This window comes from Eublepharis macularius, chromosome 15, assembly GCF_028583425.1.
Source record: "Eublepharis macularius isolate TG4126 chromosome 15, MPM_Emac_v1.0, whole genome shotgun sequence".
NCBI classification, from domain to species: Eukaryota; Metazoa; Chordata; class Lepidosauria; order Squamata; family Eublepharidae; genus Eublepharis; species Eublepharis macularius.
This window is the reverse complement of record NC_072804.1, coordinates 29324798-29611166: the sequence shown is the minus strand read 5'-3', so window position 1 is coordinate 29611166 and position 286369 is coordinate 29324798. Positions and strand designations below refer to the sequence as shown.

Below are 286369 nucleotides of genomic sequence, written 5' to 3'. Positions count from 1 at the left end.
ATCAGGTTTCCGTCTGAAGTGCTGAGTAATGATAGACCCGTTGCTTTGTGCGGTTAGCTAGATAAACTCAGTCTGTGGGGAAGCTGACTGCTGTGCCTTTTGAAATTTTGCCCTAGCAAAAACCTGGCCCTGTTTCCTTAGCATGATTTCAATTCAAGGACTACAGGAGAACAGAGACTTGCCACCAATAGAGCGGTTCGTGTGGCTGTTTGTGCTTTGGGCAGTTTAAAAACTTGTTTATTTTTGCTGTTCTACTGGTAGTGAGGAAGGAAAATGGGCAGTGACTCAGGGCCAAGCTACAAGTGACGAATTACACTTGAATCCAGCGGAGTGCAAGTGGAGCGCAAGTGAACAGGGAGGAATACACGTGAATCTGTTCACTTGCCATTCAAGTGTAATTCGTCACTTGTAGCTTGGCCCTTAGATTTTGAGACCACATTGCAAACGAGACAATGGGGCAGCCGTGTGTCTGTTTGTTCCTGTATCTCTGAAGCTGCAGAAGGGGTTTGTGTTTTTACACCACTGAAGGTATTGAGTCAGAGGAGCTCCACCTCTCTCCCCTTCACGTGACCTGTTGCTTTTGTCTTGCTTCCCCCTTCCCTATCAGATACAGAATCATTCTGGAATGGGAGAAAAAAAATGCCTGCAACAACAGAGCCCTTTTGATGTAATAAACACACACACACACACACACACACACACCAGTCCCCAGTTTAAATCTGAGCAGGTCAAATCTGTGAAGAACAAACATGGCAGTCGTATCATGTCTAGTTTGACCTTATCTTGGGCAGGAATTTTTTCATAAGTAAGAGATGGACATAACACTGGGCCTTAACAACAAGTACACAGATTGGGTCTGACTGTTAAACCTTGCCCTGTTTAACAGTCAGATGTGAGTTGCAGGTTGTCCAAAATTCCCATGCGTGCAGTGGCCAAATCAGATCAGGACCGTAGCATGTGTGAAGATGTGGCTTCAGCTTCCCCCTCCCCCCTGGGGGGGACTTGACTTACTGGGGAAACTCATATATATCCCAGGGGGCACACATGTGGAACCCACAACTCATGTCTATTATGCATGATGGGAACCCCAGACCCAGCCTGTGAACTGTGTAATGAGTGAAAAGAATACATCCTTAGTCTCATCAAGAGGTGGTTCTTTGTACTCCCAGCTGTTAAAAGATATCTTTGTTCCTGGACAGATTTATATTTAAAAATTGATCCGTCCAGGCATGAAGGTCATCTTTGGAGTCCTTTCTCCTGTTCCTTTACCTTCTGGTGTATGATAGCTTGGATGGGGGTTCTTCTTGGTGACGGCACAACAACCCTGAAATGTCATGACTCAAGGGCCCACCTCTTCTGTTGCTGGTTAATTTGTCCTCTTTGAGAAAGGCTTCGGTATTTGGGGTTGTATTTGTTGGCTGTATATACACACACTAAAAAAAAACCCTCCCAAATGTTCCAAGAAAATCTGAATTCTGCAACCTGTGCAAATCATCTAAATGCAGCATATATGTAAGTTTTATTTAAATATTTGTACCTTGCTTCTCTTCCCAAAGGGACTTAAAGGGACTCAACATGTGCAAGCACACACACACATTCTCTTATTCTGCAGTTGTATTCTGCTGTTTTAGCATGACTTTTCCTCTAAACAGGCAAAGGTATTCTGTCAAAGGTTAATGACAATGTAAGGAATGACAATGCAAAACTGAGTTAAAGTGACCACATACAATATACCATTACTAACAGAACCCTTTGTTTGTATCCTAAAATAGCAGATGGACCAAAATCTTCATAAAAATGCAGAGAAATCAGTTTCATGGTTTAAACCCAAAGGAGCCCGGCTACCCATTCTAAAAATCCACTCGGCTTCCATTCTGAGTAAAAGTCTCTGAGTGTTCATCTGTGGGTTATTAGGCAGAGCATATAATACCGAATACTTAAAAGTCCCTTTCCTGGTTTCCAAGATTATGGAAATGTGAAGCCAAAGGGGCTTCCATCACCTTATTTTAGAAATACGCTCTTGTATCCTCACCTTTATGGGGCGTTGTGTGCACTTTTAACTCAGTTTTGCATTGTCATCCCTTGTAATCCACCAATTAAGTAGAAGTATATATTTTGTGTATGGTCAGTTGGTCCTCACATTGGGAAATTAACCTTTGAAGGAATACCTTTGCCTGTTTAGAGGATCTTGCCATTGATGATGTGAATATGAGACTGTATTTTAACTTTGGTAAAATAGCATTTATTTATATATGTAATTGTCTGTCTGGTGAAAATATATAAGAGCATTAGCATGTATTTTATATTGTAGGCAGTCATGATGAGGCTTGAAAAAGCAATGCGAACCGGGCTGTGATAAGGCTGCTGCACCCGTTGCCAACAGCCCGGGAGAGTGTTTTTCAACCTTAGCTCTCCTGGAGCGTGTCCTCCCGCCGTCAAGTGCCGACGGGAGTTTGCCTGCAGAGAAAAGGAAAAGAAAAAAACGGATCATCATATGGTTATGTTGAAAGAACTGTGAAACTCACCAGCGTTGTTTCTTCAGCGACAATTTATTGACAATTATTGGGACATTGGCTGATTGTGAACACTGGTATTAGGCATTGGTTAAATTTTTGTCAGAGAGCTTTGAAATATTATTAAGAGCTTTGATATTGATTGGGATTTTCTTGCACTTTGCACTTTCACTGATATATTAAATGTTTACTTTATATACAGTGGTCTCTTAGGACTGTGTCTTTGTACAGGGTCTTCCGTGTAAATTTGGTGGGGATAATGACATACTTTGTAAACCACTCTGAGTGGGTGTTAAGTTGTCCTGAAGGGCGGTATATAAATCAAATGCTGTTGCTGCTGCTGTTATATCTATAGCTTTTTAGGCACTGGTTTAGGACGCTTGTATTAACTCATGCTTTTTATTGGTGAGGTTTTTAAACCCAACTATCTTTCAATGTATTTTAATATCTGTGTTTGGCTGGATTCAATTCTAGATTGTGTTATTTTTACAGTTTTGCTGCTTTGATTGTGCTAGGACTTTCTTGCTGTGACATAGTTTATTTTTTATTTTATTTGTCTGGAGGTGTGATTCCACCCACCCACAAACTTTATGCTGGTCTGGCTTGTTTTAACTCACTGCTGCTGAGTTTGGGTGGCTTATGAATTTAGGGTGGGTTTGTTAGTCTTTACAGATATATGTTGTGATCATTGCTTGAGCTGGCTCAAGCAGCTTGGAGATGAGGCAAAAGAATATGCATGAATATGTTGGCGGTGGAACACCTTCTTTGTATTGAAAAAGGTGGACATTTCAGTGCGTGGTATTTCCAGTTAAAAAGAACTTGAGCTGCAGGACTGGATGAGCAAATAGTGTAAGGCAGGTCTGCATGATCTTTTTACATTTTATTGCAGGAGTGGAAAAAGTTGGCCTATCTCACTTTGTTGTGAGGGCTTGAAGCAGAAGTCAGACTATATTTTCAGTTGTTTCTATAAACTATGAACTGCTAATATAATAGAAGTCCACCTTTTCAGGATAAATCATCAAAATATCTTGAAATGTATTTTAAGAGATATGACGCACTTGAGGAATTGCCAGCGGGAAGTTGCTTCTGAAAAGTTAAGCCTCAGAAAGAGAGAGAGAAGCCGGCACCCTCCAGAGTATGCATACAGGAAAGACTAAAAGAGTCCAGTAGCACCTTTAAGACTAACCAACTGACGAAGAGAACTGTGATTCTCGAAAGCTTATGCTACAGTAAAGTTGGTTAGTCTTAAAGGTGCTACTGGACTCTTTTCAATTTTGCTACTACAGACTAACACGGCTAAGTCCTCTGGATCTGTGCACATAGGAAAGAGGCTTCCTTCTCAGCAGTCTTCTATGGAGCAGCATTCATGTCCCCCTGAATCCCTAATTTGGGGGGGGGGGGTCAGGCCTGGAGCGGGAATAATAGAGCATTTTATATTAAAGCAATTAAAGCATTCAAAGTGCTTCACATACCTTACTTTGACAGCTCTCTAATGCATCAGTGTTTCCCCCATGTTGTAGTTGGAGAAACAGATGCAGAGCAAGACAGCACTTGCATTAAGGCCTCATAGTAAATTTGTGGTCGAGCTAAGGTTTTGCATTGGGGACCTCCTGACCTAATCTCTAATGTTATCAGTTCTAAAGAGAGTTGTAAAACTTATAAGCCCCATTGACTAGTGAAATCCATGTAAGCCCTGTTCACTCGTGAAATCCACATAGTGATAGATGTGCGTCATTAAAGGGTAAACTGTCAAATTTCAATATCTATTCTTTGGGGAGGGGTAAATGCTCTATCTTCCTGGAGTACCCTTGCTTTAGAAACCCTAAAGCGTTCTTTGAAGCCTCTGCTTCCCAAGAGTCTCTAGGGAGGAAGGTATGTCTTGGTAGCCTATCTGTTTCCCCTCTCTCTGAAAGCATAACAAGACACTAGCTTGTTTACAAACCTGAGGATTGAAAGGGAGCAAGAGCACTGGAAGATGTTGCTCAATACCAGTAATTCACAACATACCCACTAGATGGCATGCTCCCCTTTAAAGCTTCAATTTGTTTTTATACCCTAAAAAGGCATTTAATTTGCAGAGTTGGCAAGCTTCAAACCTGTATTTGTTTGCTAATAGAATATTGAGGTATTTCTGGAAAGGAAAATTTAAAAAGAGACGCAGTCCTGAACTGTACTTCTTGCCAGACTCATATCGTGGTTGAGTTTTGTTATTGTAATACAAGCAATTTATATTCCTTATCTTTCATCACTGGAACTAAGGGTGTACATTTGGAACACAACCAGGGCTTTTTTTCTGGGAAAAGAGATGGTGGAACTCAGTGGGTTGCCCTCGGAGATCTCCAGACAGAGGTGAGTTTAGATTGCCCTCCGCGCCGCTGGAGCAGAAGGCGATCTAAACTCCCCTCTGTCTGATCAGGGGGCGGGGCCACCAGCCATGTGACCATTTTCAAGAGGTTCCGGGACTCTGTTTCACTGCGTTCCTGCTGAAAAAAAGCCCTGAACACAACTAATTAAAATCCACTGAAAGGGTAACTTAATGTGAATGAAATGACCTCCAATATTCAATAAGGAACTGTCTTGTTTCATTTCCGGGGGCAATAGGGCAGAGGGAGGCTCTGCAAGAGGGGTAGAGGGACTCAGCAGGTATGTGTGCCTCTCGGGCTGCCAACCTTCAGGTGGGTCCAGATCTCCTTGAATTGCAACTGATGTCCAGACTACAGAGATACATTACCCTGGAGAAAAATGGCTGCTTTGGAGAACATACTCTGTGGCATTATAGCCCACAGAGGTCTCTCCCCTTCCAAAACCCCTCTCTACACCCAAATCTCCAGGAATTTCCCTAAGTGGAATTGGCATCCCTATGTGCCTCACAGGGACCTTATCCAACCAGAATACTTAACCCATGTTGTCACTAAATGAGATAATTCTCAGTGAGGGGAAATGGTGTGCTTAAATCTCAGTCTATTACACCACCTCAGGATCATGGAGATATGGTGATAGGCCCAAAGTCAGTAGGTGTTAGAGCCCAAATCTCCTCGGGCGTAGTTGAACACACCATTATGCCACATCTACCCTCTCGACTAGTAAACCTCAAGCTGCTCTTGTTCATTTCAATGACGTTTAAGCAGAACTCCCCAATAACTTGTACCCGTGATGGATCCGAGCTGGCCCTTAATGGCATCCCAAATCTGCTACTCCACAACTGGCATCAAGACAAGAGTGTGTTATGTTCTGGGATGTCTACACCAGGCTACAAAATATCAAGTGAGAATCTTCCCTAACACAAGTGTAACCCCCCCCTCCCCGAACTTGTTGGGTTAGTCCAGTAGGGGGTGTAGTCAATGTATGGAGAGTAGCAGCGGAGGAAGAGGCTGGTTGTTGGGGAGCTTCTAGTAGCATTTGTCACTTTGTATTAGGATTACCAAACTCCAGGTGGAGCCTGGAGTTCTTTCAAATTACAACTGATCCCCAGACTACAGAAATCAATTCCCCTGGAGTAAATGGCAGCTTTGTAGAGGAGATTGCATTGCCTTACACCTCTGCTGAGCACCCTCTTTCCTCCAAACCCTGTCCTCCCTAGGATCCACCCCCAAATATCCAGGAGTTTCCCATCCTGGAGTTGGCAACCCTACCTTGTATGAGGGCTATATCTTTCAATATGTAGTTTGCAGTCTGGTTACTATTTTGTCTAGTTTGTTAACTGAATCCATTTGAAAGAGAAGTGGATGAAAAGAATCATGCAACTTGGTGGTCTTGAGAAGGGGGACTTACCACACATTGTTGCAAGTAAGAATTTGTTTTTAAAATTGAACTCGTTATCTGTTGCTCTTTGCTGTTTCCTGTTCCCTGTTATAGGGAATTAACAAAACTGTTAATTCAGTTTTGTTGCATTGTTCTGTATGGTGGAAAGGTTGAGTTAAAGAAATTTTTATTTTAAATCAAATTTGCCTTGCAAGTTCTCCTAGATTAACCCCATCGAACCCACAAAGAAAGAGGTTATATAAGCATGGACGGACCATCAGCCTAGGTTTACCTTCTGCTGTGGGCAAAAACAGATCAAAGAAAAAGAAGGAAACGGACCTACGTTGGTTCCCAGCATGTTAAAGTGGACAGTGTGTGGAAAAGACTCTTATGGGAAAAAATTTAGATAGTTATTGCTATTCAACTCCTAAACTGACACAAAGGCCGGAATCCAAATGTTCTGCTTCCAACAATTTTGCACTTATTTGGGTGGGAGCAGTTTGGCATTTTGCCTTTTGGCACAAGCAAGATCCAATTGGACTGTATAGGCAGGGTGTGTGTATATGCTCTGACTGAGCAAATGGCAGAATTCAGCAGCACCCCTAGACATTTTGCTTTCAGTATTTTTAAAAGCAAATTCCTAGCCCAAAGACATTGTGTTGGCAGCATCTGTTGAAATCTCAGGTCAGAAGCAGAAATGTTGAGTAAATTCCTAGCCCAAAGTCATTATATTGGCAACATCTGTTGAAATCTCAGGTCAGAAGCAGAAATGTTGGTCCATCTTAACGAAACTTGATTCTGGATTTGATTTTGATATCCTAAGTTTCAGATTAAATGCTCTTCCCCAGGCCTTTACTTCGAAGAACATCTCCTCAAGTTCGGCTCTCAGAGCTGTTCCAAGTACACACTGAGGAACTCCTAAAATATTGTGCAGGAATCTTAGTAGAGATTTATCAATGTTGTCTGTTACTGCTCTGATCCAAACCCCGGCAGCATATAGCATCTGCCCGACAACTCTACTGGTGAATACTTTAACTGCTGCAGGAACATAATCAGCCCCCAGGGAAATAGTAGAATCCTGAGATGGTTTTCCCAGTATTCAAAGTATTCTTACAACAGAGTTCAATTGCACCTTCCAAGAAAGGCTTGCTTAAAAAAAAAATCCCTAGATATTCAAAATGGTCCGCCTGCATTTGTATTTCTTTACCCTTCAATTTTTGCTGAAGAGAAGGATCTTTGACTTGGTAATGTTAATATCTAAATCCTCATTGGGTTCATGACCTTGGTTTGTTTTAGTTTCGTATTGATAATTTATTGTTTTTTAATGGTTTTTTTAAAACTTGTAAGCTGCCTCAAGCAGGACTCTGGAAAGGTGTCATATAAATTTCCTAACTAAATAAAGGAGGCAGGAGCCTTCAGTTTAATCTTAAGTATATTTTATTAACTATTTAAAATATTTCTATGTCCACCTTTCTCCTGTCCTGAGCATCTTAGGCTCCATGCAGGTCCAATGCAGCAAAAAGCAGGCCTTTTGACCTTGCTGAATCTTTACTCACCCTGGTGCCTTTCCATACTAAAATTCCACTGATATCTGAAATCAGGGTTTATCATCTCTATTTTAATTTCTGGTATCAGCCCTCTTCATTAGCTCTTGATGGGAAACCTTCCTTTTGGTGTTACTCACTTCTGCTTTTGTGTGTTTTGTTTGTGTTGAAAGTAAAGGGCTATTGGAAACCGGAATGATTCATGCTGGAGAAAGACCGGAGTCATATTATTTAAAATCCTTGTTTATTCTTCTCTGAATCGTTGTTTCGAGCACACCATCCTTGCTTCCCAAAAACTGAGTTTCCAAAAGTGTTTGCTCAACTCTCTGCCAGCTTGCATCACTTCCCTTCCTTTCCATCAGTAGCCTCTCTTGCAAAGGAGAGCAGTCACTCAGAAGAAAACTACTTACTGGGATTTTCACACCAAGGCTACAGCTGTGCCCACACCTTTCACCAAGCTGCCCAGTTTTCCATGCCAAGATGCATATGAATGCGCATCTAGACCTGTTTCTAAATACCCACTGAAAAGGGGAGGGATGGCAAACCCCGTAACAATCTGGTATGAAAGAAAGGGCAAGCCCACGGGGAATACAATGAAACAATGCTTCACAAAGTGTTCAATTTTTAAAGTGCCAGTGCTGTATAATTTTAACATTCATACATATTTGTGCAGTTCTTTCAGTAACAAGAATGAATCCAATATACAGAAAGTGCATTCAAGATTATTGCAACATGTCCGGGTGTAATAAAGTTTGTATAAATTTAAATCCTTGCATTAGTCTCTCTCCTTCTTTCTGGAAGGGCCTGAGGAGGCCTGAGGAGGATTTCTACATCTCTCCCACCTCTGCATTTGCTCTGTGCATGGAAAGGACACCAGAAAGAAGGAAAGAGACTAATGAAAGGATTTAAATTTATACAAACTTTATTACACCCGGACATGTTGCAATAATCTTGAATGCACTTTCTGTATATTGGATTCATTCTTGTTCCTGAAAGAACTGTACAAATATGTATGAATGTTTAAATTATACAGCACTGGCACTTTAAAAATTGAACACTTTGTGAAGCATTCTAAATATCCACTGAGCAGGAAACGCTTATGTGGGCCTGTCCTTTTCTCAGCTAGTCATATTTTATGTTCTAAAGTGTTTCTATCCCACTCTTCCAAAGGTCGGCAGCAGAACAAAACTTTCAAAAATGAAAACTGTTTCATAACTTGTGCAATCACGCCTTCCAAGTTGATGGACAGGGCTAGCTTCTTTGGGCTAAACACAGCTCTACAAACCAGTCCTTTGTTCAGCAAATATTGATTTCAAAAAGCTACCCAAAAGCCCAGGGGTCTTAGATTTCTTCAAGGATCCTGAACTGTAGTTGTGTTGCATCTCAAGACAGTCTGCCTCTCATTGATGCCAACCTCACCTCCTGTTGCAAGGGAAAAGAACTTCTGGGCAGAATGTAGTGTATAAGATCCGCCTAGATAAAAATAGGGTAATGCCCAGGGCTTTTTTTCAGCGGGAACACGGTGGAACGGAGTTCCGGCACCTCTTAAAAATGGTCACATGGTTGGTGGTCCCGCCCCCTGATCTCCAGAAAGAGGGGAGTCTGGAGACTTCCCATGCCGAGCGACACGGAGGGCAATCTAAACTCCCCTCTGTCTGGAGATCAGGGGGCGGGGCCACCGGCCATGTGACCATTTTTGTCGAGGGTGATTTAAACTTTAAAAAACTCCCCCCTTGTTCCAGCTGACCCAAAGTGACGTCATTGTGCGGTCTTGAGTTCCACCACCTCTTTTCCCAGAAAAAAGCCCTGCCTACGTGCCTCGTCTTGACGTTTTTGAAAGAGGGGTTGGCGTAGAAGTGTGGATTTCAAATAGCTACATTTTGTCAGTACGTTTTCAGAGGTATGAAGGAGGGTGTTGGTGACCAAGGATTGTTGGGTAGCCGTAGAGAGAGGGGGGGGGCACCTGTCTTCGAGCTTCACTTCCGAGCACACGTGACTGGCCATTCTTGAAAACAGGAAGAAGAACCCTCAGGATCCTCGGTTTGATCCAGCAGAAGTCCTTCTCATGCTCTTAAGGTTTTGTGTACACAAGTAACACTTAATAGTTATTATTTCTTGACTGGCCACCTGACAAAGTCCAGGGGAAGAAGAAATCCCCAGCCTTAACAGGCAGGCTGGCCATTTGGGGTCACCCAGAGGCCGCTGTGTTGCTTTATGGAATTGTGACCTTCACCCACTGGCAATAAAGGGCTTACGCTGCCTCGAGGGGCTTTCCTCTGGCAGAAGGATGCAAGACACCATCTTGCTAGTGGAATGGAGCCGCAGAATCCAAACCAAAATATCCTGTTCTTAAAAAAGATTAAAGAACCATTTGGACTTTAAAAATCCTTTATCTTCCTTTGGGTGAGAATCTTATCTTGCTATCAGTAATCTCTGGCCTTTTCTGCACGAGCAATTTACTCCTCGCTTTTTGAGTGTTCACTCCTCAAGGATCAGATTCATTTTGGCCACCTCCCTTTGAGCATGCTGCTTTTAATCCCAGTGTGGGCGCCATCTTTTTTGGTCCACACCACCATGCAATAAAGAGGGTTATATGGTGAGGTGTGGATGATTTTGCTGGCGTCACTGTTGGCGTCATATCACCATCACCCTTTAAAAAAAAATTCGTATGCCCAATCGCATCATGACGTTATGACGACCAAAGAGCTGGCATCCGCTCTGCCTTGGGCCAGGCAGTGCCTTGGACTTACGGCAAGAGGTTTATGATGTTCCATATCCATAAACTGTCCTTTCAGTATGGGGAGGGGGTCCCCCACTCACACTTTAACTACAGCACAAATTAAACCTGTCATTATATTGTTATGACTCACCTTTTTAAAAAAGAAAACTTAATGAAGCTATAACACCCACCCACACCCACCCCGGTGTTAGCCTCTGCCTCCCAGCTCTGAGTAAGCCCGGGCAGAACTATCTGGTCTGGACCATGGAGGGGAGGAGGGGGTCATAAATTCTAAACAAAAATGTCTACTTGGGGTATGGCTGTTGTGTATCGGGGCATTTTTTAAAAACAAAGCATAATGATGTTATAGTATTTACACCCTGAAAAAGCTAGTATGGTATAAGGGTCAGAGTGTCAAATGAGGATCTGGGAGAACCAGGTTTGAATCTGCACTCTGCCTGCCATAGAAGTTCTCTGGATGGCCTTGGGCCAGTCTCATACTCTCAGTCTAACCTACTTCACAGGGCTGTTGTCAGGATAATTATATATGCCACCTTGGGTTCCAATTGGGGAGAAAGATGAGGGTATAAATGAAGTTAACAACAACAACTGTCATCTTTCTTAGAATGTTTCCCACATTGTGCTGAATTAAACGTGTTTGTGTGCGTCTGTTTGTGTTTATGTAGAATATTGTGTGGATGGGGTTCTGTAATCTAGATGCCACAACAAAGAAGGCCCTGTCTTTGTCTGCTGCTTACTTGGCATACTTCAGAGCAGGGCTTTTTTTCAGCTGGAACATGGTGGAACAAAGTTCCGGCACCTCTTGAAAATGGTCACATGGCTGGTGGCCCCGCTCCCTGATCTCCAGACAGAGGGGAGTTTAGATTGCCCTCTGCACCGCCAAGTGGCACGGAGGGCAATCTAAACTCCCCTCTGTCTGGAGATCAGGGGGCGGGGCCACCAGCCATGTGACCATTTTCACTGAGGGCAATTTAAACTTTAAAAAACTCCTCCCTTGTTCCAGCTGACCCAAAGTGACATCATTGTGCGGTCCTGAGTTCCACCACCTCTTTGCCCAGAAAAAAAGCCCTGCTTCAGAGGGTGGGAGAACATACAGCAGGGTCTCCATGGCCTTAGGTATTGGACAGGTCTATGTGGAAGCACAAAATCCTCTAAATAGACCTGGTGTGCTGCCATTGAGTTTGCAATAGGCTTGCCAATCTCCAGGTGAAGTCTGGAGATCTCTCCAGACTACTGAGATTACTTCTCGTGGAGAAAATGGCTGTTTTGTAGGGTGAATACTGTGGCCTTATACCCTGCTAAGGTTGCTCCCTTCCCCAAACCCTGCCACCCACAGTATCTGCCTCCAAATCTCCAGGAATTTCCAAACCCAGAGTTGGCAGATTCCCTTGGCTGTAGTGAGTGTTTGCTTGCACAAGATGGGACCAGAGCACGGGTGTAAGACAAAAGCTTCCCTTGTAAAAGGATCTTAACACACTTAAGAAAGACTTTTTTTGGTTTGCTGCACTGTGGAAGCTGCAGCTGAAGTTCAGAATCCGAAACTACCTGACTCTGTATAATGGTGTTCTTGCACACTTTTTAAAAGCCTGAAAAAGTCCTCCAGTGGTGGTGGGAGGACTGGCAGCTGTGGGCAGGAAAATAGGCCTGAGGCTGCTTCTGGTAGGCAGGACAGAGGGACGTTTGTGCTGTCTTATACTGCATGCCTTCCTCAACAAATTATTTTTACGAGGGTGACAAGTCCCAGAATCTTCTTGCAATAAATGGAGACGTTACGTTCTCAGTGAGGCTACTGTGATGGGGGGAGGGGGAGGCCTTGTGGCAGATCTGCCCTTGCTTGCCTGAAACTAGACATCGGGCTGCCTTTCTGCATGGCTGTTAGTTATTTTCCCTTCCCTCTGGCCTCATTACCCTGTGCAGCTGAAGCCCAGGCGCATCTGTCCCTGTCACTCACATGGTTTGTTTGCACCTCGACCTCCTACCCTGCTCCGGAATGATTCTTTCAGATGGGCTCCTTGGAATCTTCCACTTTGGTGATGAGATGGCAGAGGAGGATTCTTGCAAAGGAAAGGCATGACTTAAGGGTCTAGTTTGGCTGACATCCATTAAGGATCTTGGGATGCAAAGAACTAAAGCACCAATGGGCACTTAATTGTATGAGGAAGAGCTTGTGAGAGTATAAATAGTATAGTGAGTATAAATACTTCAGGGGCACCATAGGCCAAAGCCATTTTAGGGGCTTGGGGACCAACATCTCTAAGAAGTATCCTTCATGTCTTCTTCATGCGATCCTGATAATGCCTTCTTCAGCAGACTGTTCACCAGGTTTGGACAGCAAGGGCACAGTCTCTTGATGGCCCTGCAGCTGTGGAACTCTCTTCCACTGGAAACCTGCCAACATCTAAGCTCTTTGCAGTAACCTTACAAGTAGTGGTTCATGCAGCTAGCAAGCCAAAGAAAGCTGTAGTATGGTGGGTGAAAGGTACATTTTATTTACTTTATTTAAAATATTTCTTTGCTAACTTTCCACCCAAATAGGGCCCCCAAAACAGTGAACACTTCAACATTAAAACATTTCATAATTAAAACAGAGGAGTTAGCCATGTTAGTCTGTAGTAGCAAAATCAAAAAGAGTCCAGTAGCACCTTTAAGACTAACCAACTTTATTGTAGCATAAGCTTTCGAGAATCACAGTTCTCTTCGTCAGATGCATCTGACGAAGAGAACTGTGATTCTCGAAAGCTTATGCTACAATAAAGTTGGTTAGTCTTAAAGGTGCTACTGGACTCTTTTTGATAATTAGATAATCAGATGCATCTGACGAAGAGAACTCTGATTCTCGAAAGCTTATGCTACAATAAAGTTGGTTAGTCTTAAAGGTGCTACTGGACTCTTTTTGATAATTAGATAATCAGATGCATCTGACGAAGAGAACTGTGATTCTCGAAAGCTTATGCTACAATAAAGTTGGTTAGTCTTAAAGGTGCTACTGGACTCTTTTTGATAATTAAAACAGCGTTTAAACTATCTTTTTACATAAAAGACAACCCATATTGCTGACGACGCACTTCTTATCCTGGTGTGCCTGCACAGGAGCACCAGGATAAAAAGTGTGTCATGGCCAATATGGCCTCCAGAGGGCGCCACTGCTGCGGAATGGCCAGGCGAGCCGTCCCATCCCTCTGGAGGGCACCGCAGCAGGAGGGCCAGTGTTCCTGGGTTGTCTAGGGACCATTTTTTTAAAACGGGCTCTGTTGCTAGTATATAGAATAATTTGATAAAAACATATAAACACACAGCACCAACATCGGGGAGGAGGGCTAATAACAGTTATTGGGGATATGTCAAGTATTGCATATTGAGATTAACAGCTCTTTATTATAATAAACATCTGTATTTGAGACTGGAAACAGACAGACTGAAGACTCAGGCTTAACAGTAACCAATTTATACTTGTAGAAACCACTCCCACTTTTACAACAACCAATACAATGTAAGCAGCTAGAATCCTTCGTTTGCATGAACTATATACAAGTATCTACTTTCAAGCACAGCGATTGGACTACAAAGTAACAGTTCTGATTGGCCGTGCCGGCAACCAAACACCAATAGCTTTGTAGGCGTCAGGAGCCTTCATTCTACTCAAGCAATACATAACACCAAGTAAGTGTGCTCCATACAATAGCTGCTCTGCAGTGCAGTGCATCCAATTCCTGTGACCATTCCATTTTTTATAATGAAAGATGGGTTGCAGAGACATCCAGCTCTCCAAAAGACATTAGGTTGTGGCTGAGAAATTTGCATGAAAGTCAGCAGGAGGAAGAAGCGCTTGTGTGAGCAGAAGTAAACCCACTTGGAGCTGAAGGTGGGTGATGGATTTCTGCCACCCCATCTGTCGTCTAGAGGAGGTGGCCAAAATAATGAATGTACCTAAAAGGGCTAGTCCCTCCCCTGGGTGTGTCACCAAGAAAAAAGTGTGTGTTTGTTGTCTTTCATGTACATTCAAATTATAAGTATGTGTAGTAGAGATGGGCACAAACCAGAAAAAAAACGAACCATGAAGTTTGTGGTTCATCACGTTTCACGAACCACGAACTTTCAGGAACCTGCCCTGGTTCACGAATTGGTTCGTGAAAATGTCACTTCCGGGCCAGCAAATCACCGCTTCCTTGTCAGCAGAAGGTCTGCAGGCAGTCCATACCCTGTTGCCTAGGAAACTGATTGATCGGTGCCAGGCTGTCTGCAGTGATGAACTGAAAAACGAACCGAATAAACCAGCCTAAAGTTTATGGCGGTTTGTCAGAAATGGGATCTGGCGAACCGCTGGTTCACAAACCATGAACCGGCCTGGTTCGTCACGAATTTTGGTTCGTATTTTGGTTTGTGCCCATCTCTAATGTATAGTAATAAACATAAAAAGTTTAACATGGGGAGGTCATCTTACGTTCAGGATCATCATCTTTTTGGGTAAACGAGGTACAAAGAGACTTCTGCAGAGAAGGAGCAGGGGCACCTGTCCCAAGATACCAAGAAGGAAAAGCCAGCTTGAAGCTATAAATAGAGCTCTGGCAACCAGACCCAGGCAGAAATGCTGGTTCAAAGGCAAGCATGGTTGAGCTTGGGAGCCAGTAAGCAATCTTGGGGGGGCTTAGGATACAGAGGGGTATATTCCCACATTACACATTGTGTTGTATGGCGTTAGATAAGTGCATTGCCACACAGTGGGCACAAAGTGGTAAGTGCAATGCCACACAGAGAAAGCTGTGGGCTCACCAGTTAGGTGCCCTTTTTATTTGGGCTGGCATTGGTTGAAAAGGGCTTTAAAAAAAACCAAAAAACAATGTTAACGGTTCTGTTTTGCCCCTGCCAATTCTTTAAAAATTCAAGAGAGAACGATACAGTGTTATCCTAAACAGAGTTATACAATTCTAAAACCATTGATCTCAAGGGGCTAAGAAGGGTTTAACTCTATTCAGGATGGCACTATTGGGCTCCCCCAGTCCACCCCACTGTTGAACTTCCCAGTTTCTACTTCTGCAACTTTAACTACAATTAAAGTTAACCCAGGAAAAATCAAAGCTGCCGTTTTCCACAAATGGATTTAAGCAGATCATATTTGAGAGCATATTAGAAACTAAGTTTTAAAAGCAAAAAGCAGGAGGGTGTTTCTTGTTGCCTTAGTTTATTGTTGACTGAATGCTCTTCATTCCACTCCACAACTCCTGCAAGGTCTGCTCCCAATTCCTTAACTCTCAGCTATCTTGATTAAGACACAGAGGCAGTCCAGATATAAAGAGCCTTCCTTTGATCTACCAGCTCCAAGACTGCAAATCAGATTAAGGTAAGAAGACCTGCAGCTGGCTTTTCAAGATCAAAGCAAAGCACTTTGCAGTACAGTCCAGTTTTTGTTGTAAGCACCTTGCAAAAGAGCTCAGCTGCACCGCGGTGTGCAAAAGCAGATCAGTTTGCCAAATAATGGTAAGGAGCTGCTTTGATTTTTGAACTAGTGAGTTCAGAACTGTGGAGGGCTTGCCTTGATTACCAACAATACTGCTTTAGAAGATGCCAGAGAAAATAAATCCCAGGGGAAGAAAAGGCAAAGTTGGACGTCAGGTAAGGTTTCAAACTCAGCGGCCAGTTGATGAGCACTCAAACTGTGTTTTGCTTTGGAAAAACATAGCCATTAGGCAACAGGACGACCTGTTTAGACAATAGGGAACAGCAATATATATGCCTTGAAATCCTATGATTCCTCTTTGAATTTGGTCTTGTTATTTACCTCTGAAGAAGAGCTACGTGCATAAGAACATAAGAAGAGCCCTTCTTGATCAGACCAGTGGTTCCTCTAGTCTAGCATCCTCTCTCACACAGTGGCTGAACAGTTATAGTGGAGGTTTCCTTCAATCACCATGGCTAGGAGCCACTGATACACTTTGATACACTGATACACTGATACATTGCTAGGAGCCACCTATACACTTTGAAAAATGTTGGCTTTCCAGTGAATAATTCTTTCATTAGATCTGTCTCAATGACTGACCAATTCTTGCAGCCAGAAATTTTATATCCTGATTAGGAAGTGACCCCCAGAATCCAGCCAGGGTTAATATTCCAGACTAAGTTTATTGGACTATAGTGTGTGAGTTGGGGTGGGAGGGAGGAACCCAGGTTCAAATTCTGACAGAGCCATAAAAGCTGTCTGAGAAACCTTGCCCTAGTTGTCTCCCAATTTAACCTGCCTTCCAGGAGATTCATATGAACTGCCTTGAGCTCTTTGGAGGAAGGATTAGATAAAAGTGTCTTAAATAGATTATCACTATGTAAATAAATAACAGGTATTTATTTCTTATGTTTGAATCCCACATTTTCTCCATCCCATGAAGGACTTTTTTCTTTCCTTGCAACAACCTTGGGAGGTAGGCTAGGCTGAGAGGGATGTCTTTTGTCCCAAGGCCTTAGAAGGAACTCAATGGTTGAGCAAGGATTTGAACCCCAGAGGGGTCGGGAATGGTAGTGTGTCATGCCAGCATCTCAATTTCAGTGGGTGTTGGAGCTTTGGCAAAATTCTGGTTAAGATCCGGAAATTCTAGTGTCCAGACCCAAATTGTAGAAAAAACCAGAAGCCTAAAATCGCTGGGAGAAATCAGAACCAGTAAGGACCATTCTACCCAGGTGACATTCTAGCTTGTCAGCTGAGGAAGGCTAGACAGAGTCTCTCCAGAGTCTAAAAGAGTCCAGTAGCACCTTTAAGACTCACCAACTTTATTGTAGCATAAAGTTGGTTAGTCTTAAAGGTGCTACTGGACTCTTTTTGATTTTGCTACTACAGACTAACATGGCTAACTCCTCTGCATCTATCTCCAGAGTCTGTGGCTCAATGGTAGAGCACCTGCTTGGCATGCAGATCCCAGGTTCAATTCCCAGCCTCTCTAGTTAAGGACGGGTTCATAGGTGATGTAAAAGACCTCTGGCTGAGATCCTGGAGAGCCACTGCCAGTCTGAGTAGACAATACTGAGTTGGATGGACCAATGGTCTAAGTCAGTAAAAGGCAGCGGGAAAGGCAGCCCTTTTCCATGGGCTCTGAGCCCATGGAATGCTCAGAGCTCACCATATGGGGAAGTCATGCCTATATCTTTAGGGTTTTAGTTGCCAGCACGTCCTGACACTTGGAGGGTGAGCGCTGTGGGACCAGAATTCCAGATGCTAAGCCTTCAGAATGTAGGAATGAGAGACCACAGTGAGAGCTGTGAGTCCTGAGAGAAATGAGACCACAGTCCTGAGAGCAGGATGCCGAGAGCCAGTGTTTTGTTTGTTAAATTCACAAGCATGTATGATTTTCAACACCCATTTTGTTCCACACGAATCTCACTCAAAATAGTTTTTTTTTTAACAGAGCGTTCCATCTGAATTCTGTGAAACATCTGAAGAAGAATTACAGGTTGTGTTCCCCTCCAAAACTTCTCTTCCTGTTTCATATAACTCTTCCTTGACCACCCTAGAAGTTTTCAGCAAGCCCCCTCCCCAGAGTTCAGTGTGTGTGCCTGCTTCTCTATATACTCAGTATGGCATGTTGGGGAGGGTGGGGGGGAGCAAGCACCATTCCCATTCTCTTTTTTAAAAACACAACATTTCCTGCAGTTCAAAGCTCAGACACCAAAATAACCCCTGGCACTGCTCTAGGTTCTATTGTGGCTTCCTGCAATTTAAATCTCCCCAGGAAAGAGCATGACCAAAACTTCCTCTTGACAGGGGATGGGGGGGGGCAGACTCCAGCTCTTAACTCCCTCTGTGCCACACCAAGAAGAGCCCGATGTAATGAGATGCAGTGTCCACCTTGTCCAACATCTCCAGCCAGGATGCTTCTGAGAAGACTGCAAGCAGGTGGGATGGTGGCAGTGCCCCTCCTGGTATTCAGGGGGCACTACCACCATCCTCTTCCTCTGAACTGAAGGTTCTGGTTAACCATCATGCCTAATAGCTGTTGATAGACTTACTCTCCTTGAATGTCTAATTCCCTTCCAAAGCTAGGCAGGAGAGTGGCTCTCAACTGCACCTCATGGCAATGAATTCGAAGAGGATGCAACATAGCAGAGAGCAGCCGTCTGGTTGGTCTTTGATCTGTGGGAAGTATTGTTGCCCCTTCGCAGATTATAACAATCCAGAGTGGGTCAGATTTCTTGGCTGAATTTTAATTTTTTTACTTCATTTATACCCCAGCTCTCTCTCCAATGGGGACCCAAAGCAGCTCATATCATTCTGCTCTCCTCCATTTTCTCTCCACAACAACCCTTTGAGGGTAGGTTAGGCTGCGAGTATATGTCTAGCCCAAGCAAGCTTCCATGGCAGAGTGGGGATTCGAATCTGGATCTCTGAAACCCTAGCCTAAAACTCTAACCACTACACCGCGCTGGCGTACCAAGATCAGCCAGGGCTTGAACAGGGCTTGATCTACATGATCTGACATTTGATGCCTCAGCTATCTGGTTCAGAAATGGGGTGCAAGGATGCAGGGAAAGGGGGCGACTGTGAGAGATTTATTGCCCCTTGTACTGTTGCCCAGCTGTGGTCTTGCAGGGAACGCCAATGTCCTTTCTAAAACAGAGAACTTAACCAAAGGGGAAGATACCCGTTTTAAAGCCACGTATCTGCTCTGAGGATATATGCTACTTTATAGCATCAAAATGATTTTGCTTAATCACAGAGTTTCTTAACAAGAGCCCTGTAAGGCAGGCCACTATCCCCATATTGCAGATGGCTGAGCAGTGAACAAACATGATGATGATGAGAGAGAGCTGTGACTAGATCCCTTGGCTTTAAAAACTGGCATTTGATGGCCAGTTCAAAATACATGTGGCTTTTGAGACCTATAACTAGACTCCGCCCCCCCCGCTCCCCATGTAATTTATTTACAAAATGAAACAGCGGGGGGGGGGTCCAGTATAGTTGTTAGTTGAGAGAGGGGAATTTAAATCTTCCCCTTGTGCTGTGTCTTGAATCAAAGTGCTAAGGGGAAAAAGACAGGCAGAATTCTGGAAACCGCATCTCCTCCTGGCTACTTTAAGCCCCAGCAAAGAAAAGGATGGATGGAATTCTGAAATTCTGCATCTCCCTCCCTGGCTGCTTTAAACCCCAGTAATTGTGGAGTAGTGGCTAGAGAGCTAACTAGGATCTGGGAGACCCAGGTTGGAATCCCCCCTCTGCCATGGAAGCTCACTGGGTGACCTTGGGCCAGTCACACCTTCCCAGGCGAACCCACCTCATAGGGTTGTTCTGAGGATAAAGTGGAGGAGATGATGTGGCCACTTTGGGCCCTCCACTGGAGAAAAAGGCAGGGTATAAATAAAGTAAATAAATTAAATAAATAAGGAAAAAAGACAGGCAGAATTCTAGTACTTGCACCCCGCACACACTTTAAACCTTAGGAAGGAAAAAAGGCAAGGCAGAATTCTGGTACCAACATTTGTTTCTCTTGTAGGGCCAAATCTGCAGGAAGAAGAGTGAATTCATCCCCCTTTCCCCACGACATGTCCCCAGTTCTTATTGCCCTTCCCAACTGCTTTCTGTAGCTAAATTACACTCGGGGGATCCAATCTCACAATTCCAACGTCATCTGTCGTTTGGCCACTTTCTCTCTGTATTGTCTACACTCCAGCTCTGCAAAGGAGGCCAGTTATGATCTTGCAGGCAGGAGGCCGAGGCCAAGAGAGCGTGAGGTGCCCAAGTCCAATCACAGAATTTGTGGCGGAGAGTTGACCTCCCTGGAGACTTTCCTACTGGCAGTCGGGCACTATGCCTGGTAGGTTTTCAACCTGAGCAGGAAAGAGACCTTGTGGCACCTTAAAGACGAGCAAGATTTGATTTCAAAAGCTGCGCTTTTCTGGGCTGGAGCCCACGGGCGTTTGTCCACAGGAAGCTTATGCTGGAAGAAAACGGTCGTCGTCCAGGCGGGGACAGGCGCCTGTTGCATTTGGCCGCAGAGGGCGCCGGCAGCAAAGGGTTAACGGCGAGGCCGGGCGTTTGGGACGCCTCGGAGGGGTTACCGGCCTCCTGCGGGGCAGCTCCGCTCCGAAGGGGTTAAGGCGGAGCGGGGAGGGCCTTGAGCTTCCTCCCGGGCAGCCGGTATATCAGCCGGAGCGCGGCCGGCGCCGGACCCGCTTTGCTGGCCCTCTTGCCTCGTCGCCGCGGGACAGCCAGGTGAGTGTCTCTGCCGGGATGCCTTCCAGACAGGGAGCCCCGCCGCAGCCAAAGCAAGCGGCTCCCGTGACATCTGCGCGGTGGCAGAAGTTCCCGTGCCAGTTTCGTGCCCGGGCGAAGGAGGCTCTCGTCTGCGAAAAGACGCCCCCCCCCCCAACCAGGAAAGCTGCTGGGTTTTCAGGGGTCGCGGGGGGGTGGGCGGGTTGGAGATAGCCCAAACGCTGCCTGGACCTTCAGGCCCCTCTCCTGCAGCATCCAGAGCCTAGGAGGTGAAGGCGATGGAGGTGTGTGTGTGTGTGTGTGTGTCTCCTGATCCGGAGGAGTTAGCCCTGCTAGGCTATAGTTGTGAAATAGTAGAGTCCAGTCGCACCTTACGCTACAATAAAGTTGGTTAGTCTAAAAGGTGCCACTGGACTCTTTACTGTTGTGTGTTTCCTGACTTTGTGCGTGCGTATACACACTTCTTGCATTTAGATGGACTGTTCAATTCTCCGGTCTCTTGAGCTTTGGAGGACCGGGGTGAGACCCTTTCCCCTTGAAAAACAACGAATATATCTGTATGCTAAGAATAGGTTAGTCCTCATGTTAGCAACCTACCTACCCACTGGAGCACTGCTGTGGCTAGCCCTAGTTGGATTTCCTGTTCTCTCCCTGCCGCACGTAGGCATCCCATTTGGTCCCGGCTGCCCTGTAGTTAAGGTCTGTCTTTGGAGGGTGTATCCCGAGGAGGAGGCCTGCCTCGCCCTGGGCAGGCTTATTTATAGCTGTGGATTGAGGAGGCAAAAGTTCAGGACTTGTTTTGTTGCCTGGAGCATTGCTCCCCCCCCCCAACGAGAATCCTAAAAAAAGCTGGCTGCTCCTTTGCAGAGGCAAGGACAGGCATCCTTTCTTAGGGTCCGTTGGTTCCACAGTTTGCCATATCAGGGAAGTGCAGCCAGGACGTGGCCCTCTGATGGAGACACCTGCAAGGGTACACATTTCCTCCCCTGTCTCTCTCTCCTTGGCATGTGGCACTTTCCCATGCCCATTTATTTAAACTCTTAGCCTGTATGTCTAAACAAAACGTGTGATGTGGCCCTATGATTTTGTTACATGAGGTGTAAGCAGGTTTTTTTTTCAGCGGGAACGCGGTGGAACGGCGTTCCAGAACCTCTTGGAAATGGTCACATGGCTGGTGGCCCTGTCCCCTGATCTCCAGACAGAGGGGAGATTAGATTGCCCTCTGTGCCGCTCAGCAGTGTAGAGGGCAATCTAAACTCCCCTCTGTCTGGAGATCGGGGGGGGGGGGCAGGGCCACCAGCCATGTGACCATTTTCTCCGAGGGCAACCCACTGAGTTCCACCACCTCATTTCCCAGAAAAAAAGCCCTGGGTGTAAATCTTTAATTGTGCCATCCTAAAACCACTTTCTTGGGAGTGTGCCCCATTGGCAGCGCCGGATCTAGGGTTGCCCATGCCCGGGGCAACCCTTGGCTGGCCACCTCGCACGCGCAGCGCGCACTCCCCGCACTGCGTGATGACGTCACTTCGGTGATGTCATCACACAGGGTGGAACAGAGGCAGCGTGTGGGGCTGGGAAGCTGCCCGTGCCATTCGCCTCCCCGCAGGCGAATGGCACGGGCGGCCTCGCAGCCCCCTGCGCTACTTTCGCCTGCCCCGCAGGACAGGGGGCGGCTGGCTTGCCGGGCACCCCCTGCCCTGCAGGGCAGGCAAAAGTCAGCGCGGCCACCTGCACCATTCGTCTGCCCCGCAGGACAGGGCGGGCGGCCGCCCCCTGTCCTGCGGGGCAGGCGAATAGTGCGGGGCGGCCCCGTAGCCCCTCGCGCTGCCTTTTGCCTGCCCTGTGCAAGCCAGCTGCCCCCTGTCCTGCGGGGCAGGCAAAAGGCAGCACGGGGGGCTGCAAGGCTGCCCACACTGCTGCCTGCGCCCTTTGGCAGCTGGCAGCTGCTCCCGGCGCCCCCTCCCCGGGGGCGCCGGGGGCAGACTACCCCCCCTGCCCCCCTTGATCCGGCCCTGCCCATTGGATAGACTTGAGTAGGATTCTGAGTAGACCACCTTAGGATTGCCCTGTCACAATGCCATCCTACACTGAATTACTTGGTGGGTTTACCCTGGGGTAACTCGTGGGTCTTTTAACCTACTCTGTGCCCTTCCTTGGTGGGTCTGTAACCAGCCGCATGTTCAATGGTTGACATTGCAAAAGCCAAAAAAAAAATATTTCCTTGGATCTTCTGTTTAAATCAAGGGAAGGGAAAATTGCTCTGGATGTTCTATTGATTCCATTCCATTTTTACGATCCTTTTTACATTGCTTATCTGTTGCATTCTGCTTGCTTTCACTGACTGTCCAATATGTACATGGCGTATAATTATGAAATTCACAGCAATGGCCACTGGCTTTAAAAACTTAGAAGAAAAATTCGTAGAAGAGGAAACATCTGTCAATGGGTATCAGCCACGATGGGTCAATGGAACATGCTCAGAGGCACTTCCAAAGGATGGTTGTGAGGGAGGTAAACCAGCAAGGGAGGGCTATTACATTCATGCCCTGCTTGTGGGTTCCCAGAGGCATCTCTCTGACCACTGCTGGGCTAGATGAACCTTTGGTCTGATCCATCAAAGCTCTTGTGTTTTTATTTCACTCTTTGAGACTTGCTATTTCAATATGCTGAGGCTTAGGAGAGAATCTTTTTATCCAAGTGTGTAGTCCCATTGATTGTGTATTGAAGTATTGTGAATCAAAGAGGCCTGCCTTCAGACTTCAAATCCCAGCATTACTGTGGAGTTAGCCAACAGTCTGGGCTAGTGGTCTTCGCATAGCTTCTACTTTGCCTCTTGATGCAGGTAAGAAAAGATCTGGAGGTCCCTGTTTCGTAGTAATGAGCGTATCGGGTTGCCCTTAACTTAGCCCCTGTCTTTCAAATTCTGTGTTCTCCATTTGGGGTAGGGTTGCCAACCTCCAGGTGGGGCCTGAAGATCTCCTGGAATTACAACTAATCTCCAGACTACAGAGATCAGATGGCTGCTTTGGAGAGGACCTGTGTGGCATTATACTCTGCTGAGGTTTCTCCCCCCCCCCCCCAAACTCCCCCCACCCCATCTACCGACAAATCTTCAGGAACTTCTCAATACAGAAATGGCGATCCTAATTTGGGGATAATAATATTGGTCAACTTTACAGAGTTGTTATAAAGATTATGAAAATAGATCTGTCCCCTGCTTTGTGCTCTTAGGAATGATGCTCTCAAGCACAAACCAGTCAAATATAAGAGCTTTTTAGTTCCCAGTTCTGTCAGTGGGAGAGTTGACTAAGTGCTTTAACTGTCTGCCTTTGAAAGGAATGGGGCTAAAAGTTAGCTGGGCTGCATCTGTAGTAATCTGTTTTTGCATTATCTGTACAAAATAACTTGAAGGACTTAAAAAAAAAACGATCCCCCCTTTAAAGGCTGTTGAAGTTATAATTTTCTGCTCCTCTGGCTGGTTTTTAGGGAGAAGTCCAGTTTGGTCAGAATAATATTAGGCAATTAACAGTGCAGTCCTAAACAGAATGTCACCCTTCCTAAGCCCATGGACTGCAGTGGACTGAGAAGTGTATAACTCTATTTAGGATTGCAGTGCCTGTCTTAAAATTTGTGCAACATGAATGAGCTAAGCAAATGATCAATCTTGAGTCACCCGTCTATTTACGGGGATCGAATAGAGAAGTTGTTGAGAGCCCAAGAAGGGGAGGGGGACTAAGTTGAGGGGTGTCCTCTGGGGCTTCCCTGGGGCTCAGAATTTCTCTCTTGGTATCAGTTGCACGCCCACTTTGCAGACTGAAGACTGTTTGCAAGCTTCAGTTGATAGAGAATGCAGCAGTCAGAGTCTTGAGTGCATCAAAGGGATCTTGTTCCATCTATACTGGCTCCCAGCTGGCTTCCAGGCCCAATTCAAGATGCTGGTATTGACCTTTAAAGTCATATGGCTTGGGGCCAGCATACCTTAAAGACCGCATTCTCCCATATGAACCTGCTCAGGCGCACTGGCCATCTTCAGAGGTCCCCCTCTATTGCTGTCTTCTGCCAGCAAGTGAAAATGTGCCCCCAATAACTGTTATTGGCCCTGTTTGTGAGCCTGTGTGTTTATATGTTTTATTTAATTGTTTTGGATATTTTTCTATATTTGTATTTTAAATGCTGTTTGAGTGTTTGAAATATTCACCCCCTTGGGAACACTGGGCTGGGTGGGAGGGCAGTATACAAAAGTTTAAAGTAAACCATTTTAGCACCTACAGGGCGTAGTGGGCAAAGCTCAGGCGTCGTCTGGTTCCTGCTCAGAGGCATTGCAATCTTTGCAATTCAGGATGGAGGGGCAGAGGGTAGGAGACATCTCAGGAAATGACTGGACTGTATCCCAGAAGAGATGGTGAAACAAGGGCTGCTCACGGCTTCCTCTGATTTTGCAACAGGGCTGGCAATCAATGGAAAGGCCACGTGCCAGGACCTTCGTACACCAAAGATTTTCAGAGCCGCACAGAAACCGATTCCCTAGCATTCTAGCCCTCATTGAGGGGGAATTTGGTGGCCTGTCTAGCATCTCCTTGCTTTATTAATGTCTAGTCATCTGCTACAGTTTATGTCTGACTTTTATTTATTTATTAATGAGAGCCAGTTTGGTATAGTGGTTAAGAGCGTTTCCCCACTCCTCCACTTGAAGCCAGCTGGGTGACCTTGGGCTAGTCACGGCTCTCTGGAGCTCTCTCAGCCCCACTCCTCTCACAGGGTGTTTTGTTGTGGGGATAATAATGACATACTTTGTAAACCACTCTGAGTGGGCATTAAGTTGTCCTGAAGGGCGGTATATGAATCGAATGTTGTTGTTGTTATTTAAAGTATTTATTTATTTGAATTATCTTAAAATCCACCCCCAAGTACTCTCAGCATACAGGTTTCTGTGACAGCAGCCAGTTTTAATAACTGGAAACAATAAAACACACATCACTAGTAATATCAACAAAAACTGAAATCCAGAAGTATTTGAGAGAGCCAGTGTGGTGCAGTGGTTAGAGGACTCTAACTGAGGACTCTTAAATCCTTTAGATAAAAACGGGGAAGGCACTGGGGGTGAGCGTGGCAGAGGGCCCACCCCCAATGGGAAACACTAGGCCCGTCTCCCAGTTCCCAATAGAAGAAGAACCTGACAACAGCAGAGCATGAGAGACTTGCCCTCTGCTGCCCTCCTAGACACCCCCTCTAATTGGCTCTTCATCACCCACCATGCTGAAAAGAGTGTGAGAAAGTTGCAGCCCGTTCACTGGAAGGTAGAATTGCAGTTGGTGAGAGAAGAGAGTTTTGATGGAGGGGCTCTTGGGCACTGGGTCCTCAAGAGTCTGGAAAACCTGACACTTGACCCTGGGTGATACATCACAGAAGTAAGGGACTTTCCCAGGGCAAATGGAGCTATTCGGCATGTGCCAAATCTCTGGTGTGAATCCAATTTAGTGCTCCGCTGGCTTCTCACCGGTCTCCCTATGTGACTAGGTGGCCCCTTGTTCACAACATTTTGGCTCCCTGACTTGTGATATAAAAGAAACCATCTGGGGTGTTTTTATTTGGGGAAAGAAGACTTGACTGCTTCCGGTTGGACTCCAGCCTTTCACGCACAGCTTTCTCTGATTTACTGCCTTGCCTATTTGCCCTTCTTCATTGGGGTCTCTCCCTTCCTGGGGGCCTCTTAACTGAAAAGATCAGTTGCCTGGCAGTGGGGGAAACAGGCGAAGCCATGACATGATGAGCCATGGCCTATTGTGATCTGCCCCACTGAATGTCTTCCCCTGAGCTGGGAATTATTAACCTGAGGGAGTCGTGGCCTTTAGAGCTCGTCTTGGTTCCAGGCTTGTCCTATATAAAAAGAGGGATTGTTTGGGAGATGACAGCCCCTACTCTAAAATTAGCTAGGGAGAAGATAGGGAACACAAAAGTGACCTCTAGGGAAAAGGTCTCTAGCAAATCCTGACCTCAGGCCATACCCAGGGCCTCTGAGAGATACGTGTCCCTAGACAAAGACTTTCTCTGTTGTTTTCTGCCCCCTCCACACATACACCACTCAGGGTCAACCCAGTGGCGTGACTTGCTAACAGCATTAAAAGGTTATTTTCCTATACACTACATTTCCCTCCACTCTGTTCTTAGAATCGCCAACCTCCAGGTAGAGCCTGGACTTCTAGGATTACAATGGATTTGCAGACTACAGAGACCAGTTCATGGCAGCTTTAGTGGGTGGACTCAGTGGCATCATATCACAGCTGTGCTCTTTCCCCTCCCCAAATTCCACCCTCCCCAGGCTCCACCCCCAAATCTCCAGGAATTTCCCAACCCAGAGATGGCAACTCTACATCTATATCCAACATTTTCCTTCCAATGAGGTAGAGAGCCCCCTGCATTTATCCTCACAACAACCCTGTGAGGGAGATTAGACTGAGAATGTGTGGACCAGGTTTGCATTTCAGTCTTCCCTTTGTCTCAACAGAGAGGCTGCCCAGAACTTTACCACCACCTGGTAGTTGCCCCTTGTCTGGCTCCCTCAGCACCCTGAATTTTGTCTCTCCCCCTTGGTGGCTCTTGACATTTCCATCATAACGTATTGGAGAGGACCAATGTGTGTTAGATGTGACTTCAGCTTTTTATTCTGCATATCTGAAGCTGGCTACACCATTTGCTGATTACTTAGCTTAATACTGCCTGGCCTGATGAGTAACAACTCTCTGGAATTTTGTGCAGAAAATGGTGTCCCAAACCTGGTACCCCAAATCCTTTAGGTGGAGATGCCGGGGACTGAATCTGGTACCTCCTGCACGCAAAACTGATGCTCTACCACACTGAGCCACAGGCCTAACCCACAAATGAATACAGGTAATGTAAGATTTAGAGGTAATCTAAGAGAGAAAAGCATCTCTAGGTCCTTGGTGTTCCTCACTCCTTCCTTCCTCCTTTCAGCTATCATCATTGAAGAAGCATGGAAGAAGTTCTTACAAGCTTAGTGTTTTAATTTACTTATTATTTATTGCTGTGGAAAATGTATGTGCTACCTCTCCAAAAACCTGCTTGAAGTGGCTAACAAAGTAAAAAACATTGCACAATACAATAATAAAAAGAAAAAATAAAGTCCACCAATAATGAAACGTGCAGTAATATACTGATACTATGGAATCTGGTCTCAACAAATCCTAAGAATGTACCAAAATCCTGGTTCTGGGAATGACAGTGGAGGGAAGAACGGTGTGTCCTAGAATTTGCTAGCCAAACTGCTGGCTGCAGGGCTATAGTCTCAGCGAATGTCAGAGAGATGTTTCAAAAATCAGAGTCAGAGGGTGTTGGAGTATAGTCTAGGAGGCCCATCTTCAAAGCCTCATTCTGCCATAGAAGCTTGCTGGACGCCTTTGGGCTAGAACGTCCCTCTCAGCCCAGCCTAACTCACAGAGTGGTTGTTGTGAGGATAAAATGGAGGAGAGGCAAACGATATTGTAAGCCTTTGGGGAGAACAGTGGGGTATAAATAGCTAAATAAGTGACTTTTCTGACATTACAGTCATGAGTGCTGGGAGCCAATCCTCCATGAGTAGATCTCCCCCATACTCACAGACTCTGTGCTGTGTGACTAGGGGCAACACATGCACAAACAACTGTGGTATGCATGCACACAAACCCTGAAAATCCATTGGTCAGTTTGCATGTACTACAGCTGTCCGTGCATGGTAAATGCATGCATTGTTCTTGTCCACGCAACATGACAACTGAACGCATGTACACTGAGTAGGCTCTCAGTAGATATGATGAGTACATCGGAAGCGGACTGGGATCAGTTCCAAATCCAGTCTGGCCCAGCCAGTCAATCTGTGTCCAGCGGTGTAATCATTGTTGGAACCTGAAAAGCTGCTAAACATCCTCAAGGTTCTACTCCTGACCCGTCGTGTTCTTCTCTGCCCCTCTCTTTGACCCACCAGAATCTACCAGGCCCTGAATTCCAAAGCCAACAACTCGCATCAGGAAGCATCAAGCTTCTTGGCTTTCCTCTCTAAAGAGGAAGTCAGCATCGTGGTCCAGGCCCAGCCTGGCCAAGTCCTTTTAGGACCTGTGACTATTCCCAGCTAGATGGAAGGAAAGGAGAGTCTGCAACACTCCTGGCAGCTTTTCCAACCTCCTGCCGTCTCCTTCCTCCTGCACCAGGCCCAGCTTCCTTAGCAACAGCTCTGCAGTTTCCTTCTTACAGCTGACAACCTGGAGGGGAGGGCAGGGGAGTGCTTTGAGAGTGGTGCTTTGCTTTGATCTAGGGATGGCTGGACCCATAAAGATAAGATTGCTGGGTCCTGTATTTTTTCCTGTTTCGCTTCCTTTTCAGACTTTGGCACAAAAATCATCGATAAGATGCCCAATGGGGTTTTCTTACCCTTGCATGATAATCAGATGTCAGGTCCTTGGGCAGCTGCCCCCAAAGGGCACAGAACTGACAAGAGCCCCCTGATGCTTCTCATCCTTGGAAGCAGGTAAAGAGGAAGTAAGGGGGCGGACAGGCACCAGCTGCCTACTCACCTCGTTATTTGGGCTCAATTCTGACCAGTGCTCTGAAGGAGAGGGCAATGCTAGTAGCCACTGCCTTATATCAACATGAACTGGAACTCTGGGCAAGTGGGTGGGGGCAACTGTGGCAAGGAAGAGGTGCCACCAGAGGTGAAGAGACCCCCCCAAAACCAAGTGTGTATTTCCGCTTAAATCCCTTCTACATCTGGAGACTCTTCCATCTTGTCACTGCACATGGGAACAGGCATATTAGCCCATTATTCAAATGTCCAGTTTTTCAGTAGTGGAGCATAACCTATAAATTACCCTACCCTCTCTTTTCTATGGAACAACTTGGAGGAGTCCGTTGTTTGTGTCATCTTGCCCATAGCAAGGAAATTTTCTCCTCCCAATCTGTTTTACACATTAAATGTTAAACTAAAGTTACAGTGCAGTTGGCCTGGGGAGCTATTTATATACCTCCCACGGAGGGGAGATGATTGAAAGAACCTGAGCTTATGCCTCCAGTACCTCTGGTGGACTGTGGCTGCACACACTAGGTGATTATAAGCTAGGGATACAAATCATAATTGAAAAATTCTCCATATGGTGATATACCAAGTTCTCTCATCCTTCATTTTACCCTTGCAGCCACCCTGTAAAGTAGTGTAAGCAAACAAAGAGAGTATTGCAGAACCCAGCAAGTCAACCCTGTGAAGTAGACCAAGCTCAGAGACTGGCCTCAATTTTTTTATTTATTGTATTTATACCCCACCTTTCTCTCCACTAAGGTGGCTTATATCACTCTCCTCTCCTCCATTGCATCTTGACAACAATCTTTCAAGGTAGGTTAGTTAAGAGTTTGTGACTGGCCTAAGGTCACCCAACAAGCTTTGTGGCAGAGGAGGCCAGAGAGCTTTGTGGTGGTAGGTTTCTTGAACCTTAACGTCACAGGGTCACAACGTGATAAAATGGCTCCTACAGATATCTGAAGCGACCTTCAAATGAGTCTGATCACTGGTCCCTCTAGCTCAGTACCATCGATAATAACTGGAAGTTGAGTCGAAATGTGCAGTTTCCTGATCCTGTTATGAAACTGTGATTATGTCAAACAACAAGTCATGACCATTTTCAAACGTCTTAAACATCACGGAAAATCAAGCAAAACTCACGTAACAAGGCATCTTCATGGCACGATTTCGGACATCATTGCGCCATGAAAACAGGATCATGGTGCGATGATGTCAGAAATCGCGCTATGAAGACACCTCGTTCTGTGAGTTTTGCTTGATTTTCCGTGATGTTTAAGACATGTGAAAACAGCTGATCTCATGTTTAAAAATCGCCCCATCATTGATAAAATGACTGTATGTTATCTGTGCACCCCAAGAGTGATTTCCTGCCAGAGATATAATTCCAAGTTTGTATTATTTCATTAACCAACTGTCTTCTCTGCTTCCAGAACGACAGCTGAGGTGTGGACACCCAGACCCCTCTCTGCTCTCGGGAAGGAATTCCCTTGATTGCATTGCTGTGGATCAGTTTTAAGGATGGGATGTAGAGAATGGTTTTTGAGAGCAGCCGAAGGAGTCCTGCCACAGATTCCAAAGCACTAGCTGCAACCTTAGTTGCGATAAAACCACAGCATCTTTATCCAGTCTTTGATCTAGCAAAAGTTCTGACAATCGTCTCCATGTACTTGTGAGAACACAGTGAACTTTGACCTCACGGAGTCGTCTTCCTTTGATGTGACCAACCTTTTAAGTCTTGAACATTCCTACACCTTGCTACTGCAACCCAAAGTGTGGATATAAAATGAGGCCTCTGGTTCCAGAAGATGGATCTTCCCCTCTTGGGCTACTAAACCGAGGGCCAGACTACCTCCGCAGGCAGCTGGAGGTCACCAGCGGGGGCCGTACCCCAAGCGCAGTGGAGAGGCTGGAGGCTGACAAAGCCAAATACGTCAAATCCCAGCAAGTGATCAACAGCCGTCAAGAGCCAGTGCTCCTCTGCTATACGCCTCAACCTTCCCCGTGTTGCAGGAGGCCCCTGACCCCCCACCAACGCAATGAATTCTCCCAGGGCTTAGTGGTAAAACCAGAAGGCCCTGGGCCCAAAAAGCCACCTCCTTCTCCTCAGTCACCGACAACGCGGAGAGGCAGTGGCAGACGTGTGCTGAGGCCCGACTCCCTTGTCATCTACCGTCAGAAACGGGAGTGCTCAGCTGTGAATAAAGAGAACGCCAAGAGCTATGGACTTGTGAGGTGGCTGTTTCAGGGCTCCCTGAAAAACGGACATGGCAGTTCCCCTTTTTTGAAGGGCCTGTTGGGAGAGGGACAGCTACAAGCAACACAAGAGGATCCCCCTGTAGCCTGGCTGGCAACAGAAAAGAAGGAAATGAGAACTCTAAGCTCCATCGGCATCCTAGCCAAGTCCAGCACTGGAGCAGCAGAACAGACCACTGAAAATAGTCAAAGATGCCAGTCCAGCTCCTGGGTAGATAAGAACCAAAACTCCTCTCCCACAAGTCCTGGTCCAGTAAGCTCCAAGAGAGAGCTGGCTCCGAGCTGTTCTCTTCCTCTTTCAGAGAAAGAGCGTTTTTTCAACTATTGTGGCTTGGACCGGAATCTGGTGGAAGTGCTGGGAGCAGAGAGGTTCAAGCCAGGGGGCAGCTGGGAAGCGGGGTCCTCCAGCCCACTTTTTGGAAGCATGGGCTCAGCCGGTTCTGAGCAAAGCAGCCCCTCCCGCAATGCAGGGGAGCTGTCTACCGAAGAGCCGAGTGAGAAGCTGCCCGTGTCCGTCTCTGTGATCGAACGAAACGCCCGTGTCATAAAATGGCTCTACAGCTGCCAGCAGGCCCGAACTGCAGCCAAGGAGTCTACAGTATAGACATAGGCTTGGCCTAGAACAACGGTTCTCATTCTGAGGAGTGCTGGATGAATGGACCTCCCTGGTCTTGTAAGGGCTTGGTGTGCATATGAGGCCTCTGGGGCAGATCGGCCCTTTAGTATATCTGGGAAGTTTCCCTCTGTCCGTTGCCCTGGAAGACCTTTAACGGCCAGAACAAGCTGAGCCAAATAGCCTCCACAGTGCTGGCACTGGGTGAGCCTACAACCACAGCCACGATCACTGCAGCCAGGGTCTAGGCCAAACAGCCCCTGGTGGGTTGCTAGCATCTTAGGGCCCCTTGACTCGGTGTTGTCCAGGGCTTGCTAAATGGCCCAGCCTACCCTGGGAGGTGGCCCCGTTCTTGTTCGAAGATGATAGCAATGTGCCCCTTGTGGGAAGCGAAGCACAGCAGGCTTCATTTTATTTCCAAGCCCGTTCTGCTTCTCACCAAGGTAGTCAGGTCAGCTGGGACCTCCGGATGAAAATCGCTGGTTATCTAATTGGGTTCAGCATTGACAACGTACAGATTTGTAGTGTGAACTGTCCTATAGGAACTAGAGCCAACCTCATTTTGAGTGAAAGCTTAAATTTTGATGGTGGGAGCGGCCCGTGGCAATTTCCATTTATAGCTTTCTTCCATGGCTATCAGCAGAACCTAGAGCTGGCAGTCCCCCGGTTGGGGGTGGGGGGTCCTCTGTTCTCAGCCCCCCCCCACTCACCTGGCTGGCAGGGGGAAGAGGCACAGGAGGTCTGGCGCTCGCTCCTGCATGCTCTGGAGCCTCCCTTGTTGCACCAAGAATGACGTCATTCTCAGCACAACAAAGGAAGTGAAGGCCCCCTCACAGGGCTATTTTGCTTAAAATTGGCCGATTCCAGGAGCATGCCCCCACCGTACCCCACTTTTAAGGTCAGGGGACCAGGCAACCCTAGCAGAACCACTGGTAGGGAAAGGGGCCAAATTCTATCTATGGCATAGCAAAATTGTAGGATAATCTTTCCATTCACCCTTTCCTTCACTCTTTATTGAGGGACAGCATGGTGTAGTGTTGCACATGGACTGGGTATCCCTGGGTTCAAATCCCACTCAGCTGTGATACTCATGAGGTGATATGGTCTCAGAGCCTGGGTCACACAGAGTTGCCAACACTATCTTGGTAAATGTTGGGAGCTTTGGGGGGGGGGTGCCAGGAGAGCGTGGAGTTTGGGGAGGCTGTGATGAAACTTCTGGATGACGCTCTAGGCTGTTTTTTCTAGTCTCTATGGTCTTTACTAGGGGAAACTCCTGGAGCGTCACTGTGTGGAGGCCATTTTTTCTCCAGCTCCTCAGTTCCTCAGGAGTGGGAAACTGGGGCTAGGGCTGAGTAATTCTTCACCCAGGATGAGTAAATGGGAGGCATAGACTTTCCTCACAGGGTGGTGCTTATAAGAATACCAAGAGCAGGGATAACCCCGAGCCCCTTCCTTGGAAGGACAATAAAAGAATAATTCATATTGCTAGTCACTTCTCTGGCTTGGCCTATACATATTTGCATCAGACATCAACCTTGGCCCTGGAGTGGCACACACAACTGTTATTTTTGTGTCATCTGAAAAAAGGACTTTGCCGTTGGAAAGCAACTAAAGGACATAATTCCCCAGTAGCCTGCGAGTCATTCCTTTCCTATCTGGTGTATGGTTTCCAAGTCCCCTTACCCTCCCAGTGGGAGGTAGGGTTGCCAGCCTCCAGGTAGTGGCTGGAGATCTCCCGGAATTACAACTGGTCTCCAGGCCACAGAGATCAATTCACCTGGAGAAAATGGCTACTTTTGGGGTGAAGTCTATGGAATTATGTCATGCCCAGGTCCTTTACCTCCCCAAACCCCACTTTCTCCAGGTTTCTCCAAGTTTCGCCCCCAAGATCTCCAGGAATTTCCCAACTTGGAGCTGGCAACCCTAGCGGAAGGGGGGTGGACCCAGCACTCCCCTCTTTTTTTTCCTTTGTGTGCGTGCAAAGCACACGTGCGCTCCCTGGCCTGTGCAATGATGTCACTTCCTGAAAATGACATCATCGTGCAGGCCCAGGAGCACGTGCATGCATCACAGATCTCCCACCCCCATCGAGGGATCTGCAACCCTGATCTGGTGCAATGTCTAGGGCAGGCCCCGGCATTTGGTTTCCTGACATCCCTTCTTGAAACATTTTCCAAGCATTGCATAATAAAGAGAGAAAATTCAGTGACCGAATGTCTACTTTGTTTCTCAGTACACAAGGTAGCAACACTTGGCTCACGATGGACCCATATTTGTTTGTTTATGGATGTTAATGAATGTGAGTTAAATATTTTGCCCAAACCCAGTGGTGTGGCTAACCACCTCATGGTTTCCTGGTGATTCACTGAAAAGGCTTCTTCATAAAAGTAAAACTTTTTAAAACAATCCTTCTGGTTGGATTATTTTTTATACACGCTTGAGAGCTTGGAGGCCCCTCCAGTCATGACATCTGACACTCCCCACCATCTCCCTAACCGAGTACAATAGTCCTACTTGTGGGTCAGTGGTGGCGTTCTACCTGGGTGGTCTGCACATATCTATGATTAAGAGCAACCAGCTTATCATTTCAAAGCACTGACTGCTTTGCAGATTATGGGGTGGAAACTGGTGGGTTTGGGGTGGAGTCAGGGTGGGATCGGGTGGCTGTCCGCCTGAGATCTGGCATGATCAAGGGGGTGGAGTCTGGCAGGATCAAGCATGGCTAAAGCTGGCTTTATCAAGGGCTTTAGAGGAAACTGTCACACTTCAAAATATTGTCTGTGGCAGATTGATTCTCAACAAGATGGTCTTAATCAACAGAACCTGGGAGCTCAATTTTTGTAAATTATCAGGCAATGTAAAATTTGGATATTAGAAAACTTTAAAACTGTTTGATTCAAACTGATTCAAACAAAAAACCTCTAACTTGGTCAAATCTCAGATTTCTGCAACATTCCATTTTGGCTTTGATGAACACACGCAGGGCTTTGGCTGATCAATTGTGGGAGCCACTGAGATGTGTCTGCCCCATGGCTGAAGAGGGAATCCTGGAAAAAGCTGAGTCCATTTAACTATACAAATAATGACTTATTGGCTATTCTATGGAATGGATCCATGGAACCCAACCATAATATCTTAGGGCCAAGCTACAAGTGATGAATTACACTTGTGCACCACTTGCACTCCATTCGATCACCGTGCAAGTGGAGTGCAAGTGAATGGAGGAATACACGTGAGTCTGTTCATTTACTATACGTGATTGAGTGGAGTGCAAGTGGAGTGCAAGAGAACAGGGAGGAACGCACATGAGTCTGTTCACTTGCCATTCAAGTGACATTCATCACTTATAGCTTGGCCCTTAGAAGACAGAAACAAGGACTCCACAAAAAAGTTAAATTTTTAAGGGGGAAGGATCACTTACCTCAAAATGCATTGGGAACATGACCAGTGTGCATGAACTAGGGATGACATTGGGAAATTCTTAGAGGTTAAGGGGCACTTAATCTGCAGACAGCAGAGTTTAGGGAGCTCAGCAGAGATGAGATGCCATAGAGTTTGCTCTCTGTAGTTGCTGTTTCTTCCGGGGTACCTGATCTCTGTAGTCTGAAGAGAAACTGTACTTCTGGGGAGATTCTAGGCCCCATCTGGGAGTTAGCAACCTTAGTTGTGTGCAGAATGAGAGCTCAAGAGACACTTGTTAGGGGGCAAGTTCATAAAGTCATGTCATCAGTCCACAGAGTGATGTCATAAGAACTGGCCAATCAGATTATTCTTTTTCATAAGTTTGGTGTTAGGTCCGGTTGGTGTTTAAGGGGCACAGAAGGAATATTTGTCCAGGGCCTATGTTGGCAATTTTGAATCCAGGGAAGGGTGTGTACATGAGAGAAAATGCACAATCTGGGGAAATCATGTGAAAAGCATTTCTGTAAATCTGACCTGAGTCGCAGTGTTGCAGAATGCTCTCGGGACTGGTTTAGATGACGCTTTCTGTCATTTTTGTGATCTGCAGGATCTCTGTAATGTGCAAGCCAGAAGATCTCAGGCACAGCCCATTCTGAGATGCCCTTCCAACCATTTCAAAACCTCTGCATAGAAAACACTTCCATACGAGAAGCTACTGAAAACTTGTGCGTACCTCGCACATTCTGTGCACCTTCTAGGAACACATGGGCTGTGTAGGCTTCTCAGCTGCATGCTCCTGAAGTAAAGGACATCTCAGGACTGGCTGCAGCTCCTTGGCAAAATCAAGTGCGCTTCAAAACAGCTTGTAAAAAGTAAATTGTGGGAATGTACAACCCGACCTTTTACAGAGAGCCAGGATGACCTCTTCCTGAAAGTGGGTGTCTACTGCCACCGTGTGGTAGTTTTAGGAGTGCAGCAAACCCCTCTTGTGCCAAGCTGCTTCTACTTTCTGCAGGGTGGCGGCCCAACCTGTGGCTTGTGGTCCTCAGGTGGGTCTCCATGGCTGTATGTGGGCAGGACTGCATACAGTCTGCTGCATCTCCCGTTGAAAGCATCTGGTGTCTCTGGGTAAGAAAGACCTCACTCGGAGACCCCGGGTTGCTGCTGCAATGAAGGGTGGTCAGTTCCAGGCTAACTAGAACAACAGCCTACTGCAGAATAAGCCTGCTTCTTAAATTTATGGTTCCAGGAGGCTTGAGCCATATCAGTCTGTCACAGGCCAGCACAGAGGATAAAGAGCCAGGATAAGCTTTTGCGGACTTGAGGTTCCTTCTTCAGATGCAAAGAGAGCCAACATAGGGTAGTGGTTAGAGATCTGGACTGGGGAGACCCAGGTTCAAATCCCCCCTCTGTCATGGAAGCTTGCTGGGTGACCTTGGGCAAGTCACACCCTCTCAGCCTAACCTACCTTACAGGGTTGTTGTGAGAATAACATGGAGAAGAGGGGAATGATGTAAGCCACTTTGGGTCCCCATTTAGAAGAAAAGTGGGGCACAAATGGAGTAAATAAAGAAATAAATCATGAATACCCTCCATGCAACAAAACTAGCAATGCCTAAGCCATCTCTTACGGGTGTTAACTAGTGAACACCAGCTTTCCTTGGTTAGGATTTGACATGATTCCATTTCACTCTTCATTTCCTAGATCCTTGATCCTGCTGGTTTTTTTCCTGTGCCTCCTATATAACATGCCTTCCTGATGAAGATCTACTCTTTGCATCTAAAGAAGTGGCCTCTAGGTCCACCAAAGCTTTATGATGGAATAAAATGTTGTCAGTTTTTAAGAATCAAAAGGATCCTGTTTATGCATTCTTAGGAGAAGAATACCTGTTTTGCATGCAAAACATCTCAGGTTCAATCAATGCCTGACATCACTAGTTAAAAGTCTCAGGTGTCAGGAGAGAGCCAGTTTTGTCTAGTGGTTAAGAGCATGGGACTCTAATCTGGAGAACTGGGTTTGATTCCCCACTCTTCCACTTGAAGCCAGCTGGGTGACCTTGAGTCAGTCACAGCTCTCTCAGAGCTCTTTCAGCCTCTCCCACCTCACAGGGTGTTTTGTTGTGGGGATAATAATGACATAGTTTGTAAACCACTCTGAGTGGGCGTTAAGTTGTCCTGAAGGGCAGTATATAAATCGAATGTTATTATTATTATTATTCTCTGCTTGAGCTCTACCATCAACTGAGTTGGATGTCCCAAGGGCTTGATTTGAAAGTAGCATTATAGATGTATATAATCTAGTCTGTGTTTTATAGATTACAGCAAAGCTTTTGGCTATGTGGATCATGAAAAACTATGGATGGTATTAAACGAAATGGGAGTGCTACAACATCTGATTGTTTTGATGCACAACCTGTACTCTGGACAAGAGGATACTCCTAGGACAGAATACGGGAAAACAGGCTCAAATTGGCAAAGGTGTCAGACAAGGATGCATATTATCTTCTATGCAGAATATGTCGTAAAATAAGATGGATTAGGTTTAGAAAAAGGTGGAGTGAAAACTGGTGGAAGAAACAGTAACAGTTTCAGACATGCACATGACACCACGACGACGACGGCAGAAAACAGTGAAGACTTGAAATGACTACTGATACAGGTTAAAGGAGAAAGCACCAAAGCAGGATTACAGCTGAACATCAAGAAGACAAAAGTAATAACTACTGAGGAATTATGCAATTTTAAAGTTGTCAATGAGGAAATTGAAATTGTTCAAGATTTTCTGTTCTTTGACTCAATCATCAACCAAAAGGGGGACTGCAACCAAGAAATCAGAAGATTAAGACTTGGTGGAGTAGCCTTGAGGGATCGAGGAAAGATCCTTAAAGATAAGGATGTCTTTCTGGGGACCAAGATCAATATTAGCCTAACTATGATATTCCTCATTACTACAGTGAAGGATGCTGACTGGAGGAAAATGGATTCATTTGAAATGTGGTGCTGGAGGAGAATTTTGCAGTTTCCATGGATGGCCCAAAAGACAAATAAGTGGGTGCTAGATCAAATCAAGCCTGAATTTTCCCTAGAAGCTAAAATGACAAAACTGAGGCTATAATACTTCAGTCACATCATGAGAAGACAAGACTCTCTGGAAAAGTCAATAATGCTAGGAAAAGTGGAAGGCAACAGGAAAAAAAGACCCAAAATGAGATGGCTTGACTCCATAAAAGAAGCCACGTCCTCCAGTTTGCAAGATCTGAGCAAGTCTGTTAATGAGAGGACATTTTGGAGGTCTTCCATTCATAGGGTCACCATAGGTTGGAGGCAACTTGATGGCCCATAACACACACACATAATCTAGTCAATTATCACTGCAAATAGTGCTCATTGAAATCAGTGGCCTTAGAAGGGTATAGATCCAGAGGAGTTAGCTGTGTTAGTCTGTAGTAGCAAAATAGAAGGGTCCAGTAGCACCTTTAAGACTAACCAACTTTACTGTAGCATAAGCGTACGAGAATCACAGTTCTCTTTGTCAGATGCATGTGACGAAGATGCATCTGATGAAGAGAACTGTGATTCTTGAAAGCTTATGCTACAGTAAAGTTGTTTAGTCTTAAAGGTGCTACTGGACTCTTCTATTTAGAAGGGTATAACGCTGTTGAGGATTACACTGTAAATGATGCAGCCCTAATGATTCTGACCGAGCCTATTTACAAGATGCATAATTTCATAACATGAAAAAAAAGATGACTCCAAGTTGATTTCTGTCTGTAAAAATAAGTATTTAATTTTCAGCACACCTCTTAGCTACAGCTTCAGCTGCAGCTAAAGATTGGAGGGAGGAAACCAACCAGAGGGCAGAAATTTCATTTCAAGCAGCAGAAGGAAAAGGGTCCAGGAACGGCAGTGGGCTGGGCTTATTGTGGAGACAGCGGTACAGAAGACATTGCACCAAAGAAAAGCACTTTGAAGAAGCTTGTCAGGTGTTCTCTCCCTCGCTGCTCTAAGCTGAGTGGTCCCCGGGGAGGGCTGATTAATCACTCATGTGTCATTTTAACCAAGCGCAGAGCAGCGAGCGAGAACCCTGAACTCACAGGCCACTTCTTTGCTGGGGGGGAACATGCCAGCAGAATCAGGTGGAAATGTTGGAGACATCCCCAACTGCACAAAGGCCTCTCGAAGCCCTTTTGGTTGGTGATGTTCTGCTCCTTTCGAAGGAAAGGCCTTGTCGTGGGCTGGGCCTGCCCAAGCAGAGTTGTCAAAGTCCAGTCCAAAGTCAGCACATGAGTCCCGAGCCAGAGGTGAGTCCAAAATCCAAAAGCCAAGACAGTGGGAACGTAGGTCAGTTACCAGTAAGACCAGGTCTAGGTGCAGGCAGAGACAGAGCATGGTCCAAAGCTACAGGAGCAAGGCAACGTTCAAGGGAGCAGTCCCACCAGCGGCAAGAATGCATCACATTGCTCCCACACCTGGCAGTTCCTCTAGACTGGCTTTTATAGCCAGGTGTGGTTTGCAGCCAGCTGCTTGGGCTCTATCCTGATGCTACTCATTGTCGCTATCCACAAGCAGCTGGCGTTGGCCCAGGAAGAGAGCACTGTGCCATCTCTCCTGCAGCTCCACTCTCTGCCTTTGTCTGTGGCGTTCTGTGGCTGAGGGCAAACCCGGGGGTGGAAGCCCCTGGCTGGGCTTCACCTGTGGTGTTGGAAGTCCCTGGCTGAGCTTCCTCTGTGGTGTTGGGGCTGGAGGGTGCTGGTGGCTCTGCCTCAGCTGCTGGCTGTGAACTCTGATTAGCCGGCAGCTGTTCTTCCTGATCCCTGGCTTCTGCTGAGTCAGGGCTGGCTACACGGAGCTCCTCTTCTCCTGAGGAGCCAGGGCTGGCCACATGAGGCTCCTCTCCTCCTGAGGAGTCCTCACTTTCACTGAGCCCAGGCTGGCCCATGACAGGCCTTAAGCTTCAGGTAAAATGTGGCTCAGGAGCAAATGGAGACAGCTGCCATGGTGCAGAAGGTGGATCTTGGTTCTGCCCTGCTAGAGCATCTACAAGGCTGTGGAGCTGCCTGGGGGGTGATCAGCTCTGCCTCCCCGTAATTCCAGTAGGCAGACCATCCATGGGAGGGGTCTCTGTGCAAAGATCATTCAGTTTTGTTAGCATTTGTAACCTGCCCTTTGTCAAGCAATTTTGTGAAGTTGACTGAGTTGAAGGAAGATGGTCCCTTGCCCAAAACTGTCCAATGAGCTTCACAGCTTAGCAGTGATCTGGACTTGGGTCTCCTCTGCCCAAGTCTAGCACTTATCTGGTTTAGGATCACGCCGGAGGCTTCTCTTCCTCTCTCTGATTGGTTGATTGGATTGATGATCAGTGAGCAGGGGGCTCTTGCTAGAAGCAGAGAACATAATGAAAGCATGCAGGCCTGGAAGGGGACAAGTGACCGAGTCTCTCTCCTTGTCAGGATACCAATTCCTAGTCAAGAAGATATTCCAAACTGCCAATGTGTATCTTTCGAGATAGAAGGGAGAGCTGGAACGGACACTGTTGGAAACATGACACACACGTTGGAAGGATGGCCCTAATGTTGTGATGATTAACAACACCCATATCCAAGTTAACACCACCATGGATCTCACACATGACACCCGCTGTGCCGTTGAGATTGCCTGAAAAAGTAGACACATGCCAGATCACTCGGCCCTGTGCCAGGAAGAGAGCAAACGCTCATGTCCCGTTTCGTGTCTGTTCTAGTTGCTTTTGGGGGCATTTTTGTTTTTCATTTCAGCCAGTTTGCTGGTCAGAAAGCTCCACTTGAAGGCCACACCTTCAGCCTCTCGCAGGTCATTGGCATGGCTGGCGTTGGCCTCCTCGGCCTCAGTTTCCCCCGACACCTCGCTTCCTTCTGCCACCTGCTCTTGAGTGTCGGGTTTCATAGCCATCTTTTCCAGAGCAGCGGTCTGTTGCCACTTGGTAGCAAAGACATCCCAAAGGCTAGTGGCTTTCTTCTCAGTGGAGGGTTCCTCAGCTGGCTTTACTGCTAGAGGGCTGAAAGCAAGGGAGAGCAAAGTTAGGAAGGGAGAAATAGGGACTGTGTTCCTCGACCACCCCTCTCCAGTCTCCTTGCCTGAGAGTCCCTGAGAGGTAGGGGGGGGTCTGCGTATGAGTGAGAGAGCTAGCTCACATGCCCCTTTCCTGCCTATTATATGGGGTAGGACCCTGCCACCACTCAAACTTATCTGCCCTTTCTTTGCGATCAGCGGTTCGAGACACTGGCAGAGGCACCCTGCCTGTGCATGTGCTCATTCACTGTTGCACACTGCCCTTCCCCCTGCCCTGCTAGCCCTCTAGCCTGGTCAGGTGCTTGATCTATGTGTGGTTGGACGTCCAGACACTTGGGTAAGGTCTGTTATTTATTAACAGATATCTCTGTTTTCTAGGAGCACAGGAAGATAGTCTCAGAACTTTAGCAGGAATGTTACGGAAGCTAATTTAAAAGAAACGAAATCAAGGGCTAACTAAGTGGTACACATCTCTGGGTTTACTTTGACATTCCCTTCTGAGGAATGGACACAAGCTAAATAGTAATTTTGAAATAGAGGCGGGTTGATGCAGACTTTACTCTGTTTCTTCCTCGGTCTTTGGCTTGTGTGCCTTTCAGAGTGTATTAAACCTTTCAAATTTTTCTATCTTGCCTGGGAAGATTTCTCTGAGACCTATCCTGAAATGGATTTGAGCTTCTGGGTGTGCTACCCTGCACCTTTACCAAACCATGGGAAGGGGCATGGACTCAACTTTTATGGTCCTAACTCAGGTTATTTAAACAGTGATCGGTCTTGCCCCTTCTTGGTAGGTGGGCAAATGGTTCTTTGCAACCTTTTTGTCTTCATAAAGGGAGACCAATTCCTCTCAGCCTGAAATCTGGGGAGTTTATTTCTTCATTCCCAGGAAAGAGTGTAACTTATCTGGACCAGTTTCAGGTGGGTAACTGTGTTGGTCTGTTGTAGGAGATCAAGATTTGGGTCCAGTAGTACCTTAAAGACAAACTAAATTTCCAGGAGCTTTCAAGAGTCAGAGCTCTTTTCATCAGCTCTCTGGGTCAGCGTCTTTTGTGTGTTAATCAAGGTATCTTGCATTTCATTATCACAACAGGTGATGCCAAAATTTGTGACACAACTGGTTCTGTTTGAAACCTCTATTTAATTTAGTAATTTCTCCACATTTGGGACAAAACTATACCTGTCCTTTCTCCCCTCAGCCATAGTAAGGAAAAGGGCTTTTTTTCAGCTGGAACACGGTGGAACGGAGTTCTGGCACCTCTTGAAAATGGTCACATGGCCGGTGGCCCCGCCCCCTGATCTCCAGACAGAGGGGAGTTTAGATTGCCCTCTGCACCGCTCGGAGGCACAGAGGACAATCTAAACTCCCCTCTGTCTGGAGATCAGGGGGCGGGGTCACCACCAGCCATGTGACCATTTTCGCCAAGGGCAATTTAAACTTTAAAAAACTCCCCCCTTGTTCCAGCTGACCCAAAGTGACGTCATTGTGCAGTCCTGGGAGCGTGCCCGCACTTTGCGCACATGCATGTGGTATCAGGGGCACTACCTCCTGCCAAGAGTTTCCCCCTATGCTGGCAACCCACTGAGTTCCACCACCTCTTTTCCCAGAAAAAAAGCCCTGGTAATGAAGTTTGATAGAAAAAAATTCTGTTCCAGTTGATGCCTGCATGATAGATAAGGGCAGTTGGGGCAGGACAATTATGAAGAATGATCAGCTTTGAGATGATGCCATGCCACTCTACCAGGGTGCCTAGAGTTGGCTGTCATGGATGGACTCTTTGCTAAGCCTTTGGTAAGAACAACCAGCCTTGGTACTAAGACAGTCAGCTTGCAGTAATTTTAGTTAATTAGATAATATTTAGAATAGCAAGAGTTATTTGTTTTTGTGCCTTGCTTAAATGTCTTTGAAGAGCGATTCCTGCTTTGCATATGCTCCTATGTTCTTTCTTTAATAAACAATAATATATTTTACCTGCCTGTGTTCAGTGTTACTTGCTTAAGGTGTACACACACTCAAAAGAACCTAGGAAGCCGGGGAGCTTCACAAATCTTTGACCAGAGTTCTTGGATACTCCTAGGGGCCCTGAGTGGCTGGGTTTCAGCATTCAGGGACAGGAGTGAGGATCTCTAGGACATGACAAACCTACTTCACAGGGTTGTTGTAAGGATAAAATGGAGACAAGGCAAAGTATATAGCCTACTTTGGGTCACCATTGAGGAGAAAGGTAGGGTATAAATGAAGTGAATAAATATCTTGGCCTCTTCAGCACTTGAAGCACCTCCATGAGGAGGTGTTGGCAAAGGCCTTTCTCCGCTCAAGACCCTGGACAGCTACTGCCAGCCAGTAAAAGAATTGCTGAGCGAAGTGAACCAACAGTCTGTCTTGATATAAGGCAGCACTGGCAGCTCACTGCCTTCCTGCTGCTGGAAATTGAGGCTGCAGTTATTTTTTTATTATATAAAGCAAGCCTTCAATTTGTTACAGTACTATACTAAAAAGAGAATTCTGAGCCTGTTCAGAGCATTGTGAAGCCTTTTTTGATACCTGCTCCACTCTGCCATATATTCTCCTTACAAGCCAAAGTGTGTGTGTAATTTCTTTGTCTTATAGACACTGGCTTTCAGGTGAGTTAGCAACAGCTCTCTTTCCTAGTCAGAACAGTAAAGAACATTAGGGTCTGCAAGAAGGCTCTCCACCTCTGAGTGCTGGTAGTGACTGTCACAAGCAGTGTCCGCCACAGTTGCACAGAGGCTTCTGTGCACATGCTGCCACTTTAAGAGTGATAATGGCCATGCAGGCGGCTTTCCCCTTTGACTTCAGACGTCTCCGTTTTTAAAATGGTTGCAGGCTGTTTGGCATCTGTTTTTTTGGCACCTTTTCTGGGTATGAACTTTCCACGGTCCCTGAAAAGGCGCCAAAAAACCGGAAACCGAACAGCCTGCACCTGTTTTGCAAACAGAGATGTCGCCAGTGTTCCGTGAGTGGGCCATTCCTATAAGGACATGCAGAAACGGCCAATATGCAGACCAGCCTATTATTATCTAACCTCCCCCTTCATATACAAAATATCAGTCAGCTGATAAACCCAGCTCTGTGAACTTGCTGTTTCTTGCAAAGTGGAGGATTTCTCTTACTGGTCAGCACAAGGCTCGGGGGCCAGCAACTGATGTTCATCCTCCCTGGTGAACAAAGATGACATGGTCCTCCAACCTCTGGCCCCAGCTCCCTGGACCTGCGGAGCAAGATGGGAGAAGAAGAGAAAGGGAGGGTCAGTGGAACTCATGGCCTCTCTACTTAAGGTGTAGCTTCCTTGGGGTTATTCTCCTGGCTTGAGCGCGGTTTTAAAAGGATTCTTTTAGGCTTCTCAATATTTTATACTGCTGTTCTGCTCTGACCAGGTTTTTCCTAGCTTGGTTTTCAATAGGTTGTTCATCAGATGAATAAGAGCCAAGCTACAAGTGACGCGTTATGCAGGTTGGACACTTGTCAGCTTCCCTCAAGTTTTGATGGGAAATGTAGGCGTCCTGGGCCGATTCCAGATGGCCCTCCCCATGCTGAAACGTCGCATGTCGTCACGCGGAAAATGCAAACTATCGCGTTTTCTCGTGCGACAACGCGCAACGTCACACAAAACTCGCGCGAGAAAACGCGATATTTTGCGTTTTCCGCGCGACAATGCGCGACGTTTTGGCATGGGGAGGGCCATCTGGAATCGGCCCTGATTTTACAGCTTGGCTCTCCATTACAGCTGCAAGACCAGGATGCCTACATTTCCCATCAAAACTTGAGGGAAGCTGACAAGAGTCCAACCTGTGTCAGGCGTCACTTGCAGCTTGGCTCTAAGATGCCCTTCTCTTTCCACTTCCAGCATTCCTTTGTAGATGGAGGCCTGGGCAACTTTTGGTTAAAAAAAGGTGTATGTACAGGGAGGAAACCACATGCTATCAATGGTATGTGTCACTTGGACCTCAGTGAAGCTCTGCCTGTGACACTGGGTTTTTTTTCTGAGATGGTGAAGAGGTTTATTTGATTTCCCATTCTCACTCCTCTGGCAAATACAGTATCAGAATCAATCCATCTGTTCTGGTACTGACCACTTGTGGGACTACACCATCTGCAGGGACTCCCTTGTTTGCAGGGACGGGCTTAGCCAATTGGCAACGGTGGCAGCTATCCTGGGTCCCATGCTGGGGGGCGCCCTGACTGTCCACAGCCCTGCCCCCTGATGTAGCTTTGTAGTTCACTCAGCCTTCTTCTGAAGTCTAATAGCTAACATAGACACCAAAATAGGCCTAGCTGCTTGACTGTATCAATGGAGTTACAGAAGATTCTGTTGCTGGTGAGCTAACCATTAATTCTTCCATTCATTTCTTTGAACCCTTCCCAGAAATGTGGCCACCCCACTGAATGAGGACGATTAGCTTTGGCCCTGCTCCATTTCTGGAAACCTCACCTCCTTAGCTCAGGAAGCAGCTATGGTGGCACCTCAGCAATATGGAATAGATGTTCTGGGTATTCTTTTCTCACAAAGCTTCCACAGATAAATACACTTTTCAAACGGGAGATGCCAGGTATTGAACCCATGCCCTTCTGCACGCAAAGCAGATGCCCTGTCACTGAGCCATGGCCTCTTTGTAGCTACCTTATACTGACCTTATCAAGGTCAGTCTAGTCTGCTCGGACTGGAAGCAGTTCCCCAGGATCTCAGCTAGAAGTCTTTCCTATCACTTGCTACTTTGGCCTTTTAACCGGAGATGCTGAGGATCAACCCTGGGACATGCAAAATAGATGTTCTACCACTGATCCACAGTCCCTCCTTAATGATGGGTGGGTGCAGCATCAGTAAATCTCCAGGAGGCAGGGGACTTGCTATGTGACAGCCCACATACTATATATTTAATGAACGGTATACAGCTTTAAACTCTGGTCTGGATAGCCCAGGTGAGCCTGATCTCGTCATATCTCAGAAACTGAGCAGGGTCAGCCTTGGTTAGTAATTGGATGGGAGACCCCCAAAGAAGACCAGGGTTGCAGAGGCAGGCAATGGCAAAACACCTCTATTAGTCTTTTGCCAGGAAACTCCCACAAGGGGTCGCCATAAGTTAGCTATGACTTGATAGAACTCTCCACCAAATACAGCTTTATATGTCACTAAAGTCTCTTCTGAAGTCTAAGAGCAGCTTCCATAATGGCATCTAAAGATACAAAGCCACATTGGTTGTGTTTTGGGAAAACCACGGACCCTTACCCGTCGTGCCAGCTGAGAAACAGGACTCGTTCCCTCCTCTGTCAGCAGCGTGGAGTCTGTGGTTTCCATCAGTTCAGGGTTATCTCTCTGAAACACGAGTTCATTGTCAGGACAGGGGTAACGAAAGATGGAACTGAGAGATAGCGGGCAGTAATTAGCTGCTTCTGCTTTTCCTTACTTCTGATTCTTGTCAACAGCTTCATAATTTTATAAACCTACATCCTATCCCCCCAATTTAGTCATCTTCTTACAATGTGTGGCCATTGAGAGAAAACTGAGAGAAAACAACTAGCCCAAGGTCACCCAGCAAGCTGCACCACGGAGCAAGTTGCCAGAGTTAATCCCACGTTCAAACCACTACACCACACTGGCTGAATGACTAAGAGAAGCAAAGGGGCAGGGCTGAGAGAACTACTACCTCATCTTGGAGATCCTCCTCTTGTGGTTCTCCACCGAGGGTCTGCAGGACTTTAGCCTTGTAGACCTTCCACAATGCCTGAGACATCCTGGCAACAAGCTGGTCCGCTCCTTCTGCCCCAGCTGTTTCTTCCAGAAAAAAGAGAGTTTCAACAAGCCAATGGCTGGGATCCACCTGCTCGGAAGTCTTACACCCACTGCTTTAGCTCCTCTGTCCAGTTTGCATGGGTCAGGTCCCCGTTGCCATTGTCTCTCTCCAGCCAGCTGCTTTGAAAGCTCTGCAAAGAACCAGGGGCTCAGACAGATGCTCCGACGTCCTGCAAATTCACACCTGTCACTGGCTGCTGCCTTCTGGGATCTGGTGTCTTCATTAAAATTTCAGAAGCTTCCAACATACATCTCAGAGAACAAAGAGGAATCGGATCCATGACTGACCCAGAATACCAATGGACTTCTTCTGTGAAGGAACTGATGGAAGCTTGGTGGGCTTGGATTCCAAGGATCGGCCTCCTTTCCCGCTTTACCCACCCCAGCTCTGGATTAATTCTCCGAAGGCGTGTTTAGTTGCCTTCTCCATCACCTGTTTGGGAGCCAATCCAAGCCTCTGAGCACCATTTCTGGCTGACTGCAGTCTCTTTATTTGTAGAAAGCCCATCATCTCGACAAGAATGACTTCCATCACTGCTTCAGAATCTCCCCTCCCCCTCCCCAGGCAAACATTCCCCCTGCTTTGGAGACCCAAGGAAAGCCTTTCTTCTGCGCAGCTCTGGTCTTGCATTACATTTCATTGTTTGCACCCTGTAACTGATCCCTCACAAGCACGGGCCTTGGAACGTGGTATCTCAGCAACAGGCTCAAAATAGTGCCTGGCAGCTAAATTATTTCTTAGGGATGGATCGGCTTTACAGACCCGCATCTTCTCCTTCAGGGATTTAGTTTCTGTCTGAGAATGAAAGCTTTTTAGGTTTGTTTTTTTTTGACAAAATTTGCTTTGTGCAAATAGCCAGCAAGAAGGGTAAATTCTTTCTTTTGTGCACCAAGAAAAAGTTCTGTCTGATGCACCCCCAAATCATGCTGTAGTTGTAGGACAGGAGGAAAAGTTGCAGGATCTTTTCAGGGGGCCTCTTTGCTCCTCTCCTCTCATCTAATGCTAGAGGCAAATGTGCTGCCTTCACATGTCTGTAACCAGGGCTTTTTTTCTGGGAAAAGAGGTGGTGGAACTCAGTGGTGGAACTCAGGACCACACAATGAGGTCACTTTGGGTCAGCTGGAACAAGGGGGGAGTTTTTAAAAGTTTAAATTACCCTCAGTGAAAATGGTCACATAGTCATTGGCCCCGCCCCCTGATCTCCAGACAGAGGGGAGTTTAGATTGCCCTCCCTGCAGCTGAGGGCAATCTAAACTCCCCTCTGTCTGGAGATCAGGGGGTGGGGCCACTGACCATGTGACCATTTTCAAGAGGTGCTGGAACTCCGTTCCACCACATTCCAGCTGAAAAAAAGCCCTGTCTGTATATATTAGTAATTGCCAATCCCCCACTCAGTAATGTGATTGTAAGAAGTGAACTGGCAGGGAGCAGTTGCTTTCTCCTGCTTTTGCAGTCACATCCTAAATCAAAACAATTAAAAGAAACTGTATAAAATACACACTATAAAAACAATTAAAAACAACAACCAAGCAAACTATGAACAATTAAAACATGTAACAGGAAGGAGGGTCAACAAGGAAAAGCCTAATGAAACAGATAATTCTTCACCCGCTGGCAGAAAACAATGATCAAGCAGGAGGGAGGGAAATCCATATTTTTGATGCCAAGACTGGCGGTTTCTCAGGTCCCCCTCCATCTAGCCTCAGATACTGAGAGTCTCTCTACACAAGACATCTTAAGAGTGTCTCTACACAAGACTTCTTACACAGGGATGTATAGGGAGACGCAATGTTAGCCGGGAAGCATAGTTTAAAAAAAGACAGAGCTGGGACCCCCAAACATTCTGTCAATTTCACCTCTCTACGCAAGAGTAGTTTAAAAAGACAGAGCCAGTGGAAACCCTCTTCAGAGGGTTTGTTAATTTCATCTTTGTTCCGCCATGGCTCTGTAATTTCACCTCCCCTTGGGGGAGGCAAAGATGAAATTAACAAACTCTCTGAGGAGCGATCTCTGCCAGCTCTGTCTTTTAAAACTATGCTTCCTTACTTCTGTATAGTTTTTAAAAAAACCCTATGCTTCCCAGATAATGTTGTGTCTCCCTACACTTGAGGGTCCCTGTGCAAGATGTCTTGTGTAGAGAGATTCTTACGTGGGGATGCTCAAGTGAAAGATCTTACACTTGTTCTCCCATTGTGGATTCACATGCACTGCTAGGGAGACAGAGTACACTTGAACACAAGACCACACAGAAAGTAAGTCACTTGAGCATCCCCGTGTAAGGTGTCTTGTGTAGAGAGACTCTGAGTGTGTAGGGTTTGGTTGTGGTTACTTATTAGGGTCTAACAAGGAGCCAACTTAAAATGTGTTTAATATTTCCAAAAGTGCTCAAAGGTTCAATGCGGATGAGGACTCCTGCCATAGAAAAGAGATCACCTAACAAGGCCCTACTTTGTGACCTGCCCTTTTGATGCATGGGAAGAGGTGGGCGGGCCTTTTCAGTGGGGCACAGAGGCCATGGAAAGACTTCTTCCAAGAACTTCTCCTGGTGCCCTCTTTGGCAGCTTTCTGAAGGCTGCAGATTTCCATGGTCCACTGTTCTGCTTGCCCTGTTGGTTGCGTCGGGTTTTCAGGTTTTTTAATATTCTTCAGCAAGGCTGTTACTATATTACCAATTACCAAGTAAAGCCTCCTAAACGTGCTACCTGAAAAGAAAATCAATTGCTGCTCGTACCTGTGCATGCACTGTGGTGGGTCTTACCTGTGGAATGACCTGCCTGACGAGGTCAGGAAGGCTTTCCAGACTCCTAGGGTTGAATCCCCTCTAAATTCTGTGCATGGAAGAACAACTGCACCGCCTACCTCTTCCCAAAGCAGCCCAAAATGCTGTTGCAGGGGAGGAGGACACCCAGGAGTAGGATTGCCATTCTCCAGGTAGGGCACCAGGGCTTTTTTTCAGCTGGAACGCAAGTTCCGGAACCTCTTGAAAATGGTCACATGGCTGGTGACCCCGCCCCCTGATCTCCAGACAGAGGGGAGTTTAGATCGCCCTCTGTCTGGCGATCAGGGGGCGGGGCCACCAGCCATGTGACCATTTTCGCTTCGTGCAACCCACTGAGTTCCACCACCTCTTTTCCCAGATAAAAAGCCCTGTAGGGCACTATATCCTGCTGAGGTGCCTTCCCTCCCAAAACCCTGCCTCCCCCAGGCTTCACCCCAGGAGCGACATTAGGGGGCAGGTGGATGACTCACAGGAAGGAGAAGTCCCCCACCCACACAAGCAGATCTTTTTGACAGGATTCAGTTGTTATTGTTCCACGGAATGTGTAAAATGGAACCATTCAGAAGGGCATTTGTATAAAATGAATAAAGCTATAGTTAGTGTTGTTACTGTGCAATCCTAAAGAAAATTACTCCAGTCTAAGAGCCAAGCTACAAGTGACGCCTTACACAGGTTGGACACTTGTCAGCTTCCCTCAAGTTTTGATGGGAAATGTAGGCGTCCTGGTTTTACAGCTTGGCTCTCCATTACAGCTGCAAGACCAGGATGCCTACTTTTCCCATCAAAACTTGAGGGAAGCTGACAAGTGTCCAACCTGTGTCAGGCGTCACTTGTAGCTTGGCTCTAAGTAACTCTCCTTAGGATTGCACTGTTCATGTGACATTCTCTTTGTTGGTTGTACCTCTCTGTTCTTAAGGCATTGTCTTTGATTTTACTCAGCCTTGAGTTTCAGCAAGAAAAGCTGACTATAAATAAAGCAAATAAAGAAATCTAGTGAGCACTCTTTTGGCTTGAACTTGAGTGTTCTCAGTGATGGCTCCGTTTTCATACAATTGCCTGCCCAAAGGAATGCTTTTGGAGATCCCTAATTTAAGATAGAGCTTTGTTATAGGGTAAAACTTATTTTTATTTTTTAAATTTCATTTATATCTCATCTTTCTTCCACTGTGGGAACACAATGGGGATTCGGAAATGCGAAAGCAAAGCTTCCCAAATTGATTTGTATCACTTGGGAAATTTCGGGCAAAGAACAACACTTTTCTTGCTGCTTGCAAGTGGCAAGAAAAGTGTTGCTTTCAAAACGCGGGCAGCTTTACAGCTGATGGAAGGGGATTCCCATCAGCTGAAAAAAACCTTTTAAATGCCAGCTGCTTTTTTCAGCTGACAGGAGGGGGCTCCCCCTCCCATCAGCTGTAAAGTGGTTGGCATTTGAAAGCAACACTTTTCTTGCCTTTGCAAATGGCAAGAAAAGTGCTGCTTTGAGCTTTGGTGTGCTTTGTAAAGATTCCTGAATCTTTACAGAGCATACCGAAGCATTTAAATACCCAAATCCCGAAGCAGGTTATCCCAAATTGTTTTCCCACTTTGGGGAAACCCAAATATTTTTGGGGTGCACATCCCACCAAGCAAACTTCCATGGCAGCGCTGGGAATTGAACTTGGATCTCCCAGATTGTAGTCCATTACACTGGCCACTACCCCATGCTGGCTCTCATACAGAAGCTATTTTAAAAGTTCTGTGTCTCTTTATGTATTAAACTTGTGGCTTTTGCTGAAGCTGTTTCAAGTTCCGCAATGCAAGAGAATGGGAGAGTATGAAGTTTTTAAAGATATTATCTAATTATTTTATTTTTTATAATAATTTTATAAATTATTTTATAATTATATTATAATTAATTTATATAATTATATGTGACAGTATGTTATAATGATGTATTGGAAGCTGCCTGGGGGGCATTTTCTTTACTCATCCCTCTTCCTCCTCCTCCTGGCAAAGATAGCATTCTCCAACCATAATTGTCCTGCCTATGCAACCAGCTGCATGGCATTTTTTTCCCAAGCAGGAGCTGACAAGGGAGATGAACGGATCACCCAGCCACAGGGAAGCTATTGGATTGCCGCATTCAGTTGGTTGATATGAGACAGCCACAGATGCATTGAGAAGAGCCTAAACTGCGCTGGAAGCCCTTTGTTATGTGCCAGCTGAGGTTGTAGTCCCCATTCCATTATTTTATTTCCCCACAGAAATAGTGGTATTTTGGTAAGTGTTAGCAAAGGTGCAACATCAGTGCTCTTCATAAATGGCTACACATTATTTTCAAGCTGTTCTTACAGAAGTTCCCCCCCCCCCACCAATCAGTGCTTTGTGTGATAGACAAGCTAAACAAAAGGCAAAGTCACACATTGTCATTGATGCTTTTTGTGGAAGGTGAGGTACCTACGGTCCTTGGATTGGCTCTAACCAGTTGTTCTGCTGGTGAGAAAGGGAGGCGGGAATCCACACAGACCACCCAAAAAGGCTGTGCTGGAGATATAGACAAAAAAATTGTGGGGAGAAGTCTGTAGTAAGGAGGAGGATTCAGAGAGATTAAGTGAAGAAAGTGGCTGGACCCTATCCCTCTGTCTGTCTCATAGTAATTAATTCCAAAGGGCTAGTCATGTTAGTCTATTGTAGCAAAATAGAAGTAGGGTGGCACCTGAAAGAGCTCCCACTCACCTGGCCTTCTGAAATAATGCAAAACTGAAGTGTTCAAGAGGGCCTTTTACTCAGACAGGAGGGCTGTATTGTAAGGAAGCAGGAGGGACCACAGACTTTACTACTATTGCTGTAAATATTGAGGGACCATAAACTTTACTGCTATTGCTATATGATCATACTGGCTAGTTCCTATGTTGTTTACTATGTCAGTCACGGAATTGCCTGTCTTTCAACATTTCTTCAGCTCTATGTTGGATTTCTGCTGGTTTTTAAAATCTTTGCAAATTTGCATGTTTATTGAAATGTCTTTAATATTGACTGGACTGACTCACACTGTGTAATCCGCCTTGAGTCTCAGTGAGAAAGGTGGACTATAAATGACATTAAATAAATAAAAAAACATTAAGTAAATGGGCTTTTGTGAGACAGAGCTCACTTCTTCAGATTCAATAGTTGGTTGCCCCTAGGCAGATGATGTGAACAGCAAAGGTCACAGCTTACCTAAGGGATTACCCATATATGGAGCAAAATCTTACTTTGTAGATTAATCAAAAGGAAAAGGGGGAGACCCTCAAAATGACCCACTGAGGACTAAGCATGCTCCAAGAAGCATGGTGTGTTGAAAGCTAACAAAACTCTTTAAAAGGATCATAGATCCAGAGGAGTTCGCTGTGTTAGTCGGTAGTAGCAAAATAGAACAGAGTCCAGTAGCAACTCTTCTATTTTGTAAAAGGATTGGTACAGTTTAGAAACTCCTGGAGGGTAGAATTTGTGGGGGGGAATGGAATTTCCAAACTGTCCCCCTCTCCTGAGAGTCTGTGCCCCACCCCACAGGTTATAGTCAAGCAAATGCAAATGAATTGTCCTTTGCCAAAGGAAGTAGAGTTGTTTTATCCCTGCTTCAATTTCTTGTTGTCCCAACAGAAAGAAGGAAAGAGACCCAAAGAGTCATCTGAGAATTCCTGCTGTTAAACAACCACACTTATGTAAATGAGCTAAAGGCACCTTGGTTTTAACTTTGCCGGAGGAGAAATCTAAAGGAAGGAGAGACTCTTACTCCACAGCAGACTCAGCAGGGCCAGTGCTGTGGCACATATTCTTCTTCTGCCCTAGTCTCAAAGGGCTTTTAAAACTCACTTCATTCAAGTGTAAAACCCTGCTCATAATTTTGCATGCTGAGATCATCTTCCATGCCCAGTCATTCTGAAACCCCTTCTAGAGAAACTGTAAAACTACTCTTCTGGTCAGGCAGTAATACTAACGCACAGCTGTAGGACAGCGAGAAAAAATAACATATCTAATTCAAACTACAGGGGAAATGTAGGTCAGCAGAATCTAATGATACAAAGTGAAACCTGGCCAGGACGCTGGGGTTATCGCCCTTTGCTCACAAAGAGTGCTACAAGATCTTTTGATGACCAGGCCTCAGGGTATAGATTTCCTTGGAGGAGGATTAGCTGAACACCAGAAACAACAGTTACACAGGTCAAAAAGTCATCCTTTGGGCAACTGGACATTAATCAATAGTAGCCTGCAATTCAATCTCCCTATGGAATTATTGTTCCACTCCTCCTTCATTGCAAAGGCTTCCAGCCGAATTCTAAAGGATAAAGATCAGGAACTAAGCAGGAGGTTCTGTTTCTGGACGAACCAGAGACCTGGTCAGCTTGGGAAATTGACAAGCCAGGATCATCTTTCCATGTTTTGAAATCAAGTGAAGTGCTACCTTGGTTCTTACATGGTTCTTACATGTGACTTTTCACAACAGCCGGAATTTTTTCCAAACCAAGCTTCGCTTAGTTTTTCTGCAGCTCAGCTTGCTGGCAAAACCTAGGAGCATGGCCAATTAGAAACAACGGTGTCAATTTTCTTGTAAACAGGCATTAACTTGGTCACCTAAGGTGACTAAAAATTGCTTCCAGGTAACCAAATATTTTTATTAGAAAGGATACTCCCTCCCCCCTCGCTTGCATGGCTTGCTTTAAACAGGCCACTGTTTAAAGACCTGCAACCTGTGCAAAACAGGCTCGTGCTTAGGTTGTATGCTAGAGATCTGTAGCTCCTGTTGGTATTGTGTAGGCAGGCTAACAAAGCACGTTTTGCTCCTTTGCTCAGGTCAGAACACAACTGACATGAGATGCTCATTTATAGTTACTCGGCTTTGGTAGCATATTTCTAGATTGGCTCCTGAAGAGCTCCAAAATAAGGAAACTGAGTTTAGTTTTTTTTAAAATGTTGTTTTAAGTGTTGCTTTTATTATTTGTGTGTGTGTGGGGGGGGGTTACATTGTTCTCACCTTGAGTCTCAGGATGCCTGGAGAAAAGGCAGGTATATAAATAAAGGGGGCTCTAAAATGGCTCAAAATATCATTCTCCCCTCCTCTGTTTTATCTTCACAACCATCCTCTGAGGCACGTTGAGGGTGTGGGATTGGTCCAAGGTGAACCCAGCAAGCTTCCATGGCAGAGTGGGGCATCTGAACCTGGGTTTCCCATATCCTAGTCTGATACACTAACTGCTGCACTATGCTGGATCCATATCTTCATTTGTACATGTATGCACATTGTGTTGTTGACTCATATTACTTGCAACACCAATAAAAAATTATTTTTTCTTGGCTATAAAAAATAGCCGAAGATATTTTGGGGCAGGGGGTAGAAAATGTAAAAAGTGCTTCCCTAACCCCATGGTAAAATTATAATAATTAAATTACTGATAATTTTCCTTCTCTAATACTATCAATGGCTGAATCATTCAATAAACAGTACAATAGGGTATGGATTGCAGAAATTTGAAAACAACAGAAACCCAATACAGAGTTTTTGGTGACTCCATGTAAAAATATGGAGGATCTATGACTTAGATCCATGTTTTTGTGCCATGGTGATGCCACAAAGTGGGTGGATCTGTGATTTTTATGGTGTTTCCTATTGACCATGATATGAGTTACAGTATCATGTTGGTTTAGTTTCAGTGAAAAAAAATCATATGAATTCATGAGGATTCATGCCTTGTATCTATATTTTTGCACCATTGTGTTGGATCCGTGTTGTTTGTGGTTCAGTCTGTGGTGGACTTGGTTGTGATATGCCATGCAGGATTTGGGAGCGTTCCGTTTTTAAAAAAGGATAGATGAGGATGTCTTTTGCTTTTTTCTTACCTAAACACTTGTCTATCCCCATATCGAAATATGTATCTATGACGATAAACAGATACATATCATCCCATTTGAGACATTATACGAATACCTAATATATAATAGTTATATTAGAGTAACACATTAAAACTCAATGGAAACATTGAATGGGGAATAATAAATATATACAATAATAATAATCACACATTAATAAAAGAACACCCTCATATCAAACGATTATTACATAATTATAACAAGAGCAACACAAAATCAAATAACGAATTAAAAGCTGGGTGAAGACGCTTTATTGTGACGTCACACGACCGGCGGAAGCGGAAGTGATTCCCTTGTCCTCCATTCGCGTGAGGGACCGGTCATGGCTCCGAGCCGCTCGCGTCAAACGGGCTCGCACAAGGCTCACTCTTTAGCCCGGCAGTGGAAGGCGAAGCGGCGGCGCCGCGACCTGGACCAGATCCACCAGGACCTGCTGCCGGAGAACGCGGCAAAGCTGCTGCGCCAAGAGCCGGACGCCGAATTGCCCGGAAGCGCCCAGCATTACTGCCTGCACTGCGCGTGCGTAAAGGGAAGGCGGGGGAGGGAGGGGGCAATGTCTCCCCCTGAGTGCGTGCTCAGCTGCGCATGCGTGTCTGTGATCGTCCCAGATGCCTCCGCCCCCTTGCAGTTTTGCGTGCTCCGTTTTACGTTGTTAAAGGGAATGCCCGAGTGCATGGAAGTGAATCTGTGTCTGCATGCAATTAAGTGCTGGCTTTGAGAGGCCGTCTAGCTCGATTCGGCTTTGCTGCAAGCTGTGCTTATCTGCCAGACTGCGTACGTGCACTTGAAGCTGCTTTATCCCGAGTCGGACATTGATCAGTTAAGGTCAGCCTTGTCTACGCTGGCTGGCGGCCCTTATGCAGGATCGCAGGCAGCGATCTTTAATATTGCCTGCTGCCTGATCTTTTTATTTGGAGCTGCCCTGGGATGTTCTGCATGCAAAGCTGATGTTTTCTTACAGGCATTCGCAATTGAACCTGCCCCGTACTGAATCAGTATTGCCTACTGTGACTGGCAGTTGCTGTCTAGAATCTCAGGTAGCGAGCTTTCATATCACTTGCCGTTGGATCCTTTTAACTGGAGATGTTGAGACCTGAGATTTTTGCGTGCAAAGTGGATGGTCTATCATGAGCTATTATCTCACACCATGTATGTGTCGAATCTTTGTTGCTGTACTGCCTGATATCATTGGGACCGTGTTAGCTGCCCAGATCCCTTTGCAGTAGCCATTTACTTTGTGTGTCTGCATCTGGATAAGAACATAGGTGTATTGTTGCAGCAGAGACCTGGCTCGGACGTATTTCACTAGTTAGAAGTGAAGAGACTATTCTTTTGTTTGCAGTCTGAATTGTCTGTGGCTTTTAAAATCGTTCAGTGCAGTTTTGGGAAGGGGCTGTAGTGAAGATTTTAATCTCTTGTTAGAAAGAAAGTATGCAGCCAACCAGGAGCTGTTAAGAATTTTAGTTCATTGGCATACTGGAGTGGGATATCATAATGCCAGTCTTAAGGGTACTTTCCTGGGAGTTAGCCCTGCTGAATAACATGGGAGTTACTTCTGAGTAAACTTGTTTAAGATTGCCCCCATTGTGTCTCCATTGCTACAGGGTCACCCTCACATTGTGTAATGGACGGAAACTGTTGCCTTTGTGATGATTTGACCTGAGCTCCATCATATACTTTAGCGCAGCACAGCCCCCACCCCTCATTTATAAATTATCTTCAGGCTTAGCTTAATCAGTCCCAAGTATCAGAGGCCTCCTGTTCAAAGGCTGGTCCATGGCATGTATGTTCTTGTTTATCTCAGTAGAAATGTGTGCCCTGTTTTTCTCCCCAAAGGGGGGCCTGAAGTATCTTATAACATCCAACCCCTGCCCCCTTTCATCCTCACAGCAATCATCTATGTGATCAGAGAGGCAAAGAGACAGAGACTGTCCCCAGCCTTCCATGGCAGAGTGTGGATTTGAAATGTGAACCTGGGTATCCCGGATTCTAGTCCAAATGTCTTAACCACTATACCATGCTGGCTCCTGTCTCTGCACCTGACAGTGCCATCCTAAACAGAGGTACACCCTTCTAAGAGCATTGACTGCCATGGATTTACAAAGGTGTAACTCTGCTTAGGATGGCACCATCTGCCAGTGAAAGCTACTGTGTTGGGCCTTGAAGTTCAGCTGTGCTTAAGAGATTAGGAGCAGGCTGCCGGATCCTGAAGGATGCCTCCTTCCTGCAGTAAATTCTCCCTTCCTGTTTTAACTGAGGTGGTGAGAGTTACTGATGTCAGCCTTAACCATCGTTAACACTGTGCTGCCTCATGAGCATCTTCAGGCCTTTGTTTCAGATCTTGGCAGACAAATTCTGGTTTAACGGGAAACCTGATTAGCATTAGCACCTGTCCTTAAAAGTTGGTACTAGTGTATTCCTGATTGACTCCCAATGTCATAGTCATAACGATGAAATAGGAGTTCTTAAGTCTGTGGTTAAGTGGTTGGGTTGCGAATCAGCACTCTGCTAGCACTCTACTAGTTCAAATTCCACTACTGCCATGAGCTAGTAGGTGGCCTTTGGTAAGCCAGTCCTTTCAGCCCCAGCTCCCCGGTTGTATTGTGGGGATAACAACAACTCTGACTTTGTTCATTCCTCTGAGTGGGGCATTAATCTGTCTAGAAGAGCGGTATTATTACTGCTCAGTTATTATTACTGTAGACACATATTGTGTTTGAATTGAGGTGAAGTGAATTGATCACTCAGTCTATAGTGTTTGATCTGCGCGGCATTTCACACATGCGTATCTTTGCGTTAATCACAGATGAGCATTGAACATACAAATGGAGCATGTCCTGACTTTAAGGGCGAACTTGGCATTTTCAGGTCGGGAACCTCAAATTCAAAATGCTCTGTTTTTTCTCTCTTTATCCTCTAACAGGCGATACTTTGTCGATTTGAAAAGCTTGAAGGATCACTTCAAATCTAAGGTTCACAAAAGAAGGTACTATTAATTCCTTACGTTATTAAGCCCATCCCCTGAGATCAGCTCTCCAGGAAATTGTGATGGTGTGTGCATTTGAAATGAGAAGGAGGACATGGTCATCTTTTATAGTGGACCAGTGGAAGATATGGGGGAGAGGGGTCCTGTGATTTACTAAGCAAACCCACCTCTTTAAGGTGGTTTTAGCACTCACCTGCCTCAGATCCATCCAATAGGCTCCTGCAATCTCCTGGGAGGTCTCAGTCCACCATTTGTGAATTATGGACAACATCTTTTATAATGGGAGCAAAGCACTATACAAATATAAAAGCAGTAGTACCTTAGAAATTAAATCATATTTTTTAATTAGTGAGCAACATGTGAATGACAGAAGTTGGGAAGTTGTTACAAAGAGAGGCCAGAATTCCCCCCCCCCCATGTTCCATTGTTTTCAACGTTTAATATAAATGCATCAGCCTAATGCATGTACACTTCATGTATCTGATGGAGTGAGCTTTAACTCGCCAAAGCTTATGCTGCAATAAAATATAGTTTAGTCCCTAAGGTGCCATTGGACTCCTGCGTTATTTGGCTGCTACAGCCTACCCATCTGGAATTAGACAAATATTAGATACACAAAATGCTTTGCATACATCATCTCAGCAATTGGTACGAAAGCCCTATTGGGTAGGCCAGGATTGTCCTGTTATAGAGGGAACCTAAACCCACCCCCAAAATTTTATGGGCTGTTGATCTGACTTTGGTAGCTCAAATGTATGACTCTTTTAGCTTAGACAGAATCCAATTTAGCCTCCCCTAGCCCATTTCTTTGTTATTCAACCCAGTCCTTCTTACCTTATTGTAAATAATGATTCTTCTTAAGAACTGTTACTTGTCTGCAGCTCCTGCCATGTGCTTGATGGCATGGCTCAGTTCAAGTGATCCTACAGCCTTGGAGTGATCATGGTGCCCGACAGTGTTTTTCCTGGCACCTACAGTCTTCTTACTTATTTATTTGGAAAATGGAAACATTAAAAAATGTTTATGCTGCTTCTTCAGGTAACATGCCCTGGGCAGCCTACAAAACATAATAACATAAAACATTCAAAGTTACTAGTTAAAACCTGGTATTAAAAACCCAGCACAAAACCAGAGACCATTGAGCAGCTTAAAATACCAGTTTCCGCTGGAAAGGTCACCCTTGGATGAACAGAAATCTTTTAGCTTTGTACCGAAAAGAGAGCAGCATAGCGTCTTCAGTCTTGTGGATAAAGTCGAAAAGATCTTGAATGCAGCAGTTAGAAAGGGAGCTTCAGGTTGCTCCTTACCAGCTGACTGACTAGCAGAACACTGTGCTTGTCCCAGATAGGCCATTGCAACCATGACATCCATATACTCTCAGCTCAGCCATTAGCACAGGTTTTCTCATGTCTGGGGTGGCGGGGGGGGGGCATCTTCTGCCTGTGGCCATGCAGGAAGCAAATCCTCCTCTGTCATTGGAGATGGACTCCAAACAGCATCTCACAGAGAGTCAGTTCGAGTTTTCATTTTACTCCTTCAAAAAAGTCTCGAAGGCGTAGCCTTGATGCCTGCAGAGAGCATCCAGTCACAAAAGGCTGCTTCTATTGTAGGAGGCCCCTTGGTCCCTCTCAGTGTTTTGTGGAACCTCCACCACTTTGTTATTAGCCTTGCATCCCATGGCAGGCACATTATTATTATTATTATTATTATTTATTTAATTTCTAGCCCACCCTCCCCACAAGTGGGCTCAGGGTGGGTTACAGAAATATAAATAGTACAAAGGATAAAAGCATTTAAGTACATTAAAAAGTAAGAATTATCAATACACGTACATTCGAGATCCCAAGAGGGCAGCCCCCTCCACTCATCCCTAACCGTAAGCATAAATGGGGGAGAGGGAGTACAAATTGATGTCATCACTGTGACTTCATATGTGAGGGGGCAGATGGTTATATAGGTCCCCCCCACCGACGGGAGACCAGTAGGGAGGCATTTCTAGACGATCCAAGACTGGCCTCAACTATATTCCTGGTGGATCTCTGTCTTACAGGCCTGCTGAAAAGATGTAAGGTCTTGGCAGGCCCAGGTATCTTCTGACAGAGAGTTCCACCAGGTCGGGGCCAGGACTGAAAAGGCCCGGGCCCTGGTCAAAGCCAGCTGGGCCTCCCTGGGGCCATGGACCACCAGAAGATGTTTATCTGTCGATCTAAGTGCACATATGGGGAGAGGCAGTCCCTCAGGTATGCTGTTCCCAGTCCATTTAAAACCTAAACCTTGAACCTGATCTGGAACTCCATGGGGAGCCAGCGCACCTGCTGCATGATCAAAGTAATAGGTGCCCTGTATGGTGTACCCCATCAGGACACACGCAGCAGCATTCTGGACCTGCTGTAATTCCTGGGTCAGACTCAGGGGAAGCCCTGCGTAGATCAAGTTACAGTAATCTAATCTGGAGGTGACCGTTGCATGGATCACTGTAGTTACGTAGAGCCAGCTGCCCTTTCTCAAAATTCCAGAACCGACACTTGGCTTCATTGCTTGGTTTGGGAAGCTCATAAACCAGCCACAAAATTGCAAACTCTCATGCACAGCTTCAGTCTTCATTTTCCTGTTGAGTGCCAAGGCCTCATTTGGGTGCCATGAAGAGTGATAGTTAATATGAACTGTTGTTTTATGAATTGTTTAATATTTTATTGTATTTTTATAACTGTTGTACCTTGCCCTGAGCCCGCTTGCAGAAAGGGCGGGTTAGAAATGTTAATGTTGTTGTTGATGATGATGATGCTGCTGCTAGCAGGACATGGAAAGGGAGGTTGTCTGGAGTAACAAATTGAGCTGAGCAGTAATAACATAGAAGTCACAGCACACGTGTGCTCTTTTGACCCTTTTAAGTAGCTCAGCTTAAAGGGAGATCACTCACTCCTTTAACAGAACTGACTGGGCTCTCTTTTTTGTTTAGGCTGAAGCAGCTGAGTGAAGAGCCATATACCCAGGAGGAGGCTGAGAGAGCCGCCGGGATGGGATCCTATATTCCTCCCAAAACAGTTGAAATCCACACACAGCCCCTCGACGAGATGGAGGAATCCAACTGAGGACGGTAGCAGCATCGACAGAACCAAATGAGGCTTGGCCACTCGAAAATCCTTTGGATAACTTAAGACAATGGGAGCGTTGGTGGTAACGGACATGAGGGGGGAGAGGATAGTGGAACTGAGACATTAAACCCCAGCAGAAAGGAGAGCAGCATCTCCTGGGATTTCTTGCTGTGGGAAGACTGCTGTGGCTGATTCTCTTTGGCGGTGCTCAGAGTTCAGCAGGAGGTCTGAGAGGGCGAGCAAGTGCCCTGTTGTCCTAAGAACCTCATTATGTAGCTAATTGCTTCTTTAAAAAAACAGCTATTATGAACAGATTGCTGTGGATTTTCATTGTTTTGCTGGGTGTGTGACCTTTTCCATCTCTTTAGTGAGTCCTTTTTAATAAAAGAGGCATCTGTTTGCTGAATGAATTTGGGCTTTGCTGATTTCTTTGAATGCACTAATGGACGCTTTTTTCAAGGGCGAGAAAGTGAGTGGCTAACGTCAGGCACACAAGGTCTTGTTTGGAATGGGTTGCTTAGCAATAGGTGTCCTAGTTCTATGCTTAGAATAGCTAGTATGTGTTAGAATCCCCCACTTGATGCATTAAGCTTGCATGATAAAAAAATGAGAGAGGGGGACTTCTAATCATCTTTAACTATCCTGATCGTGTGCCTAGAAAGTGTGATAAATCATCTGCATTAAACAAACTTCCGTTTCTGCCCCAACCCAGTCAGCTGGGTTGGAGGCTGTGGAAAATAAAACTCTTAAGGCAAATCTGTTTGGGGGGTATTCTTCCTGATTTCCATTTTGAGGCTGAAATGTACGTGAACTAATTTTCAACTCTCGCTGTCGCATGGAAGCTTCCTAACAATTACCATACTCATGGAGAGCCAACGTGCTGTTGTGGTTAGAGTGTAGGACTAGGATCTGGGGAAACCACGTTCAGTTCCCCACTCTGCCATGGGAGCCTCCTGGTTGACCTTGGGCCAGTCATACACTCTCGGCCTAACCCACATCACAGAATTCTTGGGAAAAAATGGGGCAGAGGAGAATTATGTAGGCCACCTTGGTTCCCCTTTGGGGAGACAAGTGGGGCATAAATGAAGTAAAAAAAATACAAGCGTGGTAGCCAGTTACGAGTATATATTGTGTCTTGCACGCCTGTTGAATGGGGAAACTGTTGTTTCACTTCTTAGATCCCAGGAATGGCATATCGGGAATAGAGCAAATCCTTTGTTAGTGCTGGTCATATGTATCCCTCCACTTGGCTGCGAATGGCTGCTGAACCAAGCACTTTGTTGCAATGATTCAGCAGTGGTTAAGCCTCTTTACAAAGGCCTTTGGAAGGAAGTAGATTAACAGCCCAGTCCTAGTTGTGGTTACTCAGAAATAAATTCCAGTGTAACCAATAGGGTTTATTCTGAGGTAAGAGAAAGAGAGCCCATTTTACACAAGAATGCTTATCAATTTTTGTGCATACAAAATCAGTTGCATGCCTTACCCTCCCCCTCCCCCCTTTTGGCCTTAACTGTCCGGCTGCCATTGTTACGGATAGCATTTTTTTTCCAAAGGGGAAAAGAGCTGCTGCTGAAATGGACTTGGATGGAGTTTCTGGTGCCCAAAGGGTGAGAGTGTCCCCCCCTGAATGCATGCAAGATTTGCCAATATTTTACCATATTCTTCCTTTAAGAAGGATCTATTCCAGGGGAGGGCCACTTTGAGTTAAACTACAGGACCTGAGAGGTCAAACATTAGAGCCCAAGACTTTGCCGTGCAATCATTCCATATTAAACTGGGACCACCCACAGCCCCTATTCCTTCTGCCAGTTTAGAAGTAGAATAGGCTCTCTTTCTCTTTGTTACACTACACACTAAAAATGGTGGGTGCAGTTGGCCAAAATTAAGCATTTCTAAGAAGAAGATATTTAAGCAAGGCTGTTAGTTTCAGGTAGGTAGCCGTGTTGGTCTGCAGTAGTACTGCAAGATTTGAGTCCAGTAGCACCTTAAGAACCTAATTAGATTTCCAAGCTACAAGCTTTCAATAGTCAAAGCTCCCTCAATGAGGTACAAAGCTTTGACTCGAATCTTGCTTTTAAGCAAGGCTTGTGACATTCAGCTGATTTTAAAATCTTTTGATTTAAAAAGTGCCAGGATTGTTCAGGCAACATTTTTTTTCTCCCAATATCAGCAAAGATTTATTTTTAACATAAGCACTGGCAAAAATAGTAGGTGGCAGATTTCATCACAAAAGCGGCAGATTCTCTGTCACTCCGGAGAGAGAGCTGCTTCTGAGATGGCCCCTTCTTGCAATGTTAATAGACATATCAAAAAATGGTGTGCTTTTATCTCTTCAATATCTGCAAGCAAATCTGTGCAGACAAAATGACTGAAACACACAACTGAATTGATTTGAAGACTGCTGTAAACAGCCCTGCTGGGAAATTGCAGTGTATCTGCAGTCTTGCTCCCCCCTCCACAGTATATAGCAGAATCTTTCTATGACAGTGTCTAGAAACCATCCTAAATTCTACAAGCAGTATTTATTTGGATTTGCCCCCAGGAAATTACAGTGTTCAGCATTTTGAATCTTCCTGGTTGACCTGTAGAAAACAGCCCCTAGGTAGCCACAGCGACACAGGCAAAGATTTTAAAATCAGCTTTATTGTATGTAGTGCAACACAATTCACCCAGCGTTACTGGCTTCAGGTGGGGTGGGATGGATGGATGTTTGCTCCTAGGGCCTTCCTTATCTAGCCGCCTTGCTCATCTGTGAAGGTTCAGGTGCAGAATTTGCTTTGAAGGCTTGAGTAAATTGACCTAAAGTCCCCTAGAGAGGGTACAACGAACTTGCTTCCCCCCCCTTATAAGAGGATCATCCCACCCTTGCACTCTTCCCAAACAACCGACCTGTTTTTAAACTGGAAGAACACCAGCTTTCTTTTTTTTTAAATCCCCCTTGCCTTTCTAATCGCAGGCTTAAAAGCCATGATGTAGGTCACAGCTGTCTCGCCACATGTGCTGTTACATAACATGCAGTCGGCAGCTTCCACCCTCCCATAATCCACTGCTTTTGGCTGACTGCGAGGGAATGAGCGGCGAATAGACTCAGCCGTCTGTAATAAAAGCAATTACCATTGATGCAGTGCATTCCAGCAGCCTTCCCTTGCTCCATCTTCCGGTCACTGCCCGTATCTTGTCAAAAATGGACAAAAGAGGCAGTTCTATGAAAGGTGGGCACGGCCCTCCAGAATCCCCCTTCTCTCTGGGAAACCTTTAAGGCAACGACCCCCAAGAGACTCTGCAGATCTGCTGCTGCTTCGAGGCTAAGAGGACCCATGCGCCATGCCCAGGGAGTCTCTGCTTCCACGGATGGAGCAACTAGTTCATTGTCCCTTTACCTGTTGGGCCTCATCCTGATGTCACAAAAGTACTGCTGAAGCTCTCTATTGAAATCCATTCTCTGTTTTCAGTCTTGTCGCACAGAAAAACCTTTAAGAATTTTTATTTGGGGGGCTCTTGGCTGATGGGTTCTGGACACAGTCAGCTCTGTGACTTAAATTTGCAAAAGATAACCAGCCGGCCTTCCTCCTGCCCTTTATATTGTGGATATTTGATCCAAGTTGACAAAAAATGACCCTGTGCCCTTGCAGCGTACAAAAAGTGTCTCTACCCAATCACCCAGAGGGGATGCTTACCTGCCCGGGACAGTCAATTCCCCAGTTCTCTTCCTCTGCAGCCATATACTGGCAGTTAGTCTAGATCAGGAAAAGACCAAGGAGGAGGTGTGAAACCCTGCGGCCGGTGATCCCCATTGTACTAGAGTGAAGCATGTCTGGGAAACGGATAGGGGTATCCTTTAAGTGAAAATCTGGGAGAAGAGACCGAGGCTTACACAGGATGGGGAAACCTGTGACCTGCTACAGAACAAGAAAGGACAACAGGAATCCTAGTGTGAGTAACCCAAACAAGCACATGCTAAGTATACTTGATGGGTATCTCCTGTGCCACACAGCCGAAGTCAAGAGTCCCACCCTTGCCTCTTGTCTGTCTGCCCTGCTGCCACCTTGTTTGCCTTCGATTGCTCCTTCCTGGAAGCCAAGCATCATGGATCTGGTTGTGGTTTAACCTCTTCGGTCATTTGCCGGGCGCTGTAGTAGGACAGGCTCAGTCCCATAATGGCCAACAGCAGCGCCAGATGGTTCACCAGCCGGTCTTGAGGTTCTGATTTAGATTCACTGGCCAATTGCATCTGTGAATTGGAAAGGTAAAGCAAATCCTTAGAACAGGGATCTCCACTCTTGCACCTACCAATGTGCTTCGTGGTACCACCTGCTTCCTTCTTCCTCAAAGCAAACAGCCAGTCCTAGGTTTCCCCCTGAAGTAGAAAGCACTTTAGAAGCCACTACAAAGTATCGCCTTTTCATCTGCAGGGATCTCCCATCCAGAAACAGCTGTCTTCATCACAGGAGGACACTTGGTTTGGGATCTCCCAATATTCTGTGGTTGGCACTAGCTCCTGTGGTTGGCCACACAGCCGTATGGCAACCGTGAGAGCAGAGAAGAAATTTGTGTTAAAGGGGTTGAGTTCAACAGGCTTAGACTGGAGTAACTACATTGGATTGCACAGTTACATCCTTCTAACGCCATTGAAATCAATGGGCTTAGCTCTGTTTAGGATTATACTGTAAATCTACTGCTCTATCCACTACTCAAGATCCTTCTAATTAGGCCATAATCATAGCTGCTATGATTATCTATTGCAATGGAAAAGCAGGATGGTGGAATGGGTGTAACTTGAGAGTGAGAGCAGAGTGAGAGCAGGGCTATACAATTGAGCTATACTCAAATCCCCTACTTGGCCATGAGCAGGTTACTTTCAGCTGAGTCTACTTCAGAGAATTGTTGTAGTAGAATACACGGGCTGCACGGGCAATGCCAAAGTGATCCATATTATCCAAGGCAAAGAATTCCAGTGCGTAATTAACTCAGGATGTATTCTGAGCACGAAAGACCGCCTTTCTGCTTGCAAAAATGCATGGATGATAAAAATGCCGGAGCACAGAGTGAACAGAAGAAATTCCTTGATGACAACCCGATCTCTCTCACTTTCTCTGAACTCTTTATCTTCAGGGCTTTACTGGCCCTGGAACTGAAATAATCCCTTCAGGGAAAGGTGTCTCCCTGTGTTTGTTCTGCATTTCAGCTGGCAAACAAACCAAGCACCACACCTTGTGTTGTGCTGTTTGGTGCATTAAACATTGCCTGCTCAGAGCCTGGGAATACAGCGGCAGAATCTTCTGCGTTCCTCGCCTTTTGCACATCCCCACCTGGCATCCCAGCCAATGTAGGGTGCTTTCAGAATACTCAAAGTGCTATGCATAATGGCAGTATTCTTTGCAACGGCCCTGTATGGTACGTCAGTATCCTTCTGTTCGGGGGGAGGGCTGCCATAGCAGTGGGGTTTGGTGCAGGGGTTTCTTGGGGTTCAGAGGACTTGCCTTGCAGGTGACACCCCCTCCTCCAGACTTCCAGTTTCTTCATTCAGATCTCTTTCTAGATCTAAATGTGAATCTTATTTCTACACAGATCTAAGAGACTAGGGACTTGTTACATGGGGCAGACATATTTCAAAGGCTCTGAGAACAAGTAACCTGGAATTCCATAGTCAGCTAATTCCAAGTTATGCAGTTGAAATTAATTTGGAAAACTTGAACCTGTTTTCTTCTATTTATTCTGGATAGAAGGGAAAATGTTACATTGATGTAGAACTGGGTAGAGGGATGTTTAGGGAACCGGGATGAGGATGTAAGCTAGGGAGGGAATGCACTATTGAATAATTTCACCATGGGCATTGCTATTTGCCATCGAACATCTGTAATTGATAAACGTACACCAATTTTTACTGGTTGAACAAGTAGTTATAGGGGAGATGGAAGGAAAGCGGCACCGTGGCATTTGCTGGCCATGTTCGTGAATGCTCAAACATACACCACAGATAAGATGCATTTGGTCCCTACCCTCTGAGATTTAACTTCTAGAGATGGGGGAGGGAGGCTAAGAGCTGGGTTGCACGTGTGTACATGCTAACAATTTGTGAAAGGCATTCTCCACCATCTCCCCAAAGACAACAGAAGAATAGTACTTCCCCAGGGACCAAAATCCGGGTCCAGTAGCACCTTAAGACCAACTAGATTTCCAAGGTATGAGCTTTCGAGAGTCAAAGCTCCCTTCATTAGATACAAGGTGTGGAAAAAGGTCTTTATAATCCATGCAGAGGGTGGGAGGAATATTGTAAATTAGAGTGTCAGGAAACTAGCTATAAATTGTGTTGTGATAAGCTTGATAGAGCAGGGGTGCAAAGTGCAGAAAATTAGCATCTGTAATGTGAGAAAAGTCCTATATCTAGCTTCAACTCTGGGGGATCCATTGTTCCAAATTTGCAAATAAACTCCGTTTCAGCACTCTCTGGTTATAATTTTCCTTTGAAGTTTCTCTGCTTAAGAACTACTCTTAGATCAGCAATGGAATGTCCTGGAAGATCAACATGTTCTCCCACTGGTTTTTGAATGTTGTGATTTTTTTGTATCAGATTTATGTCCATTCTACATTCTTTTGCAAATACTGGCAGGTGGTTAGTGCCAAGACCTCTGTGTTTGGGTGTCCTGGTTATCAGTGAGTGCATGTGTGGAGTTCAATGGCACAGCGGGAATGAATCAGCATCATCTCACGTGGCTGTATACGCTGTGCCCAGTCCTTGGCAGAAGGCGCCTGGAGCACTAAGTTAGACAGCTCATTGCATGCTCTATCAGGGCACATGAACGTGCTGGTTGGTGCTGTGCGTGACAACCACCACCACCGCCTTCCAGGGTTGTTCACATGTATTTGGAATGAAACAGTCGCACGGGACAGGTGGTGTGTTTGGGTGGGCTTCATAGGTAGACTTCCTGCCCACTGGCATTAGATATCAGGTGATTAAGGCCATTTTCGTAACTGGGGGGTGGGGGGGTAGAAATGCAGTTTTTCTCCCCTATTGTTTGATGTTAGGATCAGTGATCTGACTTCCCTGAAAAATATGCGTAAGGAAGCGGGAGAAATAAATCAGAGCCATGGCTCTAGGGACAGAGGGGATTAAATCTTCCCCTGAATAATTTTTCCATTCAAAAGCAGCCCCCCCCAGCTTCTTTTAGCATTGATAGGGGGGAAAAGACAAGACATGTTCTTCTATTGTGGAACTTGGGCCCTTTCCCTCTCAAATGTCTTCTACCCTACAAGAAGCAGGCAGCCGTACAATGAAACAACTGCCCTGAGTGGCAGGTTTTGGGGGTGCCAGAAGAGATACCAGTTTGATGTAGTGGTTAAGAGCGCGGGACTCTAATCTGGAGAGCCAGGTTTGATTCCCCACTCCTCCACTTGAAGCCAGCTGGGTGACTTTAGGCTAGTCACAGCTCTCTGGAGCTCTCTCAGCCATACCCACCTCACAGGGTTTTTTGTTGTGGGGATAATAATGACATTGTAAACCACTCTGAGTGGGAATTAAGTTGCCCTGAAGGGCGGTATATAAATTGAATGTTATTATTATTATAGAATGGAAACACAGCATTGGAAATTCCTGGAGATTTGGGGGCAGTGCCTGGGGAGAACAGGGTTTGGGGAGGGAAGGAAGTTCATAAGAAATAGCTCAGAGAGATGCTTTGGTAGGGATACGGACTATATGCGATAGAATCTCCCCTCCGAAGCTGCCATTTTCTCCAGGGGAACTGATCTCTGTTGTCTAGATATCAGTTTATTTACGTTATATATAGTCTGCCTTTCTCACCAAGACTCAAGACAGATTACAGAGTGTACAGTCAATTTCGAGGACATGTCAATAACAGGAGCTATAAATGCAAATTTGCAAAGATTTAAAACCAGCCGAAATCCAGTTGTAACTCTGGGAGATCTCAAGAACTCACCTAGAGGTCGGTAAGCCTAGGTTCCATGCATTTCAGTGTGGCCTGGCCAGGACAGTCTCTCACATTGAATTTGATCGGGGGAGGCAGGATTTTAAATTTTCCACAAAAATGTCTTGAGCTGGCCTTCATGTTTAAAAAATGCCGTGCTTCATATTCTGTTAAAATGAAGCTGCCTTTCCTTGAACAGTGAACTTTAAACATTTAGCAGCCTCATCCTATGCATGTTTCCTCAGAAGTAAGTCCCACTTTTTAAAAAGGCAATTAAGGATGTGTAACTTGGGTTTTGTTGAAGCTGAGCTATAGCTCAGTGGGTAGATCTGCTCAGAAACCGAGGGAGTCTGCTTGATTGGCCTTTGACCCTTCTTCCTGATAGCGGCTGATTCCGCACACGTTGGATAATGCACTTTCAATGCACTTTATCAATCGTTTGACGTGGATTTTTTGTTCCGCACACAAAAAAATCCGTTCCAAACGATCTATAAAGAGGATTGGAAGTGCATTATCCAACGAATGCAGAATCACTCAGCTTCAGAAGGGAACCACTGCAAAAAGCTCTGGGAGAATAGCTGCTCTATATGGTGGGCATGTTTGCAGTCTTGGACTTAGGGGGATCCTTGCAATTAGCCAAAAAGACTGCAGGTACATATCAGTCTCTGATAACCTAAGATATACATATTATTTGCACACAAGAAAACTAGGAAATCTGCTATTAAGGGCAGAATTCTGCTGTCTGGTCCAGCCAATCTGGGTTTGATTTTTTGGAAAGGACGGTTTTCCAGTCCCTTTGGGCTGTAAAGGTAGGCTGCGGGGAGACTCAAAGCCAAGATAAGATGTAACTTAAACATAGGTAGTTTTTTCTATAATGCACCTGGATTGTACTATCCTTAGCAGATACTTACTTAGAAAATGTGTATGTACTAGACTAGATCAAATCAAGCCTGAATTCTCCCTAGAAGCTAAAATGATAAAACTAAGCAGGGCTTTTTTTCAGCAGGAACGCGGGGGAACGGAGTTCCGGCACCTCTTGAAAATGGTCACATGGCGGGTGGCCCCGCCCCCTGATCTCCAGACAGAGGGGAGTTGAGATTGCCCTCCACGCCGCCAAGCGGCGTGTTTGGAGATCAGGGGGGCGGGGCCACCAGCCATGTGACCATTTTCTCCGAGGGCAACCCACTGAGTTCCACCACCTCTTTCCCCAGAAAAAAAGCCCTGAAACTAAGGCTATTGGACTTTGATCACATCATGAGAAGACAAGATTCTCTGGAAAAGTCAATAATGCTAGAAAAAGCAGAAGGCAGTAGGAAAAGAGGAAGACCTAAAACGAGATGGCTGGACTCAATAAAAGAAGCCACATCCTCCAGTTTGCAGGATCTGAGCAAGTCTGTTAATGAAGGACTTCTTTCCTTCATAGGGTCGCCATAGGTCGGAGGCGACTTGACAGCACATAACACACACACTTAGAAAAAGCATATTGCTTCCAGTCCAGAGTCCTGCTCAAGGTGATCTTTCCTTTTCTTTCTGACCTGTTTTGAGAACTGTCAAAACATACCTCAATTTGTTTTTCCTTGTCATCAGTATTGTCAGCACATGCAGCATGTTGTGCCAAATTGCACCTGGCCCCAAACTGAGATCTCCAACAGTCTCGGTTCTGACTCAACCGGCAGCGGCAGCTACTGGTGTGAAAGGGGGATACTTTGCCTGAATTGAACCCTGGTGGGACTGAATGCCAAGGAAACCTGCATAGGCTGAGCGACAAACAAAATGCTTATCAGTAGGGAGTGATCTGAAAGCATACAGGGCTGTGCCTGGGAAAGGTTTCTCCATTGTTCTCTAGTTAACCTGCTCCAAAATCAGACAAAGGCATGCATTTGAGCAACAGTAGACAGAGCAGGTTTTTACCGTACACAGTCTTCGCAGGCATATACAATTTTGGATACAGGATTCAAATTTTCTGGGGCAGAGGAGAACTGCACCAGTTTCTTCATACAATGTGCCTTTTAACTATTGAATGAAGCACCTTTCCCTGTGAAAGGCTCAACAATTTATTTCTTCCTTGGTTGGGACCCAATGGCATGGTTGGGTCAAAAGAGCAAATAACATGATGTGACATTATGTGAGGGAGCCTGAGCCAGGGCTGGAGGCAGGGAAGGGAATCTGTGGGCTCAGGCACTTCTTCCACTTGCACACAAGGACCAAAATAAAAGCTTCTGTGACAGACCTTTGGGAGGGATTCTATTAACCCGTTCAACTGATAACAGCATCAAGATGTCTCATTCCAACAGAACACGACTCTTGCCCCAGAGGAAGGAGCAGTTAGCAAAATGGTTTAATAGCATCCAAACCATTTTGTCATTACATGTGACCCACACTCTTTGGGGTTCTATGGTTGGAACAGATGGTTGGGTGCACGGGGCTGGGAGACAGCATGCAGTCCATTCCCAACAATCTCCTGGCTGATTTATGCATGGTTGGTTATGTCTGAACCTTGTCATCGGGATAAATACTCAGTGCAGGCATGTCGATTATAGCAGCAATGAATTACATTGCCCTGTAGCCTGGCGTAACCAAGAGATTTAACAGTGAACGTGATTGTGAACATGGGCCGTTTCCAGACAGCTTACCTGCACCCGGGACATCGCGCCACATTTCGGATCGTGCCGGGGAAAATGTGAAATATCGCGTTTTCTTGCGCGAGTTTTGCGTGACATCGTGCAAAACTCGTGTGAGAAAACGTGATATTTCGCGTTTTCCCCGGCACGATCTGAAACGTGGCGTGACGTCCCGGGTGCAGGTAAGCCATCTGGAAACGGCCCCAGTTGAATACATGATTATTCTTTTTTGACTTTTTTTCCTGTGACATGCGTCCTACAAGGGCTTTTTTTCAGCAGGATCTCCCCAGATCTGAGATCCGGCACCTCTGAAAAAAGCTCATGTGACTGGTGGCCCCACCCCCAGCACCCTAGGTGGAGCTTCTCCCGGGCCGCCTGCTGCGCCCTGCGCCCTGCATGATGACCTTACAGCCGGGAAGTGAGGTCACTTTCGGGAAGCAAGGTCATTTCCGGAATTGATGTCACTTCCTGGAAGTGATATCATCGTGTGTTTCCAGAGGCGCGTGTGCACTTCACACATGCACATGTGATAATAGAGAGATCCACCACCTCTTTTCCCAGAAAAAAAGCCTTGCCTACAACACAACACCCACTACTGAATACACCACTTTGGATACAGCATCCGGCAAGACTGCAGACTCAAGAACATACAGACCAGACAGAACCTCTTGTCCAGTCGGCTACCCAGGGAGGGTAGGAAATATTCTTACCTGCAGCAGGCGGAAGTACCCTGGGGTTAAACGCCTAAGGCGGAAGATCATAGCACAGAAGAGGAGATGTGAAGATGATTTCCCTTGCTTTTATTCCCTCCCTTCGATCACTTTCCTTGGTGCTTTGTCCAGTTATTTAGGATGATTCAGGCTGTGAGAAGAAGGAGATTGTTGGAACACACTCACGGTGGCAGGAGATAGCATTCAGCAGCCCTTAATCTCGGGCAAAGGGAGTGTCTCTGAATCTTGAGAAATTGTTGACCCTTTCTGAGGAATCCACCTCAATGCCAGACAACAACTATATGGGTAATTGTTTTGGAGTCAAACGGATGTGATCGTTTTCAGTTGCCCTAGTAGGCGATTTCCCACATCTCAATTTAGCATTGGCTTGGAGGACGAAGCTCGCTGTAGTGGAATGCCTTGTTAAATCTGCCATTACGCTCAAGAGTCTTCATCGTTCCACCCTCCTCTCCTTACCTTCCATTCAATTCTTCCTCCAGGTGCTAAGAGGGTAGGCAGAAGCATACATAGTACTCACCGGATTCCAGACTTTGAGCTCCTGTGCACATTTCAGCAGGACTACCCAGCAACTGTTATGAAGCTCTTAATATCATCCTCCTCCCAGTACTGTTGGATGACGATCCTCACCACAGCCAGCCCCGGGAGCAGCTGTCACAAGAGATCAGGGCTTGCTGCTCGATCTACTGAGTGCACGCAAAACATGCGCCGAAAGGGAGGTGGGGCTTGGGGGGGCTGGGGAAGAAAAGCTTGGTCCATTTTGTGTGGCATCCTACCAGTTTCCACTGTAAGAAAGCTGAGATTTCAGGCAGGCCTCCATGTACGATTATCCAACAGACGATGGTACCCAAACCAGATGAGTTATAAGCCAGACATGCAAGAATCTTTGAATGTGGATTTGAGAAAGAAACAAAAATGGCATTCATTTCTAGATTTCAGGAGTCATAAAATATGTTGTAAGCAAATGAAAAGCAGTGTGGGCTTCTTGATTCTTTCCTTTGCCATGGTAAAAGAGTAAGAAAAAAATTATGTTGCACAAATCTCTCTATAAGACTGAAAGACTCTCTATAAGACTGAAATTTTTGACACAAAAGGGGGGGGGGAAAGGCATATGAACAAATAACGCCTGGCACTGAGCCTATGAAGTTTTAGGTGCCAATTGAAAATGTTTCATTTACACAATTTCAGGTGGGTAGCCATGTTGGTCTGCAGTAGAACAGCAGGATTCGAGGCCAGTGGCACCTTAGAGACCAACAAGATTTTTGAGGTATAAACTTTCAAGAGTCAAATCTCCCTTTATCAGATACAAAATCTCTCTCAAAAGTTTATACCTCGAAAATCTTGTTGCTCCTTATAGTGCCACTAGACTTGAATCTTGATGTTTATTTACACAGGCATCTTTAATAGTTGGGATGATTTTAATGCCTTAGTTTTCTATCGCTATGTGGCCTGATTACTGCGGTATTTTTTATTGTACTACTGAATTCTCCTTGTTTCATTCTGCCATCTGGATGTAATGGCTTGATTTTGATAATGTGTTTTTAATTTAATGCTGTCTGCTGCTTTGAGTATTGTTACTGTTGTCACATGCATTTGTGAGCTGCATTCTCGGAGCAAATAAACAAAGCAAAGATTTCCTCGACTGCCTAGCATGTCTAGCACAAAGTCTGTTTTGCGTTCCCCTCATAACAGAAAGCCACGTGCCTCCTACTGTCGTGTGAATGGCTCAACAAAGGTTCAGACTCTCACCTGATCTGAGATTTTGATGGGAGGTCTTACTAAGAACAGCCCTGCTGGAGGACTGTAGAGAAACAACAGTGGTATGCTGTGTTAAAGTTTCCCAGAGGTATATAAAAGGTGTAAATAACAGGTCTACAAAGAAAGGGCAATATTGAGGAGTAAGATTTGGTAAAGTCATGAGGTAAAAGTGATCACTGAGGACATCACGCTGTCCTGAGAATACTCCCGCGCTTCACAGCAGGACGATTTGGGCCCCAAACAGGCCTGATTTGGGGGCACACCTGGGAGGCCCACTCCTCGCCTTTCTCCCTGTTGTTCAGGTAAGTGGTGGTGGGGAGCAAAAGTTGGGAGTGGGGCACACCCCCACCCCCACCGGGGGGAATGGGATCCTTAGCCTAGTGCGATGATGTTCCTTCCCGGAAGCCAAGTGCTGCACAAGATCCACCAGCAGATGCACAGAAGCCAAATAAGTCCCCTGTTATTTCTTAATTTTGCAGAATATATACTCTTCCTTTCTGACCTCATAAGGGCCACCAAGGTGGCTAACAAAGTAAAACCATATATCATAAAATCACATCTTAAAACTTTTAAAAATAAACAAAAACACACGATTAAAACAATTAAAACTAGTTTGTAAAATACATACAAAAACTTAAACAACAGTTAAAACATTGGACAGGAAGTGGAACGATCACTGAGGGAAGGCCAAACAAAATAAAAAAGTCTTCACTTGCTGATGGAAGACAGCAACAGAAGGGGACAGACGAGTCTTCCTGGGGAGACAGTGCCAGAGTTTTGGAGTCACAACGGATAACGCCTGCCCTAGGTTGCCACCAGCCTACTCTCAGAAGGCAGGGGGCACACAAAGCAGGGCCGCTGAAGATGACCATAGTGGTCAGGTAGGTTCGTAAGGGAGCAGGCCGCCCTTCAGGTATGTTGGTCCCAAACAATACAGGGCTGTAAAAGTCAGCAACAGCACCTTGAATTGTATCCAGAAACAGATTGCGAGCCAACGTAGACAGGCCAAGACTGGAGTGATATGGTCACCATCACCCACTTGAGTTCAAGGCCAGATTGAGGGGGGCAGGGGGGGTAGTCTGCCCCCGGCGCCACCAGGGAGGGGGCGCCAGGAGCAGCTGCCACCTGCCGGAGCGCACAGGCAGTAGCATGGGCAGCCTCGCAGCCCCTCTCACTGCCTTTTACCTGCCCTGCAGGACAGGGGGCGCGTGGCAAGCCGGCCGCCCCCTGTCCTGCGGGGCAGGCGAAAGGCAGCGCAGGGGGGCTGCGAGGACGCCTGTGCCATTCGCCTGCGGAGAAGCGAATGGCGCGAGCGGCTTCCCAGCCCCACACGCTGCCTCTGGCACCCCGCTTGATGACGTCACCAAAATGACATCATCACGCCGCGCTGGGAGCGTGCGTGTGCTGTGCACGCGCGCGAGGCCGGACTAGGGTTGCCCCGGGCGCCTGCAACCCTAGATCCGGCCCTGCTTGAGTTCACATACAAGCTGTAGCATTCTGCACCAATGGAAGTTTCTGAACACTTCTCAAAGGCCTCTCCATATACAGCCATTGCAGTAATCTAATCTGGATATAACTAGACCACCCACCTGAGGAAAGGCTAGTTGACTAACCAATCAGAGCTGGTAAAGGCAATCCGACAATGAAGGGAACTTCATTAACTCTGAAAAGTGCATACCCTGGTCTTTAAGGTACTACTGGACCTGAATCTTGCTCTTTTTACTGCAGACTAAGAGCCAAGCCACAAGTGACGCCTTACACAGGTTGGACTCTTGTCAGCTTCCCTCAAGTTTTGATGGGAAATGTAGGCATCCTGATTTTACAGCTTGGCTCTCCATTACAGCTGCAAGACCAGGATGCCTACATTTCCCATCAAAACTTGAGGGAAGCTGACAAGTGTCCAACCTGTGTCAGGCGTCACTTGTAGCCTGGCTCTCACACTGCTACCTACCTGAAAACTATACAATACCACTGGCATTGTTTAGCAGCTGTTATGGCTCCCTCTAGTGCTTATTATAGGTAAAGCTCTTCTTCTTAACCTGTAGCATAGAATAATGCATTGATTAATAATTGACAATTTACTTGCTGTGAAAGTTTCAGGGCTTCACTGGACAAGAAGTGAAGTGGAGAGATATATGATTAAAGTTCCCAGCATATTTTGTTTGATTTAAAATCAGATGCAGGAGGGCCTGATTTCAATTTGAATTGTGGTACGGGAGAGGAGGGGGTTAAACCTTCTCCCTTCTGCTATTTCTCAGATAAAATTGTCCCCTTCTGCTCCCCCAGTGACTCTTAGCTCCGGCAAGGAGTGTGTGTCATTTTTATTTCAGATGAAGCAAAGTGAAAAGAGGATTCACATATGCAAGCAAATCCAATGCTATTTTTCTGCTGGGTCTTTAAATTTTTAGCCATAAAATTTTAAGATACTGCTGCATCAATGCTGGTGCTAAATACAGATGAATTTTTCAGATGATGTTATGCTAATTCCACCCTCTCCATATAGCCATACACATAAGCACAGAAGAAAATGTGAACAGCAAATTAAAAAGCAAATAACACTTGAAGTAGTGTTACACTGAGTCAGACCAATGGTCTTTCATGGTCTATCTTGTCTCCTCTGACTAGCAGCAGATCTCTAGTCCAGGGTGTCAGGTAAAGGTGTTCCTCCGCTGGCGCAGAGGGCAATCTATACTCCTCTCTGTCTGGAGATCAGGAGGGGGGCACTGGTCATGTGACCATTTTCAAGAGGTGCTGGAACTCCGTTCTACCACATTCCAGCTGAAAAAAAGCCCTGCTCATAATTGAAGATGCTAGAGATTAAACCAGGAACCTTCTGCATGCAAAGCAGATTCTATGCCACTGAGCCACAGCAATGCAAGAGGTGTTGTATGGCTGTGACATGTTTATGGACGGTTCACATGTCTACCTGATGAGATCAGTGACTGTTCACAGCAGCGCCTGCCAATAACATAATTGTCCTAGCATTGCTATTATAATGTAATGCCTGTAACGAGAAAGAAAGCCCTGATCTTGACAAATGCCTTGATGAATTTGCTGACATATTCTAGTTCAATAATGCCAAGAATCATAGGGTTGGAAGGGACCTCTAGGGTCATCTAGTCCAACCCCCTGCACAATGCCGGAAATTCACAAATACCTCCCCCCCCCGATACACACACACTCAGTGACCCTTACTCCATGCCAAGAAGATGGCAAAACACTGTCAGGATCCCTAGCCAAACTGGCCTGGGGAAAATTGCTACCTGACCCCAAGGTTGCAATTGGCCTCACCCTGGGCATGTAAGAAGGGGCCACAAGAACTAAGCACTGATGTAACCCTTCCTGCCCTCCCTCTCATGATCTGCCTCGGTTCCCAGAATCAGCATTGCTGTCAGATGGCCCTCTAGCCTCTGCTTCAAAACCTCCAAAGAAGGAGAGCCCCCCCCCCGAATCTTCCTTAGGAAGTTTTTGCTCTTAAAAGAGGGTAAAGTTTGAGGTTGGCAGCTGCTTCTCTGAAGTGTTCTCACTTCTGTTTTTCAAAAGTTTTAAATGTCACATGCTTCTCTTTTATTCTCTTGCATAGAGACTGACTTGTTCATCCTCTGCTGAAAGTGGAAAGGCATATCGGCAGGTGATGATATATTATTCCGTGTTGGGAGGAGAAGCAGGTGAATGAGTGTCTGATGGTATGACTGACTTCATTATGTTCTCTGCAGTAGCATTGCTTAAGTCAATACGGGGGCAGAGCAGGTAATGCATGCTGGTAGAACAGCCGCCTCTTTTTATGGGCTCAGTTCTTACCCTTATCTTCATGGACAATATGAAAACAGGCGGAGAGCCTCAACCACCCGGGGTGGAGTAGCCCTGAACTTACCAAGAAAGTTCCTGGAGCCCACTTGCAGCCAGGAAGCGATAGAGCCAAGGTGTTCCCTCAGTGCTGGCCACGCTGTGGGGCCTACTCAGCTTGGATCGGGGCTGAGGCAGCAACGACCATATGTGTAGGTGAGCGGAGAGAACCCCCCCAGCCCTGCCAAAGCCACTTAGCGTGGCATGTTCCAAGGCTCTTTTACTATCCCAGCGGGCACCTGCCCAAAACCGAACTACTCTTCCATTTACAGATCAAGGGAAATCAGTCGTGGGAATGTTTCAATAGACTGCCGTTTACAATCACACTAGCCTCTCACAGAGCTGTTAACAGCATCACTAGTTAAAAGGATCAGGTAGGAGGTGACGCAAAAGACAGATCTGCTGCCAGTCAGAGTCGACGAGACCGACCCATGGTCGGACTCATTAGAAACTTTACGTACAGTCTGTGTGTATATAAAGTGTTTAAACTGACTGTCTTGTACAACAGGGATAAATCCTGAATGCATATCACACCTCAAAGTCATGAAATAGACTACAGATCCTTTGTTTAAGGTACTCAAAAGCTGAAAAATGGAAAAGAGGCACTGAAGTGTCCTATGGCCACATGCTGTATTTGTTTTAGGCCACCTCTGGGCAGGCTGCTTCTCTGTTTTATACTTTCTTCAGGGGGGCAGGCTTGTGTAATTTCCCCATTGCTGCTATGTCTGCTGATACAGGGCAGCCAGCAGGGTTGGTTTCCCTGTAATTTCCTTGCTCCTGTTCCCAGGCAGAGGGCAACTCCCCCACCCAACTCCCCTACCTATCAGAGTTTTTCCAGTTTTTTTTAAAAATGGCAAATTAATATTGTTACATTAATATAATGTTACTACCACCAGTGCATCATTTTCTGTAAATACCCAGCTTTCATTTGTTTTTCAAAAAGTAAGTCACTAGAACATTTTGTTGGAGAGATATAAAGGGAAAGGCATCCCAACAAAACAGGATAGGAACTTACTTCTAAAGTTTCATTATACTTTTAAAAAAGCCACCACCCTGACGGTGGCAGTGATGTGGCTGTGACAGAGGCAGGTGCGATGCCTGTTCTGTTGGTTGGACTGGGAAAATCCAAACTTTTCCACCCACACTGCAGCCCTCCAGGTTTTGCTGTGATTTTTCCAGAACTTCATAGCAAAGCAGGCTGCGGAAAGACTAGAGAAAAGCCAGGGACGTCCTGGGAGGTGCACACACGCACTGCTCCCCAGCTACAGTTTGAAGTGGCAGAGCCCGGCCCATCCTCTCGGGCCTCTGCCACCCCTCTTCCCTCGCACATGTGAAGGCCGGACCCAATTCCTGGGGATGCATGCCTAGAGCCGCCGCCTGCCTTTTGCTCGCCTAGCTTCAGTGCGATCAACCGGCCGGGCCTGGAAGGAAGTTGGACGAGGCGTCGAAACTGGTTTGTGTGGTATCCTGTTGAATCAGGGCCAAGCTAGAAGTGACGAATGACACTTGAATGGCAAGTGAACAGACTCCTGGCCAAGCTAGAAGTGACGAATGACACTTGAACAGCCAGGTGGAGGCGGCGAGAAAAAGAAAAAGCGCCGTCCCCTCGGTCTGCGGGCCAGGAGGCGGCATGTCCCGCCAGGAGAGCTGCTTTAGCGGGGAGCCCGTCACACGCCCCGCCGGGGACCAGCCAGGGGCGTTTTGGGAACACCTGTGATGCGAGAGGGCGGGCTTAGGCGCTGAGCGGCAAGCGGGCGGGCCAACCAGAAGGCTCGCTGGGAGTTACCTGTGGGGAAGCTGCAGGCGCGGTCGGAGTTTCGCCTGCGATCGCCTTGGAGGAGCCAGCGCGGCTCTTCCGAAGGGAGGCAGCGCGGCCATGGAGCCCGTCTCGACGTGGACGCCCAAGATGGTGGCGGCGTGGCTGACAGGTGAGCCGGGGGCAGGAGGGCGGCGAGGGGGCTGGGCTGGGGCCGGAGGGCGGCGAGGGGGCTTCTGCCGCCGGGAAAGGGGGTCGGGCTTCCGATCCGGGGCTAATCCAGCCGGGCACAGTTTGGCAAAGGTGAGCAAGCCAGAAAAAGGAAAGTTTGCCCTGCTTGGCGAGCGGGAAGGCATGCATTCCTGGGCTGGGCTGGGCAGGGCTTCTTCACCCTCGCCAAGACGGGGCTTGCATCCTGGCCAATGGGGTGGGACGTTGTGCCACTCCTACTAACACAGTTGTGTTGTGTTGCCATAACACACCTGAACTTTCTGGGCGTGGGATGTGAGATGAGAGGTCGCCCCAGCCGGGAGCGAGAAAGGGAGCTAGGCGGGAACTTGGGGGCAGAGTGGAGATTTGAACCCAGGGCTTGTAGCCCAACAGTCCAGCCTCGAACCCCAGCAGCCCTGGGGGAAGGGAAGAGAGTAGGATTCCAAACTGTTTGGGCAGGGAAGTTCAAGCAAGTTCCCAGAATGCGTGGCTGCTTATCCAAATAATAATTCATATTGCATTTGAGAGGGGGTGGGGTGGAGACACAATTATAAAAGTATTGAGCTGTAACAAGCTGCCTCTTGAAACTCGCTGTCTTCCAAGTTCATAAATCACGTTTAAGTTCTTTTTTTTTTAGTTGTCAAATCCTCTCAAAGGTGCCCTTCAATGCTGAAATTTCAAGTTCTAAAGTGTTGTCCGATTGGATGCCTGCGCAGAACTCAGTATCTGCCTTAGAAAGGAAGTGGTTTGTGCTTGCAGTTTGTGTTCATCGTTAAGAAAACATACAGCTCCAGGTTTTGAAAGTGTACATGTGGAAACACTTTATTTCACTGGTGAAAACAGGGACAGGAACATCCCAGGTGCCCTGCTAGATTAGACCATTGGTCCATGAGTCCAGCATCAGGTTTCATACAGGCAGGGCTTTTTTCCAGCGGGAAAGGGGTGGAACGGAGTTCTGGCACCTCTTGAAAATGGTCACATGGCTGGTGGCCCTGCCCCCTGAACGCCAGACAGAGGGGAGTTGAGATTGCCCTCTGCACTGCTGGCACAGAGGGCAATCTAAACTCCCCTCTGTCTGGAGATCGGGGCGGGGCCACCAGCCATGCGACCATTTTCTCGGAGGGCAACCCACTGAGTTCCACCACTTCTTTTCCCAGAAAAAAAGCCCTGCTCACAGGAGTCAGCAAATAGGGAACTGCGGTCAAGGACCCCTCTCCCTGTCCTCCTAGAAGTGGAGGCTCACTTTGATTAGTAGCTATTGTTGGATCATGAATCTGTCTGTTCCCCCTTTAAAGCCATCTCTGCCCGCCTGTAGCTCCACTTATAATACCCCTTTTCTCATGCTGGGGTAATTTTACAATTGCCCTTGCCTTTCAGGGAAAGCCCTACTAGCTGTATTCATTTACTCTGCAAAGTCCTACTGATTTAAAAAGCCAAGAATCCAGTTGTTACTTTAGTAAAGACTGGGCACCTATTAATTTCAAGCTGTAAGTAAGATCTGAGACAGCTCGGGAGTTGTTAGAGTTGGCAATGCATGGTGTCTTAGTGCTTTTCTATGTGTACGTATTTGCCCACAGGTTCAGTTGAGGCCAGATGCATCCACCCACACAAATGGGAAATTTAACCTTTAGGGAATTGAACCCCCCAAAGCCATGTTGACAGACATTTAATAAAGTGTCCTTGGCAGAGACAGCAATTTCCTCAGGGGAAACGAGGGACTTTCTGTGTTAAAGATGAGCGACTGTTGTAGACGGACCAACAACTTACGTCAGTCCACTGTTCGCTGCTGTTAATGATGCTGTATGTGCGGACAGTGCATTTCTCATATGATACGTGAACTGGCGTGTAGAGTGATGGTATCAGGCAAATGGAGAACATTCCTTGCCATAGCTAAGCTAAGAGCCCTGCACTTCCTTTATTTTTGTAGCCTTTTAATTTCAACCTTCCTCAATGGAGTTCAGGCCAGTTTCCACTGTCCATTTTATCCTCACAAAAACAGCCCTATTTTGGAAAACAACAGATATCCCAACACAAGAAAATCTGATCGAAAGAATACTCGATACAGCAGAAATGGATAAACTATCCAGTTTATTGAAAGATATAGTATGATATATGATGATATTTGGGACCCTTTTTAACGATTGGATACAAAGAACTTTGAAGGAACTTAATTCCGAGTTAAGTTGAAGATCTTTATGGACAATGCTAAAAATGAATGGAAAAATTGTAATAATAAGCTGACCTATGGATTACAAAAAGATAGTAAGAAAATATATTTGACTGAATGGTGCAATGTATTTGAATTATGTAACTTTGTATTTCCTTCCCCTACTCTTCTTATTCTGTATTCCCCCAACTATCAATAATAAAATTAAAATATCTATTTAAAAAAACAGCCCTGTGGGGTAGGTTAGGCTAAGAGACAGTGACTGGCCCAAAGTCACCCAAAACAAAAGAGAAGTCCAGTGGCTCGGTAAACACTTAACAACGTTTATTCCAGTATGTTATGAGCTCACTTCTGAGGAAGAGCTCACTTCTGAGGAAGTGAATTCTAATTCACGAAAACTCATACTGGAATAAATGCTGCTAGTCTTTACCATGCCACTGGAGTTCTCTTTTGTTTTTCAAGAATGGACGAATATGGCGACTCCTCTGGAATTACAGAAGTCACTCATCGGGTTTCTGTGGAAGAGTGGGGATTCAAATCTGGGTCTCACAGATCCTGCGACACTCTAACCCTTACATCATGTGGCTTACTTTCACCAGGGATAGGGTAGTGTGCACATGGGTTTAGCCAGACACAGCGCTCAAGGCCACCCCTTTTATCCAGACTCTATTGTTTTGGCTCTGTGGTGCAGAGTGGTAAGCAGCAGTACTGCAGCCCAAGCTCTGTTCACGACCTGGCAGAAGCTGGCTCAAGGTTGACTCAGCCTGCCATCCTTCCGAGGTTGGTAAAATGAGTACCCAGTTTCTTGGGGGTAAAGTGTAGATGACTGGGGAAGGCAATGGCAAACCAAGCCGTAACAAAAAGTCTGCCAAGAAAACGTCGTGATGCAACGTCCCCCCATGGGTCAGTAATGACTCAGTGCATGCACAGGGGACTACCTTTACCTTTACTTATTGTTTTGGATATTCTGCTTCTGGCCCAGTTTGCTACGATCCTCTAGTGTCCTATCATTTCTAGCTTGTTTTTCTGTGCAGTTAAGCACAAATTCTGAGGGTCCTGAAGGCTAGTATTACAAAAAGAGAAGCCATCGGATGCCTTTTCCTCCCCCTCCTGCAATTTAGGCTTGGATCCGGCATTGCAAGACTATCCCTTGGAGACGTGGCACTTGAACGGAAAGCAGCTCCTTCACCTGTCCTACCGGGACTTGGAGGACTTGGGCGTGAGTCGTGTCGGTCACCAGGAGCTGGTCCTGGAAGCTGTGGAACAGCTGTGCGTGTTGGTGAGTGCACAGACGTAAAACCCGATGATAACCCGATGCACTGTACCACTGGTGAGCAACGTTCAAGTTCGGTGTGCGCATTATGCATCTGTTGACTGAGCTTCCCTTGACTGGAATGACCAACTTCCTTCATGTTGGTAGCATTGCCTTTGTTTTCGGTGGAAGTCTTGCTGACCCTGGAGCGAACCAACTGTAGGGAGGCTTGTCATTGTTGCTTTTTTGTTTCCTGCCTTTGCTGCCGTATCAACACGTTATTTATTGCACAGCCGTGTAGCAGGGAAAGCTTTTTCCTGGTATGGTATGGAATTTTCACTTGCTTTATTTTGGTGTGTTGCTAAAGGGAACAGAGGCTAACAAGCCCCCAGTAAGTCATCCTTGCTGGTTTGCAGTATCGGAATCGGAATGAGTGAAAAGGGTTAAAGGGAAGTTTAGGCAGAGGAGCCGTAGGTATTTATTTTACTTAAGGCATTTCTTAGCCACTTCTCTAAAAATACTTGAGTGGCTTACAACAAAATATATTACATGTTTAATAAATAAAGAAGCAGGATTTCTTAGCCGCTTCTCTAAAAATACTTGAGTGGCTTACAACAAAATATATTACATGTTTAATAAATAAAGAAGCAGGATTTCTTAGCCGCTTCTCTAAAAATACTTGAGTGGCTAACAACAAAATATATTACATGTTTAATAAATAAAGAAGCAGGATACGAGTCCAGTGGCACCTCTGAAGAAGGGAGCTCTGACTCTCTAAAGCACAGACCCTGAAAATCTTGTCTCTCAGGTGCCACTGGATTCCATTTCTGCTGTTGTGCTGCAGACCAACACGGTCACCCACCTGAAAATAAATGGTTCATTGATTTTATTTACATTGTTTATAAACCGTCTTTCTCACTGAGACTGCAGGTGGAATCAAACGGCACGAGACAATTAAACCAACAGGAATGTGCGATACCCAATAAACAATGCAGGAGAGTTTGGACTGCAGAAATTTGAAAACAAAGCTGAAACTAAGCTAAAAGAAAGCATTAACATGACACATTAAACAGTGTCAAAATGAACAGGATCGTACTTATAGCAACAGATGATATGTGCTATACACAGTAATATAGTCCACAGACTATATATCCTTTTACCAAAGCATCTTTCTGGAACGTTTTGTTACAGCATAGCCCTAATAGCAAAAACGGCAGCATAAAGCCAATATTAAAACAGTTCAGCAAGCAGTAACCAATAAAACTGAGCAACTATCAGAAAACGCACCCATTGGGATAACTGATTGGCAAAGTTATCTGAATGCAGACAAGCAAAGAATAAATCGTCTTTGTAAAATGCCAGGGAAGAGAGAGAGGTTTCCCCCGGCGGATACAACTTAAAAAGTTAGTGCCAGATGAACTGCTGAGGGGAAGACTGATGTATGACCACAGAGAAGGCCCCCCCAACTGGGTCATTACTGAAGGTAATTCAAGGACTACAGGAGAACAGAGACTTGCCACCAGTAGAGCGGTTCGTGTGGCTGTTTGTGCTTTGTGCAGTTTAAAAGCGTCTTTATTTTTGCTGTTCTACTGGTAGTGAGGAAGAAAAATGGGCGACGACTCAGGGCCAAGCTAGAAGTGACGAATTACACTTGAATGGCAAGTGAACAGACTCACATGTATTCCTCCCTGTTCACTTGCACTCCACTTGATCATTCCCTCAGTGGGAGAATATCTGCTATGCGTGCAGAAGGACCCAGATTTAATTCCTGGCATCTCCAGGTCAAATGATCAGGTAGTAAGTTGAAAGACCTTGACCTCAGGCCTTGGGGATCCACTGCCAGTCACAGTAGACACGACTCTCCTTGATAGAACAGCGACTCGGAATAAGGCAACTTCAAGGGCTTTTATTACACCTCAGTGCTCTGATGTGGTAGTCTGCGCTTGCTACAGCTTTGTGGCTTTTGTACGGATTTGCCGTGGTCATTCCGAGCAGGCAACGGCTCTTGTTTTCCTTTAAGTCCAGCCGTTTCAGCTTTCTCTTCTTCCCAGAACTATGAGCTGGAGACGTCGAGCCTGCGAACACTCACTGAGAAGCTGCAAGGGGTCGTTCGGACAGTCAGGGCATTCATCCTGAGCCACAGGAAGGTGAGCACCTACAATGGAGATGCTGTTGAGAAGCCTTCCTCGGAGCTGTTGTCCTGCATTGTGGAGCTGATCGGTGCGGCAAAGGGCCTGTTCTTGTGGCTCAGCAGGTATTGACTGTCTTTCTTACTGTCATTTGCCAGCTCTGTACCTTTGGGAGTAGAAAGGGAAACAGCCTATACGTTTAAATAAAAGAACAGCCTGGAGGGGGAGACTGGGAAGGAGGAGGGCTGGGTGTGGTATCTGAATTGTAAGGAAGGACATCATGGGTTGGTATACTTGCCCTAGAGCCAAATGTGGCTCACTATGGACCCAAATACATCTCTTTGAAAAAAGACAATGAAATCTTTACATGAAAGTCTATTGGAGGGGTAAGTAGAATGCTAGAATAACCAGCATGTGAAGGGAATGGCAGGCAACTATTTTTAGAGGACTAAAGGGTTTCTGAGAGATGTTTTGCAGAAAGGGAAATGATATAGAGGTGAACAGTTGTCAGGATCCAAGTGCAAACCATCCACAGATTTATGCCAGAGCGCTAGAACAACTGGGCAGGGCACTCCTGTGTATATTTATGACTAATTGTGAGGCTTCATGTGTGCCACTTCCCAATAAAGGACTCGCAACAAGCAGGGTTTGGGCTGTGGAGATACCATGTCAGAAATGCTGAGTTGTATAGTTTCAGTGGTGCAAAGGGGCTTTCTTACACAGGTTCATTGTTGTTGATCTCTTGCTCTGAATTGTGACATGGTTTGGGCTCTAGGATTATAAAAGGTTGCTGACTCCTGAGGTAAATTGTGGGATGCTGAAATACTTGGTCCTTTTTGGACAATCTGCTTCAATACTATCACATAATAACCAGGGCTTTGTTTGATGTTTGAACCGAACTATTGAGTAAATATGCAGAAAAGTTGTTAGCTACAGAATCTAGTAGAGTTTCAGCTCAGCCCTATGCAGTAGAGATTAGAGAGTTGGACTAGAATCTGGGAGAGCCAGGTTTGAATCCCCACTCTGCCATGGAAGCTTGCTCAGTGACCTTGGGGAACTTGCACAGCCTCTGCTCAGCCTACCTCATAGGGTTGTTGTAAAGCTACAACAGAGGAGGAAGCATGTTGGAAGCCACCTTGGTCTGTATTGGGTACCAGTCTGCATATTTTAAACTGCTGCCTGTAAACTCTATACATTCTATTTAATAATCCTGATGTGGGAGCAAAGGTACCTTTGACAGCAATGAAAGATGCTGTTCTGGAAAGGAAACTAAATGTTTGCTGACCAAAGCAGGTAACAAGTACATCCTGTGGTTGTTAGACAACCCGCAATATGTTTCCTCTCTCACCCGTTCAAGGGAAAGAGTGTTGAAATGGCGCTGGGGGCGGGGATGGGAGCCCAGGGCAGCTCTTGGCTGGCATACAGCCTGTCCTATTCAGTAACCAGGTGAGGTTTTGGCACTCCAAAAAACTGGTGTTTAAAGGGAAGGAGTTTTCCCTTGAAGTAGGGAAATTCTGATATAAGGAAGAGAAGAGGGAATTTTTCTTTGTGTAAAAAAGAGGAAAATGTCTTAGGAAACAAAGAGCAGCTGAAAGCCTAACTGTGCCAACATGATGTAGTAGCTGGACTAGGATCTGAGAGAGGCAGGTTTGAGTCCCCACGCCGCCATGGAAGCTCTTGAGTGACCTTGGGCCAATCCTAGCCTACCCCACAGGGGAGTTGCTGGGGGAGTAAAAATGGAGGATTATAAGCCTCTTTGGGGCTCCATGGGTGGGGGGAAGCATGGCGTAAATAGTTGAATAACTAAGTTTCAAGATAGCTGGATCCATACTGATTTGAATGATGTTCAGCCACAATGTGCTGGGGTTGGATTCTTAGTCTCGTGCACACACACGCATAGAGTAAACCAATGGGTGTGGCTGTTACAGTGTCAAACTAGGGCACACATGGCTGCCTTCGAATAATTGCTTAGCCATGAAGTTAGCTGGGTGGTTTTGTGCCAGTCATTCTGTCTCATCCTAGACTACCTCTCAGGGTTGTTGTGAGGATAAACGGAGAACCAGAGAGAGGATAAGGTAAAAGCGTATGTATTTGTGTACACACTCACACATGCATATGGGCACAGTGCACAGCCACCATCTGTACTTAGGGCCAAGTTTAATGTGACAGCAGCAGTTCTGGATTCTTGTGGTGATAGAAATACAACTTGTACAGGGGTATCATGGTGTGGTGGTTGGAGTGATGGGCTAGGACCTTGGAAACCCAGGTTCAAATCTTCACAACTGCAAAACTCTCCAGGAGATCTTGAACTAGTTGCACACTTCTCAGATTTTAACCTACCTTACAGGGTTGTTTTGCAAGATACATTGAGGGTGGTGACTTCTATGCCATTGTGAACTCCTTGAAAGAAGGATAAAAAATAATGTACGATTGGGTCTTCTAAAGCATGGTGACTCCATGGAAAGTTGGTTGATTCACCCATTTTGTTTGAAATCTTATTTATGAACATGTGCACCTTCAGTTTTATGAAATAGAAGTTTCTTAATATAACGAGGTTAAAATCTGATGGTGCCTTTGAACAGGGCTCTTCTTGAGAAATCCTGCTGGATTAACTTGAATTCAAGAATTCCTTTTGATTTTCATTTAAATATGGTTGTTATCTGTATGCTTGGCGGCACTCTGCTTTATCGTGGCTTATTTCCCTGTTGTGTGGTATTCTGCTAGCCCAAAATCTCTATGAAAGCATTGCCTGCAACGGAGCCTATTGATCTTTTCTTGCAGGTATCTTTTCTCCCACCTGAATGATTATTCAGCCAGCCGGGACATCATCTGGCTGTGTGGAGATCTGGCAGAGGCCATGCAGAAGGTAGGCTATGGGGAGTTGTGCAGAGATGAAGCCTGTCCTACTAACCTTTCCGCTGTGTTTCAGTGCTTTGGTTGTTCAGATGATTTTGGTTGTCTCCAGGGCTTTTTTTCTGGGAAAAGAGGTGGTGGAACTCAGTGGGTTGCCCTCGGAGAAAATGTCACATGGCTGGTGGCTCCGCCCCCTGATCTCCAGACAGAGGGGAGTTGAGATTGCCCTCCGTGCCAGCGGTGCGGAGGGCAATCTCAACTCCCCTCTGTCTGGAGATCAGGGGGCGGGGCCACCAGCCATGTGACCATTTTCAAGAGGTTCCAGAACTCCGTTCTGCTGCGTTTCCGCTGAAAAAAAGCCCTGGTTGTCTCTATATTTTTAAGAAATGTGAGAATTCTAGTAATATATCAGGGCATGCCAAAGATCCTATCTAAATCAACAGGATCTCATTTAACATAGCTTTTTGTTGCTTACACTAGGGTAGGGTACATCCCTATGGGAATATAAGTAGTGTCTCTCTCCTCCATTGCTTTTACATATAAGGAAATTATCAATTACCACAAGGTTAGATTTTAAGCTTACATGAGTGGGGTGGTGGCGCTCATGGAATGGAACGCTGCCACCTCCCCCTTCCACTTCCAGGGGTCAGAGGGTCCTCGGGAATAGTGAGTGAATCTCACCCTTTATGTTTGACTACAATCCTGGGCCATTTTCACACGCACCTGTAAGATCGCATGAAACTCATGGAACGAAGCGTCTTCCTAGCGTGATTTCCCGGCACGATTCCCTTTAATGGTGCAATGATGTCAGAAATCATGCCATTAAATGGGATAGTGCTGGGAAATTGCGCTAGGAAGACGCTTCATTCCGTGAGTTTCATATAATCTTATGGAGGCTTTGACTATGTGGAAACGGCCCTGGGTGTATCCTATGTTTGCAGAAACATATATCCTGTTTCTGAATATACTCTATCCCCTTGAGGATTTTTTTCCCATCTTCATGAAAGGACTACTATGGGAGTTAAATACAATGATAGGCCCTCCTTGGAGTACCAGCAAAATCTAGCCACACTCAGAGTTGCCGAGTGCCCTGCATACAAACCCTAGTGATGTGATGGGGTTGGTGTAACATAAAAAAGTAGTATTAGTAGTAGGAACTTCCACATATCTCTAGGAATTGCATAATGTGTTATTTGTGAATGTGTACACTACAGTCACAAACATTGGCTTTGAAGTGATGGTTTATTAACTGTTCAAGACATTTTTTTTAAATGGTATCTATCGGCTAAAATTAGACGTGTTTAGGAAGCATTTTGTGTCTCCAGCCTATGTGCGCAATATTAACCATGAGCAGGCAAGCACAGAAATCTTAAGCTGTTTTCAGTCAGTATAATTTTGATTCTCTGATCTCACATATTGGGAAAGCATGGTACACACGATCCTCTTGATATGCATGGACATGCCTTTGTATTTTTCCAGCGTCAGTATTCATGAACACGCGCTCACAATGTCTGGGTTTCTTTTCATCAGGGATTTTTTTGGTGGTGGTATTCTCTGGTGCTGACTCATACTAGGACCAAGGTGGGGGCTCTCCCAAATTCTGAACGGGCAATTGGTGGAAATCAGTGCAACATATACATGAGTACTGGTACATTTTTAAAAAATAAAAAAGCATTGCCTATCAAGTATACCAAAGCAGGAAAACATGTGCGTTGATCAGCTCACAATAGCAACCACTTATGTTTGCATACTGGTTCTCCCACAGTGCGAGAGACAGGAGTGTTAGAGGACTTTAGAAGAGTGTGGGTTTGCTGATGTCCCTGAGATTTCAACCTGCTGCTCTGAGAATGAACTCCAAAGGGTCTCAGGGTACAGAGACCTGGTTTCCCATTTCACTTCTGTGCTGTGGCTCCGTTGATTGACAGCAGATGAGATCCCAGATTCTGAACTTCAGTGAACTGGGGAATGGCAGCTGACCAGGGAGGGAGGGGAGGGAACAAGAGGAGGGAGGTAAACACAACTGGGAAGGGAGAGTGAGCGAGTTTTCTCTTATAGAAAGAATCCTGTGAGTCATACTTCGGGGTCAGGGCTGGGTGGATAGGATTTGGGGGAATCTCCGTTTTCAGTCGGATGCAGCCCGGCACAAGAAAGGACAGAAACTGTGAGTCTCCTCAGATACATTTTTTTTCAGGTAGTGTTCGCAGTTGCCTCTGGGTAAAATGTTTTCTTTTCTTTGTGCTTGTGCGACCTGTTCTCCTGGGGTGGAATATGTGGAGTGAGCTAGGAGGGCTTGATAAGAAATTACACCAAGTCTTTGGCAGAGAGGGGGGGAGAGAGAATGTGGAGGATTGTCGTAGGAAGAAAAAAGTGTTTCATGTTGCCGAAGTGTCAGAGAGAGGCATGTTCGTCTTTGAAAATATGAGCACATTGTTTTATTTTACATTTTTCGCTGGGTAGCATAGTGGCTATGGGCGTGAGCTGTGAATCAAGAGATTCATCTCAGTTCCGTGGCCACTTGGTGGCCTGAGGCAAACCACACTGTTCCTCAGCTGCCTCCCCTCACATTTGAACAACAGGGATGATAATACCGGCCTACCTTACAGAATGGTTGTAAAAGTTTGTTATACGGGTTTCTTGTAAATTGCTTAGAACAGCAAAAGCAAAATTATTGGGATATTACCCATAGGCAGCAGAGTGGGTTGGATCCGGACTAAATTTTCCGGGGGCGGAATGGAACTTTCCTGCCTCTTCCCGATCCCATTGCAGTCCACAAATCTCCATGAAATGCTGCTTCTGGGGGAAAGAGGACTCTGAGGAATGATATGGGGGGGGGGTCTGCAGTGGAAAAGGGGAATTGGTGAAAATTGCAAGTTTAGTCTAGATCCTGTCCAGTGTTTTTTTATCTTAACAAGAGTCTGCCTGGTTTTATGGTATCCACCCCCCCCCACTGCCCCGCATGCACCTTTCTTCTGAAGTAAATCCAGGTTGAAAGGCAGCTTGGGAGAAGAGTAATAATGGGCAGAATCAGAGAAAGGGGGCCTCTTCTCGCTAGACGTTCCAGAGCAAGAAGGGCTTATCTTGCTTCTTGATACATACTTAAAGTGCCATCCTAAGTAGCTCTGTTCAGGATTGTGCTATTACTTACCAAAACATTTATTCCCTGCTTTCCTCCCCACCAAAGAACTTATGATAGAAAAATGTATGTATGTATGTATGTATAAACATAAATAACCAGCCATAGTGGGCCATGAGAGCTATTTTTGTGTTCTTCTGCCAACCACTCTCTCCTAGAATGGGAAATGTGTCTAGGGATGAACTTTGAAGAACAGCTTCTCTTCCTCTTCTGGCTTTTCATTTTAAGGTTTAAGGTCAGCCCCTGGAAACTCAAAGGAGGCTAAATCTTGGGGTAGGGTTGCCAAGTCCAGGTTGGGAAATTCCTGGAGATTTTGGGGGTGGAGCCTGGAGAGAGTGGGGTGGGGGCTCAGAATGGTATAATACCATAGAGTCTACCCTCCAAATCAGCCATTTTCTCCGGGGGAACTGATCTCTGTCATGTGGAGGCAGGGCTTTTTTTCAGCAGGAATGCAGTGGAACAGAGTTCCAGCACCTCTTGAAAATGGTCACATGGCTGGTGGCCCCGCCCCCTGATCTCCAGACAGAGGGGAGTTTAGATTGCCCTCTGTGCTGCTCGGCGGCACGGAGGGCAATCTAAACTCCCCTGTGTCACCGGCCATGTGACCATTTTCACCGAGGGCAATTTAAACTTTAAAAAACTCCCCCCCTTGTTCTAGCTGACCCCAAGTGACGTCATTGTGCGATCTTGAGTTCCACCACTGAGTCCCACTACCGCTTTTCCCAGAAAAAATGCACTGCGTGGAGGTCAGTTGTAATTCCGGGAGATTTCCAGCCACCACCTGGAGGCTGGCAACCCTATCTTAGGGCCAGATCCTGAGATCATTTCATCCCTCCTCAGTCAGTGTTTGAGTGAAGCATGTTGGGGGGAATCAGCATGAAATCCGTAGACGTTTGATGTTTCACAGATTCATGGCTCATGATTTTGCTTATTCATGGTTTGGTCACAGGCTGGGTTGTCCAGCCTGTTTTTACTCCCGCTTTGCTGTCAGTGGAATTGTTACAATTGCTACTGGGAGCCTGCAGACCCTCCGCCTTCTAGTATCCGTGGATTTTTGCCATTTGTGATGTTTCTGGGACTGGGCACTCCACAAATGGCAAGAATCTGCTGTATTCAGCTGTGGGTAATGCTTGGAGTGAGGCCTTTGCTCATATGGCGGGGAGTTGTGGCTCAGTGGTAGAGCATCTGCTTGGCATGCAGAAGATCCCAGGTTCAATCTCTGGCATCTCCAGTTAAAAAGATCAGGCCATAGGTGATGTGAAAGACCTTGGCCAGAGACTGTGGAGGGCTGCTGCCAATCCAAATAGTCAATAGCGGTCTTGATGGACCAGTGGTCTGATGGACCAGTGGCAGCATTGCATTCGCACACGTCAAGAATAGGGTTGCCAGGTCTCCTTATCCTCCCAGTGGGAGCGGAGACCTGGCACTCACCTTTATTGCTGTGTGTCATGCACATGCTATGTGTGCGTGCACTCTTGGGGGCAATGTGATGATGTCACTTCTGGGAAGTGACATCATCATGCAGGATCTGGGAGAGCTCCCCAATTCAGCCCATTTGGGGCCCAAATCAGCCCACTGAGAAGTGTAGGAGCACTCTCAGCTCAGCACGGTGACGTCACTCCCAGGAGTGACGTCATCGTGCCGCCCTAAGAGTGCTCCCAGGAGGCCTGTTCCCCTGCCTTCCCCCCCCCCAGCCAGGTGAGTAGTGGCAGGGGAGGGGGTGGGAGGGGGGATTCCCCACCCCCACAGAGGGACCCAAGATCCCTACTTAAGTATAGTTTAAATAGCTGCAAAGTTTTATAACTCTGAGGCTATCAAAAGTATTGTCCCATTTACAATCAGTTAAGCCTTGTTAACCTTGTTATTACAGGACTGCCCAGTCTCTGAAAGGGAAGAGCGGATATTACTGATTGTAAGTATTGCAGCCTGCGGGCTCCATGCAGGAGAAGGAAGGGCTTAGGGTGGGACACGGGTAGCCTCCCTTTAGCTCCTCTGCTGCCATTTTTGGCAGCAATCCCTTTTGCCTATCTTGGGAGTTCTCAAGCACGCACATGTCAAGAATTTAAACTGTTCTGAATCTTCCCAGCTGTCTCTAAGAGGTTTCTCCAGTGTCTGTTGTTTTAATTTCCAGAGGCTTCAACATGTAAAAGAAACAAGAATATTGCAGTGTCATAAAGACGCAGTTTAATTATGGACTAGAGCAGGGCTTTTTTTCTGGGAAAAGAGGTGGTGGAACTCAGTGGGTTCACCTTGGAGATAATGGTCACATGGCTGGTGGCCCTGCCCCCTGATCTCCAGACAGAGGGGAATTTAGATTGCCCTCCGCGCCACCGAGCGGCATGGAGGGCAATCTAAACTCCCCTCTGTCTGGAGATCAGGGGGCGGGGCCAACGGCCATGTGACCATTTTCAAGAGATGCCGGAACTCCATTCCACCGTGTTTCTGCTGAAAAAAAAGCCCTGGACTAGAATAGTTCATCACATGAAGGAAGTAGATCCTAAATTGGCAGATATATGGATAGGGAGAGAAAACAACTTAAATGGCAAGAATCAAATGGCCATGAAATAGAAGAACTACACAATGTGATGCTAAAGTCAGATGTAGTCAAGATGATGCCAGTGAGTGTTTAGAATAACTGACACCGCTGAAATGCACAGTTTCATCCTAAGCAGAGTTATCCCCTCCTAAACCTATCAACTTTAATGGATCTGGAAGGATAAAACTTTCTTAGGATTGTACTGATAGTCCCTAGGTATTATTGCCACCTAGAAATGCCTGTTCCTTATTTAAGCCTTCAGCCATGCATATTCCTTGATGAATACTAACTCAGCTGTTCCATACTGCAGTCCCCCTAAAGTTATTTTGTTGAAAAATGGTGACTTCTGATTAAAAAATTGGCCAGCACATCAGAGAGCCAGTCTTATACATGTCAAAATCCTGTCCCCACGTGTCTTGTATCTCCCTTAGTCTTTTTGCAATCTTCTTTGTAAGAGTCACCTCTGAATTCATGAAGAACTGTCTTTTCCTCTTTGTATCCTGCAGGGCAAGCACATATCAGGGATCTGTGAGCACATCTTGAGTTACAGTCCAACCAACCTTCTAAATCAAACTGCCGTCTTGGAGACAGTGACGCTTGTACAGGCAGGGCCAGAAGACAGCTTGGTGAGTCTGGCTTGTGTGAGACCGTGTTCAAACACCGAGCCTACCTATCCACTCTGGCATGTTGTGGCTGTCAGTGTGCTAGGGTATTGTTGTGCCTAGAGTGTTGGCCTGGGCCTGGGGACACCAGGGTTCAGGTCCTCACATGGAGCTCATGCGGTGACCTTGGGCCACCTCTCCTATCAGTCTATTTTACCTTGCAGGGAGGTTGTGAAGAAGGTACACAGCTTGGGCTCCTTGGAGGAAGGGCAGGATTATATATATGTGGGGAGAGAAAGAAATGCTAATTCAATACAGTTATAGGAATATGATGACGATCTTCAGCATGCTGCACACCTCTTTACTGGGAACACGGTTGTGTGGTAGGTCTGTACGAAATGAGGAGGGAAGCTGAGAGAATAGTGGCTTCCCTGAAGCCACTTGGTGAGCTTATTTTATTTATTTACTTATTTACAATCTGTCTTTCAAGATGAGACCAAGGCAGACTACACAGTGTAAATCAATGCAATCAAGGGCTGGGACATTCAGTAAACAATAGGGTATGGATTGCAGAAATCTGAGAAAACCAACATAAATTCAATACAAAGCTGAAACGTCACTGAAACAAAACATAAGCAAACTGACACAACATATTCAACAATTTGAAAATTACCCAGTAGGAGCATACTTACAGCAACAGACAGCACACAGCAGTATAGTCTGCAGTCCCTATCCCTTTTCCAAAGCATCTCTCTGAACCATTTCCTTATAGCACACTGCTGTTTTCTGTTAAAAAAAAAGTTGAGATTTGAACCAGGGACATTTCTCACTCTCAGCCAATAGGTGACCTCAAGCAAATCCACTCACATTCAGCCTATCTGCAAAATAATTATTGTAAAACATTCAAATGTGTTTGTGGCAGAAGCAGGATTTGAATTGGGGAGGGGGGGAGTGCTTCTTGGTCCTCTTAGCTACTGCACTATGCCTATTGCTGTGTGTGCTGGCTGAATAACTGCAATTTATTCCGTTTGTGCCGTCTCAAAGCTGCCTTGCTGAATACCAAATCCAAGGTTCTGATCCTTCCAATAGACAGCCTGAAGATTGTGTGTTGATAATGGCATCTCCTAAATCTTCTCTTTTCAGGGCATCGAGATCAAATCTTCTCCCTCCTGTCTCCATTTCATATCAGGGACTGCCCCAGAGGTGAGTCAGGTTGCTGCTGAAGAGGGGCTGTTGAGTCAGGGGCTTATTTCTGGCTTTGGCTTTTCCAGTCAGACATATTCTCATGGTGAGGAAGGTAATATTAACTCGGGCCTTAAAATAGAACCTCTCCTCGCCTCTCTCCATTTCCCTGCTCGCAGGACTTCAGGTCTTTGGAATGATCTCGTGAGGGGGAGAGTTTATGTTTCTCCTTCAGGTTGTTCCTAGCAGAACACGGCCTAGTCCACTCAAGTTCCCCAGTCCTCTCACTTGTGACCGCCCTGCCAAAACATTTTCCAGCTTCTCTGCACAGTTGGTTCCCTTCTCATTCCCTCACATCAGTTATGGAGCTAGAAAGTGCTGAAAAGGTCAGAGCTTAAAGTTAATAGTTAATCCCCCTCTTCAGCACCCCTCCTCCCAAGTCTTGACTTTCGCTCTGCAGAAAGCTGTTTACTCAAATTTTTACTAATTGAAAGCGCCCACCTTTCCTCCCTCCCTCCCTCCCTTCCAGCAAGGAAGACCTTGATTTCCAAATTGTTTTGACATTTTCTTCTCTCCTCACCCTCCTTTTCAGTCCCCCATTGAGCACTACAACAGAGTCCTCCCCGGGGATGAGATAGTCCAAGTCAACGACCAGGTGGTGGTAAGTTTGACCCTTTTCTTACTTGGCTTTGATGGCTCCCACCTGCCTTGGGCAGGATGAATTGATGTGCTGAATCAACTGGAAAAGGGCCTCTTCCAGGCCGGAACTGAGAGTTCCTTTTGCGCAAGACTGCCTCCCCCCCACAGCTTGCATCCTAGTGGCTGGGCATTCTGTGTCCTGTGGAGGAGTTCACAATTTTCAGTGAATGCACATTCAATCCCTGTACAGCAGACACTTGCCTTTTCTTTATTTGTGCATTGAGTAATTCTCATGTAGCATTACATTCTACTTGCGTACAACACCCCATGGGTACTGCTCCCCAGTATCATTTGTAAAGTGAAAGTGCATTGGCTGTTTCTTACAAACAGGTGTGCGAATGTGCGTTCACTGTAATGCCAACAGGACTAGAGTTGGCTTATTTGGGGAGCCAGTTCCTAGGACAGTGGGATTTGAGTCAAGTGGCACCTCAGAGACCAACAAGATTTTCAGGGTGTAAGCTTTCGAGACTCAGAGCTCCCTTCTTGAAAGATGTCTGAAGAAGGAAGCTCTAACTCTCAAAAAATTACACCCTGAAACTCTTGTTGGTCTCTGAGGTGCCCCCGGACTCAAATCCCACCGTTCTACTGCAGACCCACCTACTCCCACCTACAACTTTCTTAGGACAAATATCCCATTTGGTGGTCCAATGATGCTGATGAATAGTTGCTTCAGGGTTGGGACACTGTCTAAATAAGCAAGGACGTCCTTCTGCGTAAAACCTTTAATAGGATCATAGAGGTCATAAATCCTTGATGGGAGGATCTTTTGGAGGTAGGGCAGCTTCTGGTCCCTACCTGATCTGTCTCTTTATCACACTACTATAATTGTAAGAATGGGTGATGCAAGTTCTGCTGGCATCTCTCCCTGTCAGAAGGATTGGAAGCAGTGTGTTTATATTTTAAGGCTTCTCTGTATACCATAGCGTGACATAAGAAGAGCCCTGCATGATCAGCCCTGTGGTCCATCTAGTCCAGTATCTTATTTCACTCAATGGCCAACAAACAGGGCATGGAAGCCGAGCCCCTCCTCTTATGTTGTGAGTAGGTTCTGGTTAGAATCTGGATGTATGTAGACACGGTGAGTGGTCAGGTTGGTTTCTGGAATACAGTACAGTGTTCATGCCTATTGCATAGTTGTAAAGTGTTGTCCTGAAAATAAACTAGCCCTGGCACAGGTAGGGTGGAAGTTTCTGAAGTCCTGTTGAGGATTTCCTTCCTGTGGAATGATTGTCGATTGATTTACCTCAAGGGGAAGAGGGGTGCTTGGGAAGAGAAGCTGAGGACCTGTGAGTTGGCATACTGTAGCCCTGTAGGTAGAGTTGCAGAGTTCAATTGCTAGATGAGCCATGGGCACATCGGAGAATGTTTCTGAAGGCTCGTCTCCATGTGGAATGTTGATGTTTACAGATGCCACACCTGTGGTGGCCAGAGCTGTGATTTTTGGAAGATGGCCAAGGAGAAGTGAGCTACTGTTGCTACATCTTGTTTCTGAATATTGGTGGCACAAGCAAGCACTTTCACATGCTACCCTTTTGCTGTCTTATTGCTGCGACTATCTGTCCTACATGTTAGTGCTAGAGTGCAGTTGGCCACTGCTGAGCTTAGGGTAACCTAGTGGGGAATGCAGTAACTTGGATGCCTAGTCAGGAATATTGCAATGAGACTGTCCCAGGACACGGGGAAAAAGAATCAATGCTGGATAGTCAGAAACTAAATACAGGGAAACCTCCAACGAGACCAGGGCTGCAGAGGCAGGCAATGGCAAACCACCTCTGTCAGTCTCTTGCCGTGAAAACCCCACTAGGGGTCACCATAAGTCAGCTATGACTTGACGGAATTCTCCACCACCAACTCAAGATACAAATTGTCCGTAGATGTTCACATGAACCTGTGTCCTACCACTCTGCTCAGCAAAGTTCAGACCCTTCCTGCTGTGCCTCTTCCTCCAGCAGAAAAGCTGCTGACGGAGGAAAGCTACTAACTTCTCGGCACAGATACTGGCCATTGGATACCCTGATAATGTTATAGTTATTGAGCAGAATATGGGGCAATGGGAGATGGTTTGTTTCTTCAAGAGTAAGTGGACAGAATACTACCTCCATGCTGCTTTTTAATATTCTCAATTAAAGCAGCTTGATTAAAAAGTTTTTTACAAAATGAAAGCTCGGATCTTCTGGGCGCAGGCATAGGCTCCTGTGAAGTCCTGCTATGGCCTTGCAGTAGCAGCCCTGAGAAAATATAAGGCATGCAAGCCCTGAGCCTTGCTGCCTTCAGAAAGCCAATTTATGCTGATTGTGCAGGTGGGCTGGACTCGGAAGAATCTGGTAAAGAAGCTGCTTGAGACACCAAATCGGGTGACTTTGGTGTTGAAGAAAATCCCACTCGGTCTTTCGATTCCCAGCTCCCCTGAGTCTCCTCGGCAGCAGGTAAGCCGGCCCTGTAATGCTTTGAATTTTATCTGTACGCTTTTGTCCCACTTTTCCTGTAGGGAGCTCAGAGCTATGAACATGGCTTCTATCCTCCCATTTTGTGTTCACAAAACCTCTGTTTAGGTTGAGGGAACATAACCGACCCAAATTCACCCAGTAAACTATGTGCCAGAATTGGCATTTGAACCCAGATCTCCTGGGTCTAGTCACAGTGTGAGGGCCTCTTTTACAAACAAAGGCAGATCTCCTTTGAGAAGATGCTTGTGTTGGTTGGACTCTCATTCCATATTACACAGGCCACTCATATGCGGAAGCCAAACTTCGGCCTCATGTTGCAGAAAGCTTTTAAGAATGCCATTCCGATGGCCTGGCCTCCTGGATTTGACGTGGCCTCATATGTGTAGCCTCTTACCAGATGTTGAAAGAAATAGCTTTAAGTATACGTTCATGATTCAAGAATGTCTTCTGTCCTATCCATCTTTGCTAGTCTATCTTATTTAGTTGGGAAATGTATATGTCACCTCTCCAGAGAACCTGCTTGAGGTGGCTTACAAAGTCAAACATGATAGACATCCAACAGCACAAAATTTAATAAACTATTAATAACCCAGGGACAGCATAAAAATAGCTTTCAAAATTTTGCAGCTTAAAGGGAGTTTTGTAAAAAAAGGTGTCAGGCTAGAAGCAGACTGGAAAAACAAATGTAAAAGATCAATGCCTTAATTCAAAGCCAGAGTAAAAAAATAAATATTTTGGCTTGTCACTTAATGGAGAATAGGGTAGGTGCCAGGTGAGCCTCAACAGGAAGAGCCTTCTACAGGCAAGGTGCCAACACTGAAGAAGTCCTGTCTTTGGTTGCCTTATGGCTCACCTCTGAAGACCAAGGTACAAGAGCAGGGCTTGAGGGCAGGAACTTTACTGGCAGGCTGGCACTATGGGAGGAGGTGGTCCTTCTCTGGTTTTAGGACCTATCTAATCTTCTAGTCTCGTTTGTATTTCTTCAATCTCCCCCCACCCAATCACTTCCGAACCTCCAAATTACATACAACGGGATATCCCACTTCATCCTCACAGCTGTCCTGTGAGCTCAATTCAGTGTAGTTATAAGACTCTGCAGGGATTTGAACCCATGCTTCCCAAGCCTTGTCTCCTTTGCCCAAAATAATATTTTGTTTGAGTGCAAGATAAGGTGTTCACTGTGGATACAGGCAGGGGGGCGGTTTTCTGGGGAAAGAGGTGGTGGAACTCTCAAGAGGGAAATGAGGAAGAAACACATGGGATTCTTTGAAATCATATTATTTTCACACACTATTGCAGAGTATTTTCAAGAGGTGCCAGAACTCCATTCCACCGCATTCCCGCTGAAAAAAAGCCCTGCAGGCATATTCCTCTTTACAATACACAAGACAGACTTGAGTCCTTGCTTCCCTGAATTTTAAAGGGGAGAGCTACATCTGGAATTTTTAGGTGTCCTCCACAGCGCACAGCAGTTGCCTTTTATTACTTCCTCTTCCCCTTCTTTTCCCCCCCCCCTTCATTAAACAATACGATTTGTCTCCTGCTTCCCAGCATAGTCATACTACTGGGTACGGTGTGTTGGCCAGCTTAAGCAGCAAACCCTGTAGCTACAGATAAGTTGGGGGTGGCTAAACAGGCAAGAGAGCCAGTGTTGCGTAGCGGTTAGAGTATCACGCTAGCATCTGGCAGACCCAGGTTCGAATCCCCACTCTGCCTTGGAAGCTTGCTGGGACACACCTCAGCCTAACCTACCACAGGGTACTTGTGAGGATAAAGTGGAGGCAAGGAGAAGATGCTTTGGGTCCCCACTGGGGAGAAAGGTGGAGTATAAAGGAAGTAAATAGACAATGTTTTGTGTCCCAGGAACAAATCAACTTGTGACTAATCCCACTCTGCCACACCTTAGCCCGCAGGACTCTTCCCCTGGAGTTCCATTCCTGACTTCATGGAAAGCTGAGGGCATCGTCTCTACATTGCATGTGTGCCGCTTTGCCACATATCTGTGAAGCGATGGACACTCAGTCTTTTGTTTGCTTTGCAGTCAGAAGACCATTTTTCAGATGCCGCTGAATCCCTAAGCTTGAGGAGTGACGAGTCTCCGACCAGTCCCACTTCCCTCTCTTCCAGGTGGGCCGTCCTTGCTCTTGCTGGCTTTTTTGTTTACGGGCTGCTGGAAAGCAGCGTTATGGGGAATTTTATGCTTTCCTCCTCAATAACCAGTTATAATAGGAGGAAGTGTGGGGTGGGGGGTGCAACTTCAGTTTTGTTTTCATCAGGAATGGCATAGAGGTGGAATTAGTTGGGGAACAGCAGCTGGCTTAACCCAAGCTCCAATGAGCTCAGCAAGGTCAGTCATGGTTAGTACTTGGATGGGAGATCACCAAGGGAGACAGGGGTTTCTACATGGAAGAAGGCATGGGAATCCACCTCTACTCCTCTCTTTCCTGGAATGCCCTGGGATTGGGGCTGCCGGGTTGTAACTCAATGGCACCTTCTTCTTGGCTGTGCATACCCTGGGGAAAGAAGGAGGGCGGTTCCAACATAATGTCATAAATAGTGGGGTAGGGGGTGGAACCGAACTTTTACATGTGGTTTGATTACCTGTTTTTTTCTCTCTCTTCTGCGGCTGTGGTTTAAAGATGGAAACTGACATGGGGGCATGTGGTCTTTGAGTGATAATCTGTATGTTTAATCTATTTGTCTTTTGTGAATGCTAGGCATATATAAAATTCTCAATATTCATCCTAATGGTTATCATACAGCGTATAAAATGCCATAACAGTTGCTCTAGCCAGACAATTGGTCATGGCGGTGAGTCTTCTAGTTTGTTGTACTCATTGTGAACTGCCGTATCTTAAAAAAAAATCCCCTAAGGCCTCCATGAAAGAGACATTTTGGAAGACTTCCCAACTTCGATTCAACTCCTTCTGCATTCCACTGCAGTTGTACCAAAATGCATAGCCTGGGAGAGTTTTGTGCAAGTCTATTTCAGGATTGTTGCTTCATGGGGAGCATGCATCGGAATACTTAAATGCACATGGGAAACTGGCGCTGATGTCATGCTCTGCTCATACTTTCAGTGGGGATGAAACTGCAAAGGGTGATGTTGGAACTTGCCCAGAGATGAGACTTCCTCTCTGGTTCAGTAAGAAGACTGGAGTATCTTTTGGAAAAATTAGTGACCTTTCACTCAAATGAGAGAGTAGCCCCCTTGAAACTTCTTTCTAAGGGCCAAGCTAGAAGTGATGAATTACACGTAGTGAACGAGTGGAGTGCAAGTGAACAGGGAGGAATACATATGACTCTGTTCACTTGCCATTCAGGTGTGATTCGTCACTTCTAGCTTGGCCCTCAAAAGCCATTATCTCATCCAAATCACTAGCAAAGTCTTTTGACATTACTTGAGAAGAAGAGCTAAAATTCTTTCTTTCTATTCTTGGCTATTTTTTTTCAGTTGAAAAGAGGTAGGATAGAATCTTTAATAGAATTGCTCTCTTGATCTGCAAGATTCAAGTCCAGTGGCACCTTAAATACCAACCCTTGCTTTCCAGGGTTTAAGCTTTTGTGGGTCAATTCTCCCTTTGTCATACACTAGTAGGAATGGAGATCATGAACCCATATATCACAGTCAGAAAGTGAGAGGGGTCCTGCAAAAAAAAAAAGAGTCACAATACAATGGTATGTGAGCCAGCATGGTATAGTGGTTAGAGTGTTGGACTAGAATCTGGGAGAACCAGGTTTAAATCCCCCCTCCACCATGGAAGCTTGCAGGGTGATCTTGGGCCAGTCACACTCTCAGCCTAACAATACCAAGAAAGGACAACCAGTCCAAAAAGACGTGCAAGTGGAGCAGCATTTACACTATGAGCAGAACCACAAGTGACAAAAGGCACAGATTGGACACTTGTCAGCTTCCCTCAAGTTTTGATGGGAAATGTAGGCCTCCTGGTCTTGCAGCTTGGCTCTCCGACTGCTGTCCAATGGACTTTTCAACTGTCACTTGTCCAACATTCCGCCAAGCTGCCTACATTTCCCATCAAAACGTGAGGGAAGCAGACAAGTGTCCAATCTGTGCCTTTTGTCACTTGTGGTTCTGCTCTATTTTCTTTCTTCTTTTCCACAGGCACAGAACATTCATAATGCTGTCACTTTTGGTAGATCAGATTCTTAAAGTGTACACCAACTGTTTAATGAAATTGGTATGACTGTGAAAAATAAGTACTATATGGTCTTTTGGGACTGGTTGTCCTTTCTTGGTATTGTTAATTCAAGACCATTCCCTCATATAATTGTTCTGACACTCTCAGCCTAACCTACCTCATGGAGCTGTTTTGGGGGGAAAGCTGGGGTATAAATAAAATAAAATAAATCAATAATAAATAAAATGTAACCAGCTTGATTGGAGTAAGGAGGATTGCTTGTGTGTTTGTATAAAGTTCTGTCAAGTTATAGTGGACTTATGGCTGCTCTGCTGAGATTTTTAAGGCAAGATATGAGCAGAGGTGATTTGCCGTTGCCTGCCTCTGCAACGATCTTCCTTGGGGGTCTTCCATACAAATACTAACCAGGACTAACCCCGCTTAACTTCCAAGATCTGACAGAATCAGGCTAGCTGTGTTATCCAGGTCAGGGCTGGTAAAATGCTTAGGGGCAGGAAATGAGCATCTGTTGTGAGATAAGAATCTGATGTCCATATTCAGTCATTGTTTTGAATTTGTGAATGAACTCTTCAGCAATCTCATGTTGTAATCTTCTCTGAAGTTTCTCTATTTGAGAACAACCACTCTTAGGTCAACAGTGGAGTGTCCTGGGAGATTAAAAAGTTCTCCCACTGTTATTTTGAGTGTTGTGACTTTTTAAAAAAAATTATAATTGCATAAAATACAAACATACAATGAACACTAGAAGTCGTAAAATGCTAAATACAAACAACAATGAAACAGTATATATCGCATTGAATTACAAGAGGTTATAGCTGGTTAATTACAGATTACACCAACAATGTTCAAAATTCCCTTCCTTTCTGCAATTTTTCCAGCAATTGGGTGATGATGAAGACGAGATCTGGGATAATTTTTTGTATATTGTATTTTTTTATATTGTTGTGACTTTTAATTTCCTGATCTGATGGCTCAAGAGTGTTCAGGGGGGCAGTCCGATGATCAGCATCTTTAAGGGTGTGGTGCCATATTGGAGAAGGGCAAAGTGGTAGCCTACTCTGTGGATATATTGATCCCAGCATATCCAGAAGGTATCTGCTGTCAGACTTGGCACTTATTTGGGGGGGGAAACCATCAAACCCTTCTTGATGCTCAATGGGCTGGTATGCCAGATACGCAGAATGTGAAGTTCTGGGGAACAACAAACAGCTTTGAAGGTTGTGGGTTTCTTTTTTCTTCTCTCAGAAGCATGACTGCTGAGCTGGAAGTGGAGGATTTGACATTAGACTTCCCAGATGCAGAAGAGGAGCAGGAAGGAATTAGTTTGAGTCATGGAGCTGAAGAGCACCTCCCTTGTGCAGGTAAAGGGCTTGAGAGCTGGGTCTTGCCAGTGGAGAACAGCCCGTGAGTGCAGCATGTTGGGCTTGGCTCTGCTGCTGTCCTAGTTCTGGTAGGGCATGGAAGGCTTTCTGCTGTCTGTTATTATGGGGTGTTTTGTCTCTGTCTGATTTGGCTGTGGTTTCTCATCTGCCAACATTTGCAAACGAAGATGGGTGCTGAAAACTCCATGCACATAGGCTGCATTCAGTCATCGCAGTCAACCGAGGTTTATAAACTGTGGTTTATTCACACCCCATTTTGTGGAAATGTTCAAATAGGAGCAGTGCAATGAACTGAAGTATGTCACTGTACACAGAATCCCATATTGCTTCTGCACCCCGGTAGAAATCTTGTTTCAGATTCTTGTATGCTTTTTCATATACACTGACACTTTGGGCGTCTTGCTAGAGCAAGTATTTTTCAAGCCCAATTGTTTTTGTGTTTTGACTGACTGCATGCTGATTTTGACCCCACACTACCCAGGAATATCTGTTAATCCTGCACTGGAAGACCAGAGTCTTGGGGCAAACTCCAAGGAATATGACAAATGCTCAGATGCTGCTGCACTTATCAAACCCGATACCTTGGATCTTAGATTGTCAGAATCCTCAAGCCCTGAGAATGGATTTGTCAGAGGAAGCACCGGTCTGGGATCTGCTGATTCTTCCAGAGAGGTGAGCATTGAAGAAATACGTTAAGATCTACTGTTTTGCTTTCATCCATGGATCTCTGACACCTTCTCTTGGATTCCATGTTTATGGAGTATGCAAGCTAGGTTTAGAGTCCTCACCCTGTCCAGCAGTAAGCAGTCACACATGAGCTGTGAGTTCTCCTCGATTCCTGTGTGTTTGATGCCCAATTTGGATTGGGACTGGAGCACAAATGGAGATGGGGGCTTCATCCTTCCCCTTGCAGCATTCTCCCTGCTGGAAACAGTTTGATATTGGGGGAAACTCAGAGCCAAGCTACAAGAGATGAATTACACGAGGGGGAACACATGGAGGGAGTCGCAATGTTAGCCGGGAAGCTGAGTTTTAAAAGAGATCAGAAGGCTTTGTCAATTTCCCCTCTCTTCAGAGCCAGGGAGATGCTGCTCAGAGTTTGCTAATTTCCTCTTTGCCTCCCAAAGGCTCTGTCAGTTTCATCTCCCTTTCTAAGAGGAAATAAACAAACCTGAGCAGCAAATCTCCCTGGCTCTGTAGAGAAGGGAAATTGACAGAACCTTCTGATTTCTTTTAAAACTCAGCTTCCCGCTAACATTGAGACTCCCTTCACGTGTTCCTCCTCGTGTAATTCATCTCTTGTAGCTTAGCTCTCAGGTATTCCCTGCGATATTTGTAGGTTTTCACCAAAAGGCACATAACACACTCCTGGGAGTGCTGAAGATTCTGTCAGTGCGGCAAACCAGTTGTCTCACTGCCTCATCTTTTTTGCTTTTTGTCATAGTGGGAGCTTTGACCCTACTACGACCCTGCTTTTCCGGGCCACTGCTTCTACTTCAGTGCTTGAATTACGTTCTTACTATTATTATTAGCTTAGATTATTTAAGGCTGTATTGCTGTCTTGGTGCCTTTCCTGGCACCAAGATTTTTCTGGTTTTTTGTGGTCTTGGCACTGGTTTTATTATTGTGTTTATATCAAGATTTGTTTGTTTTAACTGTTGATAAATGAGTAAGCCATGATTTTTGAGTGCCATGAGGCAAAAGGGGAGGAGCCTATGTGACTCTCTAAATGAGACAAAGTACATGCAAAGGCTCAAGTGAAGAGAGGCGCGCAATGCTAGCCAGGAAGACAAGTTCTAAAAAGACAGATCGGAAGGCTTTGTCAATTTCCCTCTCTACAGAGACTGCAAATTTGATAGCTGCTCAGGGGGTTTGTTTATTTCCTCTCCCTCCCCAAATGCTCTGTCAGTTTCATTTCCCCTTCTGGGAGCAGGAGATGAAATAAACAACCCCCCTGAGCGGTGCTGGCTCTGTAGAGAGGGAAATTGACAAAGCCTGTCTTTTTAGAACTTGTCTTCCCGCCTAGCATTACTCCTCTCTTCACTTAACCCTCCGCATGTACTTTGTCTCATTTAGAGAGACTCTAAAACTGGTATATGTTCCCAGTCTTATTTTCTCTATTTTGCTTTTCCTTCCTTTGGCTTTGACTGCCACTACCACAATCCTGCTTTTTCAGGGTATTGCCATGAAACACTTTGTTCAGCCAACCTGCTTCATGTCCTGTTCCCACAAAATTCTTCTCTTCCACCCCAATAGCCCAAAATTCTTCTCTTCCACCCCAATAGCCCAATAGTTTAAGTGCTATGAAGCCATTTCAGCGCCACCACATCTCTAATTAGCCCTGTCCTCACACAATTCCCAGTCACCTTTGCCCATTTCCTCAAGCCTCCTTTGTCTAATCTTTTCTCAGTTTCTCAAGCAGTTGCCAACTCTGCTCTCTTTCCATTTCAGCTTCTTGGGACTTTTTCCCGGTCCCTTGCTGTCCCCTCTGTGAGTCTTTAATCTCAGTCAAGCAAACAATATTCCCTTCCCTCACAGACATTGGGCTACAGGCTGTTCACTTCCCTGAGCAACTAACTATTTTAGGCTATCATACCCACTCAGCTGTTGATGTGGCTGGGGAAGCCTCAAGCAAGAGATAATAGGCTAACTAGATATTACATTTTTTAACAAGCTAAGACTGGGTTCCCTGTGTGGCTCCAAAATGTGGTAAATAGCTGCTTCCCCCTCCCCCCAACCTGGGGTTGTTCCAGCTCAGAAAAACTGCATGAGGGGGGTCTAGGGAATGTGTAATTTGGCCCGCTGTAGATAGCATTTAAAATTGATCATGTAATAACTAAGCGTAATTATTATGCAGAGGTGATCTTGTTAGTATATCTTAAAAGCAGGGATTCCCAACATGGTGCCCACTGGTGCCTTTCCTGGCACCTATTCAACCTCTTTAGGAAGTGTGGAGGGTCAAGTGGGGATCCCTGATGGCCACTGGAGAGTTGACTGGTTATGCAAATTAAGGTCGTGTTTCTACAGCAGCTGCAACCACACTTTTGATTTTATTCTCTCTCTCACTCCTCTTTCCCAGTGTGTTTCTAAGAATTTCTCCTCTTGTCCTTATATTTGAGATTCCTCTGTGTGTGTGTGTGTGTGTACATGTGTGTGTGTACGTGTGTGTATCCACCTCTCATGGTGGTCATTTGTGGTTCTGCCCACCATCCCATGATAAAATTCCAAAGGTGCCCACAGGCTAAAAAGTGATTTTAGGTAGTGATGCTATATAGCCTATACCAATGGGATTTTTTTGGTGAGTTCTTCCTTTGTGAAGTGAAATTAAACTGCTTGCGCAAGGGGTTATTTTCTACTTGCCTTAGCTTCTAATTCTGTGTTGTTGTTTTTTGTCCCTGGCCGATACCTTCAGGGCAACATTGAATATCGACGGAAACAGAAAGGTAAGTGGAACCTTGTTTGTTCCTTACTCACGTTTTTTTGGGTGTGTGTGTGTGAGATTATTACTCTTTTAAAAAGTGTTCTTGGTTGAAGAATGAAAAATCTGTACAAAGTTTTTATTTACCTGTGGCCCCACATTTTGCCTGTTCTTTTTGGATCAGGAATGGCTACCCGGTTGAGCCGGCGGCGGATCTCCTGTCAGGATCTGGGGCAGGTGGACTGCGATGGTTGGCTCCTGAAGAAGAAAGACCACGTGGGCTTCATGGCCCAGAAATGGAAACGGTTCTGGTTTGTGCTGAAAGGACAATCCCTCTACTGGTACAGCCACCCCAATGTGAGTTGCTGACAGCTACGTGGGAGCCAAAGTTATGGCTCGTGCAGATGTCTGGCTGATTGGGGAACTCTTGTCAACCTGCCTTAGACTGAGTCAGACTTTTGCTCTATCAGGTCTGTCTTCTCTGCTCTGACCAGCAGCAGCTCTCCGGGATCTCAGGCTGAGGATTTTCATGTCACCTGTTGCCAGATCTGTTAACTAGAGGTGCCAGGGACTGTACCTGCCAAGCAGGTGCTCTGCCAATGAACCACAGCCCCTCCCAGCCTGATAGCCTCTTGTCCACTCTGACCCTAGTCCCAGTCGTATACTCTGAATTGCTCCAATGCACAATTTGAAAAATGTTTTTACGGAGATGCTATTTGCCAGCAAGGGAGAACAATTCTGCTAGATAAATGTACCTCTTTTCTACCTCTTCAAACTTGTGTTTTGTTGCTACTGGGATGGTGCAAGGGCTGTACTGCCAAGAGTAGAGAATAGGGCAGAATTTCAGGACAGGTTATAACATCTTGGAGAATTCCTGTTTTCTAAGCTGTAGAGACCCAGGCAGCATTCCAGAGCAACCCAGTACAAGTGGCGGCAGGCTGAGCTGTTTGTTGTGCGTGAAACGCTTCTCTGTTTTGTCCTCCTCCCATTCCTTCCCCCCACCCCCAGGATGAGAAGGCAGCAGGCCTGATCAATGTGTCAGCCTACAAACTGGAAAGCACAAAAGAACAGAAAAAGAAATAGTGAGTATTGTGTGGGATTGCAATTGAGAGTTCAAATTTTCTGGTAAAGGAGTGGCTGTATGCGTGGGCTCCATTCACAGGAGAGGGATAATAGCTAAAGGAGTGTGGCGATGTGGTTGGAGTAGGATCTGGAGAACCCAGGTTCAAATCCCCCTTGTGCCATGGAAGCTTGCTGGGTGACCTTTGGCCAGTCACACACACTCCGCCTAACCTATTTGGTGGAGCTGTTGCGAGGATAAAATAGGGAAGGGACAATGAAGTTACATGCTGATTTGGGTCCCCATTGGTGGAGAAAAGTGTGGTACAAATATCCAAATATAAATATTTCCTTGTTCAGCATTGCGTAGCTTCCAAATGCCATTGATGGGGCACTCACAAAGAGGATGGAAGGACTTCAGATTCCTAGGTTAGCTGCCTCGCCCATTTTTGAGCCCTTGGCACATAATTGTAGGCATATGGATCTCTAGCCAGACTTTGTAATGACTCAGGACAGCAAAGGATCCTAAGAAATGTTTCTCTTTTCCAGTGTCTTCCAGCTCACACATGAGAAGTACAAGCCCTTCATCTTCGCAGCAGAAACACTGGCTGACCTGAGCATGTAAGTAACCACAGAGTACCAGCTTGAGTAGTCTCGGGTTCAGCTTTACAAAACTGCCTTGCCTTGCGTGTTCCCATGTGGCAACTCCATTCTTCCTGGCAAGCTCTGCTTCTAAAGCCCCCTCTGTCTAAGTCATTTTCCATAATGGTCTTGGATTGGGATTTGGGCTGCTCATTTTCATGGAACAGTCTCCCAGAAGGGATCAGGAAGGTTTGTTTTATTTTATTTTTTATTTATGTCATTTATAGTCCGCCTTTCTCACTGAGACTCAAGGCGGATTTCACAGTATGAGATTAGTACAATCAGTATCAAGGACATTTCCATACAGTATCAAGGACATTTCCATACAGTATCAAGGACATTTCCATAAACAATGCCATAGGATGGTTGTTGTGGATTTTCCAGGCTGTATTGCCGTGGTCTTCCCGGAAAATCCACAACAACCATCGTTCTCCGGCCGTGAAAGCCTTCGACAAAATGCCATCCGAGTTTCTATCCTCCAGCTTTCCAGCAAGGTTGTAAAACAGAATTATTCTGCAAAGCTTTCAGTGCAGCCTGGAGAAATGGGGAATATCCTGCTAGTGAGACAGACAAGTGTTGTTAGATTGGTGTTTTTAAAAAAATATTTGAATTGTTTTAATTTAACTATTGTTATATTATTGTTTCCTGCCTGGACTCCTGAGTTCGTTGGGAGCCAGGCACGGACACGAACCTTTTAAAATAAACAAATGAAGGCATTTTGTACAAAGATGGTGTTGTGATCCTTAACGAGTCATCTGATTTCCCAAAGTTGCTGCTTTGCTGGGCAGAGCAACTCATGTAGCCAGTTGCTGTTGTTGGAGGGAGGCACAGCCAGGCACTGTTGTACCTAGTTGCAGTTCCAGTGGAGAACTCCCTGCATTCTGGCTTCCAAGTATCACTGCTGAGATCAGCGAGAGTTAGCCAGGCAGCAGCTAGGCACCATTGAGTTCAGGTCCAGACCTCATGAAAAACTGCTGAGACCCTCCTCCTCTCTCATTTCTGTTTTGTAAACTATATTTGGTGTTGGATTTTAAGTGGATTTTTAAGTGATGAAATTCCCTCCAGGAATTTGCAGAAGAGCTGAAGAAACAGAGGGAGTATCCGTTATCAGAAGTTTGTGTGCACTGCTGTCAAAATTCCTTGATATGGAAAAAAGCAGTTATCATGCAGATTCCAAAGCATCGTGGTTTTGGGTTATGATTATGAAGCAATGCAGGCATGGTTTGGGTAGAGACTTGTCTTCGATGTTCCAGTGTACAACATGAGAATTTTTGTCTGGGAATTGGACTGAATTCCAGGGCAATCTAAAATGTTCTGAGTTTTTTCCCCTCCCAGGTGGGTTAGTCGTTTGATCACATCGATGATGAAGTACCTGCCAGTCTCTAAATCTAGTCCGCATAGTCAAGAAGGTAGGCTTCTGTTGAGGGCATCTGTTTGGAATCCACATACTTCACACTTTATCTTGCTAACTAGCCTGAATATGGAGTTCAACTTGAAGCTGCAGTACAGGATTTCTGTACAAGCTTTTTGACTTGCTTTGTTTTCTGCTTTCATTTACACATCAAACATGTTCAGGACTGAATGACTTTCTGCCTAAAATAAAACAAACCTCAGTTTCCATGACCTCTAACCCACATCTTGTAATAAAATTTAGCTATACATTATCAGTAATGTGAATTGACTCCCATCGATCTTTTTCCATAGCAAGAATGGGCAATATCTGCTTCTCAAACACCCAGTCTACAAAATCTGTTGATACTTCAACTTCATTTCCCAAACAAAAGTTTCTAGCATGTTGTGCTGAAAACAGCATTTAAAACGCAATATTAATAGAATTACAGTTAGAAGGGGGGGCTTACAGACCATCTGTCATGCCTGAGGTAGGGTGAGCCACCTTATGGGATTTAGGGTCCCTTGGGAAGGCCCAGAGTACCCTCCTAACCCTTCTGACTAGGGTTCCCATCCCCCCGCTTGGGGTGGGGGATCTCCCGATCCCACCCTCCCTCCCCCGCGCCCGCTTACCTGGCCAGCGGGGGGGCGCTCCCTGGAGTGCCCCCTCCCCGGGTGGCGCGGCGTCCCCCTGGGTGCAGGGCATGCTCCTGCGCCGCGAGAGCAGGCGGTGGCAGAGAGAAAGCAGGCAGCAGTTGCAAGAGCACGCCACTCTCACTGCCACTGCCGCCGCCCGCTTTCTCGCCACGGCTGCTGCCAGCGCTCTGCAGCTGGCGCCAGCTGGGTCAGGGGGCACGGCGGCGGCAGCGAGAGAGCGAGCTGCGGTGGCCACGGCCTGCTTTCTCTCTCGCCGCCGACGCCACGCCCCTTGTCTCTGCCGGCACGGGCAGCACAGGGGCCGCAGCGGCCGTGGCGCATGCAAGAGCTCTCTTGCCGCCGCCGCCCGTGCGCTGCCCACACCAACAGGGACAAGGGGCATGGCAGCGGTGGCCAGAGAGACAGAGAGCGCTGCCTGCACTCTCTGCCCTTCCTCCCTGCGTGATGATGTCAAAAGTGACGTCATCACACACACCAGGAGCGTGTGCGCGCACGGGCACAACAAGAACAGCCCCCAATGAGGTAGGAGCCAGCATCCGCTGGGAGACTTGAGGGACCTGGCAACCCTACTGCTGACCTCCATAGCTTGGCCAATAAACAGGCATGAGGACCCAGCAGAGTAACAACAAACAAAAGGGTTTATTTACAAGGAGGTCAGTTAATATCAAACAAACAAGCAAGCAAGCAAGGTGCATTAGCAACAATAGATGGATGAAAGTAAAATAAACAAAAGGCCCAAGCGCGACTGAATTCCCTGTCCCTCTGTCTGCCAGACCTGCCTTCTCACCCTACCTGGATGAGGGCCTCTCCCCCTAGCAGAAACCTCCTCTGGCCTGCTCCCTGGGAGAAAGAACACAGGCTTTCCCCCCTCCCAGACTTATATAGCACTAGCCCCCTGTGTTCTGATTTGCCAAAAAGGGCGCCAAAACGGCCCAGGGACTCCTGGGAATTGTAGGCAGGCCTACTCCCACTGCTAACAGGCTTCCTGGCACATCCAGATCATGACACCATCTAGTCCAACTCCCTGCCAAATGCAGGAATAGCCTAAAGCACGTATTTGTCCAGCAAGTATTTGTCCAGCTGCTCCTTGAAGACTGCCAATGATGGGGAAGCTTCTTATTAGGGCAAACTTTAATAAATTTAGAGATATGATGAGAGTTATTCCATGGACAAGAATGCTGGAAGGGAAAGGACCAAGTGAAGGGTGGGCTTTCCTAAAAGAAGAGGTCTTGAGGGCTCAAGCTATCACCATCCCAACAAGATGGGAATGTGGTAGAGGATCTAAGATGTGGATGAATAGAGAACTCTGTGATGAGCTAAGGAGGAAAAAAGAGATGTCCAAGAAATGGAGGGAAAGACAACTCCTGTTGGTCCCCGGCCCAAAGGACATCCGTCTGGCCTCAACCAGGGCCAGAGCTTTTTCTGCCCTGGCCCCGACCTGGTGGAATGCTCTCCCACTGGAGATCCGGGCCCTGCGAGACCTGTTACAGTTCCACAGGGCCTGTAAAATGGAGATGTTCTGCCAGGCCTTTGGCTGAGTGCCAGCAGGTGTCCTCCTTTTTTCGTCTAAGACCACCACTTTTTCTGGGCCTGTCCTCGGCCATCTGCTATGCCCTTATACGGACTCCCAATATTTGTTTAAATGGCCTGCTCCTGGAATATTTTAATGACTTTTAAAAAATGATTATTGGTTTTATGATTTTGTGACTTTTAACGTATTTTTTGAATGTTGTTAGCCGCCCTGAGCCCATCTGTGAGGAGGGTGGGGTATAAATCAAATCAAATAAAAAATAAAAAATACATCCAAAGCAGAGTATCAAAGGGTAGCTAGGCACTGTGGGGCAGCTGTCAGGGAGACCAGTGCTCAGAATGAGCTGAGACTGGCCAGGGAGGCTCATCACAACAAAAAAGACATTCTTCAGATATGTGAGGAGCAAACGGAAGGTTAAGGGGGCTAGACCCCCATTGCTGGGTGAGAATGGAGAAACTCTGACGGAGGCCAGGGAGAAGGCGGTAAGGCTTAATTCCTACTTTGCCTCAGTTTTCTCCCTGAAGGAGAGAACGGGCCTGCCTAGAGATGGTAGTGGGTAAAGCATGGCTTCCGGGCTCCTGGTTGACATGGACAGAGAAGTTGTGGAGAAGCACCTTGCTGCAATGTTGGCTTGCTTCTCTCAGAAGATCTCCACAAGTGGAAAGGGGTATGTGATTTTTCCCCTGTACTCCCTCCCACTGGCTGACCTCTGCTTCCTCCAAAACTGTTCCTGGGGGTCCCTGTCCCCCAGGAGCCGTATTTGTGGCTGCACCAGGTGGGGGATGGGTAGCAAGAAAGAGCTGTGTTCCAAAGATGGAGATTCTCGGGCAGCTGAGCAATTGGTGCTGAGCAATGGGTGTGTTTTTTCTCCAGATTGCTATAGTGAAACGGAAGCAGAAGATCCTGAGGACGACTCGCCAAGACCGAGCTTTGATGGGGTGAGTGTCTTCCTGATGGACACCTTGCCTTCATTCTATTGATGAATTCTGTTGTTGGGTAGGGGAACATGATTAACTTTTCTATTAGACAGTTGACTTCTCTCTGACCTGGTTTCCTAGATTTATAAAATGATGCGTGAGTTTGAGAAAAAAGAGGGTAGAAAGAACTTCCCTGTAATGAATGAAGTTGGGATCACTCAATGAATTTGGCTGGCAGTTGATTCAGTACAGACTAAAGGAAGATCTCATCCATGCAGAATGTTTAACTTGTGGAATTTATTGCCACAATATGTAGTGATAATTTTGGATAGCTTTAAAGGAGGATTTGGGCAAATTTTGTGGAGGACAGATCTATTGTTGGCAATTAGGCATGATGTCTGCATGGAGCCTCCATGATCAGAGGCAGTATACCTGTGAATGCCGATTGCTGGCAGGGAGTGGGGGCGGGGGTCTACAGCAGGAGGCCTCAGCTCTGCTTGTAGACTTCCTAGAGGCATCTGTCCAGTCATTGTGAGAATTTTCAGTCTGATCCAGCAAGGCTCTCCTTATACAATCCTAAAATCTTCTCTTTCCCAGCAGCCCAAACAGAGGGAATTGGAAAGAGACCAGTTGCTCACAGGGAGCAATGAATCCCCACGTGGAAGCCAACTCAGCAGCCGGCTCTCAAGGCAAAAAGAAGACGAGAGTACAGCATCCTCTCCCACAGGCGAGTTCCGCTCATTTCTTCTCCCCAAGTGACAAGGGAAGAAAGCACAAATGTTGAGGATCATGAAGTGTTAAGCACAGTCACCCAGTGCTTAATTAGCACCGAGGAGTCCAAAATGATATAATCAGCAATGAGCCATTTTTGTTGGGAAGGGGTAAAGCGCCGGATACTTTTATGTCGAGGCTAGTATGCCTTGCAGTGGTAGATCTGTGCCTGGGATATAAAGCTTCAAACGATATGGGGGGCTTTTCTGATTGGATGTTTCTCCATAAAAAGAATTCCCTCCACACAGAAAGCTAGCACGCTGGGAAGAAAGGGCCTTGCCTAGCTCTCTAACTGACACAACATTTCTCTCTCTTTGTGGAAGAACTTTGAATGCACTGCAGCCTGAAATGGTGTAATCCAAATATGGCCTTACCATCTGGATGAGAAATGTGTGAAATACTAACAAGGGCAATAGAAAAGAGCAAGAGTCCAGTACAACCTACGAGGCTAACAAAATTTGTGTTAGGGTATGAGCTTTCCTGAGCTCACTTCTTCAAACCAGGTGCTACTGGACTCTTGCTTTTCCCCCTTGCTACATACAGACTAACACAGCTACCCATCTTGTTCTAAAAAGGGCAGTTTTGCTTCATGCTAAGTCCTGGCGGTTGTTGCTCAGCACAGTCCTGGAGCAACATCTGCTGTTCAAAACCAGCAAGGAAGAGAGAGAATAGAGGAAGGAAGGATCAGGCCCAGCATCCCAGTGGCACAAGGAAGAAAGAGGGGGCAGCATTAGCCAAAGCAACTTCTTGAGGGTCCTGAGGACAACACCCCAGCAGGAGGCAGGTGCTAGTGGTGCTGTGAGAATAGTGTGTCAGTGAAGGAAGAATGGTAAAGAGCTTCAGGAGTCAATATGAAAGTAAAAGGTACTTCTGTCATATTCCAGATGAGATGCAATCCTGCCTAAGATGTAACCCTGCTCACTCCCATTCCCACTGCCATCATAATCGGCAGTCTTCTAAATCAGCGCTCTGGATTGCTGCTTGCTCACCTGTCCATATTTTAGTAAGATGCTCCAGAGGTGTCAGTTAAGAGGTATAAGGTCCCCAACATAATATCATCAGATTTAGAAAAGAAGATTCTTTTCCTAGTTCTCTGGAAGGCAATATAAGCTTGCCACAGGAGAGCGTGTATACTAAGCCTCTACCAATTCCTGTCCTTCCGCTTCTGTGGCATCCAGTGCAGGAAGTCACGTCTTTTCTTTTTTTGAGGTGCCTTAGTGAATTACAGGTTTTAGAGCAAATCCTATGTATGGAAAGCAGCTTCAAGAAATGTTGATGCTTTCCCCCAAAACCTAGGAAAAATAAGATATGTAACAAATGCCTTATTCTCACTGAGGTCAGACCAAACATGAATTTTACTGTTCAAGACTGCAGTGATGGTGGTGAGGAAAGTGTTTGTACTCCATTTAAAAAACCCCTCTCCTTCAGAGAAAATGACCATAGTTGTGTGAAGGCTAGGTTAGATCTGAAAGGCCCACTGTTCCTCTCCCTTGCTGTTCTCCAGGATTGCTCTGAGCAAGGAAGGTCAGTCCTGTTTTGAAGTTTGTGTGTTGGTTGTTGCAATTAATAAAGTTGCTTGCTGCCTTTCTGCCCGTTGCTCCTTGTTGCCCAGAGCTGAAATTAGCGCGGATCTAGCCAACTATACCAAGGTCCCTTCTTCGGAAACTCACGTGATAAAGAGGCAGACTACAGATATTCAATCAATAACATGTATTTACTAATGGTGTGGCGTATGCCTAAACTTACACAAACATACAAGGTTACACACAAGAGCTAAGAAATACAGAGTAGGAAAATTAGAGACAGTTGCATGAGCAGGAACCCCACGATGACAAGGGATATACTTACAATCCTGAGGCGGAGCAGAGATCTAGCAGCGAGGTGGTCCAGTGCCAGCACCAGAACCACGGACAGAAAGGCAGCAAGGAGCAACAGTTTTGATAATTAATAAAGTTGCCAGCTGTTTTATGGAGCACAGCTCCATGCTCAAGGAGTTTACAGGCCAAAATTTGACCCAGGGGTGTGGGGATAAACCAAGGGAAGACCAGCTGTGCATTCCTGTGACAGGTGCTTATGCTATACCCTCTGCTGCAAGCCTGCTTCTCTAGACAGCCACCTGCAGTCAGTTCTACAAAGCAGAATTCACCGAACTATAGAATGTGTTTGCTCACCTCATGGTAGGTGACTTCCTCTCTGGCTTGTAAGAGCTAAGCTACAAGAGACAAATTACATGAGGACATGCATGTGAAGGGAGTTGCAGTGTTAGCTGGGAAGCTGAGTTTTAAAAGAGATCGGAAGGCTCTTGTCAATTTCCCCCCTGTACAAAGCCAGCAAAGATCCCTCCTCAGAAGGTTTGTTAATTTCCTCTTTGCCTCCTAAAAGGGGAAGTGAAACTGACAGATCATTTGGGAGGCAAAGAGGAAATTAACAAACCCTCTGAGGTCATATCTTTGCTGGCTCTGTAAAGAGTGGAAATTGACAAGAGCCTTCCGATCTCTTTTAAAACTCAACTTCCCAGCTAACATTGCAACTCCCTTCATGTGCTCCTCCTCGTGTAATTCGTATCTTGTAGCTTGGCTCTAAGCCTCTTCCAAAATTTTTTAAATTTTTCGCTTTCTAAAGACTATTGTCACTTTTTAATATTATTTTTATTGCATACAATATGTTATATAATACCTAGATACAAACAAATAAAAAAGGTGTATTTTAACCCTTGTTTTCTCATTCTATAACAGATTGCTCAAGTAAGGATTTATTTAAGATTTAATTTTTTAAAAAACTCCTTTAAAAAAAATTCTCATGATTTTGCACAGGCTCCAAGATTTGAAATGGGAGGCTAAATGTATGCTGGGTGATGTTCTTGCTCCTATGTATCATTATCCTCCCAGCCCCATTTCGTGAAGACTCAACCCTGTTCCGCAACCCCTTCCTTTCACTTATGGCTTTTATGTTGTCTTACACAGACCCTGCGGGAGAAGAACTCGAGTCCCTGATCAAGTGTCTGAAGCAAGGTGGCGTCTCTCTTATTGGGAAGCAGCAAACGTTCACCCGAGAGCAGTACCGGAAATCTTTCGTTAAACGTAACAAGAACCCAGAGATAAATGAGAAGGTGCATCTCATTCGGACCCTTCAAAGCACACTCAAGGCAGGTGGAACATAATGTATATTAGGAAGCCACCTCTGTTTCTAAAGCAGGTGACGGTCCCTTTTTTCTCAACTTGGTTCTAAAGTACAAGATGCAGCATGGTGAAATGGCTGTATCAGACCAGATTGGAGGGACCCAATCTTAAATCCCTACCAGGTGTGTGTGTGTGTGGGGGGGGGGTTAATAGCCATCTACTAGAAATTTGGATTAGATGCTTCTCTGCGATGGATCTCTCCTGAAAACAACAACAACTTGGCTATAAATCTCAACACAATCCAAGGCCCACTGTCAAAGCAAGTAACAATTGGGACCTTTTTATTATTACAAAGTTTCCAAACCAGCTGGTGACAAATTGGTGGGTAGGTGGGGAACAAGATGTTTTGAGGGAAGCCACTTGGATGTTATAAAATTCTTTGTAATCTCTGCGCTTGACTTTCCTGAGCTTCAATGGCTTTTGAAAAAGCAACCCACACATTCAAGGAACAACCTTCTCTTTCTTCTCTAGGCAAAAACTGCTGAGCTTCAGCTTATTGACATGCTGCTGGATGACTCTGAACTGACTTCTGAGAAATTCAGACACTGGAAAGTACAAAATCAGGAGCTGTATCAGGAAATACAAACAGGGTGGGCCCCAAGGGTCAGGCACGAAAACGGCACAAAAGCAGGCCCTGCCGGCACTGTCAAGCCAGAGGACTCTGCAGCTGCTCCATAAACTCTGTTGCCAGGACAGTTGGACTTTGTGGAATAAATTATCCTCTCCTTCCATACAAAGCTCCAGAAGGTTCCCCCTCAGTCTAGAGAGGAGGCTGAATGTCAAAGAACCCAATTCAGAGCTGAGAGGAAGAAGGTTTCTGTTCACTCTCTCATGGGCATCTTGGGTTTCTTAAAGAGAAGGGACATCTTGATGGCGTGAGGAGAGAAAGAGAAGGCTGCTTTGTATGGATCCGCAGGCCAGATGAAAATGGATCAAGTTCGCACACGAAACTGCCTTTTGCCAAGTTAGGCCGTTTGTCTGTCAAGATCCGTGTCTCCTCTCACTGGCAGTGGCTCTGCAGGTCTCAGGCAGAGGGTCTTGCACATCGTCTCCTACTTGGTTCTTTTAACTGGAGATACCGGGATTTTACCTGGGACTTTTCAGATGCAAACCAGACGCTCAGCCCCTCCACAAATTGATTTGTGGGTTCCTCTCTCTTCAGAGTTTATAATTCCACTCCCGTGTTTCAAGCTGAAACTCTTCTTGGAAGTACATAATTAAGAAAGACCTAAAAGTAAATTGAAGCTTAAAAATGTAAATGATAATCATTGTTTCAGGAGTGTTTTAATCAGGGCAGGAGTAAAAACATAGGCATGAAGTTACTACTCAGGAATGATATTTAAAAATTTAGCACCGTTGAGCTTTATATACAATATATACAATTTATATACAATATACACTATATTGTATTATGCTTACAGTCACCCTGCAACCTATATCTCTCCTGTCCCCCTATTGCAGAAGTCAGGGCAACGGGGATGAAGAATAATAGCTTGGCTAAGCCTACCTAGTAAGTTTGTGATAGAAGTGAAACCTGAATACGTGGCTCATTCTCTTAGCCACTGAGCCAAGCCAGGGCACTGTTTCTACTGGTAAATTGTGAAAGCAAGTTCTAAAAATATATAGGCAGACCTGATAATTCCCTTCTCTCGCATTTGCATATTGCAGTTTTGTATAAATTTGCCATCACAAAACATAAATCAAGTCATAATGAAAGATCTGTTAGAGCAAGCAGATTGCAGTGGCTTAAGTTTCGCATAGGAATCATCCCTTTTAGGTTGACTGTGGCTTCAAACTGAAGATTTGCATTCCCTGAACTATGTATACTACTTCTTAACGAAGGCTATACAGTTCACTTGATGAGTTACTGTCCGGTGGTGGCTTCATTGGACATATTGAAGGAGGACACCCTTGAATGTAATCTTTGGTCTTCCCTGCACCTGAGATTCTTTTAGCAAGAGGGGCCAGAAAGTTAACCTGGAACCTTCTTCATGTAAAGCAAGTCTCCTACAGGGCCTTGGATTCTTGATAATTTCCTGTTTGTCTTAAAAAACATTTCATCTTTTCTAGTCTTTAAATTATTAAACATGCCCATGTAACTGTTATTATGTGGATATCTGATCATCTATGCCACCCCTAGATGAATTGCACAAGATGAAAGCCTTAGAGAATATAGTTTTTTAAATTTGCAGAGTCAAAAAAAAATAAGTACTGGGTACACCTGATTATATGGTATACTTAATATAACACGGCTTAGGGGCTAGTGTGTCAGACTAGGATCTGATATGTCCAGGTTTGAATCCCTGCTCTGCCATGGCAGCACTGGGTGACTCTGGGGCTAACCACTCGCATTTAGCCTAACCTACTGACTGAGTTTGTTGTGAGGGTAAAATGGAGCAGAGGAGACTGTGATATAAGCCGCTTTGGGTCTCCCTTAGGGAGCAAGAGAATAAATGAAGTTAGTAAATAAGGGAAGGCAGAAGAAAACTTATGTAAGTGGTTCCTCAACAAATGTGCTCTCCAGGGTGGCAGACATGTTTCCTGGTGTCCATTTGCTTCTTTCCTAAAGTAAAAGCTTACCTTTTTTCCCCTGTAGGGTTGCCAGGTTCCCTGGGCTTGAAACCAGGAGATGGGGGTTTTGGAGGAGGGGGGCACACCAGGATAGGGTCCCCAGGTCCCTATCCCCTCCCCGTGGGAGGTGGGAGACTCAGGACTTACCTTCTGAGGCTTCCTCATATGCATGGGGCTCCTGGAGAAGTGTGATGATGTCAGTTCTGGGAAGTGACATCATTACGCAGGCCACGAGTGTGCTCCCGCACTTTCTGCGGAGCTAATTCTGGTCCTTTTAGAGCCGAAATTGGCCTTAATGAAGCGTGCAAGCACACCTGTGGTCAGTGCAACAATGTCACTTCAGGAAGTGATTTCGTTGCCCCCCAGGGAGCACACCCGGTACACGATTTCCTGGGCTGCCTGCTGGTGGTGAACGATCACTGTGGGGTTTGCAACCCAGCAAGCCCCTGGGAGATTGCCTGCCACTAGCGGGCAGCTGTTAAGCTTATGCCAGGAGGATTTTCCTAGACTGGGGGCCAATTTTTATCAAATTGGCCCTGTGTGCCACCCAGTGTGACAAGGAAGTGCTCCAGAGTGTGCTGTGGGGCTTCCAGGCCCATTCCTGCACCTTTCCCCCCTGCTGGCTAGGTGAGAGGTGGGGGGGCAGAGGTTGGGAGCAGGGGATCCCCTGCCCCCATTAGGGGAATGGGATTCCTATTCACCTCCCTGGAGCAAGAAGTGCATCATAAGGCCCTGCCTCCAAGGCATCATCTTTGGGTGTGCAGGGAGCACCCCTTTGGGAATATCTGGCCCAGTCATAGGAGGATACTTGACATCTCCCAAAATTTTAAAGTTACCCCTCATGGCTGACATTTTGTGATTGGTCCTGTTTCAAATGGCAGCCATTTTGTTGTGCCACCCACTACTCTTTCACAAAACTCTGTAAGTGCTTATACAGAATCAACAAGGTTGAAGACCCCAGTGAGTCAACAACAAAAACAAGACACCTTTGATGGAATTAAAGTAGTGTGCTGTTGTTTTTTGACACTTCTGCTGGGACCAAAGACAGAAAAGCATGGCCTTGCGTCTATTGTATTGATGACCTTAAAGAAACAGCACAAAGTGCTGGGATAAGAGCTGACGTCAGCTGGGCTCTTACTTTTCAGCAGTTTGATCCAATGGTTGCATCACTTTAATTTTGAAGCGAATTGTATTTTTATATGAGCCACTTGGTGGATCTAGAAAGTGACACACAGGGTGTAAATAAAAAAAAATATTTTGTAGAATTTGCATCTTGCCTTTTCCTTGTCCAAACTTCCTTACAAAATTGAGAATGTTTAAAGCAATAACACTCAGTATGAAATAGCAATACACAATCTTTCCCCAAGTCGTAACAATATGATAACTGAACAAAGATATTCTTCCCTGCTGTTGCCTAAGCCCTGATGAAGTAGACATATAATCTATATAGGCTAGTGTGATGTGTCTGGGAGGTTCAAATCTCTACTATGCAAGGGTTGCCAGATGGGGTCCACTAGACTGCAGAGGGGGAAGAGAGCAGGAGAGGGGGAAGCAGGAAGGAAAGCAGTCCCTGAAAGTAGCAATCTACAAATCAAAAGGGACAGCTCCAAGACTGCAGAAAGGTGGGATGCACACGCTCTGACCTCTCTGCCTCTCTGCCTCTATTGCATGTTCCCCTCTATAACCTGAAACAAGGGACAGCATAAAGTCCTTCATTTCTTACAGGAGTCACATCTTCTGTTCTGAGCTTCCTGGAAGAATTAAAGTTGATCCGAGTTTAGTCTTTACAAACAGACCCACCTCTGACCTGCAGGGAGGCCTCCAGTTTATCAGCCAAATTCAGGCTGGCCACTCGATGAGGGAGAGAACTTTTGGTTCCTTCAAGAATCACTTTCTTCTCCAGGAGGGATGGCACACATTCTCCTTTTCCTCAGTTTTCTTTCATCTAATCACCTCTCAGTTGGGTTTGCCCCTTCTCTGGGGCAGAAAGCATCTTCCCAAGCAAAGCAAACAGGAATTGAACTCGGAACACATGGTTGCCCTCCCACCACCTCCCTTTTCATTTTAAGCATAGGATGTGCTATGGGCCTGGTTGTTCCTATTGAGGCTGTAGCTGTTGGAAATATGTCTTGTGTACAGAGAAGGCAGAAGACATGGAATACCTGCAGGGGGCAGCTGGTCTGACAGTACGATAGATGCCAAGATGGGATCCTTCTTTCTCCCTCTTTTCTGTCGTCCTTGCATGTCTCCAGATTGGTATTCTTAGGCTACTTCCTGCTCTCCCCGTTTAGTGAGGCGGTTCGTATCTATTCTGTTTCTCTCAGCTTTCTGTCAAAGTTGTAGTTCCTGAATAAACTCTCTTCATTCACTCCTTAATCAGACTCAAGATCATTTCTAAAATATACCAGAGCCTACAGTATATTCTCTGCTTAATTTAAAACAACGGAGAGGTCATTAAGTAATTTATTATACTTCATTTATCTGGTGCTTCCTCCCTCCCCACAACTAATGCAGCCTACGTTGTTCTCACCTCCATTTTTCCTCACAATATTGTGAAGTAAATTAGGCTAAATGTATGTGACTGGCCCAAAGTCACCCAAGCAAACTTCCATGGCCAACTGGGGATGTGAACCTTGTCTGATATGATGCTAACCACTACACCACACTAATAACTGCATTCAATTATTTTGTGTATTGTTTTCTGTAACTCTTAAATGTAACATAGAAATTGCTTAAACTTTGAAATGGCCTTGGATGACAGGCTACAACCCTAAGGGCGCTTTGCTGGGAGTCACTGGCAGTTTTCACCTCACTGGCAGTTTTCAAGAAGAGGCTGGATGAATACTTGCAAGAGATGCTTTAGGCTGATCCTGCACTGGGCAGGGGGTTGGACTAGATGGTCTGTATGGCCCCTTCCAACTCTATGATTCTATGATTCTATGAGTCTGTCCCATTGAATAATGTTTGACTGACTTCTGATTAGACTTGGTAAGGAGCGCTTCCTAAAATTCCAATGGCCTACAATTCTGGAGGCAACTGTATGAGTTTGTGCAGAGAACGAGCAAATACACACAACTCCCTTCTTGGGGCAGGAGCTTCAGAGCGACAACACCTTCCTTCCTTCCCCTCTCCCCAATCATCTGGATTTTCACATTAAACAAGAAGTGAGTTTTAACTGCCTTTCTTCATCTGCAGGCGGCACAAGGGATCGGATTGTACTCTTGTTCTCCTTCGCAAGTCACAGGACTTCCGCCCTTGCTAGCAAAATTCTTTCGGAAAGGGGAGAGCAAAGCAGACTCGTGCCAGCTGTCGGCCTTCTGCCTGGGGAGAAGCTGATCCACACCCTTATTGATGAAATGTGGCTCTTTCCTCGCAAGGAACTTAAAAGGGGATTCCTTCATTTAATCCTCACAAAAGATTATTGATAGTGATTAACCCAAGGTCACTCAGAGGTGGACGGAATAGATTTTTGAATCCAGATCTCAGTATTTGCCACTACACCATGCAAATACAGCCGTAGCTGTCTCGCCTAGTTGCCAGCTTAGTTGTTTTCCCCCTTCCAAAAATTTTACCCTTTAGCAGGTTCTCTTTTGATTGTTCCTAGAAAACAGTTGCCTTCATGGTGTTTGCTCAGCTACAAGACTCTTGTCATATTTTGATCATGTCCCTGAAAAGTTGTTGATGTAAGGAAGATCTGTTTTATTGTCTCTCTTTTTTATTCCTGGGAGTAGCTGATTGTGTTTATTTGGTTTTTTTTTTAATGTCTTGCTGGTTAACACCCTCACTCTAGTTAGTGTCTTACCTCCACCCAGGAATGAATCAGTATGAAGGAATGTTTGTGATGGAACCCAGACCTGTGAGGCTGAAATTATCATTCTACAGCAATAATATTTAGCATCCTTGTTCTTCAACCTGCCTGCCTTGCTACTTGATTGTGGATAGAGCTTCGGAGCAATAAGGCTCTGTACATCTTTATTTTTTCTTTCATTGATTTATTGTGGAAGGGTGCATCTACAGTTTATGGAAAAGGTTTGACCTTGCAGAAAAAAATATAAACGAATAGTCAGATTTTGGGCCTATCTAGTCTCTTGAACGGCGGAGTTTCTACAGAATTCTCTGAGAAAGGTCTTCCCCATCACCTTTTACCCCACATCTTTTAAAGACAGAGATGGGAGGGATCATACCCGGGCTCTGCTACGTGCTAGGTAGGAGGTCTGCCATCAGATCATAGACTGACCCTCCGTTCCTTAATAGTCCACTTCATAGGGTGCTGGTAGGTCCCTTAAACGATTGCCGTTTTCTCTTTGAAAACTGGTGGCCAGACAGACCCCAGCAAAAGTCTCACCTGCCCCGCCACTCCAACCTAAGTAGAAACATGTTCCAAGGTGGTATTTGTCTTCATCTGGAATCAGTAGGTTGGAAACGTTAGCTAGGATTCTGTAAGCCATGTAGGAAGTGGCACAGAGATACACGAGCCCAGACAGCAGGAGCAAGAGCCCAGAAATTCCCACGAGGCAGTTGTTTGGATGCTCAGCCCACCATCGGACTGCAGCATTGGCTAGACCGTAGCTCAAGAAACCAACAAGCACAGCAGCGACCGTCAGTGCCCTCACCATCTGAATGGGCCAGGAGAGAGCCATTTCCTGTGAGATAGGTTGGCATACCTTGTCTTGAATGCTGGTCACCTCCACGCAGCTCTCCCAAAGGCCATCGCTGAAGGAGACATCTTGAGGGAAACCAGGTCTCCAGGGGTACTCCCGCCACCGTGGTGTCACAGTAGCTGTCAGCATCAGGACCCATCCCAAGGGAGCTATGGCCAGTCCAAGCAGCATGATGCATGTTGCCATCGTACACCAAGGGGCAAAAAGTGTCTTCTACAGTCTGTGCTTCTGTAAAAGGTTCTCTTCTAAATAACCAGAGCTGCCTGCTGCAAATTTGGAACTAATACTGGCATCCAAGTTGCCGCTTGTTATAATGTTGGTGCCCCCTTTGCGTTCACGCCCAATGAGCTTTCAAAGCAGAATTCCTGCCAGCATATGGAAAAGGTGTTTGCTTCCTAAAGGGTAAATGGAATGGCGCAAATACAGCTAAACTTCCTCCACTGAGTTATACATTAATGTTGATGCTTATTCTATTTCTGGACCTTATTCGTGGCCAGACATAATAAATAGCTGCAGTCATTATTAAACAGGCCCATGTCCTTAGACGATTTCTTTTGAATGGAAGTATTGCACTTTTATAGAACGACCTGCCCCTTTGATTCAAGGCAGAGACCATTCAACAGAATTCTTATTTTATTAGCAGCGCAGAAGGAGGACATTCTTTAAATGCTTAGACCCCATTTTGGCTTAGACCAGAGATTTGCTAGTATGTAGTTGCTGATGCCCACAGAAGAAAGAGAAAAACTGAATAGTCCTCACTGTATGCTGTGGAAGGCACATGTTATAACCTGGCTGAAAGCATACTAATTTTATTTATAGCCTGCTTTTCTCCCTAAGCTAGATACATCATTTCCCTTTTCTTCACCTTATCCTCACACAGGGGTGGTGCCAGGGTTTCTGGTACCCACGGCTGCCCCTACATGCAAGTAGTGCGCGCACGTGCCCTCGGACTGCGTGATGACATCACCGCATGATGACATCATTATGCAGCAAAGCCCCATTGGCTGGCGGGTGGCTGGGATGGTGGTGGAGGCTGCCCATGCTCTGCACACCGCCCCGGATGCCTGCCGTGCCTGGCCCGTGGCTGCTGTGCCCAGCCAGGGATGTGTGGCGGCAGTGGTGGTGGCGGCGCTGGGCTGGCCGGCTGCAGCAGCTGTGGGCCAGGCATGCCAGCTCCGTGGCATGAGCCTTCGCCCCCAGCACCCGCCTCACTGCCTCAATGGTGGTGCCAGCACTGTCCTCACAACCACCACCTTGTGAGGGAAGTTACGTGGAGAAAATGTGATGGGTCCATGGTCACCTGGTGAACTTCTGTGGCACAGGCGGGATTCAACGTCCGTTTTCCAAATCCCAGTCCTACATTGTACCTGTTGCTCCACATGGGCCGATGGGCATGATTGGACAGGAGACCTTCTGGGCGCCCTGTTCATGCTGCCTTGAGTTCATGTTGGAAGAAAGGTGGGGTATAAACAACACTTTTTACAGTCTTCATGGGCAATTCATCCATGTGGCCCCATGTTTGAAGAGCCTGAGACAGCTGGTTGAATCCAGCCCAAGTTTTCCCGTCTGCTGAATGGAACTTCCCTGTCCCTGCTGCTCCCATTGCAGCCTACCAACCTCCACAAAACGCTGGTTCTGGGGGACCCTGAGGAACGATCCTGAGTGGGGGTGGTGTCTGCAGCAGGAGCGGGAATCAGTGGAAATTCCTGGTCTAGCATGAAACAAACTCCAGTGGGCTGGCATCACTCAGCAAAGGCTTCCTCCTGCCTGAGAGGATTCCTTCTAAGGCAAGCATTTTAGGCTAGAGGAAGATTTCAGATGTTGCTAAATGGAGTGGCAGGCTACAGGCCATGGATTCAGGTCCTACCACTGCAAGACTGGCTGATGTGTTCGGTGCTCAGAGCAGAAAGCCAAAGCAGAACTCTAATTACACAGAGGGACAGGGAATTTCTGCCAGGTGTGCCCCATGGAAATGAACACCCCCTACCCAACATATTTGCTAGTGCTGCATGCAGCAGGAAAGGGTGTAAAATCTACATGCAGAGGACAGACAAGAACATTGCCAACCTGGGATTCTCAATGATTTATCAGTGCTGGAGTTAAAAAAAAAGCCTGTGCAGTAGTGATGGGAGGAGTTGAAGACCTGGACTGGCAGTTGCTTGTAGTTGATGTTAAGCAAGTCTGCTCACTTGCTCTTCAGGGTTTTGTCCCCATTTTCTTTACAATAAAGATATATCCTATCTCGCAGTCCCTGCTTATGACCAGATTTCTTCTTAGCCATTTTTAATGCACTCTCTCTAGTAGAACATCTTTAGCTCCGTGGGAATACACCAAGAACAGAGGCTATGCCCCTGTGGAGCTCAGGGGGCAGACTCTATTACACTCCCCCCCCACACACACTAGATGTGCACTGAGTAAACAGCCAGCCTGTTAGTTCTGACTTTCCAGCCTCCTCTGTAGATTTGCCGTCTACTAAATCACTTTTCAGGGACTGACAAGAGGACTACAGAAAGAGTAGGGGCGGTGGAAAGTCACATCACAGCTGACTTATGATAACCCTTGCTGGCAGAAGTCAGTGCTGGGGTTTTCAAGGCAAGAGAACAGCAGAGGTGGTTTGCCAGTGCCTGCCTCTGCATGACAACCTTGATCTTCTTTGGAGGTCTCCCATCCAATTACTAAAGAAGGCCAACCCTGCTTAGCTTCTGAGGTTTGGTGAGATCAGGCTCACCTGGGCTATCCACCTCAAACCAAAAGCAGCAGCAACATTTCATGGGTCCTAAAACATTGTCACCAAGTTTTGATAGACTGGATTCTGAGACTCTGGTTTAAATTTTTGTAGTTGGCACACAGAACATTTTAGTTATTTTTTTAAAAAAATCTAACTGTATCATCTTTTAATCATGGGAATCACCCACAATTTCTGAATTGTGTTTATTTGCATATGGTAGTTTATTGAGTGTTCACATTGGGCAACCAGCTTGAAAAAGACTAAAAAGCCATTGCGCTTTTTGGACTATACTATTGAGAATAAAGTGTGAACAGCTACATTTCACCTTTACCCAGCTTTTGTAAAGTCTTCTTGTATCTTGAGCTCAGATAACAATGTTTCCAGAAAAACCACTGCATCGAGAAACTACAAAACACAGAAACTGCACCCCCCAACAATCCAAGTACTATTGAGCAACGTTAGAAGGTGTGCCCAAGGCTAATTTGCACTGTAGAAATTTCACTGTACTGAACTGGAAGAGAGAACAGGATGCTGGAGTTTTCCCCAGCTTGAATTCTGCAACCCTATCCTGAGACTGCAGAGACAAAACACTCTTCAGTTCCTCTGCTGGTATCCTTCAGAGCTCGAGTCACTTCTGCTTCCTCCAGTTACAGCAATTGGTTCTGTCCCAACAAGCAAAAAGAAAAACGCATTAGAGTGCCATCTGCTGGTCACGACTGTTCAAACTTGAACCCTCCCGAGATTACATAATGGGAAAGAAATGGAATTCTACATGCAGGATGTCGCAATCGAGCAGTCTCTATACAATGTGACATTCTTCCACCTCTCTACCTTCCTTTTAGGCAACAGAAGATTTATTTACAGAAGCCCTGCTAACAATCAATGAGCGCTCTGTTTTAACTGGCATTTCTCTCTCACACGCAGTTGGTTTATAAATAACTAGCAACAAAACCTGTTGTGAGAAAATATACAACAGGTTCTAGAAAACTGATTTGGCAGGCCCCTGCTGCGGGGCCTTGGGATGGTGGTGCCGCTGTGCCTGGCCTCTCCATAGATTCCATGGCCTGCACCAGGCAGCTCCAGAGGCAGGGAATGCTGCCTGGGGCCAGCAAGGTCGCTGGAGTGCTCCTGTGCTCTGCAGCTGCCCAATTCAGCCCCAATTCAGCTGGCTGCAGAGCCAGGGGCACTGCCAGGGGACAGTAAGTGCCCTGGCATGCTCCTACGCCTGGCAGCCGCCCAGTTCGGCCCCATTGGGGCCAAATCAGGAAACTGCAGGGCAGCTAGTGCTGTGGGGAGGGGGGCAAAAGGGCCCTGGAGCACTCCATTGGGGCTGAATCGGGTGGCTGCAGGGGCAAGGAGCGCTGCCAGGAGGGGCAAGCACCCTGCAGCCACCCAGTTCAGTCCCACTGGGCGGCTGCAGGGCAGATAGCACCACAGAGGAGCAGAAACGGCCCTGGCGTGCTCCATTGGGGCCAAATCAGGTGGCTGCAGGGGGGCTGACAGTGGGGCAAGCACTCTGGCCAACTCCCGTGCCCAGTAGCTGCCTGGTTCAGCCCCATTGGAGCCAAATCAGGCAGCTGCAGAGGTGGGGGTGGCAAGCATAGAGAGGAGGGGAGAGGTGCAGCGGCCTCCTCAGCAAGCCGTTTTGCCAAGGACTCACTTTTTATCCCTGCAGAGGTGTGTGCAAGTGTGCCTGCGCAGGGTAAGAGATGCATTGTTGCCAATACGGCTTTCCTTTTATATATATAAATATTCTTGCTGTTGTTAGACATGGTGTACTAGAGAAAGGTATGTAAGGGCATTTTGCCCTACAGAAGGTTATTTTCAAAATGGAGCAGGCACTCTTCTAAAACATTAGAAAAGTTAAGGTATAAATCTTCCAATTTAATAATACTGCTATTTCTAAGGCACTTTTAGTTTGCTTTTTAATGCTCCATCTTCCCTTTTGCCAATATATTGAGGCAATTCTAGCAATACCTGAAGACCCTACTATATTTTTAAAAAGGTGTTCACTTGATTTTATCAGGCATGAAAAACCCACACGTGCCTGCCCTGTGGCAGGATGGTTACATAACTATATACACGCAATGCAAGCTCTGTTATGAGCAGCTTTGAGAAGTTGCTGCCATTACCAGAACAGATCCATGGGTCCCAACTGTGATGGAAGCTGCAAAGCATTTTGGAATTGCTTGGTAATTAATAGGCATAAAATGAGCAGAAGTTTATGAATGCAGCCCCTCCCTTACCACCTTTTGCATGTCTGGAACTTGCCCAATTTTTAATGTATAATGAAGCCACATTGCCACTGCAAGCTTAGCAAAATTCGTAAGATCTAAATCAAATGATGAATGTTATATACACTCACCTCTGTTCCTATCTGAAAAGGACTGCATGACATTACAATAGTTGCAGTTGGCAAATGCTTACTGCTAACATTTAAAAATATTTTTTTAAAAAAAATGGTTTCAGGATTTAGCACTTTTTATTCATGTGTAGAGGTGATATTTGACTGCATTAAAAAAAAGTCCTACTACTAGGTAGGCCACTGTTTTGAAAGCTGTCAGAGTCTGTTATCATAGCAAGTATAGTCACCTGGAATTCCATACACTAAGCATTTTTTGAAGAGAAAAACTGGTAGTGGTGGTCTTTTATAAGGACACGAATATTTCAAAAGATCAGAAGCCACATAGCACATCCATCAACTGTGTATCTCTTGCAAAAGTCACAGAAAACAACTAGAAGGTTATAATGATTTCAACAAGAGGACTCCAAAAACTAAAAGAATTGTTTAATTGCTTGACCCCTTCTCTTCCAGGGAGCAGAGAAACAAATACCCCACTTGTAATAACAAGGAGACACACATACTAAGGCTTGTATGTTACCTCTGTATTGGCGCGGACCCGTTTTGGAAAGACTCATCTAGTTCCAGTCCTGAACAGTTGTACATCTGCCCAGTAGGCAAAAGGGAAGCCTTTTCTACACATTCGAAGTCTCAAACATCAGAAGAGAACCCTGTTCTAAATTACAAAAATAGTATTTGGGGACACTAGAAATGCAGTCGCCCAGCAGAAGAATACAGCTGCTCCTCGCCACCTTCCCCAGGTGAGGGAGAGCGATACAAACCAGTTAGTGATACCTTACACCTGTCAGTCTGTACACACACTCCATTTAAAAGCAGGTCTCCCTGTCCTGAATGAGAAAGTGTTCTAGGAGAGGGGAGCTAGCTTTCAGTCCAGTGTAATTTTCTTTAAAACTTGCGCAGAGTGGTAAGCTGCAGTACTGCAGCCCAAGCTGTGCTCACGACCCGAGTTCGATCCTGGAAGAAGCCGGGTTCAGGTTGCTGGCTCAAGGTTGACTCAGCCTTCCATCCTTCTAAGGTCGGTAAAATGAGTACCCAGTTTCCTGGGGGTAAAGTGTAGATGACAGGGGAAGGCAATGGCAAACCACCCTGTAAAAAGCCTGCCAAAAAAACCTGGAGATGCAACATCTCCCCGTGGGTCAGTAATGACTCGGTGCTTGCACAGGGGACTACCTTTACCTTTCACCTCCCTGTCCTGAATGAGAGAGTGTTCTAGGAGAGGGGAGCTAGCCTTCAGTCCAGTGTAATTATCCTTAAAACCAAGCAGCAATTCACTGAAAAACTTATCTACTTCAGAGGAGGGAAAGTGTTCTAGCTGTCATCCCAGAGGCTCTAACGAGGAGAGCTGCCTTGTTGCCACAGGAAAGACAGCAAAGAGCAACATTTAGGTTGCATTTTTCTTTTTCTTTACGTTCAGTGTGAACACTTGAAAGGGAAGATTGAAAAGCTAGTGTCATTTGGTAAGATAAGGCACCTGGGCAAGAATGCGAAGTGATAGATTGCATCAGGACTGAACCCAGGTGTCCCTACAGGACAAATTCTCTTACAGCACATACATGCCCCAACCCTCCTTTTACAAAAGTAGTTTCATATCAAGATAGGTAAAGAATTAAAACTACATTTTGCGCTATGCCTTCTGTGTACCTATAAAAGTGGACTTGCAAAGGGGATGGGAGAAGTTCTGACCGACAGAATCCTGTGAGCAGGCCCGCTTGTGGGTCTGGGGTTGATCCACAGGGATAGAGTCTCTTCGACTTAGAGGCATGGCACATCGCCAATGGACAGACAGGAGGCATTTTTTATGCTCCAGTCAAAGTGGACAGATAAGAAACAGATTCCCCCCACCCCCACCCTTTGCTATGGGCTTCAGATCTCACATATCTACCAGACCCAACTGAGCCCATACTTTTTAAATCAAAAAGAGTCCAGTAGCACCTTTAAGACTAACCAATTTTATTTTATTGTAGCATAAGCTTTCGAGAATCAAGTTCTCTTCATCAGATGCCTGATCCGGATCAGGCATCTGATGAAGAGAACTTGATTCTCGAAAGCTTATGCTACAATAAAATAAAATTGGTTAGTCTTAAAGGTGCTACTGGACTCTTTTTGATTTTGCTACTACAGACTAACACGGCTAACTCCTCTGGATCTATGATCATACTTTTTAAAACATTGAAAGACAACTGGAAAAGTGACTTTGGGTGACCACACACAGATGCAATACGCATTGGTCCACAGCATAAGCCAAATACAAAAGTCATGCAATACCTTGAAGACCAACTAAAACACCACACCCTGCTTGTTATTTGGGTTGGTGTTAATCCAGGATATTACAATGCTTTTGTGTTTTGGGGATGAGAGGGAATCCAAAAGAGTTTAGTTCAGCAGAAGGAACACAGCTGGATTTTGTGCCATTTGAAGCATCTGGAATACTCCAACCCAAAAGAGATGGACTCACACAGAGAATATCCAAACACATAGTTGCGCCTTTGAAAATGGCTGCCTAGCCTGGGCAAAGTATATGGCTTTACTGAACAGGCAACCACTGCACAGAAGTTGGCTTGGTCCCTGAAAAATAGCTACAGCCCGGATTTCTTCAGGGCGATGCCATCCTTGTCCACCTGAACAGCCTGTGGCTTAACTTTGGCCTATAGAGGAAAAGTGGGGAGGGGGTCAGGAAGGACAACACAAGGGGCTTTTGGAGACTTCTACCTCAGCTCCTACAAGGGAAGCCTTGCACAAGACCACAGCAAAGATGTTTTCGGGAAAGGGGAAAACAAGTGGGTTGACCCAGGGGCTTTCTGTCCATCCCACTGCAGGCTGGGCTTGCTTCCAATGGAGCATTCATGAGTTATCTGCTGAAACAGTTACGAGGTGGTTTAGGGCAATTCCACAATGTCATAACGGTTTGGACAATGTCAAGAGTACAGCCCATGAGGATAGAGGCCAGCACAGGAAGGAAGAGCCAAGGCTGCCCTACTGTGTTGAGCAATCGCAGTATGTACAGTTTTCTTTCTCAAAGGGATATCAGGCCTCCAAGAAAATTCCTAATCCAAGAAGCTTCCCCTAAAATGGCATTTCTGCTGGGCATTGTCACCCCCACCACCCAGCAAACACAAGGGCCAATGCTGTCCAGGTAACAAAACAGTGAAGAAATGTGTTGTTTCTAAGAACTCTTTGGTTTTAGGCAATGCTCCACAATGTGTCTGTTGCCCAGGAGCCATTTGATGGTTAGAATATAGTGAGTACAACCGTATAGGATGAGAGAAAAGCTAGACTCCTCTGCCAACTGAGAAGGCTTTGCCCACCTCAACACTCTGAGAAGCCACAGCTGGAGAGGTACAAAAAGTTCCCAAGGAAATTCCTAAGCCAAAGGGCAAAAAAAGAAACAGTCACCCCATTGGGGACAAGGGCCACATTCAGACATAAAGCCCCTGCTTATGTGTCATGGCCATGGGCACAGCTTGCTGGCTGTGGTTGTGCAGCCCCACATGCTCCCCCCGCCCCCCCCCACCATCACCACAAGGAGGGCAATAGAAAGCTTCCTGGGTTGGAAAGCTCTGAAATATACACAAATTGTTTCCTCTCTGCATACAAGGATTCTACACCACCATCTAATCTGGTTTAGAAACCCAGGTTGTTCAGTGGCATCTGGTGGGGGGAGCGGACAAGAGAAGGGAACAACGTCCAAGCAAAGCCATGTTCGTGTATGTCGCAGACAGATTTGAATGTGGCTGAGGAGAGAAGTGCCCTTGTCCCGAACCAGCGGCAGATCCTGAGCAGCCAAGTCACAGGAGAGATTCTTTCCAAGGCTTCCACCCCCAGCTGTGAGGCAGCACATCAGCAAGATGCCCCAATTCACAGCCAAGGAGACCTGGGAAATAAAAGGTTTCCAATGAGGGAGAAAACAAAAACAGCAGGAGTTTTCCGAACAGCAGCTTCAGATGTTTTTACTAGGTACAGCCACAGAAGTCACCAAGCCCTATGGCTGGGGGTTTCTCCCTGGGACAGTCATTTCTCTGCACAGAGAAGACAGAGAAAGCATTAGATATGAGAGCCAGGAAGTTGGCACCTCTGCTTAGCAGCAGGGGCCACGTACTGTCGCCTTGCATTAGCTAGCCTGCCAGTTTTTCATCTGGTCACTCTGCTGCGACTGCGTGCCAGGTGCAAAGGCCAAGTGAACATTAGGTGGCTGCTGGCTGAGCCAAAGCAACCTTACTTGAGGCTGTTTGGTAACAGTGGAGCAGGCAAGCCAAGCTTTGGAGACAAGAGACCACTGCATTAATGCCATTCCGTAATCCCTGCCCTAGGTTGACATTTTATTGAGTTTTTAAACATCCTCTCTGCCAAATGCATTTGTGTAGGCAATGCCCACCCCCCAACACCTCTCTTCCAGGCAGTGCAGCGGCACTGGAAGATGAGGATGGTTTTACACTGCTCACAGACAATGCAAAAAAAAATAAGAAAAGAGAAATCCCAGCACAGACTAGATTCTGCTAGAGGCGAAGCTCCAACGGGCTGCGATCCCATGCTGCTCCAGAGTGGAATGGTGGGGTGGGCAAAGGGGAAGAAAGGGTAGCAGCAGTTTAAACAAAGCCACTTCGGTCCCTGCTGGCGGGTCCTACTCTGTGCATAGTGTGAAACAGTGCAGTTGTTCGTCAGAGTCCAAAACTGAGCAAACTAAATTTCCCTTCAAACAAACAAAAAATATTTATGGGAAGGAGAGGCAATTCAGCTTTAGCTGGTCCGGCACTGGACTTGCCCCTCTGAGCTGTCTTCATCGTCTGAGCCTCCGGCCCCACTGCTGGTCAGTCCTGTGATCCGGTAGCCCATGTTCATCAGCATCACCTCCAATGGGTCTGCGTTCATTCGCTTCTGGTTAGCCTGGGAAGCACCTTCCATGTCTTTTACCACACGCCCGTTCAGTGCTTCACTCTGGAGAAGAAGGGAGGAGAAAGGAAGGAGTGTTAGGCTTGTGCCTACCAAAATGGCTACTACCAGACTTTAACGTCTTTTCGTATGTTTATTCCCTTTGTGGCCAAAATGGCTTACATCATGCCGTCCTCCATTTTATCCTCACAACAACCCTGTGAAGTAGGCTAGGATATGTGAGACTGGCCCAAGGTCACCCAGTAAGTTTCTGCGACTTTCTTCTGATCCTAGTTCAGCACTCCAACCACTATACCATGTTGGACTACATCTGCTTGAAAGAACAAGAGGGAAGGGGCAAATGGCAACATGTCCCTGTTCAGAGGGGGTTGGCTTAACTCCCCAGCAGGCATGTTGTGTCTGAAAACCAAGTGTCCGAAGACCTGCCAAGAAGTACAGGGTGACTTGTGTACTTCCTTGTTTTGTCCTCACTCTTATGAGAGGTTGTCTAGAAGAGAGCACGCAAGAGCCATCACTTCGAACATCACTTCAGGCCTTCTTTAGGTAGCAAAAGGCCCACCCCTGTCCAACACGAGCATCCCAGCCCCATCGCAAGAATTCTGCAACCAAGGTATTCAGGGTCTGCACTGCAGAACCAACAGAGCCGCAAGGCTCAGATAATGTTATCATCCTATTGCACAGAGATCTGCCAACTCCCACCGCAGAAAGCCAGTATGGTGTAGTGGTTACAGCATCACGCGCGAGGCTCTGGGAGACCCAGGTCAGATTCGCTGCTTCGTCATGGAAGCACTCTGGGTGACCTTGGGCCACTTACACACTTGCAGCATGACCCACTTCACAGGGTTGTTACCATGAAGAAAAAAGGGAGGAGGGGAGAATCGCATCACAATCCACTTTGGGCTCCCATTAGGGAAAAAAGCAGGGCATAAACAGCTAAGCAAAGGTCTTAGCCAGTCACCTGACGCCACTCTTACCTCTGGCCTGGGATTCCACAGCCGTACAACGGGGTCAATGCCACTGGTGGCCAGGAAGCAGTAACTCGGGTGGGGCTGAAGGCAGTTGACGATCGACTCGTCCCCCTGCAGAACCCGCACGAGGTTGGTCGTCTCTTTCTCCCAGATGAAGAAGGAGCCGTCGTCGGAGCCACTGATTATGTATTGTGCGTTGCTAGAAGAGGTAAAAGCAGAGGGATCAAGGCTGAGATCAACCGGATACCATTGAAGGGGTCAGCTGAAGCAACAAGATTGTAATCAAATTACAGAAGCCGTAGTGGGGGAAACAAATGGTTGGCTGGAAAACCAAGCTTCTGTCTTTTTAATAGCTGGGTGACCTTGGGACCATCACAGCTCTTCCAGAGCTCTCTCAGCCCCACCCACCTCACAGGGTGATTATTGTGGGGATAATAACGTGCTTGGTAAACAGCTCGGAGTGGGCGTTAAGTCATCCTGAAGGGCAGTATATAAATCGAATATTGTTGTTGTTATTTTAGGAGAAGGAGAAGTTTTCTGCCCACTCGCTTTAGCTCATGCATAATTTTATAAACCTCTGTCATCTCTTTTATAAACTGAGAAGTCCCAGAATCTCCAACATTTCCTCATAGGAAAGGAACTCCAGCCCCCTAATCATCTTGGTTGCCCTCTTCTGTACTTTTTCCAGCTCTGCAATGCGCTTTCTGAGATACAGTGACCAGAACTGAACACAGTATTCCAAATGAGGCAGCACCATAGATCTCTACAAGGGCATTATAATACTGGCTGTTTTATTTTCAGTCCCTTTCCTAATAATTCCCAGCACAGTGTTTGCCTTTTTCACAGCTGTGGCACCCTGGGTTGACATGCTCATTGAGCTGTCCACTATGACCTCAAGGTCTCTTCCCTTCTCAGTCTCAGCAAGTTCAGACTCCATTAGCATGAATTGCATAGGAGCCTCAAGCCAGAGAAGGTTTATCACTGGCTCAGCAGCACATGGAACAATTACGCTTGCAGAGATGATGAGGGCACCCAGTGTTCTCTTTAGCTTATATCAGAGACTGCAACAACAACAAAAAAACACTGTATCCATGCAAAATACCCACTGGCAATCCTGCACACATTTGTTCAGCTGCTGCACTGGTTTGCTGAAAAACCAGCTCTGGGCTGCTTTCCCCAGAGCTGCCTGTCTGGTGTGGGCCTGATCCTCTGTGACAGTATTCAGACACCAGGTCTCAAGAGAAGCCCGACATACCTTCCAAAGAAGTTAGCCTCTTTGATATCCGTGGTGGTGTTGCAGTGGCCGCAGTACCGGAATTTGTAGTCATAGCTGCGCTCCCTCAGCACCATCTCATCCTCCGAGATGGAATCCTTGCGCCCGGTTGCTCGCAGCCAAATGGGGCCACCCGCTTTCTTGTCTTCTGCTAGAAAAACCCATAAAATACCAAAGTTACTTGCCAAAAGGGTGAAAATGAGCTAACAAACTCATTCTGCTTAGTTCTGAAGATGATAAAAGTAGCTATTTTCTCAGCCTCCATCACCCAAGGCTCCATCCCACCTTTACTGAATTTAAGGCCAAGCTGCAGTCTGAACCCAGGACTTCAGGTTCCAGACCACCTTAGTCCTTAAATTAGGCACAAAGGCCAGCCCTTTACAACAGAGGGATGCTTTAGCCTCTGTTTCCTGCCTTCTGGGGGCACCTGGTTTGGCCGCTGTGTGAAACAGGGAGCTGGACTCAATGGATCATTGGTCTGATCCAATGCAACTCCCCATACAGTCTGGCAAGTGGTCCCCAGATAGCTCTGGCACCTTTGAGAAGTTTGTACATTCTGGACAAAAGTGATTTGGCCTTCACTAAAGCAGAAGGGAAATGCACGGTTATGCTGGTCCCCACCATTATCGCTTTTCGAGAAGAGGGCTGCATTGATGTCCCGGTCTAGGGCATCGCAAGCGCTGCTATGTGCTTGCTCGGGGAATTTTCCCTTGAAGTCATCCAGACACTCCAGCGCTTCTGCCACATACTTCAGCTCAAAGAGGCAGCGGGCCAGGCGGAAGTGAGCCTTCAGATGGCACGGGTTCAGGGAGATGGCTTTTAAGCAGTCTCGCAAAGCATCGTAATGATCCCCGTCCCTGCAAGTGGGGACAGAGACATCAAGACCCTTGCAGTAAAAGTATGACCTAAACCCACTCCCCTGCCCTCATCTCCCTCCTTTCAGACCATGAAGGGAAGTCAACCACTTCCTATTCCCTCTCTCTAACACCACTAGAGAGCATCTCCACTCTAAAGGCTGACTCTGCTTCATGGTGCTGTTTGCAGAATCTCTCCCAGTGGGGAAAGGCAGGCCTCGGCTTGCTGAGGAGGCAGAAATGCCAGATTACAGCACAGCTAGCCCAGAAATCAGAAGCCCAGCTGGTTCCTCTGCCTAGAGATAGCAAGTCGAAGAGTGGATCCCTTGAGCAGTCATAGGTGGAGCCATGTGCCAGCACCCCAGCTGAGAGCCAGCTATGAAGGAGGTTACATACATGTATTCTGGGATCTAGACCAACAACTCCATCCTTCCCAGAACTATGCTCACTGGCACAAGAGGCTCCCTTTTGCAATCACTCTCCTCCATAACCTGGCCCGGTCTGCTTACCATTTGCGCTTCATGTATGCGGCGGCTCTGTTTCCGTACAGCATGGCATTGTTGGGGGCCTTCTGGACCGCTTGGCTGTACAGCTGGATGGCTTGAGTCCACTGCTGGCAAGCAAAAGCCTCGTTGGCTTGCAATTTAATTTTCTCCAGGTAAGGAGGAAGCTCTGCCTGCGGGCTACAGAAACGAGAAATGCTAGAATGTGGTCAGGGAGGCCCAAAGCAACCAGCCCTTTGCTTTAACAATAACAAGAGAACCACATCATAAAAGAGCGGAGCCAAGCCTCATTGCCCAGAGCAGGCCTAACTCGCTGCTGACTCAAAGACATTATGTTTGGCCACTGAGCCTCTGAAGGTTGGGTCTCAAGTACGCATGGCAGTGATAACACTGGCCCACAGAAGCCCTTCTCCTCTTACTCCAGATGCAAAGGGACCTGTTGCGGTGATGTAACTGCAAGGACCAAACACTCTGCCACTATGCTCACAGGCACACACTCCCCTCACCGCCTACGACTAAACCTTTATTTATTTATTTAAATTTATTTAAAACATTAATTAGTCACCTTTCTACCTTGTAGGAACTCAAGGCAGCTTTCAATAAGATGCCTTAAAATGCCATGCTGGTTGCAGGGCTAAGCTCCATCAAGCGTCCAATCCAGGTTAACTCCAGCAAGTTCTCCAGAACCACACTGGACAAGGGCACTCCCCTCAAAGGAGACCAGGGTACTCGCCACAGTCTGGGCCCTTCTCACATGCCATATGCTCACGTACACGGATGCGTCTCTTCCACCCCCAGCCATGCAGGGCAGCAAGGGGGTGAGAACACAGCTGTTCCATCCATGACCAAGCTTCCAGGACCCAGGACAGTTCCCAGACCAGGTGGCCCAGTCTCTGCAAGTCAATTCCCATAACAGCAGGGGTGCTGTTTGAGTTTTAAAAATACAGAACTCACACAAACACAAGGAACAGCAGACACGGAGAACAAACAGGCACGCAAGGCATGTGCCATTGTACCTGACATGCGCTCTGCCCTCGGCCAACCTGAATCCGTTGCTGTGGAGATGGATGCCATTCGACACCCCATTGGTAGATGTTTTCCCATTCTGCAGCTCTACGGGTTGTGAAGAAAAACTGAGTAACTTACAGAGAACATGCAGACATTTGACTGTTCTGCAGTGGCTGAGTGGAACCCCAACAGCAATGCTCACTGCCACCCTCACCTGGCTCCATGCGCTTAACCCCTCATGGCACATTAGAAGTGGGGAAAACACCATGCTTGTATTAGTAATGCTCTCAAGAGTCCTGTAAGGGAAGCCAATGAGTTTGACACCAGGGACCCATTTCATGTAACCCAACCCAGCACTCTTGCACCCATACAGCAGATGGAAAAGGTAGGGAGGATGCTTGCCCACGGCAACCTAGTGATTTCACAGGAGAACCGAGATAGGGGCACTTCCTAATCCACAGCTCAGCCTCCTAACCACCAACATTCACATAAGAATCAGCAGGGTTCTCACTACCAAATGCAACATTCGCTTTGTAATGTGAAAGTTTTACATCTTACATCTTACAATGCAAGTTGTTCCAATATACCTAACTGCAGGAAATGGCAGGATACAGGCTTGGCTGCATTGATTTGCTTTTCTCAACATCTGGCCTTGAGACTGGAAAGGGTCCTGCATGTCAGGATCCCACTACTGCAGCACCCACCCACCAACATTAATATGGGATGTAAATACAGGAAAAAGGTCCAACAGCCAGCACATTCCTGGTGTGCTTGTTCCTAAAATGCTAGAAGAGCTCTGGGGCAAACCTAATATATAGGTTTTTATATCATCTGGAATGCCAGGAGTCATATTCTGCAAGGCTGGAGAGAACAGACCTGTAAACCATTCCCCCCGCCCCTCACTCTTACTATAATTTCAGGGATTGCTTAAAGAGAGGGAAGAACTTTTGTGCCCACCAATTCAAACAAGAAACCAGAATGAAACTATACCTCGCCCCTCCTGAGAACTGCATCACAAACTGAAAGCAACATAGAGCCAGCGATACTGCCTACACGCAGAAACCATGCTTGGAAAGAACAGCATGCTTACAGCATTATTTATTTATCGCTATTGATCGTTCAAAGCCACGTTGCTTGCTGGACGCCTCTCTCGGCTTTCTTTACTCCACAGAAAATTCATTACAGACACCTGGTTGTCCTGCTGTGTAAATAGGCTTTGGACACTAACTCTGTAGAAAAAGCCTTGCTAGCTGCTCAATGCCATCCTCGGCTGCTCTGCCCAATAAACTGTTGTGCAAACTTGTTGGAACTGGATCCCTGGTGTTCCCCAGCCATCTTCCAATTGATTAAAGCAGAAAGTCGTCACACTCATTTTCCAATTTGTGGTAGCCACCAAGAGGACTAGACACTTAGCTTTAAAAAAATCCCTATATTCAACTATGCCAACATGCAACACGAGGTGGGGGGGAGAGCTGGGGCGGGGGAAAATAAGTCCACAGAAATGCCTCAGGAGTTATATCCAACACGCCACTACACTGGAAACCCCCTCTCTGTTCCCAAACCATCATACTTACCTCCTGAAGAGTGGCATTTCTTTGGCAGGAGAAAAGTGTATGGCCGCTGCTTGTAAGTCAGGTCAAATAAGTAAACCTAGAAAAATCAAAATGAGCAGTGAGCTTGCAGACTATCCGGGGAGACACACGGGATGAACAAGGAATGAAGCACCCACATGAAAGTATTGTGCTAAGTCACCTAAGATGACACAGCAACCAGTAGATGTCAACACTGTCCTCACAAGAATAAAGCAGCTCTGTGCACAAGTTACAACGAACACACATACATCCTGCATGTACACCTGTTTGTAAGAAAAAGCCAATGAATGTTCACTTTACAAATGAAACCAGGGGCTTGTACCTGGATAAATATGGGGTTTAAATAACAAGTTCACCTGCATTATTTTGAACATAACATGAGAATTACCAAACATGTGTATAAAGAAAAAAATCACAAATACCCTGTACCTGGATTGTATATTCATTCGCTGTAACTTGTGAGCAATGAAATTAAGACATGGATTTAGGAAAAGGCACTAAATCAAAGGCTATTCTCACAGAAGGTGACCAACTGAGAACCAAATACTTCTAAGGAATCCCCAGCCACCTGCAAAAGGAATGAGCTATGTCAGAAGGGAGAATTAGCACCTTCCATCAACATCGTGCACTGAAGTGTCTTGCAGTTTTTGGAAATCTAAAACAAAGTCATCAGCTTGGGAAGGAAGCAAGTTTGCCTCACTAGGGTAAGAGACAGACAAACTAGCTTGCATTTAGGGAAATTGTTTCCCCTAAAGGATGGAGGGGTCCAGATGAAACCAGAGTAGTACACCACACTCTCTATAAAGCGTGTCATGCTCTGCTGCAGGTACACAAAAAGGTGTTAGAGTTTAACAGTTCAGAGTAGTAAGGCATTGCACAGATAAGCATATGGAATCTTACACACCAGTAGAATTCCTAATTTTAAAGCTCACTGTAACCGGAAATATAACGAAGATGGCCACAATTCTCCACCCAGAGAAGAGATGTTCAGGACCCAGGGTCACAATGAAAATGCAGCGTTAAACTCTTAAGGCCTTCAGGAAAACTATCAGTCAGACAAAGGAAGTGCTACCAATGTAGAACATTACCCAAAAAGGAAGGAGGCCGTATCACTGTTGCGTTCTGTGCAGCTCCTAAGCACTACGGCACCATAAAGTCTAATTAATTTAACTAACTAGTATTCTGAAGGCATTACTAGCTTTTGAATCTACAGCATCTGCTGAAGAAGCCCTCTGGTCAGAAAGTCCACAACATTTTAAAACCACTGGGTTCAATCACAAGAGATCATTTCGTGCCATTTTCGGTTTCCTCAAACTTTGCAATATTTTCTGCAACGCAGAGGGGCTGGAGAGCAGCGGAGTGACAAAAGCCTCAGCACTACTTTTTTTTTTAAAAAAGCAACCTTTCCAGCTGAATTTAAGGAGGGCAGTCACTCCATTTTACTGCAAGGTGCTTCCAAAGAAGATCAAAAGTGATGAAAGCAATTCTGCAAGGATACAATCCGCTACACCCATTACAGACATATTCTAAAAGAAGATTTTTACAGAGCACTGTTTGCAACATACAGGAGAATACAGCTGGGAAATGTAGAGAACAGCCCATCAATCATCTGCTTTTTAAAGCTGACAGTTCAGCCCATCCTACCTGCTCCCCTCCCATGTTCACCAACAGCTCTGTACCATCGGGACTGAAGGTGACATATGTAGCTACCAGCACCCTCAGCCGGTTATTGTAGTCCGGTAGTTTCACTGGAAGATGTCCTGTAGAACAGAGAAGAAACCCAAACAGAGTTCATCTATAAAAGTTGGTGGAAGACGGAAGCTATTTCAGTCTCCCTTTAACAACAACCTACAAGGCACAGCGCAGCTCCCATTTATGCTGGCTTCCAAGCAGCAGCAAGCAGAAGGAGTCATCTGCTCACACTGAAGCCACAACTATGGGAAATACAAACTGCAGGTGTGGGGAGGTATCCTTTTATAGCCTTATGACTGCAGTCCCAGGCTATGCTGAGCCCCACTGAGTTCAGTGAGACTGATTTCTGAGAAAACATAGCTTCAGGCTGTCCCATGTGTCACCTGAGCATACTGGCACCTTCCAGAGCACATAAACAAGCGGCACTGGACTGGGCATCAGCTACAGAAGTCATACCTGCTACATAGTACTGTGCAGCACCATCTGGGAGGGGCTTTTGCCGATCGCAAAATGTATGGACTCCAGCGGTAGGATTCTGTTTCATGCTTTTTCTAGCAGAAAAGAAAAAGAGTTTTTTTTAAAAAAATGACGATACTAGACCGCTAGTTTTCTGCCCCTCCTCAATTAAGAAAGCAAGAAAGCCAAAAACAATTACCATTAGGAGGGAAAACATACCGAAATCACTGGGGAAACATTCCAGCCCTCCGGAAATTTCTTGAGTTGGTGTGTTCCCTCCCCCTTTCTCCACATGCACGTAGCAAACCACAATTTGTTATGAAATTTAAATAATTCAGTTTGGCCGACTGTGGTTTGTTTCTTGACTAACAACAAGGATTCTAAGCGACTATTAAAATATGGTTTAGAATACCAGCTGGCAGACAAGAAACAAGAGATAATTTGTGAAAGTGCCTGACTTGCTTCCATTGGATCATCCAAGTTTGACTTCTACAACGTCCAGAACAGATGTAAAGAATCCTCAAACAACATTTCTTTATCTCAAATATTTATATCTTGCCTTTCTTCTCACCAACTCAGGACTCAAAGTGGGTAAGAGCAATGGTGTAGCAGTTAAGAGTGCTGGACTAGAATCTGGGAGCTGAGGTTCGAATCCTGTTTCACCATGGAAGATCGCCATGTGACCAGGTGACAAATCACAGACTCCCAGCCTAACCTACCTCACAGGGTTGCGGTGATGAAAAAAAATGGAGAATCCTGGAAGCCATGCTGAGTCTCCATTGGGGATAAAGTTGGGGTATAAATGAAGTAATAAGTAATTTCTTCTCTTCCTTAGTACTGTAAAAATTGATCTGCTACCTGGGTTTAGCCAAGTTGGATGCAGGACTACCACTGGTAGCATAGTTAATTATTAACCAAATTCAATGTACTTAATTTCATAGGGATTTTTAGAGGTTGCCATGGGACCCCCTTCCTGTTCCTACCACAACAGACTAGTATGGTTGCTCCTCTTGAAGTTACATGTATTTTGAAATTGCTGTCCAGATGTTTCAATTGACTTTTCATCCTTTTTTAAAGTTTTAATCCTTTCAACGCTTCTGCTTATGAGCTTGACCTCATCACAAATGGGGTCTTGCAGTACCCACACTAGACACAGTTACCTGTGGTTGTGGATCATGCGTATATCATAGATCCGCACAAAAGGCCCGCTGGCTCCCACTGCTAGGTAATTGTTGTCTTGGGGGTTGACAGTGAGGCATTTGGCCTCCACGAGCTGTCCACAGTATTCTGTCAGATCTATCAGGACTTCTGAGTGTTTGCTGTTCTCTCGCAGGTCATACTGTCTGAAAGGGATAGAAATGAACGTATGTCAACAAATACCCAGAGTGTCAGACATGTATGTATTTATTTAAAACATTTATTGGCCACTTTTCCTCCAAAGGTGCTCAAGGAGGCTCATAATGTAAAATCAAAAACAGCAGTTAAAAACAAAGTTTAAAAACATTTAAAAACGCTGTCCTAAATAAAACAAGTCTTCATCTGCCTCCAAATGTCAATGGTAGGCACTGAACTCTGGCCCGCCATGGAAAACAAAGACCATATTTTCAGCAACTTTCTTAGAAAGGCTGGACTGCAATTTTTGATGGGAAGACTGTGGACTGATGTAGGCTCACTGGCAGAGCACATCCCAGATTCAGAACCTAAAGGATAAGGTAGCAGATTTCAAGAAGACTCTTCTCTGCCTGAGTCCGGTTAGATGGCCCTATGACTGCAAAAGGGAACTTTATTGTTCTTTTGTTCTAAAAGGATCTCATACCAAAATTGAAAGTGGTACCACTTATGTCACCTGCTTCACACCACCCAAAATGTGGGACATATCATGCTTAATACAGTATCCTTACCATCCTCAGAGAGTTTCGGTGGGAGTGGGGAGGAGAAGGGAGGAAAGCTATGGTAGCTACGGTACTTCAGAAGAGAAGAGCATAGCACTCTTACCGGATGAGCCCATCCTCCGCTGCGCTCCAGAACGTGTTGGGCCACATGGGAGCCGTGGCAATACGCTTGACTCTGTTCTTGTGATCCCCAAACATATGGATGGTCTCTTTAACAGTCAGGTCGTGGACATGCACCTTGTAATCAGCAGCCCCGGTAATGAGTATCCGATCCTCTGTGTGTGGTAAGAACTATGAAAAAGCAAGACTTTCAGAGCAGGCCCACCAAGAGTGAGAGCAGCTTCTCACATTAGATGAGCGCAGGGCTTTTTTTCAGCTGGAACGCAGTGGAACGGCGTTCCGGCACCTCTTGAAAATGGTCACATGGCTGGTGGCCCCGCCCCCTGATCTCCTGACAGAGGGGAGTTTAGATTGACCTCGGCGTCGCTGCGGAGGACAATCTAAACTCCCCTCTGTCTGGAGATCAGGGGGCGGAGCCACCGGCCACGTGACCATTTTCACCGAGAGCAATTTAAACTTTAAAAAACTCCCCCCTTATTCCAGCCAACCTAAAGACGTCATTGTGTGGTCCTGAGTTCCACCACTGAGTTCCACCACCTTTTTTCCCAGAAAAAAGCCCTAGATGAGCAACTGCCTAGCTACAGCCAAGGGATATTATGTGCCTTCTTATGAAGTTGCCTTTGAGCAGCCCCAGGTGACTGGCTTTAGAGCTAAGGCCAGACACCCTGACCATTTCATTCCAGACAGCACCAGCCGTAATACATCAGGAAATTGAAGCCCAGCACAAGATCAAGCCAACTGGCTGCATACCCGTGGCATGTGCTCACATACAAAATTTACACTGGGTGATCTTGGGTCAGTCACAGCTTCTAGGAGCTCTCTCAGCCCCAGCCACCTTACAGGGTGATTGTTGCTATAGGGATAATGACATACTTTGTAAACCACTCTGAGTAGGCGTTAAGTCATCTTGAAGGGCAGTATATAAATCGAATGTTATTATTGTTATTCTAAAAAGCTAAATTGTATAGATTGCAAGATAGACTCTGAATGCATAATGTTTGCATAATAGAATACCAGGCAGGCACTTCACAAAGACATGGCTGGTGTGATCCTGACCAACCCCTACCATAACATTCTGAATGTTTTCAGAGAGCCACAGGTACAGGCTAGATATATAGTTTCCTGAATTTTCAAATTGATCTGTAAAAGAGTTATGAAGAGCATCTAGGGAAGTACATGGAGTAGACGAAATGCAAAGAGCCCTCAAAGCCAAGTGGTTTTACAGATATTTATACCGTTTTTCTCCCCTGGTGGGACCCAAAGCAGATTACACTATCATTCTCTCCTGTTCTATTTTATCTCCACCATCATCACCACCACCTTGTGAGGTAGGCTAGACTGAGAGCATGACTAGATCAAGGCCATCCGGCAAGCTCATGAGCTCCCATCAGTCAGTACTTGTGGTGCTCTCATTTCTTTCTACCTGGTCCTCTGCTGCTTGCCTACAGTACCGAACAGACCTCCAGAGGTGGTCTGTAGGGTGCCCTTCTTGCCACCCTTTTGGAAGCTCTATGATGTTGGTCCTGTCCCGCAGGACACTTCCAGGCTAAGGGTGATTTTGAGTTCTAAACTCCTGTAAACACTGATCTGTTGAAACAGAATTTTTGGTCGTTTTCTTTTCTTGTAGTTGGTTGACTTTTCCTTTGTATCATGTGTTAATGTTTGTTCTGCAAGAGAAGGGACTTAGAAGACAAGCAGTTGCAGCAAGACCTCTTGGCTGAGGCTCTGCCCTGCTCCTTTCTTGCAGTTAACGTTCTAAAGCCATTGCTGGCCTAGAAGTAGGGGAGAGAGAGACCCGTCCAGCACTCAGAGGACTTTTCTACTTCTTCTGTTTACTTGCTTAGATTGTATTTTGGTAAATGAAGTAGCATATAATTGCTTGAATTAAAAACTACTGCATCAGCACGGTATAAATCATTAAGTATTCAGTACTTGCTTTACAGCTTTTCTTCAAAAATATACCTGTTGTTTGAATCAGGGCACCTTTTTAGTCAATCCATTTTACTTTTAATTAACTGAGCAACTAAAACTTTTATCACAGAAGTTGTTTAAGGAGACAGCCTTTCCCAGCTCATGCAAGAGCCCCACTCACCTTGACAGAGAAGATGTTTGCGGTGTGTCCTGTGTGCATGGAGAGGAGCTTTTTCTGGTGCAAGGGATCCCACACAATGGTGTGCTGATCGTCGGAGCCGGAGGCCAGCAAGCTGAAAAGTCACAGGAGAGGAAACTTTACAAGCTGGGAACTGTGGACAGCCTCACAAAAGTTACTTCCATTTCAAGTTTTTCCTCAGACCCAAATGCTCTTCAGACCTTCTCTTTTAGAGGAACTAACCACCTTTAACAGACGAGTTTTCCATTTGGAGCTGAATATGCCACTCGTGGGGAAAGTATATTTCACCGCTTTTGCTCCTCACGGTGACCCAAACTAGTTTACACCATTCTCTTTCACTTCATTCTCACAACCCGAACCCTGTGAAACAGGTCACTCAGCAAACTTCCATGGTAGAAGAGGAATCTGAATCAGGGTCCTCCCAGGTACTAATCTAACCACCACACCAAGCTGGTTCTCATTTCCCACTATATGGGTCTCAGTCATCATATAAGCCAGTTTACATAAAATTGTTTTTAGTGCATTCTGCTCGTTTTAAGCTAATCTTTGGCTTATCAGTTTTACTGCACTGTAACTTAAGATGTTGAAAAACATCATAACGCACAAAACAAACCTAAGAACTGCCATACAGGAACTACTGAGTAAAGCATTCTGTTTTCCATAGGGGCAAACAGAAGTGGACTGGTGCAGAGTTTAAAATGTTGGATTAGGATCTGGGAGAACCAGGTTCAAACCCCAGCTCTGCCATGGAAGCTCACTGGGTAACCTGGGGCTTGTCAGACACTCTCAGCCTAACCTACCTCACAGGGTTGTGGTGATGATAAAATGGAGGAGAGGAGGTCAGTCACCTTGGGTTCCCACGGTGGAGAAAGATGGGGTATAAATGAAGTATATAAAATCCTGATGGGCTGGCCTGTCTGCTCCTGGGGGAATCTCCATGAATGGGGCAGGAGACACCACTGCTGTGAGCTGGTGGCTGCCACGAGAAAGGCAGGAACTGTCACCACGGCAAGTCAGTGGCCCTGTCCTGCATGAGATGGGCAGGCACAAGCCATGGAGCATCTGCTCCTTCTCTGGAGCTGTTTTTGCCTCCTGGTCCTCCCTGGTGGCCAATCCGATGCCTCTAAGAAGCCCTGAAAGTGCTTCCCCTGTTTATCCACAGCATCTATTAAAAGTGAGTCCCCATGTTACTGCCAAAACTACCAGCTGATCCCCCATCCTCCACCAACGTCTCTAATTCTTTTTTTTAAAAAAAACATTTATAAAAGAATACATCTAGATGAGAATGGAGTTATAGCAACTGCATCGTATAGGCCCAGCAGTAAAGCAGCCGGTCATAAAATCAGTGGCTCACCCTGATTTACAAGATTCTCTCCATTCTAACTTGAACAGCTACGCTATGCATTTGTTCGACCTTAGTTTTTAAGACATACTCACCTTCCCTTTTCGTTCCATTCTAGACAGTTGACACAGCCGGTATGACCCTGCACAAACAAGGTTGAAAACGTTATACACACCTTTACCTTCAACAGAGTGTTCCTGGACAAGGATAAAAATTAATCTTTCAGTTTGGACATGCCCAGTTTCCCTTGGAATTCATATTTGCATACACTTTACTCTAGGATTTTCCATTACTGCATTCAGATTTCATAAGTCATAGTTCTTTTCATACTAAAAAATCGCTAAGTATCAAACCCATATATATAAAAACTCTGCTTATAGGCTTCTTTCCTCCATCCAGTATTAAGTATCTCTGAGGTCTGACAGCCACAAGTGGCAGTAGCACTCAAGCTGGTTTGTGAATTCAGTTATAACAAGGCATGGTTAACAAACCAGCTACAAACTCTGCAGTCTGAAATCCTGGTGGAATGCCAATTATCAAATCCTACTTTGTTGGACCTTTGGTGTACAGATATCACAACTAACTGGGGTTTTAATAAACTACACTTTATCATGACCTCTGAATGGAATTATGGACAGGCCATATACATTCATCCTGTGCTGTGCCAGCTGCACTGGCTCCCAGTGGAGTTCCGGATCCGGTTCAAGGTGTTAACCTTGGTGTGTTTAAAGCCCGTCATGGACTGGGACCTGCATACCTGCGGGACTGCCTCTTCCATTACATCCCCTGCAGGGTGTTGTGCTCTGCAGACAAGCAACTCCTGGCGGTCCCCGGCCCAAAGGACATCCGTCTGGCCTCAACCAGGGCCAGGGCTTTTTCTGCCCTGGCCCCGGCCTGGTGGAATGCTCTCCCGCTGGAGCTCTGGGCCCTGCAGGACCTGTTACAGTTCTGCAGGGCCTGTAAAACGGAGATGTTCCGCCGGGCCTTTGGCTGAGTGCCAGCAGGTGTCCTCCTTCTTCCAAGACCACCACTTCTTCTTCTGGGGCTGCCCTCAGCCATCTGCTATGCCCGTATACGGACTCCTAATATTTGTTTAAATAGCCTGCTCCTGGACTATTTTAATGACTTTAAAAAATTATTATTGATTTTATGTTTTTGTGACTTTTAATGTATTTTTTAATGTTGTTAGCCGCCCTGAGCCCATCTATTCCACCTGAGTGGGGTATAAATCAAATCAAAAATAAATAGTTATAATGCTTTACAACATGAAGTAGTCTGTCTGCATTAAGATTCTAGTTACTACACTGTATCCCATCATGGGCCTGGATCCTGCAGTAAGCCTCCACTAAAGGAAGGGATTCCCATCAGAGGAACAGGACTTCTGCACCTCCCCTATGCACAGTTGCCCCAAATGGAGATAGAAGACCTCCAGGAACAACACCGGGGGGAGGAGGCAGCCCAAGGTCTGTAGGAGGAGGGGGGATTGGCAAACAAAAACAACTCGTTTCTATTAGGGAAAATTTCCCACAGGATCTAACCCATGAATTCAAAACTGCTTACACAGGATTTTGGCAAGTTTCCCATTCAGGCACTGATCTGCTTTAGAACTGCTTAGCATCAAAGTTGCTGTATCACATGCTGTCCAGCTGTGACTTACAGGACAGAAGAGCCATCGCTGCCTATGTCAACAACGGCTGTGATCACATACCACTGGTTACTGCAGTGTCATGGTGCTGCAGAAATAATTGTTAACTAGATTGTCTTATCCACACCAAGAGAATCTAGCTGCAAAATGACTGCCACAGTGCAAACAACAGCCCAATATCTAACCATACAGCCATGAATATCAAAGAGGGGAGTGAGAAACTCCAAGGTGACTCATGACAGCAGCAGAAACATGTATTAGAACGGGGCAGGAACTGAATCTTTACAAAACAGGTGGGATGACTGGGTGTGCACACGCAAATTTAAAGCATTTTAGAGGTAGAGGAGGAATCTTGGATTCCAGCACATTATTTCCCCAAATATTTCCCACATTGGTGGGGGGCTACTTTCAGATTTGCAGGAGAAAAATTGGCTAGAAAGAGGCTGAGTTAAGGGAGGGGCAGAAGTGGGAGGGAGAAAGACTCAGCACTTCCCATTCTAATGCAATTTGAATGCACAGCACATCTGGCATTCGATAGTGTCACAGCTGGGGGTGCACCACTGTTGGCAAGGGAATAGGCGCTCACCTAAAGCAAACATGAGAATTCATGGTTGAGAAGACACTTGAACTGACGGCATCACAACTCACACCCCAAAAAGCTAACGGGCTACAGCGGAATCCTACACATTCCAAACTGGAAGTCAAGTCCCACTGAAATCCAGGGGTTATCACTCAGTCTGATGAATAGCAAAGCTTCTCAGGAATCTTGTTTAATTTCTGACCACAGAATAGCAAGATCTATTGCACCAATGCACTTGTTTTTCCCAGAGAGAAAGTGCATTTTTCTTATGGGACAGAAAGGTAATTTTAATTGTAAAACTGTCCACTTACTTGCAGTTCTGCCTCCAAGCCCAGGCGCCGAATGAAAGGGTCAGTAACATGATAGTGTCGTTCAAAGCTGAGGGCACCTTTCTCCTAAAAGAGCAAATGACCACCATACTTAGCACTTGGGGACTTTTAGATTCAATATGAACACAGGGAATTTAAGTCTAGTTTAAGATCCCTGTTTAAAACAAGCATTGAAGCATGTTACATTCAGTTATGAAGAGGTCTTGGAGACATGTAAATGTGTAATTTAACCTACATAATTGAAAATAGGAGATTTTAAAAAAAAATTCCAAAGAACTGGCTCTCATATGTTTCCCAGCATAGATGTTACTAAAATAGCTAGTATTTAACAACACGAGAAAGGCAAACATGCATCAGAAATAAATCACTTTCACTAGTCCTACCCACATTGTGCTATGCATGCTTCCTCTCCTTCCAAAAATTCATTTCATGGCGGGAAAAAATACCATTCATAACTGTAACAATAAGCCCACCTTTGCAGAACTCTGGTCTCAGAAACTTCAAAACAGATCAAGCACAAAAAAGCCTGCTCATGTTTCTTTTTGCAACACATTCACAGGGCTTCCTCTCTGGAGCAACAGCAGAAAACCAGAAGTTTCTATCAAACCAGAGTCATTAGATACCCAACAACTGTTCAAAAATGTATTGTCGAAGGCTTTCACGGCCGGAGAACGATGGTTGTTGTGGGTTTTCCGGGCTGTATTGCCGTGGTCTTGGCATTGTAGTTCCTGACGTTTCGCCAGCAGCTGTGGCTGGCATCTTCAGAGGTGTAGCACCAAAAGACAGAGATCTGAGACACTGTGACACACTGTGACACTGAGAGATCTCTGTCTTTTGGTGCTACACCTCTGAAGATGCCAGCCACAGCTGCTGGCGAAACGTCAGGAACTACAATGCCAAGACCACGGCAATACAGCCCGGAAAACCCACAACAACCAACTGTTCAAAAAGTTCGTGTCATGCTTCAATTAATAGCTAGATGTGTGACAGGGACCTCCCCCCATCTGCAGTGTCAAATCACTGAGGATTACACACAGATTCATGGTTTCGTAGCCTCCCAATTGGATTGCTGGAACATGCTCTACATGGGACTACCCTTGGAGGTTGCTTGCATAATGTGACAGGCCTGCTTTTTGGTGGGAATGGAGCAGAGATGGACCCAAGGTTTACAACAGCTACACTGGCTACCTTCTTGATCCCGGGCACAAGTTAAGGTCCTTTAAAAACCTTCACGACCTGCTATCCACATATCTGAGGAACAGTTTTCCCTATGTAGACCCAGTTGCCAGCTTAAATCTGCATAGTGCCGCCTAATTAAGGTGACCTCTTCAAGAGAGGTATGCCTGGTCAGTTCAGGGCCTACATCTTTTTCAATCTTCTCTTAGGCACACCCTGCCAAATGGGATACAGGAGATAACCTGATTGATAGAAATCTCTGTAAAATTGCTTCCTTCCAATCAGATTTTGTTTTCCAATTTTAGATGACCTCTCTCTCTAGACTGCAAGAATAATCAGTCTTACTTTTGAAAGTGGATTTGATAGCCTCTGTTCCCTTGGAAATGGACTTTCAAGTTACTGGGGTTTTTTTTCCAAAAAAGAATGAGTGAGCTGGATCTTGACCATTGTATTTCATCATAAGTAGTTGTACTATTTGAAGTGTTTTTGTTGCTGTATGTCACCTCACTCAGATGGAAAACCGAGTCGCACTAGATCTTGCCCACACAACTTCAACAGCTGACCCAAAGCAGAAGGACTTGCCTGAACCCATCTTTTTAAAGCAAGTTTAAAAAGGAGTATTTGTACATGTAGTACTGCATACATACAGACAATCGTAATGGTTTCTGCAAAAATTTACAGCATTGTCTGGCAACTATATTTTTAACAGGGGCTACATGTTTTTAGTTGAGCAAGGATATTGGCTCTGCCCACTATAATCAGGGAAAGCACTCAGTTGTTGCTGCCTCCCTCCAGGATGCACAGCAACAGTGGCTGCGGCAGAGCCCTCAACACGTGTGCCTTGGCTGCTTGCTCCCGTTTTGCATCAGCTAGGGCTGCAGTGTAGGAGAGAGACGAGAGGTGCATCAAAAGGAAGGAATTTTTTGCTGCTGTTCAGCCTAGAAAGGGGGCTGAAGAGCCCTTTGCCATGCCTCTTCTCATGTGGAAGAAGGCAGCTGATTCCCAGGAGAGGTCATTAGGGCAAGGGACCAGACAGGAATTGCAAGAACTGGAATGGATCCCTGGGCTGACAGCTACATATCTGCAGGCTCTGTTACCACTTCTAATGCTGAGCAGCGGCACAAACTCAGAGGGATTCTTACTAGAGCCCAAGGTGGATGTTGCAGCACACCGTTATTTGGCTGCCGGAACATTAACTGTTACTCCTGCACCATCCCACACCCCTGCTGCACTTCCTGGTTTGCAATAACCATGGGTTGCCCAATTCACAGCAGTCGATGGTTATCATGAACCAAAGAGCATCGAAGGGAATCTGATCATGTAGGGAGGAAGAAGAGGAACACATGAGCACATTTTCAACCACTAAGGCACAGTACGGCCATGCCAGCCAAAAGAATCCATGTGACTGTACAGAAGGTATGTTTTCAAAAGCATGGTGAGTCCCTCCCATGCCAAAAGGCTCCAGCCTGGCCAATTAACTGCTATCTTCCTTTTCCCATCCCAGCCAGTTAAGTACAATCCAAGGGTTTTTTTTTTCTAGGACAAGAAGCACCTTGAGCTGCCTGTGGATGAGGTCTCTGGTAATGTTTGCTTTTGCCATCTTCTCACCCCAGGGCCGATGAACGGAAGTTAGTGGAGGTCCTGCCGTGCATCCGAGCATTCCAGTAGAGGTCAAGTCCATAGAGACAGCATTGAAATTACCTGGGGTCAAAGAGGGAAGGAAAAACGGCTGGCAGTTTGAGACATGTTCCTTTGATCAGGATGATTTTTAAAAATATGTAACTATATGATTATTTATATTATTTTTCAATAGTGTCTAAATAAATTTGAGCACCGATGGTGGAGAAAGCAGGCTAGAAACAGTTAAAATATAAATTCAGACGGACAATTTATGTCTTTTACAAACTCTCTGTTTCTCTTATCATACAAATCATACACACCTACAACAGAAGCACAGCTGTCTCACTAACCAAGGCAGCCCTGCTGTTCTGAAATCTGGCCCAAAGTTCCAGGATCTGTTGAACAAACTCCCATGTCACTACTGCACTCAACAAACAAGACTCTGCTGCAGCCCAACACAAAACAAGTTCCAGAAAATTAGATAGTTCGTTCACTCCAGTCAGCATTAAATGGGTATTCCTATTCCATTAGCGATGCCACAAAATTCAAGATTTTTTTTTTCAAACCTTCATGCACAAGTTTTGGTCCAAAAGCTAGATTTGTAATCCAGTGATCAGGCTCTAGCTAATGACCAAATTCTTAATCAGCTGAAAAGTGAAAGAGCGCATTTCTACTTTGATCCATCCTCCTCCAGCCCAAGCTCGGTCTGAATTTTCAAATTCAAAGTCTCTTGGAGCAGGTAGGCATGCCTAGTCCCAAGCTAGCCTTTGAGACATTAGAAGAGCAGTAAACTAAGGAAATGGAATGGAAGGAATGGGAATTTGGCAAAAGCTGCCTTGGGGGCGGGTGAGGCTAAACTTTGTCTGAAACCTGAAATTCCTTGGTTCTCGGGGATCCAAATCTAAATGTTGGAAACTAATTTTTGCTGCCTCCTATGCTGGCCTAGCTATCAGAACCAGCTAGTGAGACTTTGTTCCATTTTCAGCACTGATCAGGGTGAAGTTCCTTAAGAGGGCAGAGTAAGGCCTTTTCAATAATTTCATCCACAACAGAACTGTCCTGAGAGACCTTATCAACAAACTTGTTCTATAGTTTCCACAGAATACCTTATTATAGAGACTCCAAAATGTTATAAAGAAAGTACACCAGTATCTACCTGAAATGGGAAACCCCAACTACTGCTTGTTAAGAAACATAGTTCAAATCTAGATCCTTGCAGTACATTTTGCAATGGTGGGCCCTAAAGAGTTGATCCCGATACCTATGAAATGGAATTATTTTGCCGTTCCTTATAAATAATCTTTAACCAAGCTACAAGGATTGAATGAGCCTTCAAGAGAAGATTGACAGAGGCAATTATAAAGGGTCCTTAGAGACTCTGGGGAGATGGCGGCTCTTTCCAAGCAACTGCAGCATTGAAGCACATGAGGAGGACCAATCCAATCTAAGAAGAGGTACCAATCCAGTTTACGAGCTCCTGTGATTATAAAAGACGTGCAAAGGCTCAAAAGCTTGATGACTTTTGGCTTCTAGACATTAATGTAAGAGGCAACTATCTGGATATTGGGCTTGTCACAATCTCTCAGGCTAACCTAACTCACATGGCTGTTGTGAGGATGTGGAGGATGTGATAAGCTGCTTTGGGTCAACACAACAGAGAAAAGTTGGATAAAGCTATTAATCATTCAAGGTTGTCTTCACTGACAGCAAGGGAGGCAGGTGCTAGAGCTTCATCACTCCAAAGAGGAACTGGCGGAGAATCAGGTAATTTTTCTGCATGGGAAATTAGTGGGATCAATCAATACTGAAATCTAAGCCTCAGGGAGTCCACCCACTGAACATACAGCTTGGGAAGAATTTTGCAGGCATTTAAACTACATAGATACCCAACTTTGTGCCTTGTTGGCAATTTCTGCAGCACAAGACAAGTTTGCCAAGACAAGAAAGAAAAGAACAGAAGGAAAGAGCCTTAATAAACCAGAAGGATTTTTTTTCAAAAGAGAGGAGGAATTTAGATGGATGAGACACTTTTGATGAAGAAAGAAGCAATGAAGGTGAGAGGACATGGAATGAACAGAAATAATACAATTCCATCATTTTTCATAATTTGTTATCTACATCTGAGAGGAAGGAATCAGGGTGTCTTCAGTCAAATTCCTCCTACTTTTATCACCATGGGTTCAGTTTGCACATGCCAGCTCACACCATCACTTCCATGGTCTTGACCTGTGCATGCCAGTTTCCCAAGATAAATGGAGCATATGAATGATGGTTGGTTACATGCACCAGCCAGGTCTGCTAAATAGCAGCACAGCAATCCTACAAATACTGTGATATAGACTCAGTGGGCTGAAAGCCACATGAGGCCCTCTGACACAGCACCTGTGGCTCTTCTGAGCACTGTTCCTCAATTTGGGACCTGCTCCAAGTTTCAGGAAAGTGGGCAAGGCCTTAATCCAGCAGGGCTTGTGGCTGGCAAGCAGTTCTAATCTTGAAAAAGCTGCTGCCAGAGGAATGAGTAATGTGTAGGCCTCTCTGAAGTGCAGACCTTATTCTGGAAGTAAAAAATAATTATATTTGTTGATGGTTAATTGCAAATGTGGCTCTCTATGAGCCACAGAATGAGTACCACCATGATAGTCCCTTTTAGACCACATTGGGCCAATCACACACTCTCAGTTCAACCTACCTTGTATACTCAACCCCTATGCTTGTAGGACACATACCATGCTCTTACCTAACAATGCATTCAGCTACCATTGACTTTTCCAGTTAGCATCGTTTGTGATGCCCTCCAACAAGCAGCGATGTCCATGTGCAGTGAGACTACAAACCTTTTTTTAAAAAAAAAACTGGTAGGCAATGTGGAATATACTTCTACCATTCTGCTATACTGTACTTCTACCATTCTGCAGAAAATGCAAAGCAGAAATATTCAGGGGGCGTTTTTATGAAGGAAATATAGCTGTAGTACAAGGGAATGGTTCAGGAAGGTGCTTGTATGTATTTTTTGCTGCCTTGTCTTCTATTTTTGTGATCAATTTTATGCAAAAGGAAAAAGATATGGAGTAACCATCCCTGTGCTTTTAACTTTAGAGGGGTAGTCACATTAGTCTACAACAGCAAAATTAAGCTGGAGTCCACTGACACCTTAAAGATTAAAAGAAATTATTCCCGCTTCAGCTTTCGCTAATAAGAGTTCACATCAGCAGATACAGAAATTACCCTGTATTAAGTGATTCTGAGCATCTGCCCTGAACTCAGGGTTTGCTAGGGGGGGAAAGCAGCATATACATCTAAAGGGGTATCAGGGGTCTCATGGGCCACTGGATGGAGCATCCAGTAGAAAGTAAAGAAGACCACACAATAATAGAGCTCAGACCTTTGGAGGAAGAGATGAAGCCACTTTTTTGGGAATGGAGCATGGAAACGCCACATCTTTCAAAGAATTGGGACAAGAAAAAGGCAGTGAAATATCTATTCCATGTTAAGCAAGCCTGAGTACTTGCCCTGCCAGTAACCCACCACTTGCTAGACCACACTTCAGAAGAGGCCTTTGGGGGAAGAGAGGGCTCACATGGCATTGGATGGAGCATCTCTGGTATGTGAGGAGTAAGAGAAAATCAAGTGACCTCTCAAAGGATCTGGTCAGGAAGGTGGCAGTGAAATAACTACTTCATCTGAACTGATCCTTGCCTGGTTTTTAACCTATTACTTACTAGAGAAAAAAGTAGATGCCTCAAAAGAGGGGGGTGGGTGGGGAGGGCAGACACTGGAAGGCACATCTACGAAGGAGAAGTCAAGTAACCACACCTGGATTAGTGCAAAGGGAAAACAAGGCAGAAATAGTTTCAGGCGGGTAGCCGTGTTGGTCTGTAGTAGAAGAGAAAGATTTGGGTTCAGTGGAACTTTAAAGACCAACTAGATTTCCAGGGTGTGAGTTTTTTTCGAGAGCTCGTACCCAGGAAACCTAGCCGGTCGTTAAGGTGCTACTGGACTCAAGACAGTGGAGTAACTATTCTGTGCCTGTTCTAGGTATCTCCCCCCGCCCCCGCGCTTAGAGGCAGGAGAGGGGTCGCCCTTTCGAGAATAGGGGGGCATCCTGTACCTCTTGAGGAGCACCCCTTCCCCTCAGAGAGGTGGCAAGAAACAGCAGAGAGGCTTGCCAACTCTTTGGGAAATTCCTGGAGATCTGTGGTGGGCATTGCCTGGGGGGGTGAAGTTTGGGGAGGGAGCTCCGGGGGATGCGAGTCCGTCCTCCACAGGGCCGTCCCCCCCCCCCCGCGAAACAGACCTCCGCAATCTGGAGCCCCGTGGCCATTTCGGGAGAACTCCAGGGCCCGCCTGGGGGTTGGCAGCCCCCTGCTTACCTGTCAGGCCTCCTCAGGGCAGGCTCAGCAGCCGCAGCAGCCAGTGGACGGAGCCCTTGAACTTCCATGCAGGGGTGCGAGCCGAGCCCTGCGCCGCCGCGGCAGGGGCCCCTCGAGGTGGCTGGGAGGCAGCGAGAGCCGCTCACCAGGCTTCGCAGCCCGGGCCTGGCTGGGACCTTCGCCCTCCGCGGCCCCCTCCTCTGTTTACCCCCTCCAGCTGTCTGGAGCCGAGCAAACACCTCCTTTCCCCCTCCCCTTTTTCGTCCACCGTGCCCCTCTCCCTCCTCAACGCGCCTGCGCCACGCTATCTGCGCCACCAGCCCCTTATCCTTTTGCCGATCCTTACGCAGCGCGGATGGCGCAAGGGCCCTTCGAGAATAGCGCTCCCTCCCTTGACGTTTAACGTCTCATTGGCCCGCCGTAGAGTGACAGCCGTCCTGGCCAAAGGAAGGTAGCAAATCGGGGAAGGGGCGTAGCGGTGTTAGTTCGGACTAATCGGTGAAGCAAAAGACGTCGCGAGGGCGGTGCCTGTGGGGATTCTGGGAATTGAAGTTTGCAAAGGGGTGGAAAGGCGGAGAGACTAGGCCAGTAGTGGTGGAATTTATTTAGTTTGGTAGAAAGTGGTTTTGTACGCTTGGACGGGGGCTAACAGCGCTCTTGGTGTTTTTAAAGGTGTGTTCTGAAGTAAAATAAAGCAGGAATTATGTGGCACTGTAGGCAGTAATAAAAAAAGCCTGGAAAGTTTGAACCGAAATACGTTTTTATAAAGTGCTGAAACAGCGCGCTTTTTGCTGCTACAAATTGGTTTCTGGAATATTCAGTAAATCCGCTTCCCTCAACATTGCTTAATCCCAGGTGACTGTATACAAGATTTCGCCCAGGGGGTAGCCTGTTAATTATTTATTTAAAAATGTATATGCTCCTCATTAGAGAACCTGCTCATGGGAGCTTGCAAAGTAAAACATGATAAAAAGTTAAAGCAGCATAAAAATCGATAACAATTTTTAAAACTATAAAATTCCACACTATAGAACTGTGGGGAGCATGAAAAGAAGTACACAGATGCATTAAATAGAACACTACTGTGATCAAACTATGTATTCCCTTGGGATTGTTCATGTTTCACCGGGATTTACTATCAAAAGAATGTGACAGTCTGAGCCTCTCTGTAGGGAGGTTCTAAGCAATTCTGGTTTTTTTTACTTCATTTTTACCCTGTTCTGGTGTTCTTGAGCCTTATTGAATCTGAGAGTTGTGATATTCCAGTTTACATTGTTCTCCTATTCTCCATTAAAATCATTGTGTTCAATGGGTTTTACTACCTAGTAAATGTGTTTAGGATTTCAGCCCTAGGTTGAAAGGCTACATTCCTGCCATCTTTTGGGCACCATCATCAAACTAGGGTGAGGGGGACACCTCCTGATAATCTAATTAGAGCCAGTTCACATGTTGTAAGATCTTTGTCATGTCAGTGCAATCCAAACTAGACCTGCACCCTTCTAAACCTAGTGATTCAATTAATTTAGAAATGTGTAGCTTTGCTTAGGATTGTACAGAGTATTCCCCTACATGTTCTCTCTTGAAACTGTGCTGCTATTGTACCTGCATTCAGGTGCAGGAGGCAAATGTATTCCAGTGTGTAGATCCCAATGGGTTTTCAGTGATTTGCTCTTTATGTGGTAAACACAAAATAAACCTGCAGGATAGCAACTGGTTTTAAAGCGATTGGACAGCTATTTTACAAAAAAAATAAAAAAGAAGTATTAACACTTTTTCATAAAGACTGTTTAAGGTGTTGTGTTGGTTCTCTGCCAACATGGAGAGGAAAGGGGGGGACAGCTCCCATCAAAATTACCGTTCTGTCTGTGCTTTTGCACAGGAGCAGAGGAAGGTGTAGGGGTGGGGTGGGGATAGCAACAGCAAGTGGAAGGTGGACATCATTCCTGCCTTCTCCCGTGCCCCACCCCCCATTTTCATCTATGCACCTCTCACTCCCAGCCTGAATGTATGTATTAGATATATAATACTCATGTCCCAGCCCATGCAAAGCAAGTATAGAGCATAAGGAGCAACCGCTGTGTTTTCTGTCCCAAGATCGATCTTGCTCCAAACAACTTTTGAAGAGGAAGCCTTTTGGTGGGAGAAACCAGGGCAGGCATGTAAACTGGATAAATGCAATCAAGCCACACCAGGTGGGAAGACAAAGATGCCACTCTTTTGTACGGCTTATCTGTTACATGATAATGAAATCATGCACCACTGATGCAATTTAGATTTGAGTGCCCTATGACAGCTGGGAACATTCAAATCACAACTTCACATTGTCCCAAATTTCCCACCAAAGGAATGACACAGTGTCATGCCTTCAGTTTTCTAACTTTGTGTTTGTACTGATCCCTAATAATTCAATCAGCACATACCCCATTCTATTGCTCTTCCCTGGTAATGTAGTCAGTGCACTGCCAGTCCTATGATTCTCTCCCAATAATTAACTCAATTCCCAAGCCATTTCTAGATTCTCTGTTGCGGTTCTTTGTTCACCTCTGTGTGTGTGTGTGTGTGTGTTAGCCATAGCTGTGGAGATATTTTAACCACTATCTCTGTAGCTGAGTGGGACAAGCCGATGCATGAGGATCCGGACTTGGGAGAGCCCTGAATAAAGGAGCCGGTGAGTACCATTCCCCCCAAAAGAGAGCCCTGGTTATAATAAATTGTGGTTTCACATTGTGTTTGAAGTGAGTCTGACCAGATAGACATGAGTCCTTGGTTCAGAGCTGCTGACTTCTGCATTCTCAAGAGACACATTGCATACAGATACATTGTTCTTGCCCCTGGTTCAAAATATTTAGTGTCTCTCTACACAAGACATGTTACATGAGTAGGATCAAGTGAAAGATCTTACACTTGTTCTCCCATTGTGGATGCACATGCACTGCTAGAGAGACAGAGTACACTTAAATATCAGACCACACAGCAAGAAAGTCACTTGAGTGTCCCCGTGTAAGCAGGGCCGGATCAGGGGGGGAAGGGGGGGTAGTCTGCCCCGGCGTCACCGAGGAGGGGGGTGCCGGGTGCAGCTGCCAGCTTCTGGGAGTGCACAGGCGGCAGCGCGGGTGGCCTCCCAGCCCCCCACGCTGCCTTTCACCTGCCCCACAGGACAGGGCAGCCAGCTTGCCGCATGCCCCCTGTCCTGCAGGACAGGCAAAAGGCAGTGCAGGGGGCTGGGAGGCTGCCCACACCATTCGCCTGCCCCACAGGGCAGGGGGCGGCTGGCTGCCCCCTGTCCTATGGGGCAGGTGAATGGCACAGGCGATTTCACAGACCTCCGCACTGCCTCTGCCAACTCTGCTGCGCGCCGGGGAACCGGCTTGTCATGCGGGTGGCACACTCCGCCATGCGTGATGACGTCATGGAAGTGACATCACACAGAGCTGGGAGCACGAGCGTGCTGTGTGTGTGCGCGGGTGCGTGGAACTGGACTTGGGTTGCCCTGGGCACCGGCAACCCTAGATCCGGCCCTACGTTTAAGATGTCTTGTACAGAGAGACTCTAGAGGCCAGCCTCACGAAGTTCAGTAGAATTAACTTCTCTCCAAGTGGGCTGAGGAGCACAAGCTTATAGCTCAGTTCTCAAAGTGAGACACATAGATTTACTCCAAAGTAAGTTTATAGGATTGCAGCATTAACATTGCTGGAGAAAATGCTTTTTTGTGTGTTTTCATTTGTAGTTTGTTGGAAAATTGCTTTTTCTCCAGAGGATGGCACTGTTTGCAAAAAAGTTTTATTTAGCCCCCTCCTCCCAAATTGAAGAAATAGCAACTTCTGTAGTACGGCGAAATTCATCAGTACGTTTCTGCTAGTGGTTGCGACTTCAGTGTGGGTGACAAATAATAAGTACTGTCCTCAGACCTTCATGTCTTTTAGATGACTTTGCATCGATTTTTCTCACTGGCTTAACGGTTGATGAGAGTACTCTGATGAATCAGGAACGATGTGGAGAAGCTGTGACAGAAAGTGAAGGCATGGGATGGTAAAGTCTGAAGTGCGGCAGGCAGAAAATACCCTTGAATTGACCAGGGAGGAGCAGGTAGCTGGGCTTACAATAATTGAGCATTTGGGGAAAAGCAAACTTGTTGCTCACAGACTGTACGTGCCAGGGGTCTGCAAACTATTTGCCTCTCTAAAAAACAAAATGAAATCTTTAAATTGTATGGGAGGGGTCAGTGGGTGCTAGCAGGGCTCATTTCGAGGGGGAACACACAGGAACGCAGTTCTGGCAGTTCCCCAAAGAGGTCACATCAGGTGGCCCCACCCACCTGACTCTCAGCCATTTTGCGTCCGTTTTGGCCTGGATTGGGGCCGAAATGGCCTGGATCAAGCCTCTGACGGATGGTGGATCACTCTCCTGCTCAGTGGCAGCCAGATCGGGACCCTTTTGGGCCCCTTTTGGGCCATTTTTAGCCCCTTTTTGCCATTTTGGGCCCAATTTTGGCCCTGAATGACCAGGATTGGGTCCAAAACAGCCAGAATAGGTGATGTCAGGGGGTGTGGCATATGGAAATCAGTTATACTAATGACACACTTCCGGTGATGGCAAGAGGCGTGGCATATGGTAATGAGTTATGCTAATGAGTTCCTCCAACTTTTTTCTACAAAATGACCCCTGGGTGCTAGAATAACCAGTCCATGTGGATGGAATGCCAAACAAAGATTTTCATGGGACTAAAGGGCTTTTTAGAAATGCTTTACAGAAAGGGGAATGATAGAGGGAAATTCAAGCGGGAACCATTCACAGGTTTATGCCAGAGCACTAAAACAATCACACAGAGTGCTCCTGTGTATATTTATGATTTATTGTGAGATCTCATAGGTACCACTTCTTAAAAAGGGCTTGCAAACACCAACATTTGTGTTGCAGAAGCTTGCCAAATATCAGTAATTTTAAAATGGTATCATTTCAGTTATGCAAATAGGCTTTCTTATATTGTAGGTCCCCGCCAGTACACACTATCAGGAACCCTGTTTTGCACGGGTCCCGATTATGCAGAGAGAGACGTTGCATGTACAGCTTGCACTGAATCCACAGAAGCTGGGAAGCAAGAACATACTCCCAGTTCCTCCCCCACATACTTTCAGTGAATATCAAGGATCCCAGTTATTTATTTATTTGATTCATGTCATTTATAATCCACCTTTCTCACTGAGACTCAAGGCAGATCACATAGTGTGAGATTAGTACAATCAATACCAAGGACATTTCCATAAACAATACCACAGGGTAAATAAATACAAGTTTACAAAGACATAGCATTAGCGAGGCTCTACTACAGAGTTGCAGAAATGCTGAAACAGAACATAATTCTAGGACTGACATTAGACAACGTGAAGCACAGGTAGTACATAGGAGTACATATTTAAAGCAACAGATAATATGTAAGGCAATATTGTGGTGAGGTCTATGGTCCTTAACTCATTAGCAAAGCATCTGAGACTCCCCCTGCCTACAATACATCCCTCCTATATGAGTTAAAAGCCTTTTTGAATCATTTGGTTTTGCATTGTTTGCAGAAAGCCAGGAGAGTGGGGGTTCTCCTGACCTCCTCAGGCAGGCCATTCCATAGGGTAGGGGCCGCCACGGAGAAAGCCCATCTATGGGCTGCTGTTGATTTTGCCCATGTGCAGGCTGGCACCTGCAGGAGACCCTGTTATATCGGAATCTTCTTTTCCTGTTCCTTGTCCTTCTTGGATCAGAGCCAGTAATTCTTTGTATCCCACAGTGTAAGCAAATGCAGGTTTACTTAGATGTAAGAACCACTGTATTCAATGGGTTTTATTCATCCTTAAGTGTGCATAGGATTGTATGATTAATGGCCTATTTTAGGAGATGGTTTTCCTCTCCACCAGCAAATAACGTGAAATAGCTATTTATAAATCCAGCCTTGGGATGGGCTGGCATAAATATCCATATAAATTAGTATATCATAAGGCTATTAAGAGCATGAAGGAGAAAATGATAGAAAAGTACTTTGTACACCAGATGTGCAATCTGAAAGCTGTATTATTAATGACCATTTAAAATGGCCAAAAGCACCTGGAAATTCCAAAGTTCACAAGTTATCAAATTATTAACTCTTACAGTGCAATCCTAAGCAGAGTTACTCCAGTCTAAACCCATTGAAATCTATGGGCTTAGACTGGAGTAACTCTGTTTAGGATTGCTCCGTTAAACAGTGTAATCCTCTGCAGAGGATCCTGATTTCAATGGACTTCGACTGCAGTAATTTTGCATACAATTACACTGTAAATTGTTCAGTGTGTGATTAAGGCTGGGACCTTGTGAAGACAAATGCCGGTGCGATGTAGCAGTCAAAGTGTAGGATCGGAATCTGGGACACTCAGGTTCGAATCCCCACTCCACCATGGAAGCTTGTTGGGTGGCCTTGGCCAGTCACTCTATTCTACCTTGCAGAGGTTTTGTGAAGTTGAAAGGGAAGAGGGAAGAGCAATGTTGTAAGCCAATCAACAGCTGTGCAAGGCCAGCTTTACAACTGAAACAGACACATATGCTGGTGAACTGAATACTGTCCACCCCCCCCCCCCCCCATGCTTCAAGAAGAATGTCTTCCATTCATTCTTTTTTCAATTGGATAGCAATTTCAGCTATCCACGTTCTCCACACAGTATATTGTTTTACAAACCTTTTTCACAGCCTTCCCTGCCTAGTACTTTTTTCTAAGTCCCAAACTCTTTAGATCTTTCCTTGTAGGGAATGCATTGCAACCCCTTAATTTTGTTTTGGTTGCCCTTTGCTGTGGTGTGATCCGCAAAGTTAATCGCTTAAGTAAGTTAATATGAGAACAGAGAAGCTGAACTTCCATGGGGCTCAAATTGGCTTATGTGGTTTTTCCCTGTGTTCTGTGTGGGTTTAACTTCAAGAACATTGGTTTTAAACTGTGGATTTTATCGCTTGTCTGTAGAGGGTTTGCAAGGGTGACCACAATGTCTGAGTGTCTTGCACACATATAAGTCATTTTATGTCTGCTAGAGACAGAATATTTCTTTCCAAGATAAAAAGGAAGTGAGGAGGCATTTATTGACTTGGTACAGGGCTGACTGCAGATATATTTCACAGAAACACAAGACGTTAGTTTCTTGTTTTAACATTATCTCCTCTGGGTTTTTTATGCACTGAACAGTGCAATCCTAAGAAGGATTTCCTGGAAGCAAGCCCCATAGAATAGATCTGAGTAGACCTACTTAGGATGGGTCCCTTAGTATGTGATTGCTGCTAATCACAACTGAATGGGTGGGTGTTTAAGACTGATTTAAATTATTTTGGGGACTGAATAATATCATTTGAATATACTATTAGAAATAATAAAAATAATCAAGGCTCGTTGTGAGACTGTGCAATCCCCTGCAGGGCAGCACATGTGGTTCTCTTCTCCATTTTAACCTCATAACTAGCCCAAGCTCATCAGAACTCAGAATCTAAGCAAAGTTTGCCATGGTTAGTACTTGGATGGGAGATCATCAAGGAAGTTCCAGGTTGCTATGCAGATGAAGGCAATGACAAAGTAACTCTGCTTTTCTCTTGCCCTGAAAACCCCGTGAGAGGTTGCTACGAGGTTGCAACTTGACAGCACTTAATTGTTATTTAGTAACATGCAGGCAGCACGTGCCTAATCAGTAAAACAGTACGGGAAGAATCTTGGTGCAATCATGCATACATATGTGCACAAATGCACATTGGTAAGATAGAGAGGGAAAGTTCGATCTCCAAAAAGGTTATATGCTAAATGTTAGTTGCAGGGGGGGTAGCTGTGTTGGTTTCCAGTAGAACAGCAGGATCCGAGTTCAGTGGCACCTTAGAGAGTAACAAGATTTTCAGGGAGGCTGACTATCAAAAGCTTATACCCTGAACATTTTGTTGGTCTTTAAGGTGCAACTGGACTTGAATCATGCTAAATCTTGTTATTATGGTATATACTGTCTAGAGAGAGGGGTGCTTGCAGGACTCAAGTGTGGGACGGAAGGAGAAAAAGGGATATGTCCAACCAAACCCATTGCCACAATATGGTTTGTTGATGTCACTTCAGAAATGGAAATACAAAGAATGACTCACCAGTGTATTATTGAATAGCAGTGGGTGGGAAGGCACGCTCCAAGTTTATACCAGGCCCCAGAGCCAAAAAGGAGGGAGAAAGCCAGTATGGTGTAGTGGTTGGGGTGTCAGACTAGGATCTAAGAGACCCGGGTTCAAATCCCCACTCTGCCATGAATCTTGCTGGTCTTGGACCAGTTGCTCTGAGCCTAAATTACTTCACAGGATTTTATCCACAGGATAAAATGCAGGAGGGGAAAATACCAGGTTCAGAGCTGACCCAGTTTCAAATCTCCTCTCTGTCACGAGATGAACTTAGGCTAATTGCTCCCTCTTGGCCTAACCTACCTGACAGGGTTGTCGTAAGAATAAAATGGAGAACCATGTGTGCCATCTCCAGCTCCTTGTGATTAAATACCTATATCAGATTTCTGCTTGTTTTCAAATTTTTGCATTGTTTTGAATGTTCCAGCTGTTCGTTGATCATGTTGATTGTAACTGTGTAATCCTCCTTGAATCTCAGTGAGAAAGGTGGACTATGAATAACATTAATAATATCTGTCTATATAAAACCACCACACTCAGCCTAACCTACCTCACAGAGTTGTTGTAAGGATAAAATAGAGGATGAATGAATGATATCCAGGGCTCTGAAGGATGGCACAAAAGTGCTTGACTTAAATGCGCCTCTTCCAGCTTAACCTACCTCACAGGGCTGTTGTGAGGATAAAACAGGGGAGGACAGTGCTGTACACCCCAAGCTAACTGGAGGAAGGAAGGACAGAATTAAAAACCTATATCAGGTTCCTGCTGTTTTCAAATTTCTGTGTTGTACTGAATGTCCCATCCATTCGTTCATCATGTTGATTTACACTGCGTAATCTGCTTTAAGTCTCAGTGAGAAAGCTGGACTATAAATAACATTAACAACAACACCCAGCTCTATCTGTTGATGGATGACCAGTCTGACTGTGCTCCGGATTCCTTGGCCAAGGGTCTTGAGGCTGTGACAGTATGACTACGTCAGAGTGGCCTAAAATTGAATCCCCTGAAGATGGAAGTTCTGTGTCTGGGTCATGGAGCAGTGGGACTGGGGACCCGGCATCCAACCCTCGACAGGGTACAACTGAAGCCTTGGTTGATGGTGAGAAGACTGGGTGTGACTTTGGATGCCACATTTTCAATGGAGGCCCAGGTCACGACCGTTGCCAGGTTTGCCTTTTTTCATCTCCGACAGGCCAGGCAACTGGCACCCTATCTCACATTCCGGGACCTGGCCACAGTAATCCATGCAACGGTCACCTCCAGGCTAGATTACTGCAACTCACTCTATGCTGAGTTGCTCTTGGGCTTGACCCAGAAGCTACAGCTGGTCCAGAATGCAGCGGCATGCGTTCTTACAGGAATGCCTACTCGAGCGCATATCCATCCTGTGCTGGCTTCTGGTGGCGTTCTGGATCCCATTCAAGGTGTTAACTTTGGTGTTTAAAGCCCGACTGGGACCAGCATACCTGTGGGACCGCCTCTTCCATTACGTCCCTTGCAGGGCACTGCGCTCTGCGGATAAACAACTCCTGGTGGTCCCCAGCCCAAGGGACATTTGTCTGGCCTCCACCAGGGCCAGGGCTTTTTCTGCCCTGGCCCCAGCCTGGTGGAATGCTCTTCCACTTGAAAGCCGGGCCCTGTGGGATCTATTACAGTTCTGCAGGGCATGTAAAACAGAGATATTCCACCAGGCCTTTGGTTGAGGACCAGCGGGTATCCCCCCTTATTCCATCTAAGATCACCACCTCTTCTATGACTGACCTCGGCTATGTGTTCTGCCACAGCTATGACCTATGCAGGTCTTTGATAATCAACTAAAGCAGCCTATGTACAATGGCGCCTGGAGTATTTTGGTGTAAGTTTTAAAGTTGATTATTAACTTATTATATTTTATTGATGATGTGAGCCGCCCTGAGCCCATTCGTGGGGAGGGCGGGATATGTGAAATAAACAGATAAATAAACAAATAAACAACAATAGACTATCTAAATCCATCTCTCCCAGCCTAACCTACCTCAAAGGGCTGTTGTGAGGCTAAACTAGGGCAGGAGGAGAGAGGGCTGTACACCACCCGCAGCTCTCTGGAGGAAGGGCGGGATGACACCGCAGCCTGTAAGCAGGAGGGCGGGAGTTGTGGCTTTCTCGAACAGCCCCCCCCTCCCTTCGGGGGACCGACCCGCCAGATGTCCTGCAGCCAGCCAGCCGGGCGGGCGTCCGCGGTGCGGTGCAGTGCTTCTCCCAGCCGGTGGAGGCTGCTGTGCGTGCCGAGACTCGGCCGCCGCCGCTTCCTCCTCCTCCGGCTCTGCCTTTGCCTCTCCCAGCGCGTCCTTGGCTCGGCGGTAGCCAAGCGAGCTCCAAGAGCCGGCGGGGACGCGGGAAGGCGCGCCGAGGAGGAGGAGCGCCTGGGCTGGGCAGAGCCGGGCGGAGCTGCCGCGCTGCAGTGCACGAGGATCCGGAACAGGGCGCGCTTCCTCCTCGCCGGACGAGCCCAGCCGAGCCCTCTGTGCCCGGGGAGGCTGGCCTGGCCGGCGCCTCCCGCCCGGCTCCTTCTCCAGCGGCGCAGAGCGGCGGCCTCTCCCGGGGGGATCCGGCGGCGCTTCCCTTCCTGCGCCTCCCCGGGGCGGCTGCGGCGGCTCTGGCGCTCTGCTTGCCCTTGGTCCCCGTCTCTTGCCCGGGCGCCCTCTCCTTTCTTGCCTCAGAGCCTCTCCGAGACTCCCTTTCCGTTGCGCCCGGGGAGGCTCGTCCAAATTGGCGGGCACCCTTTCCAGCCAATTTTTAAAGAAACTATTCAAAAGCCAAACAAAACCTGCCGGTTCTTTTTTGCGCCTGGCCTCTCTTGGGCAGGGGAGGAAAATCTCCAGTCAGACCTCTTGTTCGACAAGCTTCTCAAAACTGCCTTTTTTCGTTGCTGTTGCAAGGGTGAGTTCCCTCATGCTTTGAAATAATAATAACAACATTTTTTAAAAAGCCAACCAAAGCTGCTGTTTTTTGCTGTGGATCAGGTGAAAAATGCAGGCGAAGGGCTTTGGGGTGCTGAGGCCCCTCCATGGTTTGCCCTTCGTGGTTGGCATGGCTGTCCTCCTTGGGCTCTTACCGGTGCTTCACAGCCGTGGCTCAGAGCCCCATCGGATGGCTCGGATGGCGGCCACTCCGCCATCTCATATCTACCCCAAAAGTGTTGAGGCCCCTATAGAAGAGATCACTTCTGCACCACCTGCCTCGCCAGATGTACATCCCGGGGCAAAGCATCCCGCCAATCATTCTTTTGACGGACATGGCAAGAAGCGAAAGATTTTTCCTGTCCTGGACGTTGACTACACGCATGTGCGGCTACCCTTTGAGATTGCACTCTGGATACTGCTGGCGTGCCTCATGAAACTGGGTATGTAACTGGGGTTTGGCTCCTGGGGTGTGTACGGGAGTGGGGATTCTCCAGTTAGCAGACTGAATGTTTAGAAATATCTCCAGGCTGTGTTCCCATGAATTGCTGCACACGCGCTGGGTCCTTCTGGGATTGTCCTGGAGCTCTTGGGCATCTTGACCACAGGCCATTCAAAGGAGGAAGATGTTCTCATGGAGGTATGCTTGGGGAAGGGTGTACTACTCTGATGTGCTCCTCTCAGACACCAGATTCCTCGGAGCCCGGCACTACCTTTAAAGACTAACAGAGATTTTATTTCAGCTAGTTTAGTAAAACTGGTGAACGGTCTCTGTATGTTTCTTGATTGTCGCCTGGACTTTGTGGCACCTTGACCCTGTAGTTTGTTTTATTATTTTCATATTTCCCCATATAAACAATCAACTTAGGAAGGATCCACCCAGAACATCTGACAAAGTGGGCTGCAGGAAACCAATGCTTTATGCTGAAATAAAACATGATTGGTCCTTAAGATGCCCCCAAGAAACATCAAGACTCCTCTATCAGTTTTGCTGATTCAGGCTAATGCAGCTCCTCCTCTGGAGCATTTACTTGGGTGTGAAGCTTCAGTTGGTTTTCAGGGCTGTGTTGGCAAGAATGCTGTTTGCTTATTTTTTCCACACTAAAAAGTTACACGCTGCCTGTCCAGAAACTGCTTCAACATAAAAATTAGAACCACCAACCAAGAAATAAGGAAAAGGTCACCAGTTTGACTTTTGTTCGGACCTTTCTTTTTGTACACGTCTAACTGTTCATCCTTTGTGTTCACACAAGACAATAAAGAAAAAGTTATAGTGATATTGGATGTGATATTTATTTGAAGTATGTTGAGTTCTTAGCTGCAGAAAGGTGAACCTAAAAAGGGGGTCGATGATTCCACAGGTCTGCTAGGGCTCTAAGGGATTTGATTTGTTAACTTTTACCAATGGACTAGTTGAGCTAAAGGTTTCTTCAGGGGTCATTTCATAGAAAAAGAGCTGGAGGAACTAATTAGCATAACTCATTAGCATAACACCAACATATGCCACGCCCCTTGCCATCACCAGAAGTGTGTCATTAGCATAACTGATTTGCATATGCCACACCCCCTGACATCACCTATCCTGGCTGTTTTGGACCCAATCCTGGCCATTCAGGGCCAAAATTGGGCCCAAAATGGCAAAAAGGGGCTGTAAATGGCCACAAAGGAACCCAAAATGGTCAGGATCGGGCTGCTGCTGAGTGGGAGAGTGATCCACCACCCATCAGAGGCCTGATCCGGGCCATTTTGGCCCCAATCCAGGCTGAAACGGGCCCAAAATGGCTGAGAGTCAGGTGGGTGGGGCCACCTGACGTGACCTCTTTGGGGAACTGCCGGAACTGCGTTCCTGCGCGTTCCCCCTCGAAATGAGCCCTGGAGAAACATATTTCTGCCACGAAAGCAACATGGGAACAAAGATGACCTGTTCATTTCCCATATGTCCCAGATTACACTTGTTATGTTTTATGTATTTATGTATATCTTGCTTTTCTTCTCAATTGATACCATTGTTCTCCCCATCTCCATTTACAACCTAGTTTCTCCATTAGAATATTGTTCTCCCTGCCTCCATTTTTTCTCAACAACAACCCTGTGAGGTAGGGTAGCCTGAGAGAATGTGGCTGGCCTATGGTGACCCAGTGAATTTCCGTGGTAGAAGCAGCTGTTCAAATCCGAGTTTCCCAAAATCCTGGTCTGACCCTCTATCCATTATGTCACACCAGCTCAATGCAACTGTTTCAGACTCTGTGGAGAGAATGGAGCTATTACGGTTGTGGAGATGTGGCTGCCAGCTCCCAGGGTGAACCAGATGGTTCAACCTAGCCTAACCGGTTGATGTAAACAGGCCTCTAATCTCATTGATTCTCACCTGTAAAATATGGATAAAACTTCATTTGGCAGGCTTTTTTGTGAGATGCTGGAAAACTCCAGCTGAAGGGTGCTCCTGAAAAGACAGTGAACTGTTAGTTCTACCTGCCCCCCTAAAACCATTTTTCTTCTAAAGCCAAGCCTCATGTTTCTGTCACAGAAGTTTGCACCAAAGGAGGAATTGATGGCCTGGAGTCTCTTGTACCAGGTGGTGGTATGAATGTCAGTAACCGAGGAGAACGTTTGGAGTTGTCCAGTGGGGTGGCCGCACTAACATCCAGCCTTGGGCTGTGCCGCACATTTCAAAAGTGGGTGCCTGATCTTAAGAGGCTATCTGCTAATGGCTGCAGATGTTTACTCTACAGTACAGAAGTGATTTTTGTCTCTTCTAGGGGAGAATGATGGAGAAGTATTGCGGGGAAATGAACTTTTCACTCTGCTCTTTATGAAATGCAGAATTTGCCCTCAGTGGAAATCAGAGCACTACATCTTAGAAAACCAAACAAACCCCGGTGCCGCTGCCGGTAGAAGATGTCGCATATATAGATTGGAATCTCACACGTTCTTGATTTAGATCGGGCTGTTATGTCATAAAGTCTGAGTGCTGAAAGAGAAAAATTTGTGCTGCGAGCTAGTCAGTGTGCAAAGTGCCTGCATTTGAAGATTCAAGGAGCTTATAATAGAAACTCCTCTGCTGACTTAAAAGTTTTGGTAATCCCTGCCAGAAGAGACTCCTAAGAAAACTAGAATGAAGGTGCAATCCATGGGAAGTTCTCCTGCACAAGCCCTATTGAAAAGAACAGGGGCTGTGAAAGGGGCACGGTGGTGCTCCTGTACGACAGTTAGTGAAGCTTGCTCAGGAGAGTTTCCATGGGTGTCTGTGAATATTTCCATTCATTCACAGATGGATTGCCCCTACTGGAAAAGTTCCTAGTGGGACATTCCGTTAGAGGGGCGGCTGGTGGCAAGGAGCAAGCTAAGCCAAGACACCCCTGTAGTTCCGACACTGCTATAGGGTCTGCTCAACCCAGACCTGGATCATGGTGATAATGGGAGGGTTGCAGTGGCTTGGATCCCAGCCAGTGGTCACTCACTGCAACATTGCCGGCACACGGGGGCTGTATTTTTTCTCAGCTTGCTCCAGGGCTGTTTTAATGTCCCGGGCTGGCTTTCAGACTTGTATTTCTGAACTAACAAAGAAATCCACATGCCTCGTAAAGCTGGATAACCTTTTTTTTTAATTTAAAAAAGTATTTTTCTTCTATATGTTCCAACTTTGCTCTGCAGTTGTACTCTTCTTGCCAGGCTGTGATTGCTTTTCTTAATGAAGAGGGTCAGGGCTATTGCGAGTTTATCTTATTTGGTCTAATAACTGAATTATTGGAGAAGTTTATGAACTGTGCTCTTGGGAAATACAGAGGAGCCGATGCCTGAATGTAGCCCTCAAGATGTAACTGATCAGAAGTGCAAGGAAGTGAGGACGGTGATGACATGGGAAAGGGATAGGCATAGGAGTAATCTCTTCCCCTAATTTGTAGGAACTATGTAATGACAGAGACGTTACAAAACTAACTTTGGGTGGAGAGTATTTTATGACCCTGGAGCAAAGAAGAACTCCTTACTTGTGTAACATATGTCAGCTTTTACTCTGATTGTAACAAAGTTAATTTTGCTGCAGGAGAGGTAGGATATTCAAACCTTGAGGTGGGTAGAGAAGAGATTACTAAATGCGTTAAGGTGCAAAGCTGGCCAGGCCATCCCATTCCGTGGTGAGAGTGCCTTAGAGAGAGGTCAAGTCAGCAGGTGTGAGCCACCCTGGACTAGATCCTTGGTCCTCCCCCTGACTAAGAGAAGGACCTGCCCCTTGCTACGCCATTGGCGCAAGGAGTGGAATTGGGGCCTTTTTGCTTGTTGTAATTACTTTGAGATTGAGAAGAAATAGCCTCTTGCTTCTGTGAACTGATGTAAACAAACGCCTGCAAAATACCACCAGGCTTGTCCATGCCCTGTGTCTGGTGCCTTTGTGGGGTGTCTGTATTCCTTTTTGCTGCTTGCCTCCTCCCCTCTGTGAAAGTTTTCCAATGGGAATATCCCGCTGAATTTAACAGTGCCATCTGTTGCACCCTTCTAAACCGACTGACTTCAATGAAGTTAGAAAGATGTAACTGCTTAAAATAGTGCTGTAGATGATATTTAATCAGTCCCATATCGATGCTTTGTCCTTTTAGTGAGTAAGAGAGGAGAAAAGGGGAAACTTTTGTGCAGAATGTCTGGGGGCATTTGTTGGTCATTCTGGCCACTAGGCAAACAAGCACCCAGTTCCAAGACTATGACTAGTCTGTCTCCGTGTACAGTTGATCAATTGGTTGAATGCTCAGTATCTCCTACCATGCCAGTTAGTGAAATTAATGCTGATTGAGAAAAAAAGGAGGGAAGAGAAAGTGCCTGGAGTCCTAATTAGGGTTGATAAATCTGATTTGGAAAATTCCTGGAGATTTAGGGATTGAGGGCGGAGATTGGTAAAGGGAGGGAGCTCAGAAGGGATGTGATGTCTCTCTAGGACTTCTTCGTGTAGACTCTATGGTATGTCATAGAGTCTGCCCTGTGAAGTTGCCGTTCCTTTGATCTCTGTAGTCTGGAGATCAGTTGTAATTCCAGGAGAACTCCAGGCCCTACCTTGAGCTTGGCAACCCTAGTCAGAATAGATCAGGTTCTCTGAGAGATCTACTGATGGGAAGAAGAATGAGACTCTAGAAGGTTCAGTTACCAACAGTAAACTTTTTGAAAGCATCCTCGTTTGTTTTCTTGATTTGTGGCCCCTCTGTTGAGCAGAGTGGTTTCTGCAGAACTGGTTCTTGAGTATGGTTTAGCATAGCGAGTGATTTTTTAGCCAGTAGGTGAAACGTTGTTATTAGCTTGAGAAAATGGGTGAAATTCGGCAGTTTCTCTGTTTCCAGAGTGCTTTTGAAGATCTGATCCTGTCCTCTGTTTTATCACTGAGGCTGTAATATTGGAGATGCTGATCCTGGATAAAAAGTAATCATCTCCTATAGGAGATCCTGAAAATATATCCAAGCTGGTGGCTTCTCTGATCCTGTCCCATCTTATATCACAAATATGGCTGCAAACAAGTGTTACTCACGAGTATCATAAAATCAGATTGTGAAAAACTTCCTGAGCTCCTGGGGGCATGTCTCTACCGAGTGGGGGAGAGTGGCTTGTACAACTTGTAAGTTAACTAAGGGAAGAGCTGCACGATGCCTGTACTTTCCTGATTATTTTCCCAGCCTTTTTCTTTTACAGATAACAGTCTTGCAGATTGCAATTAAAAGGAGAAGACTGGGGTGTGTATGAGCTTGCGTGGGTGGGGAGGTGCTTTAACTCCTCCCTTACCATGCCCGTGTTGTTTGTATCTCCACCCAGTGATGATATTTCAGTGGGGAAAGGTTTAGACAGCCCCTTCTTTTTTTTCCCGTGTTGGCTTTCCCTTTTAAACCAGGGCCCCTATGACTGCAATCTTGCTTGTTGGTTCTAGACATATATCCCCCTCCTCCCCACAGACAAATCACTAGAACTACGTGTCATGTTTAGTTCTAACCTGAAGTGGTGAAAATTTTGCCTTTAATGCTGTCTTCTTAAACTAGGCGCTGCTGTCTATAGCAGAATGGTGAGAGCTGGGGGCACGGAGTTTTGCCTGGTTGTAAAATATCTGTTGATATATTTTCACAATCCTGCATCTTGCTTTGATGGGAACTTCGATGGCATACATGGTCCCTTTTATGACAGAGGACAGAGGCCTACTTTTCCTTAAACATGCTTGGTGTGAGGAGCTTTTTGAGCACACAATAAAATACTGGCTAATTTTATCTTGTCCAACAGCAAGACTCTATGGTATACTGCTGGCATTTGGGTAAACAAGAGAGGGGAAATTGCTTCTGACCCTTGCAAGATGATGGACCAGAGTTTGCTGTGTTGAGCTGATTGCAGACCCAACTTCGGCTGTGCTGAAGCACTTTCAAACCTTAAAATCTAAGGTCATATTCATGGGCATAATCAGATGGTTTAATTCCTGGAGAGAGAAATGTTGTGTCCAATTTTCAACATGAGATATGCCTACTACTGAATAGTTTGTGTGAATATGGCCAAGGCAGGCCACATTCAGACCCTTCCCATGGTACCCCCCCCCCCTATTCACAACTGAAAAGGCTACTTCTTCTCTCTGGAAAAGTGCAGCGCTGTGATAGCTCCATATGGCTTTATTGAACATGATTCTTCATGAATGGAACATCTGGATTCACATTCACGCTTCTGAGTATAGCAGATTATACCACCTTGCAGAACTGTATCACCTTATGCTCCTGCATGTTACAAGCTAGGCCTATGCCGCTGCCCTTAGCCAGGTCTTCTCATATTTTTTTACTCCATTTGCTTTATGTTCACTTTGCATTCCTCACTATCTTTCTTCTAAAATCTGATTTTTAAAAAAATGCCTGCACTGTATTGCTTCTGCCCATTTTCACTCCTTAATGGCTCTTCCCTTCTGGCATCCTCCTGCTCTCCTCTGGTAACCAACTGTTTAATTAAACCAGTGATCGCATCTGCTGTCTTGGCTTTCCCGTGGCAGCACCTTCACTTTGGAACTTGTGACCTCCAGATATTCCTATAGTTTTGTCTCTCCCACATGTTAATTATCTCCAAGACACACCCTGTGCACATTTTCTAATTAGCAGAGGTATTTTGGTTTAGCATCTTTCTTGTTTCATGGTCTACCTTACCATCTTTCCTTGTAGGTCTGTAAATTTATGGACAGGGTTCTATTTTCTTTTAAACTTCACATTTGATATTACATATTGACTTTTGAGCTGTTTAAGAAATAATAAACGTTGCTGTTATTACAGTGTGTGTGTGTGTGTGTGAGACCAGAAATACTGAACCTGTTTTGCATTTGTGAATGCAGCTTTAAAAACATATGAGGACACAGTTGGACCGCCAGGCCACGTTCCTGGGAAGTCGCCGTCTCCTTCCTTGGAGGATCCTTACAGTGGCCTGATTGGCGCATGCCAAAGATGGAGGTGGTGCAATAGTAAGGGATGCACCATGTCAGGCTGCAGATGATGAGGTCCAGCTTTGAATGTTCCTGCTCATTCAAAGCTCCCCGCATGTGGAAAGCTAGCTCAACAGGGAGAGAGATTTTGCCTCTTCTCTCTGTTTTTTGTGCTGGTGTTTGGCTTGCAGGAAGTTCTAAATATGCAAGAGCATTACAAAATGTGACAATCCCTCCAGTGGTCTTGCACCTGCAGCCTAAAGTGGCACAGTCTATTCCATCCGCTTGGCATTCTGCCTCCTTATTCTCGTCTCATTCTCTTGCATGTGTAAATGAGGCCTTGCTGCTCCTAGCTGGGCCTAAAGTAGGAGTTTAATATGTTAGAGCAACAAAACTGTTATTCTGATTGTATATTCCCATGAGGAACATAAAGAGCAGGGTTTTCAGGATGCCATAGGAGCTGCCGTCCCTGTGGGACAAGTAGAACATCCTAAGGCACAAGCCTATGGGATGGTTATGGCCCTACACTAGCTGGCTGGGGAGAGGGTGGTTAGGTTTTGGAGTGGCAGCAGTTCTTATTTATCAGGGATACTCTCTGTTTTCTGGAAACTGTCTCTAGCATATCACTGTCCTTACTTTTGCCTTGTTAGCATGCCACGTGGGTTGCTACAGTCGCTAGGAAGATGTTGCATTTCTTTATGGGCCAGTAGTGTATTAATCTGTGCTGCGTTGCGCATGCATATGAATACAAGCGCATGAACACTAAGGCACTGCAATATGCAAAATAGCTTTTTAAACGTTGCACCTGCTTCATTTGGTAGTTCTTAGCCTGAATCAGGCTCCAAAGTGACTTCCTTTTGTAGTTAGGTCATGAAGTCAAGAGAGGGAGGTGAGACAGGGTGAGGTGGGCGAGGAGACTCTTGGAGTTTCAGCAGCAAATCTGATAATGTGCAAAAGGGGCGTGTTGCTTAGAAATACTTTATACTTATAAATGTCAACCATTTAAAATTAAATTATAAACTTGTTCAGTGTTAACAGATGTGAAATTTCTGTGTTATATGCCAGAGAAAAGGACAGGAGCATAGAGTTACTTTGCAGGTGGGTTCCAAAAAGTATAGCAAGTTTAGAAGTGGGGGTCTTGTTTCAAAAGCTTCAGACCCACTGATGGTGTCATATTTGTACTGTTAATACAGTCTCAGGCAATTGTGCTTTTCTTGTGTGTTTTTATGACTGAGTTTGGCTTTCAAAACAGCAGAAGACAAGATATTTCACTGTAAATGCCTGCAGCAGCCAGCCACAGAGCTGAGTTGAAAACCGTCCGTGTTCCATTCCACTGCTCCATTTTCTGGTACTTCTCCCTGGTAAATCACTGTCCTTATTTTTGCTTTTGGGAGAAACTTTTGGTTTGGGGGAAACCTTAAAAAAATTGTTCTTGCCCATGCACCTGAATTGCTCCTATTGAGATTTTAGCTCCCTCCCCAAATCTTGAAAAGATATATTGCTATGCAGGGACAGGTTCAGTTTGCTTTGATGCACGTTCTCATAAACTCAACGTCGGCTGATTCCGCACACGTTGGATAATGCACTTTTTTTTTAAATATATTTTTTATTTTTAACATCTAAACCAATGAACTACAAAAAACTACGATAGTACAAGGGGAGGGAAAAAGGGAGAAAAAGAGAAAGGGAAGGGGGGGGTGGAAAAAAGGGGAAGGCAACATACAAACAATAAACACTACACTTCAATGCTTTCCCTTCATACTGCCATAATGCACTTTCAATGCACTTTATCAGTCGTTTGAGGTGGATTTTTTGTTCTGCACACAAAAAAATCCATTCCAAATGATCTATAAAGAGGATTGGAAGTGCATTATCCAATGTGTGCGGAATCACTCTGCATGTGCATTAAGTCTCTGTCTTGTACCTGATTTGCTGCTTATATACTGCTTATATATTGTCTGGTGGGGGTTAATTTTGAATGGTTAAGTATAACACAGGGCAACAATATGTTTTTTGCAAGAACTTTTTTTTTGCTTTTAAATCTCATGACAATATCCAGATTGTGATTAAGTTAATCCTTTCTCTGTTGTCTAAACTCTAAATGTGAAGGAATTGTTTTCCCTTTGATCTCCTGCTTAGCTACCTATCAAGCTGCTAATGATACATAATGTGTATTGAATTACAGCAGTTCTATTGTCAGTGCAATGATATTTATTGTGAGATTACACGGTCTTAAGTTTTTACCCATTTGAAACTGTTGCGGTCAGTTTCCAAACCCAGCTGCTTAGGATGGTGACGGACATACTGTTGCAAAGAAAATGAATGTGAATGTACAGCGGGTAAGAAAGTGATTGGCTGTGGGCGCATGTGTGCACACCGCTAGAGCAAGGACAGAGGAGATGCAAGGATCAGTGTTCATATTTTTATCTGTGAAAACAAGAACATATGGAGGAGAGCCCTGCTAGGTCAGACCAGTGGTCCATCTAGTCCAGCATCCTGTCTCACACACCGGCCAGCCACGTGCTCAGGAGGCCACCAAACAGGGCGCAGAGCCAAAGGCCTTCCTTCACTATTGACTTCTAGCACAGGCAGTCAGAGGTGGACTGCCTCTGGATGTGGAGATTTGCTTTAGTCACTGTGGCCGGTAGTCATTTTGACTCTTCCTCTATGAATATATCTAATCCCATTTTAAAGCCATCTATGATTATGGCCTTCATGATGTCCTCTGGCAGGGAATTCCGCAATTTGATTACTTGCTGAGTAAAGAGGTACTTCCGTCTGTCTGTCTCTTAATCTGTTGCCCATCAAGTTCATTGGGCACCCTGAGTTCTGTGGATGTGTGTAGGGGGGAGTTCTCTCTCTCCTCTTTCTCCACCCATGCCTGAACCTTCATCATGGCCTCCTTCCCTAACAGGATCAAAAAGAGTCCAGTAGCACCTTTAAGACTAACCAATTTTATTGTAGCATAAGCTTTCGAGAATCAAGTTCTCTTTGTCAGATGCATGATTCAAACTGGTCAAATACAGAAGAGGAGGGGAGATAGGGGAGAGAAGGAGACATATAACAGGGCAGCCCTAAAAAGAGTCTAAGCCCATTGATTTCAATGGGCTTAGACTGGAGTAACTTTTCTTAGGATTGCACTGTTAGCTTTCCAAGTAAACCGGAAAGCCCCAAAGTTTCCTTACGGGTGGGGTGGTTCTTTAACCCCTTAATGCTGACACATCCACATTCACAGCCAGCTCTTTATTTGCCTGGTTTTCAGACATCGCGGTGTTAGATCACACCACTAGCATGGGCAACGGTAGTTATCCTGTGTTTTTTAGCCTTAGCTCACAGTTCTCAATTGCAGTGTTCACGCTACCAATTTAGCGCTCCAAATCGAGTGTCTCCCAAATAAATATGGGTTGTTCAAAGCGATTGCTGGGCTTAATGATGTGGAAGAATTGTGCAGCAAAAGCTGGGGGGGTGGGGGGGTGTCTTCAGCTGCCTCTTCGTTACATCCACTCCTCCCGTCTGATGATCTGGACGCCTAATTATTGTGTGTGCAGCACTGAGGCTAGCAGCCCACAGCGAAAGGCTTGGAAATAACAGCAGACGAGGTTGCACTGTAGGTCACCTCAGTCTGCGTTGCTCTGCTTACTGCACGTTTCTATCTGCTCATCCATCCCCTCCGCCTCCCATTGCTTGGTGAATGGTATATATTTGCTTATATCAACAAAACTGGTGGGTAACATCATTGTTCGGTTACCTATTAAGTCATCTTCATGCGCTTCTGTGTCAGGCCCCGTGGGTGGGTAACAACCACTTTGGGCGGAAACTTACAAGGGGTTTTTAGAAAATAGTGGTAACTTTCAGTGTGTGAGTTGGCAAGCTGTTGAGGTAAATTACACTGTATCAGACTATGTGTACGGACTGCGGTTTTACAGTGTAGCCCTATGCTGAGTGACTCCAGTCTGAAGATGGGGTGGTGGGCTCCCATGATGAGTGTAAAGAGCAGGAATGGGGGGTCGAGGATGCCACAGGAGCTGCCATCCCTGTGGGGGAAGCAAAACTGGTTCTGAGGCACAGGCCCATGGGGAGGGCAAGGCCCTCCACCAGCAGGCTAGGGCAGAGTGGCTAGGTTTTGGGGTGGCAGCAGGCAGCAACAAAGTGCTCCCTGGGCTGTGGGATGGTCAAGGAAAGGGCAGGTCCAGCTCAGGTCCTGAGAGAGGCGAGATGTTAAGATGTGCTTTAGCCCGGAGAGGCCTGGGACTGGACTAGGCCAGGTCAAGGGTGCCTGGGATGTGAGTGACGTAACTCACACCTCCTGTGGCAGGGGAACACAAGGCTGAGGAAACGCGTGACCTTGTAGTAGCTGGACAGAACAGGAGAGTAAAAAGATGCTTTTCAGTACAACCTTGGTTGCTTGAGTGTTATTAAGGATTGCTGAGGAACATGGTGGACCAGCGTCACCTGCCCATGGTGACCTTGTGCAAGTCGCTTTCTCTCAGCACTGCCTATGTCACACGCTTGTTGTGGGATAAAATGAGGAAGAGCTAAGCACGTATGCTGCGCTAAGCTCTTTGGAAAGGAAGGGTGGATGAAAACATTGCCCTCTTTCTTACCGCTTCCTTCATTTCAAGTGCCATTTCTCGCTCTTTTTACATAATGAGCTTGCCTCTGTGTACCCATTCAGCTGCTTGACCGGTACCTGCATTCCAACAAACATTAGAACTGACTGCTTCTGGATCTCAGCTCAAGTTCCCCATGTCCTTTCATCATGTTCTGTTGCTCAGGAACATTTGTGGACATTTAGCATTATTTTAAAGAGGGGTGGGGGAGTTTTTAAAGTTTTGAACAGTGGTGGGAGGAGTCCGCAATGCATGCTAGACAATCCAGGAATTGGAGTTCATAACAATTGATTGGTAACACTATTTATTTGATGCAGGAGGAGGGGGGAAAACACAAGGACCACAAACTACAGGTAGGACAGCAATTGCTTCTAAATGGCAGTTGTGCTGTCAGCTTCCTGCTCATGCACCTGTTCCTTGTTTACAGTGCAGATTGATGTGGGAGGGATATATGGATCTGCTTCTACCAAGTCTAACCATTGGTCAGTGCTTTTTACTCCAATTGGCAGTGGCTTTCCAAGGTCTCAGAGGTCTTTTGCTTCACCTATTACCCGGCCCTTTTCATCTAAAAATGCCATGGATTGAACCTGGGACATTCTATGCACAAAACATAAGCTCTGTCACCAAGCCACAGTTCCTCCCCGAGGATGTATGTACGTCTGAAAGTTTCCTTACACCAAGCCAGGCCTATGGTCTGTCTAGCTATGCATGGACTGCTCTGACTGGTAGCAGCCCTCCAAGTTCTCATGCATACGAAGGTCTCTCCCAAAGGTCTTGCCAAGGATTGAACCTGAGACCTTCCGCATTCAATGTGCATGCTGGCCCATAGAGCCATGGCTCCTCCTTCAATATAGGAGAATAGGAAATGAGCAAAGACCAGGATGGAGCATTGGTTTTATACCTGGAAGTGGGACATCAGCACCTGGGAGTGTCAGAGTGATAAACTGGCTGAATGTTTAGGTGAGGTTATAGTTGCAATGAGAAGAGTCTTGTGAAATCTGGAAATACAGTTTCAGTCATTCTGCATGAGGCAGCGCAGGCTGGATATAGATGTAGCTTGGAGATACTTGTGTAGCAGATAGCAGGTAACTATAGCTGATTTCCTTGTACAACTGAGAAGAACCCCAACTGCATGATATGGTGGGTAGGAATTGCTGTGGGTTTTCAGCTAACATTGTAGTCGCCCCCCCCCCCTTCTTCCTCTATTATGTCTGTCTAGACAGAAGATCCTTCTTCTGGAGATACATTTAATGTTGCCATGTTCTAGAGTATGAGATGACAGTCGTATGGCACAAACCATCTGTTCTTTGACATTTTGTCAGGCTTTCATGCATCAGACATAGGGCATCTCAAATCATGAATTCTTGTGCTTGCAGGATGCACCTCCAGTCTTGTCTCTTTATACACAATTGTTGGCTGAGTTCTTCAGTTCACACAAGTTGCCTTGTCAAAATATTTTGGCCCTTTTGAGAGAAGGCTGTGCCTGGCCTGAACATGATGTGAACCAGTTTGCTTAGTTATGAGATTTTTTTTAAAAGCTGCTTTTCGATTGGTACAATAAAAACATCAAGAAATAATACAAAAAAACTCATAACATTAAAAACAAAACAAAACAAACTTCACAGTAGATTTTTGGAGTTGTCTGCCTGGCTTAAGCTTTAGGAATTGGGACAGCTTCACATTGCACTTTTCCTACACACCTATCGTCTTTGTGTAGGGGAAAAAATCTGTTGTTGCCACAAGTGACAAATCTACGTCTGTTCTGCCACCCATGAACAGTGGGAAGCCTTTGAACTTGACACTACCACCCCCAATTCACTCTGGATAGGATTGCCAACTTATCTCTGCTGGCTTCTGCTCTTGTGCCTTATGACGGGCTTCTTACTCTACACCCAATAGTGGGTAATCTTACTTAGCATCACTGCACCGCAAAAAGGGTCCCTTGCTGATTTCTGGACATCCAGAGCAGGCTAGGATTTTTTTCTTCTTGGTCAATTGGCAATCCCAACCAGGCTTGGCTTTTAAAGGCTCTAGGGTAGTATATCCCTATGGAGGAATGAGGCCCCTGGCCCTGACAATGGTGTGTTCCATTCTCCCCTCCATTCTCCCCCCCAGAGAAGCAAAACTAGCACTTGCTTGCTGTAGGAGAGGAAACCCAAATTCTTCCTCAGAAGAATCCTTTGTATTTCCAAGTGCTTTTGCAACTCCGAGGGACGATTTCTTCACCTCATTCTCTCTTTGCTTCCCACTGCTAGCTGCATGATGTAACATCAGCCGCTGATGCAGCTCTTCTGCTTGGCCAACTATAATGACTGAGTCACTGCAGAGGGATTTTTTTTTCCTTTGCAGTTTTATGAGTTGTCTGGGTCAGGCCTGGCTGGTTGAGGTTTGTCTGGTGTGCAGCAACCTGCTCTGCTGACCTAGCTGTTAATAGCCACCTGATGGGAACTAGTCATTGTGGGAGGGGGAAAATCTATAATTTTAGGCAAGCAAGAGGAGCTGATAGACTGATTATGGCTCAAGCCTTTTATTTGCAAGGCGCCCCTTTCCATGCAGCCAGACAGGCAGACAGACCCATTCTTCAGACAGGCGCTCTTTCAGTGTGGGTTAATCCATGGATTTTAATAGCTGTGTATCATATGAGAAGCTTCACATGGGGTCCATTTACACAATGTGCTATTTTTGTAACCCTGGGATGGTTACGTTGCAGAAATGTCATCGGCCCTGCTGGCCTCGCTTCCTTTAATGACGTCCTGGTTTTCTGCAGGCGCTGCTGCTATCTCAGGAGTTGATAGGCCATGCAATAGAGTGATGTACAGCCTGGGAATAAAAGCTCGTATCCTCTCTCATTCGTTGCCCCAAAATAGTTTCCCTCTCTTTAATGAACCCCTGTGGTTTCTTTGTTGTTGTTGTTGTTGTTCAGCTCTTACTGAATAATCATCACTATTCCGTATTATAGTTTTTTTAGTGAGCACAGGACTTTGCGATGCATCTCTTGAATTTCTGCAGCAGCAGCCCTTCCATAAAAGAGATAACTTAAGCTAAATAGCTGCCCTCTTACGGCAAGTCAGCATTCCCAATGGGGTGATCACGTAGGGAAACTTCTCTAATTTGGAATGCCAGTGCTTTGGTGAGCAGGGAGGTCAAAACCCGTGTAATCGTGGTGCGTGGTGTTTTGGGAATTAGGCTAGTAAATTACTGCAGGATATTCACTAGCCAGACTTACAGCAAGTATTGGAAACTAACAGTGCACTCTTAAGGATGCTTTCCTGGAGGTTAAGCCCTACTAAGTAGAATTCTAATTAGTTGTATCTGGGATCGCTCTTGAACAGTTCAAAACTAAGTGGAGTTCATTGAACTTAGAAGGGTCTAAGTCGTCTTGGGACTGCACTGTAAATTTCTTAAAAGTTGTAGTCCAGTGGTTATGAATCAGGATACCCCTGATTCAGTTCATGCATCTTACGTGAAATAAATGACGTGAACTTCTGTCTGCTTCCTAGACCCTATTTGTAATATGCCTGCAAGCCCTGGGTTCCCTTTTTGTAAAGACTGCTGAGAATGACACAGTGGTCACCTTAGAAAGCCAGGTGGCTGCAGAGGCTCGGAGTGCATTTGTGCTGCTTTGGTTGGTGCATCAGCTGCGTTCATTCCTGGTTCAGTCAGGTCTAGCCACGGTAATCCATGCCTTAGTTACCTCTAGATTGGACTATTGCAATGAGCTCTACTTGTGGGTTCCCTTGAACAGCGTTCAGAAGCTGCAGCTAGTGCGGAACTCCGTGGCTAGACTGCTGGTTGGGGCCAGCCATCAGGAGCATGGGACCCTGATAATACAGCTATTGCCCTGGCTACCGTTCTGCTCCCAAGCACAAATCAAAGTGTTGGGTTTAGCCTTTAAAGCCCTACATGGCTTGGGGCCAGGGTATCTGAAGGACTGTCTTCTCCCTGCATTCCTGCCTGGGAGTTAAGATCACAAGGAGAAGCCCTCCTGACTGACCCATCACCTAAAGAAACTTGCCTAGTGGGGTACTCAGAAGATGGCCGTTTTGGTGGCTGGCCCACGATTGTGGAACAAGGTGTGCCTGACCCCCTCACTCTTTAGTTTCAGGAGGCAGCTGTTTTGTTTTAGGACAGTTTTTAAAAAGTATTTTAACTGTGTTTTAACTCTGTTTAACTTATATATGTTGTTTATATTTTACGTTGTAAGCCTCCTTGAGCATTGTTGGAAGAAACACGGCTAATAAATGTTTTAAATAAATAAATAAATAAATGATGTTTGCTCTTCAAAAAGTGCTACGTTGTTGCCACGATCCTACACCTGAGGCTGAGGTAGGTTGGGAAATCCCTGGAAATTAGGGGGTGGAGCCTGGAGGAGAGGAGGGGTTAGGGAGTGGAGGGACCTCATCAGGATATAATAACATAGAGTCAACCCTCCAAAGTAGCAATTTTTTTCTAGAAGATCTGATCTCAGTAACCTGGAGATCACTTTCAGGTGGGGAGCTGGTGGGGAGCTCATACCCCGGAAATCTAGTTAGTCTTTAAGGTACTACTGGACCCGAGTCTTTCTGTTCTGGAGATCAGTTGTAAGGTTGGAAACTGTAGGCTGAAGAGTGGAGCGCCTTGTAGGCCTCAGCCTTTCCCTTGCATTTAAGCCGCATAACTTGCTGCCAATTTTACTGCAGGCCTGCATTTCCCAGGCACCATCCAAGCCTCAGGAGTGGATGGAGGGAAAAACAGGAACCGACCAAAGTTCTGAAGAGGGAGCATATAAGAGCTAAACAACAAGTGACGCCTGACACTGGTTGGACACTTGTCGGCTTCCCTCAAGTTTTGATGGGAAATGTAGGCATCCTGGTCTTGCAGCTTGGCTCTCCGACTGCTGTCCAATAGACTTTTCAATTGTCACTTGTCCAACATTCCACCAAGCTGCCTACATTTCCCATCAAAACTTGAGGGAAGCTGACAAGTGTCCAACTAGTGTCAGGCATCACTTGTAGTTTGGTTCTAAGTCCCTAGATGGGGTGGTGGGAAAGGGGAGGTGTTCACTTCCTGGAGCTGGGCATCAATGAGGCCTTTTGGAGGGGGCTGATCCCTCCAAGGTGGAGGTGACTCTGAAGTAGGGCTGCCAGTCTCCAGTTGGGAGCTGGAGATCTCCCGAAATTATAACTGATCTCCAGGCCACAGAGATCGGTTCTCCTGGAGAAAATGGCTGCTTTGAAGGGTAGAGTCTATGGCATTATACTACACTTAGGCCCCTCCCCTCCCAAACCCTGCCTTCTCCAGGCTCCACCCCCAATATCTCCAGGAATTTCCCAACCTGGAGCTGGAAACCCTACTCTGAAGTGAAGATCAGGTATTAAAAGAGTGGTAGGAACCAAGTAAGAAGGTTGCATTATGGACTTGTAAAGGATCACATATGGAAACAGTTAAGAATCAAGTGAGTTGTGTTAGAACTAGGGACTTTATTGTTTTCCAGCAGGCCTTTTTTCTCTGTGATTTTTACTGTTCCCTGTGTGTTTGTAGAACACCCTGTGTTAATCTACCCTATTACCATAACCGTTCTCTTAGTTAGCTACAGTATTTGGTTAATAAATAAGTCATATCTTTTCACTCTACCTGGGTCTTTCACACCTTGCATTCAGCTGTACGGTAGTGCATGCCCAGACTGAAGAAGGCATTGTGGGGGGAGGGGGGCAGAGAGCGTGTTCTGAGTAATGGTGCCAGCTCTCCTGCTTTGGTGGGAGATCTGCTTAGCCCCCTGGCGGCCCTGGGGGCAAAATGAGAAGGGAATTGGCATCACACTGATGCCACAGCATTACTTCCAGCTAAGGTTACCAGGTCTTCTGGTGCAGAGAAAGACCTTCTGCCCTCAGCTGCTAATAACAATGCCATTGAACTGGGCAGTGGAAGGAAGTTCCCCAGTGAAATAGAGAGGGATCCTGATCAGTGTCCCTGACATGATGACATCACTTCTGGCATGGTCCAGAAATGCCCTCATCACGTTAGGTGATACTCTAGCATTTGACCAAAACTCTATTGTTTAAACAGAGTTTTGGGTGAATGCTAGAGGTCACCCCCTGCACAATAACATCGCTTCTATGTCAGGGCAGAAGTAACCTTAATGCACCAGGGATGCTGATTGCCCAACCAACTGTAAGTCCCTGCCTCCCCCATCTCCCACCCTGTGGCTGGCAACCCTACTTCTGGCACAGTCTCAGAAATGATGTTGCATGTCAAGGCAATACTCTAAGATTCACCCAAAATGCTCTGGTAAAACTATAGAGTTTTGGGCGAATCCTAGAGCATCACCCCAACACAGTAATGTCATTTTTGAGTTTGTGCCAGAAGTGACTTAGTGGTGTCAACATGATGCCAACTATATATATGTTGTCTGATTGCCAGTGCTTGGTTGGCAACCCTATCTCTGAGCTGTCTCCAGTTAATCCCTGAAACGGGAGCGTTGGCAGCCATATAAGGCCTTTGCCTGCTCCGGGTCAGAAGGGGGCAGGAGCAGGGGTGGGGCTGGAGGGGTTCTTGGAAGGACCCCATCCGCCATGTGGCATGAAATGTTGGAGGCCATTGCTTTCTAAAGGGGGAGGTAGTTTAGAAGGAAACTTAACAAAACCAAAATGTTCTTAACTTTAGAGTTTAGGTATAATCTTGCACTAAAATGTTTTTTGTGCTAAGCTCAGAGTAAACTGATTTTATTTGATTCAATGTTTTTTTTTCTTGCCAAACTTGGATTCATAGTGTGCAAGACATGGAAAAGGAAGTGTGTGATGCCCAAGATGGGAGTTAACCAGTGTCTGATCTGGGAAGTTCGGGGTGAAGCTGCTGAATTAGTAGCACATCTGCATATGAATTCTATCAGTTCCTCTAATTTCTGTGAAGCATTTGGCATGGCATGCCTGTGAAACATTAGCTGAACAGAGCAAATGCATATTACAGTGGAATTGTGCGTAACTTTCCCTGATGTGTGTATGCATACACTCAGTTTCCATCTTTAAATGAAAATCAAGAACACAGGAAAGGTGGGTAGAGGGGGAGGATTTTTCCTACTGTGTATTTTTTTCATTGCAAATCAAATCCTAAGGCAGTGATGGCATACAGTTTAACATTTTTGAGAACAAGAAAGGGTTAAGTATCCCCCTTTGCCAACTGACCTTCCTTGGTTCCTTGTTTCTGTGTCAGGAAGTTGCCCATTTTGCTGTTTTTACAAAATTAGGGTAATCGCTCAGGGCATGCCATGTGTATTTTGGCCCTTTTCATCTGGATCAAGCATTTCTGCATTCCAGATGTCAGCAAGCATGAGATAAACCTGCTTGTCTGCTTCAGTGGTGTGATTTTGTTAGCACCAAAGCTGTCCAAAGTAACAGTGGGGCTTCACAAGTTTTAGAGACTCTTTTCTCTCGTACACACCTTGGGCAGGGGTCTCTTCTCTATGGCGGGATGCCATACTACTGAGAGGTGTCTGTATGAATGTACCCTTGTGGGTAAAGCCAGTCACATGTGTTTTTTTTTAAAACCCAGTTAGCACCTTCTGTCTTTGTAGGGTCCTAGTTGAGTCATAAAGGCCCAAACAATGCAGTACGCTGTGTGTACTCGGGCATTTTTTAAATCTAATCAAGAGCTTGGAACTGCACAATGGTATGTGATTGCAATTCACATGTGTATGCTACTATTTATGTATGTATGTATGTATGTATGTATGTATGTATGTATGTATGTATGTATGTATGTATGTATGTATTTATTTATTTATTTATTTATTTATTTATACTGTGCCTTTCTTTCCAGGGAACCCAAAACGGCTTACATCGTTCTCCCCTTCTCCATTTTATTGTCACAACAACCCTGTGAGGTAGGTTAGGCTGAGAGCATGTGACTGGCCCAAAGTCACCCAGTGAACTTCCATGGCAGAGGGGGGATTCGAATCGGGGTCTCCCAGATCCTAGTCTAACACTCCAGCCACTACACCCATGCATTCCTCTTGTGTTTGTGCACATTCTTTGTTGCTTAGAGTTACAGTCCATAACACTTAGTTGTCTGCATAGTATGGAGGAAATCCTTAGGACAGGAAACTTGATGGCATTAGTGTGGAAGGCCTGAATTTTTGAACTGCACACCTATTCTTTTGGAGCTGCACATTTTGTGCATGATAGCACATTTTAAAAACCTTCGGCTTTCACTCCTCAGCAATATGCGATTGACTGTAGGAAATTGGCTCCCTTGCTACTGAGTGTGTATGAACAGGACCAGAGTTTTTACTAGCCAGGGACATAAACCAATCTTCAGGAACACATGGCCTTCATAACAAATTAAATTAGTAGTGTTGGTAAAATTTATATGTTTAATAACATGAAATAGCATTTTATTTATTCCACTTCAGCCTGCTGGCATTTATTCCAGTTCAGCATGTTCTCTTTTGAACGAGGAAGTTCTCTAACATAAAATCTGAGGGCTATTTTTTTAAAAAGGTATGGGATCGCTCATATATTGGCTTAATAATAATGTGTATATAAGATGTTTAGCGCAATCCTAGGCAGGTCTCCACAGAATCTTAATGGAGTATATTCAGTGGGGCTTATTCCCAGAGAAAGCCTTCTTAAGAACAAATTGTTAAGCAAGCTGACTTTCAACGGCTTGCAGCTTAAAAGATTCTGATGGATGTTTCAGTGGGCTGTGATTCATGAAGGCTGGTAACGGATTCTGGTTATATGCATCTTGTGTATGCTTTAATAATCTGTATAATGACATGCTTAAATGTTCATTAGGCATGCCTAGCAGGGAGAGAGAGTTGTCAGATCTTAGGTTGTGTAGATTTACAGCAGCTGCATCAAAGATCAGATTGAAAGAGTTCAAATGTTTTTAGGATTTTGGATTTAATCAAAGAAAATCGAGGAAAGTGATGAATTCTAGAATACTAATTGCAAATCATATGCAATATGCATTAGCATTCGCAGGGATAACTCAATGCAAGCGCTAAATAGCTTATTTATAGATTACAGCAGGGATGCCCATATGCTAAATGCAGCCTAAACACTGTCTGTTGTCCAGGGCTTTTTTTCTGAGAAAAGAGGTGGTGGAACTCTCAAGAGGGAAATGAGGGAGAAACACATCCAATGCATCGGGTGAAGGTGGTGTGTGTGTGTGGGGGCATTTGAAAGCCCCTCTTCTCCTGCTGCTCATGAGTGGCAGAAGAAGAGGTGCTTTCAGTTTCTTTTTTTTTTCTTTTTTTTTTTTTTGAAAAATTTTTTATTGGGTTAGAACATTTTTATTTTTACATTATTTTTACAGTCAATTTTCCCCTAATTTTTCGTTTCTAACCCCCTCCCTTTCCCCCCATTTTGTTGACTTCCAACAGCTTTCCCACCCTCTGTCCCTTTTCCCTTACTTCTATTAAATTCCTCTGTCTAAAACAGATATACATTCTCCATTATATTAAGCAGTACATCTTCAACTCCTTTACTTATTATACACCCAAACTATACGTCTTTAGATAAACAATTTATCCCATTTTCCAGTTTTGAATATTTCTATATAAACCTATATATCATAAACCATAAAAATTTCCCACATTTAAATCAAACAATTTGATTTGTTCTCTATATATTACTCATTTCAACTTTTTATGGTAATTCTATATAACTCCTCGCATAATCAATCAATTTAACTCTTCTGTACATTCAGTTTGGTGCATATAAATCTTATCAAAGAAAGAAAATATTGTTATTTACTCAATCCTCATGTTTAAACCTTATCATTAATTATTCTCTATCAATGTTCTATCAGTTAACCTATACATATCTATATATATCTCAATCAATTAATCTAACTGCTTATAAATTCACATTTCTCTTCCTCCCCCGGTAAAGTCACCCCTCTCTTTTATACTTTTATTATACTTCAGTAGTTCTCAAACTGCCACAGTTTTCCTCCCACCTCCCATTTCTTCTCCAAATATTGTTTCAGCTTCTCCCAGTCTGTGTTAAACTGCCCTGAGTCCAGATCTCTCAGTTTTCTTGTCATCTTGTCCATTTCAGCCATATACAGCAATTTGTAAATCCAATCTTCAATAGTTGGCACTTCTTGTACTTTCCATTTCTGCGCGTACAAAAGTCTAGCTGCTGCAGTCATATAAAAAATCAACGTCCTATGATGGGCTGGAATTCCCTCCATTCCTAAGTTTAGCAGCAGGAGTTCTGGGTTCTTATTTATTTGAAACTGTAAAATTTCACTCATTTCTCTTATTATTTCCCCCCAGAACTGCCTAGCTACCTCACACGACCACCACATATGATAGAGGGAGCCCTCATGTTTCTTACATTTCCAGCATTTATTAGAAGTATTCAAGTTCCCTAGCGCAATCTTCTTTGGTGTCATGTACCAACGATAGATCATTTTGAAAATGTTCTCTTTAATATTAATGCATGTCGTTGTCTTCATTGTAGTTTTCCACAAGTATTCCCATGCCTCCATTGTTATTTCTTTATTGAAATTTATAGCCCATTTCACCATCTGTGTTTTAACTATCTCATCCTCAGTATACCATTTCAACAGTACTTGGTATACCTTGGATATTCTTTTCTTGTCTTCTTTAAGAAGGGTCTGCTCTAGTTCCGAGTTCTCTGTTCGTATGCCCCCTTTTGCAAGGTCCGAGTTGTATAAGTCTCTAATCTGTCTATACTGGAACCAATCATAGTTAGGTGATAGTTCCTCTTGCGTCTTCATTCTAAGTTTAGATACTTCAATCTTAGTTATTTCTTTGTACGTTAAACATTGCTGTTCATTATCCGCAGCTCTCGGATCTATCACCTCATATGGAACCACCCACAAGGGGGTTCCCTCTTGTAGGTAAGTTCTGTACTTCTTCCAGATTGTATATAGACTTCTCCTTACAAAATGATGCAGGAACATCGAGTTGACCTTTACTTTGTCATGCCATAGGTATGCGTGCCATCCAAAAATTTTTTTATATCCCTCTAGGGCTAATAGTTTCTTATTCTTTAATGTCATCCAGTCTTTTAGCCAAACTAGGCAGATTGCATCATGGTAAAGTCTCAGATTGGGCAGTTGCATTCCGCCTCTCTCCTTTGCGTCTTGTAGAACTTTTACTTTCACTCGAGGCTTCTTGCCTGCCCAAACAAAATCTGATATTTTCCTCTGCCATTTTTCAAATTGTTTAGAGTCTCTGATGATTGGTATTGTCTGTAACAAAAACATTACTCTTGGTAACACATTCATCTTAACTGCTGCAATCCTGCCCAACCATGACAAATTCAGTCTATTCCATTTGATCAAGTCTCTCTCTATCTGAGTCCATAATTTTTCATAATTGTTCTTGAACAAATCTATATTTTTTGCAGTCAGCTCAACTCCCAAATATTTCACCTTACTAGTTACTTCACAGTCCGTTGTTTCCATTAACAATTGTTGTTTCTGCTTAGTCATGTTTTTACATAGTATCTTTGACTTCTTTTTATTAATGAAGAAACCTGCCAAGTCACCAAACTCCTTGATCTTATCTATCACTTTTGGCATGTTCTCCAATGGATCTTCTACAATTAACATTATGTCATCTGCAAATGCTCTGACCTTGTATGAATAGTCCTTTATTTTTATTCCTCGTATTTCCTCGTCCTGTCGTATTTGTATCATCAGAATCTCCAATACTAATATGAACAACAATGGAGATAACGGGCAACCTTGTCTTGTTCCTTTACTAATCGTCAATTTCTTGGTCAGTTCATCATTCACTACGATTGCTGCAGTCTGGTCCCTATATATTTCTTTAATTGCTCTGATGAATCTTTCTCCCAATTGTAGCTTTTCCATAGTGGCAAACAAAAAATCCCAGTTTAAGTTGTCAAACGCTTTTTCAGCGTCTACAAAGAAGAAACCAACCTCTTTATCGCAACGCTTGTCATAGTATTCAATAGCATTGATCACTGTCCTTAAATTGTCTCTTATTTGTCTGTCCGGCAAAAAACCTGCTTGTTCTTCCTCTATAACTTCCGAGAGCCACCCCTTCAGTCTCTCCGCCAATATCTTTGCAAAAATTTTATAATCATTGTTGAGTAATGATATAGGCCTGTAATTTTTCACGCTAGTCAGATCTTGGCCCTCTTTTGGGATCAATGATATATTCGCTTCACTCCAAGTGTCCGGAATTCTTTGATCCCTGAAAACTCCGTTCATCACCTCTTTTAGGAATGGTGCCAGTTCATTGGCCATTGTCTTATAAAATTTAGCCGTAAGTCCATCTGGCCCTGGCGCCTTTCCTAGATTTGCGGATTGTATTGCCATATTTATTTCCTCATCAGTTACTTCACTGTTCAGCTTATTTCTCCAAGCTTCCGAGACCTCTGGAAGTTTGGTTTTCTCCAAATATGATGCTATTGATTCTTTGTTTACTTCTTTTTTATTATACAGCTTAGCGTAAAATTTATAAAAGGCTCTGCTAATGGTAGTCTGCTCCAAATACGTTTTGTTTTCTTCACAAATTTTATTTATTATTTTCTTTTCCCTTTTCTTCTTTAATTGCCATGCCAAATATTTCCCAGGTTTATTAGCACCCTCAAAAGCTTTTTGATTCAGTCTTTTAAGGTTCCACTCCAATTCTTTATTACTCATTGCTGTTAACTATTCTTGAAGAATTTTGATTTCCTGATGTATTTTCTTTTTCCCTGGTCTCTTTTTTAACTGTGCTTCTTTGGCCTTTATTTTCTCCTCAATCTCTTGTCTTTTCTCCTCTTTCTTTTTCCTTGCTCTACCATTTAAGTCCATTAATATGCCCCTTACAACCGCCTTATACGCGTCCCAAACTTTACTGGTTGGTACTTCTTTATTCACGTTGTATTGTATAAAAAACTTAGTCTCTCTTCTCAATGTTTCCATATTCTCACTTTCCTGTAACAAGTCCTCATTTATTCTCCAGGCTTTCCTTTTTCTCCTTTTTCCAAATTTCCACATAATTGGGTTGTGATCTGAGCCTACCATCGGCATTATTTCTACCTCCTTAGTCCATAACGCTAAGTCCTTTGAGGCCCAGATCATATCAATTCTTGATAATGTAAGATGCCTTGCAGAATAAAAAGTAAACTGTCTGGTTTTAGGATATTCTCTCCTCCATACGTCTTCGAGAGTCTCTTGTTGAATCAACTCAAAAAAAAGCTTTGGCAATAGTCCTCTTTTCTTTTGTGCTTTTGTAGTCTTTTTGTCTAGTTCCAAATCTGTCACTCCATTGAAATCTCCAGCAAGAATTATCTGGTCATATACAAGATCGTCTAGGTGCTTCCTTAAGTCTTCAAAAAAACTTTCCTTTGCACCGTTAGGTGCATAAAGTCCGACTACCAACACTCTCTTTAAGTTCCAATTACATTCCACTACTACAAATCTAGCTTCCACATCTCTCATAACAAATTTTGGCTGCAGCTCCTCTTTTATATACAACACCACTCCTCTTTTTTTCTTGTTGGAAGCCGCTACAAATTCTTTGCCCAATTTTCCAGATTTTAAATATTTTACATCCTGTTTTCTAATATGGGTCTCCTGCAAACAAACAATATCACATTTTTGTTTTAATAGCCAATGAAAAATATTTTTTCTCTTATTCGGTGAGTTTAGTCCATTTACATTCCAAGATAATACTTTACACTCCATATTCATGGTTTTGTTGGTAAGTCTTTTTCATTGTCCTTGATAAATCTCTCCATCTCCCGCTCAGATCTGATGCGTTTTTTTGCCCCTCCAAACTCAAAGGACACTCCTTCCGGTAACTCCCATCTGTATCTGATATTCATGTCCTTCAAAGTCTGAATTAGCACTCTATATTTTTTTCTGTCCGATAACACTGATCTGGGCAATTCCTTCATTATAATAATCGTCTTGCCATCAATCTCCAATGGATCTTGAAATTGTTTTGTCACAATCCTCTCTTTCATATTTCTAGTTGTAAACTGCACGATCACATCCCTTGGTAGTTTCCTCTGGGTTGCAATTCTCGAGTTCACACGATACGCCACATCTAGGATAGCCACAATTTCCTCCTCCTCCTTCCCCAGGTAATCAGCCAACACCTCAGTCATCTGTTCTTGCGCTGACTTCCCCTCCACTTCTGGCAGACCACGAAAACGAAGCTGCTTCTCCATGTGTTTAGTTTCTGCAACTGACATCCTCCCCTTCACCAGTCTCATCTCTGTTTGTTGCGTGTCTATTAAATTCTCCATCGCGTCTTCTACTGTTTTAACTCTCTGCTGCGTTCCTTGTAATTCACTGCTAATCGTTTCCACACCTTTTTTCACTTCTGACAGCTCCGACTTTACTGTCTGTGTAACTTCCTTAACCTCTTTAATAAGCTCCAATTTCGTGTCCTTAAGTTCTTTCATCATGTCTATAAGTTTTTTGTCCAAATTTTCTATTGCCGATTGCCACTCTTTTTTCGACATCGTGGGGCTTGCTTTAGCTCGCTCCCACGAATCTGCTCTCTTCCTCAACTCCGTGGCGTATAATTAAACGTTTTCCTTTTTTTTAAATGTCCCAATCTTTGCCAAAATTAATTTTTTATATCCAAAATGTCGGGCGTCTTTTCTCTATGGTTTCTCTATGTTATTATAATCCAAGATGGCCTACTTCCTCTTCCGCTGAAGCCACGACCCTTCCACTTTCAAAGATGGCGATTCCCCACTTCCTGTCCTTTGGCAAGGGCCGCTTCCCTCCAGCCACTCTATTGTTGTTACGCACTTCCTGTCTCCCGTCTTCCCACAGCAGGTCTCGCGATGGTGTCTTTTTCCCACAGCTCCAAAACCACAGGTATTCAAAACAATAGTCCGATTTTTGTAATAACTTCTTTAAACTTAGTCTCTTTTAAAATACAACTCCTGCCGAGTCTTCACCTCCTTTTCACTAGTCTGTTGCAGTTTAAAAATCTACTTTCTTTCCTCTCTGTTTTTGTCAATCTGTCCCGTTTCAAGAGATAGCGATCTTTACCTTCTCTTCAGCTTTCTCGGGTTGTAATCGCTGTTTCGATCTTAAATTCTCCTCTCGACTTCCCTCCCCGATCGAAGCTTGGATATGTAGGTCTTATGCCAGCCGAATTGGCCCCAAAATTGCCGCAGAGATTATAGCCGACCCGTCGCAAGGTGGGACCTCAAGGATCGGGGGGGAGACTCCTTGTGTAGAGCCCCCCCTCGTCCGAGATCTAGCTCACCCTAGGGTCTTGAGCGTTCTTTGCCTGCTCCCCGCCTGAGAGCAGTCGGCCGCGGGTTATTTTCACCCCTCCGGCCGGTTAAAACGGCAATCCGGTCAGCTCCACAAATGGAGCTGCGTTAGACCTCCATGAATCCCAAACCGGAAGCCGAGGTGCTTTCAGTTTCAAACGCCCCGCTGCCGGCTTCACCCGATGCATCTTGCAGAGATCAGTTCCCCTGATGGAAATGGCCATTTTGGAAGGGGGATTTGGAAGGGGGCGTGCAAGTTTAAAAGTTAAAGTGTCCCTTTCTGTGTGGCTTGCAAGCTGTGGGGAAAGGGGCGCTTTAACTTTTAAACTCCCACAGTTGCTTCAGCTGACCGGCAGGGAGCCTCCTGTCAGCTGAAGCAAGCCATGAGGGTTTAATGAACTCCTTTCCACCCAGCTTCCAAGCCGCACAGAAAGGGGCACTTTAACTTTTAAACTTGCATACCCCCTTCCAAATCCCCCTTCCAAAATGGCCATTTCCTCCAGGGGAACTCATCTCTGTCTGGAGATTGGGCGGGGGGCAGGGTCACCAGACACATGACTGTTTTCAAGAGGTGCCGGAACTCCATTCCCCCGCATTCCTGCTGAAAAAAGCCCTGCTGTTGTCCCCTGCCAAGTGCTTGATCTCCCTCAGTTCTTGAAGTTCCCTGATCATGCCGGAGGTGTATTGAACCTAATGGGCTGCCATACCTAACTGGAGGGCTTCTGTGCAAGCTTCTATTATCACTGTATCTAACAATAAAGGGGCCCTGACTTGGATAGCCCAGGTGAGCCTGATCTCATCAGATCCCAGAAGCTAAGCAGGGTGGGCCTTGGTTAGTAATTGGATGGGACACCTCCAAAAAACCTCAGAGTTGCTATGCAGAGGCAGGCAATGGCAAACCCCCTCTGTTAGTCTCTTGCCATGAAATTCCCACTAGGGTTTGACATAAGTCAACTATGACTTGAGAGCACTCTGCACCACCGCAACAATAAAGGAGATGGCTCATGCCAGTCAAGAAAGCAGCGAAACCACACAACTTATAGACAATGCAGTGGTTTCTGTACTTTGAGAGACTTCCCAGATTTTTTTTTGGCCAGGAGGGATTGGAAATTAACCAGAAGTACACTTGGAAAGTTGCCTGATGAGAACTGAACTGATTGTGTTGGCTTACACTTTGTGACTCTCAGTGAAAAAGTTGAAGTATAAATAAGGCAAATAAATAAAAATAAACATACTCCAAGAAGCATGGAATTTTTCCTTACTGTGTTATTTATAGTGCTCCTTTCTCACTGAGACTCAAGGTGGCTTATGCAGTATAAGTCAATACAATCAATGGCTGGGATATGCAATGAACAATCCAATAGGGTATGGGTTGCAGAAATCTGAAAACAAGCATAAATATAAATACAGAGAAACAATTGCTGAAACAAAGCATACATAATTAAACATGCTATATTAGACAACATGAAAAATACCCAGTAGGAGTGTATCAGCATCAATAGGCACATCAATAGGCAGTACCCAGTAATATAGTCTACAATCCCATTCCCTATCCCTTTACCAAAGGATCTCTCTAAACCATTTCTGACAGCACAGTCCTATTATTGGAGTTAAAAAAAGCCCTTGGGGTGGGAGGAAGAGGGGAAATTGACCTTTATGAGCCTCTGAGAGTTTTAAAGAATGATGGAAGAAGAGGGTTGAGGAAATTTCCAAGTAATTTTATCTTCTCTTCCCCTCCCACCATTGTTCTCAAGCCTCCAGATTTTCATACTATTTCAGCGTTTTACCTGTAGCTATCCACTTTCCTGAGTGGGAAATTTTAGGAGCAGATGCTACAGGATCTGTTCCCTGGTGCACAGAGAGCTTGCACTGGAGACTTCATGTTTGTTTGTTTGTTTGTTTGTTTGTTTGTTTGTTTGTTTGTTTGTTTGTTTGTTTGTTTGTTTGTTTGTGGCCAAGCTGAGCAGATAGGAGCAGGCAAGCTTGTAGGCTTGTGCCTGATGCAGGTGTAACAGTCCTCACCTGCTAACCATAGTTAAGACTGGAATTGCAGGCTCACAAGCTACATTTCTTTCTCATGAGAATTTCCCCCTTCCTGTCCCCTTGTTTTATCAATCCTGAGGGGTTTTCTTTAGCTTTTACAAGAAGCTGTCAATAATTGTAAGAAATGCCTCCATAGAATCAAGCTATTCAGTCCGCGTGGCCTCAACTGGTACCGCCCCACTCCAGTTTCCCTCTTAATCTACTGAAAAGGAAGAGAAACTAAGCTGCAAATGCACCTCCTGTGTAAGTAATCTAAACCCTAGCAAGAGCAAATCTTGTTAACACCAGTGCAGTTGTAAAGCTGCACCATGGTTAGCTCCAAAAAAGAAGAAATGGCTGAAAAAAAGTACATGAGCAGGGAGTACACAAGACATCCTGTGAAATATTCTTGCGCGGGGACATAGTGCTTCTCAAAAAAATTCTGCTGCATCTGCCTGGAACTCCTCAAGCTTTTTTCTGTAAACACTTTTACTTCTTTCCAGGCTGAATTCCAACACAAACTTCCCCCCCAGCTCCACACAAATGTGTGGGATGTGTTATGCCCTCATAGTTACCAGCCAGCGATGTTCATTGCGGAAAGCTGTTGGAGCTTTCGAGAGCTATTAAATAAGCAGCTTGAGAAATGCACAGATCCTTGGTCTGTCAAAGTCAGTATTGTCTGCTCTGACAGGCAGAAGCTCTACAGGGTCTCAAGCCGAGGTCTTTCACATCCCCTGGTACCTAGTCCTTTTAACTGGTGATGCCGGGGATTGAGCCTGGGACCTTCTGCATGGCAAGGAGATGCTCTGCCCTTCTCCTATTACCTATTGACATTCATGAGCAGTAATCCGAGACATAGTCGTGTTTTTGCTTGATAATGTTCAGTAGCATTCCTGCTGTAATAGGACAGAAGAACAAAACATACTCATATTATTTCAGAGGCAGGGACAATGATTAAAAGAGAAGATGACAAATGGAGTGTTTCAGTGAACAAATGAAATTTATGGACCATGTCAATGAAGAGTCAAAAAGAATGGCAACCGTTAAGAGGCTCCCTAGATGGACAGTTATTTGATCAAAAAAGGATATCAAAGATGAAGATGGATTGACTTGGTAGAACATGAATACATTTTTTTTAAAATGGATCCTCAGAAGGAATAAAAACCTCAGATGACCTCTGTAACATATTTGGACATACAGCAATCCTTTTAAAGCTGATGATGCACTTAAAGATGGGAGAAAAATTTAAACGGACATCCAGTGGCAATTTAAATTTAAATTTTCTCCAGCATCAGCTTTTGAGAGTTGAGGCTCACTTCCTCAAATGTGTGATACTCTAACAGTGCAATCCTAAACAGAGTTACTCCAGTCTAAGCCCATTGATTTCAATGGGCTCAGATTGGTGTAACTCTGCTTAGGATTGCACTATGACTGAAGCTGATGCTGGAATAAATGTTGTTAGCCTTTACAGGTGCTACTGGTCTGTTTTAATGTTGCCTCTTTCCCCCTAACCTCTTTCCTAAAATTTCTACATGGTGATGTTCCACTCATTGCATCTGAAGAAGTCGGCTCTAGTCCATGAAATATTTATGGTGGAATAAAATTATGTTCGCCTTTAAGGCGCCCCGAGGCGCCTGTTTTTTTAGCTGTAACAGATCAACACAGTGACTCCTCTAGAGGCAATAAACTCTTAATTGGTGAAAGTCGGCATGTTTTCAAGTGACAAATATTAAAAGTATGTGTCAATGCTTTAACTGTATTATTTTCCAGGTTCCGCTTTGGCATAGAGTTAGTTAAACGTTTGCTGGAAAGGTTGCGTGTACGCATTTTCTTTACTTGGCTGCTTTCATGAATGGCTTCAGTGCACTGAAGGGAAAATATTTTTTTTAAAAATGTAAATAGGAATGAGTTCACGGCAACTGGCTTGTAAACATTTTATTCTCTTGCTCCCCAAGGTTTAATTTGCTCAGATAAAAAATGAAATCCCATCAGGATCGAATATTGAGAGGATGTGTTCTTAGAGTACTCGGGCCTGGCCCCTCTGTAAAAGTCACAGTTAACAAGAAACATTACTTTCTTCGGCTTTTTTACCATAATCAAAACTCTTATACAGCTGGTTAGTGACCAGATCTTAAGTCAGTGAAAACTAAGCGCAAAGAAGAGAGATGTACACTCAGTCAGTTCAGATATTGCACAATCCTTAAAACGTGTTCTGAGCATGACCTGGAGCATTCCTGGAGCATTCCCCTTTAATCCAAAGAAAAATATAACTCTAGGGGGAAACTTTGAGGTGCCTGTGGGTGGAGTGTCTGTGTGAATGCTTCCTCAGAAAAGGCTTTCAAAATGGCAAGGCGCAGCTTCTGCCAAGCCTGTCCTCTCCTTCTTTCAGCCTTTTAAAGGACTTTCTTTTGCTTTTTCTGCTAAGCCACTTTAGCACCTCAGTGTGCTGCTGTACAAAAGGGAGGAGGGCCCAGCACAGTCCACACTGTGTTTGTGCTTTTGCACAGATACGATGGGAGGAAAGGAGGGACGGTTGCGGGGAGTAGCAGCGCTGTGCAAGGCAAGAATGGGGTATACGGACTCCGTTTCTGCTTAATCCCAACTTACTTGCTGTTGTGGTGGACGGGCAATTTGGCACCCTTTAAGAGTCTATAAGAAGAACCGCCAGGTGGCTGAAATGTTCCTACTGCCAGGCCCAACTGGGAGAAATTGGTATGTCCTGCGACATGAAGAATGGCATGATCCTGTGCAGAAACAACAACATCAGGCTGTTTGGAAATAGTGGTGCTTGCAGCGCTTGTGGGCAGTCAATTCCTGTTAGTGAGCTGGTTACGTGGGCACAAGGGAATGTCTATCATCTTAAGTGTTTTACGTGCTCCACCAGCCGGAACTGCCTGGCCCCTGGTGACAGGTTTCAGACGGGTTTCACCATGGCGAAAAAGAAAAAGGAAAAAAAAAATGAATCTCATAGCAGCTATTGGGTAGAAATTTTCACCTGTTCCTAATTTGCTGAATGAAGGTCATGATGGATGTTAGAAATGAAGATGTTCTGCTCTTCCTTCTGTGCTTTTAGGCACGCCCACACCTTAAAACAGAAGAAATCACGTAGCTTGTATGTTATTAGCTGCCAGTTCATAGCTGCCTACAAATTGAGCAAATCAGCTTACTTTGAAGAGTTGCTCACTTTAGTTATAATCCAATCCCTCCCCACTGTTTAGAACTCCTTACAAGTAGTCAGAGGCGACACCAATATAATCAATGTAACTAAAATTAATCATTGAATGCACGAAAGCCATTTATCAGAGCAAAATGAAATCTTCGAAAGCAAAACAACAACCCCCTTTTTATCTCTGCAAAGCAAATCTCACACTCAGAAGTAAGTCCCACTGTGTTCAATGGGACTTCCTCCCTGGTAAGCGTGCATAACCCTCTTGTTTACAGCATTATGTGCACTAAATCAAAAAAAGGACACAGTAGGTTGGATCCAGGCTAAATGGGCAATTTCCAAGGATTTTACTTCCCACTGCAGGACCCACTCGTGTCATTCCTCAGGGCCCCCTGCCCACCTCCCAGGTGCAACATTTTGTAGGGATCAGTGGGAAGGGAGGCAGGATAATTCCATTCTGCCCTAGAAAAATGTAGTCTTAAGTTTCACAAAAAGGCAGAGCCAAGGCAATTTGCCCAGTCAGGAACAAATTCAACACTCTTTCCTGAACTTTACTGGCCCTTCTTGCAAACTGTGGTCTGTAATGGGAAGAGTTTTTAGGAGTGCACAACAGAGTCTATTTGCAGGCACCTAGATGCAAACGCTAATCTGTTCTGTAGTCCAGGTTACAAAGTAAATTATGGCCCATTTACAAGGTGCAAATTTTGTTTGTTTGCTTCCTAGTTCATACTTAATGTTTTATGAAGCTTCAGTTCTCACCAGTGGGAAGTGATGCTCTATATAGTGATGATACATGGCAGAAGTGGAAAATGGCAGATCGGAGCTTAAAAGAGAGCTCAAAATGGGTGTAAAATAGGTGTTTTGTGCTGTAGGTGTAAATGCTGGATGCTGTCTAGAGATACTTCATGTGTTTAGCAATTGGCTTAAGGCCAAGCTAAATGTGACTGTGTTCTCATGGCTACCACAAGGACACCATTGCAAAACAGCACGAGGTGGGAAGAACTCTGCGCCGCTGGTTGCAGCATTTTAAAATCACTTTGAAATGGTGACTGGGTCATTGTGGTGCCATGGGGCACACCATGTTCAGTTTGGCGCTAAATCTTTTTAAAAGATTAATCCTAATTTTAACAGTGGATTTGATTCTAAGAGCTGAAAGGGATATATTTTTTGAGCAAACTAACCTAGTGGTCTTCAGCTCATGGATTCGGATCCTTGAAGGTGGACATAGCCACGTGTTCCTCTCCGAGCGCCCTAGAGAAAGGGTGGCATAAAGATGTGATATATTTATACAAAATTTGGTTAATAGCAGACAAAGAGTAACTGAAAAGGAGGAATGGGTTGGAGGTGCGTCATGCCCTGCGTGTGCCACAGAGGTCATGCGTTCAGATCCCACACTGATTGCTGGAGGCTGTTAGACCAATGCTGATGGCCCTTATGATGCCTGCACAGAGGATCTACAACTCTTAAGTAAGCCCTCTGGCTGCTGCTTTTAGGGATCCAGAGGAGGTAGCTGTGTTAGTCTGTAGTCGCAAAATAGTAAAGAGTCCAGTAGCACCTTTAAGACTAACCAACTTTATTGTAGCATAAGCTTTCGAGAACCACAGCTCTCTTCGTCAGATGCATCTCACAAAAAGAACTGTGGTTCTCGAAAGCTTATGCTACAATAAAGTTGTTTAGTCTTAAAGGTACTACTGGATTCTTTATTATTTTGCTTTTAGGGAGTGGCTTGGAGTGCTTGCATACAAGTAATTTCTGTATACTTTTTAGAAATAGTTTGGAAATTAGCAAAGAGAGACAGAGGAGCTTATTGGGATAAGCTGTGCCATGCTAATTTTAGCTTCTAGATATCCTCCTTAGAAAAGGCCCTTTGTCTTTGCAATGCATGTGCCCCCTTTCAAACACTCATGGCCCATCCTCTGAAAGAGCAGCATGGAGGGAATAGTCAGGTGCCCAGCATGCCATGTGGAGCAGCAGTAACTCACAAACAGACCCATGGGCGAGAGAGGCTCCAGCACGCAGCTTGTTGTGGCAAGCTGGAGCCCTTCCTTGCCACTTATACATTCTTCTGCTCTAGATTTTTAAAGATGAAAACTCATTGTCTTTGAAGGTCCAATGTTCCCCTTCAAAGGGCCAATTGAGAAGTCTGTCGAAGAGCATGTTGGTGGGCAGGGCTACTTGTGAGTGATTTCTAGTGGGAGTATTTCGAGGGATACTGAAGCATAAAGTGAGTATCTCTTTAGTGAGGTTCTTGCTTCTGAATGTAACGGAGCCTTAATCAGCAGCAGATAGGAAGCTGCCTTATATAGAGTTAATCCGGCTCAGTGATTTATTTATTTACTTGTTTGTTTATTTATTTATTTATAGTCCACCTTTCCCACTGAGACCAAGGCGGATTACATAGTGCAAGTGGAATATAATGTAATCAGCAGCTGAGCAAAATACAACAATGAACAACAGTTAGGACATTCAGTGAGCGGATACAAAAGGGTATGGTAGCAGAAAATTTGAGGACAAGCATAAAGCTGAGCGCAGAGATGAGATCAGTATGTAGTGATTGAAAGCCGCTGTCCAGGGCTCCAATTCCTGCTAGCTGCAGCTCTGTGACTTGATGTGCCAGGGATTCATGCAAAGAGTGCGGTCGGCCACTGAGCCAGCCCCCCACCTCCAGCCCCCCAGAATATTACATAGTATGGATTTTGCTTGGGGAGAAAAACCACTGGCGTGGGTACCACTTCAGTTTGCCCTTCTTTGCACCAGAACCCCATCACAGTTTTTGCTCTGGCGCAGGTTCTCAAAAACCAGAACCAGAACAGATTTGGATCCTTGAAGGTGGACAGAACCACGCGTTCCTCTCCGAGCACCCTAGAGAATGGGTGGCATAAAGATGTGATATTGCACAAAACTGGAGCAAAAACAGCTTCAGTACTTGGAAGAGCGAGATTCAAAACTGCACTCAGCCATGAAATGTGTATGTATTTAGAAAATGTACAAGCCATAGCTCTGGAGACCTCTATGATGCTTACTGGGTGACCTTGGGCCAGTCATTCTTTCCCAGGGCAACTGACCTCTCAGGGATGTTGTGAAGATAAAATACAGGAAGGGAGAACAGTGTTTGCTGCCCTGAGCTCCTAGAGGGAAGAGTGCAATAAAAATGCCCTAAATAAACAAATGCAATTGCATGTAGTTAATAAGAAGATTGTAAATTTCATTTGTATCATTTTTAAATGGATTGTAAAACATCTTTGGAAATCTGAGATAGGATGGACAGGCAGGGTGTAAATCTTGCTCTTTTTCTTTCTAGAGAGAGGTGTCCCTCTTAGAGCCAGTGTAATAGTAATTGTTAGTGTTGGACTTGGACCAGGGAGACTGTGTGTTCCACAACAGTGCAAAGAGCATCTTATACTGGGTTAGTCTCAATAAGGAGAAACTCTCTCTCCTATTGTTGGCCTGCAGTGGAGATTTGAACTCAGATCTCCCAGGTCCTAGTGCGCAGTGCTCTAAAAGTTACTGCACACTGACTTTCCTGTGTTGGTTGGTTTGTATATTGTTGGAAGACAGGCATCCTGGACTGGGCTGTTTGGACGTCTCGTGAGTCGGGAGTGGGACCATTTTGCAGCTGTCCTTGGAGGTCAGAAATTCAGAGTCGTTATTTCTGGTGTCAGTTGGAGTGGTCATTGCTGTGACTAGGAGACATAAGTGTCCATTGTCTCCCCCAAATACATATTTTCTTTCATTGGGTCATGTGGCCAAGGTCACATGCTCATCTTTTCCGTACGCTGCTGTGTTTATCTTATAGTTCAGTCTGTGTTTATCCGGCTGCTCCAGAATGATTGTAAACTCCTTCCATTTGGTTCTGACTAGAGAAATAGCTCTTTCCTGACTCACCAGCTTGGATCCTGAGCTGCCTTTCCACTCTTGTTCATGGAAGGGGGGGCAATTTTTGCCGATGCCTCCTTCTCACTGTAGCTCCCCCCCTCATCTTTAACCTTTATGTTTCTAGGGTCCACTAACTGCAGGGAGAATAATTTCAGTGGGGAATAGATGACTGGAGGCAAAAATATACCATTTATGCAGGTCAGCTCGACTTGTGTAGCATAGGATCCACGCTTCTGTCTCTGTATTCCAGCTGCAAAATACTTGTTCAGAGGCAGTATACTTCTGAATCCCAGTTACGGGGGGTGGGAAACAGTGCCCTTCTTGCAGGCATTCCGTGGGGCATCTGTTTGACTACTGTGGGGGAACAGGAGTCTGGACCAAAACTCATCCAGTAGGATTATTGTTATGTTCTTAATGTTCCAGAATTATATGTTAACTTAAATGACTGCACGGATAACATTTGGTTGATAATGCAATTTACTTTTTAGGTATGATTTTAAGCAGGAATCTTGTGGCTTTTAAAAATTTCAACAAGATTGTAATCCATTTTAAGCCTATTTATTCTGAAGCCTATTTATTCTGAAGCAGTGAGTGCAAACCTCATTGTGCACGCATTTTATGTAGGAGATATGAAAAGAAACAGAGGGTCCCAGGTTCTGTGCTTTGCAGGAGGTACCAGGTTCAATCCCCGACATCTCCAGGTGAAAGAAACAGGTTTGAGGTGATGTGAAATACCTCTGCCTAAACCGCAGGATTTGAGTCCAGTGGCACCTTAGAGGCCAACAAATTTTTCAGGGTATACATTTTCAAGAGTCAAAGCTCCCTGCTTCAGATATAAGTAGGATGGAAATACTTTATATCCCAGCCAGAAGGCGGGAGGGATGTTGTAAGGAAGGATGTCAGGATACAAAGGTACAATACGGTTTGATTAGGTAGGAGGAGTGTAGCAAAGGAGGATGTCACGATGTACAATGGTACAATGCCGCTTGATTAGAGCAGAAATTAGCATGTGTATCTTATACTTTGAAAATCTTGTTGGTCTCTAAGGTGCCCCTGGACTTACATCCTGCTGTTCTGCTGCAGACCAACATAAAACGACCTGTGCCTCAGACTTCGGAGAGCTGCTACCAGTCAGAGTAGACAATGCTGACCTTGATAGTCCAAGGGTCTTACTCAGTAGAATTCACCCTCATGTGCAAAGTGATGTGAAAGGATTGCTCTGTGTCTAGTCCACAAAAGCTCATGCTGGAATAAAAACGGGCCAGTCTTATTTTTGTCTATCCCTCTGGAATTATTTTTTTTTTAAAATGTGTGTGTCCTGCTTTTCAGCTCCACTAACAAGGCACCTTACAGCCAACCAGCTCAGCAATGCAATCATAAACATGTTTTCTTGGAAGTAGGTTCCAGTGATCTCAACGGCAACCACTCAATGGCTGCAATCCTAACCACACTTACTAGGAAGTGTGGTTAGGATTGCAGCCTAAAACAACGAGAGAAAACGGAATAAAAACCATAAAATGAAAAAACAGCAGCAAACAGCCAACCACCCCAAAGGCATTTGAAGTAACATTAATTGTACCCAGAAAACACATTGGAACCAATATAAAAATTCCTTAGATTAAATTCAGCCTAGTTTGAATGCCTTGAGAGGGTGAACTTTAAACAGCCTTCCAAAAATTGGAAAGAAAGAATGATGGCACTTTAATCAAACTTCCTTTTGTAAGGAAAATGGCTGCTTAGGTGGATATATAATACATAGATTGCCTTTTGAATTATAAAATGAACGTTCTTATGATTTTTCATTATCATTTTATATATTGGTTATTTTAATCATGTACCTGGTTATGTCATTGGGGTTTTTAAAATAGTTTCCCCCTAAAATATTTTAGCTGGCTGCCAAATGTAGGAGTCCCACACGTTACATTGGATTGACCTTGAGAAAAGCAAAAGAGAAATTATTTAAACAAATAGTTAAATGTCTTTTCTGCTAACATTTGGCGATGCAAAAATGTGTAATGCTACAAATTTCTTCCCACGCTTCTGTTTGACAGCAGCTGAAATGGAGCAAAGATAGAAAACTTGTGATGCAAGATTATCACAAGGTTTCCTCCTTATTCGAAGTAAGGAGCTTGCCTCTTTACAGAGTTTATCCTTCTGAGATCCTGTGTTCCCACCTCCACAGAGCAGGTGAAAGATTGCTAAAGATATGGTGTGATCTGGTGGCCTCTAGAGTGAGCAACGTCCAGAATGTTATCTACTTGGCTCACAGCTATCATTTGACTCCCTCAGTGCTCCCTATTGTATGCCCAGAGGAAGGCAACAAACCCCCCCCTCCATGACCCCTGGCCAGTCTGGCATGGAGGAAAATTCCTTCCTAATCCCAAAGTGGTGATGATCAGACTTATCCTGGGCACATAAGAAAGGTTTGTTTGGGTTTAGTTATTGGGTTTAGTTACATAAGGTATATGGTTGTTGTGGGTTTTCCGGGCTGTATTGCCGTGGTCTTGGCATTGTAGTTCCTGACGTTTCGCCAGCAGCTGTGGCTGGCATCTTCAGAGGTGTACCACCAAAAGACAGAGATCTCTCAGTGTCACAGTGTACCACTTTGTAAAGTGTATTATGAAAAGATGGGATATAGATGTTTTAAGTAAATAAAGGAGCAAACCTTAACTGGGGGGAGGTAGAGGTGAAGAAATGATTCTGTAGGTGTTAGAATGGGTAGTTCAGTTCTGATTCTTTGGTTGCAGTCCTACATGCATATAAAGGCATTGGAGGAAGACTTTAGGTTGAGAGTTCTTTCTCAGCAGGGAAGTCTGAGAGCCCTGAACGTCAAGGAAATGGAAAGGGTCATTGGATCTGGCCTCCTTGTCTTCTTTCCCATACTCCAGCTATATTAAGGAAATCAAAAGCTACATTTTCTCGTGGATGAAGTCAAAATATGTAATTAAATTAAAAGTTGAACCCATACATTTTGCATTAGATTCCATTATTCTGCACCTAGGTTTGGGGTTTTTGCTGCCTTTTGAAATACCTTGGTCAAGAGGAACGCTGGTCTGATGGTTAAGTTGGAGTTTGAAGTAGAAGTCACAAGAGAGGGGTTAGCAGTTGTGTGTGGAACAGAAACTGTCCACATATTATTGGCAGCCCTTTTTATGCACTAGCTGGAGAGTTTTAGATATGCTCCCTTAACCACAAGGGCTGGACAGGTATCTTTCTCTTTTCTTCAGTTCCTGTACAAAAGTTCTGTTGTTGAAGGACTGCAGTATATACTGCAAGCAGGGGTGTTACTGATTTTCTTGAATGCAGTGTTTTGATTTGAAAGTTCCAGTTTCTGCCTTGGTTTCTCCATGCTCGGGACAAAACTGCAGCTGTATCTCTCTCTCCCTACTCCCCGCCCAGTATAGTTAGAATGCTGAACTAGGCTCTGAGAGACCCAGATACGAATCCCCACTCCAGGTGATCTTGGACCATTCACTCCCTTGGAGTCTAACCTACTTCACAGGGATGTTGTGAGAATAAAAAATAGGAGAGGAGAACATTGTAAGCCGCTTTGGATCTGCACTGGGGAGAAAGGTGGGATGTCAACTAATTGCATGAATAAAGTAAGTTAATATTCTGGTTGCCCTTGGCTTATAGATAAAGTGCCTGTTCAACCTTATTGAAGTCAGTATCAGCAATGTGAACTGGGGTTCTGGTCTGCATGGCAAGTGGAAACTGTGTATTCTGGCTGAATGTGTACTCTGGCTGAATTTCTGAAATAATCATTATCTCCATGGTTTTGAGGGGAGAATGATATAAGGAGAAAGAACTGAATAGCTTCCTCTCCCCATTCAAGGGCTACTGGACTCCTGTTTTATTGTGTTGCTGCAGACCACATTGCCATCCTAAGCAGAATTGACTTCGTGGATTTAGAGGGGTGTAACTCCACTGCAAGAAGGCTACCCATCTGGAATCTTCCTTGTGTAATTTTTCTGTAATTCTCCTTGATGCCTGGATGTCCTTGTGCTGGAAGCAGCAACTAGGGAAGAATTCAGAGCTGACACACTGAAGAGCCATAGAAAGGGCATCACTCATGAAGAATGCTCTTGCAAACCACTTAGGTGGATTATTTCTTGCTGACAGCGCCATGCTTTCCAGCATCACCCACAGTGTTTTACAAGCTTTTCCAGGCTGCTCTGGCCTGGCTCTCCAGCTTGTCAAACACAGAAAATTCCTGCCCTGAGGAAGTTACAGTCTAATTGAGGCATAGGATAAGATTATATTCATGTTTTACCATTTTGGCTTAATTTTCTGCTAAATCAAGAAAGGAACGCTACTGCCACACACCCCCCTTACATAAACTGGAAAAAACTATGGAAAGGGATATAGCCTGGTGCCGATTCACGTCTTTATAACAACAGAAGATGGCCTTTACGATGAAGGGTTTCAATTTTGTTGGGTCCCCTCCAATGCTGGATTTCTTAGGATGCATCTGCAGCACTTTCCCTGCCGCTGTCCCCCAATGAGTCATGCCTTTTGCTGCAGACAAAATGAAGCCCAATAGCTTCTGCTTTCAGGCCAAATGCCAGCTTGGGTGGCTTTTAGACCAGCAGACAGCCTGTGTGGCTTCAAAACATTCCGTCTGCAAACAGGGTTTTGTAACCCTTCAGGGAACGGCATGCTCTAAAAGATCAAAGACGAGCCATGTTTTAATATTGCCTTTAGAGCCTGTCCTTTTAGCTGCTCTCTGTATTTGAAAACAAGGCAAAGGTGCCAGGAAAGAGTCATGGTCAGAGAGCCATGTGCGAAAACAGGAGGGTCAAGGAGGGAAGGGGCCTCACGACTTTTCCTGGGTGAAGAGAAAGGAGCCAGGCATTTCTGAACAGGGAACACTGACTGTTTTCTAGATTTTGTGGCTATAGTGTCTCTCCAGTTCTTCTGAAGGAGCTACACTGGTTGCCATTTCACTGCCAGGAGTGATTTATCGTCTTTACAGTACTCTTCCGTGGGCATAAGCACCATTGAGTAGATGTGAGTGGGATTCTGAGCAGATCTGCCCAGGAGTATTTTGTTTACACTTTTAAATGGGATGGGACTAGGGGAAAGACTGCTTGTCCCCTTATGAACCTGCCCTTAAGGTGTCCTGCAGCAGCCGTACTCTGCATGACCCCCAACCTGCAGAAGGGGGCTGAGTGTCTGCTAAAGACAGGGCCTTTTCTGCCGTGACACTTCGGATTAGTATCCTCTTGGTTCTCGCCCTGATGCCTAGCTTGTTCTTTTCTCACACGGTTTGGTTGATCTGTTGTCCCCTCTCCCTAGAGCTAACCTGTTATATTTGGTTCTGATTTTTACTGTTGGGAGGGGTCTGTTTTTAAGCCACATTTTAAAGGGTGCTGTTTGTTTTGTCACTGATTTTTATTACTGAATTACTTTATTCTTGAACTTGGAAGCAGCCTAAGGGGTCTTTGGCTGAGACCTACAATGTACAGTTTTTTAAAAAAAGAAATACTAAGAACCATCTTGCAGTCGGATGTTGTGTTGCAGTTGCTGTCGTCCAAATGTATCAAAGATCATAGATGCTTCCAGGGCAATGAACGACAAGCCCTGGTCTTTAATGCCCTTGGCTGGGAGCTTTGCATTCCAGTCATGTATGGCTCCTTCTATCTGGTCACAGGAATTAAACACTGTCAAAGGTCATTTAACTGCACAGCACTGTTGACTTTAGTATTAGGTATTGTGAGATAGCCATTTTCACACATCTTACCAGCCGTGCAAAATCGTGCAAAAACTCCCGAAACGGCGGTGTTTTCCTGGCTCTATTTCCTGTCATAACTCCGGTTTGTGGCGTGAATTGCCGGAATCATGATGGGAAATCGCGCCAGGAAGATGCTGTTACTCCGGGAATTTTGCACAATTTTATGCGGCCGGTAAGACATGTGAAAATGGCTGTGTTGTGGCAAGGTAACAGTGCAAGAACTTAGCAAAATGGAGAATTATTCTGTTGTGAAATCTACTGCTTGATTTAAGAAGCATCAGTGTTTATCAGGCTGCGTCAGTTAGAAAAAGGTCTTGCTTATCCCCAGGATGCCTTATTTTCATCTTCCTCACTTTTCAAAAGCTATTCTCTTGCTAGCTGTTAACCAGCTGGACTTCTCTCAACCAGAATTCTCCCTCAGTTGGAGGAGAACTTGCCTTGATGAAGTGGGAAGTTTTTGTCCAATGTTTCTCCCGGTTTCCTCTTACCAGAGTTACTTTTGTTGCCCTTCGCTTGCAAAGAAACAAATGTTTAAAGACTACCTGCTCTTCACATCTATTGCTAATTCCATGTCCATTTCTCATTCATACTGAATGGCATCTACAGTTCATTTCGAGCTGTGAGTCGAATTTCAAGGGGCTTTTTGGCAAGCATATTCTTGTCCCAAAACACTTAATTTTGGAGCTGTTGGCCACCTTAATTAGTGTCTAATTCACATATTAATAGAGTATTTACTCCAGTGTAAGACTAGTTCTTCCTCCCTAGACATGCCATAAACAAGAGGGGGTCAACTTGCATGTAAGTTATAGTTGTCCAGTTTTAAAAAAAAATTATGTATAACATTTTTAGGGGGTTGTCTTAGAGCCAAACTACAAATGACGCCTGGCACTAGTTGGACACTTGTCAGCTTCCCTCAAGTTTTGATGGGAAATGTAGGCAGCTTGGTGGAATGTTGGACAAGTGACAGTTGAAAAGTCCATTGGACAGCAGTCGGAGAGCCAAGCTGCAAGACCAGAACGCCTACATTTCCCATCAAAACTTGAGGGAAGCTGACAAGTGTCCAGTTAGTGTCAGGCATCACTTGTAGTTTGGCTCTTACATTCAAGGCTGTCTTCCTTTTGAGTAAATACAGTATCTGAGCATCTAAATGAAGTTATTTTTGAGCAAAATGCAACCCCATACATGAATATAAAGCTCATAAGATTTTGGTGAGAGTTTCTTAAACATTCTTAAACGCATTACTGTCCCCATCCTTGGATTACAAACAAGGTGTAAAAATATCTCAAGCCATCCCTATACTTAGATCACCACCCACTTAGAATTTTCCTAGCCTGGCTTCACAAGAAGAGGGCTGTTTAATCAGTCCTAGGATCTATCTGTTCCAGCATCCTGTCTCCAGCAACCATTTGCCCTGGAGGACCAACCAAGGACACTGAGGCGAGGGCCTTCCCTCTGATGCTCCCATCGCTGTTATTCAAAGATTTGCTGCCTCTGTATATGGAAGTTCCCTTTAGTCACTATGAGTGGAAGCTGTTGATGGGCTTCTTCTCCATGCTGCTGCATGTAAAGATTGAATATTAGATTTAAGTTCAGGGGAGGGAATCTGTAAATTTAAACTGTCTGTGTATAAATTAAGTTGTGTAGGCACTGTGTTTTGATTTGACTTGAAAATTCAGTTCTCGACATAATTTGTTAGGAAAAAGCAACCAGAACTGAAAAGCACACTATGATGAAACTTAACAGAATGAAAGCTACCAAGAGGCAGAGAGGATCCTACATCATTGGAAAGATAAGACTGCTACCTTTAAGGCTGATCTAGATCTTTATTTGAAATAGTGGATGGGGCCAGAGCTTTTTTTCAGTGGGAATGCAGTAGAACAGAGTTCCGGAACCGCTTGAAAATGGTCACGTGGCCGGTGGCCCCGCCCCCTGATCTCCAGACAGAGGGGAGTTTAGATTGCCCTCCATGTGGCACAGAGGGCAATCTAAACTCCCCTCTATCTGGAGATCAGGGGGCGGGGCCACCGGCCATGTGACCATTTTCTCTGAGGGCAATTTAAACTTTAAAAAACTCCCCCCTTGTTCCAGCTGACCCAAAGTGACGTCATTGTGCGGTCCTGAGTTCCACCACTGAGTTCCACCACCTCTTTTCCCAGAAAAAAAGCCCTGGATAGGGCCGTGTGTCAGTCCCTGGCAGGTAGATCCCTTTGTCCCTCTCCAGTGAACACACATTGGTTCCAAAAGAAAAGGCTTTATTCAGGATTTCACAGTTCAGGTCTGCACTCTTACACAGAGCTTGGTAGAAGTGAGGAATCAAAACATACAGGCTGTGATATACTTGAAAACTCCCGCATTCCAGCAACGGTTAGGTTTTTGGCGCGCAAGATTACATGAGTTCTGTGAGAACCTCTTATAGTTATGAATAAACAATCAGTACTTTCACAGCATTTGGCGAAGTAGCAGAACTGGTATCTAGACACCCAAGGTCATGTTTAACTAGGAGATGCATACTTTAGGAGAGATAAGCAGGGAGGCCCTTCCTTGGGGTCTGAAGAGCAATAATTATACACTGAAGGGAACATGGTTAATATGGCATAAGGATTACAATAGGTTAGCATTAAGGCATTATGGTTAGTATACTGTGGCATCAGTTATACAACAAACAAATAAACATGGCATGGCTAAACAGAGACATGACACCGTGCCTCAGTGGTAGAGCTTATGCTTCGCATGCATAACATCCCATGTTCAATCACTGGCATTTCCCTGATCCGGGTAATACTCCTAACAGGTGAGCCAGTGCCGGACAAGAATAGAAAATGCTGGCTGGGTGAAACATGGGACTGGCCCTACAGTCCACATCATGTGTTTGAATGATCTAAAAATAAAACAAAGCCATGTAATAGCTTTTTCATATTACATGGTGCAAAAATTACACAAAACTGTGTGCGCAAGCTTTTGAGTTCTGCAGAACTCTTGATCAGGCTGGAGGTTACAATAAAACAAAAACCCGCTGATGAAAGGTTCTGCAGAACTCAAAAGCTTGCATGCAGTTTTGTATAATTTTGATTGGTTCTAATAAATGGTATTACGTGGCTTTTGTTTTTGGATTTGAGTTTTGCTTTGGACCAATGAGGTTACCTGAATCCTCTTGAATGTTTTAGAATTTTTGTTCCTTGCCCAGAAAGGTAATCAGCCTAGGAGAATGTGAAATAGTACAAGTGTCTGCCACTTCTGCCCCTGATATGATGTGGTGGTGTGTGTAGCTTTAGGTCAATTCAAATTTCATGGAGGTTAATGGGTTTAGTTTTCTCAGTTCTGAAACTAACTGAGAAGTGTGATTGCTGCTTCTGTGTGGTTTAAGTGCCACTCCTGAATCATTTGAAACCAAATTACATGTTTGTTCCCTCCACTCACCTCTTGCAGAACACACTCTGTAATTCCACTCACTTGGGCTAGGCTATCCCAATCACTGCAGTTAGTAATCAGAGTGCTGGAAACTGGTGCTTAACTGATTGCTGGTGTAGGTGGTGGAGATTGATGCTGTCTGGGCAGGTGGGGGCTACACAGTTTTTCTCATTTGTTTCTCTCCCCCCAGCCCCTTCCCGGGAAGCTGAGTTGTCAGACCAATGTGGTATCAAGGAAGTACTTCAGCAGGAAAGATGTTTGTATTCCCCGCTCCAAAAGCTGCTTTGCATTTCTCTCCCTAAAAACTGATTTGTTTGGAAAGGCCCTAAATTAGTCCTGATCTATGCATACAGCAAAATTCATTCATTCATTCATTCATTCATTCATTCATTCATTCATTCATTCATTCATTCTATGCCTTACCTTTCTCCTCAGTGGGGGCCCTAATCAGCTCGCATTGTTCTCCTCTCCTCCAGTTTTATCCTCACAACGACCCTGTGAGGTGGGTTAGGCTCAACGGCCCAAGGTTACCTAGCGAGCTTCCATGGCAGAATGGGAATTCAAACCTGGGAATTCAAACCTCCTAGTTCTCTTTCTGACACTCTAACCACTACACCACACTGGCTTGTTGAGGTGGCAAATGGGACTGAACCAACCAATTCTGACTGCAAGAAGGCAATTGCATATTTCTCCCAAAATGATTCTCTATGTCAACAACTCCCTGCAAATAGAAAACCAGCACAGCAGGCAACAGACTGGGCAAGCAATATACTCCTTTGATGTGCTAGTTCTGTGGTCTTTATTTTAAGTGACATAGAAATCAAAGTGTTGGACTAGAATCTGGGGGAGGGGAGCTCTTTACTGTTACAGATTGTAAAGCTGACTGTTGCTTTTTTAATAAAATGTTTGCCTTTTCTACAAGCAGGGGAGTGGCTTTACAAAGGTTGTCATGCAAGGTACGGGTCCAGTAGCACCATGGAGACCAAGCACCACCAGGAACCTATAGACCAATGAATGGGCAGTCGTTTACCTTCCAGATCTTTTATCTGTAGGTGCGGCTTAAAATTCAATAGGGAACTTTCTGTTGACATTAGGCAAGTTTACCTCTGTGTGCTTTTTGTATGGCTTTTTCTTCTTTTAATTTGAAGGAGCACAAGGAAATGATGCTAGTGACCCCCCTACACATGCACACTCCAAGAGGCAGCTTTCTCTGCATTGCAAATGTCGGTATTGCTTGCCTCCCAATCAAAAGCTAATTGACTCATTTTTACTGCACCTCCAACATGCTTCAGGTAGTCCAACGACCTTAAAAAAACCTACTATAAAGCACTGTGTGTTCATGTATCATTTTGAAGGTTTGTTTGGTGTTTGCAAGATCATGTACTATACCGAGGATGACAGTTTGATGTGCCTAGGTAGCTTTTCGCTTATGTGTCTGTTACGTAAAGGATAAGGAAACTTCTAGGAATACTCAAAGTGCCAACACCCTGCTGCAGAGCAAATGTGTGCCATGTTCTAGTGTCAGTGTATCTCTATTGGTGGTGATTGGAAATGGCCCTTCTGCAGTTGCCTAGTTGGGAATTTAATGAACCTAGGGAAAAATGCAAAAACCGGCAACCTTTGTGTATGGCAGGGACATGCGAATCAGTCCTTGGACAAATCTTCAGTCAGTGCAAACTCATACTTCTGTAGTTATTTTAAAGCATTCCTCAGATTTTTAGTGGCTGGAGCTCCAGGTAAAGAGCTCAATCCCTGCAACATTCCTGACCCCAAATCCACTGCTTGGTTTCAGTGGGGAAGGAGAGGCAGTCACAAAAAAGGTAATCCATTATTCCCAACCAAGGCTTACAGCTACAGGGAAGGGAATGTTTTTATTGAAATAATATTGTGGGTGGGAAGAGTTAACCTGCCTTGCCCAATGCTGTGGTCCCAACCCATATCCTCCTGAATGGCTGCTTCTCAAATTGTCTGGCTGGTATTCCTGCAACAAAACCCCAGAGTCCTATGTAGGCTTACCTAAGAAGGGTTGTGCAAGTGGTGTTTTGCAAAACTGTGATCTGAAAATGGGCAAGCAGGAGTAGAAATGTTAGCTTAACTCACTATAATTTTAAGGCCTTAAGGAAAATGAATGGTCTCATGTCATATACTGGCATAAAAAGGCTAGCATGCATGTTTTCCTTCTGTGGGAGATTCAGCAGTTTTGAGTATTCACAAAAGGAAAGTCAATTTTTTTTCTTACTTTCATTGTCTTCTAACAATTTCTGGTTTTCCTGAAAGTCTTAAAGTTACATCCACTCTTTCTTCTTTGACCCTGTAAAGCTTCTTGAAAGGGGTACAGGATGGTACATCTCTCGGAGGAAGGTTGACATCAGTTTTTTGTTTTGTTTTGAAATGCACTGAATGTAGCTGTGCGCGTGTAAAAGGTGAATTGGGGAGGACTGAAATTCACAGCCAGTGGCCGTGCTCCCCACAAAGCATGCAGCATTTGTGTTGATGTTTCTGTTGGAAACTGAGCATGGTTTGATCTGAGAATGAGCAGTGCAGGCTGTCCACCCTAGGAAGGAGCAGCGACCGTGCGGAAGGCCCTGTTGGACACACTGGCCTGCAGGGCTTTGGTGCAACATCCACATATTTCTGCTGGAATCACGAGAAGCTCCAGGGCAGGTGCAGACCCAACAATGGAGGTGCCGCCAAACAGGTGGAACGTAGAGGCTAAGAGAATACGCATAGTCATAGAGTCATAGATTCAGAGGAGTTAGCCATGTTAGTCTGTAGTAGCAAAATAGTAAAGAGTCCAGTAGCGCCTTTTAAGACTAACCAACTTTATTGTAGCATAAGCTTTCGAGAACCACAGCTCTCTTCATCAGATGACGGCAACTTCCTTGCCTTATAGCTGTTTGCCAGAATTACTGAGATGTATGACAGAGGATGTTCGTTCACTCATTTGGCCTTAAATGGCCAACTGGGGAAGAGGGATTTATATTGCTGACATTGATCTCAAGTTGTTAGACCTCAGCAAGTCGTGCTTTCCAATCCTTTCAACCTCATTTCTTGTTTCTCATGCATGCCATCACAGCTCTCTTAAATGGTTTACAGATTGCCAGCCTGAAACAGACCGTCTTTAATAGTATCAGAATCTCATTGCATCAGCCAATATGGAAGTAGGGGGAAATTCTTAAAAGTTGGCTTGTTATATACTCTGCAAAGCAGGAGCTCTCTCCTTCTCTCTTATGCATTGGTAAGCATAAGCCCAAGCAAGGAAATGTTTATCTTGAAGAGTGTAGTATACAATAGATACACAAAAAACAAACAGTTGAACACCTTAAGTTTGGAATATCTGAGCACAGGAAAATCTATATATATAAAGACAAGTATCCTGACTGACTCATCAATGCCCAGCCCAAACCCCTGGACCTAGATACATGAAATTTGGGGAGAACATTCCTTTCATGTTGTAAACACCCACTAACAAGAGATTTTAAGAAATTTGCCCCCTAAGGGGGTAAAATACGTTTTCCCAAAGGGATACAGCTTCCCAGTGTGGCTTGCAGGCTGCTGCCTGCTTGTGCCCCTGCCCACTGCCAGCTCGGCCACTCTTCCCTGATTGGGCAAGCCTTTCAAGGACATTTGCATATGTAGGCTGATTGGAGCTCACAACATTCCACACCTCATTCCCCCCCACCAGAGACAGCTGGAACACAGAGGTCATTTGTATATGCGGCCTGATTGGTCCTCACCCCCATATTCTAAACAGTATGCACTTGCTATTGGGAGTCATTAAAGTTGTCCTGAGGTAAAATGCACCTCCCAGTCTTCCCCTAAGAGTTCGTTAGGGTTGCCAATCTCCCTATGGGGCCTGCCGTAAGTATTATAACTGGATTTAAAGTAGTTAAATACCGTAGTGAAGCACGGGTGTCAAGCTTGTCAAATATATAAAAACACATCCCATCTCCCTGTGCTTAATATCTCTGTCTGTCCTTGGATCTTGAAAAGTTAAGGCAGCCTTAAGAATGAGATTCTTTCTTACTGACTGACATTCAGGGAATGGGCTGGAGGCACTGTCTCTCTCTTTCTGGCTGAAGCAATCTAGCTGCAGTGTCCTTCAGAAGGGCATCCCATTTGGGGCCTGCTCCTCTTTTGTTCCTTTATTTATAAATCCAATTTTCTACTTATTAGCAACTTGCCATCCCTCTGCGCTCAGTATCTGGGGCAGTGGTGAGGCCTTTTTTTGTGCTGCAAAGGAAAAGCCACAGGCCAAGACTGGAAGCTTATCTGTACGGGCATTTTTCATAAACTCCTCTACAGTCTGTGACTGTGCCGCATGTGAAAGTTGTTTTATCTTTATAATCTAGAGTCTGTCCACTTCTTCTAGCAGAATGTACAAAAGATTGACACCTCCTGCATGTCTTATCTTTCCCCCTTTTTCAAGATCTTTGCAAAAAGGGTACCATCAGAGTGTCTCTAATGAAACATATACAAGAGTCATTGTGCAGGTTTCTGCCTGGGAATCTAGTATATTAGAACTCATACGGCAGCAAAATTGAACCACTTGCATGCAATTTTAGATCTGTTGCATCCCGACTGCTAAATCATTAGAGCGGGGCCTTCTTTTTAACAGCTTGCCCCTATAAAGAGGGAGAGTTCTGTTCAGAGCAGCAGGATGTTGGAAGCATTTTCAGCTGGTGGATGGACAATAAAGGGTCTAGTTTCCAATACTAAGTCTCTTCTGACTGAATGAGGCTGTAGGCTAGGAGATGGGCGGGGCTCGGAGACCTCTGGGCCAAATCCAACCCTGTGAAGTGCATCTTGGTCCTCCAGGTGCCAACATCTGTAGACCAAAAAGTGTGGTATAAAGTGGTTTTTATGGTGACAAGAGATTTCTGGCAGCTACTGTAGCTGGTCCATTACCCTTCCTTATTCTCAAAGCGGTCCACCAATACCCACCCAAACCCTAATCCTGTGGGCAGCTAGGGACCCAGGCTCTGTGCTATCAGCCTGCAATGCCCTCTTAACTGCATTTCATTCATTAATTCATTCATTTTGCAGAGCTAGGCAGGCAGCAAACCAGAACCATACCAAGTTCTTGATGGACTGCTGTATGTAACTGTTGTTTTGGCTTCAGTGCATTGGTAACTTCCCCAGTCACAATTTCCTTGCCTTTCCCCTTCCTACTGTACCCCCAAATCCCCCCAAAATGTAGTTCTTGGGGGACAACGGGAGTCCAAGGAGAGGGGAGTTGGAGGTCTATTGGTGGAAACTACAAGTGGTCACTGGTGGCACCGGTTTGTTTTTTAAACCGAGTACATTTTGGAGCCACACGTCTCATGTGGTTTATCACCATGGTTTTCCCAAGCGGTGGCCTGTCGTGTTGGCTGCTGCAACCTGCTCTAAGGCAGTTCTGGTTTTCAAGCAGTGGCTGGATCCAAGTGATTGGAAGGGAGCTACAGGATCCCAACTCATTTCCCTGAAATGCATGGGAAGATTTTTTCTTTCTTTCTCATACCCACATTTGGATTTGAATGGCCTCCTGTCTGTCTTAATTCTTGGCCATTGTCACATTTTCTGCTAAATCGTGAAAACATTTAATTGAGTTTGAAATAGCAGTAAAGGAGAGTATTACAAGTTTGTTTTTCCTTCCCTGCACCTCTCATAAGAAACCCATAATAACCCTGTCCAGCTTTTGATAATTGCTTATTTCCTGTCCTTCTGAATTCCTGAATCGCTTCACCGGGATATGAAAGTCTTGGCTTCGGGAATGTAAACAGGAGTCTGATCAGCTGTGCAACCAAACAGAGCATCGTATTTCATTTTGGCAGCCACTGGTTGAAAGCTTTGAAGGGAATTGCAAAGAATACTTGTAATGGAATGCTGAGGGGTTATTTATTTATTTATTTTACAAATATTGTCCCCCCCCACGCACACACACACACTCACACATGTGCACACACTTTTTTCAAGGTGTCTTGCAATAAACCAGCAATGTAACAATTAATTAATGAGACAGTATCTTGTACAGCAAACAGACAAGCCGATCACACTAAAACAGCTGTCACTAATAACAGCTATAAGCTAGCATATAAAAAAAGAAAGGATTTTCACCTTGTTTGTAGATCCAGAGGAGTTAGCTGTGTTAGTCTGTAGTAGCAAAATCAAAAAGAGTCCAGTAGCACCTTTAAGACTAACCAATTTTATTGTAGCATAAGCTTTCGAGAATCAAGTTCTCTTCGTCAGATGCATGATCCAAACAGTTTGGATCATGCATCTGACAAAGAGAACTTGATTCTCGAAAACTTATGCTACAATAAAATTGGTTAGTCTTAAAGGTGCTACTGGACTCTTTTTGATTTCACCTTGTTTGTATTCCTCTCAGTTCCCTTAATTTAGTGTTCTTCCAAGAGATTTGTAAACTGTTCCTCAGCTGCCTTTAGAAGGGCTTTGAGTTTGATCCAGCCAACTCTTTTGTTCAATCTCAGATCCCCTCTTTATTACCTCTTCCATTCCATGTGTCATTTTCCAAGCAGGCCCCATGATGTGTAATGGAGCAGCTAAAAAGCCAAATGCAATTTTGAACCACATCAACAGAAGTAGAGTGTCCCACTCACATGAAATAATGGTATCACTTTACTCTGCTCTGGTTAGACCTCATTTGGAGTACAGTTTTGGGCACTGCAGTTTAGGAAGGATGTGTCCAAAGGAGGGCCTCAAAGGCGGTGAGGGGTTTGGAGACTAAGACTTTTGAGGAAAGGTTGAAGGAGCTTGGTATGTTTAGCCTGAAGAGGAGATAGCTGAGAGGTGATATGACAGTCATCCTCAAATATTTGAAGGGCTGGCACATAGATTTTCTGTTGTCCCAGAGGGCTGCACCGGAACTAATGGGTTAAAATTAAACCAGAAGTGTTTGGGGCTAAACATTGGGAATAACTATTGATGGTTAGGGCAGTTCCTCAGTGGAACAGGCTTCCTTGGGAGGTGGTGGGTTCTCCTTCTTTGGAAGTTTTTAAGCAGAGACTAGATGGCCATCTGTGACTTAGTATGAACTTAGGCAGATCATGCAAAAGGGAGAGTAGGAAGGGATGAGCCAGTGCTCAGCTCTGGTGGCTTTTTCTTATATGTTCACGACTTTAGGGTCAGGAAGGAATTTTCTTCCAGGGATCCTGAAGGGTTTTCTGCCTTCCTCTGGACATTGAGTAGGAGTTACTGGGAGAGCGGTAGGAGGTGGATAGCTGTGAATTTCCTACATTGTGCAGGAGATTGGATTTGAAGACCTTTGGGGTTCTTTCCAGCTCTGTGATTCTGTGACCTCCAGCATAACATTTTTGGTAGTCAAAGGGTGCCCATTCTCTCTCACCGGTGGAAAAGCTGGTTGGATCTCACTCTACTTATCCTTGCCTGTGACCAGCAAATCTGTTTACCCTCTCTTTGACCGTTTTCTTCTGTGCATCATCTGAAAGAGCAAAGCGAAATGTTTTCGCTGTGTTTTGGGCCAAGTGTTGCAGAGTCAGCTCTGGCACAACTTTGTCACTTCTGAGTCATGCCGGAAGCGATGTCATTGGCCAGGGACATGGCTATGGGCACACCCATTTCCTCAGCCTGTCTCCTGCTGATCAGCTGGCGGTCGGCAGGCAGAGGCATGACTCACTGGGAGATTGCCTGCCATTGGCAGGTACCCTGCTGGGTTACTGTCATTAACCTATCTGAGCTGGAGTCAAGGCCCATTCCTCAGATGATGACCAGGAGGAGCCAGAACCCATTCTGAGGGATAAGCAGGAGGCCCAGGCAATACCAAACACCAGTGCACCCCCTCCAGACCCAGAGCCCCTTCCAGACCCAGGGGTCCTGGATCCCAAGGCCTCAGTTGAAGCTAACCCTGAAGGCTCAGCTCCAGGCGATGCTGCCAACATGCAACAAAAAAGAAAAGGGGGCAAGGGAGGAAGGCTCCCACAGACTCAACCCAAACAAAACTGGGGAAAATACAGGGTCAAGTTACAAACCAAAATAAAAATATTCCAAATAAGTATTTACTATGAGTATACACAAAGTTGTAGTTAAAAACAAGTTAAAAACATAGGACCCAAATTACAGGCTGCATGCATATGTTAAAAGGAACTAAACCATTCTCCATACACAGATGATGCTACAGTCCAATGACCACCACAAAGACAGACCAGACGCATTTTGGCCTTCAGGGCTTCCTCAGTGGTCAATTGTACAATATTTATGTTAAACAAACATACTCACACATTTAGAAACAAATATAAAAATGCTCCCGATGCTCTTGTCTAAAATGCAAAAAAAAAGAGAGGAAAAAATGTTTTATGCTGCCAACATGCCAGAATCCAGGGCAGCCAGTACCCAGCCTTGTAGGGCCAGGTATTTTTTTTAATGATTATTACATTTATTCCAAAAAAACACACAATGACAATCTTACAGAGCAAATTGCCATTCTACCTTATACAGATCTGACTTGTTAAATTAGCAAAATGTAATTAAAATAGGGCCAGGTGTTGACTTACCAATTTCTGTTGTGGAACACCAACAGAGGGGACTACATATCAGAAGGGGGGGGGGGTTGGTATCGGATTTCAGAAAGCTCCTTTGAGAACTCTGTGGTCAAAAAACAGGACAGAAATCAAATCAACACCCCCCTCCACAAGTACATATAAGCAACAACACATTTTCTGCAATTCTCGGAGTGTGCTTATAAAAGTATGCTTCTGGATGTAGATGATTTACATCTCACCTTCCCGTGTATTAAAAAATGCACATGAGGTAGGCTGCAAAGTTAACAAAATATAACCCATAAAATCCTGAAAGATTCAGGAAAAAAACCCAGGGAAGATCTATTTGAAGGTCTTCTGAACAGAGATGTGTTTTAAGGTCAACAAGCCCACAAACTAAAGGGGCAGGGAGTCCCCCAGTTCAGAGGAAGGGTCACACATGGATCCCCACCAGATGCACCTATGATAATGTGGGTTCCCCGCAGCGAAGCCTCCTCAGGTGTTAAGTTTTCAGCCATCTTTTTCTTAAAATCTGAGCAAGGTAAACAGAGCAGTATATTTATGCACAAGATAAGTAAAGTTACTGTTCAGAGCCTCTGATTACAAGGGACTATAAATATACAAAAAATTACTAAATTTCAAATTTTACTTGGGGGGGGGGAGATAATGCTATGGAGCATCTATGGAGAGAAGGCATCATGATACAGCCTGATTTCATCTGATCTTAGAAGCTATACATGGTCGGCCCCAGTCAGAAATTGAATAGGAGACCACTAGGGAAGACGGGGGTTGCTGCGCAGAAGAAGGCAATGCCAAACCACCTCTTCTCCTCCTTTGCCTTGAAAACCCCTTGATGGGGTCACCATAAGTCTTCCATATGTATGGAGTCCCTTAAATTTAATATTGTAGGCCCTCAGCGCGTCTTAATCTGGCCCTGTAGCTATGGAAAGTGTAATGTTACCAAGTTGTCACGTTTTGTTTACAAAATTTCCAATAAAGGTAACTTCCAGAGGAACTTATGAATTGAACATAAAATATTTAAAACCGCACTAAGTGCACTTTACTGTTTTGCCTCTTCCCATTGTGTGCCCCACCGTACACTATGCACAGACACTCCAGTTCAACTATTATCGGCAGCTGAAGAAAAGTTTCAGAGACATTTATTCAGCATGCAAAATTAACAAGGCTTACTTTCACGTTTAGGTTTCCTCAGTATAAATCAAATAGCCATGCTAATCAGATCCCAATCAATTTCAAACACTGGAAAAATGTTCCAGGAGAAAACCAACATGGCTTTTGCGGTCAAAGATCAGCCAGGTTGGTAGAAGGCAGCCGCAGGACACTCCATTGACACCACAAATACCTCTGCATTCACAGCTGTAACAAGAGCTATATGGAGAGCCATTGCTGTATGGAAGCAACGCAACAAACAAGGAAATTCTGTGAGCAGACAAACAGGAGCAGTCCAATTCTCATTCAACATGCTTCAGGCAGCTGAACTTGCTGGATTTTGTCCCATGCTACATCTGAGAAGGGGGTAACGGTTCCTATCACAGGCACTAATATTGTTTTATTTGCACCTGAAAATGGGTTGTATTTTGAAAAATGCCATCTGCATTAGACACCTGTGAAAAGCACAGTTGGCAGCTTTAGTAGATGCTGGAAGCGTAGGTATATTTCCATCTAATCGTATCCATTGTTGGTAGATGTCTGCTTTCTGTATGAACATATTGGCTACAAATCAAACAAGCAATTCAGAATGTTACAGGTCCTGATTAAAGCACGAGAATGAGATTGTTAAAGAATCAGCCATGGCATATGTCATCACATCCAGGTCACACCAGAAGTGATGTGAGTTGCCGGGGGTGGGAGCCCACACACACCTGCACTGGTATGTACCTGCCCTCCTGCAGATTGCTAGAGGGGACCTGGCAACTCTGCTTGGGTTGTTTCCAAAACCTGGAACTGACCCTGATGGCAGGGATATGAAATCCAAAAAAATCCTTTCTTCCCAATCAAGAGAGCATCCCCCCCCCCAACATGGCAGCGAGGAGGGGAAGAATTATTGTTCTGCTGCCCTGTCAGCTGTAGAGAAGGGGGCTGAGGAAGTTTTGAAGGCCTCCCACTGAAACAAATCAGCCCATTTACTGTTATTATATGTTTCATCCTATCTGTAGAGAAGATCTCCATTTATACTTCTCTGCTTAAGAGAAAATTCTAGCTGTTGTATTATAAACAACTTTAGATAGGGGTCATTTCGTAGAAAAAGAGCTGGAGGAACTCATTAACATAACTCATTAGAATAACTCATTAGCATATGCCATGCCCCTTGCCATCATCGGAAGTGTGTCATTAACATAACTGATTTGCATATGCCACACACCCCTGACATCACCTATCCTGGCTGTTTTAGACCCAATCCTGGCCATTCAGGGCCAAAATTGGACCCAAAATGGCAAAAAGAGGCAGAAAATGGCTGAAAAGGGGCCCAAAATTGTAGGAACGACACGAGACAAGGTCTGGATGCAAAGTCTGCCCCTCCAAAATGGAGGCGAGAGTTTTATTAACTTGTATTCAGGAACTCCCGGATGCCCAAATATGGCTATTACAACAGTTACAAGTTACACATTCCATTCTCAGCCAACGAAGCACAATATTGCTGTGTTCAGACTTTTGTCTTATCTAGGAAGCATAACAGAATGAAAGGTACATCATGAGCTTCTGAGCATAGAAGAATGTTACTTAGAGTGTATGAGAGTATTGTGCTCTGTGAATGGTGAGAGACTTATTGTTACACATTTAAACTACTCCCTGAGTCTTCCCGTGTGGCATGCCAACTGACCAGGAGATCAGGAACGTAGAAATGTAAAAGAGCAATTAATGGAGGCTGTGTGGCATGCCTACTCCGGCCCACATTTTCACTCTGTTTTATTTATTTAATTAAAGTGGCAACAAAGGGCCATTCTCTGCATCATTCCAAGAGCATTCTTCCTCATCCTCATCCTCATCAGAGGATGTAAACCAAGAGGCTGGGTAACTAGATATTGAAGTGGTAACTGAATATGCAGCAGGATGTGGTTTTGGAATTATTAAAGCAATAGTTCAGTCTGTGCCACTTCATTTTTAAGTTGCCTTTTGATTGACTCTTGGAGGCGATCAACAAAGTCAGAGTAAGATTCATTTGGTCGCTGTCTGACCATGGAAAAAGAAGGCTGAGATTTCCCTGATGTTGGAACTCGCTTCATAGCATGGAACGCAGCCTGAGCTGACTGCTCCAGCGTCCCTACAGGCAAAGCTATTTGCGCATCAGGCTGAGCAAAAGCCTCATATCCATAAAGTTGAGCTGCTGTGTAAGCTCCACCTGAATTAGCTCCGCGAAGAGCGCATTCCTGTCTGAACTCACTCTCCCAGACTACATATTGAGCAGGGGTTAGAAGCATCCGGAAAAGATGCTTCCAATCCTCTGGAACCATACGACTGTTTCTGATCATTGCTTCTAGAAATCCATGAGTGAAAGGAGAGTTTAAGCCTGTATCTCGTATAGCATTTTTTAACTGAAGAAGAACTTTATACTGAACTGGTCTGTACTCTACAAATTCATTTCCAGCAGCGTCTCTGTTCCCTGTAAAGTGTACTGGGCAGATAGCCAACATTTCTGTGAGTTCCCTAGTATGCTCCTCTGAAGCGTCCTCCAGAGCTGATTGCAACCTTTCTCTGAGATATCCTCCCTTAGGTTGAACAACCCGAGCAACTTTTTCAGGGAACTCCCTGCTTGAAATTCCAGCTTCAAATGTTTCAGAGTTAGAATCTTCGGCTTTAGGTGCCGAAGGAACAGAAGCAGAAGAAGGTAGGAGGTGAGGGGGAGACGGAGGCAGGACTTGAAGAGGACAGTACTGAGGAGTAAAAGAAAGAGAAGCTCCCGGGTGTTTTGAAAGTGGGCCAAGACGGTCCACCGCATGGCGACATTGGTGCCAAGTGTGTAGCATTTGAACAGGTGCCCTAGGCTCTGTATGTAGAATTCTGCCCACCTTTTCCCAGTCTTTGACTTTTAAAGATCCAGCCTCCGGGTAAGCTGGACAATATTTAGCTAGGTGGCGCAGGAGACATGCAATCTCTCCAAATGTGGTAGACCCTCCTGACTTTTTGACTAAAAAACATAATTCATCCGCATGCCTTCGCTGAGGATGCGTCAAGGATGTACCCATGCTTACCAGTTGAAGAAGGGGAGTGCACTCGATATGGGGCCTATTCCAGGCGCTGGTAGATGGGGGAGGGTCCCTGGCTGTTCGGGCGCCAGATGTAGGAACGACACGAGACAAGGTCTGGATGCAAAGTCTGCCCCTCCAAAATGGAGGCGAGAGTTTTATTAACTTGTATTCAGGAACTCCCGGATGCCCAAATATGGCTATTACAACAGTTACAAGTTACACATTCCATTCTCAGCCAACGAAGCACAATATTGCTGTGTTCAGACTTTTGTCTTATCTAGGAAGCATAACAGAATGAAAGGTACATCATGAGCTTCTGAGCATAGAAGAATGTTACTTAGAGTGTATGAGAGTATTGTGCTCTGTGAATGGTGAGAGACTTATTGTTACACATTTAAACTACTCCCTGAGTCTTCCCGTGTGGCATGCCAACTGACCAGGAGATCAGGAACGTAGAAATGTAAAAGAGCAATTAATGGAGGCTGTGTGGCATGCCTACTCCGGCCCACACAAAATGGCCAGGATCGGGCCGCTGCTGAGTGGGAGAGTGATCCACCACCCGTCAGAGGCCCGATCCAGGCTGTTTCGGCCCCAATCCAGGCTGAAATGGGCCCAAAATGGCCGAAAATCAGGTGGGCGGGGCCACCTGACATGTGACCTCTTTGGGGAACTGCCGGAACTGTGTTCTGGCGCATACCCCCTCGAAATGAGCCCTGGCTTTAGATTTAGGGTTTAGTTAGTATTTAGGGTATTATTACTTTTAGTTTCTAAAGAACATGAGGATGCAATACCCCCTGCCCTCTAAAAACTGTACAATCCTATTCATGTTTCCTCAGAAACAAATCAGGACTTCGCTGGGGCTTACTCCTCAGGTAAGTGTGTATGGGACAGTAGCTCCAGTCTTGTTTTCTCTAACAACCGTGTCAAGTAGGTAGTTTGGGATTTTGGGGAGGAGTGAGGAGGTTGTAGACACAGGCCACAGAGATGATGATTGTTGCAGCTGAAAAATATCCTTGATGGGGTATAATTTGAACTCAGATTTTCCAGACCCAAGTTATACTCTGTATTCACCAACCTACATTGCTTTCTTGCAGCCTTATTTCTAACCAAGCATATAATTCTTTTAACTCTTAAATTTCTCTCTCTTTCTGGCATTTATTCAACTTTTGTTTTCCCTTGACCCATCATGGCAGCTAATAATTTCACGGATTGCCGCATGAGAGGCAATCTGATAAGAAAAGTAGTTAGCCAGAAGCTGCATGACCAGTATAGATTTCCATGGCGTTCTGCCAACTGTTATAAAGTACAAGTTCTGAGCATGCCTTGCTGGTGTTTCAGTTGTTCTTGCCTTATTAGCATTGCAGGATATTTATGGGTCTTATGCTTGCAGAGTGAGTCATCTTGTAACCATGCTTTTCCAGATGAGAGAATACCCAGCTGGGATTTTTCCCCTCTCTCCTTGGAGACCTCCAAAGAGGTCAGTGGATTCTGTGCTTTTGCGGCTTAGAAAATGCAGTTTGTGAACCAAGAAATGAATCTCATCCCGAGCTCTTTGGGGGGCCTCTGGAGGACTGCCTTCTCCAGTACTCACCTATCTGGTCAGCTAATGTTTAATGAGGCCCTCTTGGGTGCCCCCTGCCATCAGAGGAGAAACAGGTTGCTGTTAATCTTCTCTACTGTGATCTCTCATTCAAAGCACTTTTTCTCCAAAGACATTTTGCCTGGTACCTTTCCTTAAGGGGAAAAGGGGTATAGCCAGATCTTGGAAGCTAAGCAGGGGCAGTACTTGGATAGGTGACCACCTAGGAAGACTCTGCAGAGGAAGGCAATGGGAAATCACCTCTGCTTCTCACTTGCCTTGAAAGCCTCTTGCTTGGGTCACCCCAAGTTCAATTGCATGTGTACATACACTTTCCTAATGTCCTGGAAGTGCCAGGAGAAAAACCATCTTATTAGCTTAGTCTTTTAACTGGTCCTTTTGTTTTTTTTAAAAAAATGCTACTACATTGATTTTACTGTTCATTGCTGGCTTTTATGCCAGCAATAAACACAAATAGTTTTTATTTGTTTAAAGAAACAAATGTGTTTGTTTGTTTGTTTGTTTATGTCCATTATAGTCCGCCTTTCTCACTGAGACTCAAGGTGGATTACATAGTGTGAGATTAGTACAATCAATATCAAGGACATTTCCATAAACCATGCTGTAGGGTAAATAAACACAAGTTTACAAAGACACAGCATTAGTAAGAATCCAATGCAGAGTTGAAGAAATGCTGAAACAGAATGTAAGCAATGCTAGGGTCGACATTAGACAACATGAAGCACAGGTGGCTCATAAGAGCACATATTTAAAACAACAGATAGTACATAAGGCAATGTAGTGGTGAAGTCTAAGGTCCTTAACTCTTTAGCGAAGCATCTGAGACCCCCTCCCTACAATACAAAAGCCCTTTTGAATAATTCAGTTTTGCATTGTTTGCAGAAAGCTAGGAGAGTAGGGGTTCTCCTGACCTTCTCAGGCAGACCATTCCCCAGGGTAGGGACTGCCACAGAGAAAGCCCGTGTATGGGCTGCTGTTGATTTTACCCATGTGCAGGCTGGCACCTGCAGGAGACTTGGTTCAGATGAGCAAAGTTGCCATAGAGGAACATAGGGAGGGAGGCGGGTAGGTTTCTTTCTTTCTCTCTTTCTTTCACATTTTCAAAATTTATTCATCTATTGTGGCATAAGCATTTGTGAATCAGTGCCCGTGTCATCCAACACATGAAGTGTTACTCTTGAGCTATAATATTAAGGACCACTTTCCCGGGATTAAGCTTCATTGAATAAAACAGGATTTACTTCTGAGCAGCTTGGTCTAGGGTTGCTCTTTTAGTTGGAAGACATGTGTAAAGAGATGTGAACAGAAATAAAATTGGCAGGAGGAGAATTGTTACCAGGAGAGGTAGCTAAAATTTGTTAACTGCAACTTTTTTTGTTTAACTTGAAAAGTGGGATGTAAATGCATGTTGTTTAGCACGGGAAGCTATTTACCTGCTCCCACACATCATATGCCTCTGCTCCCCATGCTTGCAGTGGTTTAAAATAAGCATATATAAAATTGCAAAATTCATCCTGGTATAGGGCTCTGTAGGTTCTTAGTGGAGGGGATCTTGCATGGGGAGAGACATTTTCTTGCCTAATTCATGTTGCCCCAGGCCCTGAAACACTTGAAAGCTCAGAATCATTACTTTAAAAAATCAGTTCAATTTGCAAATCTTTTGTTAGAGCAGCTCCCTTGCCCATTTGATGTCTTAAAGGTTCTTTTCTCCACATCAGGCTGTAATTTTATAGCACTCCCAGCAAGAGCAATGGAGTTCTTGTTGCCACTGTGTAATGATGAAGAACCACAGTATTAATTAACAGGAAAAATGCTATGTTGCAGTCCCTCAGTGGCAGCCACTCTCATCCCCACCATTGGAAGTATATTTATACTTAATAGCACAAATAACCAATTAACTTGATTCTTTTTTCCTCCCCTTTGCCAACGTAATATAAAAAGGTTGGAGTCTTCTTTTTAATTGCAGGTAATAAGCTATATGCCCTGACCTGGATAGTTCAGGTGAACCTGATCTTGTCAGATCTCAGAAGCTAAGCAGGGTTGGACTTAGTTATAAATTGGATGGGAGATCTCCAACGAACATCAGGGTTGCAGAGGCAGGCAATGGCAAACCACCTCTGTTAGTCTCTTGCTGTGAAAACTCTGCCAGGGGTTGGCATAAATCAGTTATGACTTGACGGCACTCTCCACCATCTCAATAAGCTGTATGGTTGCTAGGGCAGTCCTAGGCATAGTTGCCTCCTTGCAAGTCCATAGATTTCAGTGCGCTTGTAAAGGATTGTACTGCTAAAGTAGGCTACCCTAGCTGAAGACCTTCCTCTATGGGTGAAGTTGAATTGCTGTTTCAGTAGAACATTGAAGGTGTTTGAAAGGTTGCGAACGGTTCTGTTTTTGAAATTTGTTGACATATCTGCGTTTTCCCTCACTGATTCTCATTGACCCTTCCTCCCATTCATGTGTTGCTGTGTTTTGTTTTAATTGTAATATATAATGTGTGTATTTTTTAAAACTGGTTTTAATGGTTTTTAATGTCAGTTGCCTTGGAGACCCTAAGTTGAGTGGAATGGCAGCTTAGAAACGTTTTAAATAAATAAAATGAAGATGCAGATGCTTTAATGGAAGGGAACTTTCCTGGTATCTCAAGGGTTTGCATGCCAAGGGAGAAGTTTAAATGTACGAATGCTCTGGGTAGTGGAAAGTTCCCTTCCACTGAGGCCTTTGCGGTGCCTCTTTTTAAAACCTCCCAAAGACTGACTGTGCCCCTTCCAATGTAAAAGTGGGACAGCATTTGTGTATTCATTATATAACCTGTAAGGTGTAAGCCACTTCAGGTTTTAAAATAGAAGGTAGAGAACAGATAAGCTGTCAGAAGGAAGCAGAGTTAGATGAAACTACCAATCCTTCCCAAAGCACGGAGGGATGCTCTCGGCCCTATGCTTGGACAAAAGGATGATGCTGTCAGCCACTGGCACTGATAATGCCGCATTAAGGGAATGTGTGGAGCAAAAGGGGGGAGCTTCTGCCAGCGGGGGGAGGGTTCCCTTGGTAACGAGATGAGCAGATGACGTGATTGGGTGCCAGGGTGCCAGATCAGGTGCCAGGTAGTGTTGACTCAGGTGCTAAGGCCGGTGGGGAAAAGATGCACATAAACTTTTTCTCCTGGCAACATCTGGAACTTACTTAAAAGCATGTGGTTGCTTTTCTTGAAACATCTGGTGAGTCTGCACCAGTGCCTTTATGAAAGTGTAACAAAATTTGCATCCAGTAGCACCTTAAAGACCAATGCAGTTTCCCAGGGTATAATAAGCTTTTGCGACTCAAAGCTCACTTTGTCCCGTATGTACCTGATGAACTGTGCTTTGACTCATGAAAGCTTATACTCTTGAAAATTTCGTTGGTTTTTGAGGTGCTCCTGGATTTGAATTTTATTCTTCTACTATGGACTACCATGGCTACTCACCTAAAACTATTTTTATGTGAGTGTGTTATGATAGATGAGAATGGACATAGGCAGGGCTGTGGCTTATGTGATCCAGTGGCTAATGTACCATACTTTGGAACCCATGCTTGAATCCCTACTCTCAACACAACCAGAGCAAAAACTGCAAGAAGACCATAAACACTACCTGGTGTTATTCAATATTCAATTATTTAAAGTGCAAGTGCTCTATTTTGTGAAAAGTCATAAAGAAATTCATTTCAATTGATCTAGCTCAGTCCATTTTAAGTCCGTAATTACAATCAAGAGTCCATGTATACAATATTACTTGGATTTTCTTCCAGGTGGATGCTGAAAAGGTTCCGGTTCCTATTGTGGTAGCCAGAGGCTCCTGTCAGTTGGCAACGAGCCCGCCGGCTTGTGATCTCGCTTGTTTCGATGTCTCTTCTTTCCGGCCAATAACTTCTTTCTACAAACATAATTATCCGTTCATCAAGCAACCCTCATTCAATTATAAATAAAGCATTCTTACATATTAAATGCACCAGACTTACAATTTTCCTCAAAGTTGTCCATTTCACACAGCGTAACAGCAATCCAATTTCCTGTCGTGTGCTGCCCTTGTTAGCTACTCCGTATTTAACAAACTCTCATGCTGCTTATTACCATTTAAAGGGCAATAGTTACATTATAATTTAAAGGTATCAGATAAATACATTTACAGCAGTTACAAAGATACAAAGGTACTGTCTACAATAAATACTGCATTACAAGAATACCGTGAAGTTACTCTTTCTTATCCTCACCTACCTCACAGGTAAGTGGGGAAGAGAGTAATGTATGCTGCTCTGAACAACTTGAAAGAAGGGTGGAATAAAACGTACTCGGTGGATTTGTGGGCACATCACCCCACTTCGGGTTTGGTTTGCCCCACTGATGAGTTTTTTTAAAAAAAATAGGCGTTTGACTTTGTGCCATGAACGTTTTCACTAAAGAATGCCCCACTTTACCTGTGTTTCCTAATGATGGATTTTTCAAGATTGCTGTAACTCAAGTGATCTTGAAAATCCTGGTTTACCTGTTATGATGAGCTCAGGTGCTCAGAAGGGGAGAAGGATGCTGTTGTTTTTTGCAAGAAAGGTGTTCCTTCCAAGGGCAGAAAAGCTTCCACATTTTAAAAGGAACTTGTTCTTCTTTTAATGGCAACATTTCTGACATGAACAGTTTGTCCGGGGTCTGAGCCCCAGCCCCCAGACTTGACAAGAGGGAACAGCAGGGGACAAAAGGGTGGCAGCAACTCCACCCCCCAAGCCGGCAACCAGGGCCAGAACCTACCTACTCCATGGGGAAGGGGCAAAAGGCCAGTACCTCAGAGGGGTGGAGGGGGCAAGGAGAAACCAGCCAGCCCCACCCTCCAGGGGGAAGAGAGGGGGCTAAGCAGGCTGGAGGGAAAGGGACACAGCAGGGAGAAGGTGGGTCCAGCAGCAGCAGCAGCAACCCAAGCAGAGCCCTTACCTGGCAGGGAGAGGACGCCGCCGCTGCAGCCCAGAGCCACACCATGGCTAGAAGACAGCAGCCTGGCTCAGGAGTTGCTAGAAGCCAAGCCTCTCCAGGGGGGGCTGCCACAGGCATTCTGGGGGAGGAGATGGGTAACCCCGCCCAGCATTGCTGAGCAGGCAGCGCAGAAGCTGGCTAAGGCAGCTCCTCGTGAGCAGGGCCAGGCAAGCCCAATAGCACAGAGGCTGGCTGGGGCAGCTCCTCGTGAGCAAGGCCAGGCAAGCCCAATAGCACAGAGGCTGGCCGGGGCAGCTCCTCGTGAGCAAGGCCAGGCAAGCTCAATAGCACAAGGGCTGGCTGGGGCAGCTCCTCGTGAGCAAGGCCAAGGAGCCCTCAGCTGGGGATGGCTCGCACTCAACCCCACCCTGCCAGCATGGCAAAAGGGCCCAGGAGGGATTAGTGGTTGGAGGGAAACACCTGGAGGAATGCACAGCTGGGCCCAGTCAGGAGAGGGAACAAGCCTGGAAGGAGGGCGGGGTGGAGAAAGGAAACCCTATAAAGGGTGGCTGGGAAGAGCTCTGGGGTGGTGGGTGTGAGTGAGGAGTGATGATGTGGAGTGAGAGCAGTAGGATGCAAGGGTGGAGGCTTGGAGGAGAGTTCTGGAAGGAGGAGATGGAGGACACAGAGGGTAAGCAGGCCAGGTTGAGCAGGCCAGCGAGTGGACTGAGAGGGAGTCTGGGTGAGGTATACCGCCCCTCCTTCCACAGAGCAGGGTCCTGCAGAGTCCCTGGCCCCCCTGTGACGTCAGGAGCAGACCGCCCAGTGCCACGCCCAGCGGCAGCTGCGGCAAGCCCTGACAAGTTGGTGGCCCGTACGGGGAGAGACGTTCCGACGCAGGCGCCAGTCAAGGGGCGGCCTCCCAAGGCCGCCACCCCAGTGGAGCTCGGACTGTGGCTGGAGGAACGCCAGGATAGGATGTGGGGAAGGCTGGAGGCAGCCTACCCAGCTGCTCCAGCGGAACTAACACTGACGGCAGAGCCGCAGATGCAAGCCGGCGCGCTCACAGAGGCCTTGCCAAGGGTTTGCGCCTTCGTTTGGGAAAATAACCCACCGCCTGGCAAGCAGGTGCAGAGTCTATGCGCCACCGTGAGGATAGGCCGGCTGATCCTACAAGCCCTATTGGACTCCGGGAGTGCAGTCTCAGCAATTCAACCCCAGCTTCTCCCAGCTGCCACCCCAGTGCACCGCTGGATCCCGGTGACAGACGTGATGGGCCGCACCCAGCCGTACCCTACGGCCCTAATCACAATAGAGTACCTAGGGGTCTGCCACCAAATGGAAGTTGCCCGGGTAGCCCACCTACCCGTGCCAGTGCTGCTGGGAAGAGACGCCCCAGGGTTCTTCAGGCTCCTCAAGCAGGCAACGGAGAAATTGGGAAGAGACGCCCCCGGGAATGCCGGGCTGCTGCTGGAGGCGGCAGGGGAATTGGCAGGCCCTCAAGTTGCCACTGCTCTGCAAGTGGAGGAGGCCAACGACCCGGGCGAGGGTCCCTCTGTCAGACCAGGGGCAGAACCACAGGTTGAAGACCCAGCGGGACCCCCGGCAGACCGCCCATTCCGTGATGCCCAAGGGGCAGATGAGTCCTTGCAGCGCTTGCGAGAGACAGCCGCTCGTGAGGAGGAGCAGGTGCGGGATGAACGGAGGTCCCAGCGGCTCCCTCGCATCGAGAAGCAAGGAGGGGTTTGGGTTCGCCTAGCTCGTGCCCCAAGTGGCCAGGGGGAGGTCCGCCAGCTATTGGTGCCGGCGGCCTACCGGGCCGAAGTCCTCCGCACGGCCCATGAGCATGCGTGGGCCGGGCATCTGGGGCACCACAAGACCCTGAAGAAGATCCTTGAACAGTTCTTCTGGCCCTCCGTGAATGCAGATGTGAAGGCCCACTGCCGCTCATGTCCCACCTGCCAGCGGGTGGCAGCCCGCCGCCCACCGAAGGCCCCCCTCTCCCCGCTACCCGTCATGGAGACACCCTTCCAACGGATCGCAATGGACTTCATTGGACCGCTGCCACGCACACCCCGGGGCCATCGCTTTGCCCTGGTGATTGTGGACTATGCCACGCGGTTCCCCGAGGTCATCCCGCTGAAAACCATGCAGACCCCGGGGGTGGTCCGGGCCCTGTCCAAGTTTTTTGCGATGGTGGGGCTGCCAGATGAAATCCTGACGGATCGAGGGGGCCCGTTCCGTGCCACAGCCATGCGCCAACTCTGCCGGAATTTGGGGATCCGGCAGGTGTTCACCTCGGCTTACCACCCTCAAACAGATGGTTTGGCAGAGCGGCTGAACCAGACTGTCAAGGAGGCCCTGAAGAAGATGACACGGGACAAGCCTCACCAGTGGGACCTGTACATCGACCCGCTCATGTTCGCCCTCAGGGAGACCCCGCAGGCCTCCACTGGCTTCAGCCCATTCGAGCTGCTATATGGGCGCAAGCCACGAGGGATGCTCTCCCGGCTGACAGAACGCTGGGGGCCCCAGGCCAGCAACCCTGCGCCCACCCCACAGGAGTACGTGAGCCAGCTCCGTGATCGGGTGCAACAGTCCCAAGCCGAGGCGAACCGCAGACTGACTCGCACCCAGGCGAAGCAGAAAGCCGCCTACGACCGGGGTGCACGGATGAGGACTTTCCAGGCTGGAGAGAAGGTCCTGGTGCACCACTCGGTATTTCCCAGAGAGGGAGGGGACGCTTGGAGGGGCCCCTACCCGATTCGAAGGGTGCTGGGCCCCACTACCTATGAAGTCCAGTGCGGGGTCGGCCGACGTCGGCGGAAGACCCTGCATGTGAACCTCCTGAAGCAGTGGCACGAGCGCCCCGAAGAGGAGTGTGGCATGGCTGAGGACCCATTGGAGCTTCCTGACAGTGAGCTGCCGTGGACCTCTGAAGCCCCGGAGTTTGAGGCGCCCAAGGTGGACCCCCAGCTTGATCCAGCTCAACGGGCCCAGCTACGAGACCTCTGCGCACGGGTTCCCGGGGTCTTCTCCCGCAGGCCAGGCAGCACCAGCCTGATTCAACATGCCATCCCAACCAGCCCGGGGCAGACAGCTCGGGCTACCTGGCGCCCCATCCCCAGGAAGCGGTGGGAGGCAGTGGAGAAGGAGACAAATGAGATGCTCCGGCTGGGTGTAATCGAACCCTCACGGAGTGCCTGGAGGAGCCCGATAGTCCTGGTTCCCAAGCCAGACGGGACCACCCGGTTTTGCATTGACTATCGCGAACTGAATAAGGTGGCCCAGTTCGACGCCTACCCCATGCCCCGAGCAGACGTGCTGGTGGACCACCTGGGGTCCGCCCGCTACCTGTCGGCCCTGGACTTAACAAAGGGCTACTGGCAGGTGCCCGTACGGCTAGAGGACCGGGAGAAGACGGCCTTTGCCACCCCCCAAGGCCTCTTCCAATTCAAGAAGATGCCGTTTGGCCTGCATGGGGCGGCGGCCACCTTTCAGCGGCTGGTGGACCAGGTGCTGGGAGAGTGCCGGGCGTACGCCATGGCATACATTGATGATATTATTATCTTCAGCCCCGACTGGCCCACCCACCTCCAACACCTGGAAGCCGTCTTAAGGGCCCTCCAACGAGCTGGGCTAAGGGCGAACCCAAAAAAGAGCCACCTGGGGTTCCAGGAACTCCAATACCTGGGCTTCGTGGTCGGGGGAGGACAAGTCAGGCCACCACCGGACAAGGTGGCCTCAATAGCCGACGCCCCACAGCCCAAGACCAAGAAGCAGGTTCGGAGATTCCTAGGACTGCTGGGGTATTATGGGCGGTTCATCCCCCACTTTGCCTCCCGAGCGGCGCCCCTGACGGACAGCTTAAGGAAGGGGCTGCCCAACCAAGTCCGGTGGACCCCAGAACTAGAGGCAGCTTTCAAAGACCTGCGTTCCGCCCTCTCTAACGCCACTGCCCTGTGGAACCCGGACTTTGACCGGCCCTTCACACTGGCCACAGACGCTTCGGACACCGGCCTCGGGGCTGTGCTGACCCAGGAACGTGACGGAGCAGACGTCCCGATTCTCTTCCTGAGTCGGAAGCTACAGCCCGCCGAGAAGCGCTATGCCACGGTGGAGCGGGAGGCCCTAGCGGTCAAGTGGGCGGTGGGGGCCCTGCAGTACTACCTGGCCAACAACCCCTTTATACTGCTGACGGACATGCACCCCTGCAGTGGCTCCATCGCATGAAGGCGCACAACCCCAGGGTGCTACGCTGGTACCTCTCCCTTCTACCCTTCCAATTTACCATCAAATACCGCCGGGGGGCACGGCATGTGGACGCGGACTATATGTCCCGCATGTTTGAGACTGAGCCAGACCCCCACAACTCAAAGCCAAGCGGGGGGGTGTGTCCGGGGTCTGAGCCCCAGCCCCCAGACTTGACAAGAGGGAACAGCAGGGGACAAAAGGGTGGCAGCAACTCCACCCCCCAAGCCGGCAACCAGGGCCAGAACCTACCTACTCCATGGGGAAGGGGCAAAAGGCCAGTACCTCAGAGGGGTGGAGGGGGCAAGGAGAAACCAGCCAGCCCCACCCTCCAGGGGGAAGAGAGGGGGCTAAGCAGGCTGGAGGGAAAGGGACACAGCAGGGAGAAGGTGGGTCCAGCAGCAGCAGCAGCAACCCAAGCAGAGCCCTTACCTGGCAGGGAGAGGACGCCGCCGCTGCAGCCCAGAGCCACACCATGGCTAGAAGACAGCAGCCTGGCTCAGGAGTTGCTAGAAGCCAAGCCTCTCCAGGGGGGGCTGCCACAGGCATTCTGGGGGAGGAGATGGGTAACCCCGCCCAGCATTGCTGAGCAGGCAGCGCAGAAGCTGGCTAAGGCAGCTCCTCGTGAGCAGGGCCAGGCAAGCCCAATAGCACAGAGGCTGGCTGGGGCAGCTCCTCGTGAGCAAGGCCAGGCAAGCCCAATAGCACAGAGGCTGGCCGGGGCAGCTCCTCGTGAGCAAGGCCAGGCAAGCTCAATAGCACAAGGGCTGGCTGGGGCAGCTCCTCGTGAGCAAGGCCAAGGAGCCCTCAGCTGGGGATGGCTCGCACTCAACCCCACCCTGCCAGCATGGCAAAAGGGCCCAGGAGGGATTAGTGGTTGGAGGGAAACACCTGGAGGAATGCACAGCTGGGCCCAGTCAGGAGAGGGAACAAGCCTGGAAGGAGGGCGGGGTGGAGAAAGGAAACCCTATAAAGGGTGGCTGGGAAGAGCTCTGGGGTGGTGGGTGTGAGTGAGGAGTGATGATGTGGAGTGAGAGCAGTAGGATGCAAGGGTGGAGGCTTGGAGGAGAGTTCTGGAAGGAGGAGATGGAGGACACAGAGGGTAAGCAGGCCAGGTTGAGCAGGCCAGCGAGTGGACTGAGAGGGAGTCTGGGTGAGGTATACCGCCCCTCCTTCCACAGAGCAGGGTCCTGCAGAGTCCCTGGCCCCCCTGTGACGTCAGGAGCAGACCGCCCAGTGCCACGCCCAGCGGCAGCTGCGGCAAGCCCTGACACAGTTCATGAACAATAAAATACACAAAGGAGCCTTGGCTTGGCAAAAGGATCCTCTAAGCTCGGTTATGGCAAATCACTGATTCGTCTATTTATTACCTCTATATCCTATCTGGAAATGTGGCATGTTTGCCAAGCAAAGAAAGCTAGAAATGGATTGGGACCACAGCAAGTGACAAGTGGCTTAGGTGCCGCCTCCCCTGCCCTGTGCCATTTTCTGATCTGAAACAGCCTTGAGACGCCACTCTGTTCATGTGCTACATATAGCTACATCTCTGTTTACCTAACAGAACAAATAGTTGCTCCCATGGGCTATTTCAGATCTGGAAAGCAACGTGGAGGAAGTCTGAAACTGACCCATGCTTTAAATGTAGGATAGGTTGCACCCGTTTTATTTGGGCGGGGATTGGGGGAGTTACCTATCTTACTTAGGTATTGTAAGCTGCCTTGAACCATTAGGAAAGGAAGAAGATAAATGTTTTAATACAATAACTGGATAAAGATAAGTTCCTTCTCCTTGTACGTTGTGGTCTCAGTGTGAATCAGGCTTCCACGCACCTGGGAAGTATGGAACTCCCAGAACATACCCATGAGCTGCTCCAGGATGTCCTCATGAAAAAATGTCACATGCTGTTAGGGCCTTCTTTACAGAAGAATTGTGACTTGCTGAAAGCTATTCAATGAGCTCTGAAACTCAAGTTGTGGTAGGATTGCCAACCTCCAAATGGGGCCTGGACTGTTACAATTGATCTCCAGACTACAGAGATCAGTACCCCGGAGAGAATCGCAGCTTTGGAGGGTGGACTCTGTGTCTTCACCACCCTGCTGAGTTCCCTTCCTTCTATAGACTCTGTCCTCTGCAGGCTCTGCCCCCAAATCTCCAGGAATATCCCAACTCAAAGATGGCAACCCTCGGTTGTGGGGGAGCAGGATCTTGGGGCTGGCTTGTAGGCTTGGAGAAGAATGCCAGATTTCTATATGGGGCGTTGAAGAAATGTGTCGAAGAATCAGTTATTTCCCATAACCAGCAGAAACCTTTGTATGGCATAGGTAGGCTAGGGTTGCCAGCTTGAGTGTGGAAAATCTCTGGAGATTCAGGAGAGGTGCCCAAGCAGCCTTGGTCTCCTGGCAGCTAGACTAGCCAAGAGTCCAGTGGAAATTAAGGCATCATGTACTAACTAGGTTGGTATGGGGCTTGGATTCCAGGGAGCCGGATCCAGAGATTGGCAGTGGCAAGGAGTTGAGTTCTGCTTGCCAGTAGAGGAGTGGAGCCAGTGTGGTTTAGTTGTTAGAGTGTCAGACTAGGATCTGGAAGGTGCAAGTTCGAATCCCCACTCTGCCATAGATGCTTGTTGAGTGACCTTGGGCCTGTCACCCACTCTCAGCTTAACCTACGTCACAGGGCTGTTGGGAGGATAAACTGGAAGAGAGGCAAACAATATAAGTCACTTCGGGTCCCCGTTGGAAGGAATGGGTCATTACTGTGAGATGGCTGGTTTGTCATTTCAAAAATGAAATAGAAAATTTGATGTTGTAGCTCATAAAGAGTGCACAAGAGTTGAGTAAGGTACGAGTCGTGTTATTTTTGCATCAGGCTAGGAGAAATTTAGCTTAGGCTCTGGCTGGAAACAGACGCTTGGGTTTAAGTCCCCAAATTCCAAAGTTCAAAATAAAGTCTTGAATACATTTGCATGTAACGTCCACAACAGTTGCTGGCCTCCAGTATTTACTAGCCCGTGTGCCCACTCAAGACCAGGCGTGCCTTAATAACCTCAGCGGTTCACTTTCCAGCCTGTGTTTCTCTCTGCTTTGTTTGCCTGGCTCTGGCTGGCAATTGTTGGGGACCGCTTACAAGAGCCAGCTGCTGAGGGGGAAGAAAATGCAGGCGCTTGTATAAGAGGATGGGAGGTGCAAGGCAAACGAGTGTATTGAATCTCAGCAAGTTGAAAGACATAATGAAAAGCATGCACCATGGAGCTATATTTTTAGAACTTCACAAAAAAGGGCTCTGAATCTTTTGTTCTCATTAGCTCAGGAGTGTTCCAATCCTAATGGAATCCTGACAGCCTGTGGGGACAAAGTGAGGGACAGTTCTAATTGCTATGCTTGAAAGTTTTCATATGCACTTGACTCAGTTCTTCTGAAAGCAAAATGTGAGTTTACTGCAGTCTCTCTTCAGCCTCAAGTTATGTACCGCATGTGAAGAGGGCTCTAAAGCCTGAGCATGTGCAATCCAAAATCGTTCTCATTTATTTATTTACTTTATTTGTACCCCACCTTTCTCTCCAAAGGGGATCCAAACCAGCTTGCATCGTTCTCTCCTCCTTTTTTATCCTCACAATAACCCTGTGAGGTAGGTTAGGCTGAGAGGGTGTGGCTGGCCCAAGGGTCATACAATGCTTTGGGATTCTTTCCTTCTTGCTCTGGTTATCTGCCACTGTTCACCTCCAACTCATTATCTTTATTTCATGATAGCGCTGCTAATGTCTGTAACTGTGTTTTTGATACTTAGCTACTGCAATTTACACAATGGCCCTTTCTTGAGCTATCATGATCACACATGGCAGCAGTCGTGTCAACCACACATCTCAATAAGATTGTAGCCGGATCACAAACCACCAAGACAACCTTCAGAGGTGGTGAAATATTGGCCCAGATGGCACTTGAATTGGGCCTCTGTCATTTTCTAGCAATGTTGCACAGACCAAGGTGTCAAAGCAATATGATAATGTTTTATGGCACAACAGGTTGCACCCCGAACAGATGGTTGAAGCACGCCCAGCAGTTTGTCAGGAAAGCACAAAGCAACTGAGGGTATGGATTAAAAAAGGCTGTTTCCTGTGAAAATCAGTTCCTTTGCCAGGGAATCAGAGGATAGAACATGCTGTGCCTACTAGCTTTCTTCTTTCCCAAACAGCTGGGGCTAAATCGGGAGGAACTGGGAGGGTATGCAATCCTGACCTTTGCTCTGAGGAGAAAGAAGTCTTGGTTGAATTGATCTTCTTAGAAAAACAACTGAGCCAAGAAAGGCAGGTGTGGGAAATCGCATCAGTTCTTCAAAGGATGTCTGCAAAGAAGCTGATGAAAGAATTGGTGTGGTACAATTGGTGTGGTGTTGCCACTTCCACACGGCAACAATTCTCTGTCTAGCAGTTGCTGCAGATGTGTTTGCAGCAGCAATAGAATGTCCACACGGCAGTTTCCCCTGCGTTTTCCCTTGCCTCAGCCCCACCCTTCACCTGGCCCCCATTTTTCCTGCATCATCAGAGAGCTTTTTTCAGACTTGAAAGCAAAACTGCTAGATCATGATAGCTCAATAACATTATAAAGGATGCTAACCTTTAAAGCACTACACAGTCTGGGACCATCATACCTGAAAGACTGCCTCTCCTGATATGATCCTCCACAACATCTTTGTTCTTCATCTTGTAGCTTACTTGTGGTGCCCGGGCCCCAAGTGGCTTGTCGCTCTTTCATTCTCTGCAGCGGCCCCATCCTGGTGGAACGTTCTGTCCAATACATGTGTGCCCTGCGGGACGTCTCTAGGTTCTGCACGGCATGCAAGGCTGAACTGTTTCAGTAGGCTTTTAACCAGCCATGATGTATCATGGAATTTTTGCTACCTGGTTATTTTACTATTGTATTCTTGTGAGAATACAACCCACAAGAATATTGTTTTTAATATATAATATTTATTGTGTTTTTAATGTTGTAAACCACTTTGGGCCTGTTTTCAAGGGAGAGGCAGCCTAAAAAATCAGAAAACAAACAACTAAATTGCCATGATCTCTGAATTGCCAGTTTTCATTTTAAAATAAATGTAGGTCTCTAGCTGTTTCATTGCATGGATAGAAGAGATGAACTTTCCCCTTATACCTCCACAATGAAAAGGCCAAGGGGCTTTTTTTTTAAATGAAAGCCTGGGGTTCTTAGGAACTGGCAGCTCATGCTAATAGATCAGGAGGGCCCGCTGATACCTTTTGTAGTGCCCACCAGGCATCTTCAGAAAGTAGGTGGGGGTGGCTAAGCCTTTTACCCAACAGGGCTTCTAATTGGCTGTGCAGATTTTGTGAAAGATGCTTCAGTAACTGCTACCACCACAGCACAAGGATTTTCACTGCATTACTGAAGGTCAGCTGTGTGTATGCAGGAAAATATTTTTAAACAATATGTTCATTTTAAAAGGCATCCTGTTAAACAGAGCCTCTGCCTGAAATGTGGAAGCGTGACTCTCTGAATTACTTATCCTAGAGTTACTCCCTAACATTTTGTGGTTTATCGCCTTCTGCAGCAGCCATTTTGTGTTTGCATTCATCACCCTGGGTCAGAATTAAAATTGCAGGCTTGAAAAGATTGTGGAGACCCCTGAAATAGATCATTATAATGTTATTGTATTATAGTGATCTAGCTATTCCTGATTTCTAAAAAAGAAGCCTCTCATTAAGATGTCCTGGTTTATGTGTCCCAACACTGAACACTTCTTCAAATTAACTAATTTTTAGACTTAGGTACATTAGCCTTCTTTGGGGATTGGAGATTTGGCTTAAACAATGGTCTGAGCATTAGATACTGAAGACAAGGCCCCACATCCCACACAAAGGGGGGATCCATTAAAATGGTGCACTCATGGATTCCAAAATGCTCTGGGGGATTTTAGGATTCCAAACAGGAACTCTTCTGAGACTGCAGTGGGAGTTAGGAACTCCACAGTGCTATTGACAAGGTTGTTCTTCGTTGACCTCTACTGCCCTTATGGCAGAAGCCAGCCCTGTTGTTTACCACAGAACCGCGTGACCTAAAGAGGGCTGGAAGACGTCTAGAAAGATGCTGGAGGAAAAGTTACACTGAATGTGACAGAAGTGCTATAGATTCTATTGGCAGACTTATGCAGTGGTGGTGATAGTGGCCAAGAAACGTTTATTGGCAACCATTGCATCGACTAGTTCACAACCATCCCAATTGTTTAAAGGTATCTCGATCTAAACCCTTACAGTCTCAGGAACAAAAGCTGTGACACCTTTGCAAAGTTTTTAGTTGATAAAAATAGCATGAATGTGCTCTGATCTGGATGCCAGCTGCAACATAGGTGAGGCCGATGAAAAGCTTACTATATCGTTTGATCTGCTTATGGACCATATACTGATGCATATTGACAGGATTCTGGCATCTGTGAGGGCCACAATGTGCATTGGATCCTTGCCCATCTTGGCTGCAAAAATCGTAAGGACCACATAAATTAATTGCTTTATTAATCTCTGGCACATACAAGCCATTTTCTCTTGTTATGTTTCTCCACATGTATAGGGAGAACATGCTTCTCGCAATTGTGTGGTCGTCCTTTTGTTTGAACAGCAGTGTATGGATTTTCAGCCTGGAGTGTATAGTGTCCTCCCTTGTGGTGTGAAATAGTGACCAAAAGGGCTGGCTTCTGCGCTCAGTGTTTCTGCCTCAGGAGAGAGAGAAAAATATGGAAGTACAGGAAAAGAGTGAGCAGGTCCTAATAGAAAATAGTGAGGCAGCTATTAGTCCTCTGCAGCTGTTGCAAGACAACGTCCTGGTAGAAATAGGTTGGTTGGTTGGTTGGTTTAAACCCCCGTTTAAGCAGTATTTATCATCACCAGTGTGGAGTAATGGTTAAAGAAGTAGTAGTTAGAGTGTCAAGTTAGGCTCTGAGGGACCCAGGTTGAAATTCCTGCTGTCACAGAAACTTATTAGGTGACCTTGAGTCAAGCACACACATTCAGCCTAACTGACCTCACAAGGTTGTTGTGAGGATAAAACGGAGAATGTAAACTACTTGGGTCCCCATTGGGGAGAAAAGTGGGTCATCAATGAAATAAAATAAATAAATTCTCCTCACAACATCTCTGTGAGGTCAGTAAGGCTGAGAGTGTGTGACTGGCTCGAGGTCATCCAGTGCTCTCCCAAGGCGGAGCGGGAATTTGAGCACGGGTCTCACACCTCCTCAGTTCTCTAGTTCACCACACTGGTGCTGGACAGAGTTAGACATGGGTCACTGTGTATATTGAGCAAATTCTGTGTTCAAACTTGAAGAGCTTACAAGTGTCTGTACCCCAACAGAGCAATATGACGTTTGGCAAAACGGTAATGGCCTGAGAGCAATTTGCCATGCATGCTGTTCTAAAGGTTCCCGGAAGGTTATCATTTGCTGCTGTTTCGAAAGAACCAGTGTGTCATTATTGGATTTCATTTCCCCTGTTGGTAGTTTGAGAAGCAGAGGGCACATTTATTATCAATGTTTGTACCATGTACAAAGAATTCCACGAAGCTGCAATAGAACATGGGAAAGCAAGCAGTATAGCAGTTCATATGAGAATGCTGCTAATGTTTTGTTTCTCATGCTGAGGAAAAAGGTGTTGAATTAATAAGTTTAACCACATGTGAACCACAATGGAAAATCAACAAAACCCACGCTTTTTAATTCCAACTATTGTGGCTCATATGATATTACTTTTTATGGTAAAACGCAAGGTCTCGGATAACCATGTAGACAGAGTTTGTTTTGAGGCTATGGATGAGGCTGGGAAGGGGCCATAGCTCAGGGGAATAATATCTGTTTTGCATGGGAAACGTCCCACGCTAGGTCAGTGGCATTGCCAGGGAAAAGGGATATGAAAGGCCTCTGCCTGAGACACAGGAGAGACGGTTCCTGTCAGAGGAGACAAGATCCTGGCGATCTTGGTGGACCGGTAGTCTGACTCAGTTATAAACTGGCTTCATGTGTTAATGTACTAAAAAAATGAAGTTGGAAATGGGGGCAGGCAACTCAGAGCGGAACTGCAAGTGACAAAAGGCACAGGTTGGACACTTGTCAGCTTCCCTCAAGTTTTGATGGGAGATGCAGGCATCCTAGTCTTGCAGCTTGGCTCTCCGACCGCTGTCCAATGGACTTTTCAACTGTCACTTGTCCAACATTCCGCCAAGCTGTCTACATTTCCCATCAAAACTTGAGGGAAGCTGACAAGTGTCCAATCTGTGCCTTTTGTCACTTGTAGTTCCGCTCTCAAGTACTCATCTGCCAGAATTCAGGGTGAATTAATTGAGATGGGCATCCAAATCGTGAAGGAGGTAATCCATAATATCTCATATTTCCATGAGATGATTGGTTTCTTAGCTGATGAAACAGCTGGTGTTTCTGCAAAACAACAACACTACGTGGAAGAAGAGTTGAAGAAAATGATGGGAATATACCTTCACACTAGTAACAAATCCCGTTGTGGGGAAAAAATATAACAGGCTCTAGAAAACTGATTTGGCAGGCCCCTGCTGCGAGGCCTTGAGACATCAATGCTGCCATGCCAGGCTTCATGGTCCACATTGGGTGGCTCCAGAGGCTGGAGAGCTGCCGGGGTGACAAGGGCCCGGGAGTGCTTCTGTGCCCCTCAGCCGCCCAATTCGGCCCCGATTCAGGCCAAATCGGGCAGCTGCAGAGGCAGGGAGTGCTGTTGGGGGGGGGGAGTCAAGTGCCTTGGAAGGCTCCTATGCCCAGCAGCTGCCCGATTTGGCCCCATTGGGGACAAATCGGGCGGCTACTAAGGTGGGGCGTGCTGCCTCCGGGTCAGCAATAGGGGTGCCAGCCTACAGGTGGTGGCTGGAGATCTCCAGGAATTACAACTGATCTCCGGGTCATAGAGATCAGTTCCTCTGGAGAAAATGGTAGTTTTAGAGGGTGGACTCTGTTACACCCTGCGAAGGTCCTTCACCTCCCCAGATCCCTCCCCCTCCAGGCTCCACCTCCCATGTCTCCAGGAATTTATCAGTCTGTAGCTGGCAACCCTAGGTGGCACGTGCCCTGGCGTGCTCCTTCGGGTGGGTGCAGAGGCAGGAAGTGCTGCCGAGGGAGGGCGAGAAGCACCCTGGCGCATTCAAGCTCCCGGCTGCCTCCCGATTCAGCCCCATTGGGGCTGCTGGGTGTGTGTGTGGCAAGTGCCCTACTGCAGCATGCTGGAGCACAGCCAGGTAAGTGTGAGGGGAGGCACAGCAGCATCTTTGGCAAGCTCTGTTGCCGAGGTCTCACCTTTTATCCCTGCAGAGGGGTCTGTGAACATGCCTGCGTGGGGATAAGAGGGGAGTTGTTAGCAACACGGTTTGCCTTTTATATGTATAGACAAGGAATTCCTTGTGTTTACCGCTGAATCAGACAAATCTTCAGTAGGCATTTGAGAGCCAGTGTAACATAGTGATTAGAGTGTCAGACTAGGATCTGGGAGACTCAGGTTTTAATACCGACTCTGCCATGGAGCTCATTGGGTGACTTTGGGCCAATCATGCCCTCTCAGTCTAACCTACCTCACCAGGTTGCTGTTGAAAAGATAAAATGGTAGAAGGGAGAACAATGTGAGCTACTTTGGGTCCCCGTTGTGGGAGAAAGACAAAGTATAAATAAATAAATACAAATAGGCAGAGCCAATGAAATGACATTTGCCTGTTTTGATTCTGTCTCAGTAAGTTAGGTGGTTAAGGATGTTCAACCACGAGAGGACAGGAATGTGGGGACTGAGCACAAAACCAAGGCAATCTATCCTTGAGTGACTTTTCCTTCCTTCCTTCCTTCCTTCCTTCCTTCCCTCCCTCTCTCCCCCCACCCATACGCTTTTCAGTTCACTTTGGATTTACTGCATATTGAGTACAAGAGAAGACCTGCTCAGAAGCAGCCACTTCTGCTACCACAACTGTAGGGCAATTGAGTGATTATTCCTTTCATTTGCAATTTACTGCCCCTCTTTTCTTATCTTGCTATCAATTCAGGTTGCTTATTTTTTTTAAAAAAGCTGCTGAAACGCCACCCATCTAAAAGGTATTGCATTGAAGAAGAGGGGGAAAAACATTTCTATGCCCATTTGGAAATGCAGCAGATTTAAAAATGCCTGAGAACAGATGTCTCCTCCTTTTTAGTAAAAGGCGAAAGATTTATGCGATCTGAAGAGAAACCTCCTTGGTAGGATTGTGAGGAGAAAGCTGTCATATATGCAACATGAGCTGTTGGTCAACAGACCACTTCCTGTGATTAAAATGGCCATTCTTTCTGTAAGGAGACGGTTCCCCCTCAGTTTCAACACGTACATCTAACTGCCCATTGTGCTTTCTGCTTTGTGGAATGGCCTGCCTGAGGAGGCTCCCACACTTCTATCTTTGTGTAAAAGGAGTTGTTCAGGAGGACGTATTTTTTTAGAGAATAGTTATGAAATGGGATTGGTCGTAAAGTAGGATTGGTCAGGAGCCCACTTTGTGCAAAGGAACAAGGGTTGTGGTTTATGCCACAGTGTGTGGTGTGCATTATCTTGTTCTACTGTATTGTGTTCTAACTTCTCTAATCCGTTTTTTTTACATTTCTTATTTATCTTGTCTTATGCTACTTTTATTGCAGTTCTTTCAAATTCTGTGATCCAGTCTCACGGCACTGTTCATTGTATGTCTTACAGCTTCCATTGCATGGTTTTTTTAAAATTTTGTAATCGGCCTTGAGTCTCAGTGAAGGAAGCTGACTGATTCTTGAGCACTACTGTGCAAAGTGCAGATGCGGTTATGCACAACATTGAATAACAATCTGAAGCTATCTGGTTACTGCGTGTCCATCAGAAGGAGATCCCATGGAGAGATTTATACAGTGTGCATTTCAGCCAAGGCCTCTTAAGATGCCAGTTGCTGTTTAAAGCACCATCTCCTTTGTTTCCTTTTACTGTGTTACTAAGTGGTTAAATTAAAGCACTTTGTTCTGACATGTACAATATGATGCACTACATTAACAGGCGTAGCCCAGGCTCCTGTAGCCCTCTGATAATTGCTGTTCCGGTGGCACCTTATAACTGTTTGGATGATACCAGCACAAAGACTGCAGAAAAGTCGGGCAGCACCTGTAGATAGCACTGATATGCCTCCTCTTCACCAAGAATTAATTCCACACAGCGTTTAGTTCTCCTCATAACTAGAAGCTAGAATAAATGATGCAAAGATGGGCACCTTTCATTCAGATATGCATTATTTGAGTCATTCCTGAATTTAGCTTTTCCTGAATTTAGCTTTTCTTGTCGCAGAATTTGTGTTCTCTTGGGACGGGCATATTTGTGTATGCATTTCGAAAGAGCAAATACAATCAGCCATTTTATCTGGCAGATTTCATGGGATTCCTTATTATAGCAGGTGTTGTCCTTGTTTGATGGACTGTGTTGAAACTGTTTCCCATGTTCTTCTCCAGTGCTCTTTTTATCTGGCGCCACGCCGGGGTCTTCTACATCCTATATTAGCCCAACTTTCAGAGTTTTCTGATGATTTTAAGGTTCAGTTCCTGCTTGAAAACCCAGATGGGGAAATAACTGAAATAGTAGCAAAGTTTCTCTACAGTGCCATGGCTATACGCCCTGACAAGTAATATTCTGTACTGGTTTTGCTGCACTGTTGCCCTGTTCCTATCTGTAATTTTAATCTCATTTTGTATGGAGTTTCTGTATTTAAAATTTTATATTTTACATATGCCTATAAAGGCTTGCTTGCTTGCAAATACAATTGATAACGAAGCCGTGGCTGTTGGGTTTCTCATATTCCCAAGTCGGTGGTTCTAGGAGAATTTCATAGTTTTGTTTTTATTGTCTAGCACTGGTGTAGCGTGATGCAGCAGCAAAGGCGCTCACTTGGTACTTTCTTGCTTTTCCTCCAGGATTCCACGTTATCCCGACAATTTCCGGTATAGTTCCGGAGAGCTGCTTGCTCATCGTGGTAGGGCTGCTTGTCGGAGGGCTCATTAAGGCTGTAGGAGAGGACCCCCCGATCCTACAGTCGAACATCTTCTTCCTTTTCCTTCTCCCGCCCATCATCCTGGACGCTGGTTACTTCTTGCCCTTGCGCCAGTTTACCGAGAACTTGGGCACCATCCTGATCTTTGCAGTGGTGGGGACGCTGTGGAATGCCTTCTTCGTGGGTGCTTTGTTGTACGCCGTGTGCCAGATCGGCGCAACTGGTTTGAGCCACATCGGCCTCTTGGCCAACCTGCTTTTCGGCAGCATCATCTCAGCTGTAGACCCCGTGGCTGTACTGGCGGTGTTCGAGGAGATCCACATCAACGAGCTCTTGCACATCTTGGTGTTTGGAGAGTCATTGCTGAATGACGCCGTCACTGTGGTAAGTGGAAATGTGGCCGAAAACAGTCCTGCCCCGAGGCAAAGAGAGGCAGCCCTTGGGTAGTGGACTTGAGGTTTCATTTAAAGAGAAAAGCGTGTGAGGGGCAGAGCTGAACCTTTGACCCCAGTCTACTGGAGCAAGGCCTTTTGGAATGAATAGGGGCTGCGGATGAATACAGTAGTGTGCCCCTAAGACTCTTCTTGCTGGGTCAGACCAAGGGTCTGTGCAGTCGAGCTTTCTATCTGCAGCAGGTAACGGTCATATGAGAGCTGTGCCCAGGTGTTTGGTCCCACCATGCAGGAATGAAAAGTATCCTGCTTCTCGTCCTAGAGTCTCCTTTTTGCCTTGCAGGGGTAATCTAGAGCAAGCAGGATCCGATGTCCAGGAACTGCATCAACAGCAGTTGTGGGTACTGCTTGTAGAAGGCAAAGGAGCTAAAAAGTAACGTGGAGGATAAGAGGGTGGTTGGTTGAGGCTTGAATCCTCTCTGGCCATTGAAGATTTTGCTGACTGTGCACAGTGAATGGCTGAGAAGCGAGGGGCAGTCGTGCCTTCACTGGAGCTGTTGCATAGCTCTGGGACAGGGTCAGTTTCCTGCTGCTTTCGATTCCATTTTGCCCTTAGATGTTTGGTGCTTTGCAGGGAGCAGCCACTCAGCCTCGAAGGTCCAGCCCTTCACATCTTCTTTTAGCTCCTTCAGCTTACGCTATTGCAAGAATGGAGAGGAACCAGACCAAAAATGAAGTCCTTGTCAAAGATATATATGGAAGAATGCACCCCAATAATTTTGTGTTAAATTAAGGTGGGATCACTAACCAACCAATTGCTAACCCAGACTACATTCTCCACCTTGCCCGATAGGGCAGATAAAGCAAAATCTTTAACTGCCTGGTTTTGTTTGCAACCGGGATGGTTAAAGATCATTAAGGGATGATTAATCCATACTTAACCTTATTATCATGATACACTCTGAAAGATAGAATTTTGTGTGTTGATGCCAGAGGGTGGCACTTCCTTTCTCTTTCCAGGAAAGATTTTTCATTCTTGGTTGTGATTTAATTTTAGCATGTGAACTTTCTTGTCCTGTGACAGGCAGAGCTTGCCGCTGCTGCAGAAGGTTACAACTTTTCATTCTCAGATGGTTACATGGTTGCATTGTCATATAGTTTATTATTATTATTCATTTCCTGCTAGTTCAGAACAGAGGGATCATTTGGCTCTATCCAGATGCAACAGTGGCTGCATTCAGATGCTGCAAACAAACCTCGGTTTGTTTGTCACAAGAACCATGCCCTGCATGCCCTTGAACTCACCTTGAGGTTGAACATAAATTTCTCCTACAGGAGGTTAGCAGTTTTAAGGGAAAAGATTGTTTCCCATCCCCTCTCACAACATGCCCGTTCTGTTTGCGGTTTATTCTTTTTCTCTTGAATGTCTTGATCTTCGGGGGTGGGGGCTGGAGGTAAGGTAAAGGTAGTCCCCTTTGCAAGTACTGAGTCATTACTGACCCATGGGGGGACGTCGCATCACGACATTTTCTTGGCAGACTTTTTTACGGGGTGGTTTGCCATTGCCTTCCCCAGTCATCTACACTCTAACCCCCAGGAAACTGGGTACTTATTTTACAGACCTCAGAAGGATGGAAGGCTGAGTCAACCTTGAGCCGGCTACCTGAACCCGGCTTCCGCCAGGATCGAACTCAGGTCGTGAGCAGAGCTTGGGCTGCAGTACTGCCGCTTACCACTCTGTGCCATGAGGCTCTTACTTGGGGTGGGGTGGAGATAAAAGTATATCTGCATGTGCACAAGGGAGATTTTGCCCCACTCCCTTTCATTGCCGAGAAAATGTGTACACAAGACACAGAGATGAAAAATTAGTGGTAGAATATTGCTGTGTGCTCTGCATCTGAGGGTAAACATTTCCATGCATTTAGTTGCACTGTTATAGGGGTTCATGTGTAGGATTTACATTGCAACCTATGGTTTGATATGTTGATGTGGGTAGCAGAAGGGTTTGGGAGAACGGCATTAGCGATGTGATGCTGTTGTTCATGCCCTGCGTGCATCTAACAATGATACATATACTGGAATGATAACAGTGCTTCACATTTACGTAGCTCTTTTGAGCATTGAGAGAGCCAGCAGAGTGTAGAGTCTTGGAACAGGAGACCCAGGTTGGCATCCTCACTTTGCCATGAAAGCTCACTGGGTGACCTTGGGCCAGGCACATGGTCTCACCTACACTTCTTCACAGGGTTGTTGTGAAGATAAATGGAAGAAAGGAGAACGATGTCAGCTGCTTTGGGTCCCCATCAGGGAGAAAGGTGGGGTAGTCTGTTCTAATTAGCATACTACTTATCTCAGAGTTGCAGTCAAGAGGCTGTCATTGAGAGAGGGTAAGTAGCCTAAGGCCCAGCAAGTGAGTCTGTGGCAGAGGCTAGATTTGACACAAGGGCTTTAAGATGAACGTACTACAAGACAGCAAATCCAAATCCTGGAAAATGTAACCAGATAATGGTTTTGCTTCGGTGTTGCTGTTACACTCTGCATACTTTGCCAGTCACAGCTGGTTCAGGTGAGAGAAGCTTTTTCAAGCTGAACATGATTAAGAACTTCCTGCCTTCTTCCATGTCCCAGGAGAAGCGAGTAGAGCTTTGCCACGCATTTCAATTGAAGATGACCTTGCTTAATGACACAGATTTTTCCTATGCTTCTAAAGGGCTGTGCCACAAAATGTGTTTTTCCCTGCACATCTTATGTTCTTCTTTGGCTTATAATCAAAACGGAATGTTTTGCAGTGTGATCCTTTGTAAAGTTAGGTTGTCCTAAGTCAATAGAAATCGGTGGGTTTAGGCTGGGGCAACCTTGCCTGGCATAGCACTGTCAGCTTTAGGTTGCCATGTGCTCTGTGTCACATGAATATAAATACTTGCGTGTTTTTGTTCTGCTTTGCAAGATCTGAATTGTCCACACATAAGGGCCAAACTACACATTACAAATTTTGTGAAGTCAAGTCTGGTACTCGCTTTCTCTGCAGTCATACAGCAGCAGTGAAGAAAGGAATTTTCTTTAAATTTTCTTTAAAACTTCCTTTCCTTTCCTTGCAGCTACTATCTGACTGCAGGGAGAGTGAGTCCCTGGCCCTTTCTTGCCAAAATCGGTAATATGTAGTTTGCCCCTAAGCCACATAAATTATAAAAACCAGTTATTAGTTCAGGCTAATTGCCTTCTTTACTAGGTGGGGAAATCTCTGTACTGCTTCCCTGTGCATCAAAGAGAAGACGGTGACCCTTAACTGGCAGCAGCCAGTTTTTTTCAGATTCTCTGTCTTGATCATGTTTCTTAGGTTGGTCTCTTGATTTTTGTCTTTACCTTGATGAGACGGGTATTCCAAGGCAATACTTACATCAGAGGTTTGGACTCCAACCGAGTGAACGCTGTGGATTTTTCAAGCAACCTCTTGATAATTTCTCCCCATCCCCTTTTTTGTTGCTAATTTGCCGCTGCTTTCATGTCGGCACGCCCGTTGGCATTCTGTGATCATGGCTTCCCTGGGCTGAAATCCCGTCTCCCTCCTTTTTGTCTTTCCAGGTCCTCTATCACCTTTTTGATGAATATGCCACCTTTGACAAAATCACCTTCACAGACATCATTCTGGGTTTCCTCAGTTTCTTCGTGGTATCCCTGGGGGGCGTCTTCGTCGGGGTGGTCTACGGCATCATTGCTGCCTTCACCTCCCGCTTCACTTCTCACATCCGCGTCATCGAGCCTCTGTTCGTCTTTCTCTACAGCTACATGGCATACCTGTCAGCAGAACTCTTCCATCTTTCGGGCATCATGGCGTAAGTATCAGCAAGGTGGGCCTTAGAAGCCAAGCTCTGGTGGGGAATCTGGTGGGGAAAGTTCGGTACCAACTTCGGTTAGCAGGTGCTCTACATAAACAACAAACCACAAAATGTGCCATAAAACAGCTTACTAAGGCAGCAAATTAAACCGTATTGTAATCACAAGAAAGAGTTAGTACAATGGATTTTAAAGTGTTGTTTGTAATTAATCATTTCCAAAAACACACATAAACATAATACACTGGGAGCAACTGGTCATTCAGGCATCACAAAACATATATACATCTTGCAACACAACCAAAATGATTACTTACAAACAACACTTTTAAATCAGTTGTATTAACTCTTTATTGTGATTATAATACAGTTTAATTTGCTGCCTTAGTAAGCTGTTCATGGCACACTTTGTGGTTTGCTCTCGCTCTCTGTGATTCGTTCTGTGTGTGTGTGTGTGTGCCCTCAAGCCACAGCTGACTTATGGCGACCGTTGCCGGGGTTATCAGAGGTGGTTTGCCATTGCCTGTCTCTGCAACCTTGGACCATTGTTGGAGGTCTCCCATCCAATTACTAACCAAGGCCAACCCTTCTTAGCTACTGAGATCTGACAAGATCAGGCTCACCTGGGCTATCCAGGTTAGGGCGCACTCTACATAAACAAGCATAATACATGGGTCCTTAGAGGGTCAGGCTAGAATCTGGGAGACCAAGTTCAAATTAGCCATGAAACCTTGGGCCAGTGACACTCTCAGCCTAATCTAACTCACAGGGTTGTTGTAGGGATAAAATGCAAGGAGAAGAGAACGATGTAAGCCACTTTAGGAGAGAAGTATGGTATAAATGAATAAATAAATAAATGGTTGTAAAATAAGATTTGCTTTAAACTTGGCAATGAATGAGGCCAAAGCTTTCCTTAACAGGATAGGATGAGGCCAAAGCACCCACTGACTGGATTTCATACAGTCCCTCATTTTAAAATCAGGTTGCTTCTGGGACATAGAAGCTGCTTTGCACGATTAGCAGCCCGACCTAAATGAGACCCTGCATGGCAGTAAATTCCCATGGCTTTCACCTGAGCTAGCACCATGTTAGAATTGGGCCTTAAAAGAACAGATGTGTTAAGCAAGGAGATTGGAGAGAAAAATTAGGCTTGTCTTCCTTTTCTGGAATGAACACATGAAACTGCCTGATGCCGAGTCCAGTAATTGGTAGAACTAGCCTGTTACAGTCTGCTCTGACAGGTAGCTGCAACCCTTCTCAAGAAGCTAGAATAGAGATGCAAAAATTTCTGGAAATTTTGAAACTATGGAGGGGAAATACTTTTTTTCCCTGGAGAAACAAAATTCTGGAAAATCGGGGCAAATTGAAATATAGGCAATACCTGCTAATTAAGCCTTAACTTATTTTATAACAATATTAAAATGCATTATTTGTAACTTAGCATATAAGCATTTTTTATCTTGGCATTCTTGTGAAACGTAAAAGTGTAAATACCTTTGTTTTCTTTGAGCAGAGTTTAAATATGCCCAAAAGAGAGCGTTTTTGCCATCTAAGAGGTAGGGAAAAAATAAAAGTTGAAAATAGTAAACACCCATTTTGCAGTAAGTAAAAGTGTCATTTGAACCAAAGCAACCCTATGCAATCTTAATGGAGCTTGCAGCACATCTGAATATTGAGCTAGCTTTGTAACATGAAAAACATTGGACCATTAAATAGCCTATTATAGCATGTTAATTGTGGACAAAATTAGTCACATTTAAAAAGTAAATATAAGCTTGAAAGCTTGAGAATATAAGCTTGAGAATGCAGGATTTAAAATCAATAGTATGTCCAGATCTGCAAATGCTGGCCTGTGCTTTCCTTGCCAACCAGGATTCGAAGCAGTGACTTGATCCTGGTTTGGGGATCCTTGTCAGTAGGGAAAGTGCAAATCATAGTTTGTGTGTTTGGATGTAGTTAGGCATGATGGCCAAAAGGAGGGGAGGGTGCTCAAGGATCCCCGGGCTCACGCACGTATCAATAAAGTGTCTGAACTATGCCAGTATATCTCTGGATCCTAATTCTGTGGCACTGCACTTACTTGTTTTCTTTATTATTATTTATTTACTCCATTTATACCCTGGGTTTCTCCCCAGTGGTGACTCAAAGTGGCTTACATCATTTTTATCTCCTCCATTTTATCCTCACAACAGCTCTGTGAGGTAGGTTAAGCTGAGAGTATATGACTGGTCCAAGGTCACCCTGCTAACTTCCATGGCAGAGTGAAGAATTCAAACTGGGTCTCCCAGATCCTAGTCTCACAGTCTAACCACTGCACCAAACTTGAAGTTTGCAATAGCAGTTTTATCTTTTCCCCACTACTTCCATTTATGAATATGTTATCAATAAAAGGAACCTTCTTCTATGGGGTTGGAAGCACAGTTAGCTCAATAGTTATCCACTGTCTCAGGGTCTTTCCTAGTCTTGAGAGTTATTAACTGGACATACCATGGATTGAAACTGGAAGTTTTTATACAAAGTATGTAATGTACTGTATTCCCCATTACTATGTATGGTTGTGAAAGTTGGAGAAGAAGGCTGACAGGAAGAAAACTGATTCATTTGAAATGTGGTGCTGGAGTACCATGGAAGGCCAAAAAGACACATAAGTGAGTTCTAGATCAAATCAAACCTGAATTTTCCCTAGAAGCTAAAATGACAATACTGAGGCTGTTGTACTTTGAGAAGGCAACACGCATTGGCAAAGACAATAATCCTAGAAGACATGGCAGGCAGTAGGAAAAGACCCAAAATGAGATGGTTTGACTCAATAAAGGAAGCTAAAACCTCCAGTTTGCACAATCTGTGCAAGGCTGTTAATGATGGACTGTTTTGGAGATCTTTCATTCATACAGTCGCCATAAGTTGGAAAGAACTTAATGGCACATGACACACATGCAATGTACCATATGAGCATTGGTTCTTCGTTTAGCAAACCTGATGCTTGGGAGGGAATTATCTGTCTGTTGTGATTTCTGTGACTCTCTGTACTCTGTTTCTTCCTGCTTTTGCAGGCTCATTGCTGCTGGAGTGGTTATGCGCCCTTACGTGGAGGCCAACATCTCTCATAAATCCCACACTACCATCAAGTACTTCCTGAAGATGTGGAGCAGTGTCAGTGAAACCCTCATTTTCATCTTTCTGGGTGTCTCCACTGTGGCCGGGCAGCACCGCTGGGAGTGGACATTTGTCATCAGCACCCTGATTTTCTGCTTGATCGCCAGGGTTTTAGGTGAGGCTCCAAGGGCCGAAGTGGGAGCAGGAATGTGTGTGTGTGTGCAAGCCACAAAATTTAGCCACTTGTCCAGGGTGGAAGCAAACAGAATCCTAGGAATACAGGACCAGAAAAGGGTTCTTTCAGCTTCTTGTTGATAGGCAGGATTCCCCTTTGCCTGCTCCAGGGGTTCTCTGTGAGTTGCAGTTCTCTTGCAAGTGGCTCGTGAGGCTCAAGCTCCTAGGCTGGAAGAGGACACTTTTGCCTTCCATCCCCCCCAGGGTGGGAACGAAGAAAAGCTATGTGCTCCCTGTATAGCTTTCTGTCTTTTATTGTGTCTGGCAGAACTTGAGTAAATTAGGTAAGCCAAGCAAATGTTGATAAGCTTATTCAATTTTCGCAGTTGATACCAAGTTTCAAGATTTGATTCTGCTTTCTCTGGAATGTTGGCTGCCCAGTAGAGAAGAGAAAGTAACTCAATTCAGACATCATGTGAAATCATAGTTAAGAAAGCATAAGCGTAGCTTGGTTTGATGTATAGATTGGCAAACCATGGTTTGTGATCTGCTGGCAAACCAGATTAAGGGGTCATGGTTTGAAGCCAGTGTGCAAACTGTGGTTTGTGCTAACTATAAGCTGGAGTGAGGCCTGAATTGACAATCCATTGCCATTGGTTCACCGCTACACAAGAAGTTGCCTTATCCTGGTCCACTGAGGTCAACGTTGTGTACGCTAACTGGCAGCCGCTCTCCAGGGTCTCTGGTCAAGGTCTTTCAAATCACCTATTACTTCATCCTTTTAACTGGTGATGTCAGGGATCGAACCCTTCTACATGCAAGGCAGATGCTAACTGAGCCACAGTCCTGGTGGAGGTTGCTACACCATAGAAATGGGACTGGACATGAAACTGAGTGCTGATGGGAGCAGGGGGAAGGAAAATAAACAGTTGCTGCAACCCCCGGTTTGCTGTTGTATATTTTGGAAGTACAGAACTTTTGTTTTAGGATCTAATCTACGTTAAAGTATGGTTTGGCCTGATGTCCGAGTTATACAAGAGGCTAAAATTTGGGGAGGGAAGTCCAATGGACTCTTGTCTCTTGCTCCCACACATTGGGACAATTTGAAGTTCAAAGTCTGTGATGTGCCCTTCCTTGATTCTGCTTCCACAGCAGGTGGGGAATCCAGTGGCTGAATGCTCCCCCGTGTTTTAAAAAAGCACACACTATAGAAAACTAGCATATCAAGAAGAAAGATTTTAACCTAGTCTTTCTGATGTAGCAGTTTTCCACGTGCAAGGTTTATAAGGTGGAGGAGCACTGAATCTTTCAATTCCCTCCCCATGTAATATTCCTGTATTATTTATCCTTGTTTGCTTTCTGGTACAGTAAACATTCAATATTTGGGAGGAATTTCCTCCAAGTCCTGGTTGGCTAGTCACCTGATGTTGACAATGATTTTTCTTCTTTTGTAACACAAATCAAAGTTGCTTCCTTGAACTGTTTATGTGTGCATGTGTATGTGTGTTGCCATATTTTGTTCTTGCCCGGGTGCCTTTTGGTTATCTCCTCCACTGTGCCCTGCTGAATTCAACGGCCAACAGTTCTTCAACAGTTTCTGCATGGAATTTGGCTGTTTTGAATAAGTGCAACTATTTATCTGTGTGGGATTTTTTTGCTTCCGGATATTTCAACCATCTATCCCTTTCTATCTTTGCCTTACCCTAACAGTCCAGTCCTGCTGTGGTTATTTATCATTTAGGTGTCCTTGGCTTGACCTGGTTCATTAACAAATTCCGCATTGTGAAGTTGACCCCGAAGGATCAGTTCATCATCGCCTATGGTGGCCTGCGTGGGGCCATTGCCTTCTCCCTAGGTTACCTCATTGAGAAGAAACATTTTGACATGAGAGAGATGTTCCTCACAGCCATCATCACCGTCATCTTCTTCACTGTCTTTGTGCAGGTACACTTGCAAATCTCCCAGAAGGGTGAGGATTAAACATTGTTAAACCTCTGGCATTTTGAGAACCAAGCCTGGCAACCGGTGGAAGGATTGAGTGAATGAATGAATGAATGAATGGCTGTTTTCACACTACTAACCTTCTTCCGTAACATTGCGAAACGTTGCACAAAAAATGCAGAAGATAGCGTCTTCTTGCGAGAGTTGTGCGCGACATTGTGCAAATCTCTCACAAGAAGACGCTATCTTCTGTGTTTTTTGCGCAACGTTTCGCGACGTTATGGAAGCAGGTTAGTAGTGTGAAAACAGCCAATGAATTTATTTGCGGTCAGAGACCATAACAATGACAATACATCCTTATCAATCAACAAAATAATTAAATCCAGCGTAAAAATGTAAAGGACATAAAAAAATACATTGAGCATTTAAAATCTTATCTTAAAATGTATATAGTTCTCTGGGAACCGCAGGAATTCTAATATTTAAAACTTTGACATTAAAATAGTTGCAATCATAAAAAGAGCAGGAGATTATGTATGGCTATTCTTTTTATTATGGAATTTAACCAGATAGAGACAGAATTTGGCTATTTGCCTGGAGACAGTTGGATTTTCATCAATTAGGAGTTTTTCCAGGCAGGCCTTATTTGCCTCTGCAATTGGTGTGTCTAAGAGTGGGGAAATAAACTTGTCCCTATAGACTTGATGGAAAGAACAATGAAAGAACATATGAGTAAGTGATTCCACTTCACCAATGGAGCAACGGCAGCGTCTATCCTCGTATGGGATCATTCTATATTTCCCATTGAAGGGATAACTTCACATCGGGCCAGAGTGAAAGCACTTCTATAAGATGGGACATCCAAATGAGTGAGATATCTGGCCATACCCATAACATATCTAGATTCCCTAGGGGCCATAAAATGAGGAGATTGAGCTAAATCTCATTGGCGCTCTATGTCTCCAGTGGAAGGATTAGAGGGGGAAGATAGGGTGGGGAGGACGCCATCATGAGCATGACAGTGTCACTTCTGGGGGAAATCTAGAAGTGCAAGTGGGTGGCTCTAGGAATCGCTGGAAACTTTTAAGAGTTTCCAGCGATTCCTAGAGCTGCCTGCCATCACTTCCAGGTTTTCCTTGGAAGTGAAGTTCTCATGTTTGTGATGCTGCCATTTGGGGGGTAATTTTCCCCTACTACCGCTCAGAGCATCGGCAGGCAACAAGAGCTCATGGCAAGGATTCCTTGCCCCTCTGGGGAGCGAGGGGCTTGGCAGGCCTAGGTAGTAGGCACCACGACCAAATGGCTATCACGTGGCCAACCACAAAATGGCTTCCATGAAGGCTGGGCCCAGTAGGATGTTCCAAGCCAGGCATCTTCCTATAGCAAAGGTGGCTGTTTGCAAATGGCCGATCCCGACAGACATACTCCTGATGCCTTTCTTCTGAAGCTCCTCCTTCTCCATTGAAATGGACGAGGGCCCAGTTTGGCTCTTTTCTTGGGGGGGGGGAAGCAAATGGACACCAAGAAACACACCAGTCAGTGGCACGGTGCACATTAACGGACCTCTGAATTAGCATGTTGCAAGGAGATTAATGTTCTGGAGATGCTAGTTGGTAGGAGAAAGATACTGGGGAGGAAATGCTCTTTGCTGAATCTGCAGTAGCTCTTAGAGTGAGCCTGTGGTTTTGCGTGGCATGGTGCAAGCTCCAAACAGATCTGAGTTTTATTCAGAAGTACTAAAACTTTGGGTTGAGCCATGAAATTGATTGGAGGGACAGGGGGGAAAAGGATACTTCTTTGAGCAATGCAGGGCTTCGCTTACTGTTTATCTGTCTGGTCTATTTTAAAAATCCTGCCTATCCTCCAAGTCATTAGACATGGTTCTCCCCCATTTCTCCCATTTTATTCTCACAACAGCCCTGTTAGGTAGGTTAGGGAGAACTGACTGTTTCACTGCGTCAGGGCCTCCGATCTGCTGCTGTAGCAGATTTCTGCAACCCAGCTGCTGGGTCAGCTTTGCTTGTGCTTGAGGATCTCCTCCCTTCTGGCTGAGGAACCAGCAGAGCCTGCAAGACAGTGATCACTTTGCTGTCTAGCCCCAAATGCAGGGGGTTAGTATCTTGGCTGTTTGGGAGTCACGCACCGCTCCCTGCTGGGCGCTTAGCTTGGTGATCCCTGCGCCCAATGGAAACCTGATTTCCCCACTGAGCTCCCCAGCATCATCATCTGTGCTCGACCCTGGGGAAAGGGAGCAGCCACCCAAACTGGGCAGGAGCTGGAGAGACCTTCCAGAACTTGCCGTTTCCTGCAGTCGTTGTGGGAAGTAAGTTCCTGAAGCCATCCCCAGCCACTGCTGCAAACCAACCCAGCACTACGGTCCCCCATGCTTAGAGCTGAGCATACACCAGACTCTTGGCCCACCAAAGTCCATCTTGTCTCCTCTGACCAGCAGTGGCTCTCCAGGGTCTTGCAGAGAGATCTTTCACATCACCTGTGACCTGATCCTTGCAACTGGAGATGCTGGCAATTTGAACCTCCCCACCCAGTTCAGCTGTTACCTGCCTTAGCAGAGCCAATGACTGATATATGTATTTTCATTGATTACATTTGAATTCTGCCCAATTGTCTTTCAGAGCTAAAGGGCTTTTCCCTTGGGCTGCTGGCACTCTTACGACAAACTTAAATGGGCCTATATTGTCGAAGGCTTGTCTCGAAGGCTTAAATTGGCTTGTCTCTTCGCAGGGCATGACCATCCGCCCTCTGGTGGACCTTCTGGCAGTGAAAAAGAAGCAGGAAACCAAGCGGTCCATCAATGAGGAGATTCACACGCAGGTGATGGCTTGGTTCTACTTGGCCGGGCATTATCCTCATGTGTTGCTTTGGTTCTTCTGCCACTGTAAGCTGCTTTTCTTCTGCATATGTCATTAGCAGATAGGTTTACAAAGCGGCTGCCTTTTTTGGAAAAGTAAGCATGAAGGAACAATTGGAGGCAGGGGGGAAGGAAATTAGCTAGGTTGGCGCTTTGCATAACCTCTCTCCCGAAGCTTTTTATTGTTTAATTTACCTACAAAGGCAGTGCTTGGCATGGGACTATGTTGCCCCTCAGGGGCCGGCCTTGGGACTGCACTTAAGCCTGCTGCTCCTTAATCTTTACATTAAAAATCTGGTTAATTGTGTACTGCGGCACAGGAGAAGAGAAGCGTGTGTTTTCCAAATACTTAAAAAAATATTGCAAGGCATTTTGCAGCGATGATCTGGTGTACCATATTGGGAGGGAAAGGTGGGGGGGGGGTCACAGCAGCCAAACAAATCAAATAATTATGAATGGTGTGGACAGGGGAAGAGCTGCATCTTTGAGCTATCAGTCCTGTTGCAAACAATATTCCAAGATACCCGTGACCTTACAGATTCCCTTCCATTTTCCACGCAGTTAAATTCTCTCTCTCTTTGACAAATGCCTCCCACTCTGTGAATTACAGCAGGTATCTAGAAGACAACAAGTAAAGGAGAATGAAGTGGAAAAATAGGCTTGTACCATTTTGTGTCTTTGTTTTTTGGGGGGGAAGGTTCCCTTGTATTTAAAAACTCCCTGGAAACAGAAAAAACAGCACACAAAGCAGATAGAGGGAATAGACTCTTGCCTTCCTGCTGTTCTAGTTTTGTGTTGCAGGAAGCTTTTGGTTTTTTTAATGCAAAGGAACATTTCAAGCTGGAATCCACCCCCTGAAGTATGTGCTGTCAGTTCTGCTCCCTCATTCTCCTGCTTCAGCAGTGGAGGTCCCTTGACAAGCTTTTTAATCTCCAAAAAGCTTTAACTGAATTAGGTGCTTTAAAAAAAAAAGCTGAATTCCTTTTGTTTTGCCTTGATTATTTGCTTTCGTTCTGCAGATGACTTTGGCTTTTTTACTTATTTATTTTATATCCATGCTCACCTTTCTCCTGACCATATAAGCTGCTCAGCAAGCCCTGCTGTTGAGTAGCAAGTCCATTTAGACAACCATTCTTCATGCAGCAGGTTCTCAGAGCAGCAAATGGACTCTATCAGATTGGGAAGGAATCACATTTTTCCTAGGGACAAAATATTACAGGTTGGATATTGGGAAGAGTGCCATGCCGCAAGGCTTGGACTTCAGTTTCAGACGTAAGCTGAGTGGATTTTGACAAGGAAATGAGTTTAAACAAAGTATTTATTCATTCATGCTCCCTGTTTTTTTGCCCTTAAAGTTTCTGGATCATCTTTTGACTGGGATTGAGGATATATGTGGCCACTATGGCCATCACCACTGGAAGGACAAGTAAGTGCTGGGCAGGCAAGGCTGTTGCTTTTCATTCATTTCCTTTGGGCTGGCTTATCTGTTGGATGGATGGGATGTGTGTGCCAGGAACTGGTGCTACAAAGAGCACCGGGTTTGGCTTTCTTTTGCACCGCTTGCAGCCAGCGTTGCCCAGTGAACAGTGTGGGGTTCCCAAGACTGCCTCAGCAAATGTCTGCAGATTTGGGGGACAGTGCATGGGGAGGCTGGAATTTGCGGAGGATATGATCCACTTCCGGGTGACTTTCTGGGCAGTCTCCCTTGGTCTCTGTGGTCTTTGCCATAGACACTAGTGGAATTTCTAGAGCATCATTATGTGGAGGCCATTTTTTCTCCCGCTCTTCAGTTCTTCAGGTGTGGGAAATTGAGGTTGAGGCAGATAATTCCCCACCCTGGGTGGGTAAATGGGAGTTCTAATGAACAGAGGGATGAGTTTGACTCTCCGCAGATGTGGCCCAGGTTATGTTTGTTGGGTGCCATATATCGAGGGCTTCCTAGTCCCTCCATCTACATAGCATTTCACCAGGTTCTGTTTCTTGGTTGCACTTAAATGTAATGGGGAGGCAGAGCTCAGGGACTAGCTTTTATGTATTAAAAAGTAATCCCAATGATGGTATAGTACTTAACAACATTAATGTGAACAGAACCAAGAAATAGTATTCTTTTTAAACTGAAGTTTTAAAAAAGGATGTAATTACATTTTGTGCGAGAATGAATCGAAGGAGGGAAGCCTGTTGAGGATTAACTGCTCTGCCTTGCTGGCATCTTAAATGGAGACTGCTGTTTCATGGCCATCCTGGGCATGGGAACTGCTGTTCATGTTGGCAACGTGCTGCACATACCACAAACTGAAATAGATGTTTGATAATCCAATTGTCCCACCACGTAGGCATAGTAGTCCTGTTGCTACTGCGCAGCTGATATGTACTTGCTACCTGTACAACCCAGCCACAGTTAGGCGTTTTTTTTTGTTACAAACATGCTTTACTCCCCCCCCCTTTTGAAATCCAGGGGGCTTAAAGTGATTAACTGTACATTGGCTCATGCCCCAAAGCAGGTAAATTTAATCCAGAATAAGTAAGCAACCTTGCACAAGCCCTTCCTCCACAATAACCTGAACCACCATCTGCTTCTCTGTTTTGAGGGGGAACCAAAAGTTGGTTTCTAGTTTTGTGCCCCTTTCAGTTTGCGAGTTGGAAACAAAAACAATGAAATCCTGGCTTGTGAAGGCATTGTTAACTCAACGCAGACTAGATGATGGCAGGATAATGGCATTTTATGTCAGTGTATTTTTCCCCCTTGTCTCTTTCTCCCCTTCCCGCTCATGTCGCTTTTGAAAAGGCTAAATCGTTTCAACAAGAAATACATCAAGAAGTGCCTGATTGCTGGGGAGAGGTCCAAGGAGCCCCAGCTGATTGCCTTTTATCACAAGATGGAAATGAAGCAAGCCATCGAGCTGGTGGAGAGCGGGGGGATGGGCAAGATCCCCTCTGCTGTCTCTACGGTCTCAATGCAGTGAGTACTGGATCAGGCTGGGAGGTGGGAGTTTATTCTCTGTAAAAGGAGGGGGCAGCTCCCCCCTCCAAAAAACCTAGAGATCAAAAGAAAATAATGCTTCCTATTGTAGAAATTTTTGCGGGTATAGATTATCTTTAAATTATAACAACAGCCCTGTACGGTAGGCCAGGATTATGGTTATTCTTCCAGTACTGCAGATGGGAAGAAGACGGAAGTAGGGAGGGAGTGACTTGCCCAAAGCCATTTCATGTGTTCAGCAGTGAGATTCAAACCAGGGACTTCTGGATTCATAGCTCAGTCATAGGAAGAGCCCTGCTGGATCAGACCAGTGGTCCATCTAGTCTAGTTTCCTATTCTACAGAGTGGCCAACTAGTTGCCCTAGAGGGCCAACGAGAGGGCTTAGAGGCTGAGACCTTCCCCTGATGTCACTTCCTGGCTCTGGCGTTCAGAGATTGGCTGCCTCCGAATGTGGAAGTTCCCTTTAGTCACCATGGCTAGTAGCCACTGATGGACCGAGCCTCCCCAAATCTCTCCATTCACCTTTCAAAGCCATCTATGCTTCTGGCTATCACTACATCCTCTGGCAGCAAATTCCACATTTTAAGTGCTCATTGAGTGAAGGGGTGTTTCCTTCTGTCCCTCCTGAACCTACCACCCGTCAACTTTATTGGATGCCCTCGAGTTTGAGTATTTTGGGAGAGGAAGAAGAAGTTCTCTTGGGTCCACTTTCTCTACCCCATGCATAGTCACTTAACCACTATGCTATACAAGTTGAGCACAGAGCTTGGAGCTGGGCAGGAGGTATCCAGAAGCAGTGGCACGCTCGCTTAGGAAGAACGGCAAGGCAACCGCAACAGAGGGGTACACCACTGACAGTTTGCAGCAATTCTTGAAATCCTCTCCCATCTTTGCATTGTTTGTTCAGCTTTCAAAATGTGGAGCACTGCTTGGCAGAATCAGAAGCCAAAGCAGGAGTGACAGGTGGGAGAGATCCTTGTAAACCTCAGGTCCCATCTGGACCAGCACAAGTTGTATGCCAGCCCAAGTCCGAGTTGAGAAGGGTTCTTCTCCCCCCCCAAAGTTAAATCAGTAAGGAGCCCCAAGTCTCTCTCCTGAAGTCCAAATCTCTGAGGCCTCTTTGTTCTTAAAATCCACAGGAACATCAACCCAAAAACTTTGCCTGTGGAGCGGATCCTGCCCGCACTCTCTAAAGACAAAGAGGAGGAGATCCGGAAGATCCTGCGCAACAACTTGCAGAAAACCAGGCAGAGGGTAAGAACCGCGTGTCCCTTGAGTGCTTGTGGTCTGGGACTCCTCTAACGGTCAGAGAAGCGTCCAGCGTTCTTGCTCCCTACGTAGGTCCTCTCCTCTTTACTTCCCGGAGCTCATTCTTGCAGTGGAAACTTAGCAAGGCAAACTGCGCACGTGCATTAATCCCTTGCCTTCCTTGCAGTTGCGATCATACAACCGGCACACCTTGGTGGCCGACCCTTATGAAGAAGCATGGAACCAGATGTTGCTGAGGAGGCAGAAGGCTCGGCAGCTGGAACAGAAGGTGCGAGGGGAGGATGCCAGTCTGGGGGGGGGGCAGGATTTCCATGAAAGGTCTTTCCTGTTCAGCATCGATAGAATTATGACCTACGTCAAGCTCTGACATCACTTTTGTTGAGTTTGCCAGCATAGCGCTTGAGTAAGCGCTGTCTCTGTTTGCTTTAATTAATTAATTAACTAAGTTTATACCGTGCCTGTCTCCCTAATGGGGACCCAACGTGGCTGACATCAGTCACCTCTTCTCCTTTTTATCTTCCCAATAGACTGGCCCAAGGTCACCCAGCAAGCTTCCGTAGCAGAGCAAGGATTCGGACCTCGGTCTCCCAGGTCCTAGTTCAACACTCTAACCACTGTACCATATTGGCTACTCAGAGTATGCCCTAGAGAGTTATGTGTATGCCTAGTCCCAGGGTTGTTGTGAGGATAAAATAGGAAAGGGGGGTGTTCATGTATGCTGCCCTGAGGTCCTTGGTTGATGCACAGGACAAAAAATGCACATAAGAACATAAGAAGATCCCCGCTGGATCATCCCAGTGGTCCATCTGGTCCAACATCATGTCTCATACAGCAGCCAACCAGTTGCTCTGGAGGGCCGAAAAAACAGGGCCTAGAGGCTGAGGCCTTCCCCTGCTGCCGCCTCCCAGCACTGGCATTCAGAGGTTTACTGCCTCTGTATATGGAAGTTCCCTTAGTCACCCTGGAGCCACTGATAGACCTACCCTGCATGAAGCTGTCAAATCCCCTTTTAAAGCCATCTATGCTGATGGCCATCACCATGTGACCTGGCAGCAAATTCCACCATTTATTTTCTTTTGTCTGTCCTGAACCGATTTTCCATCAATGTCATAGGTTGCTCCTGTGTTCTAGCATTATGGGAGATGAAGGAAAAAGTCTCTCTATCCATTTTCTCTACCCCGTGCATAATTTTATAAACCTCCATCATGCCTTGTCTTTTTTCTAGACTGAAAAGTCCCTGACTCTGTAGCCTTTCCTCATAGGAAAGGTGCTCCAACCCCATGATCATCTCGGTCACCATTTTTCTGTGTTTTTTCCAGCTCTGCAGTATCCGCTTTGAGATGCGGTGACCATAACTGTACATGTTATTCCAAATGAGGCTGCGCCATGGTTGCACAAGGGTGTCACAATATTTGCCATTTTATTCTCAATCCTAATAATCTCCAAAATAGAGTTTGGCTTTGTTACTGCGGCTGTACACTGGGTCAACATTTTCGTTGAGCTATCCACCACAGCTCCGATATGTCTTTAACTCTCAATCTCAGCCTGTTCAAAAACCATCAGCATATGTTTAAAATTAAGATTTGAGAGCTAGGGTGTTGGTTTTTCCTTAATTTACACCTTAAAAGTATGTAGACGCCCTGTCCTTTTCGGCAGATAGCCCCATTGTGCTACCCCACTAATAGGAACTCAGTTTTTCTGATAATAACCAACCCTTTGAATAGGATCTAGAAGCAACAGTGTGTCATTTTTCTGCCTTTTGAGAACTATGTGGATTTTTTTTCCAACTGAGCAGCACTTGAACATCTGCCACAAACATTACAAAGGAGTGAGCAGGAGCACTGAACATCACTCCCATCCTGCAGTCACTCCCTTGGCCACCCACTAGTTACCATGCTTAGTTCAAGGTATTGGTTATTATCACTTACAACGCTCTTCATGGCCTTGGTCCGGCATACCTACAGGACCACCTCCCTCCCTGTGCTCCTCCATGGCAGCTTTGCTCTTCCGAACAGGGTCTCCTGCAAGTGCCACCCTGCACATCGGCGAAATTGACAGCAGCCCATACACGCGCTTTCTCTGTGGTGGCCCCTACCCTGTGGAACGGCCTGCCTGAGGAGGTCAGGAGAGCGCCCAGTCTCCTGGCTTTCCACAAATGGTGCAAAACCAAATTATTCAAAAAGGCTTTTTACTCAGATAGGAGGGCTGTATTGTAGGGAGGGGATCTCAGATGATCCGCTAATGAGTTAGGAACCATAGGGAGCAATCTTAAGTGGGTATACTCAGAAGTAAGTCCCATGTTATTCAATGGGGCTTACTCCCAGGAAAGCATCCTTAAGGTTGCAGCCACAGACCTCACCACTATGTTGTTTTGGATTCCTACTAATGCTGTGTCTTTGTGAACTTTATTTACCCTATGGCGTTGTTTATGGAAATGTTCTTAAAATTGACTGTTCTAATCTCACACTGTGTAATCTGCCTTGAGTCTCAGTGAGAAAGGCAGACTATACATACATGCATGCATGCATGCATGCATACATATATTTGGGAACATGTGCAGGGCACACATGAGGTACTGTCCATTGCTGTCAGATGGTACCATCCATCTATCCTAGGGAATGTTAAGCACTCCCTTGCCAGTGAATATTGGTAGCGATTGGCAAGCTTTCTTTCAAGGAAACATGTCTGCTAGTACCAGATTTCACTGAAGAATTCATGATGAGCTTCCACGGAAGCACAAGATTTTGCGGCTGGAAAAGCCATTGAGCTAAAAAGAGCTTAGACAAGCAGCCATCAGTGGCTGTTAACCATCATGGTTAAATAGAGCCTCCATTTTCAGAAGCAGTATACCTCTGAATTCCAGTTTCTGCAGAGCAACAACAGGCTTTAGCCTCTGTGCCCAGCTTATAGCCATTCCAGAAGTATTTGGTAGGCATGGTAGGAAATGGATACATTGGTTTGATCTAGCAGGGGCAGTTTTCTGTGACCAGTGCAGTTGAGTCAGGGGAAAAAATGCTTTATGGAAGTGAGAAGTGGGATATTTCCAGGTAGGAACTGTTTGGTGGAAGGCTTGAAGACAGACATTTTAAAGGGTGAGAGAGGATGAGGGTTTGTTTTTTTATTATAGAGAGAACAAGAAGGCAGGGGAGGAATGAAGGTGATGCGGCTGGGATCTTTTAAGGAACGGCTGTCTGTTTCTGATTCCAGATAAACAACTACCTGACGGTCCCGGCTCACAAAATTGATTCACCAACCATGTCAAGGGCACGGATTGGCTCAGGTAAGGAGGAATAGCTGCTTCCATGTCCAGGGATTAGAAACTGGTGGTCTGGCAAAGGTTTCAGAGCAAAGTTTTAAGTAGTTGCACCACTTGCACCATTCATTCAAACCAAATTTTGGTTTAATAATGTCGCTTAATTTAACTTAAAGGTTTTCTCCTTACCTCCAAGCAGTGCAATCAAAGCAGCTTCCATACAACAATTAAAACAGGGAACTAGTATGATAAAGACCAAGATGAACTGGTGCGTGTTAAAACTGAAATCCTAGCAATTAAGTATTAGAAACAGTTTAAAAGCTTAAAGCTTTCTGAACTAATAGAAAAATCATAGCACCCAGATAATTGCAACAGAGAATCAATATGAACCCACCATATAATGGGCAGGGGATGTAAAATTTATCAGACTAGAAGAAAAAAAAGGAAAGCAGTGTTCAGCAGCAGCAAACTCCCAGGTTTTCTTTTTGCTAGAAAATATCTGTTTTTCCCTGGAGCCTAAAGCCCGGAAGTTTGAACAGATCAGTAGTGAGAGTTTCACAACTGAGGTTGTGCAACAGAGGAGGCCTGTCTTTTGCCCTCACCCTCCCTGCACTTCAGTGAGTGGGGACGCACTCCACATAGCCCCAGCAGCAGATCTCTATTGATGGCTTTAGGGCTCGCTGTAGGAGGCTCTGTGGGACAGAGGGGTTTGTCTCAGTGACACATGGGGCTGATGATCCTACATGTGTCCTCGGCAGTATGTGGCCGAGGGGTGGGGAAGGTCATAACAATGGGCCAAACCACAAGTGACAAAAGGCACAGGTTGGACACTTGTCAGTTTCCCTCAAGTTTTGATGGGAAATGTAGGCAGCTTGGCGGAATGTTGGACAAGTGACAGTTGAAAAGTCCATTGGACAGCAGTCAGAGAGCGAAGCTGCGAGACCAGGATGCCTACATTTCCCATCAAAACTTGAGGGAAGCTGACAAGTGTCCAACCTGTGTCGTTCGTCACTTGTAGCTTGGCCCAATGTGTCAGCTTTTGAGTTCTCCAGAATTCTCAAGCTGAATATTTAGAAGCACGGAGGAGGTGGAATAAGATGCCTGAGGCTACAAATATAAGGCCTTGTCATTAAGCACAGTTTCTTCAAAATATAAACCACCCAGCATCACTTTTATTGCTATATTTAACTGTAAAGTGGATCGCTGGTGACAACCATTCAAGGAGCAAGACCAAATTATTATTTATTATTTCTTCAAAAAATATATATGCTACCTCTGGCTACTCAGAACTCCCCCACACCATTTCTGTGTCTCAACTGTGAGCTTATGTTACTGAAGTCGTGGTCGATTTCTTGATGGCTAATGCTTGAAGCAAGTGCAAGCTGAGGAACATGGAGCAAAGAGAAGGCCTGAAAATACCAAAGGCCTTCAGCCCCAGGTAGGCCAGTCCAGACCACAGCGTGCCACAAGTAAGCTGAGTAGTGCAAACAGTGTGCCATCTAGGAGGTTTCACGTGGTAGCCATGCTGGTCTGCAGTGGAACAGTAAGATTCCAGTCCAGTAGCACTACTGGACTCAAATCTTGCCATCTGAGGCCTCTGCAGAACAGATATATCAGATGACTCTTGGGAGTGAGCCAAGACACAGTCACTAACCAATCAAGACTGGACAAATGTTCTCTCCTAATACATAGTTCAGCACTTAGATCCTGGAATTTGCCCATCTTGACACGCTAAGATGCAGCCATCCTGAACTGGTCTTGTAAAGAGTTATTCTCCTGTTAGTTCTCCTTTGTCCTTGTTTCTTTCTTTCTTTATCAGACCCCTGCCTATAAATAGGACCACAGCTTCTCATCCTCAGCAGGTAATAGAACCGAACCTGGCCCATTCCTGCTGTGATCCATTCAAGCCCATTCCTTTTTCCTGAAGCAACAACAAAACCTTTCCAGCTTATCTTTCTGTACCCAGTAGACCCCATTTCTGCCCCCTTGCCAGCCCTTCCATTTTGTGGCCCTTGTGAGGTTGTGTGTCCTCTTCTACTGATCTTTTTTGCCAGTTCCCCAACTGTGCACTGAGGCATGCTCCTGTGCCATGAGAGAGCTGTCAGCATGCTGTGATAGAACGCCTTTCAAGTCTCCTGAGAATCCAGGCAGGAGGTTGCCTGTTGAGTCCCTGCATGATTTACTCTTTCCAGTCTGCTTCCTCTAAGGGGTGGGATGGGAGATTATTCCGTTGTGTCTTTGCATCGAGTGTGGTTGGGTCATTCAGTCACTCAGCATGCAGAAAATAATAGAACCACCTGCTTCTGAGTTGCATCTTCTCTAGAACTTTTGAGGTATGGGATTTGGGGGGCCGGGGGGGGAGGGGAGGAGAGCACTGAGCTTACCCTGGAAGGGAGAGGAGAATCCTATACAGAGCAATCAGAACCTAAAGACAGGCATTCAGGTGTTTCCGTTTATTTGTTCATATTAATGATTTAACAGGGCTTTTTTTCAGCTGGAACGCGGTGGAACGGAGTTCCGGAACCTCTTGAAAATGGTCACATGGCTGGTGGCCCCGCCCCCTGATCTCCAGACAGAGGGGAGTTGAGATTGCCCTCTGTGTCGCTGAGCACCGCGGAGGGCCATCTCAACTCCCCTCTGTCTGGAGATCAGGGGGCGGGGCCACCAGCCATGTGACCATTTTCTCCGAGGGCAACCCACTGAGTTCCACCACCTCTTTTCCCAGAAAAAAAGTCCTGATGATTAATAAAATTCAACTGTATATACAGCTTTTTAAAAAGGCCCAGGGTTTGTCAGTTCTGCCTACTGCCTTGGTTCTCATGGGAGAAAATACTGGAAAACAGGAGAAGCCTATATTTAGCATCCGGTTTGGTATAATACTGCCTGTGAAAAGATCTAGACTTTTTTTTTTGCCTTCAAAGTTGAGGCTCAACATTAAGTGAAGGGATCTGGGGTACATATCTGGAGGGTGGAGGGCTGTGCCTTGAAACAGTTAAAGCCCTGACCTCTTACTTGAAAGGAAGCAAGCCCATTCATGCCAGTGGCAGGGGGGAGTGGAGAGGGCTCCCCTCCAAGGTGGGTCATTCCAGGGCAAGACATGAACTCGCATGAGACGTTCACTTTGCTGAATCCGAGCCTAGGTCTGTCTGACTGTGTAGTACAGTTCTGTTTTGCCCCTTTTGCTCAGGGCAGGATACCCGGTTCTCTACTCCCCATTATCTCCTTCCACAACCTAATGAGGTAAGTTAGACTAACAAAATGTGACTGCTCCAAAGTCACCTAGCATACTTCAGGGTGGGGATTTGAACCCTGGTCTCTCAGGTCATAGTCAGGCAAACTGCTACAATTCACTAGTCTGATCAGTGCATGGATTAGAGACACCCCAGGAACACTATTTTAGGTTCAAGTAAAGTGACTTTTTAGATCCAAAGCTATAATGTACACATTCCTGATGATAATAGTAGGTTTTCGTAGTGGATGGCCCAGGCTGGCCCAGTCTCATCAGATCTTGGGTTCTAAGCAGGGTTGGCCCCGGTTAGTACTTGGACGAGAGACCACCAAGGAAGTCCAGGGTAGCTATGCAGAGGCAGGCAGTGGCAAACCACCTCAGAACACCTCTTGCCTTGAAAACCCTCAGAGGTTGCCACGAGTCAGCTGCGACTTGACAGCATTTTCCACCCCTAACAGTTCTTGGATTAGGATTGAGAAGGACTCTGCTATGATCCTTCTTGGCTGATCTGTCAGTGTCTATGTTAATGTTGTTGTAGTTGTTATATCACGGGTTTATTGTCAGGATAAGTTGAGGAGGGGAGAGCTATGAGGCTGCAGAGCAAGGGCAGGATAAAAATGTGATGGGGTGGATAATTTTCAGGTTAAAAAATGATAGGCGAACACCACCTTGAGTTCTGAGATGGTAGGATATACAGGGGTGGGAGGAGTCAGTAGATAAGAGCAGGGCTTTTTTTCTGGGAAAAGAGGTGGTGGAACTCAGTGGGTTGCTCTCAGCGAAAATGGTCACATGCCCTCCGCGGCGGCGCGGAGGGCAATCTCAACTCCCCTCTGTCTGGAGATCAGGGGGCGGGGCCACCAGCCATGTGACCATTTTCAAGAGGTTCCAGAACTCCGTTCCCCTGCGTTCCCCCTGAAAAAAAGCCTTGGATAAGAGGTATAATTTCTCACTCCTGAGCATGCCCAGAGTAAGAGTGAACCATGCCTCCAAGGTCAGCTGCCTGATGCTTGGGAGAGGCGGATCTGGCTCTCTGTCCCCTTCAGCATGCTTTGTCGCTCCTTTCCTCCCTGCAGACCCTCTGGCGTACGACCCCAAGCCAGACTCAGAAAACCTCCCCATCATCACCATCGACCCTGCCTCGCCGCAGTCTCCGGAGTCCGCCGACTTGGTAAGTGAGGCGCTGAAAGGGATGAGCCGCCTCCCACCATCCCCGGAGGAAGATGAGGACGAAGAAGGGCTGGTGATGCGAACCAAGGAGCCTTCCTCTCCGGGCACAGACGACGTGTTCACCCCAGGGGCCAGTGACAGCCCCAGCAACCAGCGAATGATGCGATGCCTGAGTGACCCTGGGCCTAGACCAGAGCCTGAGGAAGGGGAGCCCTTCATTCCCAAAGGGAAGTGAGGGCTAGATGCACTCCTAGAGCTTTCCTGTAGGGGGAGCTTCCTGCACATACTCACAAAGGCTCTCCCTTCCCTCTATCGCTTTCTCCTGTTTCTCTCTTTTGCTCTTCATTTTGGAGGCTGCGTTTCTTCGTTGGGAGGTGGGACGTGGTTTGGAACACATCTGGCCAGCTGAGCGCCTTTGCTGAGAAAGCAACCGTTGAAGTGGCTGGTGAGATTCCTTCTACGGGGGGAGGGGGGAAACCAATCTCCCCTCTTCCAGGACAGAGCTGTGTGTTGCCCCACTGCCTGCCAAGAGATGGCTTTCCTTTGGGCGCCTGAAACCTCCACTTGCACTCCAGAAAGCCTCTTTGCTCCATCTCTGACATCCTGGAGAAGCTGAGGAAGTGCGGGTGCAGCTGGTGTCAGGAATAGCATCGTCTGGAGACGGAAGGTGCATCAGATGTGCTGGCTTAACCCGTTTGCATTCTCATGGACCAATGGCAGGGCGAATGTGTCTGGCGCTAAAGGGGAGGCTGGACGCCTGGGGCTGGTGTTCTTCGTGGGATTCTCCATAAGCTTCACAGGTGCATCTCCTTGATCCACCGGCTGTAACAGATCTCCCAGGTCCCCACTAAAGAACATGCTTGAACTCTCTGAGCCAAAGTTTGGAAAGTAACCCAGCGGATCATTGGAGCACTGCTAGTTCAGAGAGAGCTTTGGGGCTTGTCATATCTCAGCGTTGCCTGGCGTCTCCATTCCCTGCCAAACCCCATGCCACCTTTACTGACAATTTTGGGTTTTTATTCTTGAGGGCAGTCAGGTAAAAGCTGCTGTCCTAAGCTTTGGGGTTTTTTAAAAAGGAACCCCAATTCCATTGAGCCATAGAAAAATACCTTTCATTTTGTAGTCTTCTGAACCTATTGCACACCTGGATTTTTTGCTTCATTCGTTTCGCAAGTGAAATCCAGCTGTTTGCTCCCACAAAGGGTTCTCCAACATAGGCAATCGACTTTTCACCAGCTTTCAATGAGGCTGTGGGGAAGCCGCCTGTCCTGTGTGCCCCTCGCTGCCCCCCTATCAGCGTTCACCTGGCCATACACACAAGTCAACCTAATTCTGCACAGGAAAAAATTCTCTCTGCTGATGGCTTCTACACTCCCCCCCCCTTCTCTGGAGTTAGCCCACTTTCTTCCCTTAGGATCTGAATTCTTCTCTTTCTTTCTCTCTCTCTCTCTCTCTCGTCTTTTGTTTTTTGATATACACAGAGCATTTTGTTGACCAAAGATTTAATGGTAGTTGTATGTATAAAATTATTGGGGTAGGGAGGTGTGTTTTTTTTGGTTGCTTTGTTTCTCTTTGTTTTAAACACAGGGTATATATTTCTTAAAATGGTGACTTAAATTATTCCACAGGGGGCATTTAACTGTCTGGGGGGGGGGGGGCGGGGAAACAGCATACTCCGCCTGCTCCATTCTGGGCAGAAAGACTACTCGCTCATGCGCACATATTGTGTAGGGGAAAGGCTTTAATCGTATTTTTGCTGCCTAGAAATTGAGTGTGTGAGCTTGCAGGACAGCAGGGCTGACCTTATCTTTAGCAATAGCCGGGGCAGAGAAGAGCAATGCCTTGCTTGGTGTTCCCACCCCGTCTCTACTAGAGCACCCTTGCAACCAACTGGATTCTGACCAATTGTTCCGCCTGTCTGCTGGACTCTGTTCTCCCTCCCACTGGGCTTCTTTCTCGAGAGCACACACCCGCCCTTCTGCAGGAGGTGCTCAGGTCTTCTGGCTGTTTTCCATTTATTATTATTTTGTAATTCCCTTCTTTCCTTCATCTCCCATGCTGTGCTTCTGAGAATACCGCCTCATTGTTATTCTGGCCTATAAAACTTTTTCTCTCTTCCCGCCCCACTGTATCGTAAGGCGGAAACCATTTCTCCATGTTTGTTTGAGAGTCAGGAGTAAATCCGCTATTTCATTCCAATATGGCTTTTGCGAGTAATAGCAAGGCTTGAATTCATGTTGTGTTGGGGAGGGGAGAGGTTAGATGTAGCCTCTGCCGGCAAGTTTCAGCTTTACATGGTAAAAATGCTATACCATTTTAGGTGGGGGGAAATGGCATGGCTGAAAGTCTCTCCCTCTGTATATTTTTTAAATGCCTGCACACAGAGAACTAGCTCTTGGAGAGATGCCTCTTGGGAAAGCACAGTTTTCTCCTTGACATTCGTTTTTCTATATGCAGAACCCCCTGATGCCCACATGAATGTGGGGGGGAAGCATTCACTAATGCCATGTCCTCTACCAAGCTAAAGTGAGGCAGTGTATTAACAGGGTGAGCCCTTACCCGAAAGGGTATCAGCCATGTGTTGCAAGGATTTCTTCCTGTTAACACCTGAAGGGACAGAGAGAGAGGCTAGAGCAAAATCAAATTCTAGAAGTTTGTTTCTTCTATATAGAGACACGACCCTTTCTGAAGCACTAGCTCTCCAGAACAGAGTGGAACTCCTGGCTCTTGCTGCCTTTCAACTCTGGCTGCTGTCCTACACTGAAGCAAACCACATCTGGGTGTAGTTATTCTGAAGTGAGCTGATTTTTGTTAAAGAGTGGTGTGCCACTTGTGAAGCTACCCTATTTGGGGTAAAGCTTGCCCAAGTGGCAAGCTGTAAAACAGCTGTGTTTATTTAGATACTGATTCTCCACTTTAAATGACAGTTGGCGGCTGTTGTGAGTCCAGTTATCAGAAAATAATTTTCAAGACTGTGTCCTCGACAGATCCGCACGGGTGCCTGCTGAATTTCCCCCTGTAGTTCTTAGCGTCCCCCCCCCCCCACTGAAGGGGGTGTTTCCTTTCTCTGCCCCTACGCGCCGTGCCTTTTTAGCCATACAGTGTCTGCCTGCGCAAAATGGTGTTGTGATTTGCTGCGCTGTACATCTGGCAATCTCGGGTCCCTGGTTTGGAAAGGCCAGGCTCGGCCCACCAGTGGCTCTGTGAGTGCCTCTTCATTCTTCGATCCAAATAGTGACCCTCCCCCCAGCACTTGTGCTCCACCAAAGGAGAAAAGCTGCGAGCAGCGCAGGTAAGACCGGAGAGGAAGCGGGCCCATTTGGGGTATCCCCATACAACTCCACATGCTCTCTATTTAAACTTGGGCCTTCTATAGCGTCTCTACTTCAGGCTGAGCGGAGGAAGCCTGTATGTGCTTTTCACGTACGCTGCTCTGTCTCCAGCAGGAGCAGCTAAAGCAATGAAAAACTATGTACAAACATATGTGTAAAGAGAGTCTTTTTACATACAAATTCTAATAAATGAATGTTTTAATTTTTAACGGCTTGTGATGGTTTTCTCCCCTTGCCTCTCATTTTAAAACTACTCCCCACCCAACATCCCAGCAAATGTTGCTATAACCTAAGCCTTTAAAAAAGGACTGAAAGGCTGTGTTTTATTTTACTGTACATCATTTATACCATTTCTCCAATGAAATATCAAAAGAAATGGTATGTTAAAACCAACAGAGATAATTGTTTTTACTGCTGCCTTTAATCTAATTAATCAGTTTGGTCTTAAAAGACCTCAGTAAATAATCAAAGATCTCTACTTGCCAATTGAAAGCAGCCATCAGAGAGACATGACAGCCTTAACTGGGAAAGCTGCTCCACTGGGTGCCACTACTGAAAAGGCCTTGCTTCATGGATTGGTAAATTTAACTTCATGCATAGCAGGAATGAAGAACTGGGCTTCCCCAATTACTTAAGGGAACAGGTAGACGCCTTATTGCCCACGGCATGCCTATTACGTCTGTTGTACCACGTTCTTGCTCAGACTGGCGTTACAGCTTTCTATAGAGTTCTGGGGAAAAAATAGCTCACAACAGTCTGCAGCTCTGGCACAACAGATATGGGTGGAGCTATTGCAAGCAATTATTGGATAGTCCTTGTGACTTTACTGATAACATGTTTTCCCTACCAACTCTATTTTGCACAATGTTTAAAAGTGTAAAAGATGTGTATCTATTCACTAGTATATATCCAATTCAACAAAAGGAAGGAAAACGGGCACAGTGCTGTCTGCTTCCATTTTAACATTTTCTTTGAAGCACTTGGGTGCATCCCCATCTTCAAGGACAATTTCTCTTACAAATAATATGTCGCTTGCAGAAATGGAGTAGGGCAGAAGCTGCTCTTCTGGTCAGTTTCACCAGTCCTCAAATGGGGTTATTTATTTATTTACTTCAGGGCTTTTTTTCTGGGAAAAGAGGCGGTGGAACTCAGTGGGTTGCCCTCAGAGAAAATGGTCACATGGCTGGTGGCCCCGCCCCCTGATCTCCAGACAGAGGAGAGTTTAGATCGCCCTCTGAGGGCGATCTAAACTCCCCTCTGGAGATCAGGAGGCGGGGCCACCAACCATGTGACCATTTTCAAGCGGTTCCGGAACTCCGTTCCACCGCGTTCCAGCTGAAAAAAAGCCCTGATTTACTTTATTTATATACCCCTTTCTCCCCCATAGAGACCCACAGCAGCTTACATCCTCTCATCCATTTTTCCCTCACAACAACCCTGTGAGGTAGGTTAGTCTGAAAGTGCATGCCTGGCCTAAGGTTACTGAGCAAACCTCCATAGCAAATTGGGTTCTGAAGCTGGTTTTCCTTGATCCTAGTCTGACCCTGTAACCACTACCCCACAGTGTATGAGGTTGGCAGAAGTGCCTGCAAATGAGGAAAAGATGGAATAAATATAGTCAGCTCCTCATTTGACTTAGGTCATCCTCCAGGAAGAAGCTTACCAGTGGATTTTGGGGGTCTCCCCTCCGGCCAGCTAACAGGTTCAGATGAACTTAGGCTCATTCTCTGGGCCGTTTTCCCATCTATCATTGCTACTGCCTCAGTAACAGGGTGTGTGAGTGGGTGCATGATTCTCTTTTTCCCTATGGAAATATTCATCTGTAAACATCACATAAACAGCCACAGCAGGGTGTAGCCATTAGTATCAGGTGAGGATATGGGAAACCCTGGTTTGAATCTCCTGTCTGCCGTGGAAGCTTACTGAGCAACCTTCGGCCTCGCAAGGGTGGTGGTTGTGAGGATAAAATGGAGGAGGGGAGAATGATGTCAGCCACTTCGGGTCCTGATGGGGAGAAAAGCAGTGTGTGTGAATAAATGCATTGTCAAAACAAATCCACCCTTCTTCCATCTGGAGAACTTGCCATAACTCACATGGCCAATAGGTGGCACTCTTCTTCCCCAAATGTGTATTCCAGAAAACCAGATTGCTGGGCCTTCTAACCCTAATACAGTAGAAAAGAGAAAGAGTCCAGTAGCACCTATATGATTAACAAAATAGCTGCGGCTCACAAAAGCTCCTACCCTACAACAAATTTTGTTAGTCTTATAGGTGCTAGTGGACTCTTGCTGTTTTCTACTACAGCTGCCCATCTTGATCTAACCATAATATATGTTAGACAACTGCAAAATACAGGTAAGTTTTTGACCTAAGCCCTGAGGGACAAATCTCCAGGGGTGAAGGATGCCCTGCTTCCAGTTTTCCCAAGTGAATTTCCCAAGTGGGCACCTTCATGACAAAGTTATGTCCTCTTTACTAATGCACACATGGTGGATGGCTATTAATAGCTCCCAAATTAATAGGCTCCTCCTCCTTTGAATTCTGTGATAGTGGTGTAGACTTTGCTATCATAGCATTGAGTCCCCCTGGTTAACCATGCATCATGCAGAAAAAAGGTGGTCTTGTTTTGGTTTCAAAGCTGCTATTGGAGAACTTGTGATTATATTAACTAACAACTTTTCCCAGTAAAATAAGCCCATTGAAATCAACTGGAGTAACTCTGCATAGAAACGCACTGTAAACATGCTTAAAGGAGATACTGAACACTAGAGATCCAAATTAACCAACGATTGGGAAAGCTTGCAAGGTAGCACGAAAAATAAAAGATATTACTTGATAGCTCTCTGCGCAGTCAGTAAGATAGCTGCCACAGAGAAGACTGCCACATGTCTTCACCATTTTTTATTACAGACAGTAACAGAGAACCAGGCAATTACACCAGATATTAAGGGACATGGAGGAATATGTCAATATTACATGGGTGGAGGTGGATCTATAACACAGCTAACAAAGGGAAGGTGCACAGCAATTCCATTAGATGTCCAACAAGTTCCAATTTTTTCCCTCTAAGGGTTTTAGTACTGAGTACTAGATAGAGGTGTGATAATCTTGGGATTCCATTAATGGAAGTAATAAAATGCATATTGCATTGAGCAATTTGTTTATGTAATTAAAAGGTCTTCAAAAAAGTTTCAGAGACTGTATGTTTTAGCGTTGCCTGTACATTCCTGAAGGCAAATCTTAACTGTCTTGTTGAGAAGATCCTACATCATGAAGGAACTGCAACTATGGTTGTTGTGGATTTTCCGGGCTGTATAACCGTGGTCTTGGCATTGTAGTTCCTGACATTTCGCCAGCAGCTCTGACTGGCATTTTCAGAGGTGTAGCACCAAAAGACAGAGATCTCTCAGTGTCACCGTCTCAGTGTCATAGAGAGATCTCTGTCTTTTGGTGCTACACCTCTGAAAATGCCAGTCACAGCTGCTGGCGAAACGTCAGGAACTAAAATGCCAAGACCATGGCTATACAGCCTGGAAAATCCACAACAACCATCGTTCTCCGGCCGTGAAAGCCTTCGACAATATATCGAACTGCAACTATGTTCATAGCTGGATTTTTTAAAGGCAAGGAGTGTAACATTTGCACCGTTGGATACCAGTCTATAGCAAGGAACAATTTTAGTGTTGCCCTTTTCTGCTATAGAAAGCTGTGGGTCTGGGATCTGCAATAAAGACAATGGGCACAGTAATGCATGAGCCATAATTACCTGGCCAGCCCCTGTTCCAAAGGTTGCTGTTGCACCAACGTCAATCTTGCCAGTTTGGAACCGCAAACAAATCTTAAAAGAGGAGTCAGACTCAATCAAAACAACATTTGGGACAAAGTCGATATGAATCCAATCGTTTGCAAACTTTTCAGCATCCTAGAGGAGCAGATTTTTGTCTTGCCAGTGTGACATGCTGCCTTGGTACTGACTCTTGTGATAAATTAAAGGCCCAGGAGGACCCAGGTGTTAGGATAAAAACTATGTAATCTACAGAGTCTTTGGAAAGAAAATTTTTAAAATAGCACCTCACAACCTTAGGCCTTGTTAAAACGGTTTAAGAAAAACAAGCTCCCCAGCTGCCTTTTAGTTTGTCTTTAAAAGCTATCCCACCCACAAAGCTATTATCTTCCCAATATCACTTGAGATTTATAACCTGAATGTGAAGTTTGCTGTGGCTACATTGCTGAATGTGCAAACAGGTGCTTTCCTGCCTCCAGTTATCTGTCTTACAATCATGCATCTCTACGCTCTCAAATCTGATGTGGTTTTAGCAAATGTAAAGCCTACCCCCAACATGGAAAGGTCACATTACTCCAGTTGTTGTGGTGCAAGGAAGGTGTGTGCCTATCCTGCCATATGCAAAGCTCGCACACAGCACAGCTGCGCAGGGACAGCAAGAATCAGTACAATAAGAAAGAAAATGCTAAAGATTCTGGCTCAGATTAATCCCCAGCATTACCAATGTAAAGGGTCAGGTAGTAGGTGATATGAAAGACCCCTGTCTGAGACCCCAGAGATACTCTGCCAGATAGAGGAGACAACACAGATCTTGGTAAAACAAGGCTCTGCCTTCAGTAGAAGACAGTTTCATGCGTTCAATTTCTGGTATATTTTATGGTGAGAGGCTGTGGCTCAGTGACAGAGTATCTGCTTTGTATGCAGAAGATCCCAAGTTCAATTCCTGCCATCTCCTATTAAAGGGGTTGAACATCAAGTCATGGGAAAGGCCTTTGCCTGAGAATTTGCAAGTCAGGGTAGACTTAGGGCCAAGCTACAAGTGATAAATGACACTTGCCTGGCAAGTGAACAGACTCACGTGTATTCCTCCCTGTTCACTTGCACTCCACTTGCGCTCCACTTGATCAAGTGAATAGTTAAGTGAACAGGGAGGAATACACATGAGTCTGTTCACTTGCCCGGCAAGTGTCTGTCACTTGTAGCTTGGCCCTGAGATAAATGGGCCAAGAGTGTGATGACCTGATACAGTCAGCCAGAAGAACACAAATAGATAGCATCTCTTCTGGAAACCCCTTATAGACATTTTGCAGGAAACAGAGAGAAATGAATTGATGGTTTGTGCTTTTGAAGATTAGGAGGTGGAAAGGAAAATGTTTAGAGGGAAAGGAGAAATTAAAGATAAATTTAGAGTTAAGATACAATATTGATGTCAAAGTAAATTTGGAGTTAGAGGATATGTAATACTTATATATCTTTTCACAGAGAAAATTGGTACTTATCCCTAATTTCTTTTGCTGTTTAGTTAGGTTTTTTCCCCTTTATTCTCTTTTTATCAATTGCTCTTAAAAAAATTAATTAAAAAGATTTATTTAAAAAACACCAATAGGTAGCATCCCTGTGGTACAGAGCTGTGGGTGCAAAAGCCAGCATCCTTCCAGTTCTGAATTGCTCTCTGCGGGGCAGGGCTGGCTCATCTGCTTCTCTGGTCTCCTTCAGTAGCCGCGAGTACATTCTCTCTCTGCAGGGTGTTTGTTGCCCTGGTTTCTGCTCATTCAACGCGTTGCAGAGTCTTCCTTGCTGCCCCGCCTCCCCTTTGACTTGCTCACTCTTGGGTGGGGCAGAGAAGACATCCCAAACTGGTTGAGTGGCAGCTCGCCAGGATTGCCTCTTCCTAGCAAAGTCAAAGAAGGAAGTAAAAAATAAACCCTTCTGCTTAACCAGGCCTAGACCACGTCGTAACATATTCAGCCCTGCTGCGCCCTGCCCTGCGCAAGAAGGGACTTCCGACCGAGGCTACCATTTTTTACCCCCAAAGCATTTGCTAATTAAGTCACCAGCCCGCAGGGCCGGCGCGCCCATGGAGGCCAGGTAGGCGGTGGCCTCGGGCGCGCGGCCACTGAAGGGGCGCTGGAGGGGGTGTTGGGGGCGGAGGCACGCGCAGCAAAGCTGGCATGAGCTACTGCTGCAGCCAGCCCGTTGCAGCCGCCGCCGCCGCCACTCACCTCAGCTGGGCGCAGCCTCCGTGCGCCGCTCGAGCAGCGGCTCGCGGCTTCTGCGCCCAGCTGGGGCGCACGGCGGCGGTGGTGGCATGGAGCTGGCTGGATGGCTGCAGCAGCAGCTGCAGCCAGCCACGGCAGCTCTGCAGCGCGCTCCTCTGCCCCCACACGCCCCAGCCAGTCGCAGAAGCCGCGAGCCGCTGCTGGGGCATCGCGCCAAGCAGCCTCCGTGCGGCACCCGCCCCAGCAGCAGCTCGGGGCTTCTGCACAGGGCCGGCGCGCTGCCGCCGCCACACGCCCCAGCCGGGCGCCTCTGCGCACCGCCCCAGCAGCGGCTCGCAGCTTGTGCGCCCAGCTGGGGTGCGCGGTGGTGACGGTGGCGGCGGAAGGACGGGGCTGGCTGGCTGCAGCAGCAGCTGCAGCCAGCCACGCCAGCTCCGCTGCGCGCTCCTCCGCCCCAGCCGAGCGCAGAAGCCGTGAGCTGCTGCTGGGGCGGCGCACAGAGCAGCCTCCGCGCGCTGCTCCAGCAGCAGCTCGCAGCTTCTGCACTCGGCAGTCCTCCGTGCGCCGCCCAGCCCCGCTGCGGCACGTAACGTCATCACGCAGGCCGTGGCGGGCGCGCACATGCACGCCGCCGCGGGCGCCAAAACCTCTGGCACCGGCCCTGCCAGCCCGTCTCTATGCCTTGCAGCTGGGAAGAACAGCAAGAGCCATATTTGCACCCCTGTTCGGCACCAAGTCTGAGGCTGCCAATGAGGTAAGAAAAACAGTGGTGTTAAACACAACCGGGCATGTGCCTCTTCCGGATTGCCAGTTGCCACATTTGGGGGTGATTTATTTCTTTACAATATTTCTTAGCCTCTTCTCCATAGACAAAGCCAGTTAAAACAATAAAGCAGCAGAAATAAAACAGCAGTATAAAAACATAATAAGCAACTTT

General features: G+C 45.7%; 6 protein-coding genes and 1 non-coding gene across 11 annotated transcripts; 5 read left to right on the top strand and 2 right to left on the bottom strand.

Annotated features, from left to right (window-relative positions):
* Positions 1 to 30802: 30802 nt before the first annotated feature.
* Positions 30803 to 34528, top strand: FAM110D (family with sequence similarity 110 member D). Its single transcript, XM_054999514.1, has one exon. The coding sequence runs from the start codon at positions 31077 to 31079 to the stop codon at positions 32148 to 32150; it is 1074 nt and encodes a 357-aa protein (XP_054855489.1). The 5' UTR covers positions 30803 to 31076; the 3' UTR covers positions 32151 to 34528.
* Positions 34529 to 41297: 6769 nt separating this feature from the next.
* Positions 41298 to 47360, bottom strand: C15H1orf232 (chromosome 15 C1orf232 homolog). The gene is made up of 4 exons (XM_054998838.1): positions 47274 to 47360; positions 46856 to 46942; positions 44742 to 44839; positions 41298 to 41595 (listed from the first exon to the last, which is right to left on the bottom strand). The coding sequence occupies exons 1-4, from the start codon at positions 47358 to 47360 to the stop codon at positions 41298 to 41300; spliced, it is 570 nt and encodes a 189-aa protein (XP_054854813.1).
* Positions 47361 to 56383: 9023 nt separating this feature from the next.
* Positions 56384 to 62576, top strand: ZNF593 (zinc finger protein 593). Its single transcript, XM_054998693.1, has 3 exons — positions 56384 to 56604; positions 59009 to 59071; positions 62031 to 62576. The coding sequence occupies exons 1-3, from the start codon at positions 56408 to 56410 to the stop codon at positions 62161 to 62163; spliced, it is 393 nt and encodes a 130-aa protein (XP_054854668.1). The 5' UTR covers positions 56384 to 56407; the 3' UTR covers positions 62164 to 62576.
* Positions 62577 to 80822: 18246 nt separating this feature from the next.
* CNKSR1 (connector enhancer of kinase suppressor of Ras 1) lies at positions 80823 to 122948 on the top strand. 2 transcript variants are annotated; one of them, XM_054999390.1, is made up of 21 exons: positions 80823 to 80969; positions 84296 to 84453; positions 86478 to 86680; positions 89337 to 89421; positions 94412 to 94453; positions 95584 to 95703; positions 96823 to 96882; positions 97454 to 97522; positions 99861 to 99986; positions 102049 to 102134; positions 105413 to 105528; positions 106031 to 106221; positions 108962 to 108992; positions 109152 to 109324; positions 109976 to 110049; positions 110576 to 110647; positions 112004 to 112077; positions 115119 to 115183; positions 115763 to 115889; positions 118897 to 119078; positions 119584 to 122948. In XM_054999390.1, exons 1-21 carry the CDS (start codon positions 80918 to 80920, stop codon positions 119788 to 119790), a joined length of 2313 nt encoding a protein of 770 aa, XP_054855365.1. In that variant the 5' UTR covers positions 80823 to 80917; the 3' UTR covers positions 119791 to 122948. The 2 variants fall into 2 exon arrangements, with proteins under 2 accessions (XP_054855365.1, XP_054855364.1); XM_054999389.1 differs by having other exon boundaries at positions 115760 to 115889.
* On the top strand, positions 93701 to 93772 carry TRNAA-GGC (transfer RNA alanine (anticodon GGC)). Its single transcript has one exon. It is a non-coding gene; the product is annotated as a tRNA-Ala (tRNA).
* Positions 122949 to 129349: 6401 nt separating the features above from the next.
* WDTC1 (WD and tetratricopeptide repeats 1) lies at positions 129350 to 160109 on the bottom strand. Of its 4 annotated transcripts, none has more exons than XM_054999427.1 (17): positions 159852 to 160109; positions 155414 to 155562; positions 152668 to 152751; positions 150227 to 150273; positions 148772 to 148883; positions 146663 to 146850; positions 145828 to 146010; positions 144668 to 144762; positions 144164 to 144279; positions 142502 to 142577; positions 140936 to 141032; positions 139926 to 140099; positions 139184 to 139419; positions 138545 to 138710; positions 137296 to 137488; positions 136194 to 136366; positions 129350 to 129734 (listed from the first exon to the last, which is right to left on the bottom strand). In XM_054999427.1, the coding sequence occupies exons 2-17, from the start codon at positions 155540 to 155542 to the stop codon at positions 129701 to 129703; spliced, it is 2103 nt and encodes a 700-aa protein (XP_054855402.1). In that variant the 5' UTR covers positions 155543 to 155562; positions 159852 to 160109; the 3' UTR covers positions 129350 to 129700. The 4 variants fall into 4 exon arrangements, with proteins under 4 accessions (XP_054855402.1, XP_054855401.1, XP_054855403.1 ...); XM_054999426.1 differs by having other exon boundaries at positions 129353 to 129734; positions 138545 to 138713; XM_054999428.1 differs by lacking the exon at positions 129350 to 129734 and having other exon boundaries at positions 135738 to 136366; positions 138545 to 138713.
* Positions 160110 to 170435: 10326 nt separating this feature from the next.
* Positions 170436 to 279638, top strand: SLC9A1 (solute carrier family 9 member A1). Its single transcript, XM_054999133.1, has 12 exons — positions 170436 to 171381; positions 251817 to 252277; positions 255868 to 256118; positions 259172 to 259389; positions 261130 to 261332; positions 264072 to 264161; positions 265554 to 265624; positions 266984 to 267157; positions 268319 to 268433; positions 268615 to 268716; positions 271656 to 271728; positions 276004 to 279638. The coding sequence occupies exons 1-12, from the start codon at positions 171009 to 171011 to the stop codon at positions 276330 to 276332; spliced, it is 2460 nt and encodes an 819-aa protein (XP_054855108.1). The 5' UTR covers positions 170436 to 171008; the 3' UTR covers positions 276333 to 279638.
* The last annotated feature ends 6731 nt before the right edge of the window (positions 279639 to 286369 follow it).

What these genes read in the sequence shown, in the direction of transcription:
- FAM110D (XM_054999514.1), top strand. Translation starts at nt 31,077, where the DNA reads ATGAGGCCTCTGGTTCCAGAAGATGGATCTTCCCCTCTTGGGCTACTA.
- C15H1orf232 (XM_054998838.1), bottom strand. Translation starts at nt 47,360, where the DNA reads ATGTCTCAGGCATTGTGGAAGGTCTACAAGGCTAAAGTCCTGCAGACC. An exon ending in AGGAGGATCTCCAAGATGAG is followed by an intron (nt 46,943 to 47,273) that starts GTAGTAGTTCTC and finishes CTCGTGTTTCAG; the next exon opens with AGAGATAACCCTGAACTGAT. An exon ending in TTTCTCAGCTGGCACGACGG is followed by an intron (nt 44,840 to 46,855) that starts GTAAGGGTCCGT and finishes CTTGCTCCGCAG; the next exon opens with GTCCAGGGAGCTGGGGCCAG.
- ZNF593 (XM_054998693.1), top strand. Translation starts at nt 56,408, where the DNA reads ATGGCTCCGAGCCGCTCGCGTCAAACGGGCTCGCACAAGGCTCACTCT. An exon ending in CATTACTGCCTGCACTGCGC is followed by an intron (nt 56,605 to 59,008) that starts GTGCGTAAAGGG and finishes ATCCTCTAACAG; the next exon opens with GCGATACTTTGTCGATTTGA. An exon ending in TCTAAGGTTCACAAAAGAAG is followed by an intron (nt 59,072 to 62,030) that starts GTACTATTAATT and finishes TTTTTTGTTTAG; the next exon opens with GCTGAAGCAGCTGAGTGAAG.
- CNKSR1 (XM_054999389.1), top strand. Translation starts at nt 80,918, where the DNA reads ATGGAGCCCGTCTCGACGTGGACGCCCAAGATGGTGGCGGCGTGGCTG. An exon ending in TGGCAGAGGCCATGCAGAAG is followed by an intron (nt 89,422 to 94,411) that starts GTAGGCTATGGG and finishes TTGTTATTACAG; the next exon opens with GACTGCCCAGTCTCTGAAAG. An exon ending in TAGTCCGCATAGTCAAGAAG is followed by an intron (nt 112,078 to 115,118) that starts GTAGGCTTCTGT and finishes TTTTTTCTCCAG; the next exon opens with ATTGCTATAGTGAAACGGAA.
- WDTC1 (XM_054999426.1), bottom strand. Translation starts at nt 155,542, where the DNA reads ATGGACTTGACCTCTACTGGAATGCTCGGATGCACGGCAGGACCTCCA. An exon ending in GAATGGAACGAAAAGGGAAG is followed by an intron (nt 148,884 to 150,226) that starts GTGAGTATGTCT and finishes GTGACTTTTCAG; the next exon opens with CTTGCTGGCCTCCGGCTCCG. An exon ending in GAAATGCCACTCTTCAGGAG is followed by an intron (nt 141,033 to 142,501) that starts GTAAGTATGATG and finishes CACAACCCGTAG; the next exon opens with AGCTGCAGAATGGGAAAACA.
- SLC9A1 (XM_054999133.1), top strand. Translation starts at nt 171,009, where the DNA reads ATGCAGGCGAAGGGCTTTGGGGTGCTGAGGCCCCTCCATGGTTTGCCC. An exon ending in GGCGTGCCTCATGAAACTGG is followed by an intron (nt 171,382 to 251,816) that starts GTATGTAACTGG and finishes CTTTTCCTCCAG; the next exon opens with GATTCCACGTTATCCCGACA. An exon ending in TCTTCACTGTCTTTGTGCAG is followed by an intron (nt 261,333 to 264,071) that starts GTACACTTGCAA and finishes GTCTCTTCGCAG; the next exon opens with GGCATGACCATCCGCCCTCT.